The sequence below is a fragment of the Pleurodeles waltl genome, chromosome 4_2, assembly GCF_031143425.1.
Source record: "Pleurodeles waltl isolate 20211129_DDA chromosome 4_2, aPleWal1.hap1.20221129, whole genome shotgun sequence".
NCBI classification, from domain to species: domain Eukaryota; kingdom Metazoa; phylum Chordata; class Amphibia; order Caudata; family Salamandridae; genus Pleurodeles; species Pleurodeles waltl.
Window position 1 is genome coordinate 792,615,275 of NC_090443.1, and position 288,358 is coordinate 792,903,632.

Consider the following 288,358-nt stretch of genomic DNA (forward strand, 5'->3'; position numbering starts at 1 on the left):
AAGAATAGTGGACAGGGTCAACTCAGTGGGACAACACCCAAGAAATCGGGAGGACATCAGGAAGAAGTGGAACGACCTACGGGGGAAGGTGCGTTCCGTGGTCTCCAGACACCACCTGGCGGTTCAGCGGACTGGCGGCGGACCCCCACCTCCTCCCCCACAACTAACAACATGGGCCGAGCAGGTCTTGGCGATTCTGCATCCTGAGGGCCTCGCAGGAGTAGGTGGAGGAATGGACTCTGGTAAGTCAAAGCTTTACTATTACATCCCCCACCCTACCTGCATGCCAGCACATACCCCCACCCTCACCCTCACCCCCATCACTCCTACTCCTCGCAAATGTCCCAATATCACAAACCACCCATCCCAACACCAAGTCCTGCATGCAACACCAAAGCATGGACACCCATCACTAATGCATGCTCACTGCACAAACCCATACACCCCCCTAAACCATCATCACACAAGTTCCCACACAGGAATGCTAGCACTGGGGTACATGGTCACCCACCCATTGCACACCTTGACACACACAGATGCAATAATCATGCCTTTATACCCCTGCAGGACCCCTACCCAATGTCACCGGACAGGAGGGACCACACATGTCCACACGACCAACAGAAGAGCCCCACAGTGATGACAGCACCTCTGTCCAACTGGATCTAGATGACCAGCCCGGCCCATCAGGGACCTTGGGACTGTCAGTTCCCCCCACCCAGTCACAGGCCACTACAGAGCTTCCCCATTCTCTGGAAACACCAGCACAGCACCCACCCAGCGGGCCCATACCTCCGTACCCAGGACACGTCAATCAGCAGTGTGTCCACCACTACAGGGAACCCAGGCTAATCCACCACCCCAACAACAGGGACCTGGGGGCAGTGGTAGTGGGCACACGGTCCAGGGGACGGAGGCCCGGGAACACAGGGGAACTGGGAGGGCTGCTGTGCGACAGGGGACGGACAGGCCCAGGGAACCCACTCTCCACGAGGCCCTCTCCTCCATCATGGGAGCCTACCACCACTCCCAGGAGACGATGGCAACGGTACTGGCCAAGTTTTAGGAGACCCAGTGCCTGCAGGAGGAACAGCATATGGGCTTCAGGGAGGAACTCAGAACTTACCACCACCTCCGCCGGTGCTAGTGGACAGGAGGCACTGCCACAGGACCACCACAACAGCACCCCACCCCCTGCAGATGGAGAACCACCTCGCAAACGGCCCCTGAGATCCAGGACAAAGACAGAGAACGATGCCAAGACCCCCGCCAAGAAATGAGACCACCCTGATAGTCATCCTAAAGTCCCACTTTGTCACCCTGTCGATCCTCAAACTGCCCTAGCTCCACTTCCTATGCCCATTTGGGCAATGCACCTGTGAGTCTAATAGACTGGACTCTGCCATGGACATTCCTCCGCCATCAACCCTCACCATTTTACAACCCCCTCCAATATTGAGCACTTAAATAAACACCCTTAAAGCACAAAACAATCTGGAGTCTGTCTGTGATTGTATTAGCAATAACTGTGGCAAAAAGCTTTTTCATTGGTAATGGCAACATACCTATGTCACACAGCTCTAGTCCATGAGGAATCAAAGCAGATGTCACACAGTGGGACCCACATCTCTGAAATCGTAAGGGAAAGTGGCAACTCAGTGACCACACACTGGGTGAAAACGACAGACAGTAGAGAGGTAGTAGTGTTTAGGTACATGTAGTAGGCAGGTTTGTATTCTTACGTGTGTGTCACTGGAAATATTGCTGGATCACTGAGTCCCTGTTGTCCATGTCTTCTTCCTCTGCTTCCTCATCTTCACTGTCCACAGGCTCCACAGCTGCAACAACACCGCCATCTGGACCATCCTCCTGCAGAAAGGGCACCTGTCGTCGCAAAGCCAAGTTGTGAAGCATACTGCAGGCCACGATGATCTGGCACACCTTCTTTGGTGAGTAGAATAGGGAACCACCTGTCATATGGAGGCACCTGAACGTGGCCTTCAGGAGGCCGAAGGTCCGCTCGAACCCCCTCCTAGTTCCCCCATGGGCCTCATTGTAGCGTTCCCCTGCCCTTGTCCTGGGATTCCTCACTGGGGTCAGTAGCTATGACAGGTTGGGGTAACCAGAGTCACCTGCAAATGGCGAGGGACAACTGTTAGACACACCCTAACCTGGAGGGATATCCCCAGACCCAGACAACCATTCCCACTGACTAGCTTCCAGGTGCTCACCTAATAGCCGCACACGGTGCCTCTGGAGTTGACCCATCACATGAGGGATACTGCTATTCCGTAGGATGTAAGAATCATGCACTGAGCCAGGGAACATGGCATTCACATGGGAGATGTACTGGTCTGCCAAACATACCATCTGTACATTAATCGAATGATAACTCTTCCGGTTTCTGTACACCTGTTCACTCCTGTGGGGGGGGTACCAAAGCCACATGGGTCCCATCAATGGCACCTATGATGTTGGGGATATGTCCCAGGGCATAGAAATCACCTTTCAAAGTAGGCAAATCCTCCACCCGAGGGAAAACGATGTAGCTCCGCATGTGTTTCAGCAGGGCAGACAACACTCTGGACAACACGTTGGAAAACATAGGCTGGGACATACCTGATGCTATGTCCACTGTTGTTTGAAATGACCCACTTGCAAGGAAATGGAGCACTGACAGCACCTGCACTTGAGGGGGGATTCCTGTGGGATGGCGGATAGCTGACATCAGGTCTGGCTCCAACTGGGTACACAGTTCCTGGATTGTGGCACGGTCATGCCTAGATGTGATTATCACTTGTCTTTCCTCCATTGTCGACAGGTCCACCAACGGTCAGTGCACCGGAGGATGCCGCCATCTCCTCACATGTCCCAGCGGACGGTGCCTATGAAGGACAACAGTGAGCACAGAGTCAAACAACTCAAAGGTACGTACCCACAGCTTACACAGAACACCATTCATACTCAAAAAGTGGCCTGTATGTGTGTTGAGTCTAGGCCCAGGTATGTGTGACGCAGTTGAAAATGAAGCCATGTGGGCCCCTGAAATGGTGGCTGCCTGACCTCTAAAGTGGGACAATGGGATGTGAGGTAACTGCGCTGGTGTTGTACACCGTCGCGGTAAGCGGTCGAAGACCACAGCACAATCCTGCATTGGTTAACATTGGACCCTATGGGTCCCAGGAGCCAATGACGATGTACGCTGGCAGTGACGGTACGCACCGCCGCGGACGTGACCGCCATTTTCTATCTGGCCAATCACTCGATACCTGATCTTCGACAGGAGAGGACCTACACTGCAAGTGCTGCTGTGACCTCGGTCTGGAAGAGATAACGGCTCGAGTGTCTGGGGAAAGGGCCCCTGCCTTCACATCAGAGGAGTTGGAGAAACTTGTGGACGGGGTCCTTCCTCAGTACACGCTACTCTACGGTCCTCCAGACAAATAGGTAAGTACACTGGGAGCATGATGTATGGGCTATGCCTGTGTGGAGAGGGGTGGATGTAAAAAGGAAGGGGGGAGAGTGTGGTGTGCATGAAACGACGGTGAGTGCATGTGCGACATGGCAAGGGTGGGATGGGGGCCAATCACTTTGACGGTGCAGTTGGTAATAACTTTCTCTTCCCCCTGTACAAATCATGTAGGTCAGCGCCCACCAGAAAAAACATATTTGGCGTGCCATCGCCAAGGACGTCCGGACCCGGGTGTCTACCACAGACAGAGCACCCACTGCCGGAAAAGATGGGAGGACATTCGCCGCTGGAGCAAGAAGATGGCGGAGGCTCAGCTGGGGATGGCCTCCCAACGTAGGAGGGGTGCCCGTCGCACCATGACCCCCCTGATGTTCAGGATCCTGGCGGTGGCGTACCCGGAGTTGGATGGGCGCTTGAGGGCATCACAGCAGCCAAAAGGGGGTGAGTACACTCGCATTCTGCTGACTTTGCGCGCAGTGGAGGGGTCTGGGTGGGGAGGTGGGCTGTGGGTTACCCTAGTCCAGGGCGTGTTCCGTAGGCAAGGTCCCTCCGTAAGACAGGCCATGTGGCACCCCACCCCACCTCTGTAGAGTGACAACTACACCTAGTCATGCCCCTGTGTCATCTATGTGTGCATATGTCTTCCATATCCTTGTAGGCCATTTCCCAGGAATTGAACAGTGGAGCCCAAGAGCGCGGCGTAGTGCAGGGGGCTTCTGTGACTGTCGTGTCCGCCAACGGTAGCGGTGATGCAGGCACTCAACATGTCTTTCTTCTGTCGTCGTCCCCATTTTGTGGTCTCTTGTGTCCATTAGCATCATCAGGCGGAGGAGCAGTGGCACCGGAGCACCAGGGCCTGCATCCCACATGGCCATGGAGGGCCACACTACGGAATCGGACTTCACCAGTGGGACGGAGGGCGAGGGGAGCTCCACGGCGGGGAAAGGAGCTGAGACCAGTGACACAGACTCATCCTCTGATGGGAGCTTCCTTGTGGTGGTGGCAACATCTGTGCCACCCCATTTACAGGTACAGCCGCCACCCCTCCTTCCAGCACCGCCCTCCCAGCAGCACCTCAGCCTTCGCCCCGTGCCCGCTCACCAGGGAGGGTGGGCATCACCTTCGCCCCAAGCACCTCAGGCCCTGCCCTAGTCACCCTTGCTGCCCTCAGTGAGGAGGCCATTGACCTCCTCAGGTCCCTCACTGTTGGGCAGTCTACAATTTTGAATGCCATCCAGGGTGTAGAAAGGCAGTTGCAACAAACCAATGCATTGCTGGAGGGCATTCATTCTGGTCAGGCGGCCCTTCAGCGAGCTTTTCAGACTCTTGCCTCAGCACTGATGGCAGCCATTGTCCCTGTGTCTAGCTTCCCCCCTCCAACTTCCTCCACCCCGACACAATCCCCTGTACCTCAGCCTATCCCAAGCACACCTACAGACCAGCATGCACACACGTCAACACACAAGGGACGCTCAGACGAACATAAGCATCCACTGCCTCCACTGTGTCTCCCTCCTCCTCGTCTCCCTCCTCCCTCCCTGTCTCGTCTACACTCACACCTGCATGCACTACCTCTACAGCCACTATGTCCCTCTCCAGCACACCTACCACCACACCCCGCTCACGTGCAGTCACCACCCGCACTACCATTCACACGTCCCCTGTGTCGTCCTCTCCCAGTGTGTCTGTGACGCCCCCTCCAAAGATACACATACGCAGGCACACACCCACCCAACAGCCATCCACCTCACAACAGCCTCCAGCTCATGCACCTTCACCCAAAGTCAGCAAATGAACACCTCCTACAGCCACAGCCTCTTCCTCCACTCCCAAACCCCCTCCAGCTAACCGTCCCAGTGTGTCAAAAAAACTTTTCCTGTCCAACCTTGACCTCTTTCCCACACCTCCCCCACCCTGTCCATCTCAAAGGTCCCGAACTAGCACCTCAGCCACAGCATCTCCGGAACCAGTGGTGTCTGTAGTCACCGGAATCTGGAGTGCACCGGCCACCAGGGCAGCCAGTGTGGCATGGAGCCTCAGCACAGACAGTCCCCCACCTGTGAAGCATCAGAAGTTGGCCAGTGCCCGGCGGGAGAGGGGGAAGACTCCAGCCACCAAAGCCGCTCCCAGGGGTCCCGGTGGGAGTGTGGAGTCAGCTGTGACACCTTCCAAGGTGGGGAAGGGCCACAAGAAACCTGGCAAGTCTGGGAAGAGCAGCACGGCGGAGAAGACTGCCATCATCCCGCTGCCCAGGAGGCCACTGCCCGCACAAGCCCAGCTGCCCAGGAGGCCAGCACCAGCCCAGCTGCCCAGGAGGCCACCGCCAGAACCAGCCCAGCTGCCTAGGAGGCCACCGCCAGCACCAGCCCAGCTGCCCAGGAGGCCACCTCCAGCACAAGCCCCGCTGGGCCATGAAGGACCGCCAGCACAAGCCCCGCTGGGCCATGAAGGACCCCCAGCAAATGCCCCGCTGGGCCATGAAGGACCACCAGCAAAAGCCCCGCTGGGCCATGAAGGACCGCCAGCAAAAGCCCCGCTGGGCCGCGAAGGACCGCCAGCACAAGCCCCGCTGGGCCATGAAGGACCGCCAGCAAAAGCAACGCTGGGCCATGAAGGTCTGCCAGCAGCTGAGTCCCTGCAATGGAGACCGCCGTCTCAAGCATCGCTGAACAGGGCACCGCCGTCTCAAGCACCGCTGAACAGGGCACCGCAGTCTCATGCACCGCTGAACAGGGCACCGTCGTCTCATGCACCGCTCAACAGGGCACCACCCTCTTAAGCACTGCTGAACAGAGCACCGCCGTCTTAAGCACTGCTGAACAGAGCACCGCCGTCTCAAGCACCGCTGAACAGGGCACCGCCGCCTCAAGCACCGCTGGCCCATGAGCGCCAAGGGCACTGACGCCACTGAGTCCATCACGGGCAGAAAGAAGCACTCTGGGCACCATGATCCCTCCAGAACCAGTGGAGAGATCCATCCACTACCTCTGTCCTTAGCAGGATGAAGCACTCTGGGCACCATACCCCCTCCAGAACCAGTGGAGATATCCATCCACTACCTCTGTCCTTAGCAGGATGAAGCACTCTGGGCACCATGCCCCCTCCAAAACCAGTGGAGACTGTTATCCACTTGAGAGACTGTGGCTTTGCACTCCTCAGGATGGAACAGTGGGCAAACCACCCACTGTAGAGACTTGAGAGACTGTGGCTTTGCACTCCCCAGGATGGAACAGTGGGCAAGCCACCCACTGTAGAGACTTGAGAGACTGTGGCTTTGCACTCCCAGGATGGAACAGTGGGCAAGCCACCCACTGTAGAGACTTGAGAGACTGTGGCTTTGCACTCCCCAGGATGGTGGGCATGTGGCCACCTCGTGGATTTGGCGTCATGCACTCAAGCGGCTGAGGTGCCCCCCCTTTACCTCCCCCTGAGGTGCCTGTTCAGTTGCTCTCTGATGCCCCTGCAGTGTTCTCTCCATCATGGTCGGAGATCTTGTGTGGGCCTCGCCCATACCATGTGGGCCCAGTGTTCCATGGACTTAATTGGAGCACTACCTGGACTACTATGCTTGGTATATATTTTGTAAATGGTGTATATATATATTTTTGCCTACTTGATTTTAATATATTACAATGGTTACACTCCTTTTCTATTGTCTTTGCATTCTTCCCGGGGGGGTTTGGGGGGTGTAACTGTGATGTATTAATATGTATTAGTGTGTGTGTTGTAGTGGGTGAGGGTGGGGGTGGGGGTGTTGCGTGTGTGTGTCCCTGTTTTTTCCCTCCCCCTTCCCCTCCCCTGTGTCGTAGGTGCAGTACTCCTGGTAGAGGAGCAAGAAGACTATCGCAGGTAGAATTTGGAGTTCTGGGTCCATGGTGTCCTCGTTCCTCGTGGGGTGTGTAAAGGTGAGTGTTTTCCCTTCAGAATTCCTGTTTCCGCCGTGTTTTTATCCACGGTGAATCCGCGCCTGAAAAGGTGGTGGATTGGTGGGTTGTAATAGTGTGGGCAATACATTGTCTCCCGCTTGTCTGTTGGCGGTGACCTCTGCGCTGTTTGTTTGTGCCGCCGTGGCGGTCGGAGTGTTAAAGTGGCTGTCTTTGTTGGCGGTTTCCGCCACGATCGTAATTGCTAATTTTTTACCACCGGCCTGTTGGCGGTCTTACTGCCGCTTTAACACCGTCCAGCAGGGTTGTAATTACCACCATAATGTTTGGGAATGACCCTGCAGAAAGAGCCAAGCCCAACACGATCCCCCCACTAAAGTCCAGGGTAGACTAATCAATATCTTGATAATCTTCCCTGCTGAGGCAATAGAACATGGATGAAGGTCCTGTTATGCAGGTACACTGGCCAATTATACGCCTCGCTGAACTCAGTTGGATCCCTCTTTCTACACCATCCTGAGCCACTGATCTAGTCCATGGGAAACACTTCTCCTGACTTGTGGATCCCATATATCCAGTACCTTACCTTAACATGCTCACAGATGCATCCAAGTAGGTAGACGGTACCGCCACGGGCAACAAAGTGATGCAGCCCATGCCACTGATTGGATCAGACTTTTGTCGCCAATCCAAGGAAAATTCTGCCCATAAGGACAAGAACCACAGCTGTCAGTGTCAAGAGCCAGGCCCCAGTCGATCCAGGGTTTTCTGACCTCTAAGGTTTTTTCAGAGTGGGGGGTGGTAGCCCCAGCTGTTTTTCACTCTACTTCTGTTCTCCTTCCCACCTGTCCAAGGGTGATAGCCTGAGATAGGTCACTCAGCCCAGGGTTTGTACCCTGAGGCTGAGCAGGGGTCAAGGGTGAGTCCTACCTCACCCAGTCCATCCATCTGGACTGCCGTACCCTCCACTTTGGAGTGACACCACCAGAGAACTGAACTGTCAGGGAGTACTGGGCAGCTACCCCTCCCAGCTTTCCTTACACTGGGGCAACTCATTCCCCAGAATGCAGTCTATGGGGACCTGAGGACTGACCATGAAACTCCTCTGGGTCACCTCCCCACCCAACTCCAGGAATACCAGGCCATGGGGCAGAAAAAGTCCTGTCCCTGGACCTTGGTTACCCTACGTACCTGGCCAGTGTACTACTCTGGAGAAACTAGCTTTTCACTGCCAAGGTCCGGCTATCCCTGGTGTCCCTCAAATTAGTGACAGGGATCTCATTCACTTTATTGGTGAAAGTGATGACTCCACTCTCAGGGATCACAAGCTCACCCTCTGACTCTACCTCCCAACTATGGGAGAACATAACATGGTCTATGACCTGCCCCCGGGAATACTAACCACTAAGGCTAGCCACACCTGTAGCAGTCCCATCAGTGGGTGGCTCCTAGGACAAACAGAGAGCCTGATTTAGAATTTGGCAGGTGGAATTCTCTATCACAAAGAGACAGATGTCTCATCTGCTGTAATACGATCCCCATAGGACATAATGGGATCATAATACAGCGGATGGAATATCTGTCATGTTTGTGAGAAAGTTGTCCCCTCCACCAAGTTCTAAATCAGGCCCAGAGTCCTCCTGCTTGCGCCCTAGCTGGGAACACTCATAGCAGTGTAATTGGAAATTGGACACCCTGGACCACCACCTACCAGGACCATGTCCCTGTTTCTGAGAAAGGGCTTAGGAACCCTTTCACCCCACCTTACTCTGGGACATTTCTGGGTCACTTTTAACCCTGGCCTCACTCTGCTCGGGGGAACTAGATCACCCTTCTTGGAGTCACTCTCAGGTACCTTCTTCTTCTGGACAGGGGTGGTGAGCCAGTGGTCTGCATCCTTATCAAACTCCCTGGGGCAAGTGAACTTACTATCAATCAGGTATTATTGCAAAATAAATACTGAACATGTCCTCTCAAGCAATCAAACTGTACAGCCCCTCATAATCCTTTGATTCACTGCCCTTACCCAACCATTCAGTGCCTTTCAAACGTATTCCATGCAATCCACCCAGGACTGATGGGTCAGCTTCTGGCTGTTCCTAAATTTCTGCCTGCACTTCTCTGGGGTGAGGTCATACTTCCTGATAAGGGTGTCCTTCATGAGGATGAACCCCATCCTGCCCCCCTCTCCCAGGACCAGTACAACAGCCCCACCTCATTAGGTATATGCCCCGAGGAACTAGCTCCCCAATACTCTTCAGGGATACTATTCATCTCCTTAGCAAACTGAAAGTCTGTAACCGTCTTATGAATGTCACTCGTCTCAACAAACTTAGGTAACAGATCCTTTGGAATGAGGGCCCTCGTGTCTCCAGATGGCATTGCAGTTATTTTGCCACCAATATTCCTGAACTCTGTTTTCTTGGCCCTTTTTCCCTGCTCTCTGAGGCTCCTTTCATGAGTCAATGACTCCTAAGCTAGCTTCTCCTCTATGGCCAGTTTCTTTTCCTTTATCTTGAGTTTGGCCATCTGCAGCAGAAAGTCTGTCTCTTCCTTCCTGTCTGTAAGATCCTCAGGGGCAGGCCTTGTTAAGACTCACTCTCTGCTCCTGCAGAGAGTTCTGATTCAGGAGACAAGTGAGCCTCCTCAGCTGAATGCCTCGTCTCAGAACTAGGATCCAGATCCTGTCCTTGCCTTTCCACATCATTATCCTCTTCTGTTGCTATAACCAGTGACTGGTGGACTTCCACCCATGTCCTCAGCACCTTCTGGAGCTTAAGGTTTAGGCTGTAGCTCTTGGTTGGAAGTACCCTTTTCTTGCAGAACTCCATGGGCTTATTCCCCACAGTAGGCATCCATGTTGGATTGCTTAAATACTATCTTTTCAGGTGTGGTTTCAAGGTTAAAAAACAATTAGAAAGAGAGTGGAAACAGCAAAAAGGTCAATCAAGGAAAATTTTAAAAAAACTTGAATTGGAATCAAATTATTTATCTGTGATTTTAGTGTAACACACAATCTCTGTATTGCACTGTAACAACTTCAATCTCTGTCAGGGTCAAACACAAGCAAACCCAAAACTGACCTGTGCTGAACCCTCTGGTAGCATTGGCACAAAAGCAGTCAGGCCAAACTTAGAGGCAGTGTGTAAATTATTTATGCAGCAATTCAAACATTAATAAAGTGAAAACAAGACCCAAGAAAACAATTCCACACCAATTTGGAAAACTAGAGCAAAATGAAATGAATAAATTGATACCAAAATGACAGAAATCCAAATAGTTAAATTAGATATATGCAATTTGAAAGATGTAAGTGAAAATAGTGCCAAAAAAGCACAACACTAACCCTAGTTAGGATGTCATCGAAGAGGGACTTGCAATGCAATATCGTGCATCAGAGACACATCCCGCATTGGCTGGTTCGAAATAAGCTGTGGGACTTGCAATGTGGAGTCTTGCATCATCATGGAGGATGCCATTGATGAGGGTCTTGCAGTACTAAGGCCTGCGTCAATGGAGCAACACACAGCAGTGGTTCCTGTGAGGCTGCGGGTAGTGATGTAAACTCTTGTGCTGAGGTTACAGCGGTCCTCATCCAGAGTTTGGGGAGGCGATAAGGCACAATGCATTTGGTTTTCTGGGACCACGGTTGGACAGGTAACGCTTCTTCAGGCCCACTTGCAAGGGTCCAGGACTGGGGTGGCACAACTTGGGAGGGCAGGACTCACAGCTGGCAGAGTCCAGGTGCTGGGTGGAAGAGGGAGGAAGCCTGTTCTGTCCCTGGTGCTTCTGATCAGGAGGCCAGCCAGTTAGTCCTTGGAATCACTGCCTGGGTATAAGATGCAGGTCCAGTCCTTATCAATGAGGCAAGAGGTCAACAGAGTAACACAGCAGGGAAGAAGAGTGGCAGTCCTTCTTTCAGCAGAGCAGCACAGCAGTCCTTCTTCTGTGTTTCCTCACATACATATGTGTACTGAATATTTGGAGTTTTAGGTCCAATATTCATACTTCGTGCCCACTTTGGAGCACGTGAAGCTTCTAGAGGTTACAACCCCCCAGAGGGGCCTGGAATTCCCTGCCTCCCTGCTCTGGCCCCTGATTGCTTGGCATCACAATAGATTGGTGTAAATCCCTTTGTGAAAGTGCTCAGGCTGAGCCTTTGTGATGTGCAATTGTGGTAAGTGAAAAATCCTTCCCCTCATTAACTCAGAGTGGTATATCCTGCTAACACCTAGCTTCCGCCGTCTCACTGTCTGGGAGCAATACACAAAGACCACATGCTAGTTGTTCCTAATCATGTCACCTAGAGACAGCCTGCATGCACCGAAAATCCTAACTTTTTAAAAGTGTAATTTTGCGAATTTTTGACTTAAAATTTGACTTTACCATTATAGGGGGTGTTACTTCACAATTATATAGACACCAAAATTGGCATGTCTTCCTGTTCCCCATTGAAAGTTATCTATTATTAAATGTAATAAGGTGACCCAATGTTATCCTATATGAAAGGTAGGCCTCACAGTAGTAAAAAATGAACTTAGGAGTTTTTCACTACCAGGATATGGAAAACTTACAAGTACGTGTACACTTTTTTAAAGACACTGCACCTCATCCTCAGCTCTTCAGGTCCTTCCGTGTGGCTGACTTACATTTATTACCAAGCATTTGCAATGTAATGGGTATCGCATTTGCTTGGGATAGAGCTATTAGCGCTGTAAACTCCTAACCGGACTTTTCTTGCCACATAAATTGAAAATTAAAAGTAAAACAGTTTCACATAAGCAAGCCGATTCACAGCACCACGGCCGCCATAAGGATCAGCGTGAAGAGACACAAAAGGAAAAAGAAGTTTGCTCGTAGTCACACTTATCGGCAAACATGCAATTATCCATGCAACAAGGGCGATGGCCAAGGCGGTAACAAAACCTCCCGAAGGAGGGACAAACGTAAACCATTTGTCAATGTCATCAAAGCATTTTTGAAGGGCAAGCCCACGAATGAGTGGCAGTGATGGGCGTGAGGTGGGTGATTAAAGCCCAGATACATACCAACACGTTGGAAAAGCTGCACTTGCACGCTGCTATGCTCAACCTACAAAGGCCACTGATGCATTCCATCTAGCCCTAGGACAATTTATACAACAATTAGACATGCTCAGAATAATGAGATATGTGTGGGGTAAACCACCTAAATTCCCCATGAGGGGTTGTCAATTGGTGCTGACCAGCCTGGGGGATCATTTAAGGCTGTACATAAGCATTAGTGCAAACACTCCTAAACATCAAATGAAAAACATGGCTAAAATGGGAAAGTGGCTGCAGGATTCAATTCACTGAAGCAATATAGCCATAGGCCCTGTCACTCATTTGGTGTGCTACTAATGATCCTCAATTCCCCTCTTACAATTCCACTTTATACACTGAGCACATATTACCCGGCAGTATTTCACAAGTTCCAATGCACTAAGAGCACACTGTCTCAAGTATGTGGATCCGAGCACCATCTTTTTCATCTGTTGTGAGAATAGTAAATTATTGGTGTCAGGCCTTAGATAGATGTTTATCACATGCACAGCTTACACTAGGAAATAGACCACAGATGTGCCTGTCAGGTATTCATGCTATTCATACAAAGTACAAAGTAACAAAGAAATATGCACAGGTCCTGCTATTATTGGCACCTGGGGTCGGACACCAATGATGAAGCATGCCACCAGCCAGGTCGTGGGTGAGAGGTCTTTTACAAAAAATGAAAACAATTATTGGGAAAACAGAAACAGGTTTTATGTATTAGTGAAAACAGTTTAAAACTGCACACACAGGCTGCAATGGCATGCCGGAGTCATGTAAAATGCTACTTAAGTGGGGGACACAATCAGTGTGCTACATGCCTACTAGTAGCATTTTATTTACAGTCTCTGGGTACATGTAATACCACTTTGCTAGGAGCTTATAAGTACATTAAGTGTGTTGATTGGGTGTAAACCAATTCTACCATGTTTTAAGTAAGGAGAGTACAAGTATGTTAGCACTGGTTAGCAGTGGTAAAGTGTGCACAGTCATATAAATTAACAAAAATAGTTTCTGAAAACAGGAGGGTGAAGGCAAGAAGTTTGGGGATGACCATGCAGAAAATGTCAAGTCCAAAACCCATGCCCTCTGTGTCTTGCTTTTCCTTAAAGATTCAAAGCTTTGTGCAGTCACGTGATTGCTAACAATCCACTGGCATTCTGGATCCTTTAGTTCCCATTTATTGTGTAACATGATATTACCCGAGGCACAGGCAAGGAGGTCACCAATGCTTTATTTTAGACATGTATGCTGTTCCTTGTGTATTTTACAAATGTCCTTGCACTGGGGGGGGTCTTATATATGCATATCAATGACTTTTAAGATATTGTCACTCAGGAATGTTCCACATTCCAAAGGATTCTTGGCCTAAAGCAGGTAGTAATCATAACTTGTCATGTGAGTGGTCCCATACTTGACTTCAACTGCGATGAGCAAGAGGTAATCTCATTCCCAACAGCCTCCTGCTGGTGTAGACAGATCACAATCTCATTCAATTGTCAAACTGCAGGAACCTAATGGTCAAAATCCTCACTCCATCCAAATGCCTATGGGAAACAATTGAGCTCAAGAAGTGCTAGCGTATCTAATAGCCCATCTTAAAGGGAAGTGTGTTTGTATCAAATAGCAGTGAAAATAACACATCACAGAGGCCACTTAAGCATCAGAATGGCTAGTTCGCAGAGGTTCTGAAATCGGTCAAACTGAAGACCAGGAAGATATAGATGGTTTGGAAGCAAACTTATTGTGAGTAGTCTCTTTAGCTCAGCATGAAACTATAGGAACACACTGTAACAGGCAATAAACAACTGCATATGTGCTTAAATCTAGGTGGCTCAGAAACAGCCAAAACAACTTTTCTCCAAATCTAACTCTTTAACAAATGCCAGATGTCTATTGAGGGAGAGTCCACAATCAAAAACATTTTTCAATAAGCTAGCTGGCATCCCCATTTAAAGAGTCACAGCTATCAACAAGGCAATCATGTCCAAAGTATCACTTAATGGTGTGCTTCTTTATCTTCTCCTGGTGAGAAGATCAACCTGTATCTCTGAATGATACAAACCACGATCACAATTTTTAAAGTAAACTTCCCACATGTGCCATATATGTTAGAATTGGGTTTCTGGTTGGCAGAGGTATGCACCTTTTCGAAGCCGGGACCACAATCCTAGTCAGAGTAAGTCAGATACACACCAAACGTTAATCTGTGCTCACCCTTTGCTAGGTTGGAACACAGCAGTCAGGCTTAATTTAAGAGGTAATGTGTGAAGTATTTGTGTAGCACTTTGAACAGCAAAACTGTGAAAACATCACACAAAAAGACACCACACCTGGTTAGAAATATGGAGCTTGATTTTATCAGTAAAACAAGACCAAAATGGCAAAAAAACGTAGAAGTTGAGATATGAATTTGTGAAAATTAAAATGCAATACAGAGCTTAAAAGCATAAAGCACCAACCAGGGCTATCTGGTCATGCTAAACCCAAACGTTCAGGTGGACTGAGGTGGAGCATGGGTCGGATATAGTCCCGGTAGTCCCAGACAAGTCCCACTGAAGTTTTACCTTCACAGAAAGAGTTCCATTCACCGGGAAGAAGTTCAAAGGGGGCAAGGAGAGTGTTGCTGGCAGTGGTCTGTGGGTGGGAAGAGTTGGCTGGGCACCACGGATGGGCAGACTAAGGCCTTGTGGTCATGATGAGCTGCTATACTTGCTGTGCGAAGACATGAAGTGGTGGCAGCTTGCGCTGATTCTTCATACAAGAGGCATGGTTCTGGTGTGACAGGGCCCGTTCGTGGTCCTGAAGAGCCCAAAAGCTGGATTTCAGGATCCACAAAACAACAACTCAGTCCATCCCACCCATCTTGCTCAGTATGGTTTATCAGGATGTTGATGGCCTATCAGTCACACCTAAGCTCCCTTTGTGCATGGCTATCTAGAGGGAATGCTCAAGCCCAGCTATCACCCCACTCAAATCCTGTATTGGTGACAGGCAGTAAGCACCAAGTGGCTAAAAGTAGAAAATGCCAAGGGCTTGATTTAAATCTTGGAGGAAAGGAATACTCCATCACAAACGTGACAGATATCATGACTACCATAGTACGATCTCATTAAATCCTATGGAGATTGTAATACAGTGGACAGGAAATCCATCACATTTGTGTGTGAGTATTCACGCCACCAAGATCTAAATAAGGCATCAAGTTTCTGAAAGTGGCATTTTCATAACTGCCATTTAAAATGCAACTTTCCCATCAGTTGTGTTTTTAAATTGTGAGTTCAGAGACACCACGCTTGACAAACTTATCTCTTCCAGATTGGGTATTTCACTTGTAAAATGTAATGAAATAATCCCAATGGTATTCTATGGAAGACATAGTCCTTACAGTAATGGAAAACAAATTTGGCAGTTTTTGACTACCAGGGCATGTCAAACTTAAAAGTACATGCCCCTCCTTTCACATTCATTGCACCCTGCTCTGTGGGTCATATAGGGCCTACCTTAGGGGGTGACTCATATGAATAAAAAGGGGTGGTTTAGACCTGGCAAGAGATTAAGTTGCCAGGTCGACATGGCAGTTTAAACTGCACACACAGGCTCTGCAATGTTAGGACTGAGGCATGATTAATGGGCTACTTAGGTGGGTGGCACAATCAGTGCTACAGGACCAATAGTAGCATTTAATTTACAGGTCCTGGATGCATGTAGTGTACTTTACTAGCGACTTATAAGTAAATTAAATATGCCCATTAGGTATGAGCTAATGTTACCATGTTTTAGAAGAGAGAACACAAGCACTTTAGCACTGATTAGCATTGGCAAAGGGCATAGAGTTCTAAAGCCAGCAGAAACAAGGTCAGAAAATGAAGGGATGCAGCCATAACGTTGGGGGATGACCACCCTAAGGTTTCAGGTCTAACAGTATCCAGCTGAGATATTTTGTTCTTTGGCACTGCGCACAGGGCTCTACCGTTTAAGGCAAACCTGTTGGCAGGATTAATTTCTGACATCTAGAAAAAAGCAGTGGCACCTTCCAACATGAAAAAGACAGAGGCGGTCATTCTAACTCTGGCGGGCGGCGGTTGCCGCCCGCCAGGCGGGAACCGCCATTTGGCCGCTACGCGGTCAAAAGACTGCTGCCGGCATTTCAACCTTCCCGCTGGTTAGCGCCCGCCGGCCCAGCGGGAAGGAGGCCTGCAACACAGAAGCCGGCTCCGAATGTTGGGCGTGAGACATTTGCACCCGTCGCGCTTTTCACTGTCTGCTAAGCAGACAGTGAAAAGCTTCATGGGGCCCTGTTAGGGGGCCCCTGCACTGCCCATGCCAGTGGCATGGGCAGTGCAGGGGCCCCCAGGGGCCCCAGGACACCCGTTCCCGCCAGCCTCTTCCTGGCGGTGAAAACCGCCAGAAACAGGCTGGCGGGAAGGGGGTCAGAATCCCCAGGGCAGCGCTGCTTGCAGCGCTGCCCTGGCGGATTCGCCCAGCCGGGGGAAAAATGGCGGAAAACCGCCGGCCCCGGTTTTCTGACCGCTGCTTTACCGCCGCGGTCAGAATGGGCTTGGAAGCACCGCCAGCCTGTTGGCGGTGCTTCCGTCATTCGCAACCCTGGCAGTCTTGGACCGCCAGGGTCGGAATGACCCCCAGAATCTCCTGAAGGAGACTGTAACAACTATCTGAACTATCTGCCTGCTAGATTACTGTTAGAACATTGGTTACTTTACAGCTCTTTAACCAACTAGTAGAGTTCTGTGTTCTGGCAGATGAACGTTTGCCAGGGCATGGGACAGAATCCACCCTGCCTTTGGTTCTGGATAAGATTGGGTGTATGTTGGATAATGGAAACGCAAGAGTGATGTTGCCAGATGTATCAGTCGATGTCCGAATTCTGGTTAAAGACAGAAGCTCACTGGGATTGGAGGTTTGGTATAGAAATTGTGATAATCATTTCTTGCTGTACTTTTGCAGACACTTTTGCTCCATTGAGCTTGGTCTGACAAGTTATCTGTCCAGTCCTCATTGTGCATTCTTTTCATATTTATGTCCACACTCCTTGAACCTATTATGATATTTTAGGTGCAAGGACTCGTCCTATTCAGGTAATATACAGATTATGAAATCTCACTTGCGGATTTTGGTACATTACCAAATCTACCATAACTGGTAGACCTGGGGATGTGTTAAAATGCTACTCCCCTGCCCCAAGTGAGGCGTAACAATGAGAAATATCTTTATTTTTCCACCTCATTTAGGGGGTCATTCTGACCGCGGCGGACGGTTCCCGCGGTCGAAAGACCGCGGCGGTCATTCTGGCTTTCCCACTGGGCTGGTGGGCGACCGCCGAAAGTCCGCCCGCCAGCCCAGCGGGAAACACCCTTCCCACGAGGACGCCGGCTCAGAATTGAGCCGGCGGTGTGGGAAGGTGCGACGGGTGCAGTTGCACCCGTCGCAAATTTCAGTGTCTGCTAGGCAGACACTGAAATTCTTTTTGGGGCCCTCTTACGGGGGCCCCTCGGCACCCCCTACCGCCATCCTGTTCCCGGCGGGAGAACCGCCAGGAACTGGATGGCGGTAGGGGGTGTCAGAATCCCCATGGCGGCGGAGCGTGCTCCGCCGCCATGGAGGATTCTCAAGGGCAGCGGAAAGTCGGCGGGACACCGCCGACTTTCCGTTTCTGGCCGCGGCGGTCAGAATGCCCAGCGGTGCACCGCCAGCCTGTTGGCGGTGCTACCGCCGACCTCCGCCATGGCGGTAATTACCGCCAGGGTCAGAATGACCCCCTTAGTCTTTCTATGTGTGCCACACTCTGCAGCATCATAGAAAGAGGAGAAAGCCTCAGAGGAATGTTTTTGTGCGGAAAGGTGTCACTTCCTGCACAAAAACAATCCTGTCTGAACCTGGGGCATGCTTGCACTACGGTGCAAGGGTGCCTTAGATGGCACTAGGCAACCAAAAGATACCCAGGCTAAGGAAAGAGCAGGAATGTGTTATGCAGGAGTGCATCATATTATGTAAACACAATGCATTCCTGTCCTTTCCCTTCACGCAGCACAGCGCAACAAGGTGGCTTGCTGCACTGTGTGAAAGCTAAATAAATATGTCCCATCTTCTTTTCTTACAAGACTAACCACTCACAGTGGAAATGTTAAAGTCCTGTTATACTATTCTGAAATAAGATATATTTTGACAATGTTAAATGTAAAGAAATAAACACATAAACCAAACCATTTAAATGTTTTAGCATAATTTATTTTGATGGATCACATAGACTATCACAAGATGACTTTCACAAAAGCAGACCTGTACCACAATGCATAATAAACATTTTTATTGAATTTTTCATTTCTTTGTCTCATCATGCTTTTTTTCTGTGCTCATAATATGATGCATTGACCTTTGTTTCCGAAAGTCGGAAGTCGCTTGCATGTTAGATGGATTCTAGTGATAGTCATGCATGAGCTCGTTGTTCACCCTCATACATGGACATCTTGGTTTTTTTGGGTGCCCGGGCTGAACATATTTTGGGGAGCCCTGTTCGGAACAGCTTTGAACCTATGATCCAATTGCAGCTCTTTCATGCTGTCTTTGACCAGGTCACTGATGCATTGGTCCAAATTCTAAAGTAGTTATGTCTAATATTCAGGGATAGTGAGGTATGTTTCAGCATTGTAACGCAGCAACAGCTCACTAATATTACTGCAAATAATCTCTGTGACACCTTCCCATTTCTCATATGGGATGTCCTGTTTTGATCTAAAAAAAACTTTTTTAATAGATGTTGCATGAAACATAAAAAACAACATTTCACACCAAAATGTCTGTAATAGACTCTCACACATCACTCACATTAAAAATAAATAAAAGGGTAACAGTATTTAAACAATCTGTTAAAGAAATATTCAAGACCATCAGGTCAAAACTCTCTAGAGAACAGCACTAGCATTATCAGGGTTCCCTCAAAGGCTGGGGCCCGGGGTCAGAGCCCACTTTGCCCATGCTTTAAAACATCTCTTCACCCATAATATTCTTCTGCCAACTGCAACAAGTTTCAACCTTTGGAAGAGTTTTATGTGTGGGTACTGGGTGCAGGTGCCCAATTAATGTGGTGAGCATCAATAGGGGTCACTGAGTGGAGGTCCTTCCCCATGTTGTTCTTGTCACTTGCTTGTATTTTTTAAGCAAAGCAGTGGTGTTGCTCAAGCTTACTTCCCAACAGAATTGGATACCAGGGGTGATCTAACAGTTCATGTAAGCCCTTTTTTTGTGTGGCTGTTTTTGCATTGCCAAATCTGTTTATACAATAAGTGTTGGGTTGGGATCTTCCTCACCGGCATGTTGGGTCGCCAACTGTAGTCACTGGGATCCTCAGGGTTTGAATGTTAGGCAGCCTGCTGAGCTTGTTCTGTGGGACAGCCTTCTGTGGCAATAAATCACCATCATATCTCTCCTGGGAAGTAAAGAGGAACAGCAGAGCAAAGGGCACATAGGGGGTCATTCTAACTTTGGCGGGCGGCGGAGGCCGCCCGCCAAAGTAACCCCGAAGAAAGACCGCGGGGGTCATTTCGACTTTCCCGCTGGGCCGGCGTGCGACCGCCAAAAGGGCGCCCGCCGGCCCAGCGGGAAAGACCCTGCAACAATGAAGCCGGCTCCGAATGGAGCCGGCGGAATTGCAGGGGTGCGACGGGTGCAGTTGCATCCGTCGTGATTTTCACTGTCTGCAAAGCAGACAGTGAAAATCTTAATGGGGCCCTGTTAGGGGGCCCCTGCACTGCCCATGCCAGTGGCATGGGCAGTGCAGGGGCCCCCAGGGGCTCCACGACACCCGTTCCCGCCATCCTGGCTCTGGCGGTGTAAACCGCCAGAAACAGGCTGGCGGGAAGGGGGTCGGAATCCCCATGGCGGGGAGGATTCTCTGGGCCAGGGGAAATCCGGCGGGAAACAGCCGGATCCCCTTTTCTGACCGCGGCTTTACCGCCGCGGTCAGAATGGCCCTGGAAGCACCGCCAGCCTGTTGGCGGTGCTTCCGCATCCCTCCACCCTGGCGGTCCATGACCGCCAGGGTTGGAATGAGGGCCATAGTTCTGAATGACCATCATTCCCCTCCTCCTCTATAACAGAACACTTCAAAATCATTGATGAGGTCCTTAAATGCATGTATGGTGAACCAAGCAAGGATTTTCAATCAGTGACTCCTTTAACGTTCTCCTACTTTTCATTCTTTACAGAGCTTTGATGAAGTAGTTCCACCTGCCTACAATACCTAACCCCTTGTGCAGTGCTTAATTTGTGGAGAAAATAAAAGTGCCAGATCCTTTGTTAGGAGGCCGCTGCAGCTTACACCACCAATTGCACTTGACATTGCCCCCAAGGACAGTACAAACACAAATACTGACAATCACACTCTTACAAGTGTGATAATTCAGATTATTCCAGCACTCCAAAGCCATAAGCATGGCTTAGGTGGGAGGTGTTTGTCATTTTGTTAATCTATTTTGAATTAATAGGTAACTGTTGTTTTGTTCATCTCTAAGTGGTGGTGCTGGCAATTAAGTGTTGGTGCCCAGCCGTGGACGGTATAGGCTCAAAATAAGCACTGTCTTGTGAAAGCAGCTGTTTTGGATCTCATGATAAGAGAATGAGATGGCCTTTGAGGGCTTTTTGCATTTGATTTGTGGGTCATCTCTCTCCATTGACCAAGGGTTTCTTGGGTTTCCCTATCCCTTATTTAAAAACACTCTTGCAAACCTCCTTAGCCAGATGTCAGTTTGAATGAAGTTGTGCTTCTCTCTAATTATATGGACAATAGAGCAAAGTCTGTATTGAAAGGTTCTTATGTTGGTTCTAGGTTTACTCTGCTGCCTGAGATCTCTGTAGTTAATACATGCTTCACGGTCATGGAAGAGGACCTGAAAGCTTTAATGATAGATTCTGGGGTGTGACTGCTGTTGCTAGGCATCAGTATTTGATGGATAGGAAGGTGGGCAGGGTAAGAAGTCATGCTAGTTCAGAATTCAATTCTAGGGTCACAATTGGTTTGATAAATATTTAGGGGAGATTCCTCAAAATTAATTTAAGAACCAGAAGCAGGCTGAGCCCATCAAGCTTTTAGCAGGGTACTCCAAAGGCATCAGGAAATGTTATGGCCAATCCGGGTACCGTAGATATGAGCCAACTTCCACCGGGTCTTCCCTTAAGGCAAGAGGCACATAGGGGGTCCAGAACCAGTGCCATTGTGACACTCTAGCAAGTATCAGCAGCATTAATGACTATACTGGGTCCTGGAGGCCCAAGGACATTGTGGGTGCTTATTTGGATCGGTTTCTACAAGAGTAGTCAGAGTCAGTAAAATAACTGAGTTCTCAACCGGAGAGCACAGTACAATGATATGCCATCGCTCTCCCTGACATGTCTCCAGATGCCTACCTTGTCCATTTCCATGGCCATGATAACTGAGAGACAATTAAAAGCCAAAGGAATTAGTCACTAGTCTAGAAAGTAACTATTGATAAAGTTCAGAGTCCTGCCCTTTGGTTTGAAATCTTTTTGCTGAGTTTTCACAAAGAATTCCATGTTTTTCTTGCGAGTAGACGGTATGATGAGCAGTCTGTATCTGAATGCCCTCATATTTTAGACTCTTCCCTTAAGGATTGTCAACTGTGTATCATACAAAAAGGTCAAGTACTATAAGAGCATTACTTCATTCTCACCTTCTTCTCAACCAGTATTTGGAGTACAGAAGGGATTGGCTGCAGACAAACCTGTGATTTTGGCACTGTTAATGCTCAGGCAACCCAAAGCCCTCCTTGGTGACTATTCTGCTGCTGAAGGAATGCCCATCAATGAGGGAATGCCTGCATGTGCATTTGTAAGTTATCTGATGTGAATCCTTTTTTCTTAAACGCCTTCCTGACAGGTGCCTTTGTGTTACATCGCTGGTCTAGAAATTTTCCTCATGAAAACTACTTTTTTTGTTTCACTTATTGGGGCTGGACAGTGTGTTTGTGGTGTCATGGGCTCATCTGTATCTTAAAACCGAAGTCCAGCACATCCTGGGATACTATGAGTCGTCATCATGGGAATTTGAAGTATCCTTTCCAGTGACAAAGAGCGTTCTCCTTCAGCTGCACTTTTGAATATGTTAGACCTGAGTCTCCGTCGGTCTTCCTGATCCTGTCGTGCTCACTACAAATACCAACAGTCGAGGTTGAGAGCAAGGCAGGGGCCTGTTTTGGTGCAGGTTCATTTGGGCTCCTTATGACCCTGGTCATTCGACCAACTGAAAAGATTCAGCAAAAATATTAAAGGATCATCTAGTGTTTGCCTGAAAGCTCAAGAGTAAAGCTGCAGTTGTCCAAACCGACAATAAAGTAACCAAATTGCACCTGAGTTTTCATTTCAAGATCGCATTTGCATGATGAGGTAAAGGTGGTACAAAAACGCTTCTCAGATGGTGCTGTCCTTAAGGAGTGTGTGGGTTATTATCTTTGGGAAATTTGCAAGCCCACTAGTTTAACTGCCCAATTGACTTTTGTTTCCTACTAAAATGCTGAAAAAGTCATTGAATTCAGTACTGACGTCCTCTGTGTTGGTAACGCAGGCTAACTTATTATTTTTTATGATTTTTATACTGTTTGTGGTGATGAATTACAGGTAGCGGTACTGGGTGACTGACTGTCATTGTACCTTTTGTCCCGGGTCAGGTGACTTTGACTATGAGCATCTGTTCGTTCACTGATATACAACAGTATTTCAGTCAGAAAAAGTTAGGTTCAGTTCAAGGAGGCAACCACTTCTTTAAGTTCACATGTGTTATACAATCCACTTCTCTCCCTCAGAGAATGTACATGAATGGACCGTTTGGAAGGCACGGAATTTGGAATAAATTACACATGTGAACTTGGAAGGGTGACTGCTTTTTTTAATTGAACCACACATTTTGTGACTTAAATACTGTTGTGTATGGGTTCACTGACAGATGCAGACCTTACACCTAAACCAGTTACCACCTGGTGATGTTACCACCATTTCTAATTTCTATTTTTGTACATTTTCAGAGCTTTTAAGATAGATAATTGATTGACATTACATGTTTCAACATTAGTTTAAAGGAATGGTGCTACTGGCAGTGATGTATGTTACATGTATTATAATGATCCACCTTTTAATATGAGTAACAGCTGACAAGTGGTACAATAGACTGTGGATTAGGTGTTGTTCAAGGAGGAGGGGTGAACTGATTGATTTGATTCAGATACCCCAGTGAGATATGTTCCTTTATGTGGTTTTGTGTATATTCTGGGCTGTTCTGGATTGATGCACTACGACTTGCTTCATTGGTGAGGAGACACATACTTGACAAGGAGGCCAAAGTGAGCGCCAACTGAAATTCTGTTTGCCTGGCCTAGGCACATGTCTAGTGTTGAGCTGTCAATATATGATATGTCATTTTGACAACAATGTTTCATTGCCTTCAGCTTCAGGTGCTGCAAGCCCTTCCTAGCTAGACAACACCTCCTGGACATGATCTCCAACAGGAAGATTGGGCCTAGGTCACCTATGAAGTGGGAGGGACTGACCTCCTTTATCCACAACTCTTACATCAAGAAGGTAGCAGATCATGGACATCTGCAGCAGCAGAAACGAGTGGAACAAAATGCAGCCTCACCATCTCAATCACGAAAGAGTCTCTGCTCAACAAGGCCTGCTCATGCTGCACACCTCCAAGCGACAGAGGGTGTACGCGGGCCCTGTTTGGTTCTTATACAAAGTACCCAAGTGAGCATTAAGTGCTGGTTACCTTTGATGCCACAGTGAAGGGGTACCACCGACTGTGGCCCTAACTGATTGCCGGTCCATGGTACTGTGACCAAAGGCTTTTGCCTCCGGAAAGAGGGGCCCTCTACAACTGCAACACTTAAGGATTTCTTCGTCTCCTCCAAAGGGTATAACTGTGAGGACTAGGGGCACCGTCAACTTCACCAACTGTCAACTTATGCCACTTGTCAAGGAACAGTAATGTCTAGCGGCGATCAGGTGCGCCAGAGAATCCTAGGCGGTCAAGGCTTACTGGTATCCAAACACCCTTTGCTAAGAGGGTTACCCATAATGGATCAGCAACTTTCCATTTTTATGCTACGCAGACAATTCAGCTGTATTTAGCATGGAGAAACAAAAGGGTGTTGGCAGGCTATCCCCGCCACTCATTCCCAAGAAGACATGAGGGAGCAGAAAGTTGATACTTCAAGCAATCAGGCAGTCACCTGCCAGCAGCATATGTCATTAGTGAAGCAGAAAGCGCTCTTCAATATTACCACATGGCACTTTATTCTTGTTCACCATAAGCATACACAAGTTGGAAATAGGTAGAGACCAAAGGTGTTTTTTTTTTTTACCAGCGTCCTTACGCGGCCAGAAGGAGAGATGACAGAAAAGTAAGGAAAGAAGTTCAAAATTCCACACCCTTGTGATCCTGCCCAAGAGCAGTTTGTGGCTGTGTGGAATTGAAGCCTTGCCGTATTCCACGAGAGGCATCACACAGATGAGGCACAGGTGGTGAACCCTTCATGTGCGTACAATCATACAAACATAACACACAAGCGGGGAGCTGTCCCTGAACCATGGCAGTGTGTCCTACCCTTTGAACTGGTGGTTCCTAACAGTTAAGTGGCCTAAACAATATGCCAGAATGTGAAGGAGATAATAAAGCAATTTGTTATTGTAATTGCAATATGAAAAAAGTGTATCTAATGTCATGTCAGCCTTTTCTGCAGCAAAGTTGACAGATGTCAATGTGGTAAGCATTATCTGTGGTCCTGGTAGGATAGCAGTCTAGAGCTGTCACATTCCGTGGTATGTCAGTGTACCATACTTATTTTTAGTCCTCACGTCTACCAGGAGCCCATCCACATTCAAACCACAGGTATGCATTTTTAGCCATCCATTCCATTCAACAGAGGCTCAATAATTAACACAGACCAATGGTACTAATAGAGCACACAACACAATATCACATACAATCAGGTGTTACGTACACTAACAAGCCATTCAAAATAACGCACAACCCACTGGTGGCATGCAAAGAAACACAGATCTGTATGCAGCAAACAATAATCACAAAATGTCAATGAAATAGAGAAAATAAAATTCATCAAACAACTGGGCTCCTCCTGCCCGCTCCACTGGGGTGGCCAGATTACTCAATCAATCAATCAGTGTATTTGTAGAGCGCGCTACTCACCTGTGAGGGTCTCAAGGCGCTTTGAGGGGGGAGGTGCTACTGCTCGAACAGCCAGGTCTTGAGGAGTCTCCTGAAGGTCAGTAGGTCCCTGGTTTGCCGTAGGTGGATGGGTACGTATTGTACTGGATTATACTGAAAACTCAGCTTTACTATTGAAAAGTATGAAAAAATATTGGCATATTCTTGTACAAGATAGTACATTAAACAAATACTTAGAAAGAAAACCCAGAGCGACTTATCGTAAAGGGCAAAGTTTGAGTAATTTACTGTGTCCTAGTTACCCAAAACCACCAGAAACCAATTGGTTAAATTTACATAATAAGGGCTTCTTTAAATGTGGCAGTTGTGGAATGTGCAGGTGGGCATGTCAAGCACATAGAGATTTTGTGGGAACAGATAATGAAAGATATTTAATACAAACCTACATGAATTGTAACACTACTTTTGTGATATACATGTTGATTTGTAAATGTAATCGGATACATATTGGAAGTACTATTCGTCCACTTAAAGTGAGAATTGCTGAACATTGGAGAGCTATTAAACAGAATGATGAAAGATATCCTATTGCAACACATATAAAAGAATGTAATGTCCAAAATGAGTACAAGGAATTCAAATTTTGGGGTTTTGAGCATGTGAAATCTAGTCCAAGAGGAGGTAATAGAGAACTCGCTCTTAGAGGGAAGGAATCCATGTGGATTATGAAATTACAGGCAGTAGAATATGGTCTTAACTCTAACTATGAACTAGAATATTTTTGGGGTGAATGTTGAATCTTAACAACACAATGTGGGTAAATGTGTTACAAACTATTGCACACGCATAAGAAATGCTTGGTTTATATAGTTTTGATTTTTTAATGATTCCCTGATATGTGTGCTTTACATACACACACTCAATGTACATGTTATGGATTTGGTAAAATTTGATATAATTGTAGTTATTAGTGACTCCTATTTACTTATAGGTTATATTGGTATGGATAGTCTATATTCACAATAGAGAGATAATATAATATACATGACAAATAAAGGGATATTTCTGTTGCAGTAATGGACTATGAAGAACTAGATTTAGTCCGTTTTCTATTGGGATATGAGGCGAGAGCTGATTACCAAAGAGAGACGTGTTGCCATAGTTACTAGATAGCGCATACTCTCGCTAGATACAAGAATATGAGGGACTAGAAGAAGTCTGTTGTCGCTGTTTATTAATGTATGAGGGGGGCTATATTAGCGTGGATTGAACACGTTGCCTGTTTCACTCGGCTAAGCCTACTCGCGCTGATTAAACACGGATAACCCTACTCCGGTTTTTCGAAGGTGAGCTGGCACTAGGAGTGCTATAAAAGATACTGGGTTACAACAGTCCACTAATAATTGATAGTTCTATAATTAAATATATTTATTATTGCAGGTACATTACCGTTTATATTTTGATTACACAGACGTTATTGATTTGACTTGTCACTTAAGAGGTAAGCTATTCGTTAGCGAGATGAGGTCAAAAGGATAAACCATTGATTTGTATTCATTATAAAAAACTCATATTTAGTTATTTACTCTTTATTCTACAGATTTAAACGATGTTGTTTTAAGTTATTGTTTTGTGGAGAATTTTCAAACAGGTATTTTTGCCACTAACAGTTGTCTGACAACACCCATTAATGTATATACACTCAAGAGATGATTAACGAATTTCACATGGTTGTGCATGTTTGTAACACATCACTGTTACACTGAGGTGTTTAGCATACATATTTTATAATAGTCTGTGTATGTCTATAGCATATAGGGATTTCCACTGAGTTCAACAATGGTAATATATATAAATACACAGTGTAATAGAGGGAGTACATATATTGACAATATATGGAAAGTTTTGTTGGTAAAGAATATGCTGGCAAAGGGATGTTACTAGTATTTTTATTTATACTTATATTGGCAGCCATTTAAAGCCCTGATGAAGTCAATGGGGGATACTCAACCCTGATGAAACACGTGTTGGCTTGGCTGGATTGGCTCATGAGAAAATATGACCTGTGTGAATTTAGTTGTGAAGAAACAATAAAGAAGAATCATATGGGACACCGGAATCCAAGACTGTTGATGTGATTTGTGATATTTGCAATATACTATATATTGAACAAAAGTGCTAGTAGTTGATGTATATGTTTGAACTAATCCTTTGATTGTCCAGTTATAAGGCCTTATAAGGGTGGAACCTTGCCTAGCATGGTTCATACATATAAGAGGGACTGTTTTGGTGAGTGCTGTATTCTCTTACTCTACCCCTCTTTGTAGTTTGGATGCAGCGGTGGTCGGTCCAGTGGAGTTCGGTGGTGTGGTTGAAGGTGATGTGTCTGCTGGCGGAGAAGATGGGGTAGAGCGTGTGTCCAGCGGAATGGGTGGGAGATGTGATGAGTTGATTGAGACTAAGGTTGGCGAGGTTGTCAAGCAGGGTGATCGAGTTGCTGTCATTGGTGTTTTCGAGGTGGACTCCTCCCCAGCCCCACCGGCTGGGGACACCAGTGTCTTGCGCCCCAACCCCTTTTAAGGCACTATACACAAAAACCAAGAAGCATGCGCCAGAGAAAGGCAAAACGAGCAGCGACCGAAAAAGTGACAGATACTCACCACAGCCCTCCCCATCGTGGAGGGGCCTCTCCAAGCACAGCAGGAAAACCACAGGTGCATGGCCCCACAGACAGCTGGGAGCAAGGCAGGAGAGAACGTCAAAAGAAACACCGCATTCTCCACCAAGATGGTGAAGCCTCCTTCAGTGTCGGAACAAAACCAGAGACCAGTAAGCCTTAGGGTATAAAGAAAGACAAATTAATGTGTGCAAAAAAACTGATGGCTTGAGAGGCCAAGTCCAAGCAGTCCAAATTGTGGAACTTCAATACAATATTTTATGCATGAAGACCAACAGATTGTGAAAATACATTATCCAATCAGAACAACAGAGAAATCATTTCTTCATCAAGTACATGGTGTGATGTTGATCAGGTGATGCATGGTGTTACACATATATTAGGCATCTTTCCAATCACAGTAGAACAGCATTTCATGATAGCAGCGTGATACAAGATGACCACAAGCGTGACCTGCACATTTCTCAGATGGTTGGGACTTTCCAAGGCGTCACCAAACCAGTTTCTTCATCCCCTTTCCTCAAACCTATGTGGACATTCAGATGCCTGTCTGTTGCTGGGTGAACGAAGCAATGCATTTTGGGTGAGGTGTCTCTTTGAAGCAAGCCTTGAATAACAAACTGTCTGTCAGGGTTAATTTAGTAAAGGTCATCCAGACTTTTGCATATGTTTTTCAGGCCTGTTCAGCATTAAATATCACAGGATGAAGTCAGGCCTGGAGAAATAATCAAATGGATTCATTAGCCAGTTTCCACACATGTTTAATGATGTATCTCACACAAAAGGTGATGGGAGGAATGCAACCAATGGCACTCTCTCGGGGTAGGGTACAAACCCATCTTCAGTCTACCCTGAAATGCCAGGCCAGGTCTTCATCGAATCAGAGCACAAGCAATCTTGGGACACTTTTGCCCTGATAAGGGCTCATATTCCAGGTACAGCTTGGTTCCAGCAGCACAGTGAGTATGGGAACCACATCCGGGCATATGCTTGCCACTTACGGCTGTAAATTAAACACATAAAATGTCATGGGAGGAATGTTTGCAATTTGTCTAACCACTAGCAATCACTTGGGCAGCATCTATAACAGCATTTTTTTGCTCGACATTTCACCTCAGTTTGGATCCCGCCATATGCAAAGCAGCATTGAACCTAATCCTCATGGGAACAGTCAAGCCCAAACTGGCAGGCCAGGTCCTCACCAAATAAGAACACAAGGAACCTAGGACTGGATTTGCCCTGATAAGGGTTCACCAGTCAGGTACAGCTTGGTTCCAGTGGCACAGTGAGCACGGGACCCACGTCTGTGTTATGCCCTTGCCACTTAGGGTAGTACACAAATCTCACAAAAGGTGATGGGAAGAATACTTGCAATTTGTCTCCCCCCCTGACAATCACTTGAGATAGCATCTCAATCCGTCATTCTGTGGCTCACAATACCACTTCAATTTGGACACAGCCATATGCAAATCAGATTTGGCCCTACCCTGAACAACTGCCAGTGGTTAGACTTATTGCAAGCATCCATTCATCATCTTTTGTGGATTTGATCCACACCCTAAGTAGCAATTTCAGGCCCCGGGAACTCCATTCACTGGGGCATTTTTTTTTAAGGGGCCCACAGTCCCTTCCTAATGCACTTTGGGTTCTGTAGACCCAATTCCCTAGGTCTTTTGTTTGTTTTTAAAGGGAGGGAGCACATGGCCCCACACCCCAAGTCACTTTGGACCTCGGGGACACCATCTTCCAAGGCTTTTGTTTCTTCATTAAGGGGAGAAGAGCATGTGCCTCTCCTCCCCGAGCCACTAAGGGCCATAGGCCTATTAAATCTATGTTTGCTGATACCTCAGCCAAACGCATCAGTAGCACTGCTGTGCAACAGCAGCACTTATGACTGCTTGCACATTGACATAGGCTCACATCCAATAAGTGCTTGCTCAACTAAACATCAAATACATTAGCCCACCTCTTTTACAATATGGCAGGCTTTACCTACCAGCTACCTCCCGACAGCCAATTCCAAAACGAATACAAAAACACCCCATCACACTTGGAACAACTATTACTATCGATTCACATAGATTACTAAAATAGTTGCAAATAGTTTTAAAATGAATAGTAATAGTATATGGCAGTGGTTCCCAACCTTTTGATTTCTGTGGACCCCCACTTTAACATTAATGGAACCCAGGGACCCCCACTGAATCATCATGGAAATCCGGGGACGCCTGCCTGAGTCATTACTGGAAGCTGGGGACCTAATTTGTCCATATTTGTTAATATTTTTTAATTTTCTAGGCTCTCGCGGACCCCTTGAGAAGGCTTCGTTGACCCCCAGGGGTCCCCGGACTACAGGCTGGGAACAACTGGTGTATGGCTTGTTTTCATATCACAATTATTCATTAAAAATTAACTTATCGTTCCTATAAAGACCGCAAGGAATACAACCCGTCAAAACCAAGTATAACCAACAAAAGAAGAGACAGATGCTGTACAAGTCCAGTGTCCAACTTTCCAGGAAAGCTGCAATGCTATGGTAGAGAGTTACTGTGAGATCTAACAAATGATCGACAATGTATTGCGAGGTTGATGCGATCTGCCTGTAATTACATTGGCTGCCACTGATGCTGAAAGTTATATTTACTTTGGGAAACAAAAACTGTGTTAAAGACAAGAAAGAAAGGACTTATCAAATTGTTTAACGTAACCTCACACGCCTAGAGTACCAACACGAAGTTACAGCCTGTAAAACAGCTACCTGCAACTAGGTACTCAGCATCGGGACGTGTTCCCATGAGACATGTTTATTTCACAGCTCACCTTTTAGAACCCCCTAACTCTCAACTTCTTCAAGCTGCAAAATTAATTGGAGTATCCCTCTATCCATCCCTCTCCTTAATAACTCTGACATCTGTGATTTTTTAAGGTAAATAGTCACAACTTGTCTCACACGCTCTATAACTGTTTTGGCTAAACTTTTTATAAACCCATAAATTACATTATTCGACTTTACTTAAAGGTGTGTTTTACCCCAGTGATATACCTGACCACGAGCCCTTTCGTGTATCCTTTCAAAAACCTTTACTGCATTGAGAATGAAGGGTTAATGAAAGGTTCTCAAGCTAATGCAAATTTTTAAAGAATTTGACTTCCTCAATCCACCCCTACTGTTTGCCCCAAGGTTTAAACTGTGGCTGAGAGCAGAGTTAAAACAATTAGTCTACTACTCTCCAATGCCAGTTACGGGCAGTTACTGGATGCTGCATTGCTGGGAATGACAAATTGGGCATAGTGTGGGGTCTGTGAAACTGAGCTGTCCACTTTCAAAAAGCTTTAGAAGCCATGTTCCTGGATAAGTAATCAGTATATATGAAGTATCATTTTTAAAATTCCGAGTCAACTATATTCATTAAATATAGGCAGATTCAGAGGTCAGAGCACAAGCATTAAACGCAAATAATTGTGGCTGACCATTTTAACCTATCAGCAATATTATTTATTTACCTCCTTGCACAGTGACTGCCTATCCTTCAACAGTATTAATTAGTCCGAAATGTCACTGAAGCCGAGAATTCTAAAAAATAAATTTGAAACCAGATCCATAGTGAACAATATCCCCCAAAATTGTGGGAATTAGTAGTTTCGCTTTGGGGGTTGTGATAAAACTATTTTTCTTCGAATAGTATCTCGGGAAATATCCACTTATCTAAATTATCGGTATAGAGTTTAGGAAATGCAAGACATTTTCTTGATCTAAGGGAAGTGACCTTAATGGAATAGTAATATACGCTCCTCCATCTCTCACAGTCAATATCACCTACAGAGATGTCAATAAATTGCAGCTTTAGAAATTAGGAACATTCTCATGAGCTCTGATGTGACAGGTTGCTGGCACTGTTGGACTGTTGCAGACTTCGTAATATTAAATATGTGTGGCTTCGGTTTCAAGATTTTAAAGTGGTGGGAACCAGTCAGCTTCAGGTGGATATAACTCACATCAGTCATGTCGTACCAATAGAGAAGAAAAAATGACACAATATACTGTGAAAAAAATATTACTTCATCTTGAGCTATTTCTCACTAAGCATAAATTAATTTAAAAAAAAGAACTACACACATGAAGAACACTTGAAAACTGGGTTATGTCAGAAGACAAGGCTTGCTGGTCAAGATCTGAATGACGAGGCTCCACACTATCAAAGCCTTCTCTCATTTAGGCAACACTGAGTCCTTCAGTTAAGGTTTTCAAGATCCTAATGAGAATTTAACTGGACTAAGAATAACATTTCCAAATTCAGTCCATAAACTAACCATATATTACCTGCCAGCAGTCACCAGTAGGTAGTTATAGCTGGGACCATGTTTCTATAGAAAAAGAGTTTTTTGACTTGTCTATATCTTTGGCACCGTTTGACGAATCTCCACGAACTTTGCCCAAAATATGGTGCTGATGATTCTTGTTGCACATGGGAAGTTTCAGGGTGATCCGTCAAGCTGGGACTGAAAAAAAGGGGGAGAGTCATAAAACGTGAGTTTCCCATTGTAGTTCCCACAGGAGTTTTGAACACGACTACGTCCCGCACAGCTGGACAGAATTACACCAAATTTGGCAGAAAGCTAGATTTTGTTCTGCAGGTTACGCTTTTTGTTTTTGGCTCCCCCACTTCCTTATAACTCAGGCCCGGGTGGGCCAAGTCCCAGGGGATACACTAAATTACAGCCCTGCCATGTACCACATATCGCGGGTTAGACTAACACAGTCTAGTGCTGGTGCCCACATCACCACACTAAAATGCATTACTCACCCATTTATAGTTCCTCAGGAATCATGAGGCGGTCTGCTGAAGATTAAAAGCAGCCCATGCACGGCCTCAGCGCTCTGCATGCCCAGTCAATAATTTGCAGTTTAATCCTCTGCTGCTGTCCTGAGACTCACTCGTGAGCCATTGCTATGGTGACCTAGTGCACGTTGTGAGTTGGATACATTTGTTTCTAGCCATGCGGCAAAAACAAATTGTGCTCTGCTGGCCCTCCCATTTGGGAGATGCACATGTGGCACTGTATCATGGGGCTTAGGGCGGCCGGTGTATAACAATAGAGGAGAGGAGTGTTAGAACTGCAAACATCCAAAGTTCTTCCCCACTGTAAAAGCACTTACACACAGCAGAGACAGGCCAACAATGTGCCACACTGAGCTCTCCACCCTGGAGTTGGCTTACCGAGGAGCAACAGCACACCAGCCTGGCCTCTAGAGATGGATTGTGAAGACTCCAGAGTCTGCAGCCCCGGTAGGGAGCCAATAACAGGAAGTGCGCTGGTCTTTAGAAACTCTGAAGAGGTAGCAAATGTCTGTATTTTTTTCAATATTAAACTGTATTGTGTGGTTTAACAATGATAAAAGCAGTTTGTGTACTTTAATAAAACCTAGAACAGGCATGGCATTGAAGTCAGAGGTACTTTTTTCAGGTGTGGGTAAATGCCACATCATGTGCCCAGTGACTGCTGCGAAAGGAGTAAAGATTGTGGACTCCGTGTGTGCACCCAGTGGGCAATGTTGCTGTAGATAAAATTTCTGGTGCATAGCAAAAGGTCAAGAACAGCTGTCTTTATCCAAAAGTCAGTGACCTTAGGATATTCCCTTCGACCAGCCCTTTGCTAAAAGTTCACAAGAGGGTGGGCCTGGAGGCGAAGTCTGACATGTAAGAGGCCCGCAGCAAACGCCTCCCAAAGGAGGAGACCAGGATACAGAAGACCGGAAAGCCCGCAAATAGGCTTAACAGGGATTGGTGGCAGTTTTTTAATCCACCAATTGGAGAAAAAGGAGCAGGTCGAGCCCGGAGGTAAAACGGGGCAAACGGCCTGCAGAAGCAATACAGAAGCGAAACGACAAAGGAAGACTGTACAACAACATAACCACTACGAAAGTCGCCCAGGAGAGACATTGCTGCAAGCTGCCCAGACTAGCGTGAGAGGCACGGAGATCAGTGCAGCAAAGTTGAGAGGCATAACAAAGAAACGGCATATGTGCTAGGGCAGCGTACGGCAGTGGGAGCTTCTAAAGACGCCCCGGCACAGATTTAAGAGAGGTGCTGCGCAGGCCGCCTCCTACCCTCAGCATTGAGCTGGCTGGAAATAACCCATGATGAGTGTGCAGTGGGCACACACCTGGTGAGGGCGGCAGGGTCGCACAGTATTGCGCAACAGGCAGATGCCTCATTCAAAGCGACGAGCGGTGTGATTGAGTTAATTACTGGAAGAATATCCTGATACAGAATATTGGCCACATTCTTTGGGCACAAGAAAGGACATGAGGAGTGTAGTGTAGTCCTCCTTTTGCCCTGGTCACTCCCAAACGTTTTGGACCAATACTGGTGGTTACTGACTCTGACTGGGTCCTGGGTACATAGTGCTAACCAGTCCCAGGGCCAGTGCTCTGTGTAAAATGGATTATGCAAATAAGGCTAATTATAGTTGGCAGTATCAACCTACCTATAAGTCCCTAGTATATGGTAGGGCATGTAGCTTTAGGGACCCCAGAATAGGTAGTGCGCCCATAGACGCACTGCTGTGGTGCCCAAAGTCATTTTAAAGGCAGGCCTGCCTTACTGGCTGCTTTTAAGTTAAAGTTAACCTCAAATTCGACTTTGGAATTAAAAGTACTTTTAAAGTCTTAAGCTACCTTATTTTTACATAAATGTCACCCGTAAGATATTCCCTAGGTATACCCAGGGTTGTGAGCAGTGTAACTTTATAAAAGATGTTTTATAAGTCCTGGTGAGGGAAAAAAATGTATTTGTTTTTTCCCTATTTTAGTGAATAGGCTCCATCGGCTAACATGGAGAGACTTATTTTAAAATAATAAAGTCTTATTTTCCATAGGAAGGAGCTAAATCTGGCTTGTTTAGTTTCAGATTAAAATTTTAAATAAATCCAACAATTTGCACTGTTGGATTTAATATAACGTGTACCTGGAAAGAGAATTAGAACTCTTTCTAAAAGTTACCAGTTTCAGCTCTGTAGTGCCCTTCTCTGATTGATCAGCCTCTGGCAGACTGAGCCAGGCTACCTTGATGAGGTGTGAAGTGGCCAGGGCTGACACAAAGGAAACATCAGGTGGGGGGGACATCTGCCTCAGCAGATGGTAGAACAGGATGGAGGAGAGCAACCAAACTGGTCTTCAAAGAAGGGAAGGACATTTAGGACCGCAACAGTACCCCCCATATCCTGCAAACTCAGACAGTCAGGTGCCCCCTGAGTAGATTAAGAGAAGGCTGGAAAGGGGTGTGCCAAGGGTAACTTAGCCACACCAGTGGGTGGGCTCAGCTAGACCTAACCGCTGAGACTGAATTTTTGCCATTTTTGATTTTTGGAGAATGTTGCTCCCTAATGTTGCTTTTATAAATTGGTGTTGGATTTATATTGTGTTTTGTGTTTTACTTATGTACTGTTTTGTGTTTTAAATGCTTTACACACGTGTCTCCTAAGTTAAGCGTAACTGCTCTTTCCCAAGCTGCCAAGGGTTGAGCTGGGATTAACCCGCTTTCCAGGACCACTAGGTGGTTAGTCACCTACCCCTGCTCCACGTTCCTGGGAACGCGGTGCAGGGGTAGGTTGGGGGCCCATCCTTTAATACATCCTTTAATACAAGGAGGGTTCCTGTCAAATGAGTAAATTCCCAATTGGGTTATAACATGTGGATTAGTTAATTATACCACTTTGGACTACTGATGCTCGCCGCTATCCCGATGGGGCCCATCCTTTAATACAAGGAGGGTTCCTGTGAAATGAGTAGATTCCCCATTGGGTTATAACATGTGGATTAGGTACGTTTTGGTCCTGACGAATCGCACCGATCTTAAATGACTTTATTTGCGAGAAACATGTTGACCTTTGTAGTAGTAGTATAGGGATTCCTGTACTGACTCTCTTCACATTCCCTGAACCTAGGGACTGTTGACTTAACTTTAATTTTCGTTCTTTGAGGGTGGATTAGACATTACTACTTATCCTTCCCCACATTACGGTTTTTAATCATGACAGAGGCCTGTGTTTGATTAAAAATAAATTTTACAGACCTCTAGCCATTTTTACTTTCACACACTCATATACCAATCCCATATTCCAGCACTCAACAACTGGCATTCCTATATCCAAAAGATCTCCGGCAAAGAGCCCCCATGAGGGGCCCGTCAGGCACTGCAGTGCCTGCCAGACGAGGAGCAAAAGCCCGATGATGAAGCATGTCACCAATTGGTGAGTGAGGACTCTTGTTCTAAAGAAAGCAGATTCACAGGATCCATTTTTTACACTGTGTACCTTTGGCTTTTTGACCGTTTGACAAATCCTCATGGCATTTTCTGAAAAAAGTGCCCCGGTGATTCTTTTTGCATACAGGAAGTTTCAGGGTGATTCGTCAAGTGAGCGCCATGAAAAAAAGGCTGTAAAAAAAGTTGCGTTTCCCATGTTAATTGTCATAGGATAGTTAGACACAACTACAGGCCGAACAATTGGACGGAATTACACTAAGGCCCTCATTATGGGTTTGACGGGCGGAGGAAGCCGCCCGCCAAACTCAGACCGCTGAGAGACCGCCTGTGCAGTCCAAACACCTCTGGCCCTATTTGGAGTTCACCGCAGGGCCGGTGGTGGAAACAGCATTTGACCTTAACATTGCAGCAGGCTCGTAATCGAGCCGGTGGCAATGTAGCAGTGTGGCAGGTGCAGCAGCACCCATTGCGCATTCCACTGCCTGTAATTCGGCCACATGGCTTGAGCAGCCCAGGAGCCCCAGGGGGCCCATGACGCCCCATTCCACCATCCTTTCCATGGCGGTGGAACTGTCATGAAAGGGCTGGCGGTATTGGGACTTGTAATCTGGAGGACAGTGCTGCCCTGGTGGATTACTTCTGCCGGGACTGCCAGACTGCCGGCTGGTGACAACCTTGCGGTGTCGGTGGTCCGACTATGGCGGCTCCGCCACAGTTGGCATGTGGTGGTCGGACCTCCACTACCGCGGCGGTCCGACTGCCACCGTGAGTCTGGCGGTCTCAAGAATGCCAGACTCATAATGACGGCCTAATTTTGGCAGAAAGTTAGCTTTCGATACACAGATTACGCTTTTGTTTATTTGGTGTAAATCCGTTCAGTAGTTTTTGAGAAATTAAAGGAAATCCAAATTTGTATATCTGTGATTGCGAGGACTTCGCGAAAAAAGACAAGCTTGTGCAGGGAAATGCAAAGCTCTGACTGGCTGTCAACACTTCAAACCAGGAAGTGTTGGCAGCCATCTTGGGACTCGTCTTTAACCGATTCTAAAAAAAAAGTGTAAAAAAAAAAAAAGTCAAGGTGCCAGAGTAGAGTCACCCTGACCCCTTAGCTCTGATGCTCGGGGTACCAGAGGGACCACCCCAGAGCTAAAAAATATTTTTTTACAAATGTTTTACCATGAAATCGCAATAACCTCACAAATTCAAGGTGAACATTTAAAAAAAAAAAAAACAAGTGCAGGTTTAATAACGTCTGGGTGGGCCAGGTCCCGGGGACATTGTTTTTTTTAATAGAGCGGCCTTCAGGCCCCTCCACAGCCCTGGAGACTACCACCCCCGCGTGATACATTACCATATGTGCAGGAGCCGGCATGGCTCTGCTGCACCCCAGGGACCATCACCTCCATGGGCATTGTTAAATTGAATGCAGGTGGGTTCAGGCCCCCCATAGTCCCAGGACTACCACCTTCCATAGGCATTCAGAAAAATGTGTGTGGGGAGGCTGCATGGCCCCCTGTGCCCCGGCACCAGCACCTAACTGTGGCACAATGCTTTTATTATTGGGCCTCCACCACAGTGCCGTGGACCACCACCTCCCTGGGGCAGTATAATAACATATGTGCGGGGGGCTTGCTGCACCCCTGAAGCCCAGGGGACCACCACCTCCCCTGGGGAAAGAGTAACAAAAGGAAATGGGGTCTGTTTCGGACCCCCGTAGCCCCAGAGACCACCCCCTCCCCTGGGCTATTTACATTGGAGGGGCCGCCTGGTCCCCCTCCAGGAGTCACTGATAGTCCTGGGGAACTCCCCCCAGATCAGCTCTTGCCATGTCCCGGGTTGCTCATCCCCAGGACATAGCTGTTTGCTGTGGCTTGGCTGCAGCTTTAACAGCTGCAGCCAAGTCACAGCAAACATAACTCCGCTTTCTGACAGTGGGACCTGTAAACAGGTCCAGCCATCAGAAAGCAGAGTTTTTATCTATCTTCCCTACAGATAGATATGCCTTCAGGAAAGAAAGATGGAAACATTGCTACAGCAACCAGGGATCTGCTGTTAAAAGCAGCTGCCTGCTTGTTGGAGCAGTGGGACAGCGGAGGAGGCCTTGAGGCTCCCCCCACAGTCCCAGATAGCCTGTAAAGGGCAAGAAAAAAATAATGTAAAAAAAAAGGTGTGGCCTAATGGTGATGGTCACAGACCTTCACACTGGGAGTTGAGGGTTCAACTCCTGGAATATCTTTAGTCATTTCCCACCTTTAATTTATTTTCAACTGCAAATGTTTAAGGCTCATGCTGAAAGGCGATCTTACTGTTTTTAATTGACAAATACACTTTTCCTTTTAATTTGTGCAGACATTTCTCATTCTAAGTATATCACCTATCAAAGCCTAAAGAAAACTCTCTATCTCCTTCTCACACTCTCTCTCTCTCTCTCTCTTAATATCATTCTCCCACTCACTCAGTCCTGTTCGCACCCACTCACAGACCCACTCAGACACTCATGCCCCCTCTTACAGACCCACTGAGACTATTGTGCACCCACTCACAGCCCCACATAGACCCTCATGCACCTACTCACAGTCCCACTCAGACACTCATCCACCCACTCACCGGCCCACTCATGCTCACACACACACCCTTACAGACCTACTGACACCCTCATGCACCCACTCACAGACCTGCAAAGACACTGACACACCCACTAAGACTCTAATGCATGCATCATTCCCACACCCAGACAGACTCTCACTGCCACTCCCACCCCCAGATACACCCTCTTACACCTATTCTCACACCCAGAGAGACAGGCTGCTGCCAACTCCCACTGTACTCGGCCAAAGGGCTGTGTGCAGAGTAGGGCTGGGTCATTACGGGGATTGGCCTCAGGGCCTGACTGCTGGCCGGGCCCTGTAGCCAACCACCACTGTGCACACCCGAAGGCTGTGTGCAGCAGTAGTTGGATTAATGTATAGTAATGAAAATTACTGTATGTTAAAAACAACATAGACATTTACTAAAAAACAAGGTTTACAGGGGCATTGTAATTAGGGAATAGAATTAAAAAAAATGTGGAAATTCACTGAAAAAAACAAAGGTTAGAGGCACATTACAGTTAGGTAATAGAATTTTAAAAACCTTAGAAATTCAATGAAAAAACCCAAATGTTACAGGGACGTTATAGTTAGGTTCTGAATTTACTCGTATAAAACCATAGAAATCACCTGTTATAGTTAGAGTTTTCTAAAGTAACTGTAGCTTGTGCCCTAAAGTAACTAGAACTCGCACCCTCACCATGCACTTCTAATTATCCCACAAATTACAGCACTTGTGACATCTTTGAGAACATTGTTGATAATATCAATGTAATATTTGCAGTAAAGCTTTGACGAAAAACTGTGCATTGCAGGGGGGCGAGCTATAATTACCTTGGGACATGAGTTATAGTTATAGTTCACTCTGCAGTACATATAGAGAGAGAGTACAATGTCTCAGAGGATTGTGTTTTGTGCAGGTCCCCTTGCACCATGGCACAAGGGTGCCTGGGTTGGTGCTAGGCAGCACATTGTGTGCTAGCACAAGAACAGGACAGGAATGCACATTATAATGTTAAATATGGCACAATCTTGTACTTTCCCTTTTACACAGTGCAGCAAGGGGATTTGGAGATGCCACAGTGAGTGGGAATAACCCCTTTGGATCCCCTAACCGATGGTGTGAAGGTTCTTGGGGCTAACACTACCCACCTTGGGCATTTTTAATATGGCTGAAGTCTTTGGGCACCTAGGGCCAGATGTTGGAAGGAAAATAATTGCGAGTCAGAAATAGCGACTCCTTGCGAATCGCTATATCAGACTCGCAAAACGAGATGCATGAAAATATTGCAAAACCAAATTGCGATTCGGTGTGGAGTCGCACTGCAATTTGCGAACTCGCAATTTGCGTAATCGCTATTTGCGAGGTCGCAAATTGTACAAGGGTGTGGTCCGGAGTCGCAAATTGCAACTGGCTCGCAAATTGCCCGCAGGTGCAAAAAAAAATGTTAAAAACACACTTCCTGGTTCTGATTGATGACATCAGAACCAGGAAGTACCCTCTTGGAACAGTGGGGAGCCTACCCAGCACAAACAGCAGGGTCACACCCAGCTGAGAGGAGCTACTACAGCCATGTCAGCTCAGGACAAGGAGACACCCACTACTGGGAAGAGGGGGGAACTGAAGTTTTCTGAAAAGGAGCTGGAGGTCCTAACAGAGGAGTGCTGCCTGCACCATGGTGTCTTTTTTGGTAAGGCAGCAATAAGTGTCACTGACACCCAAAAGAAGAAAATCTGGCAGGACATCCTTACCAAGATAAATGCTACTGGAGTCAGCCATCGCACAATTGATGAGGTCCACAAAAGGTGGTACGACCTCCGGTCCAGGACCAAGGAAAGGGTGGCCGAGCGGATGAGGGAGATGCATGGCACTGGAGGAGGACCATCAACAGTACCACACCCTACAGCCATAGAGATCATGGTGGAGACCACTCTGGAGCCTAAGGCTGTAATAGGAATTGGAGACCTTGACAGTTCTGCTCCGGGAACATCCAAAAGTAAGTAGCAAAAATCACGTATTTACACCACTCAATGCACCATGCACACAACCACAGTACACATAAGCATGCATTCTCCAGATTTGCTCCATGCCTATATTGCAACCTATAGAACAATGCATTATGGGCAATGTAGTACAGTAGTCCAACTTTGAGAAATATTTATTTTGAGACATCAAACATATGTGAGGCACTGACAGTGTATCCCCTGTGTCCCAGAGGTCTCCCACAAGGACCCACCAACAACCCTACTGTGCAGGAAGATGAACCAGCCACCAACACAGCAGACGAGGCAGCCACTGTAACTGCTGGGGAGTGCATGACTACACCACCCGTCCAACATGCATGAGAGAACACTGATAAGACTGATCTGGATCTTGAGGCAGGCAACAGGTCGCATCGCTAGTTGCATTGGAACATACCATTTCGCTTTTTGCGATGTCGCAAATAACTCTGCAACGCAGTTGCAACTCGCAAAACTTTCGTACATCTGGCCCTAAATATGGACCCTGATGGGTGGGGGCATGTGTAGGGTTGTACTATGGTAGTCCTAGTGTCCTCCTACATCTAACACTAAATTTAATTTGAGGCAGTCCCAATTCCCACAGCAACTGCAGAGACAGAAGGCAGATAAAGCAAAACTGAAGTTTGAGGAACCAGACAGTTGATACACGTGAATTGTTTTGGCAATCTAGCGTTCACTTTTTAAGTGAGTCCTAGATGTTATATGTAAACCCATCAGACCTGTGAAACAGGCTTTGACACTGTAATGTGAAAAAAGGTTCACTGTGAATGAGGCCACTCTGGCTTGGGGGACAAATGAAGGGCCCCTCTTAAGTGTCAGCTAACATTTTCCTGTGACAGGGGAGACCTCTTTGAAGTGCACCCCAAGTGTTACATGAAACACCCCAGCAGATCTGTCAAGTAGGATGTGACATTCTAGCCAGATGTGTAACTTTGATGTCAAGAAGGATGCTTGCAGACCCACACTGCATATTCTGTCAGGTTCAAATGGGTTATCTTGGCCCATTTAGCAAGAGCAAAGGTACATTTCCGGAAGTCCCCTTTTCAAATATTCAATAGAAATGTGCATTCAGCACTAAATTTGGCTTGTAATAAATAGTTCAAAAAGTCCAAACATTATGTTTGTGGTTGTTTCCTAACCATAGATGACAATATTGAATGTAATAGTATATCCCAATGCTCCCCTGAGAAAGAGGCAACCCAGCTACAGTGAAAGATTTTTCACTCCAACAACTTGTGGTACATTACATTTTTACATGTCCTATTTTTTAATATCATGCACCTTGACTTATGTGCAATAAGGCCTACTGGGGGGAGACCCATTTATACAGAAAAGGAAGTTTTAGGCCTGTCAAATGGCATTATTTTTACAGGTCAAATTTGCAGTTTTATAGCTGGTCAACCAGGCTGCAAAGGAAGTTCTAAAGACAGGTTTTACAGTGCTACCACAGTGGGTGGCACAATAAGTGCTTCAGCCCACTGGTAGCATTTAATTTATAGACCCTGGGTACACTTTGTGCGATGAACTAGGGACTTGTGAGTAAATTAAATGTGCCAATCATGAGTATTCTAGTTTTACCATGATGAAAAGAGGAGCAGAAACACTTTACAACTTGTTAGCAAGGGTAAAGTGCACAGAAATCTATAGACAGTAAATATAGGGTTCTGCAAAAAGTGAAAAGAATCTGGGGTGAACCTGCAGAAAGGACACATTTTCAACAATAATTATATCTAGATCTGCAATGCACATACATCTGGAGTGTCTTTATTCCTTGCCCCGGGCTAATATGTCTTTGTTTCCTAGATCTATCACAAATGGCATGCAATTTCGATTTGTGCCATGGACCCATGTTCCTACTACCAAAATGACCATGTTCTGTCTGCCTTCCATATCCCCTCTAAGGTCCATTGCACACACTTTTTCTTTAGCACCTCAATGAGAATAACTTGATTTAAAATATCATTTGGTACTGCTCTTATACCAGTTATAAGCACTGTAATTAACAGTTGTTACTATTGCTCTATTTACTGATCTCAGAAGAATTGAGGGTTGTCTCTGTTTTTTGAGGTTTCAAACTCACAATCTACAGAACACCACGCTTATCAAAGAATAGCTTTCAACTCAATGAGCCATTTTACAAGCTGAATATTATATTCTGAAGTCAAATCCTCCTATCCCACAGGACCCTCGTTTTTTTTTTTTATCACATCTGGACATGTCTAGCTTGTTTCTTCTTCCCCATAACAGCATGATAATATTGCATATTTTTATGACACAGATTCATCATGGGTTCTTCTCCTTCCCCATATTAGCAAGATGATGTCACCTTCTCCCATATCCTAGACTTATTAATTTGTTGTTTTCTTACTGCATTCATGAGTATTATGTCATTCCCTAATGCCTTTGATACACTATATTTTTTTCTGCCTGAAGACACTAATAATCAAGTCGTCCTTTCTTCCCATGCTGAGGGCCATCATACATTTCCTAGCCACTATAATCATGTATTGCCTTTTTTCCAAGGCGACAACATCTACCCCTACTGTTTATTTCGTTTTTAGCAGACCTACCACAGCTATTTGATGCCACCAACTGCCATCCTCCAAAAACTGGTGGTTCCTGCATCAATTTGCTGTATGCTGATGATCTTGCTCTATTTAGTTATAATAGGGTGGGACTACAATGTTTACTGGATCAGCTATACAGCTATACAGTCATCAATAATCTAGAGGTAAACCTGAAGAAGACAAAGGTTGTAACATTTGGAAGGAAACAAAATAGGGGTGGAGGCTGGATTTATAATGGTAATAAAATCACAGTGGACCGGTCTTAAAAATATTTAGGAGTTCACCTAGATGCTGGAGGCTCTTTCACAAAGCAAAGGAAAGAGGTTGAAAGAAAAGCCCTGATTCTCTTGGTGACGCTGTCAAAATCATTAAATCAATAAATGGGTCAAAGCCTCTTGCCATTGTTACAAGTTATGAGGGCTAAGATCACTCCTGCACTATCTTATGGCAGAGGAATCCCTCTAGACGTGGATAGTAGCTTGCTAAACAACGTTTTTCGAAAATTGTGTAGGTGAATGGAAAGTCTGTCCAGTTTCATCTTATGAAATTCGGGCTGGTATTACATTATTTTCAAAGGTTACGTTGGGTCCGGAGAACGACTCTGTTTTTGTCTCATTTAAGGAAAGCAGTTTAATTTTCGTCGAAACTACAAAGAAACTGTAATTGGTAAATAGTTGCAAGGCAATGCAAAACAATGCAAACTAGGAAAATATGCGAAAAAAAAGGATTTGTTTCATATAGTTTGAAGTTATGTAGCAATTTCAAAACCAAGAGAACCAAGGACGTGTTTACTAGTTTCTGAAAAAAGTGCGCGTTTCAGACTGTGTTTCTCTTCTGCCATACAAAATAGAAAACGAACATTATCGTGAGCTTGGCATTCGTTAACATAATGTTTATTATCTGAGCCATAAACTTTGATTGTTGTTAGTCAATCATCCTATCTTACAACAGTCTGTTTTATATGATGGTCCAGATGTTACAGTTAATTCTTTGCATAAAGGTTTTGAAAGTTAAAATGAAATTATGCGCTGTGGGAAGAACATTGTAAAATCATAAACATTGATATTACTTAGTGTTTGAAATTGCTTTGTCACAAATGACCATAGATACGGCTAAAACTGCAAAGTCATAAGGCCATTACATTGTCAGGCGGAGCAGCATTCTTGGGTGAGATACCGCTCGCCTGGTCACCAGAGGCCCACTGTTCCCACACCTGGATTGCCTGGGTGCTTGAAAACCAGCTCGGCATTGGCGCATGTCAACTGCCCCCTCCCTGACAACTTCCTACAGCGGGGGGTGTGTGGGCGGCTCGTAATACTTCTACCACCAACTCACAGTCTCTTTCGCTATCAGAAGCCATCGCAACTTCTGCCTCTCTTCCTATATAGCGCCCTCTCCCATTTACCACCTACCAGAGAAGACAGTATTTTTCCCTGGAATAGAGATCATGGGTGCAGATTTGGACCCAGTCCTGCGTGTTATTCCCCCTTTCAAGGGTTAAAAAAAACTCAGAATAGCCATATTTACGTCCTGGGTTACTTTCGATAACACTGTAACCGCGCACCTAAATGTGCCCCCTCCCTACTACAATGTTGCCTCTGAATACTTAAACTTATGACTAAACAACCATTATGGAGAATGAGCATACAACTCATTAAATTCGAAGAACTGTGTTTACATTTCACGTATTATCACAGTAAAATTAAGTTTCAGTGTTTTTCAGAATTTTCTATGGTGATCTGATTTAAAATAATATGACGTTATGGCTTTTACCTAGGCCTGTTGATATATTTGGTTCATAAGTGGACAGGTGTTGCTTTTACAACTGAACGTTGCCGGTTTTAAAATGTGCAGCAACGACGTAATTACTTCCTCGAGGAGATGTTTGAGGAGACAATGTTTAAAAGCGTCCCTTCCTGCAGGTGGCTTTGTGAATCAAACACCTGTGTTATAATAAAGTTGGTGATATTTATTTTAACTGGGATGTCCAGATGTACAGCAGCCATGTCTGCCGTCTGATAATTCCGCAGTCTGCAAACATTTGCAAGGGAGATGAATGATGGAGTACAAGGCCGTGGGACGCGTCACTAATTGAAGTAGACGGGTTTGGAATAAAGGCAATTAATGAAGGCATGGCTAAGCTGAAGAATGCGAAGAGTAAACCTTCGTAGACTTCTACAGTAGCTGGTGGGCTAATTAATTGCTAGAATAAATTACCACTTGCATGTGAGACCTCTGTTAAACTACAATATCGAACCAAAGCAGTCACGGAACTTTGGACCACATGTATAAAATATCTTCCTGTTACAAAACTGTGATTCACAAAATCAAAGACTTTGCTTTGCAGTGGCTGCACAAATGCAGGTTGTAATATGCAAAAGGCATATTGAAAATAAGGATTCTGAAACTTCGGAAGAACTCCAAAGAAAAGAGGGAGTTTAATGGGCGTGTTCTCCTCCTTTGCAATTCACTATGCCACGTATCAAAACTTTGAGATCTTAAACCATTGATATGTTACTGATTCCCAATAGAGGGTGGTAAGTACGAGAAAAGTGTCAACTGTCCCAGAGTGAAAGACCGTGCACCTAATGAATGGTAGATACCTGCATTGGAGGAGCAGACAATGGTCCAGGGGAATCACTAAATGCTATTTATAGAAAGTCATTTTTTATTGTTGAAAGCAGCACCGGTGAACGTAAGTACAGGGATCAAGGTCTGCTGTTCCTCACGGGCATCAATCTCTGCATTCATATAATTTCGCTAGATGTCACAAAAGAGATTCATGCCTCATAAATATTAATGCAGCAAGAACAAAGTGCCACGGTGGAATGCTTGAACTAATCTCATCCTCTTGGCAATCGGCTACCTCCAAGTCCATCTTTTTTCGGCCACTATTCCACACAAGACATAGTGGATCATTTTAGCCTGAACTGTCAAACCATGCCTCCAAAGACGGGAACACAAACAACTCCAGACCGGATTTGACCTACTTAGTTCTCATCAGTGATTTATAGCTTAAGTCTTGTGACACAGTAAGCACAAGACTCATCTCTGAGTATACTTGTCACACTTGAGGTGTCTACTTCAGCAAGGACAAATACATATTAATAAATAATGACACATGAGTTCCTGTAATTCCCACAATGGATCTTTGTGATGTGACTGATTAGTACAACAGTTGCAGCACAAAATGAAGGTCAGACAGAATGCAGTCAGTATGCATAAAAACAAGTGTTTTGCCACACCATCTTGGTACAGTAGTTACATAGTGGCCTTGACTCTGAAAATGCTGAATAGAAACCAAAAATCTCAGTAAATGTCTGGAGACAAAATATATATGTGGGTCAGCTCTGGTCACACCAAAAGAACTCTAAATGAAACACACAAATATATAATTTTCCAATCTATAATCACAAAAGAACCATAGTTCAGACAAACTGCTTTTGATATCATGAATGTACTGACAGTGAACTGAAAATGATGGTTCGGATGTAGGAAGTACCATCTACACTGTATGTTAGCATTTATATAGCACTTCATGCCACTGTCGAGTGACGCAGCACATAGATGGTGATAAGAGAACTGATGTTCTCTGCGCCTCATCCCTGGTGTCTAGTGGTAGGCATATCTTCTGTATATTGTATTTTGTATTCTGTTTTGTATTCTGTTTTCCCTCAACTGTTGTGCTCATTTTTGTGCCCATTTGCTGTGTCTGCTCCACTTAGTTTCTGCCTGTTTTTGCATTTTTAACTTTTTTCGCTTTGTGACCTTTTTTCCGGCTCCTCCCTCCCACCTTCCCTTCTTAAGTGTGACCCCCTGACCTGCCTTAAGGCCAGGAGTCACTCGACACGGCGAACAGCTTCACCAGCCTGCCTCTGTACACCAGACCCCGCCCTTGCTTCTGAAGAGAGTTCGAGGCCCTCCACCACCGGCAGTCACCCGTCTGCGCCTCTCCCAGCTGCTCCTCCCTCCCACATCCGCTTCTTAATGGCGGTCGCTGGCGTGCCGGAGGCAAGCCCATCTGTGCCCGTCCACGCCTGGACCACGCCCAGCGCCCATCCCCGTGGTCCACGCACACATCCCCATATGCCTCTACTCCACCACAGAGCTCAATGCTCTCAACCCTGGCCGGCCAGGCCGACCCCAGACACACCACGGACCTTTCGCATGTCACTCATGCCACTTCTCCTGCACTCAAGCCAACAAACACCACAACAACACCAAACACCCTAACCACCTCAGCTGCATCCTCCCCAACACCTGCTCCATCCACAAGCACGCCATTGAGTTTTGTGACCTACCAACGACAGCCTCTCCCAACATCGCTTTCCTCACTGAAACATGGATGAACCCCTCATCGGAGCCCGACATCGCCATTGCCATCCCGGAGGGATACAAAATCACCCGAAGAGACCATATCAACAAACCAGGAGGGGGAATCGCCATAATACACAGAAATTCCATCAGGATTTCCACTAACACCAACGACACCCTGGACGTCGCAGAGCAGCTACACTTTCAGATACACATCAATGCCAACACCACCTTGAGAGGAACCCTCGTCTACAGACCACCAAGCCATGTCCCCTATTCTGTGACGCCATCGATGACGCTATCAGCTCCTACGCCCTCGCCTCCATGGACTACCTGCTCTTCGGCGACCTAAATTTCCACTTGGAGAGCGCCAGGGACTGCAACTCCATTGCCCTGCTGGACAACCTCGCAAACCTCGGCCTCAAGCAACTGGTCACCTCACCCACCCACTCAAATGGACACACGCTTGATGCCATATTCTCCTCCAGCAGCCACATCGCCTTCACTCACACCACCGAACTCCATTGGACTGACCACCACTGCGTCCACTTCTTCTTCCTGAAGCCCACCACCAACAACATCCTATCCCTCCCCACAAGTGGAACAAGATCTCCAAGGAACAACTGATCTCCAGCCTCGCCCAATCTACACCACCCATTACCAATGACCCCAACACCGCTGCCCTCAACCTCAAACAATGGCTGCACAAACTCCCTTGCTCCACTCAAAAAAAACAGCAACACCCGCATCAACAAGACAGCCCCCTGGTTCACCGCAGAACTTCAGACCTTCAAACGAGAATGCCGGAAAACTGAGAAAGCCTGGCGCCAAGAACCATCAGTGAGCAACTTCTCCACCCAAAAATCAGCCATGCGTAAACACCACCAGTTGATCCGGACCACCAAAGAACGCATGGACAACAATGCACACAACAGCAAGGAACTTTTCACCATCATCAAAGAACTCACCAAACTCAAATTCTGCGCCATCGACCCTCCGCACTCGCAAGACCTCTGGAACTCCCTCTCCAGCTACTTCCACTGCAAGATTGCATACATACACGAAAGCTTCATAACGCCGCTATCCACCATCACCACCACCTACGCAGCCAACCCCACAGCACCCTGCTGCACCAACGTACTGAGCACCTGGACCCCCACCAACAATGAAGAAGCCAGCAAAACCATGAGCTCCATCCACTCAGGCTCTCCAACAGATCCCTGCCCCCACCACGTCTTCAACAAGGCCAGCCAAATCATCGCTCCCCAGCTCCGGTCCGTCATCAACAGCTCCTTCAAGACCGCCACCTTCCCAGATATTAGGAAACACGCTGAAGTCAACGCCTTTCTCAAAAAAACAAAAGCAGACCCCGAAGACCTCACAAACTACCGACTTATCTCTCCACTCCCCTTCCCCGCGAAGGTCATAGAGAAGATCGTCAACAAACAACTGTCCCGCTTCCTGGAGGACAACAACATACTCGACGTCTCCAAGTCTGGATTCCGCAAAAACCACAGCACCAAGACCGCCCTCATCGCCTGCACTGACGACATCAGGACTAGACTTGACAAGGGTGAAACCGTTGCCCTCATCCTTCTCGACCTTTCTGCAGCCTTCAACACCATATGCCACAAAACCCTTCGCACATGCCTCTTCGACACCGGAATTCACCACAAAGCCCTGGACTGGCTCACCTCCTTCCTCTCCGAAAGAACCCAAAGAGTTTGCCGCCCTCCATTCCGGTCTAAAGCCACCAAGACCATATGTGGAGTCCCCCAAGGATCCTCACTCGGCCCCACCCTCTTCAATATCTACATGGCTCCGCTCACCAACATTGCCCAACCCCACGGCCTCAACATAATTTCCTATGCTGATGACACCCAGCGCATCCTCTCCCTCACGAGGATCCCCTCAAACGCCAAGAACAACCTCCATGCCGGACTCCTCGCTGTCGCTAATTGGATGACAGCAAGCCACCTTAAATTGAACTCAGGAAAAACTGAGATCATCATCTTCGGACCCAACAAGACAGCATGGAAGACTCATGGTGGCCTGCCACCCTAGGACCTCCCCTGACACCCACCACCCACGCATGCAATATGGCCTTCATACTAGACTCGTCTCTTTCCATGAATCAGCAAGTGAGCGCCATATCATCCTCTTGCTTCAACAATCTCCGTATGCTACGCAAGACCTTCAGGTGGATTCCGATAGAAACCAGAAGAACGGTCACCCACGCTGTCGTCAGCAGCAGACTGGTCTACGGTAATGCCCTCTACGCAGGGACCACAGCCAAGCTTCAGAGAAAACTCCAGCACATCCAGAACACCGCCGCACGTCTCATCCTCATCCTCCCTTGACATGAGCACATCTCCGCCCACCTCAGATCCCTACACTGGCTGCCCATCAACAAAAGGATAGTCTTCAAAATCCTAATCCACGCTCACAAAGCCTTCCACAACACCAGACCGGCCTACCTCAACGAATGACTTAACTTCCACATCCAAACCCGGCAGCTCTGCTCCGCCGACCTCACCCCCGCAACAGTCCCCCGCATCCAATGCACCACCTCTGGCAGCAGATCCTTCTCCCACCTCGCCGCCAAAACCTGTAACTCCTTCCCCACCAACCTACACAAGACCCACCGCCTCCTAGCCTTCAGAAAGCACTTCAAAACATGGCTCTTCGAGCAGTAGCACCCCTCCACCCACCCCCAGCGCCTTGAGACCCTACCGGGTGAGTAGTGCGCTTAAAAAATTATTGATGTTTTTCTGAGTGCATAATTAGAAGGATCTTGCTTCATAAGGTGGCCTTTGTATGGAGATTTACAAAGTGTGTGAGGTTCATAGATGTTTTCTAACCATGTTAAGGAGAAAAAGCTGCTGCACATAAGCATGAGTGGTACCTAAATAGTGTTAGCATAGACATGGTCATCCAAGCGATCACTTACCATTTTCTTTGGTGTAGCTATTTTGTGAGCATCAAGTAATTGGAAACAAACACGACTGTAGCACTGTTCAAATTTCTAGGTGGTTGTCAATTAATCTTATTCTTGCAGAAATCTCATTACCGAGCCTGTCTGTCTGGCTACAGAATGAACTTCCACAAGTACCAGATTTTTTCAAAGAAAGGGAACATCTACAGTTGGGAAACTCTAGAATGGAAGGGCCTAGACTATTAGTTGATACGGAGGGTGTATTTAAAGGAATAGAGGTCTCATTCCATCAATAGTTCTCTGTGGATTAGCAAAGCTTTAAAGGTGATTGGAATAGCACTACAGTGAATGCCAAGAATACCTGGCAGATGATAATTAGTTTAAGTTCTTGCCAGGTTTCTTCCTTTTGAGTTCTTTGGAGACTATGGAGCCTGTGAAGTAAGAAGACAGGGTATCTAAAGTACAGACTATTGGCACAGCCTGGACTGAGGAGGTTTTCAGGTTGTACTCTTGGATGGAAACCCGGGCAAGAGAAGATGCAGCAAGGATATGGCTTGTTGTAGAATGCTTCTTTGATCACTTGATATTATTCTATCACAAGGCAGGGGATGGACTTTACAATCTCAGTAGGTTGAGGGTGGGCTGACCTTTTTTAGCCTGATGATGTAGAAGTTATTTCGACCACAGGATCAAGGAGTGATGGATGACCCACCTTCCACGTTATAATGTTTTCTTGCAAATAAACATGAGGTAGTTGATTATCAACCAGTTGTCTCCAGCTTGGAGGCATTGGCCAGTGTTACAGGAGTCAGGATCTGCAAGTCATTCACAGCTGGTTCAGTGTCACAGAGGCTCCCACAGTGCTCTTCCACATGTTGAGCAATGCCAAAAGCCACAGGAAGCAGGCTTATTGTGTGTGGGAGCTGGAGCAAGGCCTGAACACAGAACCTGCTACAACGGGTCTGAGACATGCATGTTTATCATATAGCACAGGGAGTGCTGGGTACACTGGAGGTTGATCATGGGGTCTGTGTCTGCTCACCACTGCACACAACTGAAAGTTGTGTGTAACTGGACATGGTGTGAGGGAGCTGGATTAAGAGTGTAGCTGAAGGCCAGGCTTTAAACCAACCTCTGATATGTATGACCAAAGGCCATGTGCAGTGGAGACTTGACGTGTAGCAGGTTGGACACTGAGTCAGGCCACACCCACTAAGCACATTCAAGATGTCATAAACACTCTGGTCCTGATTTAGAGTTTAGCCAACAGAGTTACTGTTGAAAATTATTGGTAAGGGCAGGTAAGTGCCTACACTCAGCAATAGGCCACTAACCTCCACTTAGGTCCAGTTAGGTCTCAATAAATTAAACCCAGCTCAACCCTTGGTAGTTTGTCAACGAGCGACAAGGCTTGACTTAGGAGACTAGTGTGTAAAGCATTTAAAAATCACTAAAGAGTAAATAGGTAAAACACAATAAAAATCCAACACCAAAAAACTGACACCAAAATGAGTAAAACCGGATAGAAAGGGAGATATGAATTTCTAAAGAATTTATGCTTTCTAGCACATAGAAGCAACTAGTGCTCAAAGGGTTAAAAATAAAAGGTCACACTGAAAAGGAACAAAGTCCAGATTTCATCCCACCCATGAGGTAACACTGTCACACTTACTTTCAGAAGGGTTTCTTGATTCAGGAAAGCCAAGGGTTCAGAGGCTCTGGTTTACCTCTTGGGGTCTGGGACTACAACTCCCACAATGCACCTTTCCACTTATGGAGCTGCTCCAAACATCTTCAGACTTCTGGATCTTTTTCCAGTGGCCTTTTTTGTGTCCCTGAAGTGTCTACAACTTGATCCAAGGTTCCAGAATTTGCTCCTTGGGAGATGGGACTGCAATTCCCAGAATGCACCTGGTCAGAATCCTCAAATAGCCACAGGAGGCTACGCTGCTAGGCGCTGCTTGCAGCACTTCATGCAGGGGACTCTCGGCAGCTCCTTTGTAACTGTAGCAAACAGGGATTCCTTTCTTGAAGCAGTAGAAGACAGGCAAAGTCCTTTTAGTGGGGAAGCCCAAGTGTGCAGCTGGTGCAGTCCTTCAGAGTGCAGTGTTCAGGTGCAGGTCAGGGTTCCAGCAGGGCAGTCCTTCTTCTTCTTTGTTTTGTTCCTTGTAGGGATGTGGTAGGGATCTGAGGTGTGGGTGCAGGACTGCTCGTTTTATCCTTGCTCCTGGGTAAAAAAAAGGGGGGACCTGATCCCTCCAATCAGGTGCAGGCTCCTTCCCCTTGTGAGGACCACTTCCTGGGAAGTGTGGCAATAATCAATCTCAGGGAGCAACATTCCACAAAAATCCATCATGGCTGAAAATGATTTTTAGAGGTTATATCTGGCTGAGCCCACCCACTGGTGTGACTAAAAATCCTAAACAAACCCCTCTTGTGCCCTCTCCTAATCTAATCTAGAGGGCACCTAAATGTCTGGGGATGCAGGATGTAGGGGATGTGCTGGGTTTCTCCAATTGTCCTTCCCTGCCTTTGAAGACGAGTTTGGCAGGCCTCCCCCTTCCTGCTTTTCCATCTGCTGAGGGAAGTTCTCCTCCCCCAGGAACATCCCTTTGTGTTCAGCCCGGGCTACTTCACACCTCATCAAGGCAGCTTGGCCAGGCAGCCAGAGGCACAGAGGCTAGCTAATCAGAGCAAAGCACTACAGGACTGAAGTTGGGAACATTTTAGGTAGAGTTTAAAATTCTTTACCTGAACAAATTATATTAAATCCAACAATTGTATGTTGTGGGATTTATTATAACACTTAGGCCCTCATTCTGACCCTGGCGGTCGGTGATAAAGCGGCGGCCAAGCCGCCAACAGGCCGGCGGTCTAAAATATGCAATTCTGACCCTGGCGGGAACCGCCAACACAGCCCGCCAACTTAACACTCCGACCGCCACAGCGGTACAAACAAACAGCGCGGCGGTTCCCGCCAACAGCCCGGCGGCAGACAAAGTACCGCCCACCCTATTACGACCCACCAATCCGCCACCTTTTCCGGGGCGGGAGCACCGCCGATAAGAACACGGCGGAAACAGACTACGAACGGGAAAACGCTCACCTCTACGCACTCCATGCGAGATTCCGGCAGTATGGAGCCAGAGTTGCAGGTCATCCCCGCACTCCTATTCCTGCTCATATACCAGGAGCACGCCCGGCGGCGCGGAAGACATCGGTGAGTACGGCACCTACGACACAGGGGAGGGAAAAGATTACCGGCACACACCCACCCACCCACACCCACTACAACACACACATCAATGCATTCCCACAGATCACAGTCACAACCCACAAACCACCCCCCTCCGAAATAATGCAAAGACCAAAAGAAGAGATCATAAACGGGCAGATATATTGAAATATGTACACCATTAATCCCAATAAATAAATAAACTATGTACAAAATAAATACAGCTACTAAATGTAGTCCAACCACTGTCCGTGGATCACAGGGGTCCTGTGCAAAGGGGCAAGGCCCAGTCCCACGACAAGAACTCCACCGAGAGAACACTGCAGGGGCATCAGAAAGAAAATAGGACAGGCACCTCAGGGGGAAGGGAAGGGGGGGCACCTCAGCCACTTGAGTACACGACGCCAGATCCACGAGGGGACTCCATGACCACTGGCCCATCCTGGGGAGAGCAAAGCCACAGTCCAAACAGTCCATACAGTGGGTGGCCTGCCCACTGGGCCATCCTGGGGAGAGCAAAGCCACAGTCCAAACAGTCCATACAGTGGGTGGCCTGCCCACTGGGCCATCCTGGGGAGAGCAAAGCCACAGTCCATACAGTCCATACAGTGGGTGGCCTGCCCACTGGGCCATCCTGGGGAGAGCAAAGCCACAGTCCATACAGTCCATACAGTGGGTGGCCTGCCCACTGGGCCATCCTGGGGAGAGCAAAGCCACAGTCCATACAGTCCATACAGTGGGTGGCCTGCCCACTGGGCCATCCTGGGGAGAGCAAAGCCACAGTCCATACAGTCCATAACAGACCCCACTGCCACTGGAGGAGGCAAGTTGGCCAGAGGACATCCTGCAGCCCTGCCCGAGATAGATCCTGCCCTGCCACGTCTGCCAAAGGGCCAGCGGTTCTTGCCCTGAAGGGCCCAGTTCAGCGGTTCTTGAGACGGCGGGGCCCAGTTCAGCGGTTCTTGAGACGGCGGGGCCCAGTTCAGCGGTTCTTGAGACGGCGGGGCCCAGTTCAGCGGTTCTTGCCCTGAAGGGCCCAGTTCAGCGGTTCTTGAGACGGCGGGGCCCAGTTCAGCGGTTCTGGAGACGGCGGGGCCCAGTTCAGCGCTCCTTGCCCTGAAGGGCCCAGTTCAGCGGTTCTTGAGACGGCGGGGCCCAGTTCAGCGGTTCTTGCCCTGAAGGGCCCAGTTCAGCGGTTCTTGAGACGGCGGGGCCCAGTTCAGCGGTTCTGGAGACGGCGGGGCCCAGTTCAGCGCTCCTTGCCCTGAAGGGCCCAGTTCAGCGGTTCTTGAGACGGCGGGGCCCAGTTCAGCGGTTCTTGAGACGGCGGGGCCCAGTTCAGCGCTTCTTGCCTTGAAGGGCCCAGTTCAGCGGTTCTTGAGACGGCGGGGCCCAGTTCAGCGCTCCTTGCCCTGAAGGGCCCAGTTCAGCGGTTCTTGAGACGGCGGGGCCCAGTTCAGCGGTTCTTGAGACGGCGGGGCCCAGTTCAGCGCTTCTTGCCTTGAAGGGCCCAGTTCAGCGGTTCTTGAGACGGCGGGGCCCTGTTCAGCGCTCCTTGCCCTGAAGGGCCCAGTTCAGCGGTTCTTGAGACGGCGGGGCCCAGTTCAGCGGTTCTTGAGACGGCGGGGCCCAGTTCAGCGCTTCTTGCCTTGAAGGGCCCAGTTCAGCGGTTCTTGAGACGGCGGGGCCCAGTTCAGCGCTCCTTGCCCTGAAGGGCCCAGTTCAGCGGTTCTTGAGACGGCGGGGCCCAGTTCAGCGGTTCTTGAGACGGCGGGGCCCAGTTCAGCGGTTCTGGAGACGGCGGGGCCCAGTTCAGCGGTTCTGGAGACGGCGGCCGGTCTATGGCCAACTGCTAATTGCCTGGTGGTGCCAACCTGGGCAGCGGGGATGGTGCTCCTTCACTGCCCACCTGGGCTGTGGGTGGTGGGGCCCTCCTGGCCAGCTGGGCTGGGTCCTCCCTGGGCAGCGGCTATGGGGGTGGTGGGCTCTCCCGGGGCAGCTGTGCCGGTTCCTCCCGGGGCAGCGGCTATGGGGGTTGTGGGCTCCTCCTGGGCAGCAGGCCTGCTGCCTGACCTCTCCGACTTGCTGCCCTTGCCCTCCTTAGTCGTGGGCCTGTGGCCCTTTCCTCCCTTTGGAGCTGTGGCTGGTGACTGTCTCTGGGTGGTGTCCGGGGGGGATGTAGAAGGCGGGCTCCTGCGGCGACCCTTCCGCCTTCTGCTCCTCTTCCCAGGGGGTGGGCTGGCTGTCCCCTTGCTGCTGGGCGAAGATCCAGACATGCGGGCTGGCGGGCTCCAATACCCCTGCACCCTTGTCAAGGGGGCTGCAGGGCTGGTGGTGGCTGAGGTGCTCTTCTTACCCCGACGAGAAGGAGGGGGGGGCTCAGGGTCAGGAAAGAAGTTAGTAGTGGCGAGGAAGAGCTTCTTGGGACAATGGAGAGTGGTAGGTACAGTGGGAATGGGAGTGGAGGGAGAGGATGTGGTTGTAGGTGAGTCACGTTTGCTGTCTTTGGGTGCAGGTGCAGGAGGGATAGGCTGTCGTGAGGTGGATGGCTGTTGGGTGGGTGGGTGGCTGCGTTTGTGTGGTGTGGAAGAGGGGGTGACAGACACAGTGGGAGAGGACACAGGGGACGTGTAAATGGCAGTGGGGGTGGTGACTGCACGTGTGCGGACTGGAGTGGAGGGTGTGCTGGTGATGGAAACACTGGCTGATGGTGAGGTGAATGGAGGTGTGAGTGTAGACGTCACAGGGAGGGAGGAGGGAGACGAGGAGGTGGGGGTCACAGAGGTGGTAGTGACTGTTGGCATGTCTGCATCGGAATGTTGCGTGTGTGAATGTCTGCGTGATCTGTGGTGCTTATGTTTGGATGAGCTTCTCTTGGGTGTTGAGGTGTGTGCAGGCTGGTCTGATGGTGTGGGTGGGACAGGCAGAGGAACAGGAGACTGGGAGGAGGGAGTTAGTAGAGGCAGGCAGGAGACAGGGACAATGGCTGCCGTCAGTGCTGAGGCCAGAGCCTGGAACGATCGCTGATGGGCAGCCTGACCCGAATGAATGCCCTCCAGGTACGCATTGCTGCGATGAACCTCCCTCTCCACCCCCTGGATGGCATTCAAAAGGGTAGTCTGCCCAACAATGAGCGTTCGGAGGAGGTCAATGACCTCCTCACTGAGGGCAGCGGGGGTAACAGGGGCAGGGCCTGAGGTGCCTGGGGCGAAGGAGATGCCCGGCTTCCTGGCAGAGCGGGCACGGGGCGAACGCTGAGGGGCTGCTGGGAGGGCGGAGATGGTGCGCTGGGTGGCGGCTGTACCTGTAATGGCGGGGGGCACGGATGGTGCCACCCCCGCAAGGGAGCCCCCTTCCGAGGACGTGTCCGTGTCGCTGCAGGGTCCAGTCGTCCCCGTCGTGGAGCTCCCCTCGCCCTCCGTCTCACTGGTCCAGTCTGACTCTGTGGCATGGCCCTCCTGGGCCATGTGAGATGCAGCTCCCTCCTGGACCGATGCCACTTCTCCTCCGCCTGATGATGCTGATGCACACAAGCACAGAAAGACAAACAAAAAGGGGGGGGGAGAGAGAAATAAAGGGATATTGAGTACATGGATCTCCGGTACAGTTAGCGGACATGACAGACACAGATGCCCCCTGCACTAACTTGCGCACTTGGGGTACGCTACGCATTCCGTGGAACATGCCCTACACGCCTAGAGTTGACAACTGCACCCATGGATGACACGGCCCAGGGATGGCTGTACTGACAAACTACTGAGGGTGGTGGCTGGGGACACAGGGGCTTACGGGGGTGCCCAGCCTACAGATATTGCCCTGGCCTAGGGGGACCCCCAGCCCTCCTCCCCCACCCAGACACCTCCACTGCGCGACAACAGAGTAGATAATGCTTGTACTCACCCCCTTGTGTCTGCTGTGCTGCCCTCACGCGCCCATCCAATTCAGGGTAGGCCACCGCCAGGATCCGGAACATCAGGGGGCTCAGTTGACGGCAGGCACCCCGCCTACGTTGGGAGGCCATCCCCAGCAGAGACTCGGCGGTCTTCTTGGTCCCGCGGCGGATGTCCTCCCACCTCTTGCGGCAGTGGGTGCCCCGTCGATGGTGGACCCCCAGGGCCCGGACTTCCTTGGCGATGGCACGCCAAATCCCGATCTTCTCATGGGCGCGGACCTATGTGACACGTACAGGGAGGGAGAAATACCACGTTCAAGTTTCTCAGCATTTTCCTTTCCAGTGTCCCAACGCCCCCCATCCCCGCCAGGCCCCCCGCCAGGCCCAACATGCCCCCCATCCCCACCAGGCCCCCCGCCATGCCCCCCGCCATGCCCCCCGCCATGCCCAACATGCCCCCCATCCCCGCCAGGCCCCCCGCCATGCCCAACATGCCCCCCATCCCCGCCAGGCCCCCCGCCATGCCCAACATGCCCCCCATCCCCGCCAGGCCCCCCGCCATGCCCAACATGCCCCCCATCCCCGCCAGGCCCCCCGCCATGCCCAACATGCCCCCCATCCCCGCCATGCCCTCCGCCATGCCCAACATGCCCCCCATCCCCGCCAGGCCCCCGCCATGCCCAACATGCCCCCCATCCCCGCCAGGCCCCCCGCCATGCCCCCCGCCATGCCCAACATGCCCCCCATCCCCGCCAGGCCCCCCGCCAGGCCCAACATGCCCCCCATCCCCGCCAGGCCCCCCGCCAGGCCCCCCGCCATGCCCCCCGCCATGCCCAACATGCCCCCCATCCCCGCCAGGCCCCCCGCCATGCCCAACATGCCCCCCATCCCCGCCATGCCCCCCGCCATGCCCAACATGCCCCCCATCCCCGCCAGGCCCCCCGCCAGGCCCCCCGCCAGCCCCAACATGCCCCCCATCCCCGCCAGGCCCCCAAGAATGCCAGTGGCCACAAATCCATATTGAATTAAACTCACTTGTTGGTCTGGAGGACCGTAGAGTAGCGCATACTGGGGGAGGACCCCATCCACAAGTTTCTCCAACTCCTCTCCAGTGAAGGCAGGGGCCCTTTCCCCAGTCGCAGCAGCCATTGTCCCTTCCAGACCGAGGTCACAGCAACACTTGCAGTATAGGTCCTCTCCTGTGAAAGTTCAAGTCGCAAGTGGATAAGTAGATAGAAAATGGCGGTCACGTCCGCGGCGGTGCGTACCGCGGCGGTGCGTCCCGCCACCGCCGGCGCCCTTCGCCATTGGCTCCTGAAACCCATAGGCTTCAATGTTAACCAATGCGGCTTTGCGCCGCGGTCTTCGCCCGCCGCCCGCCGCGGTGTGCCACGCCAGCGCATTGACCTCACATCCCATTGTCACACTTCACAGGTCAGGCAGCCGCCATTTCCAGGGCCCACATGGCTCAATTTCAACTGCGTCACACAGGCCTAGGCCTTGCATAGCCACTCAGACACGCCATTCACTGCATAGAGAATCGTATACTGTGCTAGCTGTGAGTACGTACCTGTGGGTTGCTTGACTGTGTGCTCCATGTTGTCCTTCCTAGGCACCGTCCGCTGGGTTGGGCGAGGAGACGGATGAATCCTCCCGTGTACCGACCGCTGGTGGACCTGTCGACAATGGAAGAACGCCACATTATCCTGACCTACCGTCTTAACCGTGCCACTATCCATGAACTGTGTGCCCGGCTGGAGCCCGACCTGATGTCCCCCATCCGCCAACCCACAGGGATTCCCCCTCTGGTGCAGGTCATGTCAGTACTACATTTCTTGGCAAGTGGGTCATTTCAGACAACCGTGGGAATTGCTTCCGGGATGTCTCAGCCCATGTTTTCGAAGGTGTTATCCAGAGTGTTGTCTGCCCTGATGAAATCCGTGAGGAACTACATCATTTTCCCTGAGGTGGGCGAATTGGCTACAGTGAAGGGTGATTTCTACGCCCTTGGACATATTCCCAACGTAATTGGTGCCATTGATGGGACCCATGTGGCTTTGGTTCCCCCAAGAGACAGGGAGCAGGTGTACAGGAACAGAAAAAATTACCATTCAATGAACATCCAGGTGGTGTGTTTGGCTGACCAGTACATCTCGCATGTAAATGCCAAATTCCCAGGGTCAGTGCATGACGCCTACATCCTCAGGAATAGCAGCATCCCTTACGTGATGGAACAGCTACAGAGACACCGTGTATGGCTAGTGGGGGACTCTGGGTACCCCAACCTGTCGTGGCTACTGACCCCAGTAAGGAATCCCCGGACCAGGGCAGAGGAACGGTACAATGAGGCCCATGGGCGTACTAGGAGGGTGATCGAACGCACCTTTGGCCTCCTAAAGGCCAGGTTTCGCTGCCTGCATATGACAGGTGGATCCCTAATGTACTCACCTAAGAAGGTGTGTCACATCATCGTGGCCTGCTGCATGCTTCACAACCTGGCTTTGCGCCGCCAGGTGCCTTTCCTGCAGGAGGATGGTCGAGACGGTGGTGTTGTGGCAGCGGTGGAACCTGAGGAGAGTGACGAGGAGGAAGACGACGGGGCTGAAACAGACAACAGGGACAGAATCATTGAACAGTACTTCCAATAGGACACAGGTAACATTTCAAAGAATTTAGTAAATGTTAACTACTCTCCAGCATCTCTGCTGCCTGTCTATTTGCCCCAGTGTATGATGACTGAGTTTTGGCTTTTCCCTCCCTATTTCAGATCTGGGGTCCCCACTACGAGTCCTGTGCTTCGTTTCCCCATGGACTACAGCTTTGTGGCAGCTGTTTGTTGACTTCACCATGTACAAGGACATATTTGCACTGTCATGTCAATTACAATCTATTGAAATCACAGCCAGACTCCTGATATTTTGGTGCAAAATAGGTGTTTAATGAAGTGCTCAAAATGGGATGGGTGGTTTCAAGTGGGTGGGGGCTATGGTGAAGGAATGTCCATGGCAGAGTCCAGAGTAACAGTCACACAGGTGCATTGTCCAGAGGCCTGTGGAGAGATGGAGCATGGGCAGTTCAAGGATGGACAGGGTGACAATGTGGGACAGTGGGATGACATCAGGTGGTATCCTTTGCTGGCGGGGGTCTTGACATCCTACTCTGTCTTCTTGCGAGATCTCAGGGCCCTCTTGCGGGGTGGTTCTTCTCCTGCAGGAGGTGGGGGTCTGGTGGGCTGCTGCTGTGCGGGGGCCTCCTGTCCACTAGCGCCGGCGGAGGTGGATGGCTGTTCTTGGTCCAGGCTAGTGGCAGGGGCCCTTGGGTGTTGTTCAGTGTCCGCCCTGCTGTTTACGAGGTCCTGCAGCAGCCCTACCATGGTAACCAGGGTGGTGTTGATGGCTCTGATGTCCTCCCTGTACCCCCGATAGTGTTCCTCCTGCAGCACCTGGATCTCCTGGAACCGGGCCAGTACCGTCGCCATCGTCTCCTGGGAGCGGTTGTATGCTCCCATGATGGTGGTGAGGACCTCGTGGAGAGTGGGTTCCCTGGGCCTCTCCTCCCCCCCCTGTCGCACAGCTGCCCTCCGATTTGCCCTGTTTCCCTGGGCCTCTGCCCCCTGGCCGGTGTGCCCACTACCACTGCCCCCAGGTCCCTGTTGTTGTTGGGGTGGTGGGTTATCCTGGGTGCCCTGTAGTGGTAGACACACCGCAGATTGACGCGCCCTGGAGACAGAGGCATGGGCCCGCTGGGTGGGAGCTGTGCTGGTGTTCCCAGAGGGGTTTGGGTCTGTAGTGGCCTGGGCCTGTGTGAGGGGAACCGACTGTCCAGAGGTCCCCGATGGTCCGGGCTGGTCATCGGTGTCCAGGTCGACAGAGCTGCTGTCATCGCTGACGGCCTCTTGGGTGGGGGGTGTGGAGAATTCTGGCCCCTCCGCCGCGGTGTGTTGACGGTCGGGTCCTGCAGGGGTATAGAGGTATGGTTATAGTTTAAATGTGTCGCATATGGGTGTATCTGTGGGTTCTCGTGTCCCCAAGTGCTGGCATTCGTGTGTGGGGGCTTTGGTGAGGGTGGCTTGTGGGGGGGATGTGTATATGCATTGGGCATGCTTTGGTGATGGGTGTCCATGCTTAGTGGACGCATGCAGGCCTAGGTTTTGGGATGTGTGGGTTGTGATGGTGAGACATTGGCGGGGAATAGGTGTGCTGGGGGTGGGGGTGAGGATGGTGGTGGGGGTGAGGATGGTGGTGGGGGTGAGGATGGTGGTGGGGGTGAGGGTGGGGGTGAGGATGGGGGTGGGGGTGAGGGTGGGGTTCGAGGATGGGGGTGAGGGTTGGGGTCTGATTTGGCATGCAGGTGGGGGGGAAGCAGTATTGAAGCTTCAACTTACCAGTATCCATTCCTCCGCCGACTCCTGCGAGGCCGTCAGGATGCAGGATGTTCAAGACTTCCTCCTCCCATGATGTGAATTGTGGGGGTTGAGGTGGGGGTCCTCCGCCAGTCTTCTGCACGGCGATGTTGTGCCTGGATACCATGGAACGCACCTTCCCCCGTAGGTCGTTCCATCGCTTTCTGATGTCTTCCCGATTTCTGGGGTGCTGTCCCACTGCGTTCACCCTGTCGACAATCCTCTGCCATAGCTCCGTCCTCCGGGCAATGCTGGTGTATTGTATCTGTGTGCCGAACAGCTGGGGCTCTACCCGAACGATTTCCTCCACCATGACCCTGAGTTCTTCGTCTGTGAAGCGGGGTTGTCTTTGGGGTGCCATGGGGTGGTGTGTATGATGTGTGGGGTGGAGTATGTGTATTTAAGTGAGTTGAGTGTGGATGGTGTGTGGGTGATGGTGTTGAGTGGCTGTGGCTGTTATTTTTTGGATGCTGGTGTCTCGCTCTTGCCTTCTTTCCGAATTTTTAAGCGTAGGGGTTTGTGGGTGATGTGGGTGTGTGTTTTATATTGTATTGTGTGTGTGGGAGTGGTGTGTGTATGTGTATCAGGTGTGTGGGATTCAAATCGTCCAATGTGGCTGAGTTTTGTTCGTTTGTGTGTATTCTGACCGCAGCGGTGTGTCCCGCCAATGGAATACCGCGTTTGAATGACCGCCGCGTGGATTCGTGGGTCGTAATGGGATGGGCGTATTTCTGTTGGCGTGGCGGTGGAGGTTTGGTCACCTCCACCTTTCCGCCGACCGCTGGTCTGGCGGTCTGTTGTGGCGGTCGGATTTTCGGAGGTTTGCCTTCTGCGGGTCAGAATGACCGTGGCGGGTTTCCGCGACCGCGGCGGGATTATGGAGGATTTCTGACCGGCGGTAGGCGCCTTTTACCGCCGAGGTCAGAATGACCACCTTAATTTGATACCAAACTTGAAGTATCTGACACTTAAGGGGACATTATAAATTAAAATAAAGTCTCCCCATTCTAGTTTACGTAGGCCATTCACTACAATGAGGGAAAACAAAGTTGGCTATTTTACCTCACCAGAGCTTATAAAACTATTTTTATAAGGTCCCTGCTTATAGTTACATGGCACCCAGCCCTAGAGGCACATAGGGCACACCTTAGGGGTGACATATGAAAAAACTAGGTAGTTTAAGACTTTGGAAGTACCTTTCATTCAAAAGTCGAATTTGCATATAACTTTAATTTAAAAGCAGCCATCAAGGCAGGCCTGCCTTTAAAATGACCATGGACACCTCAGCAGTGCACCTATAGGTGAACTATCTATGCTGGGGTCCCTAAACCTACATGCCCTACCACATACTAGGGACTTATAGGTAGGTTGATATTGCCAATTCTAATTAGCCTAATGTGCATACTTATTTTATATAGAGCACAGGCCCTGGGACTGGTTAGCAGTACCCAGGGCACCATCAGAGTCAGGAAAACACCAGCACAAATGGAAAAATAGGGGCAAACAGGGGGCCTCTGCAATCAGCCCTGTTTTCTCACAGTTACTCCACCATGTTGCAATTCCATTCTATCCTAAGGCACGGGATACATATCATGTTTGTGATGAAGTAACACATCCGCTGGACACTAAATCAGACACTTTGCTATTTCCCTCCAGTGACCTCCTTTGTTGTTATGAAATGTGTGGTGGCCAACTAGTCAAGAAATGAACAACTACGATTTCAGATACAGCACATTTTTTATGTTATTTTGCTCTTTAATTGTTTCATGCAAATATAATAATCTCGCTTCTGTGAATACATTCATGTTATTTACTCTTTTCTTCGGAAGCATATTATTATCCATTAAAAACAAACAGAGCTTCTTGATGGTTAGTGAGTGCGTGCTACATTTTATTTTTTCTCAAAATGCATTATTGAATAATTTGAAATAACTGAGAGGGCATTGCCCTACTGCTTATTAATAGTTTCTCTCCAGAAATAAAAGGATTGCTATGCAGACAGACAGAACAATAGGTCCTGCTTTTCGGAATCAGGTATGGAGTGCGTACTGCCTTAGAAACTCAAAGATAGACGTTTTATTTTCTAATCTGCCAGAGCTAGTAAAGTGCCTAAAAATAGCTAAGAAGACTGGTAACTGGTACAAATATTATAACCATGTTAAAATATTTTTGCTGTTCACAGTTTCGAGTCATTTCTTCCCTACTTTATATTTGATATTCTGTCTGGTTTGGTTCTTCCACTGAAGAGTCCCTGTCTTGTCTCAGGGGACTGATCATTGCTAGGACGCAACCTTCTCAAATACTGCTCAGTGAGCTATGTAATGACTGATCTTTTGGTTCGGTCTGGCACATTGAGTATTTACCGCCAATGGGCCAGAAGTTCGAATCCTGTTGTTATAGAATGCTCTAGAAAACATATTAAAGATTGCGCACAGCTAGTAGTGGGCAAACACGAGGTTTGGTGTATGGCCTGTCCAAAGATTGTGCGCAGAAGGAGCTGGGTGAATGGGTAGTGAAGTGTGAGGTATTACTGCAGGCTAGGTTCGGTGGCGAACGCCTGGTGCACGGCTGAAGCTGTACTCTGCAGGGGTAGGGATTTTAAAGATTGAGCCCAGCGTGTGTGGAGGTTGCGCCCAGGTCCCCATGCCTGTCTAAAGAGCACACCCTGAGCTTATCTGCACAGCACACGTCTGCTTAGCAAGGGCTGGAAACATTAAAGTGGTATGAATTATGTCAGCAAAAATAACATAAATTAAATGAGAAAACACTTGGTGATGCTAAGTTGTGGTTCATTCAGGTCGCAAGACGAATTTACTTGAACAGTACAGTTACAACAACATTATGGGTACTGAACAAAACAAAACATCCTGCAAGTGGCCAGTTATGGTTAGATGTGCAAATCATTACTCACATCCCTGCGATGCATATCATAACTAAAACACTAAATGCAACGCTCATGGCCTCACAATATTTATTCTAATAACACAGCTCCGCAGCAAACCGTAATTTAAATAATAACACATATCAAAACAAACGAAGGATATTTTTAGCACAGTCTGCACTTTCCCACAAACACCACCACACAGACCTGGATGCCTTGGGATCTCTAGGGGCAGAATATTACTTTAAGACTGTAAAACAATTGAATTATTAGCGTCTGCTTGCCGCAGTGTGTAATATTGCTTACCCCTCCTTTGCCTATAGGTCAAAGTGTTAAACCTAGTACAAACTCTGCACTTAAATATTTCCTAACATAGTTTTTGCTCCCATAATTCTAATGCACAGCTGAAATTATAAAAACATATGTTTATCATGCATGTGCCTCTGTTTTTTCTGTTGTCAACGACTGATGTGTATAGAGTCTTGTGTTGCACTGTGATTATAGACTGTGGTGACATTGGTAGTGGAATTGCAGTTTAAGGATGCCAAGTTACGATGAACATAGGGTATGTTCAATGTTGAATTGTGGTGTTGCCAGGTCTGGTGTGAGGTAGTCAGTGAGCCCTGGAATTAGCCTCATTGTGAGAGACTGGCTCCTTCTTGAGGTACCACCCACTTTTTGCCTGTTTTCTGAATTCAACATGGACTGGAGTGTACTGGTATCCTGCTAACCGGGTTCCCAGTGCCAGTGTTCTTTTCCTAAAACATGGTAAAAGCAATTGGATACACCTTTAGCTACCAGTATAAGTCACTAGTAAAAAGTACTTATGTACCCAGGCATGAGGTACTATGGGTAAGCCCCTGAAGGCAGCAGCACTGATTGTGCCACCCTCAAGGGACATGCATCCAGATGCACCCAGCACTACCATAGCAGGCCGAGTGTCCTGGTGCAAACCTAAAATACAAACTCAACATGACTCACTCTCTGTGTGCCCTGTCCACCCTACACTGCATATTTATGAGTAAGTCACCCCTCTAGCTGGCCTTCCAGCCCTAAGCCAGGGTGCACCATACTATATGTGAGGGCATCATTGCATGATCAATATGTCCCCAATGTGTCCTTGCCAAACCTGGGACATAGTGAGTGAACAGAGCAGCCATTTTAATGTATGTGCTGGACACTGGTCAATACTCGTTTTCCAGCTACATAATGGCTACTCTGACACCTTGTTTGTTTGGTATCAAACAACTCAGAATAATAACTCCAAACTGGTACCAGTACTGGATTTATTATAAAACGTAGCGAGGGGTCATCTTAGAGGTGCCCCCTGCAAAAAAACAACTATCCTGGCATGGTTGCTGACTGGTTCCATCCAGCCTGCTGCCTCCAGACAGCCAATCCACAAGACTTAGGGGATATCCCTGCCTCTCTGGTTTGTGAAACAAAGCCCTTCCTGGGTGGAGGAGCTAACCCCTTCCCTCAGGAATGTGCACTGCCCTGGCAGTGAGCTTCAAAGGGCTACCGCCCTTGAAACTCAACCCCCAGGCCTCCTGCTAGCAGCAGATGGCCTCCCCCGTTGCAAACATCCACTCTCGGAGGGAGCAAAGGTGGGAAACCACACAAAGGGTAGGAGGAGGGGCCTCACCTAGCCTGCACCACCCCCAAGGAGCTTGCAGGCGAAGTGAACCCTTCATTTCATTTTTCTCCATCTTGGAATGGAGGAAAATAGCCAATCAGGTTTAGGGAAGTGACCCTTCCCACAGGGAGTGTTTACTGTAGTGGGTGTAGCCACCCAAGGGTAAGTGCCCCATTGAAGACTTCCAGGTTTCCCCTAAAATTCCCACTAAATTCAGTATTTAGTGGGCTCTCCTAGACCAAGAATTAAGACTTGAAAAAGACTCAAAGAAGATTCCAAGAAGACAAGAAAACCAGCCCCAGAGAAACTGCCAGGACGAAAACTGAGGACCTGCTCCACCAGAAGAGGCGCCAAGACCCCTGCTTGCTGCACCAGAGTTCCGACAATTACGACAGCGGAGGAGCTGAACACTGGACTGACCCCAAGAAACCCAGGGGACCTCCAGGATTCAAGGATCACCCCAGATCTCCCTCCTGAGTGAAGGTATCACTCAAGAAAAGCAAGTATACTGCAAAAGACCAAGAAACCAGTGAAGGACACTTCACTGAATCACCGATATCTCCGTGACTGGGAGTCACAGCTGGACCCGACATGCAGATGACAGTCCAGAAGTGCCCCCCCAACTGTAAAGTTTGGTGCCACTGCAACCCCTGGGGGCTGACACAGAGCAATACCAAGGGTCCTAGTCTGGTGACTTTGTACCAGGAGAAAACCAGCTCCCCCAGAGCTAATAAAGGATCAGGAGGAAGCCCCAGTTGAGGGACTTCAGGAACACCCTGGACCTCCAACCAGAGTGCCCCCGTTGTCCTGCAAGCGGCCCTCAAAGAGACTTACCTCCAGCTCCAGGGGACTCCGTTCCGCACAGCATCCAAAACCTCCAAAATGCCCTGCACCTGGCCTCCCTGGGCCTTGCATCGCGGGTTCTGCTGTGTGCCCCAGGTCCCCAACCCATTGTGACATCGACAGACCAAGGGGACCCCCAGGCACCACTTCTGAATTTGCAAACCAACTCCTTTTCCAAGTGGCCCATCCAGGTGGCCTTGTGCCTGTGCCAAGTACATTGCCAAAGTGGCTCACAAGGTGCCCACCAACCTCTGCAACCATCCATCCTGCAAAAGAAAAGACTGGGAACTCAACCGTACAACTTTTAATTCATTTTTAAAAGTGAATGCCTATTGATTCCAATGGTGCGTAATTACGTACAGAAAGACTAAGGGGGTCATTCTGACCCTGGCGGCCAGGGCCACCGACCACGGGAGCACCGCCAACAGGCTGGCGGTGCTCCCGAGGGCATTCTGACCGCGGCGGTTCAGCCGCGGTCAGAAAGGGTAAACCGGCGGTCTCCCGCCGGTTTACCACTGCCCGTTGGAATCCTCCAAGGCGGCGCAGCTTGCTGCGCCGCCGAGGGGATTCCGACCCCCCCTACCGCCATCCAGTTCCCGGCGGTCCGCCCGCCGGGAACCGGATGGCGGTAGGGGGGGGTCGCGGGGCCCCTGGGGGCCCTGCAGTGCCCATGCCACTGGCATGGGCACTGCAGGGGCCCCCGTAAGAGGGCCCCTACAAGTATTTCACTGTCTGCTTGGCAGACAGTGAAATACGCGACGGGTGCAACAGCACCCGTCGCACCTTCCCACTCCGCCGGCTCGATTACGAGCCGGCATCCTCGTGGGAAGGGAGATTTTCCCTGGGCTGGCGGGCGGTCTTTTGGCGACCGCCCGCCAGCCCAGGGAAAAACCTAGAATACCCTCCGCGGTCTTTCGACCGCGGAGCGGTATTTCGGAGGGGGAAGTCTGGCGGGCGGCCTCTGCCGCCCGCCAGACTTAGAATGACCCCCTAACTTTGCTAAAACTTTTAAAAGTTATAACAAGAAAAGTACTTAACCTATTCTAAAGATTTCAGTCTTAAAAATTATATAAAAGTCTGAAGTATTTTTATAAAATCTGGTCTTGAGTTATTCATTGAGTGTGTGTGGTGCATGATTGGATTTGTGAGTACAGCAAATACTTAGCACATCTCCTGGATTAGCCTAACTGCTCGACCAGCAACCTTAAAAATTAGAGCATTAGGTGGTCTGATTTTTACCCCTGAAAAATAACATGTGGTCGTCTGGACCCTCGGCATAGTGACCCGAGTTTTGTTCACCACATAGAGGGCCAGCCTCCAACACTTATATATGTCACTTGCAACCCTGTGTTTCAAAATGGAAAATGTATGTCCCAAAATGTATAGAGATGCCTGATAAACTAAAACTTGGGACTTTTGTAGAAGCACAAAAAATGTGACTAGAACAACATGAAATCTCTACTTTTTACGACAGGTACAGAGGTTTGGGCTTACATCTACATCTCCCTCTACCTTCATAGGAGAGATTACCTGACCCCGTGCACCACCAATTCCTCCCTCGATTATGAAATATTACTGCCATTAAAAGACTGGGAGGTGGTGCTTGGAGTACAAAATAAATTGTAAGAGTGAGGAGAGCAATATAGTAAGAGAAGGTCCACATAGAAGGGCTGTAATTAGGGCACAGGGCTGAGAGGGGAACAGTGAGAGACGGCGTACTGAGGAGAATATAGTACGAACATGTTATACACCCACATTGCCAGAGGATATTTATAATGGATCATTCACAACACCCACTTCGACACACCCTCTGGTCAAGATGGGAATGACCAGACCCTGGTGAAGTGCATGCTGTAAATACATTTACACCATGATCCATTTGTCAAGCCCAATAAGCACAATGTTGCACATTGTCGCAAAGCTATTGTGTTACTTTTATTTTGCAGATGGAGAAAAGAAGTTAGGACTACAGGTCTTTCTCCTTTCAAACATTTAGAGATTTTGAGATATGCAGAAAACCAACAGTGATGCAAGTTACTCCTTCATGTCCTGCTTCTTTAGCCTGCTCCTTTTCCAATGCATTTGACGCAGATTTAGTATTACTGCTGATGGTTGAGAACAAAGGATACGTAGACCTTTCTTTATACTGTGAACTTGCCCCATGAGAGGGGCTATTGACAGAGATAGATGAAGAGGGTGTTATGGGGGGGTGGGTTGGTATTTCAGGTAGCTGTATTAGTAATAGTAATTGCTCATGGCCATGTTCTGAGTTAGTCACCACTGACCCGGAAAGAGCTGGTGAAGGCGGCAATAGATCCTGTGATATGTCTTGTATTCCTGTGGCATCCGTCAACACCCGCCCCTACAGACTGTTGTCCTGAACTAGATCTTTGTCTACCCGAGGTGGGGGGGGTAGAGCTTTTGCCTTAGGGCCATTGACATTTTTGCCCATTGTCCATGCCCTACAGCTTGCATCATGAGTCATACGTTTCATTATTATACGTATAGTTTGTATAGTGAGGCACTAAGGAAAGAGACCAGTGTAGAATGCAGGTGCAGCGAAAAGAAAAGAAGGCCCAGAAATCAGCAAGTCTTATTCTGCTCCTTTTTTTCTTTTTTCCCCCCTCAGTCTCTGTAGATCACCATTGAAGTTTTGCAAATTGGATTAGGTTGAGTCTCTTTTTTTTTTCCCCAGATCGCAAACACCCCACCACTTGGTAGCTACAGCCCCAGTATTATTGCCACATGTTCATATCTTCTTCGTTGGTTAGTTATTGTTTTTTCTTTCCCCCTGTTCTTCTCTTTTTCTCTCCTTTTCCTTGTTCCCCTTTTAAAAAAAAAAAACACCAGTCTGGGTTATTTGCAATAATTCTCCAAAAATGAGACAGAGTTAATGTGGGGTCTGTGGTGCTCCCCTTACCCCGGTTGCACTGTCTTTGCAGCTGCCTTATTACTTATCTCTTAATCTGTCATCTGTTTCTGTAGCCCAGCGTTGTGATTCTTCTGGAACGTCCTAGGGGGGAATATCCTAGTCCTTTGCAAAGGGTAGGTACATCCCATCCGAGTTCTATCTCGTCTGTTGCACTCCACACTCCACGATGACTCCACTGCTCGCGCTGACGCATAGATGGAAAAACATGCCGCCCTGTCTTCACCGTGCTCGACGTACTGCTGCCGATGATGTCGGCAAGGTCTGCGAGGCTGTATCCACACTTGCTGGGCTTAACGCAGGGGGAAACTAGGGTCGTTCATTAAATGAAGCGGCGCCGCGATCTTGGACATGCTCCGCTCTGCTTGCCATCTTGCCAATCCTGCAGGCTCTCAGTCACGGAGCATGAAGGGATCTCCACGTGATTAGGCAAAAAAGAGATTACAGATATTGGTACGGTCCTACCTCGGACCTCCAATTCCATATCAGAAAGCTTCGGGTTGGTTACGCGTGAACTAGTATCACCGAACGTTAGTACTTGCGTAGATGTATTTCCCAACACCCCCAGCTCCACCCCTAGCGACGACTATCTAACGCACAAGATATCATCCACCTTTTCAAAGCAAGAATGGATGGGGCAGATTCTAGTGGAACTGCGAGCAATCAAGATATCTCAGGGGGTGGCCCATGAAGGGACCAAAGATCAGCTCAGCCAGCTGAATACTAATTTCAACCATCTTTCTACAAGACTAATCCAGGTGGAGCAAAAAGTCTCGGATCTCGAAGACTTGGGAAATCAAACAGAATCAACAATACCTCGGATCCAATCATAACTTGAGGAACTTCAGATTAAGCTTGATGAGATGGAAAATAGATTGCGGTGTTCGAGCCTCAGTTTTGTAAGGGTTCCGGGAGATTTGGAAGCAGCTTCATCTGTAACTAAGTTAGTCTCGGATCTAATCTCCAAATGCTTTCTACCAGACAAGGTAAAAACTGAAGCAGACTTTTCAATAATGAGAGCTCAAAGGGTACCATTCACGCTCCCAGCAAACCTAAAATATCCTCGTACTATACTAGTCAACTTTGGAGACTTTAGGGTTAGGGAGCAAATCCTCTTGCAGGCAATTAAAAAGAGGAACTTCAAATTTGGGGACACGTTCAGCTTTTGCGTATTTTCGGATATGTCAGTAACAGTGGCCCATCGACGACGAGAGTTTGTTGGACTGATAGATGATTTCAAAAGACTAGGGGCTCCGGCCGGTATTGTCCAATTAGCCAAACTGAAAGTACTTGTTAAAGGACAAACGCATGCTTTTCAGCGGGTACAGGATGCAAAGGACTTCCTAGTTTCCTTAAAGAAATGTTGATGGAATTTTCACAGAAGAACCAGGGGGGTTAAGTGAGGGGGGTGGGGTAAGAGGGAATAAGATAAATAGTGAAATGACACAAAAAGTTATACCCTTAAATAATGAACTTCTGTTAATAGGTTATGTCACTGTATGAGAGTAACAACGATATTACTTCGACAAATCTGAAGTGAAAGTTTAGCGTAAAACATGTCTATGATAATAAAGCTAAAAAAGCAGAATTACTGAAAGCAATGTCTACAAGTGCTGGACTGGGAACCTAAAGTATCCCTGGAATTTTTGTATATATTTTGCTCCCATTTGCATCAGGTGAGTCCTCCTCCCACAGTCTACTATGCCAACATATGCAGAGAACTTCTTTAAATAGGGCTACTCCAAATTTAAACTGGATGTGTATTTTTCACAATTGCTCTCTCCTGGACGTGCAACAAATCGTGGGCACACCCTTTAGAGTTATAGATTTTCCAGGGCCACGGGTGATAAGCTGCTTGAGTCGTGATTTTTACTTTACATTCTGTGACTCGAGTGTGGGAATTTTAACGGGTTAACATGGTTATAAGTTCCGGTATACAAAGAGACCCATTTGTGACGTGTGACGCAAGAACAACACAACTCCTTAATAAATCTGGCAGGTAGTGTATTAAATATTAATTGCAAAAATATCACCCAACTGGAATAAATAATAGACAATCTACACTGAATGGGCAGATGTTTCTATAAACAGCATTTAGGACAAGCATTTATCTCAAACTATATTTTAATTGTGGATGTTCAGACATATACTCTAAACACATTTTAGTTATGCGGGCCTGTACAACAAGTACAAATCTGTTCTTCACCGCCTGATGCCCATGTGCTAGTATATCTAGGTTACCGTCAATTGCAGAGCCTGATAGGCTTTCCAAAACGAGAGTTGAAAAGACACCTGTAACATTGTCCAAATGTTTCCTACCAGCTCCCAACTGACCCCAGGAACATTCCACTTTCACTTCACCTTCCCTTAACCCTGCAGAACCCACGTCCAGCCCTAACTCCAACTTTAACATTGATCTTACATCAAATATCATTCTCCTAATAGCAGACGACTTTACTGGTGCTGCAGGAAGCACTGATACTCATACAACACGCTAAAAAGCCTTCGTATAGATTGCTTTGGTCCTAGAACAGTGGAAGGGTGCGATGATCTCTACAAAGTTGTGCGGCTCATGAACCTGGCAACGTGAAAAGTAATCTGTGGAAAGATTTTCTCCAGCCATTAAAATAGTCTTGCCATACAAATGAATTCATTCTGGCAGCTCAAATTTATGTAAGTCAGTTGGCGGATGATAGTGGGAAGGGGCGAGGGATCGGGGGAGGGGAGCAGGCAGGGGTGAGATTAAAATTTATTTTAAAGAGATTTCATAAAAATGACACAAAATCACTTGACCATCATGAAGTGTAGTTTCACGTGACCTTTGTGTAAAAATGAAACAAGATATCAGCAGGAGACTCGTCCAAGTACAAAATGCCATTTTACTGTGGTTTTACCAATCCTAAAATATATTTTCGACTCAAACCAGTTTCCCATAAGCAAACATTATGCAAAATCATCTAGTGCATAATTGTGTAAGACATTCTGAAATTTTGCATACAGTGAAATTTGGCGATTTTTCGAGTGTAATTATCATTTTATCCATGACACTGTGATCTGCAGGTTGAATTAAACAAAACGTGTCTTGTGATGCCTAAAGTTGCGCCTTTGGTGCCTGTCCCAGTTCTGACAGTCCAGGCGCAGACTACTCCATATATGACGATAGCTTCTCATGAGCTATGTCCCTCCGTTGACCAGTGTTGCCTGTAACATTCTGGACGTGTGCAGCTCTGGCTGACAGTAGGGCACAGATATCTGCATTCCTTAGTGTTCGTAGTTCAGAGTACTGGGAATTATGACTTTGCCCTACGCCTGGTTTATGGTTTTTAGTCCAGTTCACCAACTTGAGTTATAAACTCTCGGCATGCCTGTGTCCATTGTCTAGGATGTCACATAAGTGAGACATTTGGGAGCAGGTAATTTTGGCAGATCGCACCCCCTCCATGATCACCAAGAAAGGTATGCTATGGCGTATCACAGGGAATGGTACATGAGGGCGGTCTGAGGACTCCGAGGATGTTGTAACCAGCAGTACATGGTGCTGTTAAGGGCTGGAGCAGGCAGGTTGTAAAGACTCGTGAAGGTGAGTCAGCTGAGGCTAGAGCATTTGCAAAGGGCATCACGTGGCATGGTATTAGGTAGTGGATGCTTCCCAAGTATTGCCACTCTAAACATTGCCCAGAACAGTCCGTCGCTGCTATATACATGTTTCCTAGCTGATGCTGTCACTTTTTATTCTTTAAACACTTTGAGTTGCACTTCATACTTTGAAAAGTTGAACAAAAGTAATATCGCCCACAATTACTTTTGGAGAGTTCTTCACGTCTTACCAGACACTCCAAATTTTTTTTTTTAATTGCCCTTCACTTTTATCACACTGAGGATATTTATTATGTAGAGATATTTTAAAGCATCAATGTTGACGTTTATTACTCCGCAATGAGACATGACATGCTACCACCAGATTACAATTAGCAATCAATCTGGCTATCATTGAGTGGTCTTGTATCTGAACCATTGTTGGGGGATTGACTTTATGCATCAAGCCTAGATGGTGCCTAACAGGTGCAATTGCCCTTCTTTATCGTGCATTACTCAGTGATTAGGGTGGCTTCCCAGTTGTCTTTGCCTACATAATAGTTGCAATGGTTGTCTCTCAACATCTTTCCTCAGGAGAGCTGTTGGGCATGTGCCCGCCATCCTCTTTGTTCTTACTTGTGGGTGCTCTTTATGTGTTGGATGTATTCTTTTAAAGATTTACATAAGTATTTTAACAGCTGTATTTAAGTATTTTTGCCAAATAACTATACAGTAGACATACTGGGGAAAAAGAGTAGGGGAGCACCGAGTCAAGAGACACTGCAATGCTCATACACAACAGAGAAGTTTGAGAGACACATCAAACAGCATTTTCAATTAAAGGAGTCAGATTATTACATAATAAATATAAGTCATCACAAAGAGCAAGTGAAGGTTTGAAAAGTAGTCCCCAACCATACATTTTTATGATTTTGTCAGTCAAGCAGAGACCGGGGTGTCCGTCAATTCGCTTTGTCTGGCTCTAAGGAGGCCAGGTATTCTCGTAAAGGGGGCCATATGCCTTTGGGTCGGGAGGTAGGAGGTTGTAATTGCACATAGCCCTTGCTAATTTTTTCATACCTTGACATGGTCTGTAGCAAGGTAGAGGCCTTAGGAGCATGCCTGCTGCCTCAATGGTGTGCTATTTCCTGCTTAGCTAGGAGCACGGCAATGGATGTGAAACGTCAGGGGCAGGAGGTAAGTCCTTTGTGTATCCTAATAAGGCCACCAGGGGTGTAGGCACAATAGTAGTGCCGATCATTGTTAATAGAAGTGAGAATACAGTAGTCCAGTAGTGATGAACCGGGGGTACATTCAGGTGAGATGGGTGAAGTCTACGTTTGGAGTATGGCAATTGGATCATTGGGATGTATTTGTGCAATGGCCCTGGGCATTTTATCGGCACAGTGGAGTATGGCATTTGGGGCATTGGAATGTATGCGTGCAAGAGCCTTGGGAATTGTATAGGCCTGGTAGAGGAATTTGAATTTGAAATGCAACCGTTTGTGTTTCTGGTTAATAGAAACCAGTTTGATTTGGGAGCAGCAGTATGCCCAGATTTTATCAGTGAGGGGGACACCTAGGTCTGTGTCCCAGGCCCCCCACAGTCATTTAAGTGGAGTCCAGGTTCAAGGCAATGACTGCATGATGGAGTATGGAAACCAGTCATCTTCCCTCGGGATCGTAGATGAGCAATGTCAGAGGGGGGAAGTCGTCCAGAGCCAATGGATAGGAGGGCACTTTGGAGCACAATGTGCGTTGAAGATGGCAGAGGGAAAAGTGTTCCATTAAGGAAGCGTTCAGGAATCGGATGCTGTGTAAAGGAGAGAGGATGTGGCCATCTGAAAAACATCCCCCATCGTGAATAGTTCGTGACGGCGGAGAATTCACTGAACCAGCTTCTCCTGAGTGAGAGAAAACCAAGGATTATCGAGAAGCAGCAGGTTCTAGGAATAAAGAAGGCCTCCCCTGAGAATGTGGTGAAGCGTCCTCTAGGCCCAGCTAGTAGTAGAGAGCATCTGAATGTCAGAGGGATCCACTGCGGGAGTATAGAGGAAAATGGAAAAACCGCCGAGTTGATCCCTCACTGGCTTAAGATATGGGATTCATGCATATGGGCAATACCAACGGTGTGTATAATGGCATTGTGTGGCCAGATAGTGAAGCAAGGGGTCAGAAATTTAGAACCTGCCACGTTTGTAAGGAAGGCTTTGTATATCCCAGGAAACATGGGGCTAGTGGCCGGCCCATATTAATCAGAGAAGAATACTGCGAAGTGAGGTGAAGAAGTGCTGCATCAAGGGAAGTGGATGTTGAGAAAAAGATAAAGAGACCAGGGAAGGACTACCATTTTTTGGATGGCAATCAGGTCAGCCTTAGAGAGTGGAAATGTATCCACCAATCCACTTGGGTGGAGAATTTATCAATAGCAGGCCCACAATTAAATCGTATGACCTGGTCCTTGTCTTTGTGGATATATATTCCGAGATACTTAGTGGATTCAGCACACCACATCAGTGGGTATTCAATAGATACCTGCAGGATGTAATCAGTCAGTGGGAATAGTTCAAATTCTGCTCAGTTTATACATACAATATGATTTCACAAATCATTGGAGGGGAGACTCTTAGAAGGATGGTGGACAAAGAACAATATGTCATCAGAATACATGGAGAGTAGAAGTGGGCAACTGGAGAGCTGTAAGCTGTGATGTAGGTTTTGTTCCTGGAGGTGGTGGTCCACAGGGTCCACAGCAATGATGAAGAGTAATGGGGCGAAGCGGCCAACCCTGTCTAGTCCCCTTAGCTATGGAGAAGGGTCCTGTGAGAGATCCGTTCACCCACAAACGGGCCTTTGGAGTACCGTAGAGGAGCATGCTCATGGACATGAATTGGTGGGGAAGGCCAATTTTATTCAGGGTAGCCCAATGCTATGGCAAGCTCGTACTCACAGGTCAGATGGTAATGGGTGGGGGAGAGGAGCAGCCCTGCTGCTTATGAGGCCCGCAGTGATTGGAGCTTCACGTTACAGCAGCCATATTGGGCACCAGCACGTCCCCCTGGATGTATTCTTTATTTGCAATGTGCTTTATTTCAGAATTTTTGCACAAGGTCTCTTTACAGTTTTTTTGGTATGATGCTGATGAACATCCAACAGCTGATGGTGCACTTGGCGCTGGAGTCCTCTCCAGATCTTCCTCTGCTCCCACTTCATCATTCTCCTCTATGTATGTGTCTCCTCTAATGACAATTGAAATATGGTCGTTTTGGGTCATAGCTTGAAAGTGATTTGTATAACTGTTTATAGATGAAGATGAAATGCTGTGCATTCAGTATCCCATTCCCTTATGCCCTTTGTACCTATTTTATTTATGTATATCACCCCCACTTTTGCATTGTCCACTATATTCTGGACCTTCCCGTCTCGTTGATGCATTTTTAGGACTAACAATGCCTCCCATCACTGTACCCGATATTTTTTGTGGTGATCAGGTACCAGGGAATGCCTCTTCAACTTATTTAATTTATTCTTGTAGACCATTTTGTCTGTTGGTATTTAGCAACATCATACATTTTACTGTTGCTGTTATCCAAAGAGACAATCATAATCGTTCGTGACCTTACTACACAGATCTGTCTCCAACGACCTGATTTCTCTTTGCCTTGATGTCATCCAGCAGGTACAAACATGGATAGTGTTCTACTGTTCTGTTCTCCAAAAGCCTTTTGATGGCACAGTATGTGGGACTATATCACTTTTCGACATCAATAATCCTCTTTATTTGCTTCTGAGGTGTATCAAAATGTTTTCATTGTTAGTTGTAGGGCTACAACATAGGCAGCTTTAGCATTTGGATGCAGACTGGAGAAGACGTTTAAAAGGCAAAATAAAGGAATGTCTTCAATGATAATAAAACACTGAAAGAGGTTTGCCCAGTCAAAGAGGCCATAAACTACTGATACTAGGAATTATAGAAATGAGGAGACGTATTCTATGAACTAATAGGAATCGCTCAAAAAGATACTTATGATAAAAATAATAGGTGTTTTCAGCAAGAAGAATTATTCAGTCCTAAGGATGACCCACTAATGATTAATGTCTCGATATAGGGTCGAAACGTTGACTACATTATATGTGGATTATGTATGAGTGACTTCAAGACACCTGGATTGAAGGGGTCTTTTTGAAGTTTGCTCTTTTCCCATATGCTTTTAACTACATTGGTATATATTGTACATAACAATTTGGCACGCGTATCACTTTAGCACTTTCACTGTGTCGTATAATATTGGGAGCACCTATTCCATTATGAAGTTTTCATGATCAAATGAGATATATTTTTTCATTAGACTGAACATTAAATGGTGATATCAATTAATTTGGAATATTATATATTTATTTTAGAAGATTAAGTTTTATTATATATTTTTCTTAAATGCCATGGGAGTTTAGGCATATACTTCCCCCAAGTTGACCTAATTTGTTTATCAATATTTAAACTACCCAGGTCTAAGGGTTATATGGGTTTGCCTCATTTGTTATGATAATTCATTGTACGTTTGGCATTTATGATACACGTGTGATCATATGACAGATAATCTAGGCACATACCTTGTCAAAGGAGAAACACTGCTTAATAACTTCACAATGTGGCCCAACGAAAAGATTGGCCCTCATCAAGCCCATGCCAGCTTTATTTACTGTCAGCTTTAAATGTAACTTTAAAAATTGTGCGAGGAGGTATGTGGCCCATCACCCTTCCACTGCCTTTTAAAACAAGCATTTGCAATGCAAGGGGTCTCGCGTTTGCTCATGTTAGAGCTGATCGCGTTGTAAACTCCTAACCCGACTTTTCACCTATCAGCAAAAGTGCTTTAATGTACCTAAACCGAAAAAGTGAAATTACCTCCCGTCCCTCCCTCGCCTTCCTTTTAACCAATGAGGCCTCCCGCCTCCCCTCTAGACCCTCCCTTCCCCTTTCAAAAACCCCCCCCACCCTTATCCCCTCCTGTTCTTTTGTCTAGCCCACGCTAGACGGTTTTCTTTCCCTTTTCTTACCTGCACGGCGGGGCCTGGAGGTCGTCGATGGAGGCACTCCTCGGGACGCGGAGCTCCGCGAGGAGTGCTACGGCTGGGTCGCGTCTTGAACGAGCAGCATGGTTGCTCGAGAGGCGTGTCCTGGAGGCCGGCTGACGGGGTCAGCCGGCCCTCTGTGGCTGGGACGTTGATTTCCGGGTTTCAGCGCCGCGGAGCCGCGGGGAACCGAGGGACTTCAACTCTGAGATGCTCTCAGGTAGGACGGGCGTTCGGCCCGTGGTTTTTATGTATTTTGATGAAATAGGTGACCTCTTTAGGGATTGGTGGAGCCCTGATTGGGGGGAGGACCAGGTGCCTATATAGAGGGTAGTTTTTTGGGGTTCCAGTCAGTGATTATTTGTTTACCATGCCTAAAGTTCCAGCAAAGAGACGTAGGATTGTCTCTTCTTCCTCGGAGGAGGAGGGGGGTGAGGCTAGCGTTACTACTCCGGAGAACTCACAGGTACCTGGCAGGGGTTCTCCCCTCATGTCCAGAGAGGAGGTTCAGGATATGATTGAGGTGGCGGTGACCAGGGCACTACAAGCAGGCGTGGCCAGGACTGGTCAGTCTAAATGTGAGCATTCATCGGTAGCAACTAGGAAATCCTCATCGGAGAGTGAGGATGAGGCCCCATCGACGTCATCTGGGGGGAAATATGTTTCCAGAGAAGATATGTGGGAAGTGATGGCACATGTTCGGGACAATTTGGGTTTCCCAGTGTTTCAACCTGCAGACTCTGATTCTCATTTATTTCCTCAATATAAGACACCTTCAAAGTTTGCCATGCCTTTTCAGGGACCTGTGAGGGATATGGTGTTTCGTGAGTGGAAGGATGTGGATAAGGCTCAGGTTCCACGATTCCTTCAGAAACTTTACTTACTTGAGGGTGAGGAGGTTTTGCCTCCTTCAGTACGCCTGGACTCTATTTTGGCTACTCTGATTGGCAAAACGGCAGTCAATCCGGAGGATTGTGTGCCTACGGATGCCACTGACCGTAAAGTGGATTCGGGTCTTAAGAGGGCTTTTGCTGCGGAAAATCTGGCGCTGAGGGCAGGGATTTATTCTGCATATGCGTCACAGTCATTGGTTCAAGACTTTGATAAACTGGCGGTGGCTGTACAGGAAGGGGCGGAATGTTCGGAGCTCCTGGCTGGTATGGAGCAGCAGGCCAGATTGTTGGCTGATGTGTCTTCGGATGTGGTCCGTACTTCGGCTCTGGCATCTGGGTCTTTGATTGGGGCTCGTAGGTCCCTCTGGTTGCGTTCCTGGAAGGCTGATCCGGGGGAAAAGGCGGCCTTGTTGAGACTGCCGTTTGAAGGTCGTACCTTGTTTGGAGAACAATTGCCATCCATGCTTTCCAAGGCTTTTAAGGAACGGAAGCATGCCTTACCTTATAAAGGGGGTTCTTCTTCGAGTAAAGGGTGGAAGAAACATTCCAGATCTTCTCCTACTAGGGATGCTAAATCCTTTTCATTTCGGAAACGGCGTTTTCAGCCGCGTTTTTCACCTAAGAAGTCTGCTCCTGCGACCCGGGGTGGTTTCAAGAAGGGGTCCTGACAATCACTGTGGGCCTGGCAGAGGGCCGGTTGGGGGAAGACTGAGTCACTTTCTTTCGGCTTGGAAGGACAGTGTAAACGATCATTGGGTACTAGACATTGTGGCCAATGGTTATGTCATAGATTTTGTGGTGGTTCCTCCAGATTCAGGGGTACGTCCCACACCTCTGCCTTCAGAGGGGTCACGGAGAAGAGCATTATTGGACGGAGTGCGGGACTTACTGGTCAAGGGGGCCATGTCCCACGTTCCGCTAGATGAGCGGGGTCAGGGCACTTATTCGGTCTTGTTTCTTGTTCAGAAAGTTTCAGGGGGATTTCGGCCGGTGCTCAATCTAAAGGAGGTGAATACCTGGATCAGGACAGTGCATTTCCGCATGCTGTCCATTCAGACTATTTTTCCATTGGTCAGACACGGGGACTTTCTGGTGTCACTGGATCTGCAGGATGCTTACCTACACGTACCGGTGGCAAGATCCTCTCAAAAGTTCCTGAGGTTTGCTGTGGGTCAGGACCATTATCAGTTTTGCGTTCTGCCTTTCGGTCTAAAATCTTCTCCTCGAATTTTCACAAAGGTGCTGGCTCCTCTAGTGGCTTTGCTTCATTCAGAAGGGGTATTTCTGCATCCTTATCTAGACGACATTTTGATTCATGCCCAATCACGAGACCTTTTGCAGAAGCAGGTGGTCCATGTTCTGGGGGTCCTGCAAAACCACGGGTTTTTAATCAATTGGGAGAAGTCAGACTTAGTGCCGTCCCAGGATCTGGTTTTTCTGGGAGCTCGGTTTCAGACTCTTCTTGGGTTGGTGACTGTGTCAGAAAAACGGTTGGGTGTCCTACAGGCTTTGGTAAAGAAGGTATTGTTGCAGTCTGCTCCCCGAGCTCTTCTATGGTTGCGTCTGCAGGGTCAATAGGCGTCGGTGATATTTCTGGTTCCTTGGGCACGTTTCCATCTCCTGTGCTTGATGACATGGTTCTTGAGAAGGTGGACACCAGGATCCGGTTCTCTGAAGGACAGGGTTCCAGGGTCCGGATTGATTCACAGAGAGTTGCAATGGTGGTTGGATGCAGACCACCTGAGGATAGGGGTTTCTTTATCGCCTCTGAGATCCGTGGTGGTGACGACGGATGCCAGCCTCTCCGGTTGGGGGGCATGGATGGGGTCGTCTCAGATTCAGGGGTTTTGGTCCCCTCGGGAGGCGAGTCGGTCGTCGAATTGGCGCGAATTGCGGGCAGTATTCCTGGCTCTGGTCCATTTTCAGGATTCCCTGAGGGGTTCGGCGGTTCTGGTTCGCACAGACAACTTAGTGGCCAAGGCTTATGTCAATCGGCAAGGAGGGACCAGGTCAAGGGCTCTGTTCAATCTAGTCAGGGAGATTTTTGTGTGGGCTCAGGAGTGGGTTCCTTCTCTCAGGGCTACGTACATTCGGGGGGTGGTGAATGTTCGGGCGGATCGGCTGAGCAGAGTGATTCCTTCCTCTCAACTTTTCTCTCTCCGGAAGTCTCTGTTTCAGCATCTGGTTCGGCTTTGGGGTCTTCCAGTGCTGGATGTGTTTGCGTCAGTAGGGAATGCGAAAGTGGATCGCTTCTGCTCCCGGTTTCGATGTCCCCAAGCATGGGAGGTGGACGGGATGTCATGTCCTTGGCCGCAGGGCCTTTTGTATGCGTTCCCTCCTTTTCAACTACTCAGGGCGTTTCTGTTACGGGTGAGGGATCTGGGGTCCAGGGTTGTCCTAATTGCGCCACTTTGGCCGAGGGCGAATTGGTTCCCCTTGTTGAGGCTGATGGCGGACGGGAGGATGTGGCCTCTGCCTCTTTGTCCGTCTCCCCTGGAGTTTCCCTGCCTCCCATTGGGGTCATTGAGAAGGTTACACTTGACGGCCTGGAAGTTGAACGACGGGGATTGACAGGTCTGGGGCTGCCGGTAGCTTTGAGTTCTACATTGCTGGCTTCGAGGAGACGTTCCACTTTACTTTCTTATGGTAGACAGTGGAAGGTGTTTTCGTCATGGTGCTTAAGTCGTGAGTTAGATCCTACCTGCGCTTCTATCTTTGAGGTGATGCAGTTCCTGCAGGACGGTGCTCATTTAGGGTTGTCAGTGGCATCTCTTCGGGTGCAGTGGGCGGCTATTCAGGCATTCAGAGGACCATGGCGTAATCTTCAGGATGAAGGGCGCTTGATGCCGAGATTTTTTCAAGGGCTTGTTAATTTATTTCCTCGCCCGGTACGTTCTTTTCCTTCATGGGATCTGTCCTTGGTTTTGGATGTGTTGACGGAGCCCCCTTTTGAACCTTTGGGGGACTGTGATTTGCGCCATCTATCTTTGAAGACATTCTTTTTGGTAGCCATTACTTCGGCTCGTCGGTTGGGGGAATTGGGGGCATTGGCTTGTTCCTTTCCTTTTTGTAAGATTTTTCACGATCGGGTGGTTCTGGTTCCGGTACCTTCCTTTATTCCTAAAGTCAATTCTTCGTTCCATTCCCGGCAGGAGGTCATCCTTCCTTCATTTTGTCCGAATCCCTCCTCAAGGGAGGAGGTCCGTTTGCATTCGTTGGATGTGCGCAGGGTTTTGTTGGAGTATCTGCGGGTGGTGGCTCCTTTTCGTAAAGGGGATTCACTGTTTGTTAATTTTGGTCCGGCTCGCAAAGGTGAGAAACCTTCCACGGCTTCCTTGAGTCGGTGGGTTCGATCTTTAATTCTGTTGGCCTATTCCTTGAAAGAGGTGGTTCCTCCTCAAGGGATTCAGGGGAGATCTACCAGAGGCATGGCGGCTACGGTGGCGGAGCTTCAGGGGACTTCCGTGGTGGAAATTTGCAGGGCCGCCACTTGGGCTTCTCCTTCGACGTTTGTGCGTCATTATAGGCTGTCGGACTTGGGTAGTTTGGAGTCGGTGTTAGGTCACCGGGTCTTATCCTCTATGAGATAATGTTTGGGATGTTCTTGGTGCAGGATATTAAATAAAGGTCTTGCAACTCGATGTCCGTCTCCTGTGTGTTTTCTTGCTATGTCTCATTGGTTAAAAGGAAGGCGAGGGAGGGACGGGAGGTAATGCTTCCATTTTCTTACGATAATGGCATTACTCCTAGTCCTACTCCCTCGCCTTCCTTTTCCGTTCCCTCCCACCCTCCCGGTACGGACTGTCCGAGTTGCAGCTTGGGCTTGGTTTTTGTACAGGAGGGGATAAGGGTGGGGGGGGGTTTTGAAAGGGGAAGGGAGGGTCTAGAGGGGAGGCGGGAGGCCTCATTGGTTAAAAGGAAGGCGAGGGAGTAGGACTAGGAGTAATGCCATTATCGTAAGAAAATGGAAGCATTAACTGTGTAAAGCGCTCGACTTCTGCCAAGCGAAATCGCGCTAATAAAATAGAGAAAAAGTAGTCCACGATCCGACAGAAAACAGCGAGCCTCGTATGTTTTCTGTACTTCGTCGCTGCGCTCGAGGAGAGCTAACCACTGGAAAAGGCATGATGTGTGCATGCCTTCCACTAATGAAAGCAAGCAGATTTTACGAGGCAAGCCCACGAACAAATGAAACACACTGACGTGACGTCGACAGGGCTCCAAGCTCTTTTCTAACAACTAAAGCGTCTCACTGCTATACGCATGCGCAAGCGCATGCAACGCAGGCTCGACCCTAAACAATCAGCATTCCTGCACCGTAAAATAAATAAAACTGCAGATATTATGCTACTATATATTTGTGTTCTCTGGATTAGGATGCTGCTGAAATATTCCAAGGCGGGGCTAATATTGTGCTTCTTAAAGTGTAAAATATACTGTGGACCGGTGTTGATCAATAACCTATGATTGCTCGAGTATGTAGAGCATTCCATGACTGCTTATTGGATGACAGTTTTATCATTCTCACATTACGGAAATCAATATTGCCATGTCAATTTCACATTTTTCTCATTACTCAAAGCACAAATAGAATTAGTTTGTAATTGACAAGCATGAGACTTTCACATTGCTCAAGCAAGAGTGTAAGGCGCCATTGGTAACTATACTATACCCCGCTTCTCCAATCCCTGGATTGGTAGAACTAGGACTCATGTTATCTGTCAGTGGACGCGGTTCTTGGACTCATGCCGAGGGGGTCTTCCAAATGCAATGCAGCGGATACATCAGCAAAAGATGACAGGCCAAATCGTTTTCTGCCTGCAGAGTAGAGCTGTTTCTACTGCCACCGAAGCAGCTGCAATTCACGGGGAGCTAGTTATTCTTCTTTGGAATAAAATAATAATGCAACTGGAATGAACAGTTCCCTAGTTTTTGTTTAAATGATGAGCTGAGTACGGAAAGAGCACCCGACCCCCGAAGAAGAAGTACCAATCCCCCAATGATTCATGTTTTTCAGCAAGAACTGCAAAATCGGTCCGACCCTTGATATTATTTTCAAGTGATGCAAAAATTCTTTCTTACAAATCTTCTTATCACTTTCTCTAGGATGTTACTTTGGCAAGAGCAAATACTTAGGAGGATCTTTGCATAATACTAGGATCCTATTAGATCATTTAAAAAAGTGGCCTATTTTTTTAGTAAACCTAATTAGTCACTCAAGCTATTAGCAGCTACTCGGGACCTAGAGGTATGTTTATGTTTTGGCAATGCAATTAGGATTACCTGTGCTATTACAGGACATCTTTGACTTACAGACATGTTGGGGAGATAAATAATAATTCAGTTTCTTGAACAAGTAATTTAGCAGAATAACAATAATTCACCTTCAGAATTACATTTACAAGCCCATTGACAAACCTAAAGAATGTTACTGAAGAGTTAGAAGCTTTCCTGTTTAGTACGATTTTTTACACTTTTATTTGATAACCTAGAATACATTTAGAGGCCTAGATTATTTTGATGACTGCTCTCTTTATGCTTCACTCATTCCATGTTCTCCGTGCATTTGCCTATTTATCATAAATCATCTAAAAACTATTCATCACCAGTTCCAGCTCTGACATTCAAGACTGTCCTGGGAATATACATCAGCTGGTACAATTTCCATCTGGTAAATAGACAGGGTTTTTCTCTGTTTCTGTTTGTAAACTTAACACAAGCTAAGACAAATGCTTCTCTGCATTGGCACCCAGATACTTTCCCATGCAAAAATTAGAACGAAATACTTCACCACGTAGTATTTACAATGCATGGTACGTTGTAATGCAAGTTGTTACAACATATTATTTTACAACACAAATCGTTATCACACAAGTAACGATGGATATAGGTAAATATAGGAATAAAAAACATTTTAATTAATATATGTTTTGGTATTTGGGATGGTTCCCGGCTCTAAAAGTAAAAAATAAAGTTTTTTATTTGATATCGGATTTTAGTTGATGGGTAAGAGAAAATAAAGGGGGTGGCACAGTTGCAACAATGACCCATGTGTAGTAATGCAATTGAAAATTTAGTGCTGTCACTCATGTCACAGAAGTTATCAATACATGACAATATATGCATTATGTTAACCAAATACTAATAGTTTGAATGTAGAAAGATGTCCTGAGAAGCCGTTTTAACTGCCATTTGTTTGGACTACTTTTAGAAACCCTCGTGGGATGTAGACATTTTCACCTTTCCTTCTTCAGGAGGTCATTCAGAGTGGTCACCGACCACCAGCTACTTTCACAGACAGTGCACCTCATCCTCCACCATGAATAGATCACTGGGCCACTCAACTGTAACACGACCACATAGAAGCAATCTCCTGCCCAGGCAGCAAGAATATGGTGGACTTCCTGTTGCACCATCCACCCCAACCCGTTGAAGACAGCCTTGCCACCGATGAAGTGGCAGAAGAATATGTGCAAACATTAACACATAGCGCATGCCCAAAGGCACTCAACCTGCATGAAATCGGAGATGCCACTGCTGAAGAGGCAGTGCTCACAAAAGTTAAAAATGCCCTGCTAAAGGAATCCCGGCAAATCTTCCTAAGGGACGCAAATCACTGCAAACGACCTGATAAGGAGAGACGTACAAAATTCTGAAGGGTCTGAAACAAAATGTAGCACTACCCAAGATGGCCTTTTCTTCGGGGACCCGACTGACAATCCTCAACAGCCTCCAACAGAGGATAACCATGCTGGTGCATGAAGGGCACCATGACACTCCAAAAAACAAATCACGTATGCAAGACTGTTAGAAATGGGGCCTTTAGTTGACAGCCAGGTTACCCCCTGTTCAAGCAAGGGCCCTCACTCTAGTCAGGGTAAAAGAGAATCACCTCAGCTAACCCCTGCTTACCCCCTTGGTAGCTTGGCAGAGCAGTAGGCTTAACTTCAGAGTGCTAGGTGTAAAGTAATTGTACCAACACACACAGGGCCATATTTATACTTTTTGACGCAAAACTGCACCAGCGCAGTTTTGCGTAAAAAATATTACCAACGGCTAACGCCATTTTGGTGTGCCGTGCGGACATCAAATTTATACTTTGACGCACAGCGGCGCAAACCACAGGTGGGAATAATTTTTTTTTATGCCCACCGCAGCATCAAGTCGTAAAGCAAAATGATTTTAACGCGGCGGAAATGACTGTGGGTAGATGTACGACCCCGCAAACCAGATATGCGCCGTTTTTTGACACAATAGCATCAAAAAACACTGCGAACACTGCCATTTCAGCAGAGGAGAGCCAAAATGGATCCCAGATGCCACTACAGACCCCAGGAACATGACAACAGACCAGGAACCAGCCAGGAGGACCACACAAGAACCAGGACACTTATAAGAAGAAAATAAAGTGTTGCTTCAGTGCAGAGGAGCAGGAAATTCTGGTTAAAGAGGTGACGGAACACCAGCACCAACTGTTTGTCACCTCAAAGTTGCCAATCAGTAGGAGAGAGGCTATATGGCAACAAATTGTTGACAAGATTAACAGTGTGGCAGAAGTACGCAGAACAGTCATCGAGTGCAAGAAACGCTGGCATGACTGCAAGCGCAGGACCAGGGAAAAGATGGCCAGGAACAGGAAGGCAGCACTGCAGACTGGAGGTGGGAGTCCAGCACACCAGGAGGCCCTGGACCACATGGAGGAGATGGTCGCAGCCGTCATCCCTGAGGAGATCGTCACAGGGATTCAAGGACAAGACACATGCAGGGTAAGTCTCATGGGGAATTAAAATGCACTAATGTCAACTGCAACTGGGGGGGGGAATACCTACTACACATGTAAGTCATCATATACATGGAGTGGCATGGGTAAAGGGGCATGGCATGGGGGCATGGCCTGCACAGACAGAAGCTGGGGCACACCATTACATTACACCAACATGCTGTCATGCCAACGATGGAGCAAAGGGAAATCCACGCCAGGAGGGAAGGCCACAATGTCAAACTGACATCCTGGCACAAGTCAGCCACCATACCCCCACATTAACTAGGGCCCTCTTAACAACCTCTAGCCATACCGACAACTGGAATGTAACTGCAACAACAGTTGCCACTACCACTTCCGCTCTGTGTGCAGCTCAAGTTGCCAATGGCAGTAACCTCCCCATGGATCATACACACCTAAATTAGGGGGTTGAGGATGACAACTTCAACAATCCCCTGAAACAAGGCAAAGGCTCCAGTCCTGTCAAATGTGAATGCCCATAGTTGCCGCAAACATCAGCCAATTTCAACAACAATAGGAGCTACACAGCACTAAGGACATACCAATGCTGCATATGTCAGGGTCCATCCTGTGCCTGGGTCACAGTGTAATATCCCAAATGTCATACTGCTCAGGCAACATCATTGAGGGGTAGGACACATGTAACTGGTCACTGAAATACACCTGCACAGTCAGAGGAGGAAATAGGACACTGCTACGACAATCAGGGCAATCCAATGTACCACACATTCCTCAACATCAGCAGTACACATTACCAATGCCAACATCCATATCGTGTCATAACATTTCTATGCATACGATATGCTACATGTTAAATACATTTAAATGGATGTGAAAGATCAGAGATTGGGGCAGGTCCAGATTGTTAAGTGTGCTGCCAGTGCCATCAGAACACCTACAGCCAGTGAAAGGTCTCACCATGAGAATGGATGTAGACGGAGGGTTGAGTAGGACAAGAAGGTGGCAAATCACTATTTGGCCAAAACCAACACCTAGAGGAGATGATGCCGACAAGTCTAATAACTTAATAACATAAATATGACGTGCAGGTGGGCCATAGGCCTGGGAGAATGCCCATCTGAAGGACTGGAGCAATGAACACGAAACAAGATCACAATGTGAAGTAATCACAAGGCAGGCATGTCACATCACCAATGCCACAACACAGACACACTAAGGCCCTTATTTATACTTTTTTAGCGCCGCATTTGCGCCTTTTTTTATGTAAAAACGGCGCAAACTTACAAAATACAATTGTATTTTGTAAGTTTGCGCCAATTTTGCGTAAAAAAAAGACACAAATGCAGAGCTAAAAAAGTATAAATATGGGCCTAATTGTACCCTGTTTCATTGCAGAAGAAGATGGATCTCCTGCGGATATGCCTGTCCCAGATTACCCTGATGACATGGATGACGAGCTGATAAACATTCCCCAGGAGACTATCCCAAAGGTCCTTGAAACCCTCCAGACCCCACCTTCAGTCACAAGAAGGAGCACAAAACAAGCAGCTATTGCAGAGGATCCACCCACCACCCCAATTGTAAGACCTGCCAGCTCAAATACAGCTGAGGACTCAGACGACACAGGCACCAGCTTTGAGAGAACCATAGTTGGGGTACATCGGGAGCTGGCCAAGGAGGTGCGGGTGGGGATGCAAACTATAGCAGCCAGCCTAGACGGGGTGCATTCGTGCATGATGTCAACTGCAGATCCGGCAGCAGCTATGCAAGCCCTAACATCTATCTTGCGGGAACAGCAAAAAACCCAGAAGGAAATCAGCACAGCTGTAATACCGTTGACCCAACACCTACAACAGCAATCCTGTCAACGCGTGCACGAATGCAACATTGAACCCCTCAGGGCCGACCTGGCTGCCTACAATTGTGATGTGGCTGCTATTCTCAAGAACCAGCAGATCCTGCTTGCTGTAGTACTGCCCTTAAGACCTTCACAGGGAGCAGCCACCGGCATGTCTGACTCCACGTCTTCTAACACTGAGGTGTGTGTTGCCCCTTCACAACCACCACCAAGAACAGAGGAGGCAACACACACATCAGAAGAAGAAGACATGGAACAGATCACCTTCACACGGAAACGTACCCAAAAGCACTAGTCCCTGCCACATGGCCAACTATCACCAAGGTCCTGCGCTTTGTAACATGCCAGTCTTGCAACAACTCTACTTACTGACTGTTCTGCTTACCACTGTATATCTTGTCAGCCTGCCCAGTGATTGTCTCTCTTCTACTCATTGGCAAATCCTGCCACTCTGCACTATCTGAAACATCACCCCAGCATGTCAAAAGCATTTCCGTAACCCCTTGTGTAGGATCACAATGTAAGATGTCACTCTAATGGACTCACAATCCTGGACAATGTACAGATAGCACTACAGCACTTTTCAATAAATAGCACTTACACAACAAATCTGTCTCTGGGTAATGTGACATATCAACTGTTCAGTAGATAACTGAAATGTGCCTACTGTCAAATTACATAGCTTGTCAATACAACTGTCCTGAAAATATGTAGTCAGAGAAATCTGCACAGTTCCCATGATTGCATCATACTCTGCCCATCCTGAGGGACATATCTGATGAAGTGAGAAACCATACACCATCATGCTGTGTTGGACAGAATAATGCATCCTCAAGTGATATCTAAGTCATAAAATAGTGGCAGCAAAATGTTGTCACTATGCAATACTAACACATATAACAGTGCACACTAATCTAAGCAAACACTACAAAAACTGCATGAATGAAGGTGTCTGAGTTTACATACAAATAGGTAATCATGCTGAACTGTGTCACAAATGACATATGTGAGTCATGAAGATAAGAATGCTAGAGTGCCTACGAGATCTCATCTTATAAGGGTGTCCTTGATCATCACACTGCAGTCAGACCTAAAAATGTTCCCCCAATACCAAGTCTAAAAGCACTGTTTGTGACGCAGAAAACACACTTATCAACAGAAACACATTGTCATCCATATTAACTGTGATTGGTGGTTGCAACGAAGGGTGGAAACTTTGCAAGGTACCTCTGGGGTAGCTGCCAATCTTACAGCTCAGTTGGGATTTGTTTGTAGCATAGGACACAAATGTAATAGAACAAAATTCATGTACATTGATTCCAAGCCCAGGATCAAGTACCATTTAACACATACTGTTAAGGGTTAACCAAATATGTATTAAATGCTAATCACAGAAGAGGAAACTGAGGGAAAAATCTTACCTACCCTAATCTACCCTGACTACTCATTACCCACAACTGTCCCTAACTAACCTAAGCTACACTTACTTATCACATGTAACGAAACGTTCTAAACATCGACCTCCCACCCCCCTTATGAGACAGGACACATGGAGGACAACACATACTAACCTAAACACATACTATACTATCCTAAACAAATATGTGTATGTATATATATATATATATATATATATATATATATATATATATATATATATTTTTTTTTTTATTAAACACACAAGAACCCCAACATAGCCATCCACCCACCTACCCATACATGTAATGAGAAAAAATAGAAACAATCAGGACCCACCACCCACTAACACTAACTAAACTAACAGCCTATACTAACCTAACACTAAGCTCCCTAAGCCCACTAAGTATAAGAAGAAGGAAAGAGGAGGGAGGGGAGGGAATCATGTCCATATCAAAAACAGTCTAGTGGTTGGCCCTGCGGAGGGTCCGCTTGATCGACTTCACACGCCGGTTAATGTGGCGCACATCCCGGCTCAGGTGGCTTAACTTGCGCAGCGCACGGTCCATCTTCCGTTCTATGTTGTGGAAGGCTGCAGGGTCAACAGATGGAGCTGGGGCAGTGTGGGTACCGGTGGAGGAGGTCTATGTGTGTGTGGAGCCAAGGCCAGTGGGCTGTCCTGTACCTGTAGCAATGCTGGGGCCTGGAAGTCCGGCAGATGTAGGCACAACAGTCCTAGCTGTGGGTGGGGCCACCTGGCTTGACGTGGTGGTTGTGCTGGTGGTGGCTGTGGTGGGCAAAGTAGGGCCACCATGTGGGAAGGCCCTCCATGCCCCAGAGGCCCGTTCATGGCGATATCAAACGGGCCATCGTCCTGGACCCCGACTCCACCAGCAGGATGTGCTTGTATCTCATGGCCCGCCGCTGGAACTCACGGACCTGGTCTGGAGTCATGTTTGCAGCTGTGAATACAAATGCAAATAATTTACATTAGGAACTGCATTGTGTGAAATGGCACAAGAAGTTAATCAGACAATACATCTACTGTACTTGTAACAGCTCATATCACAATACAGATCATTGAATGTCCCTGAGGAAGTACATGGCAGGCCAGCCTACAAAGGTCACATCACACATAGCACATCCATAACCTACAAGATGGGTAACAAGTGGCTTTGACTTGCCATCTGAGTTCTGCCAGTTATCAGCTAACAATCATGCTGCATATCCTCCGCCAAGACCTGGGCTACAAATGTCAGTGTACGGAATGCAAAACTAAAGCCACATGGTCTGCAAGTTGTAACAGGACTTGCCTGTATAGTACCAAGTGCCAAACCTGAGTTTGTAGACTAGGTTCTAACCAAACAGTCACTTATTCACATGTCAATTTCCAAAAACATGTACACCGAGGAGTATATAGAAAACTCCACACATGTTTGGCCCTACACACACACCACAGGTAAGGTCTATCAACAATTCGGAGTCAGCAAACCCTAGACCAATCATAGGGCCACACATGTCAGGAAATGCAGAACTTGGAACACAACATATACTTCCAGTAAGGCCTGACTTACATCAGATACAGAGTTGCAAGAACACCCATGATCATGATTAGCATGCACACCTAAGCCATTGCACTCAAGTTCCACATACCTGTAGCACTACATGTGGAAGTACATGCTGTTAGGAGGTTCTACCTACAGTTTAATAAGTACCTTGGTAAATAGGGAAGCAGAAGTCTATTGGAAATCAATTTGCTGTACCAATCTTGAAGAATGTGGGTCTGACAGGCTGACTAAATCTGAGCTGACTTCCAGTGCGACTCTTGTTGATGCAAGTGTCCTCCACATGACTCACCTCAGTACTCACTGTGGTGCCTACAGGAATGGCCTACAATCTCTAGATAATACCATAGGATACGCATTGGCCAACTCAAAACATTTGAGAAACTGAAATCCCACTCATGGAACAAGATAAATGATTGCCCAACGCATCACACCTTGCTATGCGTTCAACACACAGGAGTCTATAACCAGCAAACACAACACATACCATACATATCAACACTTACTGGAGTGGTCGGGGTCCTCAAATGTAGCCAACTCTCCACAGTGTAGGGTGCCGGTCCACCTGTAAGGCATGGAAAGAAGAAATGTGCTCAAAATCTGTGCACAGACCAACAATTTCATAAACATATATAATGTGTAGGCTGAATTAGGAAATGGCAGCCATTCAGACATGATGATACTGCATCTGATATATCACAGCCAACATTTACATAGCATGGGTCTCCTGTGACAGTTACACACATATCTGCACACATGCATTGGACCTAACTATCATGTGGTGGCAAACATGCCCTGTCATTGGTGACCTGAAAGAAATATGGAGTGCAATCGTCTCATCATGTGCATCCAAGAGAGACATCCAAAGCCTGGTTACTTGAGGACTGCATTACCAGTCAAACATGCTATGTGGCCATGACACATAGGTACAATGTACAGAGGGACAGGGACTTTTGTAAGCCCTCATGTTGTTACAGTTTATTCATTTGATGTGGCCCAGCTATGGTGATTTGCACCAACCATGGAGATGTGAACCCATGTGCATACCTTTGGACTGCTATTCCTAATTGGAATGTGCCACAACTAACTCCAACAAACATTCTAAGATGTTAGCCGAGGGCACCTTACACCTTTTCACAATGTTTCCAAATCCAGATCTGACATGTATCCAAAAAGATGAAGGACCACAATAATCCCTAACATTCATAGTACTTCCGTGAACACTTTCCTTCCACACTCACCAGACTCACATGAGACACATGTCTGAGCCACTTTGCTATAATCAATTGACGTGAATCCAGCGCTCATTTTCTGCATCATGTAGTGATTCTAAAGTCAGTCTAGCTATTGCGTTAACAAAGTTAGCCAATATGTTGATACATCTTTAGCTCTCTGGCAAAAGTGCCCTATATAGACATGATTGGCTCCTATTTTGTTTGGTTGTCTGACACAAAGGCCGCACCAATTTACTTCATGGAAAAGTATCCTGTAAGTTTGCTGAGCAGGTGCTACCGGACAGCTAGCAATTGTGATCCTTCCCATAGTGCATCAATTATCCCAGTATGTTTCCCCAGCATTACACACAGTCAGCAACTTAGCTGGCAGACATAGTACAAATCATCTGATGTCACTACAGAGCATTTAATCGTGCACATTTAGATGATTAGTACTCACCAATAGGGCCACCAATCACAATTCCCAGGTGGTCCAAGAGGTCCTGCTCCCTGGTGATGAGGTCAGGCCACCGGTGCTTCAGCTGGTGGTCACTCCTCTGGCTGGCATACACACGCTGCAGGTGATGCAGCACCTTTCCCCAACAGATTCTGCGCGCCTCTGTGTGGTACCCCTTTATCACCCTTCCCCCTGCCTCGATCATCAATGGCAAGAAATGGCACACAAGCCATCTGAAGCCCCCCAACTCCTCTTCACCCATCCTGCCAAGACATGGCCTACCAGACATTGTAGAAATGTGAAAGGGAATAGGGGTTAAAGAAATAGAAAGGGGAAAAGGGGGAAAGTAGGGGTACAAATACAGAAGAAAAGTAAACTTAACCACTAAAAGAGCTCAACTATCCCCAAACTACCACATCACTTCCTGTATAAAATGTCCGCCCTTTTTCGCGTTATGCGCCATTTTTTGTCCACCAATACTGTGTTTGCGTCATTTTGTTTGACGCACAGGAGTGAAAATTAGCCCGCATCCTAATAGTACATGGCCTGGATGCGGCCTAATGTTCACTCCTCTGCGTCAAAAAAATGACGCAAATACAGTATTGGTGGACAAAAAATGACGCATAACGCTAGGAACATAAAAAGTTCAGTGGATGAACTGGTTTTGGGCATATTTCTGTTTTTATGTTATGTTACATTTGGGACACATCAGAGGTAGGCTGATGGCACCCACTATGGTGTTGATGGTGTATGTTCACATGTGTGACATCATACTGCAGTGGACCATGATCCGCTACTTCCTTCACAGTATTTTTACGGTTGGCTGACGCACTTGATGGCCATATGTGTGGCCTACATATATGTATTGCTCAAATTGTGCATGTTTGGCATAAGGAGAGGATAGCAATGTGACGGCCATATGTACAATAGCTAAATGCCTTTGGCTCAATGTGTGTGCTTTGGCAACTAATGTATCTGTTGACCAAGTGTGTGTATATCACATGATGCATTATTGCACATATGCTTGTATGAATGTGACGTCCATGTGTCCAATCCTTAGATGCAAGTCATTGTGGAAATGAGAGAGGACATGTGTTAGTCATACATGTAGCAACATCCGTAATGTAGACTTCCAAGATTTAGGGTAACGTAGACACCACATGTGACAAAGCGTGCACCAGATAGATGATAGACGCTTGTTCATGTCAATGGTCCACATTTTCAACATCCTATGTCCTAACAGCTTCCTAGGCACTAGTTGGTGAATCCCACAGTGAGTCATACACATGCATTGAGGAAGTGGGTACCATGTTGTTTGCCCAGACAGACAAAGGTGAATCACCAATGTATAATGACACCACAGTTGAGGTCTTAGAAGTGAGCCACAACTCTCAAGTGGCTGTGGTGGACCAGCAGACGAGGCAGCACATGTCCACATATTTCCAGTGATCAATCGCACATAGGTGTCTTGTTCATGTGTGATGATCCTGTATATTTTCTGGGGTGTAATTTGTCACAGTTCGGCCCAGGACTCATCATGAGTCAGTGGCAGCTATTCCTGTATCTCCTGAGAATCCTTTGTTGATCAATGTGAGTAAAGTGGATGTGGACATGAGAACCTACATGGGGATGGTCCCACCCTGTCACTAAAGACGTGTAATGAGACAGTCAACAGGGCAACCTTGGTGTGCTGAGTGAGATAATGTCTCAGGTGTCATATTCCGGCAGGTGTCATTACAACATTTGTACACAGGTAAGCCTCTGCAATTCCCACTGCATCTGGGAACATCATAGCCTCTGTGCTGATTATTCCCTTAGCTATTCACCACACACGGCCCATCAATATGTTGTGAGCACTGTGATTCTGTGTGTGAACTGTCAGGGTCCTGACATGTGTGGATTTTTCATGGACATTATCAGAGGTTGCTAGTTCTGCTGAAGGCCCTGTACCCAATCCCTGCATACGGCCCTGGGACAATGTCACACTTTGTCATTCATGCATAAATGAGACCCAGACAAGGGATGGGCCATGAATTTTGCTTTTCACAGAGGATTTAACTCATATGGTACAATTAAAATGGCAGATGATGCTATACAATGTATTTGGGTATGCATTGAAGAAGCAAATGCCCAAATACCCCCTGATGAATGAGAGGTTTGCTAACGCAAGTGTGGTACATATGTAGACACAGGGATACTTTAGTGTGACGCACAGACAGATGCCAGTCAGGCTGACAGAATGCAGGGTGAATCAGGATCCAGCAATTTGACAAGTTACATAATCAGTGGTCTGACTAAGACTGTTTGGATGACGAATTATAGAGTTGACCTGTCAAACTGTGTATGTCCTTTGTTTTTGAAGGTGACAAATGAACCCAAGGGCTGTGTTACACGGCTTAATTAGTATCAATGCTTAATGGTGTATTTGACAAAATGGCAACTCCTATGCTGTTCCAGGCATCAGCAGGGGCAGTGCTTGTTGAAATGGGTGGTGTGCATGGAGGTGATAACAGGTGTGGGCTGCATCTGTTTCTCACAAGTCCTGTAGGTGAGATTTGCATTCTAATGGCCAACAGACATTTTCACATGGGAAGCAATCTACAGGTGCTAACAGGGCTTAGAAACTAGAAGCCAGTGTATTAATTGACCTGATGTCCATGCAGTTAGATGTTCCATGACAATGGCATACCATAGGAAAGGGTGTAGCACACTGGATTGCTATTGACAGAGGAGGGAATATCAGGGTACACATCTTAGTATTCCAGGGACCTCTTCAGACAGGTGGGTTGGGACCAGGTGCATGGGTGTGTCAGGAGTTAGGAAATGGGCTGACATGTACATGGAATGTCATGTGCGAAATGCTGCTCATATGTGTGGCACTTGTGCTGTCTATGTACAGCTTCTATGGAACTCTGGTCACAGATAGTCCGTGCAAATATTGGATGCATTTGGACTTACTGCTGTCAAGGGTCTGGTCAGACATTCCTGTTACTGATGCAAAAGCACATCGACTGTCTCATGTATGAGGCTTGTTTTCCCCTTATTGAGTGATGGTGTCTTAGTTGTGTGCCATATGCTGTGTTGGACCTTGATTTCAACATGTATGTGTGAAATAGGTGTGGTCCTCTGCTATTGGCCTTCAAAGGAGAAATGTACATGATATATGTCATTTACAGTGTGTGTGTATGTGACCATTGTATGTTACGCATCACATTAGCTCTGGGATTTTCAGTGTCCTAATCAGTATATCAGCAATGCTCCATGAGGCAACACTCTTATTCTGATAGTTAGAGATAAAGGTGTGCAAAAAGGATTAGCCAGACCATGATATGGTGATTATTATAGGTGTTTATTTAAATTAGTTCATAAAGTGGTGATGGTGTTTATATTTAAAAGAAATTCTTCACGATATGTTGCTGCCTGCGTATAACAGGTGCCGTGTTCTGTAGTTCCCCCTCATGTTGCAGGCCAGCATCCTCCTCTTCCTCCTCTTCAGGCATGTGTGGCTCTGGTTCCAGGAGGGAAATGTTCCTTTTGATGCAAATGTTGTGCAATATTGCACATATTAGGATGATCTTACAGACCATCTCTGGGGAATATAGGAGGCTGCCACCAGTGATGTCGAGGCACCAGAACCTTGACTTGAGGATGCCGAAGGTCCTCTTGACTATGGTGCATGTCCTCCTATGTGCGTCATTGTAGGCACGCTCTGCTGCAGTACTCAGGTTGCCAAATGGTGTCATTATCCATGGCTGGATGCCTTACCCCTGATCAGCTGCAAGAGAAGATGAATGGGATCATGTTGATGTAGCTAGCCCCATTGAAATCCCCTTGCATGGCAGTAGTTGTCTTGTGTTGTCTATGACTCTTTTGTGTTATGATGTCGCATCCTAGGCTTGTAGGATGTACCATCTGCATTGTGTTGTTTCCTTGGCTGAACAAGTGTTTGGCTGCTGACCGGTTGTCAGCAGTATGTTTTGGGATTTGCAGTACAGTGTGCCCTCCCTAGCATTGTGACTTGTGATACAGGTGTCCATGTGTCTTCACTGGGGATGAGTTGATAGTTCCATACACAGAATCATTTTGACAGTGTTGTTAACACGTTCATATCAATGTACCCTGGACATCCCATACCTTTAGACTTATGCAATGGATTAATGTAAACATCATTGGGACACTTACAATTTGCAGGGTGACATTTAGGCAACCCACTCCACACGTTGTGATCTTTGACGTCTTAACATTCGGCTGTACAGTAATTTCAGATGTGTGACAGGTTCAATGGTGACCTAAGAAACATGGCTAGCGATGTCACGACCTCAGTGCGTTCCTGTTCACATGTTGCTGTTGTGGTGTATGTGTTGTGTGTCCTAGAGGGTTGCTGTGCAGTGTGTATATAAGTAGGTTTTTGTACTTACCAACAAGTAGTCCATTGCCATACCGTCCATCCTGGAAGTGTTCATTGATGGTGCAATGACGGAAGATGAAGGAGTCATGGACACTCCCAGGATATTTAGCCACGATGTTGGTGATCAATCCTTGGTGATCGACTGTGGCCTGCTGTAGGAAAGTACCATCTTGCCTGGCATGTTACCCCCATTTTTCACTGTATGTATGTTGTTTTAGTTGCATGTGTCACTGGGACCCTGCCAGCCAGGGCCCCCGTGCTCATAAGTGTGCCTGAATGTGTTACCTGTGTTATGACTAACTGTCTCGCTGAGGCTCTGCTATCCAGAACCTCAGTTGTTATGCTCTCTCATTTCTTTCCAAATTGTCACTAACAGGCTAGTGACCAATTTTACCAATTCACATTGGCATACTGGAACACCCTTATAATTCCCTAGTATATGGTACTGAGGTACCAAGGGTATTGGGGTTCCAGGAGATCCCTATGGGCTGCAGCATTTATTTTGCCACCCATAGGGAGCTCTGACAATTCTTACACAGGCTTGCCACTGCAGCCTGAGTGAAATAACGTCCACGTTATTTCACAGCCATTTACCACTGCCCTTAAGTAACTTATAAGTCACCTATATGTCTAACCTTTACCTGGTAAAGGTTAGGTGCAAAGTTACTTAGTGTGTGGGCACCCTGGCACTAGCCAAGGTGCTCCCACATAGTTCAGGGCAAATTCCCCGGACTTTGTGAGTGTGGGGACACCATTACACGCGTGCACTACACATAGGTCAATACCTATGTGTAGCTTCACAATGGTAACTCCGAATATGGCCATGTAACATGTCTAAGATCATGGAATTGCCCCCTCTATGCCATCCTGGCATTGTTGGCACAATCCCATGATCCCACGGGTCTGTAGCACAGACCCTGGTACTGCCAAACTGCCTTTTCAGGGGATTCACTGCAGCTGCTGCTGCTGCCAACCCCTCAGACAGGTTTCTGCCCTCCTGGGGTCCAGCCAGGCTTGTCCCAGGATGGCAGAACAAAGGACTTCCTCAGAGAGAGGGTGTTACACCCTCTCCCATTGGAAAAAGGTGTTAAGGCAGGGGAGGAGTAGCCTCCCCCAGCCTCTGGAAATGCTTTCATGGGCACAGATGGTGCCCATTTCTGAATAAGCCAGTCTACACCGGTTCAGGGACCCCTCAGCCCAGCTCTGGCGCGAAACTGGACAAAGGGAAGGGGAGTGACCACTCCCCTGACCTGCACCTCCCCTGGGAGGTGCCCAGAGCTCCTCCAGTGTGCTCCAGACCTCTGCCATCTTGGAAACAGAGGTGCTGCTGGCACACTGGACTACTCTGAGTGGCCAGGGCCAGCAGGTGACGTCAGAGACTCCTTCTGATAGGCTCCTTCAGGTGTTGCTAGCCTATCCTCTCTCCTAAGTAGCCAAACCCTCTTTTCTGGCTATTTAGGGTCTCTGCTTTGGGGATTTCCTTAGATAACGAATGCAAGAGCTCATCAGAGTTCCTTTGCATCTCTCTCTTCACCTTCTGCCAAGGAATCGACTGCTGACCGCGCTGGAAGTCTGCAAAACTGCAACAAAGTAGCAAAGACGACTACTGCGACACTGTAACGCTGATCCAGCCGCCTTCTCGACTGTTTTCCTGGTGGTGCATGCTGTGGGGGTAGTCTGCCTCCTCTCTGCACTAGAAGCTCCGAAGAAATCTCCAGTGGGTCGACGGAATCTTCCCCCTGCTACCGCAGGCACCAAAGAACTGCATCACCGGTCCCCCGGGTCTCCTCTCAGCACGACGAGTGAGGTTCCTTGAATCCAGCAACTGTGTCCAAGTGACTCCCACAGTCCAGTGACTCTTCAGTCCAAGTTTGGTGGAGGTAAGTCCTTGCCTCCCCACGCCAGACTGCATTGCTGGGAACCGTGACTTTTGCAGCTACTCCGGCCTCTGTGCACTTCTGGCAGAAATCCTTTGTGCACAGCCAAGCCTGGGTCCACGGCACTCTAACCTGCATTGCACGACTTTCTAAGTGGCCCTCCGGCGACGTGGGACTCCTTTGTGAAACTTCAGGTGAGCACCGTTTCACTCCTCTTTGTAGTGCCTGTTCCGGCACTTCTGCGGGTGCTGCCTGTTTCTGAGAGGGCTCCTTGTCTTGCTCGACGCCCCCTCTGTCCCCAGACGCAATTGGCGACATCCTGGTCCCTCCTGGGCCACAGCAGCATCCAAAAACCCTAACTGCACAATTTGCAGCTAGCAAGGCTTGTTGGCGGTCTTTCGGCAGGAAAACACTTCTGCACAACTCTCCACGGCGTGGGGGATCCATCCTCCAAAGGGGAAGTCTCTAGCCCTTGTCGTTCCTGCAGAATCCTCAGCTTCTACTGTCCAGTAGCAGCTTCTTTGCAGCCACAGCTGGCATTTCCTGGGCATCTGCCCATCTCCGACTTGCTTGTGACTTTTGGACTTGGTCCCCTTGTTCCACAGGTACCCTCGACTGGAAATCCATTGTTGTTGCATTGCTGGTTTGTGTCTTTCCTGCAGAATTCCCCTATCACGACTTCTATGTCCTTTGGGGAACTTTACTGCACTTTGCACTCACTTTTCAGGGTCTTGGGGTGGGCTATTTTTCTAACCCTCACTATTTTCTAATAGTCCCAGCGACCCTCTACAAGGTCACATAGGTTTGGGGTCCATTCGTGGTTCGCATTCCACTGTTGGAGTATATGGTTTGTGTTGCCCCTATCCCTATGTGTCTCCATTGCATTCTATTGTAACTATACATTGTTTGCACTGTTTTCTAAGACTATACTGCATATTTTTGGTGTTGTGTACATATATCTTGTGTATATTTGCTATCCTCATACTGAGGGTACACTCTGAGATACTTTGGGATATTGTCATAAAAATAAAGTACCTTTATTTTTAGTATATCTGTGTATTGTGTTTTCTTGTGATATTGTGCAAGTGACACTAGTGGTACTGTAGGAGCTTCACTCGTCTCCTAGTTCAGCCTAAGCTGCTCTGCTAAGCTACCATTATCTATCAGCCTAAGCTGCTAGACACCCTATACACTAATAAGGGATACCTGGGCCTGGTGCAAGGTGTAAGTACCCCTTGGTATTCACTACAAGCCAGTCCAGCCTCCTACATTGGTTGTGCAGCGGTGGGATAAGTACTTTGCAACTACTTACCACTTTTGTCACTGTACTTTTCATAAGAGAAAAATATACAAAACAAGTTCAGTGTATGTACACCTAACCAAAAAGTTTTGCATTTCCTCTTTTCACTCTTTTTTCTAAGTGCTGAAAAGTACCTCTAAACTTTCGAAAAGTTCTTAAAAAGTTGAAAAAGTTTTTTTTTCTGTCTTTTCAAAAGTTCTGAAAAACTTTTTCTCTCTTTTTCTGTCACTTAACTCTTTCTAAAAATGTCTGGCACAGGCCAAACTGTTGATCTGTCCAAACTTGCATATGATCACCTTAGCTGGAAAGGAGCAAGGAGTCTCTGCATAGAGAGAGGTTTGAGTGTAGGGAAAAATCCCCCCAGAGAACTGTTGGTTAACATGCTTATAGAACAGGATAAGGCCAAAGGTGCCCCTTCTGTTGAAAAAGTAGCTAATGGTTCCCAATCTGATCCAGGGACTCCCCTATAAAAAGATTCAGGAAAGAAACTTCCTAGCCTGCCCATTACTAGACAGCCTAGCATAGTTGGTACTGATGTAGAGTCACACCATACTGATAGTGTTGTCTCACATCATAGCAAGAGTATTCCTTCTCACCACAGTAGAAGTGATGTTTCTGTAAACCAAGCTGTTAGGATGCCTTCTTTAAGGGATGGGTCTCCTTCTGTTCATTCTCACCATACCTCTGTTTCAAGGCATGTCCCACCCACCCTGATGACAGATTGTTAGAAAGGGAGCTCAATAGATTGAGAGTGGAACAAACCAGACTGAAGCTCAAGAAGCAACAGCTGGATTTGGATAGACAGTGCTTAGAAGTGGAGAGAGAAAGACAGAAATTGGGTTTAGAAACCCATGGTGGCAGCAGCAGTATTCCCCATAGTCATCCTGCAAAAGAGCATGATTCCAGGAATCTGCACAAGATAGTTCCCCCTTATACGGAGGGGGATGACATTAACAAGTGGTTTGCTGCACTTGAGAGGGCCTGTGTTGTACAGGATGTCCCTCAAAGGCAGTGGGCTGCTATCCTATGGCTATCATTTAGTGGAAAGGGTAGGGACAGGCTCCTTACTGTGAAAGAAAGTGATGCCAATAATTTTACAGTTCTTAAGAATGCACTCCTGGATGGTTATGGCTTAACCACTGAACAGTACAGGATGAAGTTCAGAGAGACCAAAAAGGAGTCTTCACAAGACTGGGTTGATTTTGTTGACCATTCAGTGAAGGCCTTGGAGGGGTGGTTACATGGCAGTAAAGTTACTGATTATGAAAGCCTGTATAACTTGATCCTGAGAGAGCATATTCTTAATAATTGTGTGTCTGATTTGTTGCACCAGTACTTGGTGGACTCTGATCTGACCTCTCCCCAAGAACTGGGAAAGAAGGCAGACAAATGGGTCAGAACAAGGGTGAACAGAAAAGTTCATACAGGGGGTGACAAAGATGGCAATAAGAAGAAGGATGGTAAGTCTTCTGACAAGGGTGGGGACAAATCTAAAAATGAGTCTTCATCAGGCCCACAAAAACACTCTGGTGGGGGTGGTGGGCCCAAATCCTCTTCCAATCAAAACAAAGAAAAGAAACCATGGTGCTATTTATGTAAAATAAAAGGCCATTGGACAACAGATCCCAGTTGTCCAAAGAAAAGCACCAAGCCTCCTACCACTACAACCCCTACTGCTACACCTAGTGTCCCTACTAATAGCAGTGGTGGTGGGAGCAAACCTAATAATAGCCAATCCAAGGGAGTAGCTGGGCTCACTATTGGTAACTTAGTTGGGGTTGGTCTGATTAGGGAGACCACAGAGGCTGTATTAGTCTCTGAGGGGGCTATTGATTTAGCCACCTTGGTTGCTTGTCCCCTTAACATGGATAAGTACAAGCAACTACCCCTAATAAATGGTGTTGAGGTTCAGGCCTACAGGGACACTGGTGCCAGTGTTACAATGGTAATAGAGAAACTGGTCCACCCTGAACAACACCTACTTGGTCACCAGTACCAAGTAACCGATGCTCACAACAACACCCTTAGCCACCCCATGGCTGTTGTAAATCTCAACTGGGGGAGGGTTACTGGCCCAAAGAAAGTTTTGGTTGCCTTAGATTTACCTGTAGACTGTCTATAAGGGAATGATTTAGAGACATCAGCTTGGGCAGAAGTAGAGTTGGAGGCCCATGCAGCAATGCTGGGCATCCCAGGGCATATTTTTGCTTTAACCAGGGCTCAGGCCAAAAAGCTAAAAGGACAGGGTGACTTGGATCCTGGAACAATGAACCAAGTGCTCCCTAAAGCTAGGGCTAGTAGAAGTAAAGCACTACCTACTATCCCTCCCTCTACAGTGGATTCTACTTCTGAGGAAGAAGAATTTCCACCCTGTGCAGAACCTACACCAGAGGAGCTGGAAGCAGACACTGCTGAGCTTTTGGGTGAAGGGGGGCCTGGCAGGGAGGAGCTGAGTGTGGCACAGCAGACCTGTCCCACACTAGAGGGTCTAAGACAGCAAGCTGTCAAACAAGCAAATGGGGATGTCAGTGACTCTCACAGAGTTTACTGGGAGGACAACCTCTTGTACACTGAAGCAAGGGATCCAAAACCTGGAGCTGCCAGGAGATTGGTGATTCCTCAGGAGTACAGAAAGTTCCTCCTAACTCTTGCTCACGACATTCCCTTAGCTGGACATTTGGGGCAAATGAAAACTTGGGACAGGCTTGTTCCCTTGTTTCATTGGCCTAGAATGTCTGAGGACACAAAAGAGTTTTGTAAGTCCTGTGAAACCTGTCAAGCCAGTGGCAAGACAGGTGGCACCCCAAAGGCACCCCTTATTCCACTGCCTGTGGTTGGGGTTCCCTTTGAAAGGGTAGGGGTTGACATAGTTGGCCCCCTTGACCCTCCAACTGCTTCAGGCAATAGGTTTATCTTGGTGGTAGTGGACCATGCCACCAGATATCCTGAAGCAATTCCTCTAAGGACCACTACAGCTCCTGCAGTGGCAAAGGCCCTCCTGGGAATCTTTTCCAGGGTGGGCTTCCCAAAAGAGGTAGTATCAGACAGGGGAAGCAATTTCATGTCTGCTTACTTAAAGGCCATGTGGAAGGAGTGTGGTGTGACTTACAAGTTCACTACACCCTATCATCCACAAACAAATGGACTGGTGGAGAGTTTTAACAAAACTCTCAAAGGCATGATTATGGGACTCCCTGAAAAACTCCGCAGGAGATGGGATATCCTTTTACCATGCCTCCTTTTTGCCTACAGGAAGGTACCCCAGAAAGGAGTGGGCTTCAGCCCCTTTGAACTCCTCTTTGGACACCCTGTGAGGGGGCCACTGACACTTGTCAAGGAGGGTTGGGAACAACCTTTAAAAGCTCCAAAGCAAGATATAGTGGATTATGTACTTGGCCTCAGATCAAGGATGGCTGAATACATGAAAAAGGCCAGTAAAAACCTTCAGGCCAGCCAAGAGCTCCAGAAGCAATGGCATGACCAGAAGGCTGTTTTGGTTCAGTACCAACCAGGGCAGAAAGTGTGGGTCTTGGAGCCTGTGGCCCCAAGAGCACTCCAAGATAAATGGAGTGGACCCCACACAATTGTTGAAAAAAAGGGTGAAGTCACCTATTTAGTTGACTTAGGCACTGCCAGGAGTCCCCTTAGGGTGCTCCATGTCAACCGCCTGAAACCCTACTTTGACAGGGCTGATCTCACCCTGCTCATGGCAACTGATGAGGGACAGGAAGAAGACAGTGATCCTCTACCTGATCTATTCTCTTCCACAGAACAAGATGCTCTAGTGGAAGATGTTGTACTGGCAGATTGTCTTACTGCTGAGCAGAAAGACCACTGCATAAATCTCCTGGGTCAGTTTTCTGAACTCTTCTCTACTGTGCCAGGTACCACTTCGTGGTGTGAGCACACTATAGATACTGGAAACAGCTTGCCTGTCAAAAGTAAGATCTATAGGCAGCTTGACCATGTCAGAGACTGCATAAAGCAAGAGGTGCAGAAAATGTTAGAACTGGGAGTGGTTGAGCACTCTGAAAGTCCATGGGCCTCTCCTGTGGTACTTGTACCAAAACCTCATTCCAAAGATGGAAAGAAAGAAATGCGGTTTTGTGTTGACTACAGAGGTCTCAACCAGGTAACCAAAACTGATGTTCACCCTATACCCAGGGCAGATGAGCTCATAGATACACTGGCATCTGCCAAGTATCTAAGCACTTTTGATTTGACTGCAGGGTATTGGCAGATCAAATTATCAGAAGATGCTAAAGCAAAAACTGCATTTTCAACCATTGGAGGCCATTACCAATTCACAGTAATGCCTTTTGGATAAAAAAATGCACCTGCCACTTTTCAGAGGTTGGTGAACACAGTCCTGCAAGGTCTGGAAGCTTTTAGTGCAGCATATCTGGATGATATAGCTGTCTTTAGCTCCAGTTGGGATGAACACCTGGTCCACCTATGGAAAGTTTTGGAGGCCCTGCAAAAGGCAGGCCTCACTATCAAGGCTTCAAAGTGCCAGATTGGGCAGGGGAAGGTTGTTTATCTGGGACACCTGGTTGGTGGAGAACAGATTGTACCACTTCAGGGGAAAATCCAGACAATTATTGATTGGGTTCCCCCTACTACTCAGACTCAGGTAAGAGCCTTTTTAGGCCTCACTGGGTACTATAGGAGGTTCATAAAGAACTATGGCTCCATTGCAGCCCCTCTTAATGACCTCACTTCAAAGAAAATGCCTAAAAAGATATTATGGACAGCAAACTGTCAGAAAGCTTTTGATGAGCTGAAGCAGGCCATGTGCTCTTCACCTGTCCTGAAAAGCCCTTGTTACTCTAAAAAATTCTATGTCCAAACTGATGCATCTGAATTAGGAGTAGGGGCAGTCCTATCACAACTTAATTCTGAGGGTCAGGATCAACATGTTGCTTTTATTAGTAGGAGGTTGACCCCTAGAGAAAAGCGTTGGTCTGCCATTGAGAGGGAGGCCTTTGCTGTGGTCTGGGCACAGAAGAAGTTGAGGCCATACCTGTTTGGCACTCACTTCATTGTTCAGACAGACCACAAACCTCTACTTTGGCTAAAACAAATGAAAGGTGAAAATCCTAAATTGTTGAGGTGGTCCATATCCCTACAGGGAATGGACTATACAGTGGAACATAGACCTGGGAGTACCCACTCCAATGCAGATGGACTCTCCAGATATTTCCACTTAGACAATGAAGACCCATCAGGTAATGACTAGTCTTATTGTCCTTCGTTTGGGGGGGGGGGGGGGGGGGGGGGGGGGGTAGGAAAGTACCATCTTGCCTGGCATGTTACCCCCATTTTTCACTGTATATATGTTGTTTTAGTTGTATGTGTCACTGGGACCCTGCCAGCCAGGGCCCCAGTGCTCATAAGTGTGCCTGAATGTGTTACCTGTGTTATGACTAACTGTCTCACTGAGGCTCTGCTATCCAGAACCTCAGTGGTTATGCTCTCTTATTTCTTTCCAAATTGTCGCTAACAGGCTAGTGACCAATTTTACCAATTCACATTGGCATACTGGAACACCCTTATAATTCCCTAGTATATGGTACTGAGGTACCCAGGGTATTGGGGTTCCAGGAGATCCCTATGGGCTGCAGCATTTCTTTTGCCACCCATAGGGAGCTCTGACAATTCTTACACAGGCTTGCCATTGCAGCCTGAGCGAAATAACATCCACGTTATTTCACAGCCATTTACCACTGCACTTAAGTAACTTATAAGTCACCTATATGTCTAACCTTTACCTGGTAAAGGTTAGGTGCAAAGTTACTTAGTGTGTGGGCACCCTGGCACTAGCCAAGGTGCTCCCACATAGTTCAGGGCAAATTCCCTAGACTTTGTGAGTGTGGGGACACCATTACACGCGTGCACTACACATAGGTCAATACCTATGTGTAGCTTCACAATGGTAACTCCGAATATGGCCATGTAACATGTCTAAGATCATGGAATTGCCCCCTCTATGCCATCCTGGCATTGCTGGCACAATCCCATGATCCCACGGGTCTGTAGCACAGACCCTGGTACTGCCAAACTGCCTTTTCAGGGGTTTCACTGCAGCTGCTGCTGCTGCCAACCCCTCAGACAGGTTTCTGCCCTCCTGGGGTCCAGCCAGGCTTGTCCCAGGATGGCAGAACAAAGAACTTCCTGAGAGAGAGGGTGTTACACCCTCTCCCTTTGGAAAAAGGTGTTAAGGCAGGGGAGGAGTAGCCTCCCCCAGCCTCTGGAAATGCTTTCATGGGCACAGATGGTGCCCATTTCTGCATTAGCCAGTCTACACCGGTTCAGGGACCCCTCAGCCCTGCTCTGGCGCGAAACTGGACAAAGGGAAGGGGAGTGACCACTCCCCTGACCTGCACTTCCCCTGGGAGGTGCCCAGAGCTCCTCCAGTGTGCTCCAGACCTCTGCCATCTTGGAAACAGAGGTGCTTCTGGCACACTGGACTACTCTGAGTGGCCAGGGCCAGCAGGTGACGTCAGAGACTCCTTCTGATAGGCTCCTTCAGGTGTTGCTAGCCTATCCTCTCTCCTAAGTAGCCAAACCCTCTTTTCTGGCTATTTAGGGTCTCTGCTTTGGGGATTTCCTTAGATAACGAATGCAAGAGCTCATCAGAGTTCCTCTGCATCTCTCTCTTCACCTTCTGCCAAGGAATCGACTGCTGATCGCGCTGGAAGCCTGCAAAACTGCAACAAAGTAGCAAAGACGACTACTGCGACACTGTAACGCTGATCCAGCCGCCTTCTCTACCCTTTTCCTGGTGGTGCATGCTATGGGGGTAGTCTGCCTCCTCTCTGCACTAGAAGCTCTGAAGAAATCTCCCGTGGGTCGACGGAATCTTCCCCCTGCTACCGCAGGCACCAAAGAACTGCATCACCGGTCCCCTGGGTCTCCTCTCAGCACAACGAGCGAGGTCCCTTGAATCCAGCAACTGTGTCCAAGTGTCTCCCACAGTCCGGTGACTCTTCAGTCCAAGTTTGGTGGAGGTAAGTCCTTGCCTTCCCACGACAGACTGCATTGCTGGGAACCGCGACTTTTGCAGCTACTCCGGCCTCTGTGCACTTCCGGTGGAAATCCTTTGTGCACAGCCAAGCCTGGGTCCACGGCACTCTAACCTACATTGCACAACTTTCTAAGTGGCCCTCCGGCGACGTGGGACTCCTTTGTGCAACTTCGGGTGAGCACCATTTCACTCCTCTTTGTAGTGGCTGTTCCGGCACTTCTGCGGGTGCTGCCTGTTTCTGAGAGGGCTCCTTGTCTTGCTCGACGCCCCCTCTGTCCCCAGACGCAATTGGCGACATCCTGGTCCCTCCTGGGCCACAGCAGCATCCAAAAACCTTAACTGCACGATTTGCAGCTAGCAAGGCTTGTTGGCGGTCTTTCGGCGGGGAAAACACTTCTGCACAACTCTCCACGGCGTGGGGGATCCATCCTCCAAAGGGGAAGTCTCTAGCCCTTGTCGTTCCTGCAGAATCCTCAGCTTCTACTGTCCAGTAGCAGCTTCTTTGCACCCACAGCTGGCATTTCCTGGGCATCTGCCCATCTCCGACTTGCTTGTGACTTTTGGACTTGGTCCCCTTGTTCCACAGGTACCCTCGACTGGAAATCCATCGTTGTTGCATTGCTGGTTTGTGTCTTTCCTGCAGAATTCCCCTATCACGACTTCTATGTCCTTTGGGGAACTTTAGTGCACTTTGCACTCACTTTTCAGGGTCTTGGGGTGGGCTATTTTTCTAACAGTCCCAGCGACCCTCTACAAGGTCACATAGGTTTGGGGTCCATTAGTGGTTCGCATTCCACTTTTGGAGTATATGGTTTGTGTTGCCCCTATCCCTATGTGTCCCCATTGCATCCTATTGTAACTATACATTGTTTGCACTGTTTTCTAAGACTATACTGCATATTTTTGGTGTTGTGTACATATATCTTGTGTATATTTGCTATCCTCATACTGAGGGTACACTCTGAGATACTTTGGCATATTGTCATAAAAATAAAGTACCTTTATTTTTAGTATATCTGTGTATTGTGTTTTCTTATGATATTGTGCAAGTGACACTAGTGGTACTGTAGGAGCTTCACTCGTCGCCTAGTTCAGCCTAAGCTGCTCTGCTAAGCTACCATTATCTATCAGCCTAAGCTGCTAGACACCCTATACACTAATAAGGGATACCTGGGCCTGGTGCAAGGTGTAAGTACCCCTTGGTACTCACTACAAGCCAGTCCAGCCTCCTACACCTGCACATTGATGGAATGTGTGTGCTTCCTGTTGCGGTATAGATGTTCAGTTGCTGCAGGTGGCACAAGGCGTACATGTGTGCAGTTGATTGCACCAAGGACGTGTGGGAAACCACTAATGAGGTAGAACCCCTGTTTTGTTTCCTGCTGCTTCTGCAGTGTGTTGGGAAGCAGATGTGGCGGCGTGTAAGTCCAATGATGGCATTCAGTACTTTGGGCAAAAATGCAGAGAATGATGGTTGTGATATTCCAGCAACCAGGGCACCAGTTGTTTGAAAAGAGCCACTTGCCAGCATATGAAGTACGACAAGCAGCTTGGTTTCTGTTGGGATGGTGCGGGGTCTCAGCAAAGTGGGTGCCAACTGCGCCTCAATGTTTCGCAGCAGCTGCTGAATGGCCTGCCAGTTCAACCTGTACCTCTGGATGATGTTGTGTTCCCTGAGGCTATGAAGGGTTGTTCTGGGGCGGAACATCCTCTCCTGCCTTCTGCGCTGCCTTTGGGGTCCCTGCTGGTGTTGTTGTAGCTGCTGTTGTAGCTGCTGGGCTCTGCGTCTGCGTGCACGCTGGATAAGAATCACCTCCATGTCTCCCTTTTGCTGCTCTGCTGCTCTGCTGTTGCTTCTGTGTGTTCTGATTAAATACAGGTGTGTTTGTCCCATTTTAACGCCTGCCCTGACCCAGGCGTTACATTTTGACGCAAATTGGGCTGTGCGTCATTTTCCGGGTCCGCCTCCCGGCTGTGCGTCATTTTTGCCTGAAAGCATAAATACGACGCACGGCCGTTTAAGTCATTTTTTGGACGGGAACGGCTACCTTGCATATCATTAACGCAAGGCGGGTTGCCGCATCCAAAAAATGATGCACACGGCAGAATTTTGTCGTCCCCGGGCTCGGGTGTCAAAGTTTAAATACAGGGCAACGTTTGCGCTGAATGTGCGTCAAAATTTCAGACAGAGTATAAATATGCCCCACAGTAACTTAATGAAAACACTACAAAATGACACAACACCAGTTTAGAAAAATAGGAAATATTTATCTAAACAAAACAAGACCAAAACGACAAAAATCCACCATACACAAGTCAAGTTATCAATAAAAATGCAAAAAGAGTATTTAAGTAGTTTTAAACACACACTAGCGCTGCTAGAGTGAAAATGTACCTGGTGCGTGTGAAAAATAACCCTGCACGGGCGGGTGTGCGTCAAAAATAACTCCGCACGGCGGTACGTGAGTCAAAAATCCAGCCGCAGAATGATCCAAAAATCCTGCAGTGCAGGTTGTGATCTCCCAGCCTCCGTCAGCGATGCTGCGCATTGTTTCTTCTGCTCCGTGCGTCGATTCTTCGGGCCTGTTTCCTGCGAGCATCGTTTCTCAGCTGCGGAGCCGGCGGCGCGTCGTTTTTTCAGCCACAGATCGGATTTGCGTCAATCTTTTCCACGCACGGCGCTCTGTGCATGGATTTTCTTGTCTTTAGGCTGCCAGCTTCTCCTTTCAGGGTCCCAGGAACTGGATGGGGACCACAGGGCAGAGTAGGAGTCTCTCCAGAGACTCCAGGTGCTGGCAGAGAGAAGTCTTTGCTGCCCCTGAGACTTCAAACAACAGGAGGCAAGCTCTAGATCAAGCCCTTGGAGATTTCTCCTCAAGATGGAAGGCACACAAAGTCCAGTCTTTGCCCTCTTACTCTGGCAGAAGCAGCAACTGCAGGATAGCTCCACAAAGCACAGTCACAGGCAAGGCAGCTCTTCTTCCTCAGCTATTCAGCTCTTCTCCAGGCAGAGGTTTCTCTTGGTTCCAGAAGGGTTTCTAAAGTCTGTGGTTTTGGGTGCCCTTCTTATACCCAATTTCTCCTTTAAAGTGGGCCTACTTCAAAGTCTCTTCGGAATGTGAAATCCTGCCTTGCCCAGGCCAGGCCCCAGACACTCACCAGGGGGTTGGAGACTGCATTGTGTGAGGGCAGGCACAGCCCTTTTCAGGTGTGAGTGACCCCTCCTCCCCTCCCTCCTAGCACAGATAGCTCATCAGGATATGCAGGCTACTCCCCAGCTGTTTGTGTCACTGTCTAGTGTGAGGTGCAACCAGCCCAACTGTCAAACTGACCCAGACAGGGAATCCACAAACAGGCAGAGTCACAGAAATGGTATAAGCAAGAAAACGCCTTTCTAAAAGTGGCATTTTCAAACACACAATCTTAAAATCCACTTTACTATGGGCCAGATGTATGAAACTTTTTTGCATTCACAAATGGTGCGAATTGCAAAGATCGGCTGTTTGCGAATGCAAAAACGTGGTCTGCGATGCATGAAAGGCATTCGCAGACCAAAAATAAGAAATCGCAAAAATTGTGATTTTTTGCGTTGCGACCTGGTTTTGCAAGTCGCATTTTGCGGTTCGGTATTTCCAGTAGGAAATTGTGAGGCGCAAAATGTGATTTGCAAAATCCAAGTCGCAATTCGATGCATCAAAATTTTTCGCAGAATGGCATTTTGCACATGCAAAATACCACTAAGTGAAACCAGGTGGTAACCAGGTGCAACCTATATAAAGAGGCCCAGAATGCCTCAGACTCTTTTTCACAATGGCTGCACTCTACGTCATGGCGAGGAGGATGAGGATCTTGGCAGGTTTGAGGAGAGGAAGGGGGAGACAGGAGCGGATTTTCAGAGTGCGCATTACACTTTTTAACCAGACAGAGGAGGAAATATTTACGAGGTAGATGTTGAACTCAGCCATGATACTTGATCTGATGGCTGAGCTACAACCCATACTGCAGCGCAGAACACGAAGGACTCACAGCATACCCACCCATGTGCAGGTATTATGCTCCCTCCACCTACTCGCCTCAGGGAGCTATCAAGGGGTCATAGCAGCAGCTGGAGGGGTATCACAGAGTGCCCTCTCTAGATTTTTCAATGCATTTATCAACACCATGCTGAGCAGGATACACCAGTACATCAGATTCCCCCACAACCCACAGGATATACAGCAGACAAAAATAGATTTTTACCAGATAGCACAGTTCCCCCACATCCTGGGTGCCAGAGATGGGACACATGTTGCAATCTGTCCACCATCAGCCACAGAGTATGTGTACTGCAACCGTAAATACCAACCTACAATGAATATACAGATGATTTGCAATCCCTTCTACATCATACTGATCTCGTGGCCAGGTACCCAGGGAGCACACGATTCCTATATCTTTTGCCACAGCGGCATTCACACAAGACTGCTAGCTGGGGAGTTTGGAGAAGGATATCTACTAGGTTTTGTCCCTCTGTACAATCGCGTATTGATGGCGTGCTGATGTCAGATGGCTCAGTTACTCAATATACCCTCTGTCCCTTCCAGGAGACAGTGCCTACGCAGTGCGCACCTACATGATGACGCCCTACCTCAATCCTGCAACACCTGCTGAATGGATATACAATGCAGCACACAGGGCGACCCGCAACGTGGTGGAGTGCACCTTTGGACTGCTGAAGAGTTGCTTCCTGTGCCTCCACAAAAGTGGAGGGACACTACAGTACAGCCCAGAGACCACATGTAGAATAGTGGCTACTTGGGCAATCTTGCACAATATAGCTCCCACCAGGGGCATATCTGTAGAAATATGTGAATCTGAATCTGATGAGGATGATGATCCCATACCACCCCTACAGCCAGCAGACAGGACCAGTGCAGCAGAGGGAAGGCAAAGGCATGCTGGCATCACACACAACCATTTCAGATGTAAGTATGAATAAGACAAATGCACTGACAAATGTACCTGTAGTGAAGTAAATTTATTACCTTAATGTCAGGTAATGTGAGTCCACCGAAAAGCAACGAAAGTGTGTTAAAAAAAAAGAAACAGTAGAAGTTCAGAGCAATGCACTATTATGTCATAGTGTACTCATTACCTCTCTGGCCGCTACAGTTACTTCTTGCGGCCACGCACACCACTCGGGTGCCCAGTTGCCTCACTGGCACCTCGACTGTCTGCCTCAGTGGCAGTGGCAGTGCTGTGCCTGGCACTGCGCCGTCTGGTGTCCATTGCAGGTACAGCTAGGCTTGGTACAGCTAGGCTGCTGAGGCTGGAAGTGTCCTCGTGTCCCCCAGTCCAAGCTCACATTTGTGATTTGGACATATCCATGAGCCGCATCCCTGCTGCTGTGTGCTGCCTCCACCTGTGCAGCCACTGCACAACATGCAATCAGTAAGGTTGAATTAGCAAGCCTGTTGACAGAGCAACAGAATCCCCCGAACATGTTCATGAATCGTCGCTCATGCCTGCGGTGGCTCACCCCGTCATGGCGCAGCTCCTGGCATAGTTCCCCCACAGCAGAAGTGAGCTCCAGTGTGTCCTGCGATGCCTGCACCTGTCCCTCATGCAGCAGTTATATATTCGCATTCAGGCACTCCAGCTGGCGATGCAGGCCCCCCATGTTGGCATTATGTTGCTGCATTTGTTTCTGTACACCTGTGATCTTTTTGTTCTGTAGGCGCTGCTGCTGCAACATAGCTGCTTTCAGCCCACCAAAGAAGGAGGGACCCTCACCTGCCTCATTCGCCTGTGCTCCAGCATTTGTCGCCATCCTGCGGGGTGCTGTGGTCTGCTGAATACTGGCCTCCTGCATCTGGGTGCGTCTGCCAGTTGGGGATGGTGTATGTGGCCCTTCCTGCTGCTCATCCTAGTCCTGACTGAGCTCTGGCAGTGGCAGTGCCCTGTGCCTGCGTGGCGCAATGGTGAGAGACCCACTTGTGTTTGAGTGTGAGGCTGGATGGGTGTCAGTCTCCCCTAAGCTGGCACATGCTGTGGCTGCTAGGCCTGGCCCACCTGCAACGACACTATGCAGCATGTCAGTTATGTTTGTTGCAAGTAAGGGCACACAATGGTAATAAAGTTACAGGTACTTCTCTTCACTGTGTTGTGGGTGTTGTGTTCCTCTGGGTGTCGCTCTACTTAAATACATTGTATGTGCTACTTTCAGCTCTGGGTTGTGGACTGCCACTCCCATAATGCATTGTTGTGCTGCTTCTAAGATGTGGAATGGACTACTTCTCACAATATTTTACAGTACTTGCTAATTCCTAAGGGGCTTTTGTGCATACACATATGGGGTTACAATTTAATATTGCACTTACCTTTGCTGGTACTTGGTGTGCCGGAGGTGTCAATCTCTGTGACCTCACTAACTGGGAAGGGCCTTGCAACAGTGAAAAACGAATTTAGCAATATCTCACTGTCAGGACATATAAACCACATTACTATATGTCCTACATTAACCATACACCGCACCCTGCCCTTGGGGCTACCTAGGGCCTACCTTAGGGGTGTCTGACATGTAAGAAAAGGAAAGGTTTAGGCCTGGCAAGTGGGTACACTTGCCAAGCTGAATTTACAGTTAAAACTGCACACACAGACACTGCAGTGGCAGGTCTGAGAAATGATTACAGAGCTACTTATGTGGGTGGTACAACCAGTGCTGCAGGCTAGTAGCATTTCATTTACATGCCCTGGCACCTCTAGTGCACCTTACTAGGGACTTACTAGTAAATCAAACATGCCAATTATGGATAAACCAATCAACATTACAATTTACACAGAGAGCATATGCACTTTAGCACTGGTTAGCAGTGGTAAAGGGCTCAGAGTTCAAAAGCCAATGGCAACAGGTCAGAAAAAATAGGAGGCAGGAGGCAAAAAGACTGAAGATGACCCTGCATAAGCAAAAAAGTCCAACAAAGATGAAGTATGGTACCCTCACCTAGAAGCCACCATTGACGAGCTAGTGCGGCACTGCCTAGCATGCCAACTCACAAGTGCCCAAGAGGCCCCAGCACCTATCATAACCGAGGAGCCATGCACCACATACTGGATGAAAACCAGTTTGGATTTTGGGAGCTTCCGAGCCTTCCGGACCACACTGGGTTTAGTAAATGAACCCACAAAATACCGAACTGTTGAGGTAATTGACTCTACAGCGTTTCCCATTTTAGCCTCGTGCTAGAGAAAGTATTCATGATGTTTCGTCTTCCCAAAGAAATTAAGACTGACAACAGACTGCTGTTTCAGGGGGCAGAATTCAAGGAACTGCTAGAACGAATAGGGATACAGCATTGCTGTATCACCTCTCAGTAGCCACAAGCGAACAGTGAAGTTGAGTTCTTTTTGCACATGCTGAACAAGGCTCTGCAGATTGCCACAATGGAAGCAACTGACCTCAAACTCAGCCTCCAAAGATTCTTGAGAGAGTACAGGGGGATGCCACACTGTGGCACACAATAACACCTATGGTTACTGATGCTAAATGGAATAAGACATGACACAATTTCAACCTGTCCTGGGGGGTCACCCCCACCCTACAACCTTGAGGAGACCCAGGTCGGCGATCACAAAATAGTACATACGAGAGCCTAAGGCAATGCACAGTGATGTGACATCTGAGGCCACATGATCATCAAGCACAGGAGGCCACGTTGGAAGTTTTGGACACCCTTTGAACCTAGAATGTGGAAAGTACTCACTTTGGCTGGCACAACGATCACCACCCAAAAAGGGGCCGAGCAAGTAACTAGGAGCATTTCATGGTTCCTCAAGGTGACCGCGTCACAAGAAAGCAATATAGAAGCTGAAAGCACTACATTAGGTGCACCCACTGGCAAAGGGTGGCATAGTGAGCCACACCAGTCAACCTCATGCCCAAACAGGACACCTGAGAAAGAAGGAATGACATTCACCTGGGCATCCAAGAGGACAAGGATCGCTCTCACCACCAGAAGTATAAACTCTGGCCAAACCCACCACTGAGGCAAACGGTTAAATGACTTTGTGTGTCATATGCCACAATGAACATTGATACAAAGTTGGGAAGGTATGAAGTGAGCCACCCAGGGACTACCCCCACACTGGCTCACTTCCCATGATGCACACTTTGTACATTCTCTCCCAGGCATGGCCATAAAATAAACAGGTGTGGACTGCACGCGGTCTTTCACAAATTCAATACTAATGTGTTGTTGTGCGTTTCTGCTGCAGCACAATAAGAAGTCCCTAGACATTCAGCAAATTGTGGTCCCGTTCCTGGGTCACTACACCATGTAGACGTGTCCTCACCGAGCTCCTTCCACTGGTGGGCCAATCATGCACCAAACCTCTGTAATGATGGGACTTAAGGGGCATGAGAAACCACATCAAAAAAGGGGTACACAGTTCCTAAACAACAAATATAATGGCACAGGTTCAGCACCAGCACTTCTCGTAATCAGAAGTACAGGCCCTCACACATCCATTGGATGTCATGCTTCATCATAGGGCCCGCTCCACGCCAGACCTGCGCAGCAATGTCTGCCGGACCCCCCAGAGGGGGCACTTAGCCGGAGAACTTCAACAAAAGTGTGTGTCAAAAAAGGGGTCTGGAATATTTTCAAACTAACCCTTAAAGGATGAAAGGCAGAAGAGAGAAAAAAAAAGTTAAAATTGGCTCAAGGACCTCATGACAGATAGCTTTAATGAAGTGGAAGGCCTTGGTCAATATTAAAAACAAAACAGGAGTGGGCAAGGAGTAAGGTTCCCCACTCTCTAAAAATAGAAAAGAAAAGCTGCTAGGGACACTCTTCCATACAGCTTGTACATATGGTCAACATGTTTTGTGCCCGTGGTGTCCCTACGGATCGAACGGTGCTTCATAAGGTCCAGCAATCACAATTCTTCTGCTATGTTACATGCCCCTAATGGGTTATGGATGTACAAAATTTACTTACATAAACACTACACTTTGAAAGGCCTAAATAAGCGAACCTGTGTGAAAAAAGGGGCAAAACTTTATAAAGAACTAAATCAAGGTGAACAATCTGATGAAAACACCCAATAGTGAAGTGACAATCAATATGACAGGTGTCACAAAAAATAACCATGCATCACTAGGTACAGTATTATACTCCTTACCCTCCCCTCCTAGGGAACGAGTTCCTTGGGATCAGGTGGACCTTAGGACTCGCAATACTCTAAGTAGACAAGAAAATGGATAAACAAATATGAAATTCATTCAAAGAGAAAGGTCTCTGACTCAAGTTCAGTTCACAAACGTAGTTCATCATCAAATAGAAATTTCCCATCAATTGGAATGCCTCCAATATTATCAAACACAAGGTATAGAGAATCCGTATCCATTGTGAAAACCAATTTGAACTAGTCAGGGACAACCAATGGATTAAATCTCTTAATAATGTAGTATCTAACATATGGCAGAATTACTGGGTGTCAACTTATTCAGTGTATGATACATATGACCTGGTAGGGACAACAGGCAGTTTGAATAAAAATAAAGGTCAAGAAAAAAAAATCAATCAAAAACAATATAGCTGGGGCGCAGGACATAAATATGTACAACCACCAGTACAGTCGGTATGAAGAAATGTAGCAGTCAGTTATGCTTTTGCCGCACATGAGGGAAAACCTCATGTGAGCAAAAGGAATACCTCATCATAAATGTGCTTCAAAGGGCACCGAATATCACAGTTAGCCTGGTGGGTAGAATATTCATAAGGTATGAAAGGAGAGCACTTACTTATTCCGTGCGGTCCCGGTGCCATAGACCTATCCGGCGTTCGCTGTCCCGGAAATATCGCACTGGAAACAGCGTGCCAGGTAAAGGTCCCTGGTGGAACGTGGACCAATCAGGTACACCCAACTAGTACAGTCGAAGACGGACTTGAATTTAGACACCTATTCTGAAACGTATGTAAACTTTCCGGAGTCGACCAGGCCCCAATTAGAAGTGCTCAAAAATGTTTATCAAAGGTAGTTGGAGCACCCCCCCACCTAATGGGGGTGTATTCAAAGTAAGTAAAAAGTAATATGTCATCCAAAATCCCTCAGAATGGAGAGGGTAATTAAAAAAAGGAAAAACAGAAAAACAGATTAAATAATCACAAACATCTGGAAGTGGCCAGAGGGGTACAAGATCAAGTTGCAGTACATCAAACAGGGGTTGTAAACTCCAATTTGAGGTCTAGTGATCACTCTAGATAAATATAGGCAATCACGAATTGATAACAGGAACCCCTAAATTTCGGATTTCTATATTAGCACCTAAACACCTACAAAACCAAAAAAATATTGTCTGATGTCATGAAAATAATCAACTGAGAACTATCCCGGCTGTCTATTGAGAGTAAAATGCAACTAAATAGACTCACTTGTAAATTACGGACCTCAAAAGAAAGAGGTCCATGGGATATCATCGTTTAGCCCATGGATGTGAGTCTCCAATCTGTACACCCAACGTTGATCCCTCTCAAAAAGGCTGTGGGGATTATTGCTATAACTGACAGACTCTAGTACAACCCATCACAAATCATCTGGGGTGTGATGGGGCTCACAAAAATGGGTGCTTAATTTGGTAGTGGCATGTCCACATCTAATATTACTGCCATGTTCATTGATCCTTCTCTTTACTGGACGTGTTGTCATTCCTACATAATGTAACTGACATGGACATTGGATCATATAGATGCAGTTTCGGGTGTTACAGTTAGTATGTTTTAGAAGGTGCGACTGTCCAAACGGTTCAAGGTCTAAGACCTCACTGCGTGTAGTCAAAGGACAAACATCGCAATTCCCACAGGGATGATGTCCCTTAACTGGAGGTAAATGCCATCAAGTCGTCTGTCTCTTTTCCAAGGGTGGCAGCCTGGGGCGAGTGTGAGCCACCATATCTTTAATGTTTTTAGTGCATTTAAATGCAAACAGAGATTTCGGGATATCAATTCCCCGCTGCCAAGTACTGACCATCGCTTATTAATCAACTTCTTGATGGCGTTGGACATAGGGGTGTAGGTCAGAACACATGTGAGACGGTGGTTTGAATGGTTGGGTACAGGTGCCAAAAGAACCTCTCTATGGTTATTCTGAGCCCGTTTACGGGCTGAATCGACTATACGTGGGGGATAGTGTCTGTCGTATAGTTTACGAGACAGGTCATCTGCTTGTGTCTCAAAACTAGATAGAGTACTACAGTTACGATGTAACCTAAGGAACTGACCATAGGGTAAATTATCCCTCAATGATTTTGGGTGATGGCTGTATTATAGAAGTAAATTATTCCGGTCAGTTTTTTGTGAAAGGTCATTGTCTCCAGTTTGCCATGACGAATAGTGATCAGGAGATCCAAAAATGAGAGCTGTGTAGTGGACACAGTGGAGGAGAATCTTAAGAAAGGGTCTAGGGTGTTGACCCATGTGATGAAGTCACCAACCAAATCAAAACCACCATGCCAGACAATAAGGATATCATTAATGTAGCGACACCAGAGTTTTTATATTATCTTTCTAAGGATTAGTATAATTAAGTATAAATAATTCTTCAAAATGATAAATGTAAAGGCAGGCTAGACTTGGTGTGAAAGTGCTTCCCATAGAAGTCCCTCGTATCTGTTGATCTTCAAATTGGAAATCATTTTCGGTCAGAGCTATGGAGGCACATTGCATAATAAAAGCGGTAGGGGTTGAAGATGCCGTCATCTGTTGAGACAGAAAGTCTTCAACAACCTGCAGAGTCGCTTCTTGTGGAATAGTAGCATATTGAGATTCTATGTCCAGACTTATCAAGGCCTGGACTTGTACCATGGCATTAATCTGATCAATGAGATTGAGAACAGATGTAGTGTCCTTTAAAAAGGTAGGTGTGTCTTGTACCAAAGGCTGTAAAGAATGGTCACAAAAGATAGATAATGGTTCAAAGACGGAGCCAATCCCGAATACAATTGGTCGTCCAGGTGGAGGTTGGGTGTTCTTGTGGATCTTGGGCAGGCAGTAGAAGTACGGGAGAAACGAGGGTTAGGGGTGTCCAAAAAATCAGCCTCCTTCTTAGTTATCCACGCCTGGGATACTGCCCCATTGGTCATGTACCGTATCCTCAGTTGTAAGTCTTCTGTGGGATCGTGTGTAATAGAAGCATAATAAGTTGCATCACTCAGCAAACATAAAAACTCTTGTTGATAAAATGTTGTGTCTAGGATGACTGTGGCACCACCTTTATCAGCAGGTTTGATGACAATGTTAGGATTGCGGGCCAGAGAGGTAAGAGCTTCCTTCTCCCGAGAGAACATGTTCTGAAAAGCCTTCTTAGGACGTAGCTTCTTTGCATCTGATAGTACGGCTTTTTCAATAGTAAGCAATTCACATGGCATAGCAGCAGTAGGCGGGAAAAGGTGGATGGTTTCCTCAAACCAGAATCTTTTTGAAAATCCAGTGGTTTATTCTGGAAAAAGACATGGTCTAATCTTTCTAAAGAACTGACACAGTTCACAATTGAGGCGGAAAAAATCTTCCGCAAAATCCTTTGTTGAGAGCACGTGTTTCGGCAGTCGAAAGTCATCTTGATGATAAGTTGACTACTAAGGGGGTCATTCCTACCCTGGCGGTCATGGACCGCCAGGGCAGGGGACGGAGGAAGCACCGCCAACAGGCTGGCGGTGCTTCAGGGGCCATTCTGACCGCGGCGGTAAAGCCGCGGTCAGAAAAGGGAAACCGGCGGTTTCCCGCCGGTTTTCCCCTGCCCCAGGGAATCCTCCACGGCGGCGCTGCAAGCAGCGCCGCCATGGGGATTCCGAACCCCTTCCCGCCATCCTGTTTCTGGCGGTTTTCACTGCCAGAAACAGGATGGTGGGAACGGGTGTCGTGGGGCCCCTGGGGGCCCCTGCAGTGCCCATGCCACTGGCATGGACACTGCAGGGGCCCACTAACAGGGCCCCATTAAGATTTTCAGTGTCTGCAAAGCAGACACTGAAAATCGCGACGGGTGCAACTGCACCCGTCGCACACCAGCAACTCCGCCGGCTCCATTCGGAGCCGGCTTCATCGTTGCTGGGGCTTTCCCGCTGGGCGGGTGGCCTTTTGGCGGTCGCCCGCCAGCCCAGCGGGAAAGTCAAAATGACCGCCGCGGTCTTTTGACCGCAGTACGTTCTTTTGCCGGTCACCGCCTGGCGGGTGCCGCCCGCCGGGGTAGGAATGACCCCCTAAGTCTTGAGTATTGGGTTCTTGCCCTGACTCGTGGTCACCATCTGTGGTTCTTGACATCAGACAATATTTTGGGGGTTTTGGAGGTGTTTAGGTGCTAATATGGAAATCTGATATTTAGGGGTTCCAGTTATCAATTTGTGATTGCCTATATTTATCTAGAGTGATCACTAGACCTCGAATTGGAGTTTACAACCCCTGTTTGATGTACTGCAACTTGATCTTGTACCTCTCTGGCCACTTCCAAATTTTTGTGATTATTTATTCTGTTTTTCTTTTTTTTCATTACCCTCTTCATTCTGAGGGATTGACATATTCTTTTTTACTAACATTGAATACACCCCCACTAGGTGGGGGGCTCTCCAACTACATTCGATAAACATGTTTGAGCGCTTCTAATTGGGGCTTGGTTGACTCCGGACAGTTTACATACGTTTCAGAATAGGTTTCTAAATTCGAGTCAGTCTTTGACTGTACTAGTTGGGCATATCTGCAGTCCCTCGCCAGCCCTTCCCTTCAGTGGAATTCTCCTCCCGATTGGTCCACGTTCCGCCGGGGACCTTTACCTGGTGCGCTGATTCCCGTGCAGTATTTCCAGGACAGCGAACGCTGGGTAGGTCTCCGGATCCGGGACCGCACGGAATAAGAAAGTGCTCTCTTTTCTTACCTTATGAATATTCTACCCGCCAGGCTAATTGTGATATTATTACTTTCGGTGCCCTTGTTGCACATTTATGATGAGGTATTCCTTTCGCTCACATGAGGTTTTCCCTCATGTGCGGTAAAAGCGCAACTGACTGCTACATTTCTTCATTCACATATTTATGTCCTGTGCCCCGGCTATATTGTTTTTGATTAATTTTTTTCTTGATCTTTATTTTTATTCATACTGCCTGTTGTCCCTACCAGGTCATATGTATTATACACTGAATAAGTCGACACCCAGTAATTCTGCCATATGTAAGATACTATGTTATTAAGAGATTTAATCCATTGGTTGTCACTGACTAGTTCAAATTGGTTTTCACAATGGATACGGATTCACTATACCTCGTGTTTGATAACATTAGAGGTGTTCCAATTGATGGAGAATTTCTATTTGATGATGAACTACTTTTGTGAACTGAATTTGAGTCAGAGACCGTTCTCTTTGAATTCATTTCATATTTGTTTATCCATTTTCTTGTCTATTTAGAGTATTGCGAGTCCTAAGGTCCGCCTGATCCCAAGGAACTCATTCCCTAGGAGGGGAGGGTGAGGAGTATAATACTGTGCCTAGTGATGCATGGTTATTTTTGGTGACACCTATAACATTGATTGTTACTTCACTATTGGGTGTTTTCATCAGATTTTTCACCTTGATTTAGTTCTTTATAACGTTTTGCCCTTTTTTCACACATGTTCACCTATTTAGGCCTTTCAAAGTGTAGTGTTTATGTAAGTAAATTTTGTACATCAATAACCCATTAGGGGCATGTAACATAGCAGAAGAATTGTTGTGATTGCTGGTCCTAATGAAGCGTTGTTCGATCCGTAGGGACGCCATGGGCGTGAAACATGTTGACCGTATGTACACGCTTGAGGGAAGAGCGTCCCTAGCAGCTTTTCTTTTCTATTTTTAGAGAGTGGGGGAACCTTACTCCTTGCCTACTCCTGTTTTGTTTTTAATATTGACCAAGGCCTTTCACTTCATTAAAACTATCTGTTAGGTGGTCCTTGAGCCAATTTAAACTTTTTTTTCTCTCTTCTGGCTTTCATCCTTTTGAGGGTAGGTTTGAACATATTCCATACCCCTTTTTTGGCACACACTTTTGTTGAAGTTCTATGGTAAAGTGCCCCCTCAGGGGGGGTCCATCAGACATTGCAGCGCCGGTCTGGCGTGGAGCGGCCATATGATGAAGCATGACATGCAATGGGTGTGTGAGGGCCTGTACTTCTGATTATGAGAAGTGCTGGTGCTGAACCTGTGCCATTATATTTGTTGTTTAGGAACTGTGTACCCCTTTTTTAATGTGTTTAGTATTTTGGGAGACTGTACACTGGACCTAAACTAATCTCCCTGTCCCCCTCATTTTTTGCCTGGGAAACCACAACCTACACAAGAATAGAACTGGTTTTAGAGGACGTGCCCGACCTTGGAGTGTCAGCACTGGAATTTGAGAAGCAGCAGTTGCAATCTGAGCCCCATCAGCCCAACACATCGCACATCCAAGATGGCACCCATGTTACTGATCCTGAGTAAACACTCCTGAGAGGGCCCGTTCTGAGCACGTGGCTCATCAGGGAGAGAGCTTGGCAGTCTACCAGGGACAAGCTGCGACTGAGAGCATGACCACTACCATATAGGAGTTAACTTGCACCCTCTTGTTGGTACAATGAGCCCATAGCACCTGTAGTATTGATCGGCTGCACCAGCCTAAGCCCAGCAGGACAGCGCTGTGGAGGCACTGCATAGCTGACACATTTCCCAAGTCCATGAATGATGTTCTACTCCAGTTCAGGTCGTTTTTCTTTGAATTGTGGGACTTGTAGTCCTGTTTTATAATGCAGTGAGCAAGACTAGAAGTCTCAGAAAACCCAGACTGGATCAGCACATCATACATGGACTTGGGAAACCTGGCAGTGCTGGGCACTGACCAGACCCGACATGAACGCCAGTGTCCAGGGCGTTACTTTTAACTAAAGAAGATGTCCCTTTATTACGTCAGTTGTAAATCTCCTCCCATGATGCTGTTTACTAGTGTATTCACACTGGCAATCATCGGTGAGGCCCCCGTAATTTACACAATTGCAACCTATCTCTAAATCACACTTGAACCTCGTGTAACCCTTCCAAATCTAACTCTTGGAGCTTTTGTTTACCTCTGAAACCTACCTTTCCTGTGGAAATTTGTTGTCCACAATCTTTTACATCCTGTCAATCAAGTCCCCACTGGAAACAATGTTAATTGGCAAACCGAAAACCACGAAAGCACAAAATATAATGACAGCTCCAGTCACCAGAGTGGACAATTATCTTAGGCTAGAGTAATTTTGCATTTCCTGTGGCAGGATTTTGGTAATTCTATTTCCGAACGTATGGCTAGATGAACAAAAAGTAAGAAATGTGATTCACAAATTGCTTTTCTTACTGATTAAAACTTAGAAAATCGCAATTCCTAATGTAAGAAAACATACAACTTGTAATTAACAATTCCTTGTGGGTCAGGAATGGACCTACCTCATGAACATTAATGAGCTAAGTCACAGTTTGTGGACCATTAGGAATGAAAGCCATTACAGGGATGGTGGTTGGCTATTACATGCCAAAATTATTTTTTGCATTTGCAAATGAACTGATTCTGCAAGTTGACCCTTCTGAAATGCACAAAAAAAAAATGTTTATCTGGACCTTAGTAACTCTGTTGAAACAGTGGATGACCGGGTAGATCACCTCAAGGTCACTGTCACAGAATTGACGAGATAGATATCAGAGTGGGAGAACTCAAAAGTCAGTGTAAAGTTTTATGGACAAAATGGAAGATGTTGGTAATAGATCTTGCTGAAACAACATGAGATTTAGAAATACCAGAATTCATAGGAGATGATGACTCAGAACAATATGTACATGACCTGTTCTCCTCCCTGATGGACAACCCTACGAAACCCCACCAATTTAACTAGATTGGTATAGGATCCTTAACCCATTACATAGCAAGAACATTCTCACTGCTGATGTGCTGACTATAGTTCAATATTTTGAAAAGAAAGAAGATTTCCTTAAAGTGGCCAGGTGAAAAAAACAAATTGTGCTTAGAGAATCATTTATTGCTTTCGTCCAAGATGTCTCTACAATAGCTTTGGCAAACTGGAAGGCCATCAAGCCTGTGATAGACTATCTTCTTGAAAAATAAGTACTGTACTGATGGGGGTATCTTTTTCACCTACATTTTTGCCCTAGAATAAATCAATATCAGTGACAACTAGAGAAGATGCAATGACCCTCATCAATTTGTGAGATGATCAGAAGGACCTGAATGCAAATTCAAGTAACCAAGTACCTGACAATGCTCCAGAGGAGCAAAACATCCAGAACTTATAGGAGAATCGCAACAAAATTCTAGAAAGACCAACGATTATAACAACGCCACTTAGAGTCTGGAGTGTGTTGAATGAATCAAACTTCACTCCTGTTGTTTTTATGCCAATGATCTAAATAGAACTGCGGGGGCTGTGAGATCACATGCCTAGATGGGGAAAAAAGCTAGTTCCACAGTTACTGTCACGTTGTTCTCTTTTTTTTTTGTATTCCTGGTTAATGCTGGTTTAGCAGCTAAGTTCTTTGTTCAACCACAGGTACAATTTTGTATCATATCTTCAGAAATGTTGTTTATTTTCTTGTCTTCAAATGTTTTTGTTAACATTATTTTGGAAAACATGTTAGATTGGTCAATACTTAACAATACATAGCTATGAATTGGAGTTGAGAAGATGCCCATCTCTATACAATCAATGAGATTACCCCCTGCTTGGAGAATGATAATTATAATACACCTGCTAATGGGATATTATAGCAATGACAGATATCCCTGTGAAGACAAAGCTGGGCAGTAATCTATGACACAACCATTTGACTATCCTTATTTGATCTCAACACTGAATTGTACAGGTCTAAACTCCCCCAAAAAAACCTAAGCACTTCTAAAGTGGCTAAATATCAAAGAGAGCATTGTTGTTATGCTACAAGAGACACACCTTACGGCTGGCACTGTCAAATGGTTAATTCCTATATTGTCAGGATTCTGAATCCTGAAGCTAAATTCTGTAGGTCCATGATTTCAGATTGCCTGTCATTGTCCCGGTCTATGGATATTCCTTGGCTCAGATATGTTAATACTTCATTTTCCTGTCTTGGGGTCGGGGAAGATTTCCATGCTCCTAAATCTTTGCCACTTACGGCTAAAGCGAGAATTAAGGAGTCATACTGGAATTTTGTTTTTTAATCAAATGTGACTAGCAAGACACCAGGGGACCCGGAGAGCTTGATGTTGCAGCTGCCATACCCTAAGCTGTACCTTACAATCCTTTCTTCTGAGCGGCATAGGTTTTTACTGTCCAGATTTCATCTGAAGTCTGTACATTTCTTGGTCGCATTTTCCATTCAATGTACTTGGTTTAAAAAAAAAACGCCGTGCACACATGGCGGCAAATCTCTTCAAAGCACTTTATCTTTTTTTGTAATCCATATAGTGTACCCAGGAGAAGGTTCCTTCATCCCGTGCTTTTGTCTTCCGGTATAAGGTCTAGTCATATCTGCATTACTTGGAAAGCGGAGTGACAATTTGTGCTGTGTTAACTTTTATCCTCAGTGCCATTCAAATTTGTGTAAATTTGATTAACCTTCATAAGATGTGTTTTTTTCTGAAATTGCTATTTATATTTTTAGCTGACCAATGTATATTTAACTGATTGTGACTTCTATGGCTCTCGAGTCGAATAAAGTATTTCTGACTGACTGAGTGCCTCTGTCCTCCATTCCTGGCCTGAGAACAAAGTCAGTACGACAGCTATATTTGAATGGTGGTAAGCTGGGCATGTCTGGGAGTACGCGGTATTCCTTCCTGTCCTTGTTAAGTGGACCTCGTCGCCTATCGAGTTGCCTTGTTTAAAGACTGCTCTGGAGCGTGGGTTAAACTTGACAAAGAAGTTCCTGCAGTGACCTTGGGTTTTTGGGTATGAGCCAAACATTCCTTAACAAAATGGCCAGTCTTCCCACAATATAGACACTGATTTAGTGTACTACATTTCTCTTTCTCTTCTTTAGATAAAGGGTCCTTAATTGTTCCTACTTGCATTGGTTTGCCCAGATCAGGAGGTGGCTTTGTGAGTGTTTAATTTTTTTGTTTGTTCTAGAACACAATTACACTGTGGACTGAAGTCTTGCCTTTCTCTGATTTCCTTTCTTGGAGCCTAGGGTTGAGCTTAACTATGAGATCTATGAACTCTGAAAATTCTTCTGGAAGTTCTACTAGTTGTGACAGCAGATCTTTTAATTAATCTTTTATACCCCAGTAGAAAAGAGACACTCTCTTGTCTTCAGGCCAATTTGCTTCGACAACTAATCAGTTGAAGGTAGTTATATAATGCATTAGATCAGATGACCCTTGTTTAAGGCTTAACAATTTGTTCTCCGCAGCCTGCAAGAAGACATGCTGGGTGAACAACTTTCGCATTGCTTCCTTAAATAGTCTATAATTGTACATCTGTGGGTCATCCTGCTCAGCTAGGGGTATTGACCATAGGGTTACATCTCCCCCTAAATAAGAAAGGATAAATGCCACCTTGGAAGCATCATCTGGAAATGCTGTAGGCCTTGTCATAAAGTGTAGGTGCCATTGATTCACAAAAATGTAGAAATTCTTGCTTTCTCCTTAAAACGGTTCAGGAGTGGCCAATGGTATGGGTTCTGGGGTAATGACTTGAAGATGTGTGGAAGATTGGGTGGCTGAGGCACCTTGTGAACTTATATTTCCACCTATGTGCGAAGTTCTTTCTTTTTGTGCTAATTGAAACTGAATAGAGACCGTTTATTGTTTCATGGCTGAATTCTCAGCCTGTAAGGTAGACAACATGGTTGCCAAATCCTGAAGGGTGACCTGTGAATCCATTTCATCCAGGCAACCTTTTTATTCTTGGGCTTTGCATTCTGTCAAGATCAATGGAACGCTCTTCCCTGAGAAGAGGAGCCTTTTTTTGGGATGGAGGGATGAAACTGGCTCACCTCTTATCTCTTTGTTTGTTAGTTGGCCCTGTAACCACCTGAAGATTTTCTTGTAGGGGGCAAGATGGAAACTTGCTGGATATTAGGGGAGTGATATGAAGAGTTGTGCTGGTAGTAGTGAGGATGAGTTGTTTCTAGGGACAGATACAGAACTCTGTTTTAGTACAATAATTTATTGTTCAAAGCCTGTCTCAATAAACCGACTATGCATGCGAGAACATTTTCACACTACTAACTTACTGGTACACTTATGAAAAGAATCTCACCTTTTGGCTTGAAGTGCCTCCTGAATTAACTTGTGTATGTAAATTGTGGTCCATCTGGTCGTGGTAAATTTTGAGCGAATAATTTACTTTTTCAAATTGGTTCCTTTCTGGAAGGCACAGTGTACCTGATGCTGCCCTGATACTAATGCAATTCAACCGGGGGGGGGGCGTGCTTCTGCTGATTTCTGTTTCTTATCAATGCACGCTGCTCTGCGGTTAGCGTTTACCTTTCAATCTTGTCCTTTTGTGTTTCCTACAGGTGCCAAGGTGTCCGGGAGTCAAGGAAAAAGGTTCCAATCATTGGAAGAAACTACTCACAATAAGTAGATGCTTTGAACTTAGGCTCTTTGAGGGTGCGAGGAGGGTTGACCAGACTCTGGATTCACGACGCAAAGTACTGGTTCAAGGGTAGAGTGGATTTAAATAGTTTATGTGTTTGGTCTTTGATGGGTCATTTAGAATATTAATGATTACTGAATATGGTTACCATATGGTGAGGAGTCATTTAGAACCACATGGCTGATTGTTTTTAGCACCTTACAATGAGTCATTCAGGATGTGGTGACAGATAGTTTGTATTTACTTCATTATGATGAGTCATTTTGGAATGCTCATGGGGGAGCTCATTGTGCCCGCTTGACTGGTTCTGCATGTTTCTTTCATGAGTCATAATCATGCTGTGAAACTGATCTAGCAGGCGCACTTTAATCAGGAAACTAGGAACGAATAAGTCCAGGCATTGTTATGTTCTGGAAAACAAACTCTAAGTGTCAAACAGAGTTCAAACAGGGGAGCCATGTGAGACTGTATTATAATTATTACTGTGGACCATAAGCTTTTGAGAAAATGTTCAACCATGATTCCTGACACATATATTTTGGAATCCAATTCCACTCTGTGGTATCAGATGCGGCAAAGGCCATGTTATGGGGAGAATTTATAAAGCATACTAATACTTTTGTTAGAATGGCTAGGGGGGAAAAGGGAGCTGGGAATGGAAATAACCTGTTTAGAATGTGAACATAAGAACTCAGGTTTGCAGAAACTCTGTTGCACCTTAAGAAAACCTAGAGGTGAATTGGAAGCTCTCCTATCTAGAGATGCAGCCCCCAAATTACTAGAAGTAAAACAACACTACTATAGGAAAAAGCTATATGTCTGGCAGGCTATTAGCCTACAAGATCCCTCCACGCCTTAAAATGGACCTATATCCATGGGGTGAAAGACAGAGAGGGTTAACTCCAGACATCTGATCAAAGGGTTATGGACATTTTCTCTTCCTTTGATCACATTCTCCAACACAATACCTAAAAGGTGCATGCTTGTCAGATATTCCACAGGATCTGAGGGAAAAACTTGAAGCTTTGCTATCAGTCACAGGGGTACAGTATGGTGTAAAAATATTACCCTCTATATGGCTGTAGGCCTGGATAGGTTCCTTAACTCCTTTTGCAAGGCCTTTGTGAACATTTTGTCTCCTTTATTGGCCAAAGTCTTCCATTCTTTCAGTTTTTAAGTAAGACACAGTAAGTCACCCCGACTGTGGAAGAAGCCCGTTTGATTCTCCTATTCAGACCATGAGCAATTCCACAAAATGGTAGATCTTAAAAACCAATATCTCTTTTGAACATAGATATTAAGTGTTTTACATATATTCTTACATAAAGAATCTCTAGCCCGCCTTATCTCACCATTTCAAGACGGTTTTATCAATTAAATCTCAACATAATAGATGAAGCCAACAACTAAAACATTCTATTACTCCTCCTCTCGCTTGATCCGGAGAAGGCATTTGACAGAGTCGATTGGGAATATCCAAGGAAAACACTGCCTCTGCCCCACTTACAGACAATAATCTTGGCTACTTTTGATGTTCCAATAGCTCTATTGGAGATTAGCTCTCACTTGTCACGTCTAGTCATGTTAGGAATGGGAAAAAGACAGGGCTGCCCTATGTCACTTATGTCACTTCCCCTCTTTGCTCTTTCTATGGAATCCTTTTTTTCAGAAAGTGTAAGTAAACCCAGAAATAAGGGATATTCATACAAGGTCTGATGAGATGGAAAAGCTCTCTTTGGTAATGACATCTTATGTTTCATTACTGAATCAGCTACTTCCATCACAACAATATTTCATGTATTAGACTTAGGTTTTGCAAGGTGGTGAATTTAAGGTTAACTATAAAAAATCAGTAGGGATGGTGACAGGGCAATCTATAGACAATAAAAGGAGAATAACTTAGAGATACAGGTTTGTCTGGTCACAGATGGGACGTAACATACCTTGGAGTGACACTCTTCTCTATGTTAACAAATCTAAACAATTGTAATATTCTCCTTTGGCTGTAAGCCCTACACAATGATTTATATCAGTGGGGGAAGCTGAAGATATCATGGATAGGCAGGGTTAACTGTGTTAAAAAGAACTTCACGCAAAGACTATTCCATAGCTTGACAATCAGATTTCCTCTGTATGATTTTAAATGAAGCAACAAATAAGGAACCTTATCTAGGACCACAAACCCACTTGAATAGCTAAGTAATTATCATATAAAAATCCCACTGGAGATGGTGCTGAGTGTCCATGATATCAACAGATACACCTTTGTCCTGTGGTTGAAAGACAAGGTTTTTTGTAATTGAGTGGACGATGGAGTTTTATTCCTAGGACAACTTTTTGAGGGGACTACATGGAAAAGTAGGGAACAATGTGTGAACAATTTTAAATTACAGCACACCAATGTTTATAGATTAATTCAACTACTATATTGTGTAAGAAGAACCCCAATCAAGGTTGGCAGTACACTCCATATAGTTTCTTGAATCTATAGAACATTAGATAAAACTACACCAGCCCATGCCTTATGATGACTACAGTTATGGTTGGATGATTTGTATTGGGATTCTTCTGAAAGTGATTTGACGTTATGCTGCAAAGTTGTCTATTTCTACACAAAACAAAGTCAATTTCTATAAAACCATGCTTAGATGGTACTAAACCCCAGTCCAGTTCTGGGCAATCTATGGGACATCAGGTGCATGTTGGGGGGGTTGTGGTGAGACTGTGCAATGAGTCTGAGGTTAGTAATATGATTAAGGACATTATCAAAGTTACACTACAGATGGCCTCAAAAATATACCTACTGGGCCTTGTCGAATAGGAAGGTTCTGATCCACACTCTTCAGCAAGTGGAAAAATGTTTGCCTGATTGTTTCTGGCACGTAGTGTAACAATAGCCCAAAAATGGAAAGGTCCTGAAGGATCAGGTATGATGATGTGGTCAACTAAAGTATGGAGCTTAGATGGTATAGATAATATAACTGCACCTTTGAGAGATCACATTACTTCTTTTGAAAGAATATGGACACATGTTTATAACATATCTTAAAAGAACTGAGATGTCTAGTAAACTGCAGGGCCTCTCAGAACTGGTGAGAGAGAGGAGGTTGCATCCCAGGCTGTCAGAAGACTTTGACTGAACAGCAAAAGCCCAAGTAATGCCATGGTGGGGCTGAGGGACAAAGCTTTATGCTGTTTTTGTTGAGGTGGAAATACACTACCCTGTACCAACTGTTAGCAATTCTACTTTCCCCATCAAACATGAACTTGCTGACTGTACGTACACAGAACCATTCTAACCACAGTGATGAAGCAGGTACTGTTTCCTCCTGTCTAATAACCGTGATAGTGTCTATGACCGATTCTAAAAAAAGTTTACAAATTGGGTAGGGGGTGTGACCTGCAGTGAAATGAGAAAGGCATCTGGCTGATGAGCTATCGCACAAGGTCCTGATGATCGACCTCTCTGCCGCAACTCTAAGCCATACCTGAGCCTCATGTGTGCATTCTGACAGCCCCCTTCTCTGGTGACCCTGGCATAAGTCCCTGTTCCCCCACAAAGATATTCATTCCTCAGAGGTGGCTCCTGCAGCGAGTCCCAAGGATGACCACCATTTTGGGCCTGCGATCTACAGCATGGCAAGAACCAAGGCCAGTGCTGGAGTGAGTTGTGTAGCCGGGTGGGAGAGCATCGCCTCACCAGTACTGGAGGAGTAATTGGAAAGTTGGTCTTGTTGACTGTTGGGGTGCTGGCAGTCCTGTTACACTGTCAGGTCCGATTACTTCTGCTTGCCCTACAGTTCACAATTTGGTGCTCAACAGGGATGCTTGACATGCTGCATCAGTCATCAGTACAGAGACGGTTATCTGCGTAGTGCATCCCTGCCCCCTCCTAGGCCGGTGGAAACGTAGGCCCCACTATGAACCCACACAGGCCCGCCTGTGGAGGATCAGGAGGGCTTGTGTGGAGTGCTCACAACAGGGTCAGGGAATACATACTGGGGCCAACTTTGACTGGTGTCAACGCTCATGTCTAGGAAGCTGAGGTGACAGCAAGCAATTGCGGACTGTTGAGGGCACTCTACTACCAAAACTTCACTCTCAACATCCATGAACACCCATAAGTACCTCAACTCTAATATATCTCCCAGGAAAGGGGACAGTGGCCCTCCCATCACAAAGGAGGACTTCCAGATTGGAATGGTGGACCTTCATAACAAAGTAGCCACCCACCACGATATTGCAGCAAATGTAGGCACTGAAGGCAGACCTCGCCTTCAGCCTCTCAGAGGACACAAGAGATCCAAACACTGGGTAGGTGACTAATGAGGATGATATAGTGGCCAACAGTGAGGAGCTCAAGAAATTGCATGATACAAGCAGCAAGTTGTACGATGAGATAGAGATGCAATAAAATCCACATATGGCATGTAGTGGATGATGAAGTCCAGTACTGTTCAAATCTGTTCAGCACTACTTAATGCGTAGAGGCTCTCATGGAGATACCTGCTGTCCATGCATACAGAGTGGGGTTCCGGAAGCTGCCCCTGGCTCAACGTCGAAGGATGTCATCACCAAACTAGGTTCCTCAGAGCTGAATAACAAGATAATGAGAGAGACTTGGAAACAAAATCAAATACCCTTCCAGGAACAATGTATTAACATATATCAAGATATTTCTCAAACCACATTGAATAAGAGATGATTTCTAGCCAGGTAAAAACAGAAATACGACAGCACCAAATTCTATATAGGTGGGTTTTCTCATTTGCCGAGTGGTTTCCCCTGAATGCTAAAGTCTAGATAATATGCACTCCAGAGGGCACCCAGAAAAATTTGGCACCATCACAGGGAAGCCCAGTGTCACCTACAAAAGAGGGAAATTAGCTTGCAGTTAGACCTAAGGAATGGTGGGAGAAACCCAGAATGTCCCACCGAGCAATGAGCAAATGATATGACACTTATGGGAACTGGGAACCAGTGACTGCATGTTGGTCTCATCTGTTTGAATGCTATTTGCAGGTAATGTTTGTTCATGTAATACTACAATGGGGGATCGAAAGGAATGCTTATTATGGACTCAGTCTGATTGTCAACTGGGAGAGGGGGAGATTCTCAAGGGAGGATTACCAGTTGCTCTGGAAGTAATTTTTTTTGCTCATTATCTTTGTGTGGGGGGCTGGTGTGAGGGCAAGGTGGTGTTGAGCAGACTGCAGCATGACTCATCACTTGCAGGGGGTCATTTCTGATCACTTTCCCACTTGGATGGTGATGGGATTGCAACCAGTTGACATTTAGAGAGGACCGGTTGGGGTGGGAGATTGGGAGGGTGGGTGAGCGCTTGGAAGTTGCTTGACAAGTTTATCCATCCCAGGGGCTACTTGAACACTCAATTGTCACTAGCTGATAACCAGGGAGACTCTCCCCAGGATGGTATGGCGTGGGTCACATTTACAAGACTTTGTGTTTGCATCTCAGTTCGATGGTTAGAATAATATCATGGAATGTAAATGGTTTTAATTCCCCAGCTAAACACCATGAGGTATGGTGAGCAATACGCAAAGCTGATCCGAACATAGTGTGTATACAGGAGACAGGTTTGAGGACCATGGACACTCCCTAAATGAAACAAAGGCTCTTCCACACATATTTTTTTGTCTCCAAGAAGAGTAAAAAGGGGGGCCATGATTGCCTTACACAAAGATATTTTATGTGAGGTGGGGAGAGTGATTAAAGATAGAGATAAAGGGAGATAAATATATTTTTTGAGGGATGACACCAAGGTCAGTCCCATAATGTTCTGCCCATCTATGTCCCTAACCACAATCAGGACTCGTATCTTCTTATATTGCTGCACAAGGTGAGGATTGATGCTCCGGTACCATGTATTTGGGTGGGGTACTTTAATGCAGTTCTAGATGGAACTCTAGATAGACACTGCCAGGACAGGTTTCTCCACAAATGGCTTAATGTCCAAGGGGCAACTACGGGACTACATGATTAGAGTCTGAAGGATATCTGGAGAGGTCTATACCCGACAGATTGGCAATTTACATTCTTCATGCATGCCAAACAGGTCCTATTCCCATATGGACTGGACCTGGGCAACCCTACACTTATGGAAAGTCATAAGTACTGTCACTCATAGAACAATAGCATTATCAGTTCAACCATGATCATTTGGGAGGGGGCCCACCGGACATGAGCCTCATGATGCTCAGTATTGAGGTTAGACATATCCATTTGAGAGAAAATGTTGTGAGGCCAGAGCTCCAAATGTCAACCACACACTTTCTTCTAGAAACTGATACAGGGGACATTCTTCTAACCCACTCTGGGACACTTTCAGAGTATAGCAACACAACAGGATCAAGACTGATTTGCATGTGGCTGGGTCCAAACTGGTGTGACGTGGCGAGTACAATGACAATGGATTAAACCCAGATCTGTGACTGGGGGTGAGTGTTTGAAAAGTTTCAACACCCCGTCCATCATTTTATTTGATTGTGTGATGTTGCTTTGTGCGCCCTAAGTGGCGGGGTATGCCCAGACGTGGGTCTCTGGCTCACTGCGCCACTGGATTCAAGCTAGCCTGGCTGATGAAGAGTGATACCCTGAAACCGGTCCCAGGATGCTTGTTTCCTATCCAGGGAGGACCTGGCCTAGCAGTTCGGGCTGGACTGTTTCTATGGGGAACAGGATCAAGACTGATTTGCATGTGGCTGGGTCCAAACTGGGGTGATGTGGCGAGCACAATAACAATGGATTAAACCCAGATCTGTGACTGGGAGTGAGCGTTTGAAAAGTTTCAACACTCTGTCCATCATTTTATTTTGTTTTGTGATGTTGCTTTGTGCGCCTTAAGTGGCAGGGGTATGCCCAGACGTGGGTCCCTTGCTCGCTTTGCCACTGGATTCAAGCTAGCCTGGCTGATGAAGGGTGATATCCTGAAACCGGTCCCAGGATGCTTGCTTCCTGTCCAGGGAGGATCTGGCCTAGCAGTTTTGGCTGGACTGTTCCTATGGGGAACAGGATCAAGACTGATTTGCATGTGGCTGGGTCCAAACTGGGGTGACGTGGCGAGCAAAATAACGATGGATTAAGGGCCATATGTACGAACACTTTTTCCCATTGACACAGAATGGGTAAAAACCTTTGCTACATCTGGCCCTAAACCCAGATCTGTGACTGGGGGTGAGTGTTTGAAAAGTTTCAACACTCCATCCATCATTTTATTTTGCTTTGTGATGTTACACTTTCAAAGTAGCCTTTGGGTGACAATGTATATCTGAGAGGGCACGGCTCTGACAGGTAGTGACTTCCCATAGGGTCTCATTGGAGGCAAAACTAAAACAGGCCTTGGCTCGTAATATGACCTCAGGCTCCCTATGGGATCTCTGCCCATGACATCCTTGAAGGGTCAGTTGGACCTATGAACAACAGAGAAATTGGAGAAGCCCTGCTGTGCATATATCAAAATGTCTATGATACAGCTAACAAGACAGGGCAACTACTAGCCTGTTGACTATGTGTACAGGTGGCATGTAGGCGAATTCCCACCCGCTGCGGAATGGGTGGGTGAAGTTATAAACAAAGCCTCTGATAAACTCTGTGTGTTCCAAGACTTCTATGTCTCACTTTATAGCTCAGACCCAGTACTCTCAGGAGAGGTGGAGGCCTTTCTGGAAGAGGCCTAAATCCCTCACCTTGCGATAGCCGATAGAGATCATATGGGAGAAACAATAACTGAAGTTGAGGTTGCAAAGGCTATCTCTGATTTGCAAAAGAAAGGATTTTCAGTTCCACAATGAAAGTGATTGATTTCAACCCAATTTAGGGGAAGTCACCCTGTCCCTGGGAGTATTCAAACTCAGGAATAAGAGCCCTCACCCAACATTTGGTGACATGCTTCATCATCAGACTTTGTTCCTCATCAGGCTGACACTACAAAGCGTGACGGGCTCCTCGAAGGTTTTTTTTACCATAGATCTTTTAAATTTACTTGCCGGTGGTGAGTGCAGTAATGTGGGATTGGTGCGGTAAACTGTTAAAATTGACTAGAGGGACCATATCATGGAATATTTATTAAGGGTATAGGCCTTTGTCAGGATTAAAAACAAAGGAAGTAAGAGGGAAAGAGTAATGTCTATTTTTTCCCTACTCATATATAATGTCTTATGTTGAAAAAACCTATCACTCAGGGATATAATATGTGGAGAGCAGGGTTGGGAATTCGTACACTGCCTCAAATGGATCTGATTTGCACCCAGACAAAATGCCAGTGCTGGATGGCCTCACAAACCAGTTCCATAAACACTATAAGTCCATGTTACTCCTACATCAGGTCGCCTCTTCAATGCGTTGGTCCATAAACCCGGTATGCTGGCCAAGGATTGAGGAGCCTGCCATCCCATAGCGTTTTTAAACTTCAATGCCAACATCTTTACAAAAGTGCTCGCAAATAGTACTTGCCATACCTTAAGGGATCAATCCAGCTTCATTCCAACCCGACAGGCCGCAGATAATATTTGGAGAGTTATGCAACTAACGGAGAAAGACAACTTGAGACGGTTTACACACTCAAAATGAACCTGACTAAATGTGAGATGCTAGGAAAGGGATTAAAGCTGGATGTGAAAATGAATCTTTGGTGATTGTAGCCCCTTTATTGTGCTCAGACTAATTAACTGACATTTTTGGGAGTGTAATTGACTCCACGGCACCACCTGCTCTGCACTGCCAATTACTCCTGCTTGCTGAACGCCATTTAACATGGTCTCCATAGGTGGCAGCATCTATATATTTAATGGATGGATGGGTAGGGTAGTTGTTGTTAAACAAAATGTATTGCTCCCACTGGCATAGATTTTTCTGACACTTTGGACACTTCCAGAGAGGGCTCTTCAGGCAATTCAGAGAGACATAGATCGCTTTATCTGGGAGGGGAAGAAAGCACATGTTTTGAATGCAATATTGAGGGCCCTCAAACCGACTGGGGGCTTGGCCCAACAGACATTTTGAAATACTATGAAGCTGCAAAACTCTGCCTGCATCTTTTTTGAATGGTCTCTTTATGAGACCGAGCACCACTGGGTCCACATGGATGCAGCCGTTATAGAATGGCGCTGTGGCCGATTCCCTAGATGCCTAGACAGGCTTGACCCATGGCCTGCTACTTCTCAGAAATCTTAAGAACCACTTTTACCATATAGGGCACTCTCACCAAGAGTAGCAAACTGTCCACATTTGCGTCCCCCTACAAGTCTGTCTTTACAGGAAAGATATCTTCATGCTTCAGTAATAGGACATTTTCTGATACTACAAAATTAGCCTTCGGCATGTTCTCCATTTTATATACATCTGTGTGTTACGTCCCAAAAATGCAAACATTACTACATTAGCATTTTTATTTTACAACAGAGTGTTGTATTTTCACAATTATGCTACACTTCCTATTTGTTTATGTCTTCTTATTTAGATGATTTCAATTGTTCAAAGGATATACTTTAATTCCTATGTCTTTTAATCCGTAGAAAGAAATGTTACAATTCTAATTTTTTAAACAACTTGACTGTTTCCATGTTTCACCTGAAAATCAAAATGCCATTAAGGTACCTGTGTTTTGCAATTAAGAAATTAATTGTAAGTAGTTAGTTAGTTATCTGTTACTTGACTTTCATTTTAAAATTAATTTTTGATGTTTTCCCTAACTGTGGTTACCTTTTGTTTGGAATGATAGTGGTAATCAACATTACTTGTTGCTCTTTATTAATGGTTGAAACATTTCCAGATTATTTCCAAAAATCTGAAAGAAGAAACATGTGATAATATGTTATGTTTTATATATTAGTTTAATGTTGTAGTTGTCCTTTTTGCCTTTCTGAAAACTAAAACTTAGGGCCTGATTTGGAGCTTGATGGACTGGTTACATCATCACAGCGATGACGGATGTCACGTCCAACAAAATCAAAATCCTACTGGATGTAGATTTCGAAAGACAGGACATCCATTACCTTTGTGACGGAGTAACCTGTCCCCCAAGTTATACATCAGGCCCTTAATTTGAATTTCCAGTTGGTTTGTGAGTAATATAATTTCATTAAAAATTATTAAAGTATTAATTTTTAAAAATATATATATTTTATCTTTTAATTATTTACTTATGTTTTCTTTCTCATTGAGGTTTACTTCTTTCAAGAATTGGTTTAGAATCAGTGTAAATGTAGGGTGGGCAGTGAACTCCGCTCCGCTGGCGCAGCTTGCAGAATTTTGCCAACTCCGTGCTCAGCTTGGAGTGTGGAGTTTGGCAAAAAACTCAGCATCAACCGCATGGCGGACTTTACCGCCCACCACTCCACTAATTCTTACCCCATCCAATGCAGCAGCAGAGGGCGCTCTACACCTCAATCCCACACTTTATCGTTCCTGTAGTTCTCGGTGCAGTCCATTCACCCGACTGTGCTACTGGAAGTGTCTTTCAACAAGTAGTTGGAGTCTCACTGGAAACGCTGAAGTCCTTCTTCTGCCTTTGCTTTCCCCTTTTCTGCAATCTGCATCCAGCTTCAGTTAATTATGAATACTCCCTGCAAATTATGGCATCGGGCCTAGCAACCAATCAGATAGAGTAAAACGTATCCTTTTGGCAATCAAATGTATAGTCATCTGGGATTGGTATTTAGAATGTCCATGTCATTGATTTGTTTGTGGGTGTCTCCATGAGGTTTGTTGCATAAACTGTTGTCAATTGATTTTGGCTGTGGCAATTTGGCCGTGGGTTTGGATTGGCTAGAACCCTACTCTATTGTAGCTTGTTGATTGGTTGAGCGGCAGCTGACACTGCACATGCACCTAACACAATTGTTTTCCTGCTAAGTGCAGTGCTCACCTGCAAACTAGGGAGCTCAATTGAATGGGAGAGGTCGCAGGTGACTGGAAGTAGCAGATTAGGGCTAGGAGAACGGAGTTTACACAGTGGAGTTTGGAGGATCTCAGGTGACAGGACATGAGTGACTGCAGAAGATCACCGGGTGACGCTGAATGATGGCTTTCTCTCTGCGGTGATCAGAGAAGTTGTAGCCACATGCGGATCTGGCCCTTTTATTGTAGCAGATAAGGGGAGAAAGGGTCAGGGGGGACTCATTGAAACGTGGGCTGGCAGGGGTGATGTAGTGAGGACTGTGTGCACCAGGGGTGGGGCGAGGTGACAGTGGCAGAAGGGCCAGTATTGTGCTTCATCTTACCAGCGATATCAATGTAAAGTGTGTCTACGCTTCGTCAAGGACAGTACTGAATCACTTCACAAGCATGTACAGCAGTCGATTCTGCTGCTGGTGGAACTTTGTGGAATCCCACTGAGTTTTCCGTTACCCCAGCAGAATACCGTGGAGTGGAACTCCGCCAATGTCGCCGAAACTAATGGAAAAGTTGGATCATACAAAGGTCACCTGAGTAGTGGTGCGAAAATGATGGCAGGTGATTTAATATGTGTTGTCGTACATAGACTATGTTTCCTTACAAAAACATGTTTTGGGTGTATTTTTAGTTATTAATTTTCTGATTGAAACATATTTATTTTAAATTATTTTAAAAATATGTATTGCAACTTTTCTATGTGGCCAAATAAGGGTGCCATCTTTTTAAGGGACAAATATAACCAGCAATATTTTGAAAAGCATTTATATATCTTATCTACAGTTTTTATTATTCATTTTTGTATACACGTAATGAAATGAAGCGTTTTAAAGTCATGCCTCGTAGATATAATTTCCATAAACTTTATTTAAAATGTGTGGTAAATACTGTAATTGTTACAAAATTGTGTTGTAAAATTTTATGTGGTAAACATTGTGCTTAGGAAAGCCTGATATCCATTCACATGACACGTTGTTCGCGGAAGTAGCCCATTATAGGCGGGGCAATGTTTTTAGAACTAGCATGAGGCTGCGCCACATAGGCAATATATGATTTCACTATGTTGTGACACCACAAGGTGGGTATCACTAAACATGCATATGGATATTTGGTTCTTTACTTCTTTGTTGCAGTCAGAGCTTCTAGCAGTTGCTCATCAGGAGCGTAGCAGGCACCCCTGAAGTCCCTGCAATGGGGGGGCAGCCTTCCATACATAAAGGGGGGCTCTTAGCTTGTCAACTCGAGGGTGTGGTTATTGCATGGGCCCCCTCTCACCTGAGTTCTCCACTAACGTGCCATTGTGTTGAGATCGCTAGCTACCAAGCATCCAGCAGAAGAGATGTCATCTCATTTAATCAGATATTTCTAAAATCAGAACAGGCAGCGGACCATTGTCATAAAGCTCAGTATAAAGATGGAACTGAGTAGAGATGTGTTGTAAAGACGCTTCTTTCTAATAAATAAAGATTTTCAAGTTTACTAATTCTAACACCTGCTGTGTGTCACATTCAAGCTTCTTAGGACCGGATGGGGAAATTAATGGACAACAGATGGCTGGCAGCAGGCAATGAGGAAATGAGCAGAGCAAAAATAAATATTTGGAATCCTTTTTAGCTAACCAAGAGTTAATGGATCAAATAGCTGACACTCCATGTGTCGTGAATTAACACCAAGGCTTTTTTTATTAGACTTGTGCTTCTTCCGATGGATGCTGTAAGACTGCGCAAGTCCAGCAATCTGTAGAAGTGATGAAAAATGTGTGCAGACCTACCATTGGTGGCATTTTATACAAGGCCCTTTGACTAATGTTGCTGTTTTCAAAGAATGTCTACCTTCTGCATTGCTGCAAATATCCGCTCTTATTTTTTTTCCATACAAATGTATACCAGTATACACCAATAGGAAGCATTAAATAATTGTCTCACAAATTCTAACATTTATATATTATTATCAGTTATATATTAACTATTGTTAACCTAGCTGGGAGGCAAAGGGAGTGCTTTACATGGCTATCGTGGGATACTGTCGTGGCCAATTCTGAGAGGCTGGTGTTTTCAGACTCAAAATTACTCAGGCAGAAAGAACAGTCCCAAGGCCAGATTTATCTCAGTTGGTGCATTGCAGCAAGACAACTTGCTGAGCTGTGCTGTGTCAAATGGCGAGGGCAGGAATATGCCACATCTACTAAGATACAAAAGCAATCTTTTCCTCTTTCTATGTTTGAAATATTTCCTCTCATTACACTTCACCTGGAAAGGCATAGCATTTTGAGGCATTCCCAGGTTTACTAGTATGTTCCAAAATCCATGGGTGGATGTGTGGGAACACCCTTACTTCACCCATGAAAAGCCTTCTTAAGTGCAGAGTAATGCAAGGCAGTGACTTGTGCTGCCTTGCCTTACTCCAGATTTAATATGCCTTCAGAGCTATGCAATGTGGCTCTGTGTGGCATACTATATCTGACTTAAGGGCTTGTGTTGCCCTTGTGTCGCTTTGCGTGCTGAAATGACAGCGCAAGTCCTTGATAAATCTGGTCTCCAGTTTTACTGGATGTGGACTCACAATCGTAAACAAAACATGGCTGGGAGAGGCATGCAGGCAGAACCAGAGTCTGATCCCACGCACCTACCCCAGTGCTACAGGGACACTTCTCTCCTCAGAGAGGACTCCGCAACCCCAGATTACCCTAAATCCCTACCACCCCCTGAACACACCCTGAGCCATATAACTATCCCCCACAGCTATTTACCACCTGCTTGTAGTAGCTGGTAAATGTATGTTTGAAGTCCTTTCTAACAGAAAAACCTCTGAAAAATGTCCCGGTAATGCCACATCTGGCAGGGTAATCCCTATTCCAGGGAATTTAACTAGAGATCCCTATTAACTCATGGTGAGATGCCATCCAGAATTAGTAACTCTATCTCCAGTGAGTTAATTGAGAATCCAGAAATAAGCCAAATGGAGGTGGGTGGGGGGAGTTTGAAGATGATTTACCATGGACACCGATAACACACATTTCTGCATTAAGATCACACCCTTCTGGTCAAGTGAGGAAACTGGTATGTCTATCTATTTAGGTCCCAGTGCCTACAACATAGCCCTTAGAAATATATACATTTTTTAACCTTAAAATCTGAAGGTCATTTGACCTGATATAGAAAAGCTACTCAGAATATGAACAACAATATATTTATGCCCTGCTGTAAGGTGCAAATATTTACCAGACTATACATTTATTTTGAGATACAGGCTAGTCCCAAAGCACAACAGGTGTTCAATGGGCTATCTGCACATCAGAAAGTTTGTGCTTTGTTTGGGGACATAGCTGTAGAAAATAATCACCAATATATGAATGTGATAAGGAATGTACAGGCACAGGGAGAAGAAGACCAAGAGCAGGTATCCTACAGAACAGACGTCTCTTTATTACCTCACTCAAAAGCTAAGGAGGTAACATGCACATTTTTGTTGCACATTTACATCATCCTATCCAGACCCATCATGATGCTCTCTCATTATCTAGGGCATGGCATTTGAATTGCTTCACACAGACAAGTGCCCACAAGTTAGAGAATTTCAGTACTTGTTAAAGTACTCCACAATGATGGGTAAAAACCTACAGAGTGCCCCATGGCTCTGAAATGTGCATGTCTTCCCTGTACCCAAGCATAAATAGGTGGGTCAGGTGGGTTAGTATCAGCATCGTGAGGTGACAACAGCACATAGGCCCACATTATGACATTGGCGGCAAATGCCGCCTACTACCACGGCGATGGCCGCCAACATACTGTCGCCGTGGCTACCAGCCGCCAACTGAATTATGACCGTAGGCAGAATTCTGCCAGAAGGCGGCAGAATTCCGTTGACGGTCATGGCGGTGGGCGGCGGTAAGGTAGTGTTGCTGCCAGCAGCAGCACCACGCCAGCAGGGCCATGGCAGAAAAACTTTTTCCGACCATATCATATTCCATGATACGGCCTGGCGGAGATTTGCTGGCGGACGCTCTGTCTGTTTTTGTATGCATGCATGCGGGTGTGAGTCCCATGGAATGCATGCGTGTATGACTGAATGTAAGTGTACATGTCTGTTGTGTGTTGTGAATGCGTGTGTGCGTCAATGTATGTTAGTGTGTGTTGCAGTGTGTGGGTATGTATGTGTGCATGTGTGGGTGGATGTGGGTATGCATGTGTGTATGAGTGTGTATGTGTGCGCGTGTGGGTGTGTGGATGTCGGGGGGTCGGAAGGGGGAGGGGAAGGGTGGGAGAGGAATCTGGGGAGGGGCAGGAGGTGGGGGAGACCCCTATCAGTGCCAGGGAAGGCCGTGGTTTTTGTAGCGGTAAGATTGCCATGAAAACCATGGCGGTAGGTGGGGTCATAATCCAGAGGGTGGGATTGTGATGGCCGCCTGGCTGCAGACCGAAGTCTCCTGCCCAGCGGCTGTTACCACCCTGATGGACAAAGTGGTACATTGGCTGTTTGGCTTGAGTCAAACCACCAATGCCATAATTTGGGAAAAGGTACCGCCAGCCTGCTGCAGTACCTTTCCCCAAATTACTGCCGTCCGCCAGAGTCGTAATGACCCCCATAGTGTTTGTCTCATCAAGGTGCATTTGAGCAACTCTTGAAAATTGGATTTCTGGTTGCCAGAGCATGCACCCTGTACAAGCAGGAAACACAACCCTAGTCAGGGTAAGGCTGGTACAAACTAAAAAATAATCTGTGCTCTCCCTCTGGTAGTTGGAACAAAGCTGTCAGGCTTATCTAAATAGGAAATGTGTGAAGTATTTGTGCAAAACACACACACACACACAATAACAAACAACAAAAAAAGGCTCCGCAATGGGTTAGAAAAAGAGAAAATAATTTTATAAATAAATCAAGAGCAAAATAAAAAAAATCCAATGAGTAGAAATCAAGTTATGAATTTCTAAAGAATAAAAAGAGTTCTAGTACTCAGAAGTGATAAGCACTAAAGGGAGCTATCTGGTTGCAGTGAACTGGGGCAAAGTCAACAGTTCATGCCAACCGCAGTGGAGTGCAGGCTGGGAACAAGAGCCACAGAGGCCCATGGAGCAGAGTACCATGATCCAGGTCTCAACAGTGAGATGTGGGGTGTAGGTGAACCATGTGCAGAGCGATGGGTCGAGGCCGGGTCCACAGTCCATGTGGTGAGTTGATTTTCTTCACGCAGTGATGGTGATGCATCAGTTCCGATGAAAGGGTGCTGAGTCAAGAGGTGCTGGTTCCAAGGTGCAATGTGCCAAGTTTCTCCGCACAGTCGAGGGGATGCATTGCTCTCTCCAAGATGCTGCATTTACGCTCTCAAAGGTGAGGCATTGGCTCTGAGAGCGACAGCTGGTCCTACTCCCACTCCAGGGTCTATGCACTGGATCTCCTCTAAGCAGACTGTAGATGCAACAACTTCTCTGGTGCAAGTATCTGGATCCACTTCCAGTGAACCAGGCACAGGAGCAGGGGTAGAGACCTTGATATCCCTGAGTCTCAAGCAACAGGGGGCAAGCCACCAAACCCTTGTAAATCACTTCTGTTGCAAGGAAGAGTCCAGCTTTCCCTTAGCATGGTCAGAGATTAGCAGACAGCAGGACAACATAGCAAAAAAGCAGTCCTTCCACATCAGCAGTCCAGCAGAGTAATAGTCCTTGATGCAGCACAGCACTTCTTCTGACAGAGTCCTGTGTAGGTACAGAAGTGTCTGCTTTTGTGGGTCAGCGACCCAGTACTTTTACTCAATCGTGCCTTTGAAGTAGGGGTGACTTCAAAGAAGGGTCTTTGAAGTGCACAGAGGTCCTCTCTTCCTTGCCCTGGCTCTAGACTATCAGCAGGTAATCAGCCTTTTGTGTGGGGACAGGTACTGCTTAATCAGATGTAAGTGTCAGCCCCTCCCGCCCTTCCTGCCCAGTAAGAGCGATCAGAATGCAGATGAGTGCCCAGACACGCCTAATCTTCCTGTGTTCGTAAGTACACAAAGTGTAGCTGTCACCCACCCGAGACATGTATTGGAGAGAGGCTGCAGGCCCACAGAGCTGTAAGACTAGAGAAATGCTCACTTTATAAAAGTGGAATTTCTAAAATAGTATAAGGGATTTCTCTTTACCATGCCGATGATATGAAATATGACATAGCTATTCCTTCTCAATCAGGAATTACAGCTTAAAAGTTTAGAAAGGAATTCTCAATGTTAACATACAGGCGGAGTAGGCCTCATAGTAGTGAACAACAAATGTAGGTGTTTTTCACTACCAGGACATGCAAAACATAAAAGTACATGCCCTACAGTTTACTTATACAGCACCCTACCCTATGGGCCATCTAGGGTCTACCTAGGGGTGACTGATGTGTGTTAGAGGACGGTTCTGACCATCAGGACTGCCCTGATTTTTCGATTTTTGACCACCTGGTTTTTGACTGTTTACTGTGAGGAAGCCTCCTATGAGGTGACTCCCGCACAATAAACACATGGTAAAATGGACTACACATGTTTACCGCTGGTGTCGCCGTGCTAAGGAAAGGCTGCTGTGGCGCAGCAAGGCAGGAGGCCCCAGGCAGGTTACATGTGATCATGTGTGCGCATGGATGTGCACCCATGTGAGGGCTGTGGGAAGAGGATTCCTAGTGTGCGCAGCCCTAGAACTGCGCCTAGATAGTCCTGGCGCAGGAGGAACTATGCAGAGTGGGTGGTGACCTGGAGTAGGTCTCATGAGAGGGGTGTATACATATGAGGGAGAGTCAGTGTTCTTACTGTCTTTTCACTGTAGAGACACCCAGTTTAATGCCAATGTCAGGGTACTTAAGATCTTTGCATTGGAGGGATACTCCATTGAATGTCAATGGGAAAGGAGGGCCTAGGGTGCAACTCCAGTTCTCTGGGGACCACCGAGACCAGAGTCACACCAAAGTACACTGTAACCTGTAAGAAAAGAATGATGCAGTAGGTTACAGGAGCATAGTTGTACCACTTATGGGTCATCCAGGGATGTCATATTTTTCTGCCTCAGCTCAGGATTAGGGCCAATTACTGCTCTGTCCAGTTGCTGGAGCAGGGCCTAGCATCAATCAGCCAGCTGTCATTCAGTGCCAGGAGCAGGCTGGAGAAGCCCTGCGAGGAATGTCAGGAAGGAGGGGCTGAGACTTTCAGAGCACATGTGGCAACTAACTCCTGGAGGATGCCATCTTGAGCTATCCCAGAAGACTGTGCAAGAAGGAGGGGATGGGAGCAAGGAAGTGATGTGGCACATCTGGATAGGCCAGAGGTGCAGACCTGCTGGACACTTCCGCCCCCACTTAAAAGGTCCTGCACAGGGGAGAGCTCCCTCTCTCTTGGCTGTGCTTCACTGCTGGACACTGGGACTGCAGACGGGCGTCATGGACAACTGGAAGGAAGAACCTCCTGACTGCCCTTGGGGCAGGGACTCTGCCCCTGAAGGATCCCAGGCCAGCGAGGCGAAGGCCAGGGCCAGGCAAGCTGGCCCCCTTACCCCCCCAGAGGACTAGTTGGGGGAAGGACTGGGCTAGCGCAAGGAGAGCGCGCAGCCCAGAAGGAAAAAAAGGAAACCCAGAGGAAAGATTGGCGCAGGAGTAGGTGGAACTGGCTCCCTGAAGCTCTGGGACCCTTCCAGCCCAGGAGGCCTAAGGAGAGTACTCCTGGTGGCAAGGGCTTGTCACCAGGAGCGGAACGACGCAAGAATGAAGAAAATCGGCCCTTGGGGGCCCGAGATATCACAGGACAAAGAATGGCGACCTTTGACCTTTGTGAAAGCAGCTACGAAGCGAGTGGAGCTCCGCAGCTGCTTGAGACTGTGCCCCCAGGGTGGGCCAGGGCCTGGGGGCTGCCCAGGAGAAAGAGGAGCAAGGGGGGGTGCCGTCGCACTCCCCCTCGCAGAAGAGAAAGGGACCCCGGATACCATCCCGGGGCCCCGTGAAGCCTGGTCCATTGGAGGTTTAAGAAGGGGGGGCGCCGTCGCGCACCCCCCTGCCGCTGAGGAAAGGGGACCCCGGACCCCATCCCGGGGCCCCCGGCAGCGAAGACAAGCCGGGGAGCGCTGTCGCGCTCCCCGTGAAGAAAGGGTGAATGGGGGGGCGCCGTCGCGCACCCCCCAGCAGAAGGGAAGTCGGGGATCGCCGTCGCGCTCCCCGTGAAAATGGTCCCCTGGGGCCCCGAACCACATCCCGGGGCCCCGAGAAGAGGCGGGAGTGGGGGTGCGCCGTCGCGCACCCCCAGCTGAAGAAAAGTCGGGGAGCGCCGTTTCGCTCCCCGTGAATAATGGCCAGAGGGGCCCTGGACCCCATCCCGGGGCCCCGCGCAGAAGAGGGCCTGGGGGAGCGCCGTCGCGCTCCCCACTGAGGAGGAGAGGGGCCCCGGACCCCATCCCGGGGCCCCGAAGATGCCGGTAGGAAGGGGGAGTGCCGCTGCACTCCCCCGCGCGGCCCCAGCGGCCGCGAGGATCCCTGAGTCTGCCCGCTGGAGCGGGCAGACTCTAAGTCAACTGGCCGGTTCCCGCAGCAGCACCCGGAGGTGCTGGCCGTGTGGGGAACCGGCGGGGGCGGCCAGGGGTGGGCTCCCTGAGCCGCCCTCCAACGAGGGATCTGCTTTTTGGCGTGGGGGTGTCCGGGTGGGACCGGCACCCCCAAAAAGAAAGGAAAAACAACCTAAAGCAGAAAGGAAAAGACACATCGGCTCTCCCCAGCTCAGCGGGAGAGCCGCTCATCAATTATGCTGCCGCCCCAGCATGCTTTGCGGGGCAGGGGCTGTTTTTTTGAGCCACTAAAACGCCTGTGGTGGTCCCATTGAGATGGGGGCCACCACCAACGGAGAACTGGGAGACAGGGGGAGCTGCAGGAGCAGCGCAGCCTCCCCCCAACATCTGTTGGTGTCCCCACCCTAGGTAGGGTAGGACACCTGAGAGATAACCCCTCCAGGGTTGGATGGATATTTGAAGCACAAGCTTCAGTGAACTTTTGTTCCTGTTTGTGCATGGGTGCCTACCATAGGTGTAGGTTGGTATGGCCCCATGTATTCTATTGTTATTTTATGGTTCAGAAAGTAATCTAAAAGTAATTAAAAGTAATTCTAATGTTTATAATGCTAGAATTTGGTTTCTTATGTTCCCTGACTATGCTAATTTGAATAATGATACTGACAGTCACATCTTGGCAGGATGAAAGTATTTATTCACAAATGTAGGTGTCATCATTGCACTGTACTGTTGAATACTGCTGTTGAATACTGTCAGAATGTTCAAATGTCACAAGGGGGGCACTGGGATTGTTTTGCCATGTGGGTTGTTGGATTATATTCTCCCTTAAGGAGACCTGAACGATTACATACTGTTGGTCCAGAGTGATTTTATCACTTTGTATATATTTGTAGATTGTTGCATAGTATTGAGTAGTGTGTGTGTGAATAATAAATGTACTTTTACTTTATCAAAAGAAAAAGCACAGACTGGACATTCATTTATTAAGAGTCATGCTTGCGTGCTTGTGAATGGGGATTACTAGCCCACACCACCTCCCTTGAGTAAGCCTTGGACTGCTCTGCAACGCTACCCTATGAGAGTCAAGCGCTACAATGGGGTGTTTGGTTGCCAGTGGCGGTCGTGTGCGGACTCGTTACTTGTGCAGGCCACACAACTAATGACCCACCTTCCAACAATGTGTGATTAAAAAGGGGGTTTAAGGCTTTGCAAAAAGGTTTTTAAAGCCTAATAGATGTGGTAGTAAAACCACACACACATCCTCTGCAGTGGCAAGCCTGAGACATATTTAAAGGACTACTTGTGTGGGTGGCAGAAGCAGTGCTGCAGGCCCACTAGAAGCATTTAATTTACAGGCCCTGGGTATATGATATACCACTTTACAAGGGTAATAGAAGTACATTACATATGCCAATTGTGTATACACCAATGTTACTGTGTTTAAGGGAGAGAGCACATGCACTTTAGCACTGCTCAGCAGTGTTAAAGTGCTCATAGTGCTAAAGTCAACAAAAACTGAGTCAGAAAAAGAGGATGAAGAAGGCAAAAGGTTTTGGGTGACCCTTCAGAAAGGGCCATCAGCACCCCTATTCCAGAAAACTGATTGGTTTTCTAACATATATTAAAGGAATTAGAAGAATTTGTTTTATTTTGTTGTGTTTCACTGAATAATGTGATCTTATACATGCTAATTGTTTTTGTACATTCCCACCAACAATCTTAACATTTATACATTTTATGGTTGCATTGAACAAATGACTCCCCTGAAGTCCTAGCTAGTTGAATACTGTACCCCGTGCCTCCCAATGCCTCTATCTGTCCCACTTCCTCTTCTGACCCACATCTTAAACTACATCAGACCTCTGACCAACCTATATTCTATACTGCATCTCAGGTGAGTCTCTCCTACATCATTCACTCTCTCACACCATTGACAATCCTATGACCTCCATTAAGTTGGTGCTCCTGGTAAAATACCCTGTACACTATTCATAAACCCACATTGACCCATGTCTTCTTCTGCATTCGAGTATGGATTCTAATTGCAATCTCTATTGTTCCAATTCTTCGACTCTCCGACTAGGTTTGATGGTAGGTCAGTGGATTGCTTCTAGAAAAAATAGTATGGGATATCTAAAGAATGCAAAAACAGATTTTCTTTCATTTTGGTATTCATGAAAGGATAGTATAGTGTAATCCACTGCTGGACTTGGTTCCGGGAAATGTCTTTGGGGTGTTAGTCACTAGTTCCTTCCTCAAGTTTTAGGCAGATTCTTTTGTTATCTATGTAGAAGTAGAAGATGTTTTTTTCTTCTTCCATGGTCCAGTCTAGATGAGTCATATCATTACTGAGGAATGCCGTGAGAGTGGGGTCCTTGGAGGACTCCACAGGTGATGGTGATGATTATAGGTGAGATGGCTCACAATTTGGCTTGGTGCTTGTTATTTTCCAGAAAGGATACAGGGACAGGAAAGGTCATCATTTCATATTCTAATGTATATGGCTAGAGGGTCGAGTAAGCTTTTGTGATTCATTATGTTAAATGCTTCTTAAACTTCTCGTAGCATTAACATATGAGGCTGTTCTTTTTCTTATTTCTGGCCAATATGTCTTCTTTTTCATTCAAAATCATGCTGATTTTTCTTTTTTTTCTCAGTTATTAGCCATAGTCAAAATTAACATTATTTTTTCTAATATTTGTTCAAATTGATAAGTAAGGCCCTGATTTAGAACTTGGCACAGGGGTTACTCCATCACAATTATTACGGTTATCCTGTCCACCATATTACAATCCCCATAGGATAAAAAGGGGTTGTTGGACCTGGCTTTTTGACAGGGACATCCCCAAACTTTTTGCCTCCTTCCTCCTATTTTTTTCTGACCTGTTGTTGTTGGCTTTTGACCTCTGGGCACCTTACCACTGCTAACCAGTGCTAAAGTGCATATGCTCTCTGTGTAAATTGTACTACTGATTGGTTTATCCATGATTGACTATTTAATTTACTTGTAACTCCCTGGTAGAGTGCACTACATGTGCCTAGGGCAGGTAGATTAAATGCTACTAGTGGGCCTGCAGCACTGGTTGTGCCACCCACCTCAGTAGCCCCTTAACCCTGTCTCAGGCCTGCCATTGCCAGGCCTGTGTGTGCAGTTTCACTGCCACTTCGACTTGGCATTTAAAAGTACTTGCCCAGCCTAGAACTCCCATTTTACTACATATAAGTCATCCCTAATGTGTGCCCTAGGTAACCCCTAGAGCAGGGTGCTGTGTAGGTAAAAGGCAGGACATGTACCTGTGTAGTTATATGTCCTGGTAGTGTAAAACTCCTAAATTCGTTTTTACACTACTGTGAGGCCTGCTCCTTTCATAGGCTAACATTGGGGCTGCCCTCATACACTGTTGAAGTGGCAGCTGCTGATCTGAAAGGAGCAGGAAGGTCATATTTAGTATGGCCGGATTGGTAATACAAAATCCTGCTGACTGGTGAAGTCGGATTTAATATTACTATTCTAGAAATGCCACTTTTAGAAAGTGAGCATTTCTTTGCACTAAAATCTTGTTGTGCCCTTCAATCCACGTCTGGCTAGGTTTAGTTGACAGCTCCTTGTGCATTCACTCAGACACACCCCAAACACAGGGTACTCAGCCTCACTTGCATACATCTGCATTTTGAATGGGTCTTCCTGGGCTGGGAGGGTGGAGGGCCTGCCCTCACACAAAGGACTGCCACACCCCCTACTGGGACTCTGGCAGACAGGATTGAACTGAAAGGGGGCTTGGTGCATTTCTTAGAGACTCTTTGAAGTCACCCCCACTTCAAAGGCACAACTTAGTATAAAACAGGGCCTCTGCCCTACCTCATCAGACACTTGCTGGAGAAGAAACCTGAACCAGAAACTACATCCTGCTAAGAAGAACTGCCTGGCTGCTCAAAGGACTCACCTGTCTGCTTTCTACAAAGGACTGCTGCCTTGCTGTTGCCCTGCTGCCTTGCTGAACTCTTGTCTGGCTGTGAAAGTGCTCTCCAAGGGCTTGGATAGAGCTTGCCTCCTGTTCCTTGAAGTCTCAGGACCAAAAAGACTTCTCTCTTTTACTTGGACGCTCCGTGCGCCGAAAATTTCGACGCACAGCTTGTTTCGCGGCGAGAAAAACGCCGCACTCCGACGCTGATCGACGCAACGCTCTTAGGACGATCGAAGATCCGACGCACGGCCTCGCAAGGACAACGCCGCCCGACCTCTAGAGGAGAAATCGACGCGACGCCTGCCGTGAGATCGTAATTTCAACGCGCAGCCCCGCAGATCGAAGTCTAGAGGAGAAATCGTCGCAACGCCTGCCGTGAGATCGTAATTTCGACGCGCAGCCCCGCAGACCGACGCGCAGCCGGAGAACAAGCAGGAAAATCCACGCACAGACCCGGGACATCTGGAAATCCCCACGATCCACAGAAAGAGACTGTCCACGCGCCGGAAAACGACGCCGACTTCCCCGCGTGGGAAATAACGACGCAAGTCCGTGTGTGCTGGGGAGAAATTGACACACACACCCTTTTTCCACGCACCTCTTCTCTTGTGGCCCTCTGAGGAGATTTTTCCACTCCCAACCAGGTACTTGTGCTTGAAAGAGACTTTGTTTATATTCTAAAGACTTAAGACACTTTCTATCACTTTTCAGTGATATCTTTACAAATTCGTATTGCAACTTTGATCGTTTTGACCTGAAGATACCCAGATAAATATATATTTTTTCTAAATACTGTGTGGTGTATTTTTGTGCTATGGTGCTGTATGATTTATTGCACAAATGCTTTACACATTGCCTTCTAAGTTAAGCCTGACTGCTCGTGCCAAGCTACCGGAGGGTGAGCACAGGCTGATTTTGGATTGTGTGTGACTTACCCTGACTAGAGTGAGGGTTCTTGCTTGGACAGAGGGCAACCTGACTGCCAACCAAAAACCCCATTTCTAACAGGGGTTGTAATACGGCAGACGGGATATCCATCACATTTGTGAGAGTATTCCCCTCTGCCAAGTTCTAAATCAGGACCTAAATTATAAAGTAATCCCTATATCATTACTTTGGGATACCTTTGAAATGTGCTTGGCTAATAAAAGACTCCTTTAGGATTTGTGAATTCAGAGCAGCATTTCCTTTGTAGGTCAGGCTCTAAGGGGAATTGAAGTGTATTTCGGTGATCCACAGAGCTCATATTCTCTCAATAATATTAAATAGGGGAATATTCTTAATCTATGTACGATTTTGTTACCCCGTCTGGATTTTTTCTCAAGTTGTAGCAAAAAAATATCTACCCTCTCAAATCTGTTAAGAAATTCTTCCACTTTTAAAGGAGCAGCTTCTAAAATATTTCAATGTATTTCTAATGGCAGGGTAACTAGTCTAGAAAAATAAAGGCTAATATGGGTAAATGGCTAGGTGCTAACTTATCTACCATAGTTTGATCAACCTAATTAGAAAACCTCCCAAACATTTGTCTGAATCTTGGAACTATTTTTACTGGAGAAAGGATTGACCTGGGGTGTTACTTGCCAACTCTAAAAATAAAGAAATTAAATTAGAAAAATGTGATAATTCTGTTGGAGCTGCATGGGCTTTCAGGCTAATTTTTCTTACATAATTGTTGGATGTGATCAAGCAGTCTTGCTTTGGAAGAATGCTTTGGAACTTGCCTCTTTGGTTTTAAGTCAAGAGATCAAATATAAGTTTCTGTGATGTTTTCTCATTTCATTCAGTGACTTTATTACACAAAATGACTTAGAAAAGCTGTTATGATGACCAATTCTCTTCTAGGTCAAAGTTGGAAGTCTAAGCAACTATTTCAATAGAAGATTGGACAATGAAGATGTCATCATTATCCCTATCAGAAAGGACTGCCCTCCAACACCTGAAAGAAAGGAGTTGATCAGTCGTATGTGGGTGGAGGCATTACATACAAATCTATAATTGATATCTTATTGACTTTTTCCTCAAAATTCAATGCATACATATATTCTGCTAATAAACTCAATATTGCATGTCATCAGTTTTCTTTTTGCATTCAAATACCGTAACCAAATAAAGAATTAAGATTGGTTTTCTAATTAGATTATGTTTGTAAATTCATAATGCTATGGCTTGAATAATATAATGTTGGCAATCAGTTTGCACTCTATCCAAGCAGGGACCCTCACTCTAGTCAGGGTAAGGGAGTTACACTTCTGAGACAACCCCTGCTCACCCCCTTGGTAGCTTGGCACAAGCACTCAGGCGTATCTCAGAGGCAATGTGTAAAGTATTTGTACCAACACACACAGTAATATAGGGAAAACACTATAAAAGGGGCACAACACCAGTTTAGGAAAATAGCCAATATTTGTTTAATTTAAATGAAATCAAAATGACAAAAATCCAGCATACACAAGCAAAGTCATGACTTTTTAAAGTAAAATCCAAGTCTTAATCCATAGAAATCAATGGATGCGTTTTTTTTTTACACATAGTACCTGATTTGTGCCTGATTTGTGTAAAAAATAAAGCCACACAGGCGAGCGTGCATCAGAAAAGTAAGCAATGCGTTGGTTCTTGACTCGCAAGTGAAACCGTGCGTCATTTCTTCTCTGGTAGGATAGGCGATGCAGCATTTCTCTCTCCCGCAGAAGAGTGATGCCTTGATTTCCTGGTGGGGAACCTCAGGTCTGCGCAGGTTGACTGTGGTTTTGATGCGGAATCCTGACACACGTTGGTGAAGAGCCACGCTGCATAGGTGATACGTCAATTTTGGCAGCCATAAGCGGGTGTTGTGATGATTTTCCTTGTAGAGCAGGTGCTGCATCAATTCTGATCTCCTGCTCGGCTCCTGTGCATGGATTTCAGCTTTGGTTTCACCAGCTCCTCCTTTTGAGGGCCCAGGAACTGGATTGGGCACCACTGTGTGTTTCAGGTTCTTAATTGATAGCCTACTAGTCGGTGAATAGTTCAACTTCATTGTGAAAATTCACTTGTGTGAACTTGTTTGCCATGTTTACATGGCCAGATATCAAGGATCCATAGGTCATCAAAGGTGGTATCACAGTACAAGAAGCAGGACAACCGTCTGTAGAAGGGAATTCCAGATAAGTCACAGGGGGCACAGGACAAAGAGTGGGAACTGTGCACACAAGACTTACGATAGTCAGTATGTGAGGACAGAAGCTGGCAAGGAAAGGAAAGGTTTTTCTTGACTGCAGGGAGAGAGGTAATCTATAAATCAAGCAGCAGTGGGTCAGTTAGAATTTAGAACAAGAACAGCTCAACTCTAGCAATAAGCAGAAGAGTCAGCATCAACAACTAATGTAGGGCACACGGTCAATTGCCTGCATGTGCCAGCTGTTTAATAGGTAACATATGTTACAAGGAGGGACGGAAAAACCAAATGCCACTTCTTAAGTACCCCTACAGGGATATTTTATGACGCAATTCTTGCTGACATAGGTGTATTGTCCTCCCCAGCCTGAGTGCCCGCCAATGACTACACCACACATAGAGATCAGTATTACACATCTTTATTCTTCTGTGTGTACCTGCAAACTCAACATTCTAAACAAAGCTTTCATTACATTTGGCTCTAATACCTACATTACACTTCTATAGAGTCCGTTCGGCGCCAAAAGGGTTCTGTCATAAAACTCGCAAAAAAACACGTCTCTCCTGATGTTAAATAAAAATTAGAATTGCTTACTAAATCTGTATACATTTATATATTCACTAAAAAGACAAAGGTTACAGGGCCGTTATAGTTAGGTTCATATTTTACATGCACAAAACCATGGAAATTCAGCTGCTATCATAAGAGTTGTTTCATGTAACTATAACTTGTGCCCTAAGGTAACTATAACATGCATCCACACCATGAACTGCTAATTACCCCAGATATTACATCACTCATATAATCTTCTATAATATCATTAATAAATATCACTGTAACATTTGCAGTAAAACTATTGATGAGATAAATTCATTTTGAGGGCGTGACTTAGGGCACAAGTTACTTGAAATAACTCTAATCTTTGAATTTCTGTCGTTTTGGCCATGTGAAATCTGAACCTAACTATAATGTCCCGGCAACTTTGTTTTTTGAGTGAAAAAAAATACACACATATATATATATATATATATATATATATATATATATAGATAGATAGATATAGATATAGATATATACATATACATATATAAACATATATAAACATACAAACTTAAGTATATTATATGTAAATAAATATATATATATATATATTACAGTTTAGGGTGGGTACGGGTTTTTGGGTTGTAATGGTCATTTTAGTGTTTAGGGTTCGCATGCGGTTTGGAATGGCAAGGGTATTTTTAGGGTTTAGGATGAGTATGGGGTGTTGGGTTGCAAAGGTTTTTTTAGAGTTAGGGTGAGTATAGGTTTTGGGATGGCAAGGGTATTTTGAAGGTTTAGGGTGGGTATGTTTTTTTGAGTGGCAAGGATAATTTTAGGGTTAGGGGAGGGTATGGTTTTTGGGTGGCAAGGGTAGTTTTAGGGTTTAGGATGGGTATGGTTTTTTGGGTGGCAAGGGTATTTTTAGGGTTTAGGATGGGGTTTGGGACGGCAAGGATAAATTTAGGGTTTAAGAACGATACGGTTTTTGGGTGGCAAGGTTATTTTTAGGGTTTAGGGTAGGTATGAATTTTTGGGTTGTACGGGTGTTTTTTATGGTTTAGGGTGGGTATGTGTTTTTGGGTGGTAAGAGTATTTTTAGGGTTCAGAATGGTTATAGCTTTGGGATGACAAGGGTATTTTTTGGGTTTAGGGGTTGTTAGTTAATAGGGTATATATGTATATGTGTGTGTGTGTATATATATATATATATATATATATATATATATATATATATATATATATATATATATATATACACACTCACTTAAAATACCAAAGATTACAGGGACTTTATACTTAGGCTTACATTTAAAAGTATAAAACCATAGAAATTCAGCAGTTATAGTTAGAGTTATTTCAAGTAACTATATCTTACATTCCAAGGTAACTATAACTTAAGCATCCGGGAGGAACTTCTGCCCACAAAAGAAATGGGAGAATTAACCACTTTTATTACTACCGAAAAACTACACCAGAAGCCAGTTCCAGGTGCATGGCAAACATTGCTGACAGGCTGTTTTCAAGGGAATTAAAACACTCACTTCATCCACCCTCGTGGCCTCACCCTCAACACCACCGTTCAGCTCGACCAGTGAAGATGATTTTGATAGTGAGGACAGTGAACAGAGTTTTTGAAAGGATATACCTGCTGCCATTTGTTTCTCTACAACTTCCAAGGACTGGCATTATGGCAGCCGGGAGAATAGCTTGCTCTGAACTTCAAAAAGTATGGTGAGCTGCCCCCAATTGAGAAACCAGTGTATCCATCACTTACAAGCGTGGGAGACTGTGCTTTAAAAAAAAAACACTCAGCAAATTCCACGGATCCACCCATGGATTTTGCTGAGAATTTTTTTTTTTTTTTAAAACATACTTTTCAGCCTTAGCGTGGTCCCAAGGGGACCCCTGGACTAAGGCTAGGGGCTCAGGGTACTCCCACCCTGGCCCTTTTTAAAAATGTTGTTTTGGGGCTTGGTTCAAGCCGAGTCCCAAAAAGGCTGCCAACACTTCCAGATTGAAATGTGGGCAGCCAATCAGATATCAGCACGTGGAAAGATGAATCTGCGGATCCTCCGCATCCCTAGATATCTATATTTTTTTTAACCTTTAATATCTTAAAAATTACTGAACAGAATTACACCAAATCACACACAGCACACTTTCTAGACCAAGAAGTATGTTTCTGCCTAATATGGTGTGATTCCGTCCAGCGGTTTGGGCTGTAGTCGTGTTCACAATTCCTATGGGAAAACACGTTTTGGAACCCTCCCTTTTTCTCAGCCCCTGCTTGACAGATCACCCCAAAGCTTTCAGGACAGCAGCGGAACTGACTGTTGTACTGGTTTTGAAAATGTTGTTCTAATATTATATATATATAGATATATATATATATATATATATATATTTAAGAAAAAACAAAGGTTACAGGGACATTATAGTTATGAAATGGAATTTAAAGAGAACATAAAAATACACTGAAAAAAACAGAGGTTACAGGGACGTTATAGTTAGGCTCACATTTTAAATGTATAAAACCATAGAAATTCACCTGTTATAGTTAGAGTTATCTCAGGTAACTATAACTTGTGCCCTAACGTAACTATAACTTGTGCCCTCGCCATTCACTGCTGATTACCCCACAAATTAAGGCACTCATGACATATTTGATAACATCACTGATAATTTCAATGTAATATTTGCAGTAACATGTTTGAGGAAAAAACTGTGCATAGCGGAGGTGCGAGTTATAGTTACCTTAGGGCACGAATTATAGTTATAGGAAATAACTCTAACTACAACAGGTGAATTTCTATAGGTTTGACATTTAAAATGTGAGCCTAACAATAGCATCCCTGTAACCTTTGTTTTTTTTTAACTGAAGCCGAGTCTCAAAACAGCTGCCAGCACTTCCTGGTTGAAGTGTTGGCAGCCAATCAAATCCCTGCACAAGATCATCAGTATTGGCAAATTTGTTGTGACCGTAAATATCCACATTTGGATTTCCATTAATTTCTTCTAAACTACTGAACGGATTTACACCAAATAAGAAAAAGATTCATTTGTGGATCAAAAGCTACCTGTCTGCCAAACTTGGTGTAATTCCAGCGGTTCTGGCTGCAGGCGTGCCTAAAGAGTATATGAGAATTAACATGGTAAACACACATGTTTTGACCCCACCTTTTCCTCGAACTCCACTTGCCAGATCACCTCGAAACATTTCATGCACAGCAAGATCCTAGGGAGCACTTTTTGGGGAAAATGTTGTAAAGATTCGTCAAGCGGTGCCAAAGATTTAGGGAAGTCAAAAAATCACTTTTTCAATGGATACTAGGTCCTAAGTCCTAACTATAGCTACCTACTGCATACTCTCCCAAGTCAGGTGGGAGACTATCAATTTCAAGGCTAGACACCAGTTTCACGATTCCTGCATGTAAAAACCCTACTCCTCTGCGTGCTTCAGCTGACACGGTGTCAGAGATTTTTGAAGGTGGTTAAGAGGTAACAGCAGTCACTGAGTTCTCAGGTTCAGTCTTTCCTTGACCATCTCGATCTGAAGACCGATGCATCAAAGTCACAGGACGATAAGCTTGTAGAGTAGAATTTGGTACTGTTTTCAGAATGAGCTTCTCAAGAGTTGTACGCTGTACTGCTTTCTTTAGCATACTCATAAAACACTGAACAAGCCCATTGGCCTGCGGCCACAAAGGTGTACTCTTTTGATGCTTTTGTATTCACATGTACACGCACCAACAAACACCGTCCACCTCCCCCATCCACAAACACTCACTCACCCCCACCCCATCCATAATCCCTGACACACGCACCCCACCCACAATCATTCACACCCCAACACCTCTGCATTCATGTGCACCCCACCCACTCCATGCACGCAGACATTAACACACTCCCCCCTCCCATATGCAAACTTGCACAAACCCCCCTCATCTGCACACATGCACCCACACTCACTCGCAGACTTGCACACAGACACCCCCACTGACTCACTCTGAAACACCCCCTCACACACCCACATTTGTACACATACATGCACTCAGACACCCACATTCACACACATACATGAATATACCACACATATGCACCCAACGCTGACCACCCCCTTTTCAGATGATCACCTTTCTTTTCCCAGCAAGTTGATCGTCTGGGAGGGGATGGTTCCTGGAGGTTCAGCACCACCACGCCAGCAGGACTCTGCCAAGCTGTATTACGGCTCATAATACGACTGGTGAAAATGTGCTGGTGTGGCAGTGCTGGCAATGCACCCGCTTCTTTAATTCCGTCAGCCTGGTCGACAGAGTCGGACTTCTGCCCATATATAGGTGGAAGTCCTCCAACGTCTCCTAATAAGGCGGTCAGCAGACCACCAGCACTGGCCATCTGTTGGCTGCAGCAGCTTTGGTGGTCTTTGAAAAAGACCACCAAAGTTGTAATGAGGGCCTCAGTCTCAGAGAACTCTTTTTGTGACGACAATACCACAATGTCTTTCATGAGCCACCTTAATTATTTGATGTTGCTGACTCTCTGGAATCAGGATTCTTGACCTTCACAGTATAACTCCCTCCTGAGTTATGGACGTTTCATCTTTGACATTTCTAGATTTTTTTATTGTTATTTTGTATTGATCAGGTGTTGGAAAGTGGATTATTGGCAAGGGCAGGTATGTACCTGCAATTAGCAATAGGCCCCTAACCCCCACTAGGTACAGTCAGGTCTCAATAAATTAATGCCCGCCCAACCCTTGGTAGCTTGGCAACGAGCAACAACGCTTAGCTTAGGAGACAGGTTTGTAAAGCATTTAAAAATCACAAAACAGTAAATAAATAAAACACAAAACAACAATCTTTTATCTTTAAAATGACACCAAAAAGATTAAAATTGGATAAGGGGAACCGGAGATATTAATTATTTTAAAATGTATGTTTTCTAGCACATAGAAACTAAAAGCGCCAATCTGGTCATCTGGTCACACTTGACCGGGACAAAGTCAACGTTTGAGGTTGACCACGATGGAGCCCTGCTCGGCTACAGCAAGCGGGAGGCCTCGGTCAAAAGTTTACTTTTAGCCTTAGGGCCTCATTATGACTTTGGCGGATGGAAAAGCCCGTCTGCCAAAGTTCCGATGGGTAGCCTTCCCGTCTGGCCCATTATAAGTTTCCCGCTGGGTCAGCGGGCGGAACCTAAGTTTCCACCCACTGGCCCAGCGGGAAATCACCTACAGCAATGCTGTAGTGCATAGGGTGCACCAGCACTCATCACAGTGTTCACTGTCTGCTAAGCAGTCAGTGAAGATCGCGATGGCCATGGCCAGGGGTTCCCCTACACTGTCCCTGCCAAGAGCATGGGCAGTGAAGGGGCCTGCTGGGGCCTTTTCATGGTGGTGTTACTGCCATTAAATCATTGGTGGAGAAGGGGATCGTAATCCCCAGGACAGCGGTGCCCTGGCGGGTTAGGACCGACAGCACCACCATGCCATCATGAAGTCAAAATCTGTCAGTGATAGCGGTCTGACCGTGGTGCTACCACTGTGGTTGTAATATGGTGCTTGCACCACTACTTTGGCAGTGATTGGAAACCCACCGTGAACCACCAGGTTCGTAATGAGGCCCTTAGTCTTTTTCTTGAAGATTTTCATCAGTGGAATGAAGTCACCAATCTAATCCAACCTACCTGGAGCCCTCTTCAGATACGCGTCACAGGATACTTCTGTAAATAATTCTTCCTTCAGACTTAGATGATTTTTCAGGATGGGAATCTTCGTCTGGGCCAAAGCTGAATCCTGACCCTACGTCCCTTGAGCCCTCCTCAGATACATTGTGAGGGAAGTCCCGGTCAACTTTTTACGTTCAGACTTTGTCACTTTATTTGGATCTTTTTCCTTCTGACGGCTATTTACCCTCCACAGCAAGCCAATTTCGATGAGAGGTTTCCACATCACCTTTCCAGGAGCCCCAGTGAAATCCTGGAAGTATGTGTCTCTGGAGCTTTTTAGCAGGACGAACCCGCAAGTCAGTCCGGGTCCTAGTTGAGGTAAGCCGGTTTGACTCACCACAGCGGGTCAGTCCCTTTATAGAGCTTTTTAACAAAAGTTCTCCAACCTTCTCCAAACTTCTGGACTCTTTTCCAGAAGGTCTTAGAAGGTCCTGTAGGAGTCCACAACTCACCCCAATGTTCCAGAATCTCTGAGTTGTTCCTTGAGGGTTAGGACTCCAACTCCCAGAACGCACCTGATTCAAACCCAAAAATTACCGCTAGCCACTGGTCATCCAGTCAGTTTCTGCAGGTTTTGATGCAGGGGACTCTGGTTACCTATGTTTCACATGTAGCAAGCAGGGAGTCCCTTCGTGAACCAGTTGAAGACAGGCAAAGTCCTTTTAGTGGTGAAGCCCATGGGTGCAGTTGGTGCAGTCCAGTTGCAGGTCAGGGGTCCATCAGGGAAGTCCTTCTTCTTTTGTCATTGTTCCTTGAAGGGATCTGAGGTATGGGTGCAGCTCTGCCAAATGTATCCTTGTTCCTGGGGTAGAAAACAGGGGGGGCTGCCCTATTACAGACAGGCCACTACCCTCTAGGATGACCACTTCCTGAGCAGTGTGGCAAAAATCAATCCCAGGGAGAAACATTCTTAATAATCCAAAATAGTAGAATCTGAATTTTTGAGGTTAGGTCTGGCTGAGTCCACCCACTGATGTGGCTAAGTTTCCTTAACACAACCATCTCCAGCCCTCTCCTAACCTAATCAGGGGGGCACCTGGCTGTCTGGGTTTGCAGGAAATGAGGAAGGTCCTTAGCTGCTCCAAATGTCCTTACCTCCTTTAAAGACTGGCTGCTCTCCTCACCATCTGCAGAGGCAGAGCTCCTTCCCAGGCACATTCTTGGTGTTCAGCCCAGGCCACTTCACACCTCGTCAAGGCAGCCTGGCCAGGCTGCCAGAGGCTGACCAATCAGAGAAGGACACTTTAGAGCTGAAGCTGGCAAGTTTCAGGTAGAGTTCTAAAACTCTTTTCCTGAACTAGTTATATTAAATAAAAAAATGTCAAGTTGTGGCATTTATTATAACAATCAGTTTGATACCAAACTTGAAATATCTAGCTCCTATTGGGACTTTATTTATTAAAATAAAGTCTCCCCATTTTAGCCTATAGAGTCTATTCGCTAAAATGAGGGAAAACCAAATGCAGCTATTTGTCCTCATCGGGGTTTATAAAACAATTTTTATAAGGCCCCTGCTTATAAGTAGATAGCACCCAGCCCTAGGGGCACTTAGGTCACACCTTAGGGATGACTTGTGTGTAAAAATAAGGTAGTTTAAGACTTTGGAAGTATGTTTTATTCCAAAGTCAAATTTGCATATAACTTTACTTAAAAGCAGCCAGCAAGGCAGATGTGTGCACCACCTCTGCTGGGGTCCCTAAACCTATATGACCTACCATATACTAGGGACTTATAGGTAGGTTGGCATAGAGAATTATTATTAGCCTAATTTGAATACTCATTTCACACTGAGGACAGGCCCTGGGACTGGTTAGCAGTACTCAGCAGGGCACCATCAGAGTCCGGAAAACACCAGTAAAAAGTGAAAAATGGGGGCAAAGAGTTATGGGCTTCTGCAATCATCCCAGTTTTCTCTCAGGAGGATACACAATGAAGAAAACCACACAGTAAAAGTAGAAAAAAACATAAGACACTGTCACAACATTAAAGTAATTCAACGCAGCAACATTTCTGTATTTCTTGATATTCACCGTAATTTGTGAGACATTGAGTGTGTCCGTTCCATGACTGATGTGTAATTAGGTCTTTTAACTTTAGCATGTCTTTATCATGGCTCATAGTAGAGATAATCTGGGCTAATGAGATAGCAGCTGGTGTATTTGATTTTACAGTGAAATTAATGTAGGCTTCAGCCGTCTCGGATGGTGTACAGTGATCTTGTATTGACATCGCTGGAAAAGTAGTCAGCAGGTTTAGAACCTTCCATAGAGGATGCACAATGGTATAATTGTACTCTTTCAATCATAGTCCCCATCATTCAATGCAAGGAGGTATCTTGGCTTTTGGATTGCCAAAGATAGATAGTAAAGCTTGATGATCAGTTACCAACGTAAAAAGGCTTTCGTACAAGAATACAAGGAAATGTTCACAAACCCATACCACAGCTAAACTTTCTTTCTCAGGTTGTGAGTAAGCACATTCTGTTTGAGACACACTTCTGCTAGCATATGCTACAATATGCCTTTGAGCATGTGGGTGTCCACTGAGTTGTGCAAGGATGGTGCCTAACCTGACTGGGCTAGTGTTAACAACAACCTCTGTATGAAGCTTCAGATTGAAGCATGCCTCTTAGCAGCATATTCAATGGCATGTTTGATTCTCTTGAAGCTTCTTTCACATTCTTGTGACCATTGATGATAGAAACTGGCTCTCTAGTTGGCAGAGGTATGCTCCCTGTTCAAGTAGGGACCACAATCCTAGTCAGGGTAAGTTAGATACTTACCCTAAGTTAACCTGTGCTCTCCCTCTGGTAGCTTGGCACAGAGCAGTCCGAATTAACTTAAGAGGCAATGTGTAAAGTAATTGTGCAACAGTTACACTGTGGAAACACCATCATAATAATGACCCTACTACAACTTAGACAAGTAGAGAATATTTATCTGAGTAAAACAAGACACAAACATCGAAAATCCAACCAGTAGAAGCCAAGATACACATTTGTAAAGATTAAATGTGAAAACAATGCTTGGAAGTTACTAGCGGTCAAAAGGTTACTTGGGATCACAAGGGACCGGTGCAAGTTCAAAATCCAGGCCCGCCATCATGGATGGGAGGCCAGCTACAGAACCCAAGCAGAGTCCACTGAAACAGTATCTTTGATGGCGCAAAGTGTCAACATTGAGGGCTTGATACAGCAGTATTTCACAAGCAGCTGTGTCACTCATCATTGTCATACTCCACTGAAGTGAATGAGATACGTAGTAGTTGAGCCACACAGAATGTCATCATCAGGCTGTGCAGGCTGTGAATCCACTGTCACCTAACAGCCTCTGTGTCAACATCGAAGGAGTGATGCAGCTGAATTTCTCATGCACTCACGGCGGTGCATGGGTTTTTGCAGAAATCAGCTGTGGAACCCACTTCTAAGGATCAGAACTGGAGGGGCCACCTCAGCAATGGTATGACTCACAGATGGCAGAGTCCAGAAGCATCAGGAAAGTCGAAGGCAGTCTTTGATGTCCCAGCAAAAAGGGGGTAAGCCAAAAAGCCCTTGGAGAATCTTGGATTCAAGGATGCAGAGAACAGGTCCAATCCTTCACGCTACAGGTGAGAAGTAGCAGGCCAACAAAGCAAAGCAAGTTGCAACATGGCAGTCCCTCCTACAGCACAGTACACAGCAATCAGTCGTTCAACACAACAATGCAGTTGCAGAGTGGCAGTCCCTCCTGGCAGCACAGCTGTCCTTCTTCCTGGCAGAATGTCCTTGATTTAAGTAAAGTTCTGATATTGTTGGCTTTGGGATCCAGTACTAGTACCCAGTTGAACCTTTGAAGTGGGAGAGACTTCAAAGAGAGGCCCTTTAAGTGCACACAGTCCATGCCCTTCCTTCCCTGGCTCCAGACAGGGGGCTATGTGGGCCTTTGTGTGTGGAGAGGCACAACCCTATTCAGCTCCTCCCTCCCACATAGCCCAGAAAGACCCATCAGTCTGGTGATGGGCCATCAGGATGCACATGTCACAGCCAATCTCCCTTTGTTTGTTACTGTCTAGAGGGAATGCACAAAGCCCAACTCTCATCTACCCCAGACATGTATTCAGAGACAGGGAGAAACACAGAGGGCCTGATTCTAACTTTGGAGGACGGTGTTAAACCGTCCCAAAAGTGGCGGATATACCACCTACCGTATTACGAGTCCATTATATCCTATGGAACTCGTAATACGGTAGGTGGTATATCCGCCACTTTTGGGACGGTTTAACACCGTCCTCCAAAGTTAGAATCAGGCCCAGAATGGTTAAAGTAATAAAATGCTAACTTTCTAAAAGTGACATTTTCAGATTTACAATTTAAAATGGGACTTCACCATAAATTCTGATTTTAAATTGTGCACCCAGGGACACCAAACTCCACATTTCTATCTTTTCCCAAATAGAAGTTACACTTGAAGGGTGCCTCAAGGTAACTCCAGTGTTCATCTATAGGAGAAACAGGCCTTGCAGTAGTGAACAATGGCTTTAGCAGTTTTTCACTACTTGAACATTTACTACTTAAAAGTAATTGTCCAACTTTTCAAATACACTCCACCATGCCCTTGTGGCTAACGAGGGCCTACCTTAGGGATGAATTATATGTAATAAAAAGGAAGGTTTGGGCCTGGAAAGTTGGTACACTTACCAGGTCAAAATGGAAGTTTAAAACTGCACACACAGGCTCTGCTGTGGCAGGCCTGATACAAGCTTGAAGGGCTACTGTAGTGGGTGGCACAATCAGTGCTGCAGGCCCACTAGTAGCATTTAATGTAAAGGCCCTGGGCACATATAGTACACTCTACTAAGGACTTACAGGTAAATTAAATATGCCAGTTGTGGACAAGCCATTGTTGCCAAGTTTATAGTCCTTACCAACTGTGCTTTAGAACTAGTCAACAGTGGTAAAGTGCACAGAATCCTAAAGTCAGAAAACAGGAGTACTTACAGTTACAAAGTCCTGTATGTATCTTGAACAGTAACTAGCCATGCTCTAGAAATTACCGTACCATAGAAACATCTTGTTGGGGAGCAGAATTTGATGGAGCTTCTACTTTTGCAGGATCAAGTATCATACCCTCATAGCAAAATAATTTTAGCTTTGTCCTCTGGAACTCACACTTGTCAGCATTCAAATTCAAACCTGCATCAGTAAATAAATAACATACCTCTGTGACAGCTCTATTATGCTCTATCATGCTCTATCAAGCTCCGAAAACGAATATGTCATCGCTGTCATTGAATGCATTCACAACAGGCTGTATGATGTTTTGGAAAAGTTATGTAGCCAGTGACACACCAAAACTTAGGGACTGATTTAAATTTCGGCAGACATGTTACTCCATCACAAGGGTGATGGATATCCCATCTATCAAAATAGGAAATAATAGGATTTATATTTCTGCAGACAGGATATCCATCACTTTTGTGACAGAATAACCTGTCTGCTGAAATCTAAATCAGACCCTAGGTCCTTTGTATCGGAACAGTCCAAAATGTGTAGAAAAGATTGTAAGGTACTTGCAAATTTTTTCGAGTTACAACTGATAATAATCTTTATGTAAATTAAGGTGAGAGAAGACCTTTGCACCATTTAATTGCTTTATCATGTCAGCAATGTGTGGGCCTTGATGTCAATCTCATTCCATTTCCTTGTTTGCCTGATGAATGTCAACACATTTGCGTACATCCCCTTCACTGTCCTTTCTGGGCACTACCACTATTAGAGAAACCCATGGCGTTGGACCAGTAGAACACTCAATAACATCATGCTTGAGTAATGATTCAAAAAACTTTTTCAACAGCTTCTTTTAAATGAAAAGCAATTTGTCTATGTCTCTGAGTAACAAACATCCTCAAGGTAATAGCCTCACTATTTCACGATGAGCATTATTGTTGTAATTCACAGAATTCAGTCCCATATCTGCAGCTGTGCTGAACCTGAGTAGACAGGCATTGGATGCTGTACCTTGAAGCACATGAATGGGTGCTTACACCTTCGTTTTCTTGTGTTTCATTGTCGCTACAAATGAACCTTGACTTTTTATAGGTGTCAATGCAGCCCATGAGTAAACTTTGGTTTTCAATGGTGTAAGAAATGGAATTGGAGATATTTCATTGTATTTCTTTTCAGGCATTATGTTTATCGATGCACCGCTGTCTATAATGAAAGGTAATGGACACCCCTTTATTTTTTATGGAATCTTTGGACAGTGTTTTTATGATTTCAGCACTTTGGCATGTCCACTTTTCTTTGACTTGCATTTTTCTTCAAATTCATCCAGTCCAACATGTGCACATTTCTCTGACGTAAACACCAACATGGCATCTTCTTTACTTTCACTTAATATTGAGATAGAAAAACTATCTGATGAAGATTTAGATGACGGTCAACTTTGTTCAGTGTTGATTTGCCTTAACTGATGTAGCCACTTGGCTTTCTGGGTGTGGGTGGAGCATTGTCTCTGGAACGTTCTGGCAGCAATTTTGTCTTTGTGCTGTGATGAACTTATTTTTTCCTTCACTTTACAAACCATCACAAAATAGTTCTCTTTCCCACAGCCTTTACATATCTGTCCATTTACCTTCATTTAGAAACGAAAACTCATATCTAAAACTTCATTCTGGGCACCTCCAGCCTCCATGTCAACAGCTTGTCTTTCAGCATGCTCTCCAGCTCTGACAGCCATTATCACTTGCTCCTGACTTAGAGTTTTTCTCAGCATTCATCGTCTGAATGAATCTGACAACCATCAATTAATAACTCAAAAAAGCATTGCTTCTTCATTAATAAATTAATTGAGCTTACAGATTTTGATGAGTGTATTGAGTCTACATAAATTTATTGACCCTTTCACCAACTTATTGCCATCCTTGACTGAAAGTGTATCTTTCGTAATCAAGGTTTGGTACTGGATTGAATTTGATATTCAGTGCTTCTTCAGTATGACGGTATGTGACTTCTTTGTCAGTTTTCAGCATTTTATTTGTGACATCTTTCACACTATCACCAGCAAAAGATTTGAGATACTTGATAATCTTTCTGGTATCAGTCCTTTCAAGTGTATCAATGAAATCATCAAATGTCTTTACCCAAGCAGTTTATCTATTGCCAAAATTTTACTTTTTGGCATTATCGAAAGGTGGTGGTGGTTTCAGGAAGGCGGCAGCATTGTAGACTAGGGTGGAGTTTACTGATGCTGATGGTATCATGCTCTCTGATGCTGTTTGGTGATCATGGTTATGTAAACCTTCTCTAAGGTCCTTTGACTTGCTGATCCCAGGATTGTCTTTAACATTACTTGGAACTGTGACTTCTTTCTTAGCAGCATTTGATGACATCAAAAGATTTTGCAATACCGAAAGTCGCTTCTGGCTCTTTATTTTTTAAAGACCCAAGAAGTTGCTGTGAGCCCCACCTGGCACCTTTGTGGGCATACTGCTTTGGGTATGGAGGGCTATGTAAGTATAATCCTGGGCACTTCTCTTTAAGCCACTTCACCGAGTGTGTGGTACCATGACTCTTTAGTGGTTTCAGTAAGTCATTTATTTCTTCTTTTTTAAACATGAGTTTGCAGTTCGTGACACCGGGTTGATCTCCTTGCAGCGCTTCTGTTTTCAGCCTTAATTGGCAAGTTATTTTTATCTTTGGCTGTGCTTTGTAGCCCTGGTTATATCCGCCTTCAGCGTTAATGCTCTGTATAATGCACAATTTTGTAATGCGTGGCAGCGCTGTCGTTTTATGTATGGCCTGGCCAGCAGGTTGTTGGCGACCAATGTGTAGATTCTTTGTAATGCTCTTGTTGTCTTCAACTGCTTTACAGCAGCTAGAGCTGTGCTTTGATTCTACATGCATGAAGCATCGATTCCGTACTTCGACAGCGATACACGTGTCATGCACATTCAGTTTGCTTGAACCACAGCAAACTCTCTGGGAGATCACAATCATTCTTTGGGTTACTTATCAGCCTATCTTGTCGCCAGTTGTAGCATCCTCCCCAGCCTGGGAACCCGCCAATGACTATGCCACACACACACAGCTGAATATTACACATTTTTCTTTTTCTTAGTGTAACTGCAAACTCAACATTCTAAACCAAGCTTTCATTGCAGTCCACTCTAACACCTACCTCACACATCTACAGAGTCAAAAGGATTCTGTCATAAAACTTGCAAGATACTATAATAGGGTAGGTTGTAGATTTTGAAAGATCCTGTCACCCTACAAAACACTTCTGTAGGAAAACACATTGAAAAATGAATAACCAATACCTATTCAGGCAAAGGGAAGTTTGAAACAGCCATTCTTCCACTCCCTCTCCCAAAAGACCATCCATCAGTTAAACCAAGAACCATAGACATTAGCATCCAGTCAAGCACCAAACACTAAGGAATTGACAAATGCTGCATTGCCCAGAAGCCCCAGAACAAAACATTGCAGCACATTGCCACATTTACTTCTGCTTTTTTGTTATGACAGGCAAATGTATTTAATTTGTATTATTGTTGGGATTATTCAGTGGTTTTCATATTGGCTGTTGGAGATATTAGCTACTGCATTTATTTTTCAAGATTATATTCTAGCCCTTCTTACCGAAGGGCCCCCGGGTCAATTGTGAATAACGAGATTGTCTGTTGTTGTACAACTTCGGCCTGATTAGTTCATGGAGGAGGAGCAGATAATGATTTTAGAAATGCAGCGCTGCTTGATGTGTGTCTCAAAGTGGCATGAAGAGTACGAATCAATTGGAGAGCATCTCAGCCCAAGAGTGGAATGTGTGTGGGCTCCATTTGTGAAACACGTTTTGTGCAAAAGAGGTCAGTAGTTTCTGGCCTGAATACCGAATATGTTTCACATGTATTGCTAAATACCGATGCGAATGGAGCGATATCTGAAATGAATTGTCCGTACATGTAATTTTGCAACAGTCATTAATTTTTTATGCGAACCTATGCTACAATAATAATAATATTCGTACTATACTTCAACAGCCCGTAGCACTCAAAGCCAAGCCACGAGGCACGTTAATAGTCCTCGTGAGAAAGAACTGCTAAACCGCCTTCTATATCTCCAGTTTCCAAAATCATATTTTAAAGACTTTAATAACTTGCTCTAGTGTCTGGCCTTCACTGTTGAAAGAAAATGTAAATCCTCCCAACACGCGCTTTAAAAGGCTCGCTCTACCCATTGATATTACAACGTCAGTGATTATGGTGGAGAGCACAATGAAGGTTATTCCATTAGAAGCTATCATGTGTGTCTTATGTAACAGGAAAAGTGCATTAATATACAGCATTTAGACTGAAAATCTATCACAGTGTCACACTAATTAAAATCCATTTTACGGAACGATATTTTTGCAAATTTATAGGCAACTGCAAAGTGGATTTAACTGATTCACATGTTAAACTTCAATATAGAGGAGACGGTGAAAGACTCTAAAGCACATCTCCGCACCCAACTACAACCTATTCAAACATCACTGTATTTTTTTTTACTTTAAGGACTTGGCAAATTTCCCTGGGGCACAGATGTTTTATCTGTAGAATGGGTGGAATTTAAATGATTTTTTGTCTGTAACTCCATTTCCTTTTATTAAATGCCAGGAACCTCCGAACCTGGTTTCTTCTGCCCCTTGTCCACTGACCTATGAAGGAACCCATCCCCTTCGAGTGTATTCTGGTAAGTGGATGGGGTTGGGGTCAGAAATTCTGCTCTGTATTGGTCATCTCTGTTTCACAAAAACTATGTCTAAAGTAGAAGGGTTTTGTTAGTTCTCGGACAGACCTCTGCCCTCCTTCTTTCTTTTAATTTGCCGATGTAGTACTAACCTCAGTCCTTTATGTTCTGCAGCTCCTAAACCCACACAGTTTCTTGGTTATGCAAACTGAGACAGGCCTCTTTGTTCTAATAAGTAGGGTGTGGGAGGTGCAGTCTAGAATGTTGACTGTGGATCGAGCAGATCTGCTACAATACGGAAGTACCCACATGTCCTGCTGTAACTGAGTGCTGAACCCCCGATGTATATTTCACTGAATTCATTACACTTTATAATTATCCCTGGGTACTGTTGTCTGATGAACGCTAAATCAAGAAGCAAGAACAATGAAGGTAGATGGAAACGTTCTGATTCAAAATGGAAAAGCCTCTCTGAATTTGTTCTTGTGCAACTGAACAATTGTTTCTCTTGTTTTGTTGTTTTAGCATCTAGCTTGTGGCTTTGAATTCTGTTATTTAGCTTTACACCTGTCTCTGGCCTGTGCAAGTGCGTCTTACCTTATTGGCCCTTCATATGTTAATTGATAAGGGGACACGTTCTTAGGCCAATGGACCTTTTGACTCGTTTAAGATGTTCACACCCTTAGGCAAATCGACATTATAAATACCATTGAACAAAGCAATAGGAAATTCTTTAGAGAAGATAATTCTCATGCACCATGACCCAGTAGGCAATGAATAATCACACCTTTAGTATCAGTTAGAAGATTTATTTCCCTAAATTAACAATGCTGGTATCATGTAAATTAGTCTCAACACCACATGATATAAGTATAATAATAATACTGGTTGACCGAATCCCCTAAAGAATCTCCATTTAACTAATGTGTTAATAACCAAGCTTTCTAATGTCAAAGTACAAATCAACAATAAGAGCAATTGAGCAGTGGTAATAACATACATTTGAATTTCAGCAACTGAGGAACATCAAATAGCAATTAGTTGAATGGAGGAGTAACTCACTGATGTCAGAATAGCATCAGCATGTTGGATTTCATGCAAAACAATTTAGTAACACAAATTTGTAAAACATCTAGCTACGGCTCTATCAAAATGCAGCAGTTGGTACCTAGAAACAAAAGACAAATCAACAATAAAGACATATGTGGTTGATATACCTGTCTTTATGAATCAGCAAGCGGTGAACAGTCTTCGTCAGGCAGACATCAGTTGGAGCAGCATCAGCATCGGGGCGTGGCAAGGGGAAATGGATCAGAATCTGGGACTCTAATCTCACTGAACCATCAGCAGGAAGAATCTAAGGCAGCAAAAGTGCTACAAACTCTAAACAGTGAGCGCAAAAGTAAGCACCAGCATTACGCATGGAGCTCAAGAAATAAAAAATGGAACAATGTTGAGGTGTAACCCAAGATGAATGAGCTCAAAAGCCAATAGTTCTTAGTGCAGTGCGGTTAAGTTAAAGTTGTCCCACGTTGTCATTAGTCGAGGAATCAGGCAATAACCAGTAGTACAAAAAAACAGATATTTCAAATCTAAGCTATAACTAAACATTCTTTCACACGTTGATGATTGGCTTTCCCTCCTTACACACATTGTTCGACTTGTCAAGAAGCAACTTTTATTCTTCCGTTAGTACATCTATTGTTAGTTCCTGGGAACATGGCTCTCTCATACGCTTTATGTTAACATTTGTAACACGTTCGGTACATTCAAGTTTCTATGCACGTTAGCTAATACACAGTTTCTATTGAATGCGAGAAAAACTATTTTTGCTGCTGATATGATTCGGGTCAACCTTCAGTTAGAATAATACACTTTTATTCAGCAAAGCATGAGATCATATTTTATTCTGACATTGCATTTTTCTAATAAATGGCAGTGCAATTTTAAGGCTCAGACCTCAGTAACTTTGAGGCCCATGGTTAACTGCATTTTGCATTGTTATAAGTCCTAAATAAACATTAATAAGCTGTTTAGTACACATTTTCATAATATATGGCAGCCCCTAAAGTGGGCACATTTTCGAGTTGCATGTTATTTTTTTATGTTAATTCATTTTCTATGCAAATACAATTTACAGAATACATGAAATATTTATTAGTAAAATTTTCAGTGCTCACAATCTCTCCTCTGATGACTAAATATGTCATCACACTTACATTCCCAAATAAATTTATTTATTTTGTTATACAATTTTCTTTAAAAAAAATGCCTTTTCATGTTTTTTATTCATTCTTTTTCCCTTTGAAGTTTCCTTAAATAATTTTTCCATCCCAATTTATTCCCTCCTCTGATCCTTTTTTATCTTTTTATTTTAATCACATTGTACAATTTACGTATTCCCCATACTCCAATTAAGCAAACCACAATAATCACTTGTATTATTTTTATTAATATCCCTTTTCCAAGTTTGCTAAGCGAAGTTCCCACTGAAGTAATTCGTTTGCCAACATTTTCCCATAAGGTAGGTTCAGTAAGTTTTTTTTTTTTAATCAGCTGTATCTGTGGTTAGATTGTTAATAAGGACCCTAATTTCTTTACTATTATCTGGTATATATGAACCACAATATTGCGGACTCAGCAATTTACAGACTCTGCCTTCTTTTTCTAAAAGGATGTCTAATGCAAGGCAGTTCTGATGAGTCATAGTTCTTACTGCAGCCATCTCTGTATCCATTAAGATAAAGGCTCCTGAATAATCTGTCAGCATATTGTCTAGTACAGTCGACAATTTTCTTATCTTTATGGCATTCAAAGCAACTCTCAATGAAGGAATCCTTGCTCCAAAAATGTCTCTAACAATGCTGGAAACTGATTCTTGTTCTTGTCTTTTATGATGTAATTCAGTAATTTCAGGTACTTGGTTCAAGTCTTTAAGCTGGTACATTTCCAGAAAACTATCCCTAAGTAACATGTGCCATGCTAGCTACTAGGAAGACGGTAATATGCATTTGGTCCACAGATGTCATAAACTCCAGGAACTTCCAGATCCTGACTATTCAACATAAACGTCCATTTATACAGAAACAGAAATACATGTCTGCATTCACTCGTTCCGACAAACACTCTGTCAACTCTAGATTCAGGCCTACATATACAAAGCTTTCCTGCAAGTTGCGCATCTAAAGCTAATTTCCCCTGCTTTGTTATGTCAGTAAATGCATGATCATTTCCTGGTGTCCTTATCACTAACCCTTTTTCTATCTTTGCCTTTAATGCCCTCCTTCTATCTTTTGTGTGATCTAAGATGCTCTTTTCTATAGGTGTGAGTAAGCATATGAGATTGTTTCTATGTGTATAAGCTGCTCCAAATGTTAACGTAGGTTCAAAGAATCCTCTCACTATTTCTATGTTATTCTTCTTAGTTACTCTACTTAGATACTTAATTATAGGGACAAAAGAAAACACAACATCATAGTTAGAATATAAATATTGGATATACTCCTGATTATAGAATCTTGTAAGTAACAGACTGCAACTTATGCCATATGCAAGAGGCAAGCTATGATGGGTAACTCCTTCCTTGACTGAGGCAGGAATAGGTGTGCAAACATAACATCCTCTTGCATCCATCATGTCAACATACTCACGCAATAAGCGATAGACAACAGTAGGGGAAAGTTCTTCCTGTGTGTCATCAACATGTAGATATTTCTCATCTAACCTAAACTTATCTATGTTTGATAGTACAGTAGTCATCTCTACAGCTAAAGTATGGTTTGCTTCATTTTTCCCAAGAACAGTCACGCTTACAATCAGTAACATACATACTATTATACAATCGTCAAACCAATACCCATATATTTACAGCATCTACCCTTCCTACCTTGCTGGCTATGGCTACTCATGAACTGTAAAGAATCAGAAAGGAGAAGAAGGAAACAAATTATAGCTATTCAGCAAAATTAAAAAACAAAAAGAACCTTTAAAAAAAAAAAAATATATATATATATATATATATATTTTTTTTTTTCTTTCTTGCAATTATTTACAGCATTGTCTTTTTATCCAGGACCCTTATAAAAAATCAGTAGTTTTGTAAATTGGTTTAGCAGCTTGTCAAATTTGGTCATCAAAGTCTCTTCCAGTAATTTTCAACAGTCTCTTTTTCTCTTTTCTAAAAGATATAGGGTTTTCAACAGTCTAGTTTAATTTATTTCCTTCAAGTGCCAAAATATTGACCTGGAATGTCTAGATTTTTTTTTTCTGCCACTCACTATTAGATACATATGCCCCTGTACCTTCTGTTTGCGACTCTTTTTCTTTCCAGTTTCTGATTTCCGGTTAATTCTCCGTCACTTAGATCCTCTTTTCTTGTGATGTCAACTTCTTCTTCAATTGTTGTCACTGTGATTGCTTTATTTGCCTTTGTTTGTGATTTTGGCCACTTGTCACCTTTCAACGGCTCTTTTGTCAATGCTCTTTTCAGTATCGGACATGTAGTTTCTTCTTGCTCCATAATATCTACTTTTGACGTACCCGCAACCGGTTCCGGAGGAGTGAAATCGTAGTGGCTTTGAGCTGCCTCAACTCAATTGTTCTGTTTGTCTTTCAAGACCATCTGTTTCTGGGAGAGGACTCCCCTGATCAGACTCCCTTGCTACCTCAGTTGAGGTGGGTTAATTGTCACTCTCATGTATTCCTTCCATTTCGTCTCTTGAGTGGTTTCGATGGATGTGGTTGGCTCAGATACAGTCTCTAACTCACTTGTCCCCTCTCTAAGCATGGAGCATTTTTAGACATTGTTGGTATTCTCAACAACCCTTCTTCCTCATCCAAAGGATTAGTTCCTCTCCGAGTGTGACTGGCATGGATCCAGTTCGGAAGTCCAGCGCAGTTTACAGCTGTAGTTGTGATCAGTGTAATCTGGTAGGGGCCTTTCCACCGAGGCTCCAGGCATGACTTCCTCACGTGCTTTCGGATCACAACTGAATCACCTGGCTTCAGGTTGTGTCCTTGATCCTGAGATGGAAGCAGTGTGGTGGATTCCACCTGATGAGAGAAAGAGCGAACCACATCAGTCAGGCCTTTGCAGAAGTCCAATACCGTATCATCTGTAAAGTTCACAAAAGCATTTGCAGGGACCGCTGACAGCCTCATTGCTCTGCCCAGGAGGATCTCGTGCAGTGACAATCCTGTTTTCATGTCAGGTGTACTTCTCATCAACATTAGAACTAGCGGTAGTGTGTTGGGTCATTTCAAATTTGTGGACGCACACATTTTTGCCATTCTTGACTTCAAGGTACCATTCATCTGTTCCACAAGTCCTGAGGCTTCAGGGCGGTAGCTACAGTGCAGTTTCTGCCCAATGTTTAAAGCTGAACATGGCAATTTTATTACTTCATTGCTGAAGTGATTTCTTCTATCTGATTCTAAAGAGACTGGAAACCCAAAGCGTGGTATCAACTCCCTAAGCAGTAACTTTGCTACTGTGAGGCTATCATTTCTTTGTGTGCGGTAAGCTTCAATCCAATGGCTAAAAATGCACACAATCACCAGCACATACCACTATCCTCAGCACACAGGCATCTCAATGAAATCCATCTGCATTCTGCTAAACGGACCTCTGGCTTTTCCAATGTGGCCCACATTGAGAGCTGTTTCTTTTCTCACCTTCATTTGCTGGCAGACAACATATCTATGACAAATTGCTTTGGCAACCTGTCTAAACTTCAGATTGAACCAAAAGTGTTTACAAGTCTGGATCATGGTATCCCTTTCCACATGTGCTTGACCATGATAATATCTTGCCATCTGAGTCAGTAGACTATTTGGCAAAACTACCCTTCCTTCTCCTGAAACCCAAACATCATCCTCCTTCTTGACTAATTTCATGTTGAGCCATTCTTTCTTTTCATCTTTAGTCATGTACAACAATATACAGCTCAATGCGCAAAACCTCGTGAAGTGATCCGCATATCCATTTCCCACTGAAGCAAAGTCTTGCGATTTCCAATGTGCACTGCATTTCACCACAGCAATCTGTTTGGGCAATTGGATAGCTTGCAACAGTTCATGAATTTTTTCTCCATTTCTCACTGGTGAACCAGAAGAGGTCAGAAAACCTCTCTGCAACCACAATTGGCCAAAGTCATGAACTATTCCAAATCCATATTGACTGTCTGTGTAGATCGTGACCTTAAGCTGTGTGGAAACATCGCATGATCTAGTAAGAGCTACCAGCTCTGGCACTTGTGCAGAATATACTCTTTGAAGCCATGGCGCTTCTAATATACCAGAGGTAGTACACATATCCTGCTCTCAATACACCTGTGTTATCTCTCAGGCAGGAGTAATCAAAAAATAAATCTGGTCATTCTCTTCCAAACAAGCATCTCTAATGTTGGGTCTTGGTTTTGTGCATAATTCAGTTATCTCTAGACAGTCATGCTCAATATCATCTATTTTGTCAATTTCGGAATTTTCATTTGGAAAAAAGTTGCTGGGCTAAGCACTGTACATCTTTTGATTGACACATTTAGGTAATCCCAAGATTATATTTGGTCAACCGTGCACTGGTAAAGTACTGTGTCTTGGATCTAGTGAGCAAAACTTCAATAGAGTGTGGGACCATTATGGTAAGTGGGTGGCTCATCACAATGCTCTTACTCTGAGTGAGGCTCTGTTCAGTTGCTGCAACGGACCTTAGATAGCTTGTTAAAGCTGCTGCAACTGGGTCCAAAGTAGCTGAGAGATATGCTACTGGGTGATTTACAGAGCCATGTGCTTGAGTCAAAACAGACAAACAGCCATCACGCTCATGACAAAACAACATGAAGGGTTTTGTGTAATCTGGCATACCTAAAGCTGGGGCTTATCACAGACTATCTCTCAGTTCTGTGAAAGCTTTCATACAGGCTTGACTTAACACTAGGGGATCAGTAACCTCCTTGTGAGGCAGCTCCTACAGGGATTTTGAAATGATTGAAAAATGTGGGAGCCATTGGCGACAGTAGCCCACCATTCCCAAGAACATCCTAACATCTCTCTGAGTAGTTGGAGGATTCAATTGCAATATGGCTGCAACCCTTTCTCTGGATATTTTTTGAATTCCCTTCTCAATAAGTTGACCCAAATATTTCACTTCTTTCAGGCAGTACTGCAATTTAGCTCATGACACTTTGGGGGTCATTCTGACCCTGGCGGTCATTGACCGCCAGGGTCAACGACCGCGGGAGCACCGCCAACAGGCTGGCGGTGCTCCCAAGGGCATTCTGACCGCGGCGTTATGGCTGCGGTCAGAAACAGAAAACCGGCAGTCTCCCGCCGGTTTTCCGCTGCCCTGAGGAATCCTCCATGGCGGCACAGCTTGCTGCGCCGCCATGGGGATTCCGACCCCCTCACCGCCATCCTGTTCCTGGCGGTTTTGACCGCCAGGAACAGGATGGCGGTGAGGGGTGTCGTGAGGCCCTTGGGGGCCCCTGCAGTGCCCATGCCAATGGCATGGGCACTGCAGGGGCCCCCCTAAGAGGGCCCCTAAAAGATTTTCAGTGTCTAATCGCGACGGGTGCTACTGCACCCGTCGCACCCTTCCCACTCTCCGAATGGAGCCGGCTTCCTCGTGGGAAGGGGTTTACCGCTGGGCAGCCCAGCGGGAAACACAGAATAACCGCGGCGGTCTTCTGACCGCGCAGCGGTATTCTGGCGGCTCCCGCCGGCACCGCGGTTACCGCGGCCGGCGGGAGTCAGAATGACCCCCCTTATGTCCATTCTTTCCTAGGTGATTCAACAAGGCAATAGTATCATACTTGCTTTCCTCCTTCGTTTTGGATGCAATCAACAAATCATCAGTGTACTGTACCAATGTCGACTGGTAAGGCATTTCCAGTGAGTCTAAATTCTTTTTTAGGATCTGATTGAAAATGGAAGGTGACTCTGAGAGCTCTTGTGGGATCCTACACCAACAATAGAATTGATTTAAGAATTTGTAACAGAAAATAAATTGTCCATACGGATGAAGAGGAACAAAAAAGAATGCTTGTGACAGGTCCACTGTGGTGAACCACTCAGCATCGCATGGGATTTGAAACATAATTACTGCAGGGTTGGGTACTACTGGGCAACATTTAACCACAATGTAATTTATTTTTTGAAAATCTTGAACAATTTGAATCTTTCTACATGGCTTGCGCAATCCCATTATCAGTGAGTTACATGATTGCTCAGCACTTTTTTCAGAATACGTTGGTCTACAAATTCTGCAATTATTGCCACCAAACACTCAATTGTCTCTTTTGGCATGTGGTACTGTGGAAAGAAACTAATCAGAGGATATTCCTCATTCACTGTGTCACAATTAGTCTCTGTAAGACAATCATCTTCATTATCACTGTTTGTTTGAATTTCAATTCCATCATTTGAGCAAGTAATTGAGCATTTTGTTTTGCACAACAAATCCCTTCCCAGTAGGGACACAGGGATTGAGTCACAAACCATAAATTTGTGCAATCCCCTGAAATTGCCACTTTTGACCGGGACTGGTTCTGTAATTGGGTTTGTCAAGTATTGGTTTGAAACTTCTACAATCTGGACTGTCTTCCCCAAAAGGGGCTCTAGGTATTTGGATTTGTTGTATATGTGCCATTTGAACCTGAGGTTGCGTCTGCTGTGTCTGAGGTATCTGCATTTATGGCAACTGCATCTGCTGTATGGGCTGGAAACCTTACATTTGATTCATATTATTTTGAAAATTTGGGTTTGCACCTCTCATTCTTGGCCCTCTCAATTTTTGGAAGGGATTGACATCACTCAATTGCTGAACAACACCTCCCTGACTTGCCATCAGGCACTCCTATTTCCAATGCCCGAGGTCTCAGCAACTGCGACACGGCAACATCCTTTTCATTCCTTGCATTTCACCTTGCACTACTACCGTACTTAAATCAGGACCACGATTCACACTTCCCATTCCTCCACAGCCTCTACCTCTGCCTTGACTCTAAAATGACGCATTTCCCTGTTGTTGCAATTGTTGAAAACTTCCCTGCAACCGTATTTGTGCCGCTTTAATCTGCATCACTATTGCCTTCTCTTTCAACATTCTCTGCTTCAGCGCAATCTCATCACTACAGTATTTTGCATATTGCAACACCTCATCAATCGGCTTTGCTTGCCAGCAAATCAAATGGCTCCTGATCATCTGACTAATCTCAGGTCTCAGTCCTTCAACAAATCTTAACACAAAATAAATCATGTCTTTCAGCTCAATTGTCTCTGTACCACTGTAATGTTTAAATGCCTGCAACAATCTCTCATAGTACGCATGGATTAACTCTTTCACTTCCTGGGCTGTCCTATCTATGCACTGTCAATCAATGTTTTTAGGCAAAATTCTCGTTTTCAAAAATTCAATCACCTTATAATAATATTTAATTACTTCAGGAGATGGTGCACCTATTGCTGGATCTCTCTCTGGTTCCCTTGTTGGCCAATCTGCGCTCCTTTTCCATTCCACCCATAAATCTGCAGGGTCTACCATCTCAAGCATAGTGCTTAATTCTTCCCATAGACATTTCACAAGTTTCACAAACCTATCCATCTGCTGGTACCATTCTACAGGTTTCTCTCTCAGCCTGGATAGTCATTTGTAAATGACAGGATGTCACTTCTGCTCCAAGGGACATGCCCAAAATTCCCTCCCGGAATCTCTCTCATCTGTAACATCTATGCTGGGTCCTCAGCCTGCTGTGTATTTGCAGGTAGAGGATCAGAATCCCTTTTCCTTTTATCTCATTTCTTCACCCATCTGCCTTCCCATTTGTATAGTGCTCTCTATCTCTGTATGCTTTGAACCAATTCCCTAAGGTGTGGTTTCATTCCTGCAGTTCTCATGTGCTTAAAGTCTTTTGCGTCAACCTATAACCTGTAACTCCTTTTCAAATTTTTGGTCTTCTTGAGATCAATATCATATTTGTCTGCTATTTCTGCTAGCTTTTGATGTACCATGCCCGCTTCCTTTGTAATCAGTGGGCACAAATAATGCAATTCATCTTCCATGTATGACTCAGGTCTGTTCACTCCCATGGTTCCTTCTATGAGTTCACCTGCTTCCATCCTAAATCTAGTATAGTTTCGGTAACTCCCTCCACTAGAAGCACCTTGTGGGCTACAGAACTTTTCCAACCATCCAGTTAATTGTCGGGCTGTCAAACCTTGTAGTGAAATGTTACTGGACTGAACACTAGGCAATGGGTGTACAGTTAAATTCGGAGCTTTTGGTGTCATTAAATTCAAATTAGGGCTGACGTGACCCTGCTTCTGTATTTGGAGGAGCTCTGTAACGACTTAAGTCTATTATTGATCCTGCTCCATTAAGGGTCGGTCTAAAGGGGGACATTATTCCGGTATTCTCATCAAGTCTTTCTCCTGATAAATTCTGGCTCAGGATTCTCTGGCCATTTGTCTCGTTATTTCAATGGCCAAACAATGGTATGACTGGACCAATGGTAACTGGACTTGGTCTAACATTTGGGTCTTGTGAATGTATTATTCCTTTATTCTGGCTAATCAGTACTGACATTTCTGTCTGTGTTCCTGTTATAGGGGTATACTTTGGAATCGTTTGTGGCTGCATTGGAGGCAGTAAGAGTGGAGTTGACTCCATCTGAACAAATGGTGGTTTTGGGTAAGCCTGTCCTGTCACACGATCAAATTTGTTGCAGTATTTACAATAGGCACATCTGGGTAAATTCTGGAAATAATCTAATGCTGCAATGGATTTTGAGCTGCCGGTGTAGTAGGTCCACTAGGACTACACTGTATCGGACTCTGTCAAGTTACTTGTGTCGGTGCTGTAGGGTCTACATTTGTGTTTTGTTAGACTTGGCATCCTTGGCGTGGTCTCCCCTAACTTTTTGCCTCTGTTTCCCAGGTTGCTGATCTATGCTGGACTCAGTTTTTGCTGTTTTTGTTACTCTGGCACTTTACCACTGCTATCCAGTGCTAAACTGCAAATGCTCCTGTAGAACATGTGTATGTAATTGGTTCATCCATGATTGGCATATTTGATTTACTGGTAGGTCCCTAGTACAGTGCACTAGAGGTGCCTAGGGCCTGTAGATCAAATGCTAGTAGTGGGCCTGTAGCACAGGTTGTGCCACCCACCTTAGTAGCTCCGTAAACATGGCTCAGACCTGCCACTGCAGTGTCTGTGTGTGAAGTTTTTAAACTGCCAATTCAACTTAGCAGGTGTACCCACTTGCCAGGCCTAAACCTTCCCTTTTCTTACACATAAGACACCCCTAAGGTAGGCCCTAAGTAGCCCCATGGGCAGGGTGCTGTGTATGTTTAAGGTAGGACATATACTATTGTGTTTTATGTGTCATAACAGTGAAATACTGCCAAATTCGTTTTTCACTGTTGCAAGGCCCATCCCTCTCATAGGTTAACATGGAACTACCTTTAAATATGATTAAAGCGTTGATTCCCTTTGGGTGCGGATAGACATGTGGAGTTTGGGGTCTCTGAGCTAACAATTTAAAAATACATCTTTTAGTAAAGTTGATTTTAAGATTGTGTGTTTGAAAATGACACTTTTAGAAAGTGAGCATTTTCTTGCTTAAACCATTCTGTGACTCTGTCTGTTTGTGGATTCCCTGTCTGGGTCAGTTTGACAGTTGGGCTGTTTTACACCTCTCTCTAGACCAGAGGTCTCCAAACATTTTAATGCTGCGCCCCTCCAGCTGAAAAATAAAAATCATTGGGCCCCCTCCTCGGAATTTTGCACACTTATTGTGTAAAGATGGCAATGTTTAAATATGTCCAGACCTATTTAACCATTGCAGTTAAGTACTGTTATCTTTTTAAAGATGCAATACCATGCTTCTGCTTAAAACAAAGGCCTGTTATGTGTGTAATGCTTCTTTTGGCCAGAGTCTGGCACCCCCCCTGTGATCACTTGAGGGCCCCCTATGGGGGCCAGCCCCCCAGTTTGAAGATCTCTGTTCTAGACAGTGACACAAAGGGAGCTGGGGTGTAGCCTGCATATCCTGATGAGCCATCTGTGCTAGGAGGAAGGGGAGGAGTGGTCACTCACACCTGAAAGGGCTGTGCCTGCCCTTACACAATGCAGTCTCCATCCCCCTGGTGTGTGCTTGGGGCCTGGCCTGGGCAAGGCAGGGTTTCACAAACAAGAGAGACTTTTCTTTGAAGTAAGCCTACTTCAACGGGCAAAATGGGTGTAAGAAGGGCACCCAAAACCACAGACTTCAGATCACTTCTGGGAATCAAGAGGCACCTCTGCCTGGAGAAGAGCTGAAGAGCTGAGGAAGAAGAGCTACCCTGCCTGTGACTGTGCTTTATGGAGCTATCCTGCAGTTGCTGCTTCTGCCTGGCGAAAGGGACAAAGACTGGACTTTGTTGTGCATTCCTGCTTGTGAAGAAATCTCGAAGGGCTTGTTCCGAGATTGCCTCCTGTTGTTGAAGTCTCAGGGCCATCAAAGACTTCCCCTGCCAGCACCTGGACTCTCTGAGGAGACTGCTGCCCTGCCAAGTGGTGCCCTATCCAGTTCCTGGGGCTTTGACAGGTGAAGCTGGCAGACCAAGCCTTAAAATCCATGCACAGACTCCTGTGCAGGGAAATTTCCGACGCAACCTCTGAGAGCGGCTGAAGAAACGGCACGCTGTGGCTCTGCAGCTAAAATTAACGCATCACTTGCAGTGCGGCTGGGAGATTGACGCATGCGGCTGGAGAAATGACACACTGCATCGCTGACGGAGGCTGATATCATCGCAAACCACACAGCCCGGTTTTGCTTCACCGTGCGGCACGATTTTTGAAGCAAACTTTCCTGGGTGTGGAAAAACGACACAACAACTGCCTGGACCCGAGTGCTTCCTGGATCAACGCATCGCTGCCCTGCGGGGAGCAGAAACGACGCACGCCGGTCCGACCGACGCACGAGCTCACTTGCGGGTCAGAAATCAACGCACCTCTTACCTTTTTTAACGCACACTCACCCGTGTGTGTTATTTTAATGCGACCCAGGTACTTTTCAATTCTAACAGTGTTTTATTTGTTTACCAAAGGATTTAAGACTCTTTTTGCTTTTTTATGAATAACTTGACTTGTGTATGTTGGATGTTTGTCGTTTTGGTCTTTTTTTTGTTTAGAGAATTATCTTCTATTTTTCTAAAACTGTGTTGTGTCATTTTGTAGTGTTTTCATTAAGTTAACGTGTGTGTTGGTACAAATACTTTACGCCTAGCACTCTGAAGTTAAGCCGGCCTGCTCATGCCAAGCTGCCAAGGGGGTGAGCGGGGGTTAGCTGAGGGTGATTCTCTTTTACCCTGACTAGAGGGAGGGTCCTTGCTTGGACAGGGGGTAACCTGACTGCCAACCAAAAGACCCCATTTCTAACATGTTTGAACAGCTCTCTTGTGCTTCATACGTGGTGGGCGATTCCTCCACAAATGTAAAATGAACTCATCATCTGATTCTTCATCTAGGGTCAAAGACTTTCTAGTCTCTTTTGACTTCTGCTCTGTACCCTTGAAAGGACTTTTATTTGTTTTTCTGGTGACTTTCCTCCCTTCAGTTTCACTGTTGTGTGTATTTGCAGGAAATAACTTAATTCCCTGTAAAGTCTTGGATACCCAAAACCTCTGATCACTGTCCCACCTAGCCTCCCCTAGTGTCTTTCTTGCCTTTCTCATCCTTCTTTCTAATTTTAGCTTCTGTTGATGTCTAGCTACTAGTTCCCAAAGTGCAAAAGCTTTGAACTTTGCTGGTCTCGGTGGAGGCTTCAGATTGTACAAGATCCTCCTCAAATTTTCTAAGATTCTCAAATCAAATGTCCCATGTGTAGGAAACGCTAAACTCCCATCTTTTTCTATTGCTTTGCACCAATGTCTTAACCAAAGGCATGGCGCAGCACCCTGCTCTTCGAACACAACATATTGAGATGTACCTTCTGGTTGGAATAGCTTCCCCTACTGTCGCTGGAATATAAACATCTCCTCTTAAGGCACTCTTTGAAGCTTTGAAACATTTCATGTTTGCAACTTTTACGCTAGTTCGATCAAATAAGAAAGTGACTTTTAACCCCAAAATCCCTTTCACCGACCTTTCTCAACCAATCGCACTTAACGGTTGTCCACCAATCCATGCGCGACCCTTCTTACCAACGAACCTATCCGAGCACAGCTCCAATGACGTCACACTCACATGTACAGTGGCTGACAAAGTCTTAAGGCTTGTCATCCTTCACTCGGACGCACACTAAACTAATACAAAATTATTGCGAGCACTTAAACAGAACCCAAAAATCAAAATGTGTCTGATCACTACACGTAGGGTAACACATTTTCTTTGGGAACCTTACAGTTTTTCACTGATGGCCTTTTCACTCTAGCAGCTACTCTTTCTTTCTCAGTTGCCCTGATTCGCAAGCAAAATTTGACCTGCAAATTTTACTGTCAACTGATCAATGGGTCTGTCCTGGTGCACATAGGACTCGCCAGATCTCAGTCGAAAACCTATTTCACTCACTTGGACTCACACTTTGACTTGTAGACCATGCCCGATCAACTTACTAAACAGACAAATTACGACAATAAACCAAGTGTCTCATACACTTTTTAATATCCTCTGGAGTCTTAGACCTTGCAGGCCCCATATACCAACAACCACGGGACAATTTTTGAGCACAAATCACCACACACATGTGAAGTTCGACTACTTCCCTGCTCTCACACTTCCGAGTACGCAAGTCCCTAAACCCTCACAACCATCACAGTTCACCTGCAAGCGCAAACCTAATTCATTCACACTCCCACTGGAATGCCTAAAACACCTTCAAATAATCATTGGCAAGCTCCAGGGATCTGGGAAAGTCATCGTAGGTTTTTGGGGACACATTTTCTCTCTATTTTGTGTCACTGAATCCGAAAATCTTAACCAAATCAATTTTGAGCTTCTATCTTTTTCTGCGGGACACTATGGTGATCTCTTAAGGAGATAAACCATTAACAATACTCAAGGATGTGCTCTTAAGAAGACAAACCATAGAGTATACTGAAGGATGTGCTCATAAATAGATAAACCAACCTCTGCTACCATTTCTTGCGAGTGCGTCTTACCTTATGGGCCCTTAGAATGTTAACTGATACGCATACGCGTTCTTAGGCCGAAGGACCTTATGACTCGTTTAAGATCCACATTATAAATACCATCGAACAAAGCAGTAGGAAATTCTTTATAGACAGTAATTCTCACGCACCAGGACCCAGTAGGCCATGAATAACAACACCTTTAATATCAGTTAGAAAATGTATTTCCCTAAATTAACAATGCTAGTATCACATAAATTAGTGTTAACACCACATTATATAAGTATCAGGAACAATCTAAGGCAGCAAAAGCGCTACAAACTCTAAGCATCGAGCGCAAAATTAAGCACCAGCATTACACATGGAGCTCAAGAAATAAACAGTGGAGCAATGGCGAGGTGTAATCTAAGACGCATGAGCTCAAAAGCCGAAAGTTTTTAGTGCAGTATGGGTAAGTTAAAATTGTTCCACGTTGTCATTGGTCGAGAAATAAGGCGATAGCCAGTAGTCCAATAAAATTGATATTTCAAATCTAAGATATAACTAAACAGTCTTTCACAAGTTGATGATTGGTTTTCCCTCCTTACGCACATCGTTCGACTCGTCAAGAAGCAACTTTTATATTCTTCTGTCCTTCCATCAGTACATCCATTGTTAGTTCCTGGGAACATCGCTTTCTCATACACTTGATGTTAATATTTGTAACAAGTTCGATACATTCAGGTTTCTTCACACGTTACCTAATACACAGTTTCTAGTAAAGGCGGAAAAAACTATTTTTGCTACTGATATGATTTGGGTCAACCTTCAGTTAGAACAATACACTTTTATTCAGCAAAGCATGAGATTATATTTTATTCTGACATTGCATTTTTCTGATGCAATATTAAGGGTCAGACCTCGGTAACTTTGAGGACTATAATTAAGTTAAGTGAATACATAGCATTTAATCATAAGTATAGCCCATTATTGCATTTTGCATTGTTATAAGTTCTAAATAAACATTAATAAGCTGTTTAGTACACATTTTCATAAACGATGTCAGCCATTCAAGTGGGTACATTTTCGAGTTGCATGTTATTTTCTATGTTAATTCATTTTTTATGCAAGTACAGTTTACAGAATACATCATATATTTACTATTAAAATTCTCAGCGCTCACACCCTCGACCCGTGACGGGACTTCTCATTTTATGTCCTGGAGACCGGAGAGGGCGAGACAGTAGCAAGAATGATAACTGTGCACAGGTATGCTCCATTTTCTTCAGCAAGCAATGGCAAAGACAATGGATCTGGATTTAATTTGCAAACACGCGGATGCACAAATGGATTTTGCATTTGTTTGTGAATTATAGCCAGAATTTAGGTTTTGCCATTTCTTGCTGTTATTGTTAAAATGTAGGAGTTGCTGAGTAAGGATGCTTCACCCTGCAGCATGCTGGACATAAAGAAGCCTCATAAACATATTTGTATTTGCAGTTTATGAGACTTCCCCACACAGGGAGGAAAAACAGTCCAGGCACATGCTCTTGTCCTCCACATTCTAATGCTCATCCATTCTCTGCAAGCCTGGTCATGCTGATGCCACCCCACACAGACACTGTGAGAGGGCTGTAAACACACAGGCTAGGGTTCAGCCATGGCTGACAATGAAGCTGTCCATGGCTCACTGCACATATGTCAGCTATACCTGTGTTGTAGAAACTAATCTGCTTCTGCTGGTAGAGTGTCACCAGTGCGTATGCTGGATGGACACATGTGCATAGCGGGGTGCCAGTGGATGAACATTCTTTCTGGGAATTGCGTGCTCACGTTGTGACAGTCCTGTGGGTGTGCTGCGAAACAGCTCCTCGGCCAATGATGGTGCAAATTACTCTCAGCGGTGGATCCCTAATTGTCAATAGCATTTGCCACTTGCCATTTCTCTCTCACTGATGCTTCTGTAACTATGATGCCAACTAGTGTGCTAGTAAGATTTCTTTGAGCCCTTCGGCCTGATTTTCAGGACTAAAATTCAAAGACTCCTTTCTTACAAATCTCCATTTCCAAATGCAAACCTACACAGTCTTACTGAGTGTTAATCGAAAGACCGAATGCCACTTCAAAAACAGAAATGGCTAATGTGTCACAGACCAAACATAGATTCAAAACGTGGAAACACCTGCTGGGACACAGGAGTGTTGTAAAAGTACAAGCGTGAACTTAGTTTGTAGGCATGTTGTAGTGTTAACACCAACATTGCAGTCATAATTTGAATTTTCTACATATTGTCACATAATTATTAAAGTTCTTTCTAACAAGGATTATAACTTCAGATGGTGTTTTATCAGTCTGGCCGTTTAGAAGAAATTAAGCAGGAAACTCTTACACGTGTTTATAAAAACGTGCTCTAATCAGTTTAGGAATATTGATCTGTTCAAATGGAGCACTTTCTTATCTAGAGATTGACTTGAGCTCTAAACATGTGCCAGGCATTCAAAAACATTATGAAGTGCAATTCACTTAAGCCACAGTGAAAATCGATGCAAGACTGGAATCTTCCTGGATTCAGCATCAGATGTTAGACTAAGCAACAATCTCTTAAGTAGCAGGTGAACGTGACCATGGCAAGCAACTCATTACTGAAACATATGCAAACACATAATGAACAACCTCCCAGCTGGCTCAGAAAGGACAGAAGAGATACGGAGCATAGAGACTACATTGCCCTAGCAATTGTTACAGATAAAGCCGCCTCGACGTTTTATATACCATGTGGATATATCTTTTACTGTTGTGGTGGGCCGCCTGTATCCTGGCGAATGGTGAGAGTGCATTCTCATCAGAACGAGTTATATTGCTGCACTGTGAGTGTCAATGTTGATCCACTACCTCATTCTGCACCATTATTAGCATGTGGGGTATGTAAAACACCAACAGCTCGGGCAAAACAATCCACTCGTTAGTGGGAAAGATACATTATTATAGGAAATCTGCTGTTTATAGGCGTGTACCAATGCAAGAGACTTCCAGTTCTAAATATTATCCCTGTGGCTAGTGAGAATGAACCATTTTAGCGGAAATGGACGCTAGAGATGGATTTTTTTTTCTCTACTAAGCATATACTTTTTATCTGTACAACCTTCATTTTCCTGCATTCTGACGTATTTACGGAGGGTTTGCTTTCCATACCGAACCTGAAAACACACTTACTTCACATTTATTTTGCAATTACTCCAACCATAGTTGAGGTAGATTTATAAGTGTTTCCAGTGTATGCAGGACTAGGTGGGTGAATATTCAGGCGACACAAGACGCCTCGCAACAGCAGAAGTTCCAATTTACTGCAGGAGAATTCTTTTAGAGAGCTTCTTGTCAAGCTGACCACTTGATGTCTAATACGTGCGCACCTCTGGGAAACAACTAAACTACATGTCTGCCAAGCCTCCTCATGTCAAAGGCAACTGAAGAAAAGCCAGCGGCAGAAAAACACAATCCGAACAAACCACTAGCAGTGTGGCTCAAACGCAAACACATCCACGCGTCGAGGCTGAACCCGCACCATTTCTCCACAAGATGCCTTTGACCAGGAATTTGAGCCCGTAAAGACGGAATAAGGAATACAAACATGAAAAATGGTCTAAACGAAAAAGAAGCAACATTCACTAAGACCCTCATTTATGGGGATTTGGCGTAGGGCAAGGCAGCAAGTAACCTTGCTGAGCTGCCCTGCGGCAAAGTGAAAGCACTGTATTTATGCACAATTCCTGTCTTTTTTCTCCGAACTGGCACCGTTTCAGCAGCCTAGCAACAACGTAGGCAAAATGGTGCAAGGAAGCTTGTGTTGTCAGCATCAGTGGTGGCTGGTGAAATTTGAAAGTGGTGGGACGTAAAAGTTGGGTATGACTTTAATGTGGTGAGCGATGCAAAACAACTTAGTGGGTAAACGTAGGGTTCAGGGTGGGTCCTCCTCCTAAGGAAAAAATGTAAAATAGATTGACAAGTGATGCATTTGATAGCAAATGAATTTAGTGCGAAAGCAAGGTTTGTAAAGCAGTGGGAATCTGCAATCTTGAAATACGAAAGACATTAAGGTGGTCATTACAACATTGGCGGTAAAAGCCGCTTACCGCCGTGCAGAAGACCGCCAACACACCACCGCGGCAGGGGAAATCTGCCACAGCTATTATGACCCACAGCACGGAATCCGCCAAAATTCAGATACCCGCACAAGTCCGCAACACGAAAGGGCAGTGATAAACTGGCGAAAACAAATCCTCCACCGTCACGCCAACAGAAATACGCCCACACTATCAGGACACACAAATCCACGTGGCGGTCTTTCAACCGCAGTATTCTATTGGTGGCACACACCGCCGCGCTCAAAATACACACACATATACAAAACACAACCACATTGGACATTTCGAAATACACACACCTGATACACATACACACACCACTCCCACACACCCAATAAAATATAAAACACACACCCACATCACCCACAAACCCTACGACCACAATTACTGAGAGAAGGCCAGAGAGAGACACCACCATCAACAATACTAGCATCCATAGGCACACTACACCATCACCCACATAAATTCTACGCACCTCACACTACACACCACTACATATCAGCACACTTATCACCCCACACACCACCTCACACATCACCTACACCACCCCATGGCACGACAAAGACACCCCAGGTTCTCAGAGGAGGAGCTCAGGGTCATGGTGGAGGAAATCATCCGGGTAGAGCCACAGCTGTTCGGCGCACAGGTGCAGCACACCTCCATAGCTAGGAAGATGGAGCTATGGCGCAGAATAGTGGGCAGGGTCAACGCAGTGGGACAGCACCCAAAAAATCGGGAGGACATCAGGAAGAGGTGGAACGACCTACGGGGGAAGGTGCGTTCCGTGGTCTCAAGACACCACCTTGCGGTTCAGCGGACTGGCGGCGGACCCCCACATCCTCCCCCACAACTAACAACATGGGAGGAGCAGGTCTTGGCGATTCTGCATCCTGAAGGCCTCGTAGGAGTACATGGAGGTATGGACACTGGTAAGTCAAATCTTAACTATTACATCCCCCACCCTACCTGCATGCCAGCACATACCCCCACCCTCACCCCCATCACTCCAACTCCTCACAAATGTCCTAATATCACAAACCACATATCCTAACACCAAGCCCTGCATGCAACAACAAAGAATGGACACCCATCACTAAAGCATGCCCACTGCACATACCCATACACCCCCCTAAACCATCATCACACAAGGTCCCACACAGGAATGCAAGCACTGGGGTACACGGTCACCCACCTATTGCACACCATGGTACACACAGATGTAATAAACATCCTTTTATACCCCTGCAGGGTCACCGGACAGGAGGGTCCACACATGTCCACACCACCAACAGAAGAGGCCCACAGTGATGACAGCACCTCTGTCCAACTGGATCTAGATGACCAGCCTGGCCCATCGGGGACCTCGGGACAGTCGGTTCCCCTCACCCAGTCACAGGCCACCACAGACCTTCCCCCTCTGGAAACACCAGCACAGCATCCACCCAGCGGGCCCATACCTCCGTCCCCTGGACACGTCAGTCAAAAGTGTGTCCACCACTACAGGGAACCCAAGCTAACTCACCACCCCAACAACAGGGACCTGGGGGAAGTGGTAGTGGGCGCACGGTCCAGGGGACGGAGGCCCAGGAACACAGGGGAACTGGGAGGGCTGCTGTGCGACGGGGGACGGACAGGCCCAGGGAACCCACTCTCCACGAGGCCCTCTCCAACATCATGGGAACCTACCACTACTCCCAGGAGACAATGGCAACAGTACTTGCCAAGTTTCAGGAGACCCAGCACCTGCAGGAGGAACAGTATTCGGGTTTCAGGGAGGAACTCAGAGCCATCAGTTCCACCCTGGGCACCATCGTAGGGGTGCTGAAGGAAGTACTCAACACCAGGAGGGACACTGTGGCACTACAAGGGGCCCCTGACACTAGCATGGATGATGAACTGCCCACCACCTCCGCCGGCGCTAGTGGACATGAGGCACCGCCACAGGACCACCACACCAGCACCCCACCCCCTGCAGAGGGAGAACCACCTCGCAAACGGTCCCTGAGGTCCAGGACAAAGACAGAGAATGATGCCAAGACCCCCGCCAAGAAATGAGACCACCCTGAATGTCATCCTACTGTCCCACTTTATCACCCTGTCCATCCTTAAACTGCCCCAGCTCCACTTCCTATGCCCATTAGGGCAATGCACCTGTGAGACTAATAGACTGGACTCTGCCATGGACATTACTCCACCATCACCCCTCACCATTTTGCTTCCCCTCCAATATTGAGCACTTAAATAAACACCCTTGAAGCGCAAAACAATCTGGAGTCAGTCTGTGATTTCTGAATAGTGTATTGGCAATTACTGTGGCAAAAAGCTCTTTCATTCGTAATGTCAACATCCCTATGTCACACAGCTGTAGTCCATGAGGAATCAAAGCAGATGTCACACATTGGGACCCACATCTGTGAAATCGTAAGGGGAAGTGACAACTCAGTGACCATACACTGAGTGAAAACGACAGACAATAGAGAGGTAGTAGTGTTTAAGTACATGTAGTTGGCAGGTTTGTATTCTTACTTGTGTTTCACTGGAAATATTGCTGGATCACTGAGTCCCTGTTGTCCATGTCTTCTTCTTCTTCTTCCTTGTCTTCACTGTCCACAGGCTCCACAGCTGCAACAACACCGCCATCTGGACCATCCCCCTGCAGAAAAGGCACCTGTTGTCGCAAAGCCAAGTTGTGAAGCATACAGCAGGCCACGATGATCTGGCACACCTTCTTTGGTGAATAGAATAGGGATCCACCTGTCATATGGAGGCACCTGAACCTGGCCTTCAGGAGGCCAAAGGTCCGCTCGATTACCCTCCTAGTTCGCCCATGGGCCTCATTGTAGCGTTCCTCTGCCCTTGTCCTGGGATTCCTCACTGGGGTCAGTAGCCATGACAGGTTGGCGTAACCAGAGTCACCTTCAAATGGCGAGGGACAACTGTTAGACACACACTAACCTGTAGGGATATCCCCAGACCCAGACAACCATTCACACAGTCTTGCTTCCAGGTGCTCACCTAATAGCCACACACAGTGCCTCTGGAGTTGACCCATCACATAAGGGATGCTGCTATTCCGCAGGATGTAGGTGTCATGCACTGAGCCAGGGAACTTGGCATTCACATGGGAGATGTACTGGTCTGCCAAACAAACCATCTGTACATTCATCAAATGATAACTCTTCCGGTTTCTGTACACCTGTTCACTCCTGTGGGGGGGAGGGGGGACCAAAGCCACATGTGTCCCATCAATGGAACATATGATGTTGGGGATATGTCCCAGGGCATAGAAATCACCTTTCACTGTAGGCAAATCCTCCACCTGAGGGAAAACGATGTAGCTCCACATGTGTTTCAGCAGGGCAGACAACACTCTGGACAACACGTTGGAAAACATAGGCTGGGACATCCCTGATGCTATGGCCACTGTTTTTTTAAATGACCCACTTGCAAGGAAATGGAGCACTGACAGCACCTGCACTTGAGGGGGGATTCCTGTGGGATGGTGGATTGCTGACATCAGGTCTGGCTCCAACTGGGTACACAGTTCCTGGATTGTGGCATGGTCAAGCCTGCATGTGATGATGACATGTCTTTCCTCCATTGTCGACAGGTCCACCAACAGTCGGTACACCGGAGGATGCCGCCATCTCCTCACATGTCCCAGCGGACCGTGCCTATGAAGGACAACAGCGAGCACGGAGTCAAACAACTCAGAGGTACGTTCCCACAGCTAACACAGAACACCAATCATAATCTAAAAAGTGGCCTGTATGTGTGTTGAGTCTAGGCCTAGGTATGTGTGACACAGTTAACAATGAAGCCATGTGGGCCCCTGAAATGGCGGCTGCCTGACCTCTAAAGTGGGACAATTGGATGTGAGGTAACTGCGCTGGCGTTGTACACCGTCACGGTAGGCGGTCGAAGACCGCTGCGCTATGCTGCATTGGTTAACATTGGACCCTATGGGTCCCAGGAGCCAATGACGATGTACGCCGGCGGTGACGGTACGCACCGCCGCGGACGTGACCGCCATTTTCTATCTGTTCAATCACTCGATACCTGATCTTCGACAGGAGAGGACATACACTGCAAGTGCTGCTGTGACCTCGGTCTGGAAGAGACAATGGCTTGAGTGTCTGGGGAAAGGGCCCCTGCCTTCACATCGGAGGAGTTGGAGAAACTTGTGGATGGGGTCCTCCCCCAGTACACGCTACTCTACAGTCCTCCAGACAAACCGGTAAGTACACTGGGAGCATGATGTATGGGCTATGCCTGTGTGGAGAGAGGTGGATGTAAGAAGGAAGGCGGAAGAGTGCGGCGTGCATGAAATGACGGTGAGTGCATGTGCCACATGCCAAGGGTAGAGATGGGGGCCAATGACTGTGACGGTGCAGTTGGTAATAAGTTTCTCTTCCCCCTGTACAAATCATGTAGGTCAGCGCCCACCAGAAAAAATATATTTGGCGTGCCATAGCCAAGGACGTCCGGACCCTGGCGGTCTACCACAGACAGAGCACCAACTGCCGGAAAAGATGGGAGGACATTCGCTGCTGGAGCAAGAAGATGGTGGAGGCTCAGCTGGGGATGGCCTCCTAACGTGGGAGGGGTGCCCGTCGCACCATGACCCCCCTGATGTTCAGGATCCTGGCGGTGGCGTACCCGGAGTTGGATGGGCACTTGAGGGCATCACAGCAGCCACAAGGGGGTTAGTACACTCTCATCCTGCTGATTTTGTGCGCAGTGGAGGGGTCTGGGTGGGGGAGGAGGGCTGTGGGTTTCCCTAGGCCAGGGCGAGTCCCGTAGGCAAGGTCCCTCCGTAAGGCAGGCCATGTGGCACCCCACCGCACCTCTGTAGAGTGCCAAGTACACCTAGTCATGGCCCTGTGTCATCCATGTGTGCAGATGTCATCCATAGCCTAGTAGGCCATTTCCCAGGAATTGAACAGTGGAGCCCAAGAGCGCAGCGTAGTGCAGGGGGCTTGTGTGTCTGTCGTGTCCGCCAATGGTGGCAGTAATGCATGCACTCAGCATGTCTTTCTTCTGTCGTCCCCCCTTTTTGTGGTCTCCCTGTTCTTGTGTGCATTAACATCATCAGGCGGAGGAGCAGTGGCACCGGAGCACGAGGGGGCTGCATCCCACATGGCCACGGGGGGCCACACTATGGACTCGGACTTCATCAGTGGGACGGAGGGCGAGGGGAGCTCCACGGCGTGGACAGGAGCTGAGACCAGCGACACGGACTCGTCCTCTGATGGGAGCTCCCTTGTGGTGGCGGCAACATCTGTGCCCCCCCATCTACAGGTACAGCCGACACCCCCCCCCTTCCAGCACCGCCCTCCCAGCAGCCCCTCAGTCTTTGACCCGTGCCCGCTCACCCGGGAGGGTAGGCATCACCCTCGCCCCAGGCACCTCAGCCCCTGCCCCAGTCACCCCTGCTGCCCTCAGTGAGGAGGCCATTGACCTCCTCAGGTCCCTCACTATTGGGCAGTCTACCATTTTGAATGCCATCCAGGATGTTGAAAGGCAGTTGCAACAAACCAATGCATTCCTGGAGGGCATTCATTCTGGTCAACCGGCCCTTCAGCGAGCTTTTCATACTCTGGCCTCAGCACTGATGGCAGCCATTGTCCCTGTGTCTAGCCTCCCCCCTCCAACTTCCTCCACCCAGACCCAATCCCCTGTACTCCAGCCTATCCCAAGCACACAAGGGAAGCTCAGGCAACATAAGCACCACACATCCCACAGGCACTCACGCAAGCATCACACACATGCAGCCACACACCAACATCCACTGCCTCCACTGTGTCCCCCTCCTCCTCATCTCCCTCCTCCCTTCCAGTCTCGTCTACACTCACAGCTGCATGCACTACCTCTACAGCCACTACTGCCATCACCAGCACACCCACCACCACACCCCGCTCACTTGCAGTCACCACCCCCACTACCATTCACATGTCCCCTGTGTCCTCTCCCAGTGTGTATGTGACGCCACCTTCCAAGATACACAAACGCAGGCACACACCCACCCAACAGCCATCCACCTCACGACAGCCTCCAGCCCATGCACCTTCACCCAAAGTCAGCAAATGAACACCTCCTACAACCACAACCTCTTCCTCCACTCCCAAACCCCCTCCAGCTACCCGTTTCAGTGTATCCCAAAAACCTTTCCTGTCCAACCTTGACCTCTTTCCCACACCTCCCCACCCCGTCCGTCTCCTAGGGCCTGAACTAGCACCTCAGCCACAACATCTCCAGTGGTGCCTGTAGTCACCGGAATCTGGAGTGCACCGGCCACCAGGGCAGCCAGTGTGGCACAGAGCCACAGCACAGACAGTCCCCCACCTGTGAAGCATCAGAAGTTGGCCAGTGCCCAGGGGGAGAGGGGGAAGACTCCAGCCACCAAAGCTGCTCCCAGGGGTCCCGGTGGGAGTGTGGACTCAGCTGCGACACCTATCAAAAGGTGGGGAAGGGCCACAAGAAACCAGGAAAGTCTGGGAAGAGCAGCACGGTGGAGGACACCGCCATCATCCCCGCTGCTCAGGAGGCCACAGCCGTCATCCCCGCTGCCCAGCAGGCCACAGCCATCATCCCCGCTGCCCAGGAGGCCACAGCCAACATCCCTGCTGGGACAGAGAGGACCGCCAGCCCAAGCCCTGCTGGGCTAGAGAGGACCGCCAGCACAAGCCCCACTGGGACAGAGAGGACCACCAGCCCAAGCCCCGCTGGGACAGAGAGGACCGCCAGCACAAGCCCCGCTGGGCTAGAGAGGACCGCCAGCACAAGCCCCACTGGCCTAGAGAGGACCGCCAGCACAAGCCCCGCTGGGCCATGAAGGACCGCCAGCACAAGCCCCGCTGGGCCATGAAGGACCGCAAGCACAAGCCCCGCTGGGCCATGAAGGACCGCCAGCAGCTGAGTCACTGCAAAGGAGCCCACCGCTCCAAGCACCGCTGAACAGGGCACCAGCGTCTTAAGCACCGCTGAACATGGCACTGCCGTCTAAAGCACCGCTGAACAGGGCACCGCCATCTCAAGCACCGCTGAACAGGGCACCGCCGTCTCAAGTACCGCTGAACAGGGCACCTCCATCTCAAGCAACGCTGGCCCATGAGCGCCAAGGGCACTGACGCTACTGAGTCCGTCACGGGCAGAATGATGCACTCTGGACACCATGCCCCCTCCAGAACCAGTGGAGAGATCCATCCACTACCCCTGTTCTTAGCAGGATGAAGCACTCTGGGCACAATGCCCCCTCCAGAACCAGTGGAGAGATCCATCCACTACCTCAGTCCTTGGCATGATGAAGCACTCTGGGCACATTGCCCTCTCCAGAACCAGTGGAGAGATCCATCCACTACCTCTGTCCTTAGCAGGATGAAGCACTCTGGGCACCATGCCCCCTCCAGAACCAGTGGAGACTGTTATCCACTTGAGAGACTGTGGCTTTGCTCTCCCCAGGATTGAGCAGTGGGCAAGCCACCCACTGTAGAGACTTGAGAGACTGTGGCTTTGCGCTCCCCAGGATGGAACAGTGGGCAACCCATCCACTGTAGAGACTTGAGAGACTGTGGCTTTGCACTCCCCAGGATTGAACAGTGGGCATGTGGCCCTCTCGTGGATTTGGCGTTGTGCACTCAACCGGCTGAGGTGCCCCCCCTTTCCCTCCCACTGAGGTGCCTGTTTTCTTGCTCTCTGATGCCCCTGCAGTGTCCTCTCCGTCATGGTCGGGGATCTTGTGTGGGCCTCGCCCATACTGTGTGGGCCCAGTGTTCCACTGACTTAATTGGAGCACTACCTGGGCTACTATGCTTGGTGTATATTTTGTTAATGGTGTATATATATATTTTTGCATACTTGCTTTTAATATATTACAGTAGTTACACTCATTTCCTTTTGTCTTTGCATTCTTCCGGGGGTTTGTGGGGTGTGACTATCATGTATTAATATGTATTAGTGTGTGTGTTGTAGTGGGTGGGGGTGTTTTCCCTCCCCTCTCCCCTGTGTCGTAGGTGCAGTACTCACCGTGGTCTTTGCCGCCGGCGTTCATGCTCCTGGTAGAGGAGCAGGAAGACTGTCGCAGGGAGAATTTGGAGTTCCGGCTCCATGGTGTCCTAGTTCCTCGTGGGGTGTGTAGATGTGAGCGTTTTCCCTTCGGAATCCTATTTCCGCCATGTTTTTATCCACAGTGAATCCGTCCCGGAAAAGGTGGCGGATTGGTAGGTTGTGATACTGTGGCGGTACTTTGTCCTCTGCCCGTCTGTTGGGGGTGACCGCGCACTGTTTGTCTGTACCGCCGTGGCGGTCGGAGTGTTAAAGTGGCTGTCTTTGTTGGCGGTTTCCGCCACGTTCGTAATTGCAAAATTTTTACCGCCGGCCTGTTGGCGGTCTTACCAGGGTTGTGATGACCACCGAAGACATTAAAAACTGCCTCAGATCTTACGGCATTAATATGTTCAACAGTTACTTTAAAGTGCACATTTTACAGCGCAACAAATTCAGGTCCTGCAAAGTGTGTGCTTGCCCAGTGTCTTGCACAGCATGCAGCTTCAACTTTAGAAGAAAATGCTCTAACCGGGCTTCCGGAATCACCCACTGCTGGTTGCAATCAGTCATATAGAAATATGTCCAGCAAGGTCTTTAAGTGAGATGAAAAAAGTGGGGGTTCTCTTAAAAGGGAACATTTAAAATACATTTCTGTGATTTTCATACTGTGCCACACGACTAAGACACTTAACACAACTGACATACACCTAAAGCCCTAAAACCTGTCAGTACGATTGGTTTTGTTAATGTTTGTTAGCATTTGATATGCATGCCCTTTTTCTCTGTATATCTCATTTATCTGCACATTTTTAACCCTCTTTACTCTTCAGCACCCTCTTTGCACTCTACCCCAAAAGCAGTTCCTCGCATCTCCCTCATTTCACCACCCCCAAACACACACTGCACTAACTCACATTTAGCACTTTATTTCCTTTTGTTTTTGCGGTGTAAATATTTTGTATATGTATGTACCCACTTCACACACAAAGCTGAAAATTACACAGGCATGTAGAGTCTGGTGAAACTAATTTCTGGTGGAAGTTCAGAGACAGTCATTATGAAGGTCAATGTTCTCCAACTTTACTGAAACATCCAGTCAGAGAAGAAAATAGGCCAATGTATGGAATAATCTATCTTGGCATACGGGGACATTGAAACACACGAAGCATCAAATTCCAGACGATTAATGCCACAACTTTAATGAAGAATATTGTGAAGTGTCTCACGTGTACACCACCATTGAAAAATCTAAACTGTGTAATAATATCTATGGAGTTCAGCTTGGGAAACGATATGGAAAATAATGAAGACCTAACAATGCAACATAGATAAAAAAGCAATCCAACTTCTCTACAAATTTTGACCTGTTGGCATTGAGCCATAGCATGCTAATTTTCACGTCAAATACAGCAAAAAAATGCATCATTAAAACATAAATCTTTAGACCATAGATAAAAACATATAAAATCATCCTTATATATAGATAACGCACTGACACATTGTAAACACTGTTTGGTATGTAATAAAGCGCCTCTGCTCCTAACAAAGGAGCACAACAATAATACATTTTATAATGCTGAAACAAACAGAATTTAAATGGCATTTGAACAGTAAGCAGGGCTTCCTTTTAACGTCCTCATTCTGAATACCACAGTAATTCCGATAAGACTGATAAGGGAAGTTGCAGGCCCCACCTGAATTACAAGTAAAGCTGAAACATCGCAGGTGTGGCGTTTCCCACACAAAACTGCATAGGAAATACTTTGCAAAAACATATATTAATCGGTCAGGGGGCCCCTGCACTGCCCATGCCAGTGGCATGGGCAGTACAGGGGCCCCCAGGGGCCCCACGACTCCCCGTACCGCCAGCCTTTTCCTGGCAGTTCATACTGCCAGAAAAAGGCTGGCGGTCGGGGACTCGTAATCCCCTGGGCAGCGCTGCAAGCAGCGCTGCCCAGGCGGATTATCACCGCCAGGGCTAAAGTGGCGGTATACCGCCGGCCCCGCCGGTGCGACGCCGCGGTCGTAATAGGGCATGAAGCACCGCCAGCCTGTTGGCGGTGCTTCTGTCATTTTAGCCCTGGCAGTCTCGGACCGCCAGGGTCAAAATGACCCCCTTGATGTCTAGTTGTCACTTTCATTTAGTGCCCTGATGCCACCTCCACACTGCAAATGGATCTGGACGCAAAGAAAACTGGATAATCAGTGTATTGTTCACAAAATTAAAACACTGAAATGCAACAAAATGAGACGTCGTACTATTCAGTTGCAAACGCACACACAACACAAATGTTTTTTCGGTTGCCTGCACAGTGCTTAATGCTTGTGTCTAGTGTGATAGGCCAGCAGCGCCCTATCTGATCCACGCTCAAGAGAGTTTACTTCTACTGGAGGGGAAGCAGAAAGAGACATGGTGAATGAGTCAATATGCGCTGCTTTCCACGGTGAAGTCCGCACTGAGATGGATGCAGCTAATTAAAGTGCACACAATAATTTTTTTAATAGTCGTAGACTTCCTCGCTTGCACCTAGTTTCGGTTTTCACCTGGGCCAGGCTGAGTGTTTGAATGTACAAAGAGAAACGAGGTGCTCCCATCTTAGATGGTGCACATATTTAAATGATTCAGTTAAGTATAAGGAAAATGGAGTGATGATTCTACAAAATATACCATCACATGACTATTTAAACAATACTATAAACCAACAGTGTTACCCAAATCTGTCCAGGGTCACACCGAGTGTGCACTGTGATTTGGGATTTTGTCACATGAAACATGCCAAGGGTTGCATGCTCCAATGTACAAGAAGAGAATTGTGTGACGAAAACAATATGTTCTAAAATAGTGTGGTAGTCAGCAGCTAAAAGGAGGTGTCTGGTCGGCAATGAGGAGGCCAGGAAGGCCAGCAAGGGGCAGAAGAGGGCAGGACTTGGATGCCAAGAAGAGGGGGCATGGGTAAGTAGTAGGTCCAGCTACATGGCAGGCTAAACAAATACCAGGGCAAGCCTGGGAGAGCTCAGGACCAACCCTCACCGTTGGGTTTTGCTCTCAGAGCAGAACACACAGTTGCAGTGTTTTTCTTTGCCCCCGGGCTCAGGCTCCACTCCAGTCCGATCATGACTGACTCTGGCATGCCTCAAGTTGAATGACTTCACCTCGCTCCATCAGGGCCAGTCCCATCCCTGTGACTCCAGGAGCATGAGGATTGGCTTGGTCACGGGCTACCAACGCTCATGTGGAGCATTGGGTCCTGTATTAACAATCCCCTGGGCTCCTACATTGCAGAGCCTGGCGAGGGATCAAGTGCGCATGTCTGGCTGGTCAGAGGAAGGATCCTGTCCAAACAGACATGCGCACTTCACCCCAAAAGAAACCCGGCACCTGCCAATCAATAAGCAGGTTCAGAGCGGAGTCCACCCCTTTAATGTAACGTCTTTTCCAGGGCTTGCCGCGCTGCAGCAAAAAAAAAAAACGGATTTAACAGTACAAAACGTTTAATGTGGCAAACAAACAGGGGGCAGTGCCCCCGCACCCTCATAAAGAAACCGCAGCTGGTCAGCAGGATTGATTTTGTGCAGGGAAGAGGCACTTTCTTGTACAAAAACAATTCTGCGAGTTGTTTTCCTCTATCTATGTGTGCACACATGGAAAGAGGAAAACACAAGGAGAATTAAAGTTATTTCTACTCATTACACCTCACCTCGGAAGACGTAAGGTTTTTTGTGTATCCCTAGGTTTACATGGTTTTATAAATCAGGGGAAGCATCAAAGTCCATGGATGTTGCATGGGAACACCCAGCGCAATACCCATGGAACGCTTCTTGAGTGCAGAGTAAGACAACAAAGCGATTTGTGCTGCCTTCCTTCATATCTATGAGGCCATTCAAAGCCACACAAAGTGGCTTTATGTGGATTCATAGTTAAGATTTTGTAGTTTGTTCTGTCGGAGTATCACAATGGATTTATAAACAGGCCCGAAGCACCTTGCGTTAGTTTTCCTATAGAACCAAGAACATGACCAATAAATGAAAATCCATTAAAACAAGGTAACCGTTGTGTTAATCTCAGACAACTCACCCTCCTCAGTAAGTAAAACCACTAAAATTTCATTCTAATGCTTCCCTCTGCTCTCCCAAATAAGTTCCATATGATTTAAGGGCCAGATGTACGTACCATTTTTCCTGTGGTAAATGGCCTGTTTCGCAGAATCGGACCGCTTGCGACAGGAAAAAAACATTTTGGTATGTACAGACCCTATTTTGCGATTCGGTAATCCGTTTACCGAATCGCAAAAAGGGTGTGTGTGTCGCAACTAGGAAGGGGCTTTCCCTTTCTAATTGCGAGTCGCAGTCCAATGTATGACTGTTTTGTGACCGTGAATGCGGTCACAAAACAATCGCAGTTAGCACCAGTCTCAAACTGGTGCTAACCCATTCACAAAAGGGAAGGGGTCCCCAGGGGATCCCTTCCCCTTTGTGAATTCATGCAAAAACATTTTTTCAGAGCAGACATTTTTTCATTTTTTTTTCCGAAATGCATTCCGTTTTGCTTTAAGGAAAACGGGCTGCATTTCAACAAAATACTGCTTTTTTTAAAAGCAGTCACAGACATGGTGGTCTGCTGCCCCCAGCAGGCCACCATCCCTCTGAGTGCCACCATTCCCAATGGGGTTGCAAATTGCAACCTACCTCATGATTATTCATGAGGTAGGTCATTTGCAACCCCTTTGTAAATCGCAAACAGTGTCATTGACACTGTTGTACATCTGGTTTTGCGAGTCGCAAAATCAGATCTTCGTACATGTGGCCCTAAGTTCTGATAGAAAATCACAGATTCATCGAATTCACTTATGTATCACATTTCACACAAGTAAACAATTTCCTTCAATTATTTTTATGCTTTGGATTGCACAATCCGGATCCTGAACAGATCCCTCAAACCATTTACAAGGTGCGTAAATGGATCAAAACTTCTACGAAAGGAAACACAGTCCAAAATAAACGTAAGGGACAGAACATAGGAGCAGAAAGACTGGAGGAGAATCATCCTGACTGCCATTTTAGGATATCGCAAGCAGCATTAACAATATTCAGTGGATAAAACCATTTACCCCTTTGAACTAAACCACCAGTTATCTGTAATAGAGCTTTCTGTGTACTTTTAAAATGGCGTTTTGAATGTTGATTTTTATAATGCCCCCCAAAAATACAAAGTATTATTGTGTCAGCATTTATTGCCTTGCACTAATAATACAGCGACTATGTTTATAAATTATTCTTTGAAATAGTTACGACTAGTGGCCCCTTCTTGCTTTTCATAGAACTCAAAGCCCAGGCCCACCCCTTTTCCTTTTCCTACCAACTCTTGAAGTATGATTTCAGAACCTAGCCCTGGCCTTGCTCACACGCATCCCAGACATGGCCGACACGCTACTAAAACGGGAGGGTCATCTATGTAAGGTGGAGTAACACAACAGGAACCCTGCTCTAGTAGATGATTTTGAAGAAGCGATACTATTGACACCCAGGGCATCATACTTGTGTCAACCAGATGTGTTAACAGAAGAAACATTGGTTTCTTTCAAGAGGTGAAGGGCAGAGGAGTTGAATGAATCCTGGCTTTTGCACTGTAATATGAACAATTCATGACTGGGATATTGAACTGTTACTCCCTTCACTGCCTCTGCCTTATTCCTATATGTTGGTGGTCTTCTGTGTTCTAAGAGAGCTATGTATTTTGATCATCCCTGATGAAAGAAATTGAGTTGTTGGTTGGCTAGGGTGTGAACCATGGCCAAGCAGCAACCATAATCCTTGTCAGGCTAAGATAAGAGCAAACTCCAAAGTAACCTATGCTCTACCTCTGGTAGCTTGGCACAGAGCAGTCGAGCCTAACTTAGAGGCAACGTGTAAAGTACTTGTGGAACACTTCAAACAGTAACACAGCAAAACCAAACCACAAAAGGAGCCCACAGAGGTAGAGTAGATTTTAATAAGAAAAACAAGAACAACATGACAAAAATCCAATTACTACAACCAGAGATATTGAATTTAAAAGTTGTATGTAAAAATAGTTCCAAAAAGCTTGAAGTGCTTTTGTGCATATCTGATCACCCCGGACTGTGACAACGTTGAAAGTTCAGGCCCTCTGCTATGGAGCGTGGGCTCAACTAGGCCCGCTGAACAAAGTACCTTCAATCCTGGTTGCAGGGCTTTGCACTGATCCTCGTTGAAGATGTGTTGTGCAGATGATGCATCAGTTTTGAGATGCTGTGATGCTGTGGTGCGAGGTCCTGTTGTGTTGACATTGAGGATCCCAGTCTCCGGGGTTTGCAATGTGAAGGCCGGTGTCAGGGATGCATTGCACAGTTGAGGCAATGCCCAAGTTGCAATGAAAAGTGAGGCTGTGATGAATTACCTTTGGCATTGTCGAGGTTCCTATCAACAAGATATCCAAGGTCCTGGGCCGGGAAGAGAAGCGCGCAGCAGCAGTCCCAAAGGTGATGCGTCAGTCCCCGGATGTGGGCTGATGTGGCAATGCAAGTCTTTTGTGATGGGCCCAATCTACACAGTAGCACCAATGCAACTGTTCTGTTCGGGGATGGGCTGATCCATAGAGGAGATGCATTGGTTCTGCTCAAGGATGTGCCGCTCAGTAGAGGTGATGAGTTGGTTCCACTGGCAAGCACCTAGGCCACTTCCAAGGGTCCAGGACTCAAATTACCACACTTCGCATGGTAGACTCACAGATCGCTGAGTCCAGGCACTGAAGCAGGGTGGTTGGAAGTCTTTTATGTCCCTCAGACATCTGATCAGAAGGCCAGCCAACAAGCACTTGGAGTCACTCCGGATTCTGGTTTCAAGAGAGGTACAGGTCACCCAGGCAAGAGGGCAATAGGCAGCAAATCAGCACAGAAAATCAGGAGTCCAGCAGAGTGCGGTCCAGCAAAGTGCGGTCCAGCAGACTGGCAGTCCTTCAGCAGCAAAGCAGTCCCTTTTTCAAGGTAGAGTATCCACAGGTCCAGAAGTGTACTGAATTGATGGTGTCTGAGGTCCAGTTCATATATCCAGTTGTGCCTTTGAAGGGGGGGAGATTTCAAGACATGCCTGTAAAATGAACGGATGTCCTGCCATCCCTGCCCTGTCTCCAGACTAATAAAGGGGGTATGCAGTTGTTTTTTTGGGGGACAGGGCACAGCATATTCTGGAGTAACTGAGGGTGGATCCAGCTCCTCCGTTTCATTTTTCCCAGGATGGCCCATCAAGTCACAACTAAGCTCACATTATGTATGACTGTCTAGGGTGAAAGCAAAAAGTCAGACTGCTAACTACATCCAGTCATGTGACCATAGGCAGGCTACAGGCACCAAAGGCCAAGGCAGGAAAATGTAAACTTTCTAAAGGTGGTATTTTCAGGATTGCAGTTTAAAATCTGACTTTACTATAGGTTAGAATTTCAAATTGTGATTCCAAAGACACCAAACTTGAAGGAATTTTCTCTTGTCATTTGGAAATTATGCTTATAAAATGTAATAACGAAACTCTAATGAGATCCACTGGGAGAGATAGGCCTTGCAGTGGTGAAAAATGAATTTAAGAGTTTTTCACCACCAGGGCTTGTAAAACTGAAAAGCAAATGTCCTTCCTTTTAAATGCATTGTACCCTACCATATGGACTGTACAGTGCCTACCTTAGGGAGTACTTTTATATTTAAATAATAAGGAAGATATGGGCCTGGAGAAAGGGCACTTCTGCTAGCTTGAAAAGGCAGTTTACATTGTACACACATGCTCTGCAATGGCTGGGCTGAGACATGCTTAAAGGGCTAATTAAGTGGGTGGCACAATGAGTGCTGCAGGCCCACCAGTAGCTTTCAATTTACAGGAACTAGGCACAAATAGTACACTTTATCAGGGACTTATACGTAAATTAAATATACCAATTGGGGATAAGCCAAAATGATCATGCTTAAGAGGGGTGAGTACAAGCACTTTATCATTGGTTAGCAGTGATAAAGTGTGTAGAGTTCTAATACTAGCAAAAACGAGGCCAGGAAAATGGAGGAGGAAAGCACAAATTTGGGGGGAAGACCACCTTCAGGCTAAAAGGGCTAACACATGTCCCCCACCTGAAAGTGGGGAGAACTACCCAACCCCTTGGGAGTTCTTTTCGGTACGGCAGAAGAACCTGGCGGTGTCTGACCCAGGACGGTTTACCACCATAAAGTCCATTCCCTGTAGGAAGATGAGCCACTTCAACAGTTTTGGATTTTAAACCCTCATCTGCATGAGCGTTCTGAGGGGCCTGTGGTCTGTTTGGACCAGCAAGTGAGTCCAAATAGGCATGGTCTTAGCTTCATTTGTGCCCAGACTACAGCAAAAGCCTTCCTCTCAATCACTCTCCACCTCTCACTTTTCCCATAGAAGTAACCCCCTACTAATGAATGCTACCGGTTGGTCTAAGCCCTTCTCACTCAACTGTGCTAAGACAACCCCTGTGCCATGCTCTGGAGTGTCTGTCTGCACTATGAACTCCTTAGAGAAGGAAGTAGCCTTAAGTACGGGTTCTGTACACATGGCATCCTTGAGGTTAAAAAAGGCTTTCTAGGCAGGCCTCTGCCCAGATCACCCATTTGGGATGTTTCTTTGAAGTCAGCTGTTTGAAGGGGATACAATGATGCCATATCCCTTATAAAACCTCCTATAGTATCCTGTGTGGCCCAGGAAGGCCCTCTCTTGCAGTCTGTCTTTTAGGAGGTTGCTAAGAAACGCTAGTCTCAATCTTGGCTTTAGGAGTACAAATTGCCCCCACTCATCATGTGGCCCAGATAGACCATGGAACCCTGCCCTATCTGGCACTTTCTGGCCTTGATAGTCAGGCCTTCTTGCTGCATGGCCTGAAGTACCTCCTGAAGGTGATACAAGTGTTCCTCAGAGCTGTGCTGTAGACAGCGATGCAATCCAGATAGGGGCAAAGAATGCCTTCTTCCCAGCTAGGACTCTTTTGACCAACCTCTGAAAGGTGGCAGAGGCATTCTGCAAACCAAAAGGCATCACCCTAAACTAGAAGTGGCCCTCTGCCGTTGGGAATACTGACCTCTCTTTTGCCCCCTCAGTCAGAGTGATCTGCCAGGACCCTGATGTAAAATCAAATGTGCTCAGGAACTTGGCAGCACCCAGCCTATCAATGAGCTCATCAGCTTGGGGGATGGGGTGTGTGTCAGTCTTCATGATGGAAATGAGACCCCAGTAGTACACTCAGAACCTAAGTTCTGGTGTGGTGCCAATGGGGCAGCCTTATGAATCAACACCACAGAGCTGACCAGAGACTATTGAAGGGCTCAATCACCCCTAGCATCAGCATCTTAGAGACTCCCTCCTTGATACTGATCCTCACCTTATCTGATAACCTCTTAATTTTATTTTTAACAGGTGGACTGTCTCTAGTGTCAAGGTCATGGATGCACAGGTCTGTGAGTCCAGGGATGAGGGAGAACAGAGAAGAGACCTGCTCCAGTGGCAACAGTCACCCTGCTGTTCTGGGGTCAGAGCAGGGGAGAGATTGACACATCCACTGACCCATCATGCTCCTGGGCAAGCAAGAGGTCAGGGAGAGGCTTGCTCTTCTCTTCTACGCACTCTGCTGTCACTAGGAGTATGCTCCCTTCAGACGTCTCAAAGTGTGGTTTGGGGAGGTTCATCTGAAGCACCTTTCAGAGGTTTCTAGGGGTCTTGAGATCCATCTTAAGATCCAACAAGTAAGTGACTCCCCCATCCACTCCTTCACCTACCATGGGCCTGTCCGGAGATCCTCAAGAGCTCTGGGCTCCACAGGCTCCATGACCCACATTTTCTGCCCTAATAGGGTGTCCATAGAGGAGTTAAAATGGGCTGAAGCCCATTCCCTTTGGTGGCACCATCTTGTAGGCAAAAAAAAAGGCATGGCAGGTGGACATTCCACTTATGCCTCATGGGCTCAGGGAAGTCCATAACCACAGCTTTTAAGGTCTAGATGAATAATTCCACAAGACTGTCCATTTGTAGTTGATAATGTGTGGAGAACCTATAAGTTATCCCACACTCATCACACATGGAGTTAATGTATGCTAACATGAAGTTAGTGCCTCTGTCGAACATTACCTCTGTGGGTAACCCAACATGGGCAAAGATCCTCATCAGTACCCTGGCCAATGCAAAGGATGGCCTATTTGTAGCAAGTCAGCACCCTGTTCAACCCCCCACCCCTTTTTTGCTCCAGGTGCAGCTGCAGCACCAGTCATAATGCACTAAATCAGGCCATCAATACCAGAATAAATCTGTTGCCTATAGCTGTCTTGGGGTCCAATAGTCCAATGATGCTGATGCCCATACTCTCAAAGGGAGTGTCAATGACAGGCAATGGGGTCAGGGGAGCCTTGAGCTTTTCCCCTCACTTCCCATAGGCCTTACAGGTAGGACAGGACCTAAAGAATGCATTTGAGGCTGTCTTCATCCAGGACCAATAAAAGTGGACAACAAGCCTAGAAAAGGTCTTGCGTTGCCCTAGATGTACTGCCAGTGGTAAAACATGATCCACACACAGCAGGAAGTCCTTGTTGCACTGGGGGATTGCAGGCACTTTGGCCGTGCCAGAGCTAGGAACCCTCGGCTTTCTATAGAGGAGGTCATTCTCCCAATAGATCAGGTGATCTCCAGAGATGTCATCTGCTGCCTGGGCCTCAGCTTGCTGTCTCAAGCCCTCTAGAGTGGGGCACTCCTACCGCACCTTTCTGAATTCATCCCTAGGTAGCTCACCCTCATCTTTCCAACTAGCAAGTTCAGGCAGATCACCCCGGCATGAATATTCTTTCTGGTTGACGTAGCGGCATCTTCCTCAGGTGCCCCATCAACCTCAACTGCAGGAACTTCAGGAGCTTGTTTCCGATTTCCCTTGCCCGCTCCTTGACAGCTGTCTGGGCCATTGTTCCAAGCTCCAGATGCCCTTCACTCCCTTCTCAGGCAGCCATGGACCCAGCCATTATACAGACCCATTCAGGCAATCCTAACATCTGCAAGTGTGACGTGAGCTGTACCTCCCTCCAAATAATATGCTCCAGGTTGTTGCCTAACAGACAATCTACAGGCATAGCAAGGCTCACAGCTACTTCCACAGAATCTGAGGCCACACCCCCAATTAAAGGGAATCAGAGCCACCAGTAGATGGCTTTCTTGATTGTCAGCGACTATGACTTGATGGAATGTGTTAGGGAGGACCTGCTATATGCAGACACCAGTTGACACTTCACAGTAGTCATGCTGGCTCCTGTATCTTGCAGAGCCTCCAACCGTTGACATGGAAAATAGGGCCTCTTCTGTCTGCTCCCCAAGGCTAACTGGGACTATCTCTTCCCTGAGCGCTACACTTGCTAACCCAGGTGTCTGCCCTGGTCGTGGGCTATCCTAGTGGGACAAATGAAGTCACCCTTGTAGTGTCCATACTTGCAGCACTCTGTACATTGGGGTACAAACCTCCCTGTCTGCTTCTCAAAGAACCCCTTCTTTTTACGCTCAGACTGGGACTGGTTACCATTACTCCCTTGAGAATAATTTTGGGGGCCTTTAGAGAATATATTTGTAAGTTTTTCTCCCCCATTTTTCTTTTAGTGGGAACCTTGACTACACTTGAGTCCCACCCAATACCATTTTGGACACTCTGGTACTGGCTTAGAGGTCTGCCACCTTAGTAAGCTTCCTGGGGTATTTCAACTTGCTGTCAAGAAGGTGCGGGCACAACTCTGGGAAACAAACACTGAGCATGTGCTCTCTTATGATTACATTGTACAAACCAGTGGAATCAGCAACTTTGCTGCACCAAACCCAACCATTCAGCGCTTTGCTGGAGTAATCCACAAAATCTACCCAGCACTGGTTGGGGAGCTTCTGGCGGTTCCAGAACCTTTACCGGTACTTTTCAGGGGTCATCTAAAATGTCATAATCAATATGGCCTTCATGGGAAAGTACCTGTTTTGGTCCCCAACCTCTACTGTGAGAAGTGTGTCTGTCCCTAGTATAGGTATGTGTTTCCACTCAGCACCCCTCCCAGTGCTCTTCTGGGATCTTATGGCCCCCCAGGGCTATCACATAGGCAGACAACCGTTTGTTAATGTCATCTCTCACCACATAATTGGGTACCAAATCCATGTGGATGCGGGCCTTTTTGTTTTCTCCAACACTGCATGTATGCTGATACCAGTGATGCTGCAATTTACCTGTTTTGCTTTCAGTCCCAGCTCTTTCAGACTCCCCTCACAAGCCAACTGATCCAAAGCATGTTTTTGCTCCATAGCCATCTTTTTCTCCTCCATTTTTAGTTTGGCCAGCTGCAGTTGAAGCTCCCTCTCCTTCCTCCTCTGGCAGGTCCCCTGGGGAAAGGCCACAAAAAGAGGCAGGGCCCCCTGCCCTGGCAGGAAGCTGCATTTCAGGGGTCACAAAATCCCCTTAAACTGCAGGTGGCTCCTTTGAAGGGTTCTACTCATGCACCTCCATCTCAACATTGACTTCTGTGGTTTTCACCAGTGTGAAATGTACTTTTGCCCAGCCCATCGCTGCATTTTGCAATTCCACTTTCCTGGTGGTGCTCTTGGCAGGAAGTTCAAACTCATTGAAGACATCCCTGAGCTGGGTCAATGTGTAGACCTCTAAGTTGGCCAGCTCAAGTTTGATTCCTGAAGGTTAGGCATATCAGTCAGAGACACGATTTTGGAAAATAAAAAAGAATTGAAAAAAAAAAATTTGTTTTAAATTATTTAAGTGGGGTGGTCAAAATACATATGGCTCTGCACAAATACAAGTCCAATCCTCATCACTGAACACCAGTGTAAGAAATTGGGTTGTTGGTTGACTGGAGTGTGAACACTGGTTGAACAGCAACCACAATCCTTGTGAGGGTGAGACACAAGCAAACCCATAAGTAACCTTTGCTCAAGCCCTTTTAGCTTGGCACAGAGCCATCAAGCTGAGCTGAGAGGCAAAGTGTAAAGTATTTGTGCAACAGAAACACAGTGACAATACAACACAAAATGAGCTCACACCAGAGTTAAGTAAATATAGTCGATTCTAATAAATAAAACAAAACCAAAACAATAAAAATCTAAATAGTAGAACCAGAGACATTAAGTTTTAAAGTTTTAAGTATAAATAGCACCAAAAAGCACAAAGCAGTATGGGGATATAGGTGTAACATTATGCAACCTTGGGATAATCTGATAAAGGGCAGGGGCAAATGGATTAATGCCATTAAAGTACCATCTTGCCTGGCATGTTACCCCTATTTTTACTGTATATATGTTTGTTTTTGCCTGTGTCACTGGGATCCTGCCAGCCAGGACCCCAGTCCTCATAAAGTGTACCCTGTATGTGTTCCCTGTGTGGTGCCTAACTGTATCACTGAGGCTCTGATAATCAGATCCTCAGTGTTTATGCTCTCTCTGCTTTTAAAATTGTCACTGCAGGCTAGTGACTAATTTTACTAATTCTGATTGGCACACTGGAACACCCTTAGAATTCCCTAGTATATGGTACCTAGGTACCCAAGGTATTGGGGTTCTAGGAGATCCCTATGGGCTGCAGCATTTCTTTTGCCACCTATAAGGAGCTCAGACAATTCTTACACAGGACTGCCACTGCAGCCTGAATGAAATAACGTCCACGTTATTTCACAGCCATTTTACACTGCACTTAAGTAACTTATAAGTCACCTATATGTCTAACCCTCACTTAGTGAAGGTTAGGTGCAAAGTTACTTAGTGTGAGGGCACCCTGGCACTAGCCAAGGTGCCCCCACATAGTTCAGGGCAATTTTCCTGGACTTTGTGAGTGCGGGGACACCATTACACGTGTGGACTACATATAGGTCAATACCTATATGTAGCGTCACCATGGTAACTCCGAACATGGCCATGTAACATGTCTAGGATCATGGAATTGTCCCCCAATACCATTCTGGTATTGGTGGGACAATTCCATGCATCCCCGGGTCTCCAGCATAGAGCCCGGGCACTGCCAAACTAACTTTCCTGGGGTTTCTCTGCAGCTACCGCTGCTCGGACAGGTTTCTGTCCCCCTGGGTCCTGGGCAGCCCAGTCCCAGGAAGGCAGAACAAAGGATTTACTCTGAGAGGGGGTGTTACACCCTCTCTCTTTGGAAATAGGTGTGAAGGGCCTGGGAAGAGTAGCCTCTCCTGGCCTCTGGAAATGCTCTGAAGGGCACAGATGGTGCCCTCCTTGCATAAGCCAGTCTACTCCGGTTCAGGGATTCCCCCCAGCCCTGCTCTGGCGCGAAACTGGACAAAGGAAAGGGGAGTGACCACTCCCCTGACCAGCACCTCCCAGGGGAGGTGCCCAGAGCTCCTTCAGTGTGTGCCATTGTAGATGCAGAGGTGGGAGGGCACAATGGACACCTCTGAGTGGCCAGTGCCAACAGGTGACGTCAGAGACCCCTCCTGATAGGTGCTTACCTTTCTCTGTAGCCAATCCTCCTCTGTGGGCTATTTAGGGTCTCTCCTGTGGGTATCTCATCAGATAATGAATGCAAGAGCTCACCAGAGTTCCTCTGCACTTCCCTCTTCGACTTCTGCCAAGGATCGACCACTGACTGCTCCAGAATGCCTGCAAAACCGCAACAAAGTAGCAAGAAGACTACCAGCACCATTGTAGCGCCTCATCCTGCTGGCTTTCTCGACTGTTTCCTCGGGGTGCATGCTCTGAGGGCTGTCTACCTTCACGCTGCACTGGAAGCAAAGAAGAAATCTCCAGTGTGTCGACGGAATCTTCCCCCTGTCAACGCAGGCACCAAACTCCTGCATCACCGGTCCTCTGGGTCCCCTCTCATCCTGACAAGCATGGTCCCTGGAACACAGGAGCTGGGTCCAAGTGTCCCCGACAGTCCAGTGGCCCTTCTGTCCAAATTTGGTGGCGGTAAGTCCTTGCCTTCCCACGCCAGACAGTAATCCTGTGTACTGCGTGAACTGCAGCTGCTAGGGCTTCTGTGCACTTTTGCAAGACTTCCTTTGTGCACAGCCTAGTCCAGGTCCCCAGCACTCCGTCCTGCATTGCCCAACTTGCTAAGTTGGACTCCAAGTTCGTGGGACTCCCTTTTGTTGTGCTGAGTCAACCATCATGCTCAGATCTTCTGAACACCTGTTCAAGTGCTTCTGCGGGTGCTGCCTGCTTCTGCATGGGTTCTCTGTATTGCTGAGCGCCTCCTCTGTCTGCTCCTCCAAGGGGCGACCTCCTAGTCCTTCCTGGGCCCTGGCAGCACCCAAAACCTTCAAACGCAACTCTTGCAGTTAGCAAAGCTTGTTTGCTGTCTTTCTGCGTGGAAACAACTTTGCATCCTTTAGCACGCCGTGGAATATCTTCTGACCAAAGGAGCAGTTCCTGGCAACTTCCATTGTTGCAGAATCTTTGGCTTCTTCCACATGGAGGCAGCCCTTTTGCACCTTCATCCAGAGTTTAGTGGGTTCCTGCCCCCCCGGACACTTGCATGACTCTTGGACTTGGTCCCCTTCCTTTTCAGGTCCTCAGGTCCAGGAATCCATCTTCAGTGCTTTGCAGTCAGTTGTTGTCCTTGCAGAATCCCCTATCTCGACTTTACTGTCTTTCTTGTGTAGTAGGGTAACTTTACTCCTACTTTTCAGGGGCTTGGGGCGGGTATCTTGGACACCCTTAGTGTTTTCTTACACTCCCAGCGACCCTCTATACACTACACTAGGCCTGGGGTCCATTCATGGTCCGTATTCCATTTTTGGAGCATATAGTTTGTGTTGCCCCTAGGCCTATTTTCTCCTATTGCATTCTATTGTGTTCTACAGTGTTTGCACTACTTTTGTAACTGATTACTTACCTGATTTTAGTTGTGTGTGTATATTTTGTCTATATTACTTACCTCCTAAGGGAGTATATCCTCTGAGATACTTTTGGCATATTTTCACTAAAATAAAGTACCTTTATTTTTAGTAACTCTGAGTATTGTGTTTTCTTATGATATAGTACTGAGTGACGTAAGTGGTATAGTACGAGCTTTGCATGTCTCCTAGTTCCACCTAAGCTGCTCTGCTGTGGCTACCTCTATCAGCCTAAGCTGCAAGAACACCACTAATCTACTAATAAGGGATAACTGGACCTGGCACAATGTGTAAGTACCACAAGGTACCCACTATAAGCCAGGCCAGCCTCCTACATGCCTGCAACGTCACCTTCGGTGAATGCATTGCAAGTGTAAATTTGCCCCTTTTAGCATCAGTAAAAATACATTTATGACCGAATATACTTCTGTGAATAAGTCTAAGATCTTTCTAAACAATCATTTCTTTGTCCTGTCAAGAACACTTTCCGTTTTCTTTAGGTCGAGTTCTGGTTCATCAACGCTCCCAGTGTTTGCTCAAATTCACTTTTTACAGTGCTCTCTTTCAGTCTGTCCTCTGCACTAAAAGTATTCAGAAATTTAGTATCACTGATGGTGGTGTTGCTGTTGCATTTGCTTAACTAAATCATTAGTTAATCTAAGTCTCTTCTTTTTATTATTACCTGCATGATGTAAAGGCATGCACAGCAACCGATTTCTTTAATAGTATGTATAATTTCAGTCCACGTCGAAGGATGGGATAACCACCTAAAAGTGTGCACTGGGATTTCTGGAAGTCACAGTGAGGAAATAGCACTGGGCAAGGGCTTTGGGATAGGGATGTCAGTGCTTTGAAGGAGAAAATGCAATACTGGCACAAACAAACTTATTATTTGCAGGAACAGTACAAAACAGAGACCTGGGTTCTCTGCGTAGCAATGAAGCCATAAAATGTGGAACACAATCATGAATGGTTTTTTACTTTTCTCAACATCTGCACTATGATTTACCCTTACAACAATCCTCAAAAAAAGACCAATGAAGCAGACATGAACTACTTTTCATGTGACTGGAGATGTTTTACTCCAAGAACCATTAAGTAGCAATGCTACAAGACAGTGACTTGGTTATAGCACTTGGAAAGCTGTCTTCCTGTTAGTCCTATCAATAGTTTTAGACTTCTGTTTTTTGTGTTTTTCTCCATATGAACATCTTATTATCTTTCTTCTGTTTCCATGCATGTCACTTCCCACTGACAAGTTTCTGTTTTTTTTCACCTTCTGTTAAAGTGCTATTAGCTTTGTTGTGCACTACACTCGCTGGTTTACTTGGCAGGGTGGTAGCTGCCTGAAACTATGAATGAATCATTTCTAGCCAAGACCCCTTATAGGTAGAGGAGTCGTGGGAATGGTGCATCTGATAAAGACATCGAAGAACTATACTGCTGTTGGGACACACTGCTAGTCCTGAACTTAGCACCATACCCTGTATCCTAGGCATTTTGCTACAAATACTATATTATATTCACACAATGGTCAGTGTTAGAAATTGGGATTCTGGTTAGCAGAGATATGCACCCTGTCCAAGCGGGAACCACAGTCCTAGTCAGGATAAGTCACAAACACAACCTAAATAACCTATGCTCACCCCCTGGTAGCTTGGCACAGAGCAGTCAGGCTTAACTTAAGAGGCAATGTGTTAAGTAACTATGTAACACTTCAAACAGTGAAACAGTACCTAAAAAGATACCTCACCTGGCTAGATGAACAGAACTTAATTTAATGAACAAAACAAGACCAAAATGACAAAAATCCAATAAGTCAAACTTGAGATATGTATTTTTAAAGAATAAACTGAAATGCAGTACTTAAAAGCATAAAACACCAACCAGGGCTACCTGGCTGCAATAGACCGGGTCAAATCTGAAAGTTGAGGCCCGCAACAATGGAGCCTGAGTTGAACACAGGGTCCAACCTTGGCTCACTGCAAAAGTATTTTGTTTGTGTCAATGTCAATGGAGGTGCAGGAGCAGCGGAGGCGATGCTTCATCGTTGATCCTTAGGATGTAGACGGTGTGCTGGTTCCGAGTCACACGAAGAACAAGATGCATCGGGAATCTAGGTGATGTGTCATACCATCGGCAATGCAATGTCCTCCATCCTTGCAGTAGTGCCAATGCACCGGCATCAATAGAAGCGTACTGGTTTTGAGCAGTGCAACATCGTCGATGCATTGAATTTGGCTGAAGCAGCAATTTATAACCACTTCAAAGGGCCCAGGACTGGATTGGTGACACTTGGCAGGGTAAGACTCACAGTTGTCAGTGTCCAGGTTCTGTGTCAGGTGAGTTTAAAGTCTTTTATGTCCCTGAGAGTTCAAGAAGGAGGCAAGCCAGCAAAACCTTGGAATTACTTTGGTTCTGGGTTGGAGAGTTGCAGGTCCAGTCCTTCTCACTCTCAGGGAAGGAGGGCAGCAGGTCAGCACAGCAGAGCAGGAGTCCAACAGAACAGTCCATCATAGTGGCATTCCTTTTAGCACAGTAGTTCCTCTTCCTGGCAGTTTCCACAGCTCCAGAGATGTACTATGTTGGTGGTATCTGAGGTTCAGTAGTTATACCTTGTTGTGCCGTTGAAGTGAGGGAAACTTTAAAGAAATGCCTTAAAAGTGCACAGAGTCCCTGCCCTTCCTACCCTGGCTCCAGACTCATTACAGAGGGGGGTATGAAGCCCTTTGCATGGGGACAGGGTACAACCTATTCAGGTTAAGTGTCAGAGCCTCCTTCACATCCTACTCACAATGGCCCATCAGGATATGGATGACCCATCAGTCACACCTAAGCTCCCTTTGTGTATGGCTGTCTAGAAAGAATGTACAAAGGCCAGCTGTCACCCACCCCAGATGTGTATTCAGAGGCAGGCAGAAAGCACCAAGTGGCTAAAGTAAGAAAATGACAACTTTATAAAAGTGGCATTTTCAGAATTACCATTTAAAATCCGACCATGAGTTGTGATTTTAAATAGTGATTCCAAAGACATGTAACTTGGAGGGTACCATCCCTTCCCAATTGGAAATTACACCTATAAAATATAACATAGTCAATGTTATCCAATCGGAGAGATAGGCCTTGCAGTAGTGTAAAAAAATTTAAGAGTTTTCAATAGTAGAACATGTAAAACTTAAAAGCACATACCCACCTTTTAAATACACTGCGCCCTGGTGTTAGGCTGTCCAGATCCTACCTTAAGGGTAACTTATATGTACTAAAAAGGGAGGTTTTGGCCTGGCAAGAGGGTGCACTCGCGAGGTAGACAAGGCAGTTCAAAACCACACACACAGGCTTTGCAATGGTTGGTCTGAGACATGTTGAAGTGCTACTTTAGTAGGTGGCACAATCAGTGCTGCAGGCCCCCTCGTAGCATTTAATATACAGGCACTGGGCGCAGGTAGTGCACTTTACTAGGGACTTATAAGTACATTATTTATGCCAATTGTGGATAAGCCAGTGTTACTATGTTTTAAGCAGAGAACACATGCACTTTAGCAAACATTAGCAGTGGTAAAGAGCCCAGAGTCCTAAAGACAGCAAAACAAGGTTAGCAAAACAGGAGGTCTGAAGGTAAAAATGTCAGGTCAAACAGTCGGTCACTATGCACTCAGCAATGCATCCTCCATTCACATTATTTCCCCTTGTACATGAGTCATCCATTGTACACATTGCACTATATCCTCTGTCTAAACTGTGTACAGAGCTTACTCATTACATTTCACAAACTACACCTTCATACTGTAGCTAGACCTTTCACTAGCACTTCAAAGGCATTGGAGAGAAACATTCTCTGAAGGATCTCTGTCATATAGTTATCCATGGTAGTGTTTGGTGCTTTGGTTAGCACAGACTCCCATGGTCCCTAAACTCCAAGATTATTCCCTAGTAAGATACTCACCTGCTGTCCTAGTTTAGGTAATCGGGGATATGATGGACACACCACTGTCTACAGCTCCATACTGATGATGGGGTAATTACAAACTTCACCAGTTAAAGTGACTCTGTGGCAATGAACTGTAGTAATTATCTTTGAATCTCAAATGCTCATTAATAAACTGTAGTCTGACTGGCATCAGCTTCCTTCATACAGTCTTCTTGGTGTAATCAACAAACTCAGGTTCCAGTGAATCCTTGCTGTTGATAGGGATTTGCAGTTTTATGTGGCATTTCCCCTTCCAACCATTCAACACAAACTATAAAGCTTTTATCTACAAAATATAACCTCCACAAAATCCTTGGCACCTCTAATTTGTGAATCAATTCCTTAGGATCATGAAGGCGTGGTGAATACTAGTTAAAGGTTCTGTACCGTCTTCTATGGCAAGTGCTAGGTTAGGAATTTCTAGCTCAATCATCTTCAGTACCAGGAAATTAACAACCTTATTTTTTAACCACTTACTGTTTGCCTTTTCTTTGCTTTTGACTTAGCTCCCTTCCCTGTTACAAGCCTTTTTCCTCTAGCCTAAGTTTCTTGGTGTGAAAACTCTTACCTCTAAGCAGTCTGCAGTGCCTTCTCAATCTCTAACTTCCTAAACATGAGTGTGGTGCTATTTAGGTGTGTAGGCACGTCTGCAAGATCAGGAACATGGCTAGATAGAATACTAGATGGTACAGAAGAAACAGGGATGTAACTGGCACTAGAGGTGTCTGTGCCTGATGCACTTTTGCAGGTGTCTGCACTGGGTATGAGTTGGGCCTCTTCCCACTTTGTGGGTTCACTGCGTCTTCTTCATGATGCATGCTTGGCATGCCAGGCTCCTTAGAATGCACCAAGCTCATCTCATTGACCTTATTTAAATGTACACTCGTCAGTGAATTACTGGCTTTGCTGCTTAGGAAACACTGTTGCTTGGAGTCTAAATACTTGCTCCTTCAGCACTTGCCAATATTGTAATGTTAGTTCTATAAAGGTTATGCAATGTAGAGTAATTGTGGTAATTCTTATAACAAGAATTCTCAATTGGCTCTGGAACTTCCAAGACGGGATACTACTGAAAGCTCATTGAATTCCAAATACTTGATTTTTACGGTTAGACATTCAGGGAGTATTGAGGATGAGCAAGCAAGGCATACAATGGGAAGGGCTATAGGTTTAAAAAGTTAAGATAAAGTTACCATGTGTGTCAACACATTCTTTTATCAGAATGGGTCAATCCGCAGGACCAGTAGAATACGATGTGAATTTAAAACTGAGCCAAAACTAATTTACTAAAAGGCTCCTTTTTTGATCATTCTGTTTATTCGGTGAATTTTATTAAAAGTACATCAGCAATGTAGCCAGGAAAACGATAACAAGGAACAGAAAATCAGTTGTATGCGCTCAGCACATAAAGTGTCAAAAGAAACAATACATTGTCCAGTTAAAAAACATATTAAAATAAAGGGTCATTTAGAGTAAGTAACCAATGGTTGGCATGAGAAAAAAAAACATTGTGTGCTCAGAAAAAAACGCCCATAAAACGTGCACTTGTCAAGAAGTTCGATATTAGAATATATAAAAAGGCAGTGAAATTTGTGCCAACTAATTTAAAGTTAGAGAGAGCTTTTAGTCAAAAGAGCTCTAAACAATAATATCGCAGATATGCAAATATAAAAGTAACTGCACACAATGAAATGCTTCTGGCAAAAACATCTCCAAATAAAAAAAGAGCAGGATTGACCAGCAGGGATCCTAGAAAAAAAAGACCTTGACAAAAAACTCAAACCTTTTTATAATGATCGGAACAATACATATAATATAGATACAATTTAAGATATTTAAAAAAACATAAAATTATGTTAGCAAAGGACTTAGGAAACAAAGTGTTATATCAAATTATAATGCATTTTTCTTGCTTTCCGTCTGGACACGTCTTTTTAATTATAATTACATTATGAATATGGGTGCAAGCATAGATCATTCATACTGTATAATCCTTCCTGCTCAAATAAAATAATAAAGAAACAAAAGAAACAAGAAAAGTTACACAGTAGACTAAGACGATCATTTGGACATTAATTCACTTTATTCTTCTGTTTTACAGAGAGAGAAAAGCATGCACATTTTAATGTGCTTTTTATTTAAAGGCGTACAGCTAGCCATGCAAAAACAATGTCGAGTACATTTTTAACTTGTTAATTGGCTTTCTTACATGAACAGTGCACAATAAATGAAAAGGCTATCCATAGTGTGTTACTACTTAAAGTGCAGACGTCTATTAGCTTTAAGTTGAAACGTGTAGTAAAAATGAAATAGCTCTGCTATCAATTCTGTTCTACAATGTAAATTCTCCTATATGGTCAGTGCTTTTAACATGTGCACACAAAAGCAAAACGAGAGAGTTTAGTTACGTTTATGCAGCATAGACACTATGTGCGGCCTAGTCTCTTCTGCCTGAGTGAGTAGATTAGAATGTTCTGCATTTGAGTTTATTGGTTCAATCTTGCATGAGTAGCTGGCACAGCAGCTTTGTTAATGTTGAAGTGTTATCTCAGTTTGATGCCAGAATTATTTGGATAGATGGTACGGCTCCATTCAGAAGAGGTGCCCATCCTCAGGGAATGTAGAGTAAGAATTGAGGAATAGAAGAAACAGCTGCATTTCGGGTAGGAAACAACGAGGTGGGTTTGATGCCACCGCAGGCAGAACAGCAGCCAGCAGAGGCAAGCAAAAAGAAGCCCAACATTGCAATCACTGGGACAAAAGAGAAGAGTTGACAATTGGCAGAATGGCACCTCAGGCAAACCACAGCACGATAGTGGTCCACCAAAGGGATTCTTGAGTGATTCCTGCATGTGAATGGTGCCATCTGTAGAGTAAACGTGATGCTCTTTCACAGGGAGGTGTGGCAAGGGATGTGTTTACCATCTATTTTGGTGATGATTCGTAGGCTTGAGAGGTCTGAGCCAGGAGTACTCCCATTTTGGCAGCTCCTCCCTTAAAATAAGCACTGGATCTTCATGTCAGGACCTTAAGTAACTGATCCCATTCAATTGTTCCAGTGAGTTAAGACAGATTCTCAGCTAGCAGAGAAGTGTGCCTCCATTTCTTCAGTTCCAAGAAGCAAAGGTATGTGTTCCACAGGATTAGCATCAGCACCTGATCAATCCAAGGAGACAGCAAGAGAGCCCTTCACCTGGTCCAATTCTTCCTATTGTAACAGTGCAGAGCCCTTCTTCTAAAAATGATATAAAGAATTGATATTTTGGCATGTGGGCCAATCTTATAGTCCAAGTTAGTCACAATATCATCTCAGCCAACCAAGTACTCAGGTTTGAGCAGCACTCAAAATTGTGGAGGGAAACCTTATTCACTCTTCTTAAGAACCTTGATAGAACATGCAATACACAAAAAGTGTATTAAGTTAAGGAGTTACGTATTGCCAAGTGCAACATTGCAAATTACAGGTGTGCTAGGGAGCCACCAGATCTAAAGAGAGTGACCTGAGGAGTAGCTAAATGCTAGACCTTGCTAACCCTTACTCTGCACCTCTCTGGAGTCTTCAGTTTTCTGGGATTAATATTTAAATGATCTCATCACATTTAACAATTGAGATCGCCAGAATTCCCTGAACACCTAACCCACAGCTGCCAGGTTTTCCAGGTCCATGCTGAGGAGCTGCTCCTGCCCATGTTCTTACTTTGAACTCTGGGGCTTGTAGTTTTGGTGTTATATTTGAATAAGGAACCATTACTTTTTCTCAGCTTGTGCTAAAAAATGTTTGCGATTCATCCTCTAGGGAGAAAACGCTTTTCACCAAGCGATGGACACCAGAGGCAACAACTGAGTTAGGCATTCACGGGTTGGAGCAAATGTTTTCATAGAAAGTATCAGTAGCTGAAGATAGATTGCTGAAAAATAAAAGTATCTTACCTAAATAAAACAAAAAATAAATTCATTGAACATATGTAGCTAAAATATATAACAAAAATATAAACAGTGCTTTGAACACTTCATGGCCATTGTTCTTTTGCAGGTCCCATCCAGGACCTTCTTCTGGACTTCTCATAGTACGTCTGGCACTACATGTACATTTGCGAATTTAATTTGTCATATTCTGTACTGTGATGATGTTGGTGGGCTGTCGATTCCACTTTTTTGACCCTTTTATCCTTATACACATAGCTTGTATTGAAGAGCATGAATAACTTTTTTCACGAAATGCGAAATATAGTACTTGTAAAGGACCTTGGGGTACTAGTATCAGCAAGCCCAAAATATTTGTTCAAAGTGAAATGCTTTCATGCTTCCCCATGTAAGGAATATTGAGACCTCAAATGTCTGACCTTCCCCCGTCAGTGGATAAATGGGATACAGTACATTATTGGCAAAATCAATTTCGCTGCTCTGAAGAGACACTGAAAGCGCCATGTGTACCAATCTTTTTTCAATTGTGAGTGCAGTACCTGGGGGAGTAATTGCGCTTTTTGAAAAATTGGAACCACTTTTTCTATCTTAGCGAAAACAATCACGATAAAATTGACTATGACTCAAGAGCAAACACGAGATGAATGAAAAATAATTGGAACGCCTTTTCAGATATTGCTAATTTGTTTAACAACGTATTTTTTATGCTATGCACTTTTCTGGAAATGACACATTTAAGAACGATAATGCATTATCTGTCATTCTTGTTATCATGGCATGGGGGACTATAACAATTATAAAGAGTACGTAGAATGAATCTTTAGTAGCACACCGCCCTCATTTGCTAAGGCTTTTCACTTTCGTAAAGGTTTGCAAAGTGATGCAAAGCAACGCATTAGTAAATGTGCCTTTTCTCAGCATAGAGGGCGCTTTGTGTTGCTTTGCATCAAGGGGTAGTTCCTGGTCTTACTTTGGTGGATCGGAGCAAACCAGACATAAAACCTGATCTACTAATGTAGTCAGAGCAGAGTTTACATCAAAATCTAATGCCCACTTGAACCAGGGGTTTAGAAAGGGAATAATTTCATTCCTCGAAACAATCTATGCTTTGTATGTGTTCTGAACAGTACCTCAGAGCTATGATGGTGCGTCGGATCCTTCTGAAATGTGTCTAGGCATAGAAATTTGCACGGTAAGAGTTTGCTCCCATTACATATCTATGATAGACGGGGCACACTCGCTTTTGCACCAGGGGGGCTTCACACAAGACCGCCTAATTAGAGCGTCAGCAGGGACATAACAGCAGTGGCAGGCCATTCGTAATAGATATGGTGTTGTACTATGTTTTTTCTTTTGAGCAATGCAGCACATCAAATGTAAAGAAGAGAAAAATGTCTGAGATGCTGTTCTCAGTACTTCCCAGGGGCTTCGGTCACCTAAGCCTCTCTGTCCTACTGTCCAAAAGGAGGCCTCTGTTCTAGGGGCCAGATGTATCAAGGTTATTTGCATTCGCAAACGGTGCGAATGCCCGTTTGCGAATGCAAAAAGCCAGTTCAGAATGTATGAAAGACATTCTGAACGCAATTTTAAGGAATCGCAAAAATAGCGATTCCTTAAAATTGCGACCCTGTTTAGAGTCGCAAATTGTGACTCTCTACATAAGAAATCGCAAATAAGGATTCCTTATTTGTGATTTCTTAGCACTTCTATGAAGCAATTCCTAAAAGCGATTTGGGCATTTAGGAATCGCTCTTTACCACCAGGTTGAACCTGGTGGTAACCATGTGAAAAATGTAATAATGCATTTAAAATGCATTTTTAAAATGTACATGTAAAGCACACATGCCCTTTTGGCATGTGTGCACCTTACATGTCCCCCCAAAAAAATGTGTGGTGCAGCCTTAGGCCCCCAGCACCCTGGAGTTTTGCATTTCCAAAATTGCGATTTCTGGTTAAGAAATCGCAATTTTAGAAATGCAAAAAATTCGCAGATTACAGGCCCATAGCTGCAAATGGGGCCGGTATCGCAATTTGCGATTCGGTAATAGCATTTTCAATTTTTAAGAAATCGCTATTACCGATTTGCAAATGTGATACATGGCATTTTGCGAGTCGGAAATAGCGATTTCTTAAAAATCGCTATTTCCGAATCGCAAAAGGCCTTCATGATACATCTGGCCCTAGGTTCTATGTGTTACCATTAGCACAACTGCTTTGTTACCCTCAGTATTATAGGGAGTACAAAATATGATTTTTAAGAGTCACCTTTACACCATATGTTTCAAAAACCTATCTTCCTCACCAATACCAAACCACTTTTTGTTATGTATTAAAAATATCTTTCAAGCCAGTTTGTAGCATTTTCCAAGCTGAAATTGCGAAAAGAGGTTTTAAATCCAACCAGGCCATGTGTGCATAAAGAGTGAAAATAACATACGGTAGCTCTTAACAGTATGAATGTACTTTTCTTTAATATTCAGCATGTGCCACTTTTATAGATTAAGCACCCACGATTTCAGGTTTATAGGTTACTTTGAACGAGGACTTAACTAGTGTGTAGAAGCTAACCTTTTTTACGTTTCAGAGTGTTTTTCTCTGACAGCTGTTAGTGCAATGTCTTACACTGTAGCCACCCAGGCCACAGTATTGAACCCGGAACCACCTTTTGTGTCATACATTTAAGATACATTTGAGTAGCGCTTATTACCTCCGACGAAGCGTTGAAACGTGGATGATGTAGCCCTCATGTGCTATTTAATTTCTATGCCTGTGGCATACTTCCTGTTCCAACTCACCATGGCTTTACCGGAATGTTAAATAAGCCAATTTGGAGTTTTCAGGTTCAGTTTCACAAGGTCAAAGTGTACAGGGCTATAATGTCAGCAAAATCTATTTGAAAACATTGGAGGACAACTCATAAAGATTTTCTTTTTCACTATGAGGAAGGATCAGCGGTATGACCTGGTATGATTTTTGTTCTGTCTGGATGGTCAACCAGACGACTCTTACAAGCACTCCCAAGTTTTCAAGGACATTTGTAGATAATTAAAGCAGTGCTTTCTAGCAAGTCCCCTTAGGACTCATGAGATACACTTCTCAAATTCGATATGGGTGGTGTGTTGAGGCAAGAGGATGTTGCTTAGCAAAGTTTTTCCAAGTTGTGTCATTTGCAAATATCTTAGTTAGCAACCTAATTGCTCACTGGTTATAGAATATGGGTATTTGACATGGGAGAAACAAAAACGATCTCGAACTATAATGATTTTATACCAGGAGGGAGGTGTCATGGTGCCTCATAATAGTAAATCAGTCAAAAAAGATATGTTCGTAGCCACTAGAGGCACACAGACGCCATAGCAGGTAACTATATTGGGCCCGTCAGTTAGGCCAGGGGCTAATTCATTCATGTTTTCAATGCAGTAGTGGCGGCAGAGGGATTTTCATCAGGACTGGAGTTTCTTGCCTGCAGTGGACGGATTGAACTTGGCTGGAGAAAAAATTGACTAGAGAATGAAAATAATCCGCAGCTGTCATACAAAGTGGCAAAGGATGTAAGAGGTGTGGTGGGGGAGGAAACTGGTGGATGGGGTGTGCCTTATCAGTTCCAAAAAATAGGAAGTATCTAGGCTAAATGGATGGATTTCAGCATATTTCAAAAAGGAAGAAAATCAATACTGGCTCTGATTCCCAGAGGTGAAATGCAACAAATCTGAATAATCATATTCCCTGTGTAAATTAGTTTATTGTTTAGCTGTGACCATAAGAGCTGTGACATTGGGTCTAGTGGGGGTGATTATGACGTGTAAGAAGCAGGTGGTGAAATCCTAATTATAAGCAGGTTTACCTTTGTGAGTAACCTTGTGAACAACAACGCAGATGCCCTTGAACCAGCATATGTATTTGATGAGAAATCAGTCTAGATGAAGAACATTGTCTGATATATTATACTATGACTTAAGTAATTCTTGCGAGTACTGTGATTCATGCTTTTTTAGTGTGTACCTTTCAGTGAAGATTTCCCCTTTAGAGAGACAGGCTTATATTAGTCAAATTTGAACAGATCTGGGGCATGACTTACAATGCACACTTGTTATGGCGATAGTTTTATAACTGGCTACAAGTCAATCGTATCCTCACATAGCATATACCGGTGATTTTTTTTGTCTGAGAGAAAATAAGTTTGTCCTTCAGTAATAATCTAGAGTACTGGCTTGGAGCTATGGATGTGTAAAATGCTGGGGTATGATTCTTCGTGGCTTTTTTCATGAATGATATGTCAGCTTTTCCTTTTGTGCACTAACAAGTCAGTGTGCCATTTTAACCACAATGTCCGTAGCTTTGGTGAGCCATCTAACCACGCCATCATTATTAGGTCAATAAAATGGCGATAAGGAAATATTTATAAACTTGCTTTAAATTATCATTTCTGGAAGTAGTTAATTTTTTAAACAATGTTTTAAATGGAGACTCAGCATGACAAAGTTGTTAAAATTCAAATAGTATGTGCGATATTGCAATCACTAATATTTACAGTGTCAACATCGTCATCATCATCTTTATTCGGTCCAATATAAGACCATAAAAACACATATAAAACACATCACAAAAACACAGCATGTTAAAACCAATTAAAAATCAAATATTAATGTACATGTTGTTAGAAATGGGGTCTTTGGTTGGCAGTCAGGTTGTCCCCTGTCCAAGCAAGGACCCTCACTCTAGTCAGGGTAGGTCACACACAATCCAAATTATCCTGTGCCCACCCTCTGGTAGTTTAGCACTGAGCAGTCAGGCTTAACTCAAAAGGCAATGTGTAAAATCTTTGTGCAATAAACAATACAATACCACAATATGACACCACAAAAATACACCACACAGTGTTTAGAAAAATATATAATATGTATCTGGATAAATGGAGGTCAAAATGATTAAAGATGAAATAAGAAAATGTAGGGATATCACTGAAAGTGATATTAAGTGTCTTAGAGTGAAAATATTACTGTAAAAGCCATAAAAAGTGTTTTAGGTTCTCCTTGAAACAACAAGTGCCTCTTGCAGGGCAAGGTAGCTGGTTTGTGTTGAAAAATCCTTGCAAGGGACCGCAGAGGAGGAGATGTGTGGAAAACGGTGAGTGTGTGTCAGTTTTGCCCCTTCGCACACAGACTTGAGTCATTATTTTCCACGCGGGTAAGACGTTGATTTCCGGTGCGCAGACTTGGATCCTCTTCGGGTTGCTGTGTTTACAGACGCCCCGGGGACGATGAGTGGAATCCTGGGCTCGAAGATTGAAGTCACAGGGGCTGCGTCAATTCCTGTAGTCGATGCGTGGAATTTACTTCCTTACGGTAGGCGCTGCATCAATTCCTCTCAGGAAGTCGGGCGTCGTCGTACTGAGTCAGCTTGCATCGATCCAGTAGGGCCGTGCGTCGAAGTTCCGGTCGTGTAGCTGGCGCTGCGTCGACCTTTTGTCGCAAAGTCCCGAATCGGCGTGGGGTGAATTTTTCACCGTGAGCAGGCTGTGCGTCGTTCTTAGCAGGCGGTGCGTCGAATTTTCACTGCACAGGGATTTCAGCTGCAGGATAGAAGTCTTTTTCAAGGACCTGAGACTTCAGGGAACAGGAGGCAAGCTCTATCCAAGCCCTTGGAGAGCACTTCTGCAGTACAACAAGAGAGCAGCAAGACAGCAGGACAAGTACAAGGCAGCAGTCCTTTTCAGAAAGCAGTCAGGTGAGTCCTTTGGGCAACCAGGCAGTTCTTCTTCTCAGGGTGCAGGTTCTGGTTCAGGTTCCTTCTCCAGGAAGTGTCTGAGGTGGTAGGGCAGAGGCCCTGTTTTTATACCCAAATGTGCCTTTGAAGTGGGGGAGACTTCAAAGAGTGGTTTAGAAGTGCACCAGGTCCCCTTTCAGTTCAATCCTGTCTGCAAAGGTCCCAGTAGGGGGTGTGGCCGTCCTTTGTGTGAGAGCAGGCCCTCCACCCTCCCAGCCCGGGAAGACCCATTCAAAATGCAGATATGTGCAAGTGAGGCTGAGTATCCTGTGTTTGGGGTGTGTCTGAGTGAACGCACAAGGAAAACCCAGCCAGATGTGGATTGTAAGGCACAGAAAGATTTAAGTGCAGAGAAATGCTAACTTTCTAAAAGTGCCATTTCTAAAACAGTAATATTAAATCCAACTTCACCAGTCAGCAGGATTTTGTATTACCATTCTGGCCATACTAAATATGACCTTCCTACTCCTTTCAGATCATCAGCTACCACTCAAACAATGTATGAGGGCAGCCCCAATGTTAGCCTGTGAAGGGAGCAGGCCTCACAGTAGTGTAAAAACGAATTTAGGAGTTTTACACTACCAGGACATGTAAACTACACAGGTACATGTACTGCCTTTTACCTACACAGCACCCTGCCCTAGGAGGTACCTAGGTCACACGTTAGGGGTGACTTATATGTAGAAAAAGGGGTGTTTTAGGCTTGGCAAGTACTTTTACATGCCAAGTCGAATTGGCAGTGAAACTGCACACACAGGCCTTGCAATGGCAGGCCTGAGACAAGGTTAAGGGGCTACTGAAGTGGGTGGCACAATCAGTGCTACAGGCCCACTAGTAGCACATATAGTGCACTCTCCTAGGGACTTATAAGTAAATTAAATAGCCCAATTGGGTGTGATCCAATGTTACCATGTTTAAAGGGAGAGAGCATATGTAGTTTAGCACTGGTTAGCAGTGGTAAAGTGTGCAGAGTCTAAAAACCAGCAAAAACAGTATCTCAAAAGTGGAGGGAGGCAGGCAGGCAAAAAGTTAGGGGTGGCCACCCTAAGGCTGTCAGGTCTAACACATGTCTCAAGCACGGCGGCTAGCATATAGCTTCATAATGCATATTTTTTCCTTATAATTAACGTCTGAGTTATAAACTCTAAAAACTGCAAACCAGATCATTGGGGATTCAAGGAGTTGTAGAAAAGTCAAGACATCTTGATGTGTTTTAAAGGATCTTCTGCTCAGGATAGGGTGGAGGAACCGTAGCCCAGGGTACGAATACAGTGTGCAAAATAGCATGAGGTGCTTTGTTGATTGACAAAAAAACCCTTCACAGGGACAGCTCGGTAACGAAACAAACCAAGATCCTAAGACGGGGAAAGCCCATAGAAAGTGCAACATATTAAATCTAAGCTGGGATAGATAAAACCTATGTTTCACTTTCTCAATCCACATTAAGTAGGTCTCCATGCCGTTATAGTTGACAGTGGAATATACAATTGAAATATCACCATATCAAGTGCTTTCCTAAGTCTCAGATTTTCTTTATATTCGAAAGATTTTTTTTTTTACAGTGCAATCAAAGAAGAATTCAGCAAAGAATTGAAAACATCCATACAAAACTGCAAATTTAGCAGAAGTGTAGCATTGGCATTTTTGGTTAAAGATGTCAAAGGAAGAAAAAAGTTCAAGGAGATAATGGTTTGCTTTCTTGTCTAAGGAACTGATTTACAGTGTGGTTGGTGGAGGTAAATCATTCGGTATTGTGGAGTGCTTTACTCCTGCCATATTGAGGGTCGTCCTCACACCAAAATTAGAGTTGACACCATTCTTGCACACAACTCTTTACATTGACGAAAACCTGTTCAATGTTATAAAAGTTTGATGCATGGCTCATCAAATATAATAGGTGCCCATCAAACATTTACTATGTTATTCTTTTTCCAAAAACAAACTCCTTAAGTTGTTTGCTTTTGCAAAAAGTGAAACTGATGGCATCAAATCTTGGTAGTTGCCTCCAATGGGTTGGGGGTAATTACTTTATGTTTCAGTCCCTCACTGCCAGTTTACCTGGCGGTGACAAACGGCAAAAAAGTTAACACCATACACTCAGTTCAATTAAAAATCATTATTCGGTACAAATAAAGTTAACCTTAAAAACACAATAAAATACAGCACAAATGATTTGAAATCAACAAAACAATTAAAGGTTACAGCAAAGTACTATATAAGACAGTACCTTTAAAATCCCTACTCTGGCCTCAGAACAATTAAAATACAATGTGTTTCCTAAATTGGACTGCTCCTCAAGTGATGCAATACTGGTGCATAAAAAGGGACTACCAAGACACACAGAAATCGTAAAGCAGCTTTATAATCTCTAACATTATTTGCTTGAAAAAGCAGTTCCAACTAATGCTTCCTCAGTCCAATATAAAAACATTAAGTGGAATAAAGTGGCGGCGGCTCTGTTTTGAAGTGCCGCCACATGGGCACTGCACCGTATCACTGGGCCCCTGCTTCATGGTAGAGAAGACAACAAGGTAGTGCACTATGCCCGGCCAGAACCTTGTTAGAAGAAAACCGTGTTGTAGAATTGATACCATAGATAGGTATGGCTGAGAGCCACCCTGGGAAGCAATTGACATATAGATAGCGACAGTTGGTTTCCTGGACTCAATAAGGGCCCTATTTTCAGACCTAGCACCTAAAAACTGAGCCTTAACCTCATTCTAAGGCAAGGCTGGCATGCTGTGTCAGTTTCAAAGCACAGGGAGGCTAAAAAATTATTTCGGATGCCAAGGAATATTAAGAGCGTAATCAAGAGCTATACTGTCCATATTGATACATTTCGTGAAGTCTGTTTCGGGTTTAGACCAGATTGAATGCCAGAATGAAATCCACTTTAACAAAAGTAAATCCTCCAAGTAAGTTAACCAAACCACTTCATGAATAATATAGGATGAAACAGAGATAGAAATACATAGCAAATGCCTGAGAAAGGTACTCTCCTGGGCCAGGAGAGTGCCGCAATAAATGTAGCCCCAAAGGCCCCTCCATACATAGTGGCCTACAGTACTTTGGTTTTATAGAGGCTGACCATTTCTATTGAGGGGCCGCTGCCTAGTTTGTGGGAGAACCTGAAAATACCCTAGAAGACTCTACTCATTTTGATCTAGTATTGCATATATGTTGGGACCATGAACCACCACTGGTAAAAAGAATGCCCATGTAGTTAAATGAGTTGACCCTCACAATAGGTGTACCCTTAATGTAAAATACCTGCTCCTCTGGGACTCTAAACAGGGTGGACGTTATTATATGTGAACATTTGATGGTCTGTCGGAGGAGTATGTCAGTGCTGGTGTAGACTCTGTGATTGATGTACTTAAGGTCCGTCCAACTGCAAATCATGCAGGCAGATCTTTTGATTGGAAAAGAGGGTACTCCATCACCCTCTCCACCAAACTTTAATTCAGCTCCTAAAACTGTCCCAAAGAGTACAGTTTATCCAGTTCCGAAAATGTTTGATACCATTTGGTCAGGTGAATGCTATGGACGATAGATTGTCTCTCATGTATGACATTGTCCTGAATCAGGTGTGGTCATGGCTGTTCAGAAAAAAGCTGTCAAGAGGGCGAGTGAGAAGGACATTGGTCAGAGTTGTTTTCATCAGAGCAATCCAGAGTTCTCTCATTGCAGTCTAAAATGAAAAAGTATTCTTTTAGTTGGGATTAAAGGCTTTCCGCAAGAAGTGATTATTTTTAGTTTGGCCAGCGTCCGATGAGTCTGGATCAGATATAATACCATTGCTAAAGAGCCAAAGGTTAAGTGTGATAAGTGGGTTTTTATGAAGCTCATACGTGAGATAGTTTGGACAAGGAAGTAAAGGCATAGTGGAGAGTGTATGTGCAGTTGATGAGGGAGATGAAATGGAGTTGCTTTTGTCATAAGATTCATGACTACTCCATAGAAAACATCCAAGAAACTATCCCAAGAAAGGGATGTGCTCAAAAAAGTGAATCGCTCTAAAGTTCATGTAATGACAAAACACAGTTTATTAAATTCAGAAGATCAAGGAAGCAGAGGACCATCCAGCCAGAAACCTCCACTAATGAATAGTATATCCTTTAAAATGTTGGAGGACAATACCAGGGTATTCTGGGTTCCAAGCTGGAAACACACTGACCCTAAACTAACCAAAACGATCTGTATGTGCTTTAGAAAACAGGTAAAAACATGTTTCTTCAAACTTGCCTACAGTTGAGCTCCTCCAACAAAGGTGGCATAAATTGAAGAACTTTGAAAAGGTTTCGGCTTCACCAATCAGACTCTAACAATCTCTCAATGTTGACATTCTTTTTCTCATCTTCAATGCACTGAAGTTATCAAAAAGAGGCATGCAGTGCTCTATAAAACTCCCTCGTAAATGAATGAATAAATGCTATATTTTACTTCAATGTCAATAGAATATTTGACACACTTAAGGTCTATGTATGAAATTTTGGATTTGAGATTTCCAAATTCCGAATCCATAGAAATCCTTATTTGGAAATCAGAAAATGGTATGTCTGCAACCACCAATTTAAATAATAGTGATTCCTATGGATTTGCAATTTCTGAAATCCAAATTTTGTAAATAGCAAAATTGCGATTTATTAATAGAAAATCGCAAAATAGGAAAAATCGCATTCTGGATGCAGAATAATGATGTCAGAACAGGAAGTTTACAAATACAGGGTGTAGCCACAACCCAGAACCATAGGAAGGTGATGGAAGTAAGGAGTGCTCCTTCATCACTACTGCCAGTGCATTACACCATTCTTGGAGAAGACCATGTCCAAATAAGATGGGAACAAGGATTCAGGGAGCAGATAGAGGAAGGTGAAATTTTCAGAAAAGGAGCTGGAGCTTCTCACAGAAGAATGATGTGCCTCCTGTATTTATCAACTGTTTGGGAATGCCTCCTTCACAGTAGTAGAGAGCCCAAAAACAGCATCTCGGAGAAGTTGAACTCCCTATGTGTCACCCAGCAGACCATCCCAATTACTGGTATGACCTTGGGTCTCGCACACAAGGGAAGGTGGCCAGCAGGATGGTTAAGTGTCATGGAAATGATGATAGCCCTTCTAAACACCCCCTCTCACACCCATGGAGACACTCGTTGAGGGGACCCTGGAACCAGAAAGTGTGGAGGCAGTGTCTGACATTGACACCTCCAATCCTGTAGGCACCAGCCAGGGTAAGTCATTTCTCTTAACTTCCATAACATTGTTTTAGCAAATCTTTATATCATACACCACAGCATGAATAACTCCATTGAGGTACTTGCCCTACCCTACCCTGGCAATGCATCATGGGAGTGGGAGTACACATACATCGATTGCTCTACTGTGTGCTGATGACTACACCAAATATATTTGTACATCATAAACATGCCCCAGACACATTAAGCACATTTACAAAAATATTGTTAACAAGCATTAACCATTTATTTACACTAACTATATCCATGCAGTTTCACAGATCACATTGCGGATGTGTCAGAAACAATTGATGCTGAAGGGGCTACTGACACACATGTAGAAATTGAGGGCACAACATCACCATCTACTGAACCCATTACCCCAAATCCAACTGCCAAGACAACAACCATGTCACCACTACTGAACTTTGTGAAAAGCGATGAGGGACTATCGCAGCGCAGGGACACCACAACCTCTGTGGGTAGGAAACACAGACAGCGCAGAAGTCAACTATCAATCGTCCACAATGATAATGTGTCAGATGACATGTCAGAGTTCTCCTGTGCTTAGTGGCTTGGAGAAGTCGATCATCTCTGTACAACTCCTGCAAACGAAACACATAAAAACTGTCAATAGACATCTGCTACGAATCTCTAGGTAAAAAAAAAAAGCAGATCCAGTGAAATGCTGCATGGAGACGGAGCATCATGTGCAGAGACAGAGTCACAGGCATTACCTGCATGCTTTGATTCCTTCACCCATTCCATCAAACAATTGGCAGTGGCAACAACAACACTAGCAACTGTTGACATAAAGACTGACATGGGGCACAGCTGTCAGGATGTTGCACATGGGATAGTGGAAGTGACCCCTGCCCTGAGAAAATTCAGACCCACAACCTCTGTATCCCTAACATACTGCACCCACCTGAGAGCAAAGAGGGCTCTAATCTCAGTGGCACATCTAATCACGAGACATGCAGTTTCAGGCGTACATGCCAAAACACTTTTGGAACTCACATGTCAACAGTTCCACAGTCCAAAGTTGCTACAAGGCACCCATCCCCAGAGGCTGAAAGACGTGAACGACTGAACACTCAGAGTAATGAGTCGACTTTCTTTGTCATTACATACTTTGTTGCTTAGTTGAGACAATGTTACATCCACAATGGAAACAGTTGATTCTTGAGAGAAACAATGTTGTTAATACCTGAACAAAAGGTGGGCTCTCAGTTATGCACCATGCATTACCATCATGTGTGATGCTTATTTCCTACATGTTTTAATTACTCTTACGTCAGAAATAGTTGCTTGTAAGCTCTATGCACTGTGCTCGTCCCTCTGCTGCATGTGTACTCTCCTGCTGCACCTGTAGCGGTGAACATTCAACATCATATCCAATTAGTCCAATTTGCATACTCAGTTTACACAGAACACAGGCCCTGGGACTGGTTAGCAGCACCCAGGTCACTATCACAGTCAGGAAAACACCAGCAAAATGTAAAAAAATGGGGCAAAACGTTAAGGGGCTTCTGCAGTCAGCCCAGTTTTCTCACAGATTTCTACTAGAAAGAAATCATAATTTGCACCACCGCAAATGCTTTTCATACATGCTGCCTGATATTGCAATTTGCACTGTTAGGAAATGCAAAATGCCTTCATACATGTCGTGACGGGGCCACTCACCTGAAATGCAGGATGTCTGCAGGGGCAATGGCATACCCGACCTCCTGGAAAACCTCTCGGCACTTCCTGGTGGACACAGAAACCCCCGGCAGGTGTCCCGAAAGGAAAGAGGGAGTGGAAGAGAAAGACACGTCTTGATGGTCCAGCCAGGCACCCTGTATCTTTGGGCGGACTGGTCATTGTTGACAGAGTGATAGTAGAGTTAGTGTACTGAAGTTCCTTGAAACTGAATCTCTCTTTCTGATATGGGCACAGGAGCGGTAGAAGAACACCGGGATGCTCCAGCACTTTTCTTGGATAATAATAACGGTTGGCACAATTACTAACACTGCAGTACCAAAAACCCAAACTGAGTACCATAACAATAAGTACTGCAACACTAGAGCTGGCTTCACAGAGATTCACAGATGCACACTACAATTAGAACTGTGGTTGCACTTATCATGCACAAGAAAGACAAACAAGGGCGTTGATTATATCACATATAACTTTCCTGCATGCATAGGTTAAACCAAAAGGAACAAAAACAATCCAAGAAATACAAATGTCCACTCTGGGTTTAAACAGTTACGGTGGCACAGTTTGGTTTGGTTTCACTCTGTGTGTGAAAAACCCTTCAAAATCAAATTCCTCAAACCTAAAACACAGACATGAATGACATAATTTAAATCCAAGAGGTATGCTATTAAAGAATGAAAAGTCACGTGAATGCTCTTTTAAAATTTCAATGTCACTTTTTGTAGTACTTGAGCTCCAGCAGATTTCTTGAAGCACATTTAGGCAAATAACTACAATAATAATGTAGAATGTTCAGAAATGCATTTGTCTCTTCAAAATATCACTCTTCCAAAATATGAGGTCTGAAATACACCAGCTGTTCTAGGAGAGCACGACGCTCAAAGAACAAACTCCCTGGAGAATACTAGTCACTTAGCTGCAGTCTTTACCGGAGTGCTAGAGGAATGCCTGGTGTCATCTGGTACAGGAACAAATAAAAAATTGCCTCAGAAGTCTTGAATACGAGGATGACAGCAAGGGCTGGACTGCCAAATCAGATGTTGAGATAAGGAAGCAAAACAAAGCCAAGCCGGGAGGCATGCTTCACTCTGCTATTTATAGCCAATCAGGAAAGCAGTTGAGTTTCTACATGTGGATGAGTCACCACACTCAATTAGAAGCACATGTCTACACCACACCAAATTAGAAGCACATGTCTACACCTGCTCACATTAGCAAGCAAGCATTGGTAAAACAAGCATTGATAAAAACTATTGCGTAACACAGCACATTATGTTTACTTAGAAACATGAAGGTTTAACCAAGAACAGAGATATGATTTAACCCTAATCCCTGGGGATGCTGACAGATAACGCAGGATGCACCTTGAGGATTCCTGACAATACATATAGCCCTATATACCTTCTTCAAGATTAAAAAATGGGTTAAAAAACCCTTAACAGATAAGAAGCAAATATAATAATCAAAATGAAATATTGAAAAATAAGAGTACTCTTGGACCTGGTCCTTTTTTGCAGGGACATCCCCAATTCTTTTACCTCCTTCCTCTTATTTTGTCTGACCTATTTTTGTTGGCTTTAGGACTCTAGTCTCTTTACCACTGCTAGCCAGTGCTAAAGCGCATATGCTCACTGTGTAAATTGTATTGGTGATTGGTTTTTCCATGATTGGCATATTTGATTTACTAGTAAGTCCCTAATACAGTGCAGTAGAGGTGCCCAGGGCCTGTAAATCAAATGCTAATAGTGTGCCTGCTGCACTGATTGTGCCACTCACATGAGTAGCCATGTAAACATGGCTTAGATCTGCCACTGCAGTGTCTGTGTGGGCAGTTTTAAACTTCCAATTCGACTTGGCAAGTGTACCCACTTGCCTGGCCTAAACCTTTCATTTTCATACATGTAAGGCACCCCTAAGGTAGGCCCTAGCTCGCCCCATGGGCAGGGTGCAGTGTATGTTAAAGGTGGATATGTACTGATGTGTGTTACATGTCCTAACAGTGAAATGCCACTAAATCAGTCTTCACTGTTGCAAGGCCTATCTCTCTTATAGGGTAACATGGGGGCTGCCTCTAAATATTATTAAAGTGCAGATTCCCTTTAAGAGCAGATAGAAATTTGGAGTTTAGGGTCTCTGAACTCACAATTTAAAAATACATATTTTGGTAAATGTTGTTTTTTGATTGTGTGTTTGAAAATGCCAGTTTTAAAAAGTAGACATTTTCTTGCTTCAACCATTTTGTGACTCTGCCTGTTTGTGGATTCCCTGTCTGGGTCAGTTAGAGAGTTGGGCGGTTTGCACCTCTTCTCTAGACAGTGACACAAAGGGAGCTGGGGTGTAGCCTCCATATCATGATGAGCCATCTCTGCTGGTAGGGAGGGGAGGAGTAGTCACTCACACCTGTAACAGCTGTGCCTGCCCTCACACAATGCAGTCTCCAACCCCCCTGGTGTGTGTCTGGGGATTAGCCTGGGCGAGGCAGGATCTTACAAACAAGAGAGACTTACCTTTGAAGTTTGCCTACTACAAAGGTAGAAAGGGGTATAAGTATTGGAATCTGTCAGCGAGACCAAATCCTCAGGATACACGCGTTGTTGCCAATAGGCCCACCTCCTGGGAGCTCCAACTCTACAAGCCTTAACAGCACAGAGTCTTAGAGTGGCCAAGTGGGGGGTAGGGAGTTAAGGAAGGGTACAGCAGGAAAGGAGACCTGCAGAAACAAGAATCACAAATACTACAAAGAAATACCAATCACAGAACTCTTCAGAATCTGTCAACTATAAATCCTGCAGTCGCTTGGAACAATAGTAAATCATAGCGCCTTTCATAAGTTTCAAGAAATGAAAGATTCACACGGTATTAACTCAAAGAAATGTTACTTCACATTCCAAAAACTTTCCAAGAAAGACAATTTCCGTTTGTGTCTGTACTTTGCATTAACCATGATCAAATATTCCCTTGAGTTCAAATCATGTGCCTCAGCATTTATTCATAACCATTCAAACCTCTTCTTAATAAATGCACTTATACAATGTATCTCTGTTGCAACCGAGCGACTCCACAAGTAAGCGGCTGAAGTTGAAAAGTGACGACAAGAAAGCGGTAACGCTGTAACAGCAAAACATATGCTTAGTTTGTTATCAGCCTAAATATTTACAACTGACTGCCAAAGATTACTACTTTCTTCAAAAAAAGAATATGAACCTTCAAACAGTTTCATCAAATAAGATGATGGAAGCTAGAAACCACCATTCATCTTAACACCCTGAGTGTCTGCTACTCGCTGATTCAGATGCCTCAACACGGGGAAATCCCAGGTGACCTGCAGGAATATGGAAACACCTGACTTCAAACAGAAAGCTCCGGTCCTCACAAGATCCTCAGAATAGTGAGCACAGAGAACTGGGCGGGTCACTTACATAGACTGGTGCCCCGCCCCATGTGCCACACCCAAAGTGCCACGCCCAATGTTCCACGCCCAAGATGGCTGTTATAAAGATACTTGGGACCAATGCCAATAATAAAAGATAATGTGCGTATAGCACGCTGCAGCAGCTACTGGATTCTGCAAATGGCAGTTTCCGGACTAAGACTGTGTGGTGGAAACAGTAATGCACAGATTCTGGCATCAGGCAGGCCCTAGAGCGTGCGCGCAGCCATGGTGTTGACAGAACCAAAACCCCTAAAACATATTACTTCTGGAACCAAGAGGAACCTCTGCCAATGAGAAGAGCTGGAGAGCTAGAGGAGGAGTACTGCCCATTTGCTTGTGAATGTGCTTTGCTGGGTTGGCCTGCAGTAGCTGCTTTTGCCTGAGAGAGGACAAAGGATGACTTTTGTGTGACTTCCCACTGGTGAAGAATCTCCAAGGGCTTAAACTGAGCTTGCCTCCTGTTGCTGAAGTCACAGGCACATCAAAGACCTCTCTGCCAGCACCTGGACTCTCTGGTGAAACTCCTGCTCTGCCAAGTGGTGCCCTAGCCTGTCTCTGGGCCCTTGAAGTGTGAAGCTTGTGGAAAAGGACAGAAATCCATGCAAAGACTGCTGTGTGGGGAAATTTTCGATGCACTATCCGTAACGTGGCTGATAAACGATGCATCATCGGCCTTGAGGCTAAAATCGATGCTCCACCTGGATCACAGCTGGGAGATTGATGCAAGACAGCTGGAGAAACGATGTGCAACACCCGCTAGCAGCTGTTTCCTCACACTGTGCAACCGGATTTCAAACACAACATCGCTGGCCGTGAAAAATCAACTCAAAGCCTGCCCAGACCTGAGGTGCATATTTGGGAATTGATGCATCGTTCTCTTGCGGGACAGAAGAAAAGACGCATGCCAATCTGACTGGAAAAGGAACGACCCACGATCTCACTTGCGAGTGAGAAATCAACGCATTGCTGGCCTTTTTCGACTCACCCTCACCCGTGCAGCTTTATTTTTGACGCTAACCAGGTACTTTGTGTAACAACAGCTTTCTCATTGTTTTCTAAAAATTAAGACTCTTATTCTTTATAAAATTCATATCTTGACTTGTGTATGTTGGATTTGTGATGTTCCGGTTTTGTTTTATTTAGATAAATACTACCTATTTTTCTAAACTGGTGTGGTGTCCATTTTGTAGTGTTTCCACTGTGTTACTGTCTGTGTTGGTACAAACATTTTACACATTGCTTCTGAAGTTAAGCCGGCCTACTCGTGCCAAGCTACCAAGGGGGTGAGCGGGAGTTAACTGAGGGTGATTCTCCTTTACCCTGACTAGAGTGAGGGTCTTTGCTTGGACAGGGGACAACCTGACTGCCAACCAAAGACCTCATTTCTGACAAGTATCTTCAAATAAGGAGTATGAAAATGTGTTATAAAAGACAATTACATAAAAGCTCAAGGAGTTACTCACATTATCAGAACATGTAAAGAAGAAAACAGTCTATCACTATAGCTGAAAAACAATGCAGATAAGCCATCTCATCATTATGGACATTATTCAGTCTTATGTTTATTTTTGCGCCCTTCCAATGCACTGCTATTTACCCCAAAAATTATGCACTCATGACATCTTTGATAAAATCATGTATAATATCAATGTAATATTTGCAGTAACATTTTTTATTAAAAAAACTGTGCATGGGGGGGAGCAAGTTCTAGTTACCTTAGGGCACAAGTTATAGTTCCTTGAGATGACTCTAACTATAACAGGTGAATTTCCGTGATTTTGTATGTTCAAAATGTGGGCCTAACTATAATGTCCCTGTAACCTTTGGCTTTTTTCAGTGAATTTCTATGTTTGTTTTTTTAAATCTATTTCCTAACTGTTAGAAATGGGGTCTTTGATTGGCAGTCAGGTTACCACCTATCCAGACAAGGACCCTCACTCTAGTCAGGGTAAGTCACACACAATCCAAATTATCCTGTACCCACCCTCTGGTAGCCTGGCACTGATCAGTCAGGCTTAACTTAGAAGGCAATGTGTAAAGTATTTGTGCAACAAATCATACAATAACACAATATAGCACCACAAAAATACACCACACAGTGTTTAGAAAAATATATAATATTTATCTGGATATTTGCAGGTCAAAACGATCAAAGATGCAATAAGTAAATGTAGAGATATCACTGAAAAGTGGGATAAAGGGGGTCATTCTGACCATGGCGGTCATCGACCACCAGGGCCAACGACCACGGAAGCACCGCCAACAGGCTGGCGGTGCTTCCTGGGCCATTCTGACCGTGGCGGTAAAGCCGCGGTCAGAAAAGGGGAAACCGCCGGTTTACCCCTGGCCCAGGGAATCCTCCATGGCGGCGCTGCTTGCAGCGCCGCCATGGGGATTCCGACCCCCTTCCCGCCAGCCTGTTTCTGGCGGTTTTCACCACCAGAACCAGGCTGGCGGGAACGGGTGTCGTGGGGCCCCTGGGGGCCCCTGCACTGCCCATGCCACTGGGCAGTGCAGGGGCGCCCTAACAGGGCCCCACAAAGATTTTCAGTGTCTGCTTTGCAGCCACTGAAAATCGCGACGGGTGCCACTGCACCCGTCGCACCCCTGCAAATCCGCCAGCTCCATTCGGAGCCGGCTTCCTCTTTGCAGGGGCTTTCCCGCTGGGCCGGCGGGCGATCTTTTGGAGATCGCCCGCCGGCCCTGCGGGAAAGTTAGAATGACCCCCCCGGTCATTTGACCGCGGTGCGGTCTTTGGGCGGTTTTCGCCGGGGTCGGAATGACCCCCAAAGTGTCTTAAGTCATTTCAAAGCAAACAAAGTCTCTTTCAAGCACAAAGTATCTGGTTCGCATGAAAAATCTCTGCAAAGGGCCGCAGAGGAGGAGAAGCGGGGAAACAAAGGGGTGTGCATCGATTTCTTGGGCCGCACACAGCGATGCATCATTTAGTTTCCTCGCAGGGATGGCTTTGCATCGATTTCCGGCTCTCGGTCATGGATCCTCTTCGGGTTGAGGGGTTTTCAGACGCCTCTCGGTCTGTGGGTGGAATCCTGGGATTGCAGAGCGAAGTCACCAGCGCTGCTTCGTTCAGGCGGGCATTGCATGGAAGTTTCTTCCGCACGGCAGGATCTGCGTCGATTTCCCCTCTGGAAGTCGGGCTGCGCTGTCCCAGGTCAGCTGTGCATCGATCCGGTGGGCTGTGCGTCAAAGTTCCGGTCGCAACGTATGCGCTGCATCGATCTTCCCCTTGCGAAGTCGCGCTGCGTCGTTCCGGTTGAGCAAGCTGTGCATCAAATTTTCGCCACACAAGGAGTCCAGTTGCAAGAGAGAAGTCTTTTTCATCCTGAGACTTCAGGGAACAGGAGGCAAGCTCTATCCAAGTCCTTGGAGAGCACTTCTTTACCACAGCCAGAGAACAGCAAGGCAGCAGGCCAACAGCAAGGCAGTAGGCTTTCACAGAAAGCAGTCAGGTGAGTCCTTTGGGAAGCCAGGCAGTTCTTCTTGGCAGGATGCAGGTTCTGGTTTCAGTTATCTTCTCCAGGAAGTGACTGTGAGTTAGTGTCTCTACCCCAAGAAGTGACTAAAGTCTGTGGTTTTGGGTCCTCTCCTTATACCCATTACACCCCATTTGGCCTTTGAAGTAGGCTTACTTCAAAGGAAAGTCACACTTGATTGTGAAATCCTGCCTTGCCCAGGCAAGGCCTCAGGTACACACCAGGGGGTTGGAGTCTGCATTGTGTGAGGGCAGGCACAGCCTTTCAGGTGTGAGTGACCACTCCTCTCCTCCCTCCTAGCACAGATGGCTCATTGAAATATGCAGGTTACACCCAAGCCCCCTTTGTGTCACTGTCTGGAGAGAGGTGCAAACAACCCAACTGTCAAACTAACCCATACAGGGAATCCACAAACAGGCAGAGTCAAAAAATTGTTCAAACAAGAAAATGCTCACTTTCTAAAAGTTGCATTTTCAAACACACAATCTCAAAACCATCTTTACTAAAATATGTATTTTTAAATTTTGAGTTCAGAATTCCCAAACACCACATGTTTACCAGGGAATCTACCCTTTAATCATGTTTAAAGGCAGCTCCCAGGTTAACCTATGAGAGAGATAGGCCTTGCAACAGTGAAAACCGAATTTGGCAGTATTTCACTGTCAGGACATATAAAACACATTATTATATGTCCTTCCTTAGCCATACACTGCACCCTGCTCATGGGGCTACCTAGGGCCTACATTAGGGGTGTCGTACATGTAGGAAAAGGGAAGGGTTAGGCCCAAGTCGAATTTAAAGTTTAAAACAGCACACACAGACACTGCAGTGGCAGGTCTGAGACATGATTACACTACTACTTATGTGGGTGGCACAATCAGTGCTGCAGGCCCACTAGTAGCATTTGATTTACAGGCCCTGGGCACCTCTAGTGCACTTTACTAGGGACTTTCTAGTAAATCAAATATGCCAATCATGAATAAACCAATAAATAGTACAATTTACACAGAGAGCATATGCACTTTAGCACTGGTTAGCAGTGGTAAAGTGCTCAGAGTTGAAAAGGCAACAAAACAGGTCAGAAAACATAGGAGGAAGGAGTCAAAAAGTTTGTGGGTGACCCTGCGAAAAGGGCCAGGTCCAACACTAACTATAACGTTCCTGTAACCTTTGTTTTTTTCAGTGGGAAAAAATATATATAATATATTGCGTACAAAGAATGATTCATAGCAAAATGGGTATATCAATGTGAACAAATGTTGGTGCTGCAAAGTGCTACTACCTAATAATCACAATTAATGTTTTGCATTGTCAAGAATGGGATGTTAGTTGGTCTCAAGCGAACACATTAAGCAGCAATCTGATGACAAGATAATTGTGTTTTTGACTTTTATTGATAATTTTGCAGTTGCAGCAGATTCAGAAGTTACACCATGTAGTATATAATGTATATTTTATACAATAATATGCATGTTTAAAGATGTCAACCCCAGTGAGTAAGCATTTTCTCTACTTTTAGAACAATCCTTCTTTGATGACGGACTCACTACTTGTGTCCAATGATATGGCTTATATTGTTTATTTATTTATGCTGAAAATGCATCTGTTCTCTACACATTCCTAATAAAGGAACAATATATATATATATATATATATATATCCACAGAAACCGAACGCTGCATTCCGGCTGGTTTGTAGCGACGAGTTTACGGCAAGGGAGCGACCCTTTGAAAAATACCAACAATAACGTTGTTCTGCATGATCCGAGAAATCTCGGAATAACAAATCCAATGAGCTGTAACTCTATATGTGCACAGACGCGTTTATTGCTTATCCGGCAACACGAGCATAGCAAAAACCAAACGCGTTTCAGAGCAAAAAGCTTTCACAGGTTACCGCAGTCGCGTTTCACAACTTTATGAAATAGCAGCTCGCTATTTCTTTTCACATGGTAAACACAAACAAAGGATCTTCAAACCCCCTAAATGTGAGTAAGAAACTGTCGGGCATCTTAAAATGTTACTAAACTATTGTCTCTTTCCAAAAACCATTCTACTATACCGGATTCCTATAAATACCCTATTAATCTAATTACTTATACTGATTCAAACAGAAATAATAAAAATAATAAGATATTCTTACCCAAAATCAACCCAAACTGTTTCAAATCGACAATTTATACTATTTAAATCTGCTATTATTATACAATAAAATATAGTGCCATTAAACACAATGCGACCACAGCACACAAATGTATAGTCCAATCAAATAGCAAGGATTTGTATCCCTGGTAGAACGCTTGAGGTTGAAGAAAGAATACGTGAAGGTCCCAAGTACGTTGGAGAAAGTGTCTTTAATTGTAGGCACAGTTTGCCTCAAAACAGATAGTGCGTTCTTAAAAATACAGCCAACACGTGTTTTGTCACTCAGGTGACTTCATCAAGGCTGCAAAACAATGATATAAGTAAATTTGTATGTAATGATACCCATAATTAACGAAACACAATTTGTGCCAAAAGGTAGACTAATAAATGTGTATGAAAAAGGAAGGTAAAAAGAAATGTGCAACCCAAGTAAGTAGAAAAAAAGAGAGGGTGGGCATGGCACGGTAAGCAATCAGAGAGAAACCTGGTTAATTGTGCAATATGAGGGACACCCCAAGTGAAAAAGTCATAAGAGCATAAACAGAGTGTCCATGGTCCAAGTCCTAAACAGATGAGGAACGTGTTCCAAGTTAGCAATATAGGCCCGTATAAAAGTTAAGAAAGTGTTATAAGAAGTGGGAGAGTTAAAAATATGTAATTGTACCTAAGCCATCAGGCCAGCTAGGAAAAGTTGGAGAGTCTGCGGTAAGGCAAGTAGGTGTAGACCTGGAAAAACAAGAAAAAATAGAGAAATGACAGTAAATGTCCAACGTAAAGACTAAGGAAATGGCAAAAATGAAAAAATAATGTAATCCTTGGTACTACAATACCTTAGAAAAAATGAGTTCTGTTTGTGGTAGTGTCTCTAGAACATATGGTGCTACGGGTCCCAGTAGTGACCAGGAAGAATGAAAACGGCCCTGATAAGCCTCAAACCAAAATACCTGCATGAAGGTGAGAAAGGAGTAGAGGCCAAAAAAGCTTGTCACACCAATGAGTAAGCGAGCAGAAACGGAATGTTTCCCACTTATTAGCAATTAGTTGGAAAAGCAAATATAATGTCATGCACTCACAGACTAATCCAAAAAACGACCCAATAATGCCACTTAGTGCTGAAGGCACACCCGTTTCACAAAGAATGCGTGAACGCTGAAAAGTGTTGTAACAGTAGTTCAAAAAGGGGAAGAATCCCAAGTCTTAAATGTACAGATTAATCCAAACTGACAATCATTGGAAAAAAGTGTGACCAAAGGCCCATAGCTGTAACATTAAGAATTAATGGGGTATCAGACTAGTATAAAGTGGTCACACGGCATCAGTGAGCAAGTCTGCTCCGCGATGCAGACGCCAGACTGTAACGTTGTTGACAGTTGAAAATACCCTAGCTCAATCGAGCAATAAACGCTGGCCGTAGCGTTAGGAAGGTAAAAGACATAAAATCTTACCGTGTCACAATATGGAGCCGGAGCGGTTGTCCAGCCGGTACATAGGCGAGTGTGCAAGTCTGAGAGCGCAGCACTTGTTGCCCGTTTAAAAATGAAAATGGTAAAAATTAAGAAAGGACTTATCGCTAATAGGAAACGTTTAAGCTCCCAGACTAATGAAGCGATACGGCAGCCATCTTGGAGTGATGAAATGGAAGTAAGTAGTACATAAGTAAAGGGGAGGGTAAAAAAGTCATGCCAGTGGATAGAAGACCCAAAGTATGGTCATAGTCAGCTATGATCAAAGGTCCCAGTCGATGAAAGGAAGGTCTCCACACATTTGCAGTGTGAAAAGTAGAGATGGAACCAAATGAAAACCATGAATGTTATGTTGAGGAAATGTTATATCACACGTGTAGATATGCATGAAATATCAAAAGACAAGCATCACAAAGAAATATGAGTCCAGAAATAAACATAGTCAAAACCAACAGTAAAGAACAATCTGAATCAAGTAGTCAACAAAAGAGGGACAAAATAGTTGACAAGGAGGGACACAGCCAGTGTAACATGGGCCATGTATCCTCCATTCTGGGCACACGTATGAGTCAAGTAAATTGCTGGTCATTCAATAATACAGAGTAATGAGTTAAGTAGTCAACAAATGGAGGACAAAATAGTTAACAATAGGGGAATAACCAGTGTATACTGGGCCATGAACCCACCAATAAGGACCACAAGTATAAGCCAAGTAGATTGCTGGTTATTCAATATTACAGAAACATGACAAGAAAATGAGATGTTGGACACTGATGAAAAGCGAAAAACTTTACAATTGGGAAGAAAAAAAAAATTACGTAAGGAAAACATGTAGTTCCCGGTCAGTGTTGAGCCCCTGTTCAACTGCACAAAGTTTCAGGATCCATTTCGCCTCACATTTGCGAAGGTTTTTTGTTCTGTCACCCCATCTGGGTGAGTTGGACACCTGAGTAATGCCATAAAATCTTACATTAAGAAGATCTTTTTCCCCTTCTTGTGAATTGAAGTGAACAGCAAGGGGATAAGTTGTGTTGTAATTCCTAATGGCTCTAACGTGTTCCTGGATGAGTTCTTTCAGTGGGCGTATTGTACTCCCCACGTAAAACAGACCACATACACAAATGACACAATAAACCGTATACCTGGTATTGCAATTCATGAACTCTTTGATGTGGCAAATATTCTTCGTGTTGTAAGAGAAGGATACAGTTTTATTGAGGGCTAGTTGACAAGATACACAACAGCCACACTTGAAAAAACCTTTAGGTTTGCAAGGAATCCAAGACGGTGGATGTACCTGTAAGGGAGGAGCATGAAAACTAGGGCACAAAATATTCCTAAGGGTACGACCCCTACTATGTGTAATAGCTAACAAACTACCAATGGAGTCTTTCAAACTAGAGTCCAAAAGCAACTTATGTAGCACTGTCTTACTGGCAGGGCTATATTGTGTGACAAAAGAGACAGGCCTCTTTTTAGACCTGTCTGTGCGAGCTTTTTTATGACCTCTAATCAATAATGAATGTTGGTCTTTGAAGGATATACGTCTGCTCGCCACCGAGATGAGATCTTCTGTGTAACCCCTATCTCGGAAACGTTGTGCCAAGTTTTCAAGCTCATGTTTAAAAATCCCGGTATCACTGCATATGCGGCGTACTCTTACCATTTCCTCATAAGGGATAGCCTTTATTTGTGTTAGGGGATGTGCGTTCTGTTCATGAAGAATAGAGTTACATGCCGTTGGTTTCCTGTACAATCTGCGAGAAATCTTGTTATCAAATATAGTGCCATAGCAATATCTAATAACAAAAACTCAAACTGAAATACATATCTAACAAATATTTCCATTCTTCTTTGAACCAGATCATAAACTTTAAATTATTTAAACAGCACTAACCCATGTAGAATCTAATAGATCTTTTGCTTTTCTTGATATAATCCAGGTGTCGACATATCAACCAAGAAAATCAAAAAAGGAAAGAAAAAATAAACTCAAAAAATTATTATTACATTACTTAATATCTCACTATATACATACAAAAACAAATGTGTCCATATATCTATGTGCCCCACCCTATAGCATCAATCAATTACATACCTTTAACAATACTTTCAGGTCACTGAGGGAATACTTTAGAAAATTCCATAATTTTACAATTTTTTTAATGATAAATTAAGTAAAAATGACTGGTTGAGAACACTTTCCCGATCTCATCATGAAATTATAACTGAAAACCTCCTGGATGGTTCAAAACTACTCACGCTCCTACTATCCGAGATGTACTGAGAGTTCTTCATCAAGGTTTAAACCCCCAGGGTGAATAATCGCATACTTTATTATGAATTTTGATTCTAATCTTCTTAATTCCTGTTCTCTATACCTCCTCTCATACGAACTGGAATACTATCCAGAACACAAAATTTTAATAAATTCACATTCTTCTGATGAAATGTTGCAAAGTGTCTTGCAATGGGGTATGTTCTATCCTCCTTAGTGATGGCCCTCATATGTTCCAACTCACGCTTCTTTGCCTTATGGATTGTGCTACCAATGTACATTTCTTACAAGGACACCTTAAGGCGTAGACACAGAACTCTGTATTACATGTCAAATGTTTCTTTATAGTGAACGGTTGTGTTTGTAGGGATAATTGAACTTCTTGACAATTATTGCTGCCCTTGCAAGCTTTGCACATTCCACAGACAAAAAAACCTTGTATTGCTGACTGTCTAGTTTTACCTGCAGATTGGATTAAACTTCTACACAACTTATCTTTCAAGGACATACATCTCCTGAAAGTTATTTGAGGCTTCTATCCAATAGCATCTGCTAAATGTTCTTCCATTCTTAAAATCTCCCAGTATTTACTCAAGCCGCGTTTAGCTTTCCACGCTTTACTATGAACATTTGTGATGGATCTTATAGGTTGCTGTTCCTTAGTCTTATCTCTCTCCTGAGGCATTAATAGTTTCTCTCGGTTTATTGGTAATACTTGTTTACATGTATTGTCTATAAGCTTACAAGAGTACCCTTGCTCCAAAAATATTTTCCTCATAATTTCTTTTTTCTGAAGGAAATCTTTTTCATCACTACAATTACTCTTTGCTCGTAGTAATTCCCCTTATGGGATACTTCAAATTAGACTGCTGGGATGGCAGCTGTTTGCATGAAGCAAGCTATTACCCGCTGTGAACTTGCAGAATAGTGTACTTACTAATCTTGTCTCTCTGAATTGTAGTTTAAGATCTAAAAATTATATTTCTGAACTATGCACATGTGCTGTAAATTTAAGGTTAAACTGATTCTCATTCAATTGTTGAACAAAGTCCCTTGCCTCATTTTCACTGCCATTCCAAATGCAGAAAATATCATCAATGTAACGGACCCACAGGACAGTGTGTTTGCCAAATAAATGGATATTATAGACAACCTGCTCCTTCCACCAGCCTAGGAAAAGTTCTGCATAGCTGGGGGCAAAGCAGGTTCCTATCGCTGTCCCCTGAGTTTATCTGTAAATTTCATTATCAAAGATGAAAAACTTGTTTTTTAAACAAATTTCCATCACCTGTAATAACATGTCCGTATGTTGTAAAAACGAGATAGACCGTGCTCTCAGAAAGTGTTTACATGCCTTAATGCCTGACTCATGTGGGACACATGTATACAAACTCTCTACATCTAAACTTAACAATAAATACTGGTTACCCAAAAAATACCATTGATTCTTTTAAAGAAATCACTGGTATTTTTGATATATGATGGTAAAGCTTCCACAAACGGTCGTAGAAAATAATCCACATATTTTGAAGTGTTCTCCAACAAACTACCCCTTGAAGAAACAATCGGTCTGCCTGGTGGGCTAACCAAATCCTTATATATATATATATTAAAGGCAGTATGTGGTGCAGGGTTGGATGGTTATAGGGGGTAGGCCGCAGGGCCTGTGGCCAGGTGCTGTTACCAACCCTTTCCTCTCACGTTCAAAGGCAGTGCATGGCAAAGGGTTGGGTGCTTATAGGGGGTAGGCTTCAGGGCCTGGCTGCAGACCGGGCCCTGTGGCCAACCCCTTGCAGTGCACCTCCAAAGGCCGTGTGTGGCACAAGGTGGGGTGCTTAAACGAGGTACGCTGTAGGCCTGACCACAGGCCATGCCCTATAGCCAACCCCTTCCATGCATGGCCGAAGGCCGTACTTGACACGGGGTTGAGAGCATTTAGGGAGAAGGCCAATCCTTTGCCAAACCACAGGGTTGAGAGCTTATAAGAGGTAGGATGCAGGGCCTGGCTGCAGGCCAAGCTCTGCGGCCAATGCCTGCCACACACAGCCATAGCCATGCCCAGCAGTAGCTGGATTAATGTAAAGTAATTAAAATGACTTAGGGCCAGATGTACGAAAGGATTTTACCCATTCTGTGTCTATGGGAAAAAGCTTTCGTACATATGGCCCTTAATGTTAAGAAAAACAATTCACTGAAAAAAACAAAGATTACAGGGACATCATTGTTAGCTTCACATTTTATTCGCACACAAGCATAAAAGTTTAGCAGTCATAGTTATGGCTATCTCATGAAACTATAACTTGTACCCTAAGGTAATTATACCTCGGGCCCTCACCGTGCATTTCTAATCAACCCAGATGTTACTTCACTCATGACATCTTTTATAAGATCATTGTTAATATCAATGTAACATTTGCAGTAAAATTATTGATGGCATAACTATACATGGGGTTGGGTGGAAGTTATAGATATCTTAGGGCATGAGGTATAGTTAATTGAGATAACCATAACTATAACTTGTTTTGTGTGAGTAAAATGTGAACTTAACTATAATGTCTCTGTAACTTTTGTTTTTTACGTGAATGCAGGGTGGAAGGGTGAGATAATCAAGGTTTGGGATGGAATGTTCCCATGAGATACAAGGTCAGTACTACTGGGTGAAAAACTAAGTGTTAGAATGTTACTTTTGCCAGTGATTAGATGATCTCCAAGCATTTGTCCCCTGACCTTCTGGGTGTTTACCTGCCAGTCATATGCCTAAATACCTGAGAATGGCACAGTTTTCCAAGCCTACTACTGACAATGTTAATGAATCCCAAAAAGTAGTACATTTACACTCTTTCAAGAAGTATTTCTATTGGAGCAAAAATTGGAGCGAATGTTCTACTTTTTTGGTAAACCAGCTTCTGTATACATTTAAGTTACTATTCCAAAATATGTTAAAAATCTCCTAGTAAAGTAGCATGACAAGAAGAAGCAACACAGATACAGGAAACCCGACTCAGGCCCCTAGACCCAACTGCCAAGCCAAGAATTGAGTTAATTTGTGAATATCACAACCCAAACACTACACCTGAACCTACACCCTTGGCTAGTGAAGAAGGAACGGTTTACTGAAAAGTAATGCAGACATGCAAGCAAGTGGAAACAGAGACTGACAAACAATGATGGTTTGGGCAGATGTTCTTGTAGGAACAAAATAATCAGAAGCCATCATACACAAGGCAAACACATGAACTCAACAGACACTAATGGCACAAAATGGAGGTCATGCTAAGGTAATTACCGTAAATGTAAGAATCCTGAGAAGCTACTTCGAGATCAAAAGGATATAGGCCCTCATTCCAACCCTGGCGGTCTCTGACCGCCAGGGCGGAAGGCAGCGGAAGCACCGCCAACAGGCTGGCGGTGCTTCCAGGGCTATTCTGACCGCGGCGGTAAAGCCGCGGTCAGAAAAGGGGAACCAGCGGTTTCCCGCCGGTTTTCCCCTGGCCCAGGGAATCCTCCATGGCGGTGCTGCTTGCAGCGCCGCCATGGGGATTCCGACCCCCTTCCCGCCAGCCTGTTTCTGGCGGTTTTCACCGCCAGAAACAGGATGGCGGGAACGGGTGTTGTGGGGTCCCTGGGGGCCCCTGCACTGCCCATGCCACTGGCATGGGCAGTTCAGGGGCCCCCTAACAGGGCCCCATAAAGATTTTCACTGTCTGCTTTGCAGACAGTGAAAATCGTGACGGGTGCCACTGCACCCGTCGCAACCCTGCAACTCCGCCGGCTCCATTCGGAGCCGGCTTCCTTGTTGCAGGGTCTTTCCCGCTGGGCCGGCGGGCGCCCTTTTGGCGGTCGCCCGCTGGCCCAGCGGGAAAGTCGAAATGACACCCGCGGTCTTTTGACCGCGGAGCAGTCTTTCGACGGGGGAACTTTGGTGGGCGGCCTACTACTACTACTTGCTCAGCCATCTACTCTATGTACTCAAGGGAGGTGGCAACTTGGGTGGCTTCCCGGGTCTCATTTCAGTAGTGAGAAACAAAGATAGATCTAGAGTGGAGCTATATTCAGGTGTATGGCCTGTTAAATTTGAAAGACGTATGCTTCAATTAAGTATATTACCCAAAATGTGCACAGAACCTTTTCTACAGGGTTTTTAATGCTACTGTACAACACACTGAAATTGTTATAATGTGGGCAAGTGAACTTGATTGTGCACTAGATGAGCTAATAGTTAAGCTACACTGCCAAAATATAACCAGAAATAACTAAAGAACTGTGGGCAGTGATTGATATGGTAGGGCTTAAAGACATGGAGAACCCAACACCTTACAGACAAAGCATACTCCTGCTATTCAACAAGAGATGCCCCACACAGTAGTTTAGAATACATTCTTATGAAACAAGAATAGCAACACAAGTTTGGAGGTGTGGTATATCTGAGTGGATTTCTATCAGATCACTCCCCTTTGCAGATAACATGCAAGGGGACCAAAGCCAAGCGAGAACACCTACATGTCTTGGAGCCAGAAGCACTATTAAAACATGCTTGCATTATCAGTTTTGGAGATGCAATAAAGCAATAATTTGAAACTAAGAAGGAAATGACAGTGATTAGGATACCAGAGTGGGAAACAATTAAAGTTATGCTAAGTGGAAATTTATAGCTAATTTATATAGCAGTAGGCACCAGCTAGAACAAGCACACACCACGTAACTGGTTGCTTTTTGAAGGCTGAAATGGAAAGTGATCATGTAAGGGAGGTGTTTAGGAAATAGCTGGAAAATGTAAGAACAGTTTACTCGCACAATGTTCAGACAGAGGCTCTACAGGGAATAGGCAAAATTGTCTGGTTGCTTGCTTGGCTTCTAAAAAATGGACCAACCATCCGCCCAAATACTTAGTCTTTGTGGGGGTAAGTGTGTGTGAAGGGGAACAAGTAGGCATGTCTTTGCTTGAGGACAGGCTGCCTGAACTCACAGAAAAACCAGGCTTTCTGAAAACAGTCAATAAGCTCCCAATTCCACCATTGTCATTTGCATCTCTGAGCATCAAGAGGCTTCACTCGGATTGATAGTGCATTGCACAAACATTCCAAACTACAAAGGGACCCAACAGATAGCACATTGCACTGGCCACACTCTATGATCAATTTCAACATTAAAGTATTGAGCTAAGCATGAGTGAAAAGATTCCTTAGGGTAATAACTTCCTTAGTGTGTTCAGACCAAGCCAGTTTCATAGCCAATAGAAACACCACTGAAAACCTAAGACGACTTATAACTAATATACAATAGTTGTCATACACAGAAGAATATTATGCTCTTGTAGTATTGAATATTGAAAAGGTATTCAATGTCGTAGGATGGGAACATATGTAATTAATGTTTGTCTGCATGCAGTTTGGGGGTAGTTTTCTACGCTGAGTACAATTATGCGCCGAACTGATGGCGAGGTTCAACTTGAATAAGGGATATTGGAAAGATGGAGGAAAGAAAGAGGAAAATGACAGTTTTTTCCACTCTTGTCATTGTTGTCAGTAGCACCATTGGGACATAGAACAAGATTGATGCTACAAGAGTGAGGAATATATGTTGGCCCTTCTAGCCACTTACTATTAGTATAAGTAGATGATGCTCATATTCATGAGACACTGACATATTTAGGAATTTTGCTTCTTTGGGAGCTGAAAAGGTTTGGCATAGTTTTTAGACTGTGCTTTAATTGGGGCAAAACAAAATTGTTCCAGTTGAGGGAGTTAACTACATTACACTGCAAAGGTTACCTGCAGCAGGTGGAACACATTGCAGATAAACAATATTCATATAATATGAATATGGCACAGGAGTAATTAAGCTTGAAGCATTAACTTCTTGCATGCGTTGGATGAAACACTCAGGTCCACCTCAGTAATGCAGTGTTTTTGAAGGATGCGTTCATCAGGGGCAGTGGAGGAACCTGTGGTGCCTGCACCGGAGGCTTCCCCTTATTAATTGACATGGGTCAATGTGGAATTTATTCTGTATAAGGTCCTGCTCCCCAATCTGTTCCAGTTTAGGGATTGGTTCTGGGATTGTAATTCTCGAGCCACACCAAGAATGTTTGCTTTGGGGGCATCTTCCCCACTGGGTATCAATCAACCCCCTCCCCCGGGGCATAACATCTTTGCCCTGTACCACTACAGAATAGAGCATGGGCATTGGGGCATCCCACTTCAGCCATTGGCTAATTTCACTGACTGAAGGCAATGTCTACATTTATATTTGTATTCAGGCCACTGAAGTATACAACTCTGGATAATAGGTTAACCACTTCATCCATTCATTACCTTTGCAGCTAATGAGAGCATTCTGCCCTTTCACCAGGAGTGCATCCTCACACAGAGTACTTCCCTTTATTGCTACGAAATACTAAGCAATATGTGCTTTTTGAGGTCAAAAAAATATTTTTGCTTTTAGCCAATGCTGCTGCAGACTGGTGAAGGCCCAGAAGCGTCCTGAACAAATACATATTTTCCCAAACCATTAATTTGTGGGATTAACCCAACAGGGAGGCATAATTAATTGTGCTTTCCATTGGGAATATCTCCCCACTAGGAGAGTTGAATTTGTTTTCTTTTTTGTAGATTTTGCAGCTCATTGTTTGTGATCAAATACTTCCGACAGCTAAGACAATTGGGGCTACATGTACGTACATTTTGCGACTCCCAAATCGGTCGCAGCGCTATTTGGGACTGTGCAAAAAGCAAAATGGTATGTTCCAATGTCATTTCGGAGTCCCAAATAGCGATGCAGCTAACTACCGAATCACAAAAAATTGCGACTCAAGATTGCGACTCACAATTAAGAAATCACAATTTGCGAGTCGCAAACCGAATGTACAAGGCAGTCGCAAAAAGCCCATTTTGCACAGATTAGCACTGATTCCAAACAGGTGATAACCAGAACCAAAGTATAACCAGAAGGCATCTGGGTTTTTCAAAATGGCTGCACTCTACGTGATGGCATGGAGGAGGCGAGTCCAGGCTGCCCAGCAGCGGAGGAGGTGGAGACAGGAGAGGATATACAGAACCAGGCAGACCATATTTAAACAAACTGAGGAGGAAATATATGACAAATACAGACTGAGCAGCGCAATTATCATAGAGATTATTGAACTGCTGAAACCTCAGCTAGAATGCCAGACCTTGTGCAGTTGCTCCATCCCCACATATGTGCAAGTGCTCTGCTCACTGCACCTCTTGGCTTGGGCTAGCCACCAGGGGGCGATTGCTGTTGCTGGTGAGGTGTCCCAAAGTGCCCTGTCACAATTTTTTAGATGGTTCTTAGATGCCATACTCACACACACATGCCCAGATACATATACCTACACAGGAATGATGAGGAAATACACAACACCAAATTAGACTTCTACAGAACTACAAACTTTCCCCATGTAACAGGGTATGTGGACGGAAAACATATACCCATATGACCACCTGCAAATCTGGAATATGTGTTCAGCAATCTGAAATGTACTCACTCACTCCACATCCAGGTGGTATGTGATGGCCATGATGTCATAACTGATATAGTGGCAACATTTCCAGAGAGCACACATGATTCGTACATATTCAGGCACAGTGGGATACACCAACGCCTAGAACGTGGGAAGTTTGGTGAATGATATTTATTAGGTACTGTGTAGTACACATTGATGTCATAAATAGGTGTCACTGCATAACCATGTGAGGCCATGCTCATATCTGCTGTTTTGTTCCACAGGTGACAGTGCATATGCTCTGAGACCATGGATACTCACCCCATATCTAATACCTGCCAATCAGAATGAGAGGCACTACAACATTGGACATCGGCAAACGAGAACCGTCATTAAGAGGACCTTTGGCATGTTAAAGCCATGTATTCGATGCCTGCACGAAAGTGGAGGTGCACTCCAGTATGCCCCTGAGACTGCATGCAAGATTGTGGAGATGTGCCATCCTACACAACATAGCAACCAGACGTGGGCTACATCTCACCCTATATGACACAGATTTGGAGGATGAGGAACATGGGCCACCACAACGACAGCCTGGGGATGGTAGCATCGCAATGGAGGGCAGACGGAGACGGGACCACATTGCAACGCACTACTTTAGCAGGTACATGGCAACTGTTACAGCACTCACAAATGTAAGACACACATAGCTAGGTTGTGCAAAAAAGCTTTCCTTTAGTGCCAGGAGTGTATTATTGAAATGTTGGTGTTTAGCTAGCAGTAAAGAAGTAATATGTAACAAAGTCAGACACATTAATATCAGGTGCCTCAGGTTAAACCCAGGGAGACAACATTACACCCTCCTACGGCTGCGTCCATAATGGCCTGTGCTTGGTTGGTCCCCTGATGTCTGGAGGGCACTGCTACTATGCAGGATGCAGGCATCTGAGGCAGAAATGCTGCTTACACTTGCTAGATCCTCACTGTCCTGAGGGGTGTCACCAATACCTCTTGCTTCCTGGGAGGTACGTATGAGGTCAACTGCAGCAGTAGTGCGCCCTAGCCCCCTTGCCACATCTCTGGCAAAATGGCCTAGTTCTACCTGTAGCGTGACAGTGCGACTTGACAGGCAGGTAGTTATGATGGCTAGGCGGCCAATGGACAGACTGAGCTGGTCCAAACGTGCAGCTGTGTTAAGCTCTTTGCGCCTTGGGTGGGCCCGATCCACAACCATTTCCCTACACAGGTCATTGCTGGCGGTGGTGAGGTTTACCATGTTGGTGTTCATGTTGGAAAATTGAGATTCAGCATTGGCAAATCCCTGTGTGAGGGTCTGTTGCATTCTGTGCTGGTTCCGGTTCATCATCCGTATTTGTTTGTTTTGCAGGAGGTGACTGCTCAGTAGGGATGCCTCCAGTCCAATGTATTGTTCAGTTGTAACATCTTCCTCACCTGCTTCATGTGTTCGACGACGCCGTCTACGCCCAGACCCAGCTGTTCTCAGTGGCCGACAAACACCCATCTGTGGCCCCGGTGTCAGGTTTCCTGCCTCATTGTCCAATCCTGTCTCTTCTGAGGTCTCACGTGCATGATGTACAGTCGGTGTGGTACTGCACTCCCCTGCAGATATGCTGACTGCCTCATCTGCTGTCATGGTGGCATCGCCATCTACCTCCACACTAGGGTCATCGCTGGATACTTGAGGCAGACCCGTAGGACACAGGGGATACACTGTCAGTGCCTCTCTGATGTGTGGCGTTTTAAAATAAATATTCTTAAACAGTTGGACTACTGTACTACATTGCCCATAATGCATTGTCCCTGAGGTTAGCATGCTGGCATGGAACAAATTTGGATGATGCATGCTTTTGTGGACTGTAGTTGTGAGCATAGTGCCTTGAATGGTCTAAAAAAGTTAGATTTGCTACTTACTTTTAGAGGTTCCAGGTGCTGAACTGTCCAGGTCCCCAATTCCCACGACAGCCTCTGGCTCCAGAGTGGTCTCCTCCATGCTCTCTATAGCTGTAGGAGATGGTACTGTGGATGGTCCTCCACCTGTTCCGTGCGCCTCTCTACCGCTCTGCCACCCTTTCCTTGGTTCTGGACCTGAGGTCGTACCATCTTTTGATAACCTCCTCGATGGTGCGATGGCTGACTCCTATGGCATTAATCTTGCTCTGTATGTCCAGCCAAATCTTCTTTTTTTGTGTGTCAGGGACACTCATTGCTGCCTTGCCAAACAGGACCTCATGGTGCAGGCAGCACTCCTCAGTCAAGACATCCAGCTCCTTATCAAAGAATCTGAGCTTTCTCTTCCACCCTGCAGTGGTTGCCTCCTTAGTTTGAGTTGCCATGGCTGCAGTTGCTCCTCTCAGCTGGGTGTGCCTCTGCTTTATGTGCTGGCTAGACTCCTCCCACTTCCCTGGGGGATATTTCCTGGTTCTAATGTCATCAACCAGCACCAGGAAGTGTATATTCTCTTTTCTTTTGCATGTGTTCGCTAATTGTGACACAGTCACAATTTGCGACTCTGTGACACACCCATGTGCAATTTAGTAAATCGCAATTTGTGATTTCGCAAATTGCCATGCGACTCGGTATTGAATCACAAAATGGAATTGCGATTTTTTCTTACATCCCTTTTTGCAAGTCGGAAATAGCGATTTGCATTGAGTCGCTATTTCCGACTCGCAATTTTTTAGCTTCGTTCATATAGCCCCAGGTTCCTTTACGGATTCAATTATTTTGCCTATCTATATTAATTTATTTGCTGAACTGTGATTTGCATGGCATTACATTGCAGTCTCACTTTCAGCTCATATCACACACAAATTATCAGTGCATCAACATTTTTTACGACAACCTCTGCATTCATCTCTGCTTCTACTTCAACATACCACTCAGAAACGAGGGATGAGATCTGAAACAGGTTCTGCTACTGAGAGGATTCTTAACCAGAAACTGGAAGTGATTTTTCAGTTAGTGGATTTCCATCCAATGTTGAATCATCTCCCATTGATTGTGACTATCATGGCCATGGTAGGCAGGATGTCCCTTTGAAAGCTCAATATGTACAGCTGAGAGAAACTGGCAGTGTTGCCCAACCTGGTATGCAAGCAGGCACCTGAGTAGCATAGGGAAAGTGCTCACTTGGAAGCCTCATAATAGATTTCAGATCCATCCATTTAGTGCAGATAATGGATGCATATGTGCTGCACATTAACCATCTCTTTCTGTATGATGTGTTTCTTGGGGAATTGTGTAGCAAACAAATTTGGGTGCTGAACAGTTTCTAAAGTGCATGACGTACTCTTGCATCTCATTCTACAGCACATCTTTGCACTCCAACTACACTTGGGGAGCTAAAAAATGAATCTGAGCCATACAATCCTCACGACAATAGTGCACATACCAACTAAACAGTCTTACTAATCTACTAGAATAGTTTGGGCAACACTCAACTTTGCATCAGACATGAATAGAGATATTTTTTTTATTCTGCATCAGTTTTCCTATTCTGCACCATCTGCTGCATTTCATTGATAGCTCTGCTCTATTCCCCCCAGACTCATCCAGTCCATTGCAGATTGTTCAAACCCAGGTCAGTCCTAGATCTATTGTCTGATAAGTTTCCAGAGAAATATATTTCTGGGAAGAATATAGCTGTTGATGAGTCACTGACCCAGTGCAAAGGGTCTGTGCTATTCAATAAGTGCATGCCAAGCAAAGGAGATTGCTACTGCATCAAGCTGTAAATGTAGTGAAGGAACTCTAGTGGTTATGTATACTACCTGAGAGTATACTGTATACTAGAAGGACTCTAGTATAAATCCTGTAGGTTGCTCATCCCCATTTGGAATTAGTAAGAACATTTTCAGGACGCTTCATTAAGGTAATAACCTTCATGTGGAGAACTGCTATATAGAAGCTGGACTGTTCAATGAGATGTACAATGCTGGCAGCATGACTTGCTGTATTCAAAATCACCCCAAAGTATTCTCTCAGAAGATTGTTTGTAAGAAGTTCCAAAACGGCCAGAGTAGGAGGTTTCAATGAATTCCTGGTTATCAAATTTCAGGATAGGCAGCAGGTATATGCACTCACTACAATTTTCATTGAGAGCACTTCTGCGGTCTCAGTTTTGAGTCAATTGGCAAAAGATAAGCCTCATAAATCTAAAAATATTACAAGATATTGCTATTAAGTGTATGTATTTTGTGGGTGAATTGCCATATTGCTTGTGATGTTACTGTTGCTTTTTAAAAATAGAGTACTATTACCTCAGTTGGCATGCCAAATGGTTTCCATTGCTAAGTGTTCCAAATCCATTTTCCACTCATACTTAAAAAACACAATGTCAAAAGTCATGCAAGCAGATCATAGGAGTCAAACAATTAGACTTTTGGCATAACATGCAAAGCTAGTTAGTCACAATGGAACAAGGTATGGCCTAACTGACTGTCTGATAGAATATCAATGCTTAAATTGTTGTGTGGAAAGAACATTGTGTCAAAAATATAGAAGACCCAAATATCGAGAAGGTAAGTGCAAATAGGTAAGTATTGATTTCCTATTTTTAACTCCTCATACATGTAATTTGAAGATATATATATATTGTCAAGGTACAAATAAGTATAGAAAATGTCCTTACCCATAGAAACATACCTTTACAATTTATTTTGTTCTTGCTATTCTTTACACAATATTTTGTCCACACAATATGTTTGACTCAATATTTTGTCCAAACACTACTCTGACCTGCACATCATTTAAAATATGCACGTAAGTAAAGAGCTAATTGGTATCAGATGGCAAGAAACGTCCAACATGTGATTCTACCATTCACAACCCTCATCCATGACATACCACTAAGCACAGTAATACATTACAACATAAAAACACCTCTCTGGACAATCACACAGAATTAAAAAGCAAACAATAAATTAACTAGTGCAGTGAGATAACCCACTTCAAATAACATATTCATTTATAAGCATTCATATGTTGGTCAAAATGTGAATTACGACCACAGATATGTTTGTGTTGCTCCATTGCACTATTGTTTCTAGCTAGCAGGATATCATGACCAGCTTATTTAACACCAGCATGGATTAAAGAACATGTGTAGAAATCATCACTGCAACTGTTGCCTTTTTAAATCTGGCTTCAGTACTCCGAACCATTAGGAGTATGAGCTTGAGTATAAGATTGAGGTGTATTTACAATACAAATTGAGCCTGAGATTGGTGTTCAATGGTGTATAGCAGGAAACTTATAAAAAGTGACAGAGGTGGTAGTCTTGGCATATTAAGGGCACACACTGAGTGAGAGGTGGCACCCCCAACCAGGTAGGCAATGACAAAGGTACCCAGGTCTGAACATTAGGAAAAGTATCAGGTGTACAGGTGAAGTGTAATTCCATGTGTACCTTTGCAGGATCGCTTGTAAAATGTTGAGATGCTTCAAAAGGTACTTGCAGTTGAATGGTAACAGAAAAAGTGGAAACAAGTGCAAATGTAATTGGAAGTGTCACTGCTGGACTAGGCCTTAAAGTTCTGCCAACTAAGAAAACAACCTAATGGAATGTTGTTAGACTTTTCATCCTTGGCGTGGTCTCCCTTAACTTTTTCCCTCTGTTCCCCAGGTTGCTGATGTGTAATGGACTCTGATCTTGCTGTTTTTGTGACTCTGGGCACTTTACCACTGCTAACCAGCTAACCAGTGCTAAAGTGCAAGTGCTCCTTTACAAAATGTGTATGCAATTGGCTTATCCATGATTGGCATATTTGATGTACTAGTAAGTCCCTAGTAAAGTGCACTAGAGGTGCCAGGGCCTGTAAATCAAATGCTACTAGTGGGCCTGCAGCACTGGTTGTGCCACCCACATAAGTAGCTCTGTTATCATGTCTCAGACCTGCCACTTGCCAGGTCCAAACCATCCTTTTTATTACATGCAAGTCCCCCTAAGGGAAGCCCTACTTGGCCTCAAGGGCAGGGTGCAGTGTATTTAAAAAGTTGGGCATGCACTTTTAGGCTTAACATGTCTAGGTAGTGAAAAACTATTAAATTTGTTTTTTACTACTGCAAGGCTTATCTCTCCCATAGGTTAAATTGTGGTTACCATCCGGCATCTTTTAAGTGTAACTTCTAAATGTGAAAAGATAGAAAGGTAGAGTTTGGTGTCTCTGAACCCACAAATTAAAATCATAAATCACGGTGGAGTTGAATTTTAAATTGTAAGTCTGAACTTTTAAAATATTGGTGTTTTCTTATTGTAACCATTCTGGCCCTCATTCTGACCCTGGCGGATTGAATCCGCCAGGGCCGAGGGCAGCGAATGCACCGCCAACAGGCTGGCGGTGCATTCATGGGCATTCTGACCGCGGCGGTAACGCCGCGGTCAGAAACGGGAAACCAGCGGTCTCCCGCCGGTTTCCCGCTGCCCATGGGAATCCTCCATGGCGGCGCAGCAAGCTGCGCCGCCATGGGGATTCCGACCCCCTTCCCGCCAGCCTGGTTCTGGCGGTTTACACCGCCAGAACCTGGCTGGCGGGAACGGGTGTCGTGGGGCCCCTGGGGGCCCCTGCAGTGCCCATGCCAATGGCATGGGCACTGCAGGGGCCCCCTAACAGGGCCCCACATTGCTTTTCAGTGTCTGCTTAGCAGACACTGAAAAGCGCGACGGGTGCCACAGCACCCGTCGCACACCTTCCACTCCGCCGGCTCCATTCGGAGCCGGCATCCTCGTGGAAGGTGCTTTCCCGCTGGGCCGGCGGGCGATCTTTTGCAGATCGCCCGCCGGCCCAGCGGGAAAGTTGAAATGCCCCCCGCGGTCTTCTGACCGCGGGGCGGTGTTTGGCCGGTTTCCGCCCGGCGGGCGGTATCCGCCGCCCGTCCGGGTCGGAATGAGGCCCTCTGTCTCTCTGCCTGTCTCTGAACTGGGGTTAGTGACAGCTAGACTTTGTGCATTCACTCTAGACAGTCCCACACAATGTGAGCTTAGGTGTGATTTAATGGGCCTTAATGGGTCATTAACTAGCACTCCTCACTTACACCTGAATAGGGCTGTGCCTCTCCTCACACAAAGGGCTACTTAACTCACTGTAGAGTGCATAGAGCAAGTGCATGGACCTTGTGCAATCCAAGGTCCTCTCTTTGAAGTCTCCCCCACTTGAAAAAGCTCAACTGGGTATAAGAACTGGACCCCAAATTGCACTAAATCAGAACTCTACAAAAACCAAGGACACTCTGCCAGGAAGAAGGACTGCGGTGCTCCCAGGAGGGACTGCCGTTCTGCAACTGCATTGATGGGTTGACCTACTATTTGCTGTGTGCTGTGCTGTAGGAGGGACGGCCACTTTGCTACATGCTTTGCTGCATAGGTGTAGAAGGCTGGCCTGGTTTGTAGTGGGTACTTAAGGTACTTACACCTTATACCAGGTCCAGTTATCCCTTATTAGTGAAATGTAGTCAGTGTCTAGAAGCCAGGCTCTCTAGAGGTAGTGTGGATAAGCAGCCAAGGCCTAACAAGCAGACATGCAAAGCTCATGCAATACCACTGTAGTCACATAGTACTCACACACATGAAGGAAAATACTATGGTGGTCATTACAAACCTGGCAGTCGGTGTTAAAGCAGCGGTAAGACCGCCAACAGGCCGGCAGAAAAAAAGGGAATTACGACCGTGGCGGAAACTGCCAACAAAGACAGCCACTTTAACACTCCGACCTCCACGGCGGTACAAACAAACAGCGCAGCGGTCACCGCCAGCACACAGGCAGGAGACAATGTACCGCCCACAGTATCACAACCTACCAATCCGCCACCTTTTCCGGGGCAGATTTACTGCGAACAAAAACACGGCGGAAACAGGACTTCAAAGGGAAAACGCTCACCTCTGCACACCCCACGAGGAACCAGGATGCCATGGAACCGGAGCTCCAAATTCTGCCAGCCTTTATCTTCCTGCTCCTCTACCAGGAGCACGAACGCCGGCGGCGAACACAACGGCCAGGGGAGGGGGGAGGGAAAAAACAGTGACACACACACGCAATACGCAACACCCCCACCACCACCCTCACCCACCACAACACACACACTAATACAGCATGACACATTACAGTTACACCCCCCAACCCCGCCCCGGAAGAATGCAAAGACAAAAGGAAATGAGGTGACCAATTGTAATATATTAAAATTCAGTAGTCAAATAATATACATACAGTATTTACAAATATATACACCATGAATATTAGTCCAGGGTATTCCACCCTTAAAGTCCGTGGACCACTGGGCCCACACTGCAAGGGCGAGGCCCACACAAGATACCCAAACATGATGGAGAGAGCACTTTAGGGGCATCAGATAGAAAGAAAATAGGCACCTCAGCGGGAAGGGAAAGGGGGGGCACCTCAGCACACTGCTCAATCCTGGGGAGTGCAAAGCCACAGTCTCACAACGCTCTACAGTGGGTGGGCTGCCCACTGCTATCTCCTGGGGAGTGCAAAGCCACAGTCCCACAAGTCTCTACAGTGGGTGGGTTGCCCACTGCTATATCCTTGGGAGTGCAAAGCCACAGTCTCACAAGTCTCTACAGTGGGTGGGTAGCCCACTGTTCAATCCTGGCGAGTGCAAAGCCACAGTCTCACAAGTGGATAACATTCTCCACTGGTTTCTGGAGGGGGCTTGGTGCCCAGAGTGCTTCATCCTGCAAAGGACTGAGGTAGTGGATGTATCTCTCCACTGGTTCTGGAGGGGGCTTGGTGCCCAGAGTGCTTCATCCTGCTCGTGGCGGCCTCAGTAGCGTCAGTGCTTTTGGCGCTCAGGGTCCTGCGGTGCTTGTGGCGGTGGTGTCTTTGGCAGCGGTGCTTGTGGCGGCGGTGTCTTTGGCAGTGGTGCTTGTGGCGGCGGTGTCTTTGGCAGCGCTTCAGCCGCTGGCGGTCCTGTCTGGGCCAGCGGGGCTGCTGGCGGTGGCCCCCTGGGCAGCTGGGCTGATGCTGGCGGGATTGTCTGGGCCAGCGGGGCTGACACTGGTGGTCCTGTCTGGGCCAGCGGGGCTAATGCTGGCGGTCCTGTCTGGGCTAGCGGGCTGCTGGCGGTCGCCACCTGGGCCAGCGGGGCTAATGCTGGCGGTCCTGTCTGGGCTAGCGGGGCTGCTGACGGTCGCCTCCTGGGCAGCAGGGCTGATGCTGGCGGTTCTGTCTGGGCCAGCGGGGCTGATGCTGGCGGTCCTGTCTGGGCTAGCGGGGCTGCTGACGGTCACCTCCTGGGCAGCGGGGCTGATGCTGGCGATCCTGCCTGGGCCAGCGGGGCTGATCCTTGTGGTCCTGTCTGGGCCAACGGGACTGCTGGCGGTCGCCTCCTGGGCAGCGGTGCTGCTGGCGGTAGCCTCCTGGGCAGCGGGGCTGATGGCGGTCTTCTCCGCCGCGCTGATCTTCCCAGACTTGCCGGGTTTCTTGTGCCCCTTCCCCACCTTGGAAGGTGTCGCAGCTGACTCCATACTCCCACCTGTACCCCTGGGAGAGGCTTTGGTGGCTGGTGTCTTCCCTCTCTCCCGTCGGGCATTGCCCAACTTTTGATGCTTGACAGGTGGAAGACTGTCCGTGATGTGGCTCCTTGCCACACTGGCTGCCCTGCTGCCTGGTGCACTCCAGAATACAGTGACTACTGGCACCACTGGTCCCGCCGATGTTGTGGCTGATGTGCTAGGTTGGGACCTGGAGAGTCGGGCCCTAGGAGACTGACGGGGTAGGGGAGGTGAGGGAAAGAGGTCAAGGGTGGCCAGGAAAAGCTTCTTAGGAACACTGGGACGGGTAGATGGAGGGGGTTTGGGAGTGGAGGAAGAGGTTATGGTTGTAGGAGGTGTACGTTTGGTAACTTTGGGTGAAGGTGCATGCGCTGGAGGCTGTTGTGAGGTGGATGGCTGTTGGGTGGGTGTGTGCCTGTGTTTGTGTACCTTGGGAGGTGGTGTCACAGACACACTGGGAGAGGACACAGGGGATGTGTGAATGGTAGTGGGGGTGGTGACTGCACGTGTGCAGGGTGTGGTGGTGGGTGGGCTGGTGATGGAAGTAGTGGCTGTAGATGTAGTGCGTGCTGGTGTGAATGGAGATGAGACTGGGAGGGAGGAGGGAGACAAGGAGGAGGGGGACACAGTGTAGGCAGTGGACGTTGCTATGTCTGCATGTGTGTGATGCAACTTGAGTGCCTGTGGGATGTGTGGTGCTTATGTTTGCCAGAGCTTCCCTTGTGTGTTGAGGTGTGTGCATGCTGGTCTGATGGTGTGCTTGGGGTAGGCTGAGATACAGGGGATTGGGTCTGGGTGGAGGAAGTTAGAGGGGGAGGCTAGAGACAGGGACAATGGCTGCCATAAGTGCTGAGGCCAGAGTCTGAAAAGCTCGCTGAAGGGCTGCCTGACCAGAATAAATGCCCTCCAGGAATGCATTGGTTTGTTGCAACTGTCTTTCTACACCCTGGATGGCATTCAAAATGGTAGACTGCCCAACAGTGAGATACCTGAGGAGGTCAATGGCATCCTCACTGAGGGCAGCAGGGGTGACTGGGGCAGGGGCTGAGGTGCCTGGGGCGAAGGAGATGCCCACCCTCCTGGGTGAGCGGGCACAGGGCAAAAGCTGAAGGGCTGCTGGGAGGGCGGTGCTGGTAGGGGGGGGTGGCAGCTGTACCTGTAGATGCGGGGGCACAGATGATGCCGCCACCACAAGGGAGCTCCCATCAGAGGACGAGTCTGTATCACTGGTTTCAGCTCCTGTCCCAGCCGTGGAGCTCCCCTTGCCCTCCGTCCCACTGGTGAAATCAGACTCCGTAGTGTCGCCCTCTAGGGCCATGTGGGATGCAGGTCCCTCCTGCTCCGGTGCCACTGCTCCTCCGCCTGACGATGCTAATGCACACATGTACAGGGAGACCACAAAAAGGGGGGGGGACAGAAGAAAGACATGTTGAGTGCATGCATTACCACTACCGTTGGCAGACACGACAGACACAGAAGCCCCCTGCACTACGCCGCGCACTTGGGGTCTACTATTCAAACCCTGGGACATGGCCTACAAGGCTATGGCCGATATCTGCACACATGGATGTCACAGGAGCCTGACTAGGTGTATTTGGCACAGTACCCAGGCGGGGTGGGGTGCCACAGGGTCTGCCTGAAAATGGGGGCTTAACTAGCACACTCGCCTTGGCCTAGGGAAACCCACAGCCCACCTCCCCCACCCAGACACCTCCACTGCGTGCTGAATCAGCAGAATGAGAGTGTACTCACCCCCTTGTTGCTGCTGTGATACCCTCAAGTGCCCATCCAACTTGAGGTACGCCACAGCCAGGATCCTGAATACCAGGGGGGTCATAGTCCGACGGGCACCCCTCCCACATTGGGAGGCCATCCCCAGCTGGGCCTCTTCCGTCTTCTTGCTCCAGCGGCGAATGTCCTCCCTTCTTTTATGGCAGTGGGTGCTCCGTCTGTGATAGACCCCCAGGGTCCGGACGTCCTTGGCGATGGCACGCAAAATATCCTTCTTCTGGTGGGCGCTGGCCTATGTGAATTGTACAGGGGAAAAAGAGAAGTTATTACAATCTGCACCGTCACAGTCATTGGCCCGCATCCCTGTCCTTGCCATGTGGCACATACACTCACCGTAGTTTCATGCACGCATCATTCCCCCCACTATCTTTCATCCACACCACTCCACACAGGCATTACCCATACAGCATGCTCCCAGTGTACTTACCTGTTTGTCTGGAGGACCGTAGAGTAGCGTGTAATAGGGGAGGACCCCATCCACGAGTTTCTCCAACTCCTCCGTGCTGAAGGCAGGGACCCTTTCCCCAGACGCACAAGCCATTGTCTCTTCCAGACTGAGGTCACAGCAGCACTTGCAGTATGGGTCCTCTCCTGTCAAAGATCAGGTATCGAATGATTGTACAGAGAGAAAATGGCGGTCACGTCCACAGTGGTGCGTACCGTCACCACCGGCGTACATCGTCATTGGCTCCTGGGACCCATGGGTTCCAATGTTAACCAATGCAGAATTGCACTGCGGTCTTCGACCGCCTACCGCGATGGTGTACAACGCCAGCGCAGTTACCTCAAATCCCCTTGTCCCACATTACAGGTCAGGCAGCCGCCATTTCAGGGGCCCACATGGCTTTAATTTTTAACTGCGTCACACATACCTAGGCCTTGCCTCAACACTCATACAGGCAAAATTCAGGTTATGAATGGTTTTATGAGTAAGCTGTGTTTACGTACCTCTGAGTTGGTTGACTCTGTGCTCGCTGTTGTGCTTCATAGGCACCGTCCGCTGGGACATGTGAGGAGATGGCGGCATCCTCCGGTGTACAGACCGCTGGTGGACCTGTCGACAATGGAGGAAAGACATGTAATTATCACCTACAGGCTTGATCGTGCCACAATCCTGGAACTGTGTGTCCGGTTGGAGCCAGACCTGATGTCAGCTACCCGCCATCCCACAGGAATCCCCCCTCAAGTGCAGGTGCTGTCAGTACTCCATTTCCTTGCAAGTGGGTCTTTTCAAACTACAGTGGCCATAGCATCAGGGATGTCCCAGCCTATGTTTTCCAACGTGTTGTCCAGAGTGTTGTCTGCCCTGCTGAAACTCATGCGGAGCTACATCGTTTTCCATCAGGTGGAGCATTTGCCTACAGTGAAAGGTGACTTCTATGCCCTGGGACATATCCCCAACATCATAGGTGCCATTGATGGGACACATGTGACCTTGGTCCCCCCGCAGGAGTGAACAGGTGTACAGAAACCGGAAGAGTTACCATTCGATGAATGTGCAGATGGTGTGTTTGGCAGACCAGTACTCCCATGTTAATGCAAAATTCCCTGGCTCAGTGTATGACGCTTACAACCTGCGGAAAAACAGCATCCCTTATATGATGGGGCAACTCCAGAGGCACCGTGTGTGGCACCTGGAACCAAATCAGTGGGAATAGTTGTCTGGGGATATCCCTACAGGTTAGTGTGTGTCTAACAGTTGTCCCTTGCCATTTACAGGTGACTCTGGCTACCCCAACCTGTCATGGTTACTGGCCCCAGTGAGGAATCCCAGGACAAGGGCAGAGGAACACTACAATGAGGCCCATGGGTGAACTAGGAGGATTATAGAGCAGACCTTCGGCCTCCTGAAGGTCAGGTTCCGGTGCCTCCGTATGACAGGTGGTTCCCTATTCTACTCACCAAAGAAGGTGTGCCAGTTTATCGTGGCCTGCTGTATGCTTCACAACCTAGCTTTGCGACGACAGGTGCCTTTTCTGCAGGAGGATGGCCAGATGGAGGTGTTGTGACAGCTGTGGAGCCTGTGGACAGCGAAGACGAGGAAGCAGAAGAAGAGGACATCAACAACAGGAGCTCTGTGATCCTGCAATACTTCCAGTGAGACACAGGTAAGAATACAAACCTGCCTACTACATGTACTTTAACACTACTATCTCTCTACTGTCTGTCCTTTTCACCTAGTGTATGGTCACTGAGTTGTCACTTTCCCTTACGATTTCACAGATGTGGGTCCCACTGTGTAACAACTGCTTTGTTTCCTCATGGACTAGAGCTGTGTGACATAGGTATGTTGACATTACATTTGAAAGATCATTTTGCCACTGTAATTGCTAATACACTATTTTGAAATCACAGACAGACTCCAGATTGTTTTGTGCTTTAAGGGTGTTTATTTAAGTGCTCAATATTGCAAAATGGTGAGGGGTGATGGTGGAGGAATGTCCATGGCAGAGTCCAGTCTATTAGTCTCACAGGTGCATTGTCCAAAGGGGCATAGGAAGTGGAGCTGGGGCAGTTTGAGGATGGACAGGGTGACAAGGTGGGACAAAAGGATGACATTCAGGGCGGTCTCATTTCTTGGTGGGGGTCTTGGCATCGTTCTCTGTCTTTGTCCTGGATCTCAGGGACCGTTTGCGGGGTGGTTCTCCCTCTGCAGGGGGTGGGGTGCTGGTGTGGTGGTCCTGTGGCGGTGCCTTCTGTCCACTAGCGCTGGCAGAGGTGGTGGGCAGTTCATCGTCCAGGCTAGTGTCAGGGGCCCCTTGTTGTGCCACAGTGTCCCTTCTGGTGTTGAGGACTTCCTTCAGCATCCCTACGATGGTGCCCAGGGTGGAATTGATGGATCTGAGTTCCTCTGTGAAGTCCAAATACTGTTCCTCCTGCAGCCGCTGGATCTCCTAAAACTTGCCCAGTACCGTTGCCATCGTCTCCTGGGAATGATGGTAGGCTCCCATGATGTTGGAGAGGGCCTTGTGGAGAGTGGGTTCCCTGGGCTTGTCCTCCCCCTGTCGCACAGCAGTCCTCCCAGTTCCCAGGTGTTCCTGGGCTTCTGTCCCCTGAACAGTGTGCCCACTGCCACTGTCCCTGTTGTTGGGGTGGTGGGTTAGCCTGGGTTCCCTGTAGTGGTGGACACACTGCTGATTGATGTTTCCTGGGGACAGAGGTATGGGCCCGCTGGGTGGGTGCTGTGCTGGTGTTTCCAGAGGGGGCAAGCTCTGTAGTGGCCTGTGCCAGTGTGAGGTTAACCGACTGTCCCAAGGTCCCAAATGGGCCAGGCTGGTCATCTACATCCAGCTGGACAGAGCTGCTGTCATCACTGTGGGCCTCTTCTGTTGGTGGTGTGGACATGTGTGGACCCTCCTGTGCGGTGACGTTGGGTAGGGGTCCTTCAGGGGTGTAAAAGCATGATTATTGCATCTGGCTGTACCATGGTGTGCGATGGGTGGGTGACCGTGGACCCCAGTGCTTGCATTCCTGTGTGGGACCTTGTATGATGATGGTTTAGGGGGGTGTATGGGTATGTGCAGTGGCCATGCATTGGTGATGGGTGTCCATGCTTTCTTGTTGCATGCAGGGCTTGGTGTTGGGATGTGTGGTTTGTGATATTGGGACATTTGTGAGAAGTAGGAGTGATGGGGTGAGGGTGAGGGTGGGGGTATGTGATGGCATGCAGGTAGGGTGGGGGTTAAGGTTTGACTTACCAGAGTCCATTCCTCCAGCTACTCCTTCGAGGCCCTCAGGATGAAGAATAGCCAAGACGTGCTCCTCCCATGTTGTTAGTTGTGGCGGAGGAGGTGGGAGTCCGCCGCCAGTCGTCTGAACCGCGATGTGGTGTCTTGAGACCACGGAACGCACCTTCGCCCGTAGGTCGTTCCACCTCTTCCTGATGTCATCCCTATTTCTTGGGTGCTGTCCCAATGCGTTGACCCTGTCCACTATTTTTCGCCATAGCTCCATCTTCCTAGCTATGGAGGTGTGCTGCAGCTGTGATCAGAATAGCTGTGGCTCTACCCGGATGATTTCCTCCACCATGACCCTAAGCTCCTCCTCAGAGAACCTGGGGTGTCTTTGCGGTGCCAGGGGGTGGTGTGGGTGATGTGTGGGGTGGTGTGTGTTGTGATATGTGGGGTGATATTTAGTGGTGTGTTGTGTGAGTTGCGTGGATGTTATGTGGGTGATGGTATTGTGTGCCTGCGGATGCTTGGTTGTAGATTGTAGTGTCTCTCTCTGGCCTTCAGTCGCAATTGTGGTCGTAAGAGTTTGTGGGTGATGTCGGTGTGTGTTTTATATTGTAATAGGTGTGTGGGAGTGGTGTGTGTATGTGTATCAGGTGTGTGTATTTCGATTTGTCCAATGTGGTAGTGTTTTGTAAGAGTGTGTGTATTTTGAGCGAGGTGGTGTGTACCGCCAATGAAATACCATGGTTGAAAGACCGCCGCATGGATTTGTGGGTCATGATAGTTTGGGCGTATTCCTGTTGGCGTGACGGTGGAGGTTTTGTTTTCGCCAGTTTATCACTGACTTTTGGTATGGCGGACTTGTGTGGGTGTCTAAATTTTGGCGGATTCCAAGCTGTGGGTCATATTGACCTGGCGGAATTCCGCTGCCGCGGTGGTGTGTTGGCAGTCTTTTGCACGGCGTTAAGCGTCTTTTACCGCCAATGTTTTGATGACCCCCTATGTATTATAAAAATAAAGGTTCTTTATTTTGGTGACACAAATGCCAAAAATACCTTAGAGACTATACTCCCTTTGGAGGTAAGTAATATACACAGTATGTACATCAGAATGCAGAAATAGCTGTACAAACAGTTAGAAAACAGTGTAAATAGTAACAATCACAATAATTAGAAATGGGCCTAGGCGGAACACTAACCATATACTAAAAAGGTGTAATGTGAAAGTCGGTTTCCCACCTAGGCAATTGTAGTGTATAGAGGGGCATTGGGAGTATTAGAAAACATCAAAGGTAAGTAATAGAACCCACCTCGTAGCCCAGGAATGCAGGAGTAAATCACAGTAACTTTCCTCGAACACACCAGAACAGGTGATAGAAAATGTTGCAAGAACCTGAAGAGATTGCAAGACACCAACAATGGATTCCTGGACCTGAATACCTGTGGAAGAAGGGGGCCAAGTCCAAGAAGCACTGAAGAGTCCAGGGAGAACAGGAGCCCCTGCTAACCCGGATGAAGGTGCACAAGAAGAACTACTGGTAAAGAAGACCAGTCAGTACTGCACCCAAGAAGACGAATGAGGGCTCCTGGTTGGTGCAGATGATGTCACACGCCGGATGGATGATTGCAGTCTGGTTCAAGTCACTGGATTCCACCAACAAGCCTTGGCACATGCAAAGCTTGCAGTTAGCGGAAAATGACTCTGCCCTGGACCAGGAGGAACCTGGTGGCCTCAACCTAGGAGAGGGAGACAGAGGGGGCCCTCAGCAACTCAGAGAGCCCTCATAAGACCAGGCAACGTGCGCAGGAGTCCCACAGCATGGGGACAAAGAAGGTGCAAAAGTAGGCACATTCAGCAATACACAAAGGAATCCCACACCACCGGAGAACCACGCAGGAGGCTGTCCATCGAAGGAAGGAGTGCTGGGGGCTGGAGCTGCATGGTGCATGAAGAACTTGGTGGAAGGATGCCAACAAGCCTTGATAACTGCAAAACATGTGGTGCACATGGATAGTGTCTTGCGTGGGGACACAAGCTCTTACCTCCACCAAAGTTGGACAGTTGGACCATGTCAGTCCACCACCTGTGTTGCTGGATCCACGCACTTCTTCAAGAGAGGGTACCCAAGCCACTGTTCATTGCTACAGAGGGGTGCCTGCTGAAGCAGGGAAGTGACTCCTTCACTTCAAGGGAGATTCCTTCGTTCTTCTGGTACAGGGTTAAGACTGGCTGTCCTCTGAGCATGTACGACCGGTAAACAGTTGCTGGCAGGAGCCGAAGATACAATGTTGCAGAAGGCATCTTTGCTTCTTGCTGCAGTTGTGGAGTTCCTGGAGGGTCCAGATGAAGTTTCTTTGGTAAGAAGGTGAAGTAAAGGATGCAGAGGATTCCTGCTGGAGTCTTGCAATCTGAATCTGAGGAAACACCCAGAGGAGAGACCCTAAATAGCCCTGAAAGGGGGATTGGTCAGCTAACAGGTAAGCACCTATCAGGGGAGGGCTCTGACATCACCTGCTGGCACTGGCCACTCAGATGCTCCCAGAGTGCCCTGCCAACTTGGAATCCAAGATGGCAAAACCCAGGGATACTCTGGAGGAGCTCTGAGCACCACCCCTGGGGTGGTGATGGACAGGGGAGGGGTCACTCTCCTTTCCTTTATCCAGTTTTGTGCCAGAGAAGGGACTGGGGGTCCCTGAACCAGTGTAGACTGGATTATGCAAGAAGGGCACTATCTGTGCCCTTCAAAGCATTTCCAGAGGCTCTGGGAGGCTCTCCCTCCCATGCCTTAAAACACCTATTTCCAGGAGGAGAGGGTGTAACATCCCTCTCTCAAAGGAAATCCTTTGTTCTGCCTTCCAGGGCTTGAGCTGCTCAAGCAACAGGAGGGCACCTGTCTGTGAGGTGGAAGCAGCTGGGGATGCCTGAAACAAACCCCAGAAGGCTGAAATGGCAGTACCTGGGGTTCCTCCAAGGAGCCACCAGAGTGCATGGAATCATACAACCAATGCTTGCATAAGCCTGGGGGTATTATTCTAACAGGTTTGAAACCAAACATGGCCATATTCGGTGTTACCATTGTGAAGCTGTACATAGGTAGTGACCTATGTGTAGTGCACGCATAAAATGGCGTCCCGCACTCAAGAAATCTGGGAAAATGGTCCTGGATGATGTGGGGGCACGTCAACTAGTGCAGGGATGCCCTCACACACAGGTACTCTGTACCCAGCCCTCAGGGTTGGAAGGTCTGGTATACGGGTGACTTATAAGTGACCTGGTGCAGTGTAAATGGCATGCACCATTTCACACAGGCTGCAACGGCAGTCCTGTAGCAGCTTTTTCATGGGTGCCCTATGGGTGGCAAAAGAAATGCTGCAGCCCATAGGGATCCCGTGGAAACCCAATTCCCTTGGTACTTAGGTACCATATACTAGGGACTTATACAGTGGGCACCACTATGCCAATTATGAGTTGAATACTGTGTTACAAGTCCTGGTTAGCATGATCCTAGTAGACACAGACAAACACACTGACAAACAGGCCAAAAATGGGGGTAACCATGTGAGAAAGAGGCTACTTTCGTATAGTAGGCCTGCTGCTTCTTGCCTGGAGTGAGAAGGACTGGACCTGTTCTATACATTCTTGAACCCAAGATTCTTGATGGGTGTGTTGGCTTGCTCCCTAGTTCTCTGCCGTCTCAGGGATATCAAAGACTGCCTGCAACTCTCCTGGTGCTGCTGGACTTGACTGAGATACCGCCTCCAGCCCTGGGTCTCAGAAGTGGCTCTGCAGCTGATTATTGTAAAACTTGACACATCATGCCCTCGACCTCGATGCTTTGCTCCATCAAAGGTATTAATTCAGCAGACCCTGGCGAGCTCTGTAGTTGGCCTACCCTCCATCGCGGTTGGCCTGAAATTTGGATTTGCACAAGTCCCTCGAGTCCTTAAGTACCTTTTAACTGCTAGTGACTTTGAAGCACTGTTTTCACATTTAATCTTTAATAATTTATATCTCTACTTCTACTTATTAGATTTTTGTTGTTGTGGTCTTGTTTTACTCTGATAAATAATCGCTATATCACCAAACTCATGTGGAGCTTTTTTGTGGTGTCATTCACTGCATTACTGTAATTAAGGGTTGCACAAATACTTTACACATTGCCTCTTAAATTAGACCTGTCTGATCTGTGCCATGCTACCAGAGGATGAGCAAAGGTCAATTTAGGGAGTAGTATTTACTTTCCCTGGCTAGGATTATGGTTCTTACTTGGACAGAGTACAAATGTCTGCCTACTAGAGAACCAGTTTCTAACACTCTGGGAGCAGTTTCTCAACTTATTAAGACCAAGCACTGGCTGGACAGCTCCTGGAGACCTAATGTAAATTACCCTCAAGAGGCTTCAGGTAAAAAAACATGTATCTTTCAAAAATTAACTTCTCAAATATTTGTTAAAAACCTAACTTTACTAATGAATAGGGCTATAATAACTATGAAAGTTTGTCTTTGGATTACTTTTGTAGCTGTTTCCTGTCAAAAGCTACTGGTAAAGCTTTAAAAAAAAGTACTTAGACATGTTCAAGAATTCACCTACCCTGTGCTCTACTCCATTGTGGTTGGTCAACACCCAACCATGCACAGCATCTAGTCAGGCCTTGCGGCCAAACACTCCGGAGTGGCCAACCCATCTCCCACCTACCACCATTAGCGGTTCACACCATCGGAATGGCTGCAGGCTGTATCTGAATCACAGAAAACTTCCATGAGTGCACACATGGCGAAAGATAGCCAATCCACTCTGCACTCAGCCTTCAGCCATGCTAAGCATAGGGTAGGCTGTAGGGCTTGGCCTAGAGTAAGGTCATGCACCCACCCACTGCTGCTACCATTTGTCCACATGATAAAAAGAGTGAAATTGTGTATGCCACTGTTAGAAATAGGGGCTTTTGTTTGTAGTCAGGTTTCCCCTGTCCAAGCAAGGACCCTCACTCTAGTCATGGTAAGTCACTCACAATCCAAATTATCCTCTGCCCACCCTCTGGTAGCTTGGCACTGAGCAGTCAGGCTTAACTTAGAAGTCAATGTGTAAAGTATTTGTGCAACAAATCATGCAATAACACAGTATAACACAACAAAAATACACCACACCGGGTTTAGAAATGAATATAATATTCATCTGGTTAAATACAGGTCAAAACAATTAAGATTTGACATGTACACTATGAAATATCACTGTAGGAAATAAAAAAAAAAAGTCTTTAGTCTTTAAAAAGCAACAAATGTCTCTTGCAAGCACAAAGTACCTGGTTTGCATTCAAATTCTCCGCAAGGGGCCGCAGAGGGGGAGATGCATGGAAAACGGGGAGGTGTGCATCGATTTTTCCAGAGCACACAGATGATGCATCATTGAGTTTTCATGCAGGGCAGCCTTTGCGTCAATTACCGGCGCATAGACTGGGATCCTCTTCAAGTTGCGTTTTTTTTGGCAACGATGCATTGAAATCCTGCGCGTGAAGGATGAATTCACAGGAACTGTGTTGATTCGGTAGGTGATGGGTGGAAATTTCTGACGCACGGTTGGACCTCTCATGAAGTCGGGCTGCGTCATTCCAGCTCGGCTTTGCATCAATTCCGTGGGCCATGCGTCGAAGTTCCAGTCGCAAGGCTGGCGCTGCGTCGATCTTCACTTCGGGGAGCCAGGTTTCATTGTTCCGGTTCGGCGTACAGTGATTTTTTCACCACGATGCAGGCTGTGCGTCATTTCTGGCAGGCTATGCGTCAAATTTTCTCCACACAAGTAGTTCTTTGCAGGAGGAAGTCTTTTTGGTCCTGAAACTTCAAGGAACAGGATGCAAGCTCAATCCAAGCCCTTGGAGAGCACTTCTCAGCAGAGCCAGAGGGCAGCAAGGCAGCAGGGCAACAGCAGGACAGCAGTCATTTGCAGAAAAGCAGTCAGGTGGGTCCTTTGGGCAACCAAGTAGTTCCTCTTGGCAGGTTGCAGGTTCTAGTTCAGGGATTCTTCTCCAGTGGTATCTTGTCCAGAAGTGTCTGAGTTGGAAGTGTCAGAGACCCTGCTTAAATATCCAAATGTGCCTTTGAAGCGGGGGAGTCTTCAAAGAGGGGCTTAGAAGTGCACAAGGTGCCCTGTCAGTTCCATCCTGTCTGTCAGGGTCCCAGTAGTGGGTGTGGCAGTCCTTTGTGTGAGGACAGGCTACTGTCTTTTGACATGTAAGTGTCAGCCCATCCACCCTTTCAGCCCAGGAAGACCTATTCAATATGCAGATGTGTGCAAGTGTGACTGAGCATCCTGTGTTTGTGGTTGTCTGAGTGAATCCACAAGGGAGCTGTCAACTAAACCTAGCCAGACGTGGATTGTAAGGCACAGAAGGATTTAAGTGCAGAGAAATGCTCACTTTCTAAAAGTGGCATTTCTAAAATAGTAATATTAAATCCAACTTCACCAGCCAGCAGGATTTTGTATCACCATTCTGGCTATACTAAATGTAATCTTGTTATTCCTTTCAGATCAGAATCTACCACTCAAACAGTATATGAGGGTAGCCCTAATGTTATGAAAGGAGCAGGCCTCACAGCAGTGTAAAAACGAATTTAGGAGTTTTACACTACCAGGACATATAAACTGCACAGGTACATGTCCTGCCTTTTATCTACATAGCACCCTGCCCTATGGGTTATCTAGGGCCTACCTTAGGGGTGACGTATATGTAACAAAATGTGATTTTAAGGCGTTGCAAGTACTTTTACATGCCAAGTCGAAGTGGCAGTGAAACTGCACACACAGGCCTTGCAATGGCAGGCCTGAGGCATGGTTAAGGGCTACATCAGTGCTGCGGGCCCACTTGTAGCATTTAATCCATAGTCTCTGGGCACATGTAATGCACTTTCCTGGGGTCTTACAAGTAGATAAATAAGCCAATTGGGTATCAACCAATGTCAACATGTTCTAAGGGAGAGAGCAAATGCACTTTAACACTGGTTAAACCAGCAAAAACAGTGTAAAATAAGTGGCTGTCAGGTCTAACAGTCACCCATTAAAAGGAAAATGATACAGAATGTATCAAAGCAGTCCTTGTTATTTGTAATGGTGATTGTTCCTTTATTGCTTATTAAGGCCCTCATTACGACCCTGGTGGTCCAATGACCTTCACATTACGAACGCAGCAGTAACGCTGCGGTCAGACAGCCAGCACCGCAAGATTATGACTTAACGTTGATCTGGCGGTGCTGGTGGTCCTAATCCGCTAGTGCATCGCTGCACTGACATGAAATGGCTGGGGGAGGTGGGGTGCAGGGTGCTCCAGTGGGTCCCCTGCACTGCCCACGCATTTGGCATAGGCCCCCCTGGCCAGGCCTGGCACAATGTTCACTGTCAGCTTTCCAGACAGTGAACATTGCGACAGGTGCTGGTGCACCCTATACACTACAGCATTGCCGCCGGCTCTATTACGAGACAGAGACAATGCTGTAGGCTGTTTTCTATAGGACCAGCCAACAGAAAACTAGGAATGGGCTGGTGGAGAGGTGGCCACACTGGCACAGCCTACCTATCGGGACTTCGGGGGACAGGCTTTTCTCCAAAGGGGAACTCATTGTTAACACCAGCAAATATTTTTACCACTTCATTTGTAAAGTAACATTGTAGTCTAAGTTCCTTATTGTAAGTATGATCAATATCCCAATTCCCGGTCATGTGCAATAGTTACTATCTCTCTCAAGTAGATAGCACCTTGTTCTACATTGTTACCAAGCTATATTGCAGCCTAAGTGACTCAGTATTAGAGTTCCAATCAAATGTGCTTTACACATACCATAAGGATATTAGTTTCAAAACATTCAAGCATTGTTATTGAATGTTTTAGATTTGGTGATGTCTGTATAGTGTGATGTTTTTCTCACATATTATCATACCAACTTTTTTTTGCACACAAAGAATGATCTTGTTAACTCCTCATTTATTACTTCAATTAACCTTATTCTCATTCAGGAAATGCACATCCTTGTTTCATAGATGGACATAAAGTTCCCTATCATTTCTGAGGCCATATGGCTGGCTCACTATTAATTCTATAATATAGTGAGATTCCAGTTGTTGAGAAGCAGTGTCTAATGTCTTCATCTCATTATTCACCACAATGTCAATTGCATGTTATCTCATTGTCTGCCAAATATCTGTGTGGTTGTTTGTATAATTCTTGACAAGTGCATACGCTAGATCATTGTATTGGACAGCCCCTCTGCCTATATGTTTTAGTCCACAAGGGCCAGGGGAAGCTGGTTCATTGGGGCAAAAGGGCTGTGCCCTTCTACCCCACCTGCAAGTACTGAACTGCTTGGAGCATCTGACCCTTCGTCTGTGCGATGCTAGGGGAACTTTAGAAAGGCACTTGTCCTCGTAAACATGTGCCTGTCATTGCAGTTTTTGCAGACCTTAACTGTTTTCAGCCCTGCTACTCCATGCCCTGCTAGACAACTGTCTTCCATGATGCCGTGCAACCTCAGTTATTAAAATCAGCCTGGGCATTCTAAGCTTAAGACCTGGTTTTACTGAGGCTGTTTGTCAATCAGCGAGGCTGCACTGTGTAGCAGTGCAACCCCATCCCTTTTTTGAACTTGTCACAGGGTGGAGTAGGAACAAGCCTCTGTGGCCCCACCTTGTCCTGCAGGAGCGGCTCGTGGGGCATGAAAGGGGCGGGGAGGCACGCGCGGGGAGAGAGATTTAAACACTAAAATATATTACATTTTAAACAACTTACCTTGCTCTTCGCACCACTAGCGCTGCTCTTCTCCTTCATCCTGCTGCAGGCACGGGCTCCTGCACTGCACCAATCCTGATGCTGCTCAAAGAAACACCAGGATTGGCTGGGAGCGCCCAGCCAGGGTGCTCCCAGACAGACTAGGGGCCTGTGCAGGCTGTCTCCAGCCCAGCAACGGTGTTGCTGAAGAGAACCCACTGTGCATGTATGTTTGACCAGCCCGAGATGGCCGGCCAAACATACATGCGCAGTGCAGGGGAGTACTGCCCACTCCCCCCCACACTGCTCTCACACCCGTGACCCCGCCCTTTTAAAAGAAAAGGATAATAAATAAAGTTTATTATCCTTTTCTTTTAAAGGTTTTGCAGTTGCCGCTGCTTGGCGAGGGGCAATGGTCCTCCGCTATAAGTGTGTGATGTAAAGTGCTTTGGCACCCTACACTGTCATGAATAGTACTATAAATCAAATAAAATGCACGTGAGAGTGGGCCTATAGATAGAGTAGAGGCACTGCTGGAGGGTGGTAGTGAGGGAATCCATGGAGCAGGAGATCGTGGGGTAGGGGTGTACCAAAACGATTGTTGCATCAGCCCTGGTGAATATGGTGTTGTGAACAGGTGTTCCTTTCTCCAAATGCCCTTGCTATATTCAGTTTGTTGCTCAGCTGGAATAGGTGGAAGAGGTTGAAATCCCCTCCCACCTTTTCCATCTTGATGCAGTTAAGGGGTATGCACAATGCACGGTCCCATGACTGTGTACCATGCTGCAGTATTTGAGGGATCCCCAGGATTGTGTATCTATTGCCCCTCTGAGGCTAAGAGAGATGTGACATTGAAATAGGGGTTGAGGAGGATAAAGGGAAAATGTGCATAATTGAAGGTGCTGCAGACCCAGCCAAGAGCCAGACCTTATGCCTGTATTGTGCTGCATGTGTTACACTCTCCCCAATTACATTTGTAAGCAGCCATAATGCTGTGACCAAATGCAGAACTCACACGTTTCCAAGACCCATGCCTGAAAAGCTCACTCAGTTCTGTGTTTTTTTCTTGTATTCCTGAACCTGTAGTCTTATAAGTAAGCCTGTTATAAAATTTGGACTACAAGTCACAGAACGCTAAGGTCCTAATTACAACATTGGCGGTAAATGCTGCCTTTCGCCGTGCTGACAGCTGCCAACATACCGCGGTGGTATACCGCTACTGGTATTATGACCCACACAGAGAAATCTGCCACTATACAGACACCCACACAAGTTCGCCAGATAAAAGGTCAGTGATAAACTGGCGGTACCAAAACCCACACCATTACCCCAACAGAAAGGCGCCCACAGTATCAGGACCCACGAATCGCTGCGGTGGTCTTTCAAATGCAGTGAACCATTGGCGGTACACACTGCCACGCTCAAAATACACACACTAACAAAACTACACCACATTGGACAATTCAAACTACACACACCTGACACACATACACACACCCCTCCCACACACCCACAACACTATAAAACACACACCCACATTACCCAAAACCCTTTCAACAAAAAAAAAGATTGCTAACAGAGAGAGAGAGACAAGCCAGGAGTACCCAGTCAATCTGAGCCACAGAACACCATCACCCATATACCATCCATGCACCTCACAGCACACACCACAACACATCACCCCACACATCCTCACACATACTACTCACACCACATCCATGGCACCCCAAAGACACCCCAGGTTTTCAGAGGAGGAGCTAAGGGTCATGGTGGAGAAAATCATCCGGGTATAGCCACAGCTATTCAGATCACAGGTGCAGAAGACGTCCATTGCTAGGAAGATAGAGCTATGGTGGAGAGTCGTGGACAGGGTCAACACCACAGGACAGCACCTCAGAACAAGGGATGACATCAGTAAGAGGTGGAACGACCTACGGGGGAAGGTGCGTTCCGTGGTTGCAGGACACCAGGTAGCCATACAGAGGACTGGCGGTGGACCCCCACCTCCTCTCCTACAACTAACAACATGGGAGGAGCAAGTCTTGGCGATCATGCATCCTGAGAGCCTCGCAGGTGAAGCAGGAGGACTGGACTCTGGTAAGTCAAATCTTTACTATTATATACCCCACCCTACCTGCATGCCATCACAAACTCCTACCCCTACCCTCATCCCCCTCACTCCACCACCTCACATATACCCCACTATCACAACCCACCCATCCTAATACCAAGCCCTGCATGCAACACCAATGCATGGACACCCATCACAGACCTGCATGGACACCCATCACTAAAGCATGCCTATTAGAGAGAATCACCTAGCCCACAAAATCACCACGCACACAAGGCAAAGCTGACAGGGCTATCACAACCATACAGGGAAATACACCCATGCACAAGATGGCACACGCAGATATAATAACACTACATTTACATCCCCACAGGACCCCCCACTCAACGTCACAGGAGAGGAGGTGCCACCAACATCCAGTCCCCCCACAGAAGAAGCCCACAGTGATGACAGCAGCTCTGCACGCCCGGATCACAATGACCAACCTGGCCCATCAGGGACCTCGGGACAGTCGGTTCCCCTCACACAGGCACAGGCCACCACAGAGCTTCCCCCCTCAGGAAACACAAACACAGCACCCACCCAGCGGGACCATACCACTGTTTTCAGGGCACATCAATCAGCAGTGTGTCCACCACTACAGGGACCCCAGGTAACCCCACAAACCCAAGACAATCAAGGACCTGGGATCAATGGCAGCGGGCACATGGTTCAGGGGACAGAGGCACAGGACAACAGGGAAGCTGGGAGGACTGCTGTGCGGCAGGGGGAGGACAGGCCCAGAGAACCCACTCTTCATGAGGCACTTGCAGGGATCCTGGGAGCATACCACCATTCCCAGGAGACCTTGGGCCAGGTACTGGCCAAGTTGCAGGAGACCCAGTGGCAGGAGGGACAGTACCTGGGGATCAGTGAGGACCTCAAACACATCCACACCATCCTAGTCACCATTGCAGGGGTGCTGGCCGACATGGTCACTGGGATGGAGGGCGAGGGGAGCACCACGGTGGAGACAGGAGGGGACACTACAGACAGCGACTCCTCCTCCGATGGAAGCTCCCTGGTGGTGGCGGACACCTCTGTACCCAACCCCAACAACAGGTACAGCTGCCACCCCGTACCAACACCGCCCTCCCAGCAGCCCCACAGTGTGTTTCCCGTGCCCACTCACCCAGGAGGGTGGGCATCTCCTTCTCCCTAGGCACCTCAGGCCCTGTCCCAGTCAGCCCTACTGCCCTGAGTGAGGAGGCTATTGACCTCCTGAGATCCCTCACTGTTGGGCACTCAACCATTCTGAATGCCATCCAGGATGTCGAGAGGTATTTGCAACAAACAAATGCATACCTGGAGGGCGTTCATTCTGGTGTGACAGCCCAACAGAGAGCATTTCAGGCTCTGGCCTCAGTACTGATGGCAGTCGTTGTCTCTGTCTCCAGCCTCCCCCCTCCAACTTCCTCTACCCAGTCCCAATCCCCTCAACCCCAACCTATCCCAAGCACACCTTCAGACCAGAATTCACCCAAATCAACACACAGAAGTGACTCAGGCAAACACAAGCACCACACATCACCCCACAGGCACTCATACAAGCACCATTCAGAAGCAGACACTCCAACATCCACTGCCTCCACTGTGTCCCCCTCCTTCTCATCCACCTCCCTCCCAGTAGCGTCTCCACTCACATCTGCATGCACTACATCCTCATCCACTACCTCCATCACTAGCACACCTATCACTACACGCCCCTTACTGGAAGTCACCACCCCCACATCCATGCACACGTCCACTGTGTCCTCTCCCACTGTGTCTGTGACCCCTCCTCCCAAAGTACACAAACGCAAGCACACAGCCATCCATCCTCACAACAGCATCCAGCTCATGCACCTGCACCCAAACACAGCAGACTGACACCTCCTACAACCACTCCCTCTTCCTCTACTCCCAAACCTTCACCCTCTTCCTACCCCAGTGTCCCTAAGAAGCTTTTCCTCACTACCCTTGACCTTTTCCCTACCCCTCCCCCCGTCCTTCACCTCGGGCTAGGGTGGCCAGCACCTCAGCCCCCAAGTCCATGTCCGCTGTGGTTTCTGCAGCTCTGAGAGGCTCTAAGGAGGCACCCATCAGCCCAGCCAGTGTGCCACCAACACCTGCCAAGGACAAGAAGGTTCTGCCACCAGGAAAGGGCAAAAAGGAGAGAGCATCCAGCAAGGAGAAGGAGGCACAACCAGCCAGCAAGGCCAAGGCTGGCAGAAGCAAGGAGGCACCACCATCTGCCAAGGGCAGGAAGAAGCACAGAGCACCAGCCAGGGCACTTTAGCCATCCAAGGCTGTAGGGGAAGGGCTGGAACTCCCTCCTCCACTGGCAGCACCGCCACCCGCACCGCGGCCAGCACCGCCACCTGCACTGCAGCCAGCACCACCACCTGCTCCGTCGCAAGCACCGCCGCAAGCAGCACTGCCACCAGCAGCAGCCCCAGTGGGCAGCCGCCCGAGGCTGCAGGGGAAGGGCTGGAGCCTCCACACGCAGCACCGCCACCTGCACCACAGCCACCACCACCAGTTGCATCGTGGCCAGCACCGCCACCTGCACTGTTGCAAGCACCGCCTCAAGCATCACCGCCACCAGCAGCAGCAGCCCCAGTGGGCAGCCATCCAAGGCTGCAGGGGAAGGGCTGGAGCCTCCCCCCTCTACTGGCAGAACCGCCACCTGCACTGCGGCCACCACCGCCAGCTGCACCTCGACCAGCACCTCCACCTGCACCGTCGCAAGCACCGCCGCAAGCAGCACCGCCACCAGTAGCAGCAGTCCCAGTGGGCAGCCGTCCGAAGCTGCATTGAAGGGCTGGAGCTTCCCCTCACCACTGGCAGCACCGCCACCTGCACCGATACTGCAACCACTGTACAGCCGTCCCTGTCAGCAGATGGACTGTAGGCATGCATCCATGGTGTGTCATGCATCCTGCCCTCAGGAAATCATGTGGATCTGACACCCAGGTGAGTGAATGTGACCTTGCACACCCCATGTGCTGCATCACTGGGCACCAAGCCCCCTCCAGAACCAGTGGAAGAAGGCATCCACTCACCCTATCCTTGGCAGGATGAAGCACACTGGGCACCGAGCCCCCTCCAGAACCAGTGGAAGAAGGCATCCACTCACCCAATCCTTGGCAGGATAAAGCACACTGGGCACTGAGCCCCCTCCAGAACCAGTGGAAGAAGGCATCCACTCACCCAATCTTTGGCATGATGAAGCACACTGGGCACCGAGCCCACTCCAGAACCAGTGGAAGAAGGCATCCACTCACCAAATCCTTGGCAGGATGAAGCACACTGGGCACCAAGCCCCCTCCAGAACCACGGGAAAACTGGCACCCACTAGAGAGACTCTGACTTTGCACTCCCCAGGACCAAGTAGTGGACACCCCACCCACTTGAGAGACTTGAGAGACTGTGGCTTTGCACTCCCCAGGACCAAGCAGTGGGCATGGAGTCCCCTCCAGGAGCAGTGGCATTGTACTATCTTCCAGCTGAGGTGCCCCCCCAATTCCCGTCCCCCTGAGGTGCCTGTGTGTTTTTGACCTGATGCCCCTGCAGCGTTCTCTCTGTATTGAGGCAGAAGTCAAGTGTGGGCTTGGCCTATGTGTTTTGGCCCAGAAGGCCACGGACATTTTGAGTGGACATTGTCCCGCCTTTTGTAAATATTATATATTTTGTAAATACTGTTTTTGAATTATTAACGTATTTCTAACTATTTCTAATATAACACTCATTTGAATCAATTACTTTTGTCCTTGTGTTATTCCTGAGGGTTACGGGGTGTATATGTAATGTTGCTGCATGGTTTTGTGTGTATGGCGTTGGGGTTGAGGGTGGGGGTGGTGGTGTTGAGTGTTGCATGTGTGTGTCACTCTCTTTTTCCTCCTCCCCCCTCCTACCCTATGTGCTAGGTGCAGTACTCATTGTGGTCGTCGTCGTCGCCGTTGGTACTCCTGGTATATGAGCAGATACACCAGCATGGGGAAGACCTGCAGCTCGGGCTCCATGGCGTCCTGGTTCTTCCTTGAGTGTCGAGTGGTTTCCCTTCAAAGCACTGTTTCCGCCGTGCTTTTGATGGCAATGGTACTGCCCCGGAAAAGCTGGTGGATGGGCGAGTTGTAATGGGGTGGGCGGTACATTGTCTTCTGCCTCGCTGTTGACGTTTACCACCGTGGTGTTTGTTGCTACCATTGTGGCGGTCGGAGAGTTAAAGTGGCTGTATCTATTGGCGGTTTCCGCCATAGACATGATTCCATGTTTGTTACTGCCGGCCTGTTGGCGGTATTACCGCAGTTTTAACACCGACCACCAGGGTTGTAATGAGGGCCAAAGTAAATATCTGATATTGATTAGTTACTCATTCATAGGGCAGCTGTGCTCCATAGTGCAGGCAACTGTAGTATTTGGTCTTACACCCCACTATCTTTGCAGTTGACCAGCTTCCACCGTCAAACACATTATAGGACTACATACTGTGATTCTTTTATTATAGTTACTTTAGGGCACAAGTTATAGTAACTTGAGATAACTATTGCTATAACTCGTGAATTTCAGTGTTTTTTTACTTTAAAATGTTACGTTGTTACTGAACATGTCACCTAACTATAACTATATTTTAAACTTTGTGTTTTCAGTCACTATCTATCTATGCATAAAACTAACATATGTCTCTTAAAACCGTTAAACAAATACTTAACTATGATGTACTATGTTGTAATGGTAATAAAAATGCCCCTGATGTACTGACTTGCAATGTGTGAACTCCAATCTACTTATCTACAATATACCGACTGAGATATAAAAGAGGCTTACCATTTTAGGTCTACTGTGAATAATAATTTAAAAAAATTACCATTGCAAAAACTGTAAATGAAAACATAAAAAAGAAATGCTCATCAAATTTAAATTAATTAATAAATTAAAAACATAGGACCTGATTTTGTCGGAGAAGATTAATTGTCGCAAACACAACGGACTACCTTCTTCGCCAAAGCAAAGTCCTGCATACCTCATTTAGAGTAAAGTACTCCGCCATGGTATCGGTACATTGTCCATCTGCCATAGTCTAAATCAGGCTCATAGTTATGCAGATACAAAGCAATCAAAAGCGAAACATGAAGGGACACAAAAATACAAATCTAGCAAAGAAATAAAGAGTACAATTAAAGTTCTTGCAAAAAAAGCCCTTGGGACTGCTCTAACACTCAACCACACACCAGCAAATCTACAACCCACAAAAGAGAATAGCAGCAGTATATAACAACCACCTGTGTGTTTTACAATGATGACATGCATTATATTTTATTCAGTCAAATGTTCTTTTAGGGTTGTTTATTGATGCAATTAATCAGAAATGGTTCTTTGTTCATTAGGTTGACTTTTCCTATCCTTTACAAATTTACCACCAAAATAAATGCAAATGTAATTGCTTTATTTAATCATGTTTTGAATAAGATAGTAACATATAGGCTACATCTATTTAAAAACACATTTGTAACAAATAATTTCATAAAGAATCACTGCCATGCACACCATTATATGTTTAAATATTTCTGTACATGATATTGCTTAATAAAGTTTATTGATTGATTTAAATTTCATCTTATAATATCATTTACTTAATTGTGGCGTGTCAACTAAGTTCATTTTTACATGGGTTATAACAATACAATTTGTGCGATTTTCTATCTTGGCCGAGTGTAAACATTGTAGTGAATGTATGTAATAAGGGGACTACTTATAAACTACATTTTTTGGTAAGCATAGCAGTATTTCAGTAGCACTAGTCACATACTTTAAAATGATATGCACTAGCATACATGCTTAGGGTCGATGTTGTCATCTCGCCTATCTTTTCTTTGTGGACTGACTGTGGATGTAAATGTTCAGAATGTTACCACTTATCATATTCATTTAAATAATGAAATGGCAGCCATCATCTAAAGTGTGTCGCTGCACGTGCATGCATGAATTGTGTTCCCTTGCCACATTACCTATTAAATTATGTTGGCATCTAAAGAGGTGCACCCACTCCCCTTTAAATATTTACACATGGATACCTAAATTGACAAGATGTTTAAGGATTGTCATTACACATGTAAAGAATGTATGTCGGAGCATCGCATGCTGGAACAATGCATGC